The 288358-nt window shown below is 40.0% G+C and overlaps 10 protein-coding genes across 18 annotated transcripts; 5 read left to right on the forward strand and 5 right to left on the reverse strand.

Annotated features, from left to right (window-relative positions):
* Nucleotides 1–3654: 3654 nt before the first annotated feature.
* prom1a (prominin 1a) lies at nt 3655–80922 on the forward strand. Its single transcript, XM_041943777.1, has 30 exons — nt 3655–4105; nt 30352–30410; nt 30990–31016; nt 36587–36792; nt 54304–54424; nt 55228–55291; nt 55627–55716; nt 56089–56112; nt 58913–59142; nt 59271–59345; nt 59824–59887; nt 60261–60420; nt 60869–61021; nt 61460–61583; nt 62269–62372; nt 63173–63257; nt 66635–66781; nt 68090–68161; nt 68832–68924; nt 69991–70008; nt 70606–70659; nt 70743–70823; nt 70906–70974; nt 71513–71602; nt 72056–72171; nt 72857–72880; nt 73327–73395; nt 76176–76278; nt 77302–77334; nt 77964–80922. The coding sequence occupies exons 1-28, from the start codon at nt 3877–3879 to the stop codon at nt 76243–76245; spliced, it is 2718 nt and encodes a 905-aa protein (XP_041799711.1). The 5' UTR covers nt 3655–3876; the 3' UTR covers nt 76246–76278; nt 77302–77334; nt 77964–80922.
* Nucleotides 80923–83019: 2097 nt separating this feature from the next.
* On the forward strand, nt 83020–84408 carry fgfbp2a (fibroblast growth factor binding protein 2a). The gene is made up of 2 exons (XM_041944642.1): nt 83020–83687; nt 83854–84408. Exon 1 carries the CDS (start codon nt 83029–83031, stop codon nt 83677–83679), a length of 651 nt encoding a protein of 216 aa, XP_041800576.1. The 5' UTR covers nt 83020–83028; the 3' UTR covers nt 83680–83687; nt 83854–84408.
* Nucleotides 84409–85474: 1066 nt separating this feature from the next.
* On the forward strand, nt 85475–86907 carry fgfbp1a (fibroblast growth factor binding protein 1a). Its single transcript, XM_041944703.1, has 2 exons — nt 85475–85534; nt 86256–86907. The coding sequence occupies exon 2, from the start codon at nt 86275–86277 to the stop codon at nt 86905–86907; it is 633 nt and encodes a 210-aa protein (XP_041800637.1). The 5' UTR covers nt 85475–85534; nt 86256–86274.
* Nucleotides 86908–93824: 6917 nt separating this feature from the next.
* Nucleotides 93825–111615, reverse strand: anxa5a (annexin A5a). Its single transcript, XM_041943698.1, has 11 exons — nt 111501–111615; nt 107942–108036; nt 105140–105253; nt 102518–102608; nt 101295–101374; nt 100872–100922; nt 99775–99868; nt 97461–97556; nt 97185–97243; nt 95797–95919; nt 93825–93884 (listed from the first exon to the last, which is right to left on the reverse strand). Exons 1-11 carry the CDS (start codon nt 111613–111615, stop codon nt 93825–93827), a joined length of 978 nt encoding a protein of 325 aa, XP_041799632.1.
* A 6706-nt stretch (nt 111616–118321) lies between these two features.
* On the reverse strand, nt 118322–123559 carry ccna2 (cyclin A2). The gene is made up of 8 exons (XM_041943924.1): nt 122947–123559; nt 122071–122332; nt 121761–121867; nt 121388–121611; nt 121087–121291; nt 120787–120900; nt 120479–120612; nt 118322–120318 (listed from the first exon to the last, which is right to left on the reverse strand). Exons 1-8 carry the CDS (start codon nt 123160–123162, stop codon nt 120267–120269), a joined length of 1314 nt encoding a protein of 437 aa, XP_041799858.1. The 5' UTR covers nt 123163–123559; the 3' UTR covers nt 118322–120266.
* Nucleotides 123560–124553: 994 nt separating this feature from the next.
* On the reverse strand, nt 124554–130296 carry bbs7 (Bardet-Biedl syndrome 7). Its single transcript, XM_041944347.1, has 19 exons — nt 129840–130296; nt 129590–129655; nt 129404–129466; nt 129125–129300; nt 128833–129019; nt 128653–128725; nt 128452–128559; nt 128241–128371; nt 127726–127810; nt 127463–127565; nt 127146–127338; nt 126924–126998; nt 126758–126826; nt 126374–126513; nt 126106–126270; nt 125780–125889; nt 125580–125683; nt 125268–125391; nt 124554–125046 (listed from the first exon to the last, which is right to left on the reverse strand). Exons 1-19 carry the CDS (start codon nt 129873–129875, stop codon nt 124913–124915), a joined length of 2142 nt encoding a protein of 713 aa, XP_041800281.1. The 5' UTR covers nt 129876–130296; the 3' UTR covers nt 124554–124912.
* Nucleotides 130297–130796: 500 nt separating this feature from the next.
* On the reverse strand, nt 130797–137200 carry tmem33 (transmembrane protein 33). The gene is made up of 8 exons (XM_041944342.1): nt 137130–137200; nt 135915–135982; nt 134255–134349; nt 133934–134121; nt 133290–133357; nt 132869–133002; nt 132157–132240; nt 130797–131814 (listed from the first exon to the last, which is right to left on the reverse strand). The coding sequence occupies exons 2-8, from the start codon at nt 135960–135962 to the stop codon at nt 131685–131687; spliced, it is 747 nt and encodes a 248-aa protein (XP_041800276.1). The 5' UTR covers nt 135963–135982; nt 137130–137200; the 3' UTR covers nt 130797–131684.
* A 37559-nt stretch (nt 137201–174759) lies between these two features.
* Nucleotides 174760–176701, forward strand: phox2bb (paired like homeobox 2Bb). The gene is made up of 3 exons (XM_041944622.1): nt 174760–175000; nt 175639–175826; nt 176273–176701. The coding sequence occupies exons 1-3, from the start codon at nt 174760–174762 to the stop codon at nt 176699–176701; spliced, it is 858 nt and encodes a 285-aa protein (XP_041800556.1).
* Nucleotides 176702–179686: 2985 nt separating this feature from the next.
* LOC121611185 (LIM and calponin homology domains-containing protein 1-like) lies at nt 179687–267119 on the reverse strand. 8 transcript variants are annotated; one of them, XM_041943592.1, is made up of 28 exons: nt 266833–267119; nt 232400–232470; nt 229519–229588; nt 221628–221734; nt 214832–214862; nt 211368–211478; nt 209927–210125; nt 203538–203796; nt 198936–199331; nt 197549–197584; nt 195323–195449; nt 194793–194947; nt 193647–194130; nt 191907–192218; nt 191233–191335; nt 190981–191078; nt 190783–190888; nt 190118–190192; nt 189263–189291; nt 188232–188345; nt 186089–186181; nt 185739–185903; nt 185472–185566; nt 184871–185032; nt 184078–184173; nt 182646–182754; nt 182134–182236; nt 179687–181220 (listed from the first exon to the last, which is right to left on the reverse strand). In XM_041943592.1, exons 1-28 carry the CDS (start codon nt 266932–266934, stop codon nt 181195–181197), a joined length of 3834 nt encoding a protein of 1277 aa, XP_041799526.1. In that variant the 5' UTR covers nt 266935–267119; the 3' UTR covers nt 179687–181194. The 8 variants fall into 8 exon arrangements, with proteins under 8 accessions (XP_041799526.1, XP_041799531.1, XP_041799527.1 ...); XM_041943597.1 differs by lacking the exon at nt 198936–199331; XM_041943593.1 differs by lacking the exon at nt 190118–190192.
* A 2338-nt stretch (nt 267120–269457) lies between these two features.
* LOC121611739 (catechol O-methyltransferase-like) lies at nt 269458–272297 on the forward strand. Of its 2 annotated transcripts, XM_041944417.1 has the most exons (5): nt 269458–269504; nt 269582–269692; nt 270632–270895; nt 271539–271735; nt 271834–272297. In XM_041944417.1, the coding sequence occupies exons 3-5, from the start codon at nt 270640–270642 to the stop codon at nt 272164–272166; spliced, it is 786 nt and encodes a 261-aa protein (XP_041800351.1). In that variant the 5' UTR covers nt 269458–269504; nt 269582–269692; nt 270632–270639; the 3' UTR covers nt 272167–272297. The 2 variants fall into 2 exon arrangements, with proteins under 2 accessions (XP_041800351.1, XP_041800352.1); XM_041944418.1 differs by having other exon boundaries at nt 269479–269692; nt 270600–270895.
* The last annotated feature ends 16061 nt before the right edge of the window (nt 272298–288358 follow it).

Genomic DNA, 288358 nt, shown 5'->3' on the forward strand with positions numbered 1-288358 from the left:
ATAAAGTACAACTAAAGCCATGAAAAAATATGACATGACTTATGCCTTATAAAATTACAAATCACTATTTCCAAGAACGGGAATGACCTTCGTGCTTGTTTTTTAATCCAACACAAACAAGAAGTCATAAATGTGATGAGAACATCACCACTACTGACTTTGCATATAAACTGATCTCCATGACAACTGGGCAAACTCCATCCACTGTGCGAAATCATCAAAAGCTCAGAAAAAGACAGCAGCTGGGACTCTTTTATGACTGTGAATCTCTAGATTTCCCGCCTTGGGAAGCATACAGGACTTCAGCTTGTGACACTGATACCAGGAAGCAAAAAGGAGCTTGTTTATCACTATCGCTGCCAGTAAGCTGAGGTGTGTGTCCGGAGGCCGAGTCACACAGTATCTGTTGGGGAGGCGAGGTCAGGTAGAGTAAATCCAGAGAGACTTAGAGGGCTAATCTCCTTACACTGCTGCAGACTGAGACGAGCTTCAGCTCTGTCACAGATACCAGGAAGTCGGGTAAAGACAAGATGACAGTCGTAGGGCAGTAGTACTCAGAGAGAGTCCAGTATGTTTAGAGATTACATAATTCTGTCGCAGCAAGTACTTCCATTTTATGCAACTTTATACTTGTATATGACTAAATCTCAGAGGCAAATATTGTACCTTTACTATGTTTGTCTGACAGCTTTAGTTACTAGTCGCTTTTTAAATTTCATTTTTTCATACCCTTCCTATCCAGTGACATAGCTCCATCTTTTCTGATAAACTGAAGACAAATATCAGATAAAATAGATAATAGATAACACTTTTACTGCACCATGAGTACCTGAATATACATTTTGCTGATACTTGCAGTGGAGTATTTTCACAGTGTGGTATTAGGAACTTTGCAGCTTTTGGTCAATTGACATCAATTTCAGAATGTTTTACACTACAACAGACAGCAAAGTTAAACACCGACATACAGTATGTCAAAGCAGCCACAGCTACCGACAGTCAACAACATGAAACTAATTCATGACAACTGGAGGAGATGAAGAGGGAGAGACAGAACCTGGAGGGGGGCATCATAGTTCATAATACTGCAGAGCAGTGAGGATACAGACGTTTCACAGAGCTGATCTATTGATTTGTTTGTCACTGTGAACAGAGACTCCAGTCTGCACTGTGAGTTCACACACTTCGCTGATAAACCACAGAACTGTAGAGCGACATCAAGCTTCAAGTTTTTACATCGCGTCAACACTTCTGTCCACATTCTCTTGTTCGTCCACATGAGCTCTCTCTTTCTCACTCTCTGCTGCGAGTGTGCATCACACTTTCTCATCAATTGATGGTTTTTCTAATGCGTCGTTAACTCCTGCGAGAGTTAACGACGCTGCCTTTTTCACGTTCATTAGTTGCAAACTGATACGTTTACCAAAAACATGAGGACGTTCAATGAGCGCGCTCCTTTAGTGTGTTCAAGCGCGACACTGCAGACTGATATGAACTAAATGACAAAGAGGAAGACGAATGGCAGCAGCATACACAAGTCTAATTAGGCAGCAGGGAAAATGAATTCATCCAGTGGCCCTGATGCAGACATGAGGAGGGAGCGTTTGCTTTTGTGTGTTTTTTTTCTTACATATATTTATATCAGAGTTCTTTTTCGATCTAAAAATGTTCTGAAAACTTTTTCTTTGGTTCAAACAATCACACCTTCCTCAGCGTCTGCACAGCTAAAAGGCCCATCTGCTCCCCTGCAGGTCTAACGAGTGTGTGTGATCAGTGAAGAAAGGTGCTCAGAGCCGCTGATCAAAGGCCTCCAAACAGGAGCCCTCCTTGTCTCCAGGAGCTGGGGGGCCCCTTGTGCTCCAGAGAGAGGACAAGAATGTTATTGTGCAAAGAGACAGAAGCAGAGCCCACCTGATCGCTGCTCTGCCAATCACATCACCCCTCTGGGCTGCACCTCAGGTATCCTCTGTCTGCCCTCCGGGTGGAGAAGGGGTCAAAGGTCAGGAAGTGAGAGAGAGCATCTGTTGGCAGGACCGATTGAAAGTTCACAGTCTTTCACTTCACCACAGCTAATTTATTTGAAATAAAGGTGACTTGTGTATTTATCTGATTTGAATATTTGGTTAATTAGTTATGGTTCTGGAAGAAAAACTAACCAGATAAACATCCATAATTTAGACCTAGTTCAGAATTTTCTATCATATTCCATTACTTTATCATTATATTTTCATTAATCATTTGGTCTCATTTGTTTTTCCCCTCCATGACCTCCGGGCATCATAAAATTTTTACATCAACTGATTTCTTTATATAATCAATGAGTTGTTTAATTTTTTACTCCAAGTAAAAGTTGCAAATTACAACATAAAAATACTCCAAAATGTTACAATTAAAAAAGTTTCATACAGAAAATGAACTTAAAACATCAAAAGTACTCTCAAAGTGAGTTAAACATTATATATTATACAGGTTATATCACCATCAATACACCAGTCTGGTGAAGGTGGAGCTACCTTTAACTATTTAACCTGCTGTTGGCCAGTTAAATCTACAACATGGTACTGTATTTTACTTGTGTGACGTGATCGGTGGCTGCAGCTAACACACACTGGTTCCCTCTCAAATGTAGACAAGTACAAGTATTGTAGTATTAAATCAAAACACTCACCAAAGGTACAAGTCGTGGTGGGAAGTAAAAGCAGGTTTACTCTACAAATGCAGTTAAGTACAATTTTTAGGGAGATTTTCATGAATACTGCAATTTAGTGCTGCTTTATTCTTTCACTTCACTTCATTTCACACAGAAACTGCATTTTTTTTCCTGTACTACATGTATCTGAGAGCTGGAGTTACTCTGCAGGTTTAGATTTTACTAAATAAACATGATCAGCTTATTAAACACTAAACATTTTTGCAGATTAAAATTGGAACAGTATGTTCTAGTAAAACTAGCTCCACCTCGACTACAACATTAAAATGCTGCTCACATGTTAATGCATCAGTGATACTAATCCAAATATAACATCCTGTCTGATGAAACTACTCTCTGAAAGGGGCGACTGCCTGACAGCGAGGATTTACCTCTGATACTTGAGACTTTTCTGATTACACTTTCACACTTTTACTTGATTATAATATTGAATGGAGAACTTTTACTTATTATAGAGTATTTTACAGAGTGGCATTGCGACTGATGTACAGGAATTCACCCTTATTTGTATGTATCTCCAAACAGTAGCCTACTTAACTACAGTAATTAAGTAAATGTAATTAATTCCAATCCACCTCTGCCTCTTTCCCTCAAACACTTCTGTCAGTCTAAAGGTGGATCAGCTGACTACACAAGTCACACGTTTATTCGCAGGCTGTAAAGACCCATTCGGGACATCAGATACTGAAATACTCGACGTTGCTTCTCTCTGAACTCCATCCTCCTCTCCCCGGCAGGAGGAGCGCTCCCCTCTGGACCAGTCCTCCCCGTATAGCTGTGACGGAGGCGCGCACCCCCGCCCGCTCCCGCGACGCAGCGCATCCCCGTGCGCACAGATGCTGGAGTGGAAGCGACAGGCGCGCTCACCTCGGTGGGACCGAACACATCGAAGACCGGAGACGGGGGAGAAGATCACCCGGCTTGCGTCCGCCAGCAGCCTCAGACCGCGGGGAACCATGCTGAGAACGAGTCTCTCCGCGGGCAGCAGGACTTAAAAAGCCGCGCTGCATCCATCTGGACACTTTTCACATCTACTCTCGCCCCTTCCCCTTGTATCTCCCTCCCGCTTTGATCAGGAAGATAAGACTCGGTCGTATTCTAGTGTACACTCCTCTTTGGGTGACCCATTTTAACCCCATTTGACGGCCGGTCGGGTTTTGAGCGCGATGTGGAAGACCGGGATCCTCCTGCTGCTGTGGGTGCTTCTGGCGTCCGGCGAACTCCAGCAAGAGACGGAGCCGCGGAGACTCCCACCCCCGGGAAAGTTGGATTTCGGTTATGTGCCTGCGGGAGTTTACGAGACACTGGCCCACTACGAACCGGGACCGATAGGGATCCTGTTCCACATGGTGCACGCTTTCCTGTATGTCGTGCAACCCAACGCGTTTCCACAAGGTAAGCGTCCTCATCCAGTCTCACAGTGTAACACACCGGACACCCAGAGGATCCGGCAGGGACGGACAGTGGGACATTTCTAGGGATTTTGCAGTTGGGAAATATCACTTTGGAAACATTAATTAGGTCTGACTGTATGAACGTGTTACTAGCTGTTACTGTAGGTCATTATTTATCTCGCCATGTAGGATTTAGAGAGTGGATCCAGTTCGGATCTTATGGGACTGGTTGCTTTCATGAATATCACGAACTCCAGATCAACTGTATCCCGCTTAGGTCTCCGGTTTTACTGGTCCCCTCCCAGCAGGCACTTTTTACTGCGCCAAAAGTCTGCATGCAGAGAAAGCCGTTTGTCCTCGGTCTCGTCGCATGAGTAGGTGTCTACTCGCGAATCTGTAGCCCACCCGTGCGTCACGTCCCTCCGTACCGCGCGCGTTTTGATTTGCGCGCAGAGCTGACGGACGCACTGTAAGGTGGTGCTTCTGCCTGCGGCGCACTTTGTGTCAGGATAATGAAAACTAACGAGCCCCCTGTTGACAACATCGCGTGCTCAATGGCGGTTTGCGCACGCAGCTTTTTGCCTGAGTGACTGAATGTTTGTTGGAGCACCCAAAAAAGCCTTGGTGCGCGTGGCTCTGCATTTAATACAATTAGAGCTTACTGCTTAGCCAAACACACATTAGGGTGTGTGTGTTTAATTGGGTCGTGGATGCTCAAAAAATGCCCCCCCTCGATGCGTCACAGTCTGTGTCCGCAGATACTCTATCGGAACATTTTGCAGATTAGCAGCTCTCTGACTCACCTTGTTAATTGGGTAATCCCATAAGCCCCTGCGCCATATGTTGTTGGCCTTTTAGTTTCCAGTTTGTCACCAGCACTTGGGGGCTCACGGTCTAATCCTATGGAGCAGACCACTGCTCAGTGAAGTTGTCAGTTCATTCATGAGTGCACCCACCAAACGATGCGAGACGGAGAAAGGAAATCATGTGGAAACTGTTGGTTCGTACACAACAGTTGAGCAGACAGATGCTTGCACATGCTTTTGCGTGGCTGTTGTTTTGTCATCCCTTTGACTAGAAGGCCCCGAGGAATTCATTCTTATTTTTGGGTTCATCAGAGTCTAGATGACGTAAGCAAATGCCACAGGCTTATTAATAGCAGCAGTACATGCACGGATGTTTGGCACAAATCAGGTGACCTGTCAGGTGTGTTTTGATGGGTACTGCCTGGTTTGCATGTTACAGAAGGCCCCTCTGCACTGCAAGACAAGTTGGAGTTACATTAAAATCTGTGAGACAAATGACAAAAAGAATGTGCGAGTAGTTTCCACTCCGGTGGTTTGTGACTGGCAGCATAGATGTCAGAGTGGAGCTCTGTGTGGATGTGGGTATCGCTTCACTTCAGCCTGTGGTAAGCCACGGCATTAGTCTTCTTCCAGCAGACATTTAAAAAATTAATCACTGAACGCTCCAGGGAAAAAACTGCAAAAACTGTCCTTCTTCACAAATGCCGCTCATCCTGTTTTCAAATCGCATATTCTTCAAGGGGACAGTTCACCCAAAAACACAAAAACGGCATTCGGACTCAGCGGCAACATCTCTTTTGAAGTATAGTGACACGGATCCACTGATCTGACTGTGAGCAGATCCTGTTATTTGTACAAAGATGTTCATGATGACATCTGGACTGTTGTGATACTACAGCTAGTTACGTTGGTTTTTGATAAAGTTCTTCATCATTTAGTCCACACAGCATCAGAAAATCATGAAAAATGAGCCCAGGTGACATCCTCAGTTGGACTGTTTTCTTCAACCAACGGTCCATAATCCACAGATGTTGGATTTACAGTGATCAAAAAGCAGCAAATACTCCTCATTTCAAGAACTGGCATCAGGGAATGTTGGCATTTTTGCTGAATAAATTACCTGAACTTATCTACAGGGTTGTTGATTCCTTAAAGCTCCAAAACTTCACATCAAAACCGCACTGTCACCTTCTATTTAGAAATATTTTTTTGACAAAATGATGCAAACTGTAGGTCCTCTCACCAGCTCTTTCCTGAGCTTTGTGTCTGTGGACATATGGGTTCAGTAGGTGCTATGATTTAACACTTTTAATTTTTTTTTGCTTTTTTAGAAAAACTATCCCAAGTCAAGGTCTGTTTACTTACATAATTCCACAGCTGCTAGTCTGTGGACTTTGAATCGGGAGTACTTTGTCAAAGAACTATTTTCAAGGTTAAAACTGACTTTAATTGGGCACCTTGTGTCATCTGTGTTTGAAGGCCGAGCTTGAACCACAATGTCAGCTGGGGACCTTTGTTACATCTCTCTTCTCTTATTGTCTGTTTCTAATAAAAGTTTTTAGTGGCAAAAAAAACAACCAAACATACTTAACTTTATGTCAATAGAGGCAAGAAGTCATGTAATATTCATGTATAGTCATGTAAAATGAGAGAAAGCTTTAAAAAAAAAAAACTCAAAAACTATGAATTCCGTTGAGAACAGTGTTCAGGATGAGCTGCATAAAATATCTGTAAATCTGAGCGTGCAGCATCACACCAAAACTACCTGGATAGAAAGCTCGCCCTCTGGGGAAAAGGAAAATACTGTTATATAGTCAGTATTCAATGAACAGTCGATGTCAGCCTGATATATTGGTCTAACCCTAGAAACGACTGATGGATGAACATTATGTTGCTGTGTAATTAGCGACACCCCATCATCACGTCTTCCACAATCACTGCGTGACATTTTACGTTGGTTAAGTCTTTATAAGCTCATGAATGTTTGATGCAGCCGACTGACGCGTTCATTCTCATGGCTCCGAGCTCGTAGGAGGCGTTATTAGCAAAGAAGCAACAAATGTCTATCGCTGACACCCACACAGGCAAATGAACAGTGACACATTCCCTCGAACATTTTCTAACGGCTTCTCGCTGCAGTGTGGGAACCTCGCCTCCTTCCCTCCCTCCCTCACACCTCCTCACACTCAACAAGACACAACCGATACGTGCCAATACGCAGGCTGATGCACGGGATCACAAACCCTTTTCAGACATGAAACATGTAACTTTGCTGGCTTCATCGAGCCGTTGAGGTGCTTTTTATCATTTGGACACTGTGGGGGCTTTGTTCCAGCATGATGAGACATTTACAGACAGAGCTGCAGCAATCGTTGGCACCTTGCAGTATCGCAGCAGGGAAAGAGTTGAAAAGTTTAATGATATGAGGGAAGATGAATATTTTCTCTTCCCGCTCAGGCTGCATCACTGATGGATTTGAACATGTATTTTTGCTGTTGAAGCCTTAATTAACCAAAGTGAGCGTGAGGAACGCTCGCCCCACTCTCTTTGAGTAAATCTCTTAGGTAGAGCCTTCTGCTGCCTAACGTCTAAGCTCTGACAGAACCCAAACGTCTTTTGATTACTGTTTATGTTTTGCTGGACATCCATTTATTCATCCATGCAGTTGACATGGATGAAAGTAGGACATATAAGGAGAGAGACAGCTGGTCTGGTTATACTGCAACTGTGGCTGCGTGGGTTTTTTTAGATATCTTTTGGTCCAGTCATGCTAATACACATTTCACATGGAGCAGGGGGTTTAGATTTAGATTTTAGATCTGATGCTGTGGTCCAGTTTGACATGCAGGGTGTCAGTAAACAGAGTTTTCCTCAAGGAACTTCACTAGAAAGCATGGCTGTAGGTGGACACACATCAGAAGCCATTTATTTTCATCCTCTACTCTCACCAAACTAATGACTAAAAACAGTAAATTTGACATATTGCGGGTCTCTCATTTTTCCAGGTCTTTTAATTAATCTTGCTGTAAGTCAGCCATCGCTTGAGAATAAGAGGTGTGTTAAGCTCCTTCTGCAGTTTTAACAGTATCATTTCACGCCTGTGGGTGAGTGCGGCTGGGGAGATGATGCCAGCCTCCGTCATGCAGCAGATGCCTGTAGGAAAGTGTTTTCTCATTAGCGTCTATATTTCATCTCTTCAAGAGACCACGCCTAGGTGGAATTCAGATAACAGAGGACTGGTGAAAATCTGGCATTAATTCAAGAGAAGTAACTGTTGCCAGGGAAACCCATCGGTAGCTATCACGGGCGGCGAGTTTTGGTTCACCTCGCTGGCTCACAAATGTCTCAGGGCACCAGTGTGATGTGAGGCAAAATACTGTGGCACAATTAGCAGAGTAGATTCATACAGCTGAGGTTATATGATCTCAGGCCATGTTTTTTTACACTCATCAAAAGGGAGTCCAGAGTATGTTTTCACAGCACAGAGGCGTAAAGAGACTTTGGTGTTCGGTGAAGGACGCACAGACATGAAAGAAGCTGAAGAGGAACACTTCAAAAGACCAAGGACAAAGCAGAGATCGAAGTGCTTCGTGATGCGCATTAGAGATTTACTGGAATTATAAAGTAGGAGGCATTCTGGTTTAATATCGTTCATGTTTGGAGGAAGAAATATCGACATAGCAGGAGACTTTTTAAAGTTAAATGCTGGTAAATCTCAAATATGATGGTGAACAAGGGTCAAAACTGTGAATATTTAGTTTTATTTCAGTCTTTGCACTTTGACCTCAAGTGTTTTAGTGTTTAGTTTTCTCTCCTCTAGATGGTTTTATAACAGCATAAGGTGAAATTTGACATGTAACAAGCCTGAGTTGTTGCTAATGTTGCAGGTTGCTAAATCTACACACAAAACATCTTTACAAACATTTAAGGTTAAATGTACAGACACACAGTATTAACTATTAAAGGAGCGTTCCAGGGATGCACTGAGAAGTGGATCAGTGGCTGTACTGGATGTAAATGGCTGCATTTACACACTTGTTTTGCCCAAGGACATTTCAACATGTGGACAGGATTGAACCACCAATCCTGTGGTCAGTGGACAACCTGCTCGCAGCCACCACAGGTGTGAATGTGTGGCTCTGTGTTAGTGATCTGTCGGTCGTGAACGAATCTGCTCTATGAGTGGGTTCTTTTATGCTGCTGGAAATGACAGTGAAACAGGAACTTTATTTAGAGCTTGGACTTCAGTAGAAGTAAACGGTAGGTGGAGTGAATATTTGTCTATATATATTTGGCTTTCAGGAATTTTCACAGAGTGTATGACACTGCAGAGTGGCTCATTCAAAACTCACGTGTATCAAGGACTTCTAAACAATTATACTAATTACTGTTTGCACTCACATACTGTAGTTCACCAAATAAGGACATGCCATCATTAATTTTGCTTATAATCTTCTCCAAAAGCCTATTAACATCGTTATAGTCCATTAAACTAAACAAAAAACAAATTAAGAACATGGCAAATCACTGTTAGTGGATTAGACTGCACACAGCATATTACAGCTGAAGTGGAAGTGTCAAGAAGTGGTGAGGTTGTGTGTCTTCAGCTGTGTGTTTTTTAAGTTTGACACTATTCAGTCACCAGCTTACTGTGTTAATACTCATATTAACACAAAGTTTTGGTGAAAGAAAATGATTCTGATGTCGCAGCCAGCCCTCCATAATTGATCCAACAAAAAGTGGTTTTAGCAGCAGTCTATACCTGTGTTACATGTTCATTTTGGAGGCTGCTTGGTAGCCATAGTGCAGCCATAAGAGCACTTTTATGCAGATGAGGAAAAGTTTGTACGGATTTCACTTTAGTTTGATTGTGGTGTTTTAACCTTGAACACAGCTCAACTCTCCAGGGTTCAATTTGACTGCACCAAAAAAGCCTAAATTAAAATCCGGTGATAGATAATGAATTTCGAGTGTGCCCACAGGTCATCTGTAGCACATGTGCATGTCTGGTTGCTGCTGCAGGCACCGTTACCCTGCTGCATAGCTGTAAAGTGATTAAAGAGAGTGTCCTTCAACTGGAAGGTCGGGGCTTGAGACAGAGAGCATCTGCTCTGCTGAAGTGTCCTTGAGCAACTTAATAAGAGTGTGGTGCCAGTCTGTTGCTGACCCTGCACTTTAACATTTCTGTGGCGGGTGACTGCAAAGACAGATCATTCAGTTGAGGGCGTTCACACAGTGTCAGAGGAAAAGAGGGAAACTAAGTCATTATTTTTCAGCATTTTCTTGCCAGTTGCAAACATTTTCCTAATTAGGGATTTCTTCAGCAGCGGGCACATCTGTGGAGATTATCCTTAGATGCTGTGATGATCCCCCAAAAGGGTTTAAATTTGCAATCATAATGTTTGGCAGATCTGAATCATTTCTCCATTCATGATATCAAAAGCAGGCAGATACACCAATGACTTCCAGAGCTCTGTGTGCTGAAATGATGAGCTGGTGTTTGGTTTTGTCATCAATTCATTTATCCTTCAGTACTGCAGTAAAACAAAGGAAGACATTTGGCATGGTGGGGCATGCCACAGTATGCGTCACCTCATGATAGGTTATTCTCTTGGTTCAGTAATTGAGCATTTAATACAGCACTTACAATTAGTAAAGTTGAAACTTTAGTGATTTATACAAAGCTAATTAACAATAAATGTATTAGCATTCAAAAAACTACAGCTCCCATGAAAATTTACAAGCATAGCAGCGTGTGTGCTTGTGATGATACTCAGCCGTAATATCTGCCAAAACATACTTTTTTTTAATTATAATTATTTTTAACTTTTTAGCTGTAATCTCAGCTGTCTAAAAACATACATACTGTTCGGTGTGTCCGACTCTGTTATGACAGACGAAACAGATATTACATCTGAACTAACTGTGGCCCTGTGACACATGGACCAAACTATTATTGGGACTTGTGTTCGTTAAATGCCACTAAAAACAGAAGCATTGAATAAACATGAATATTAGGTCTTTTAAAAAAAAATGAGGAAATGAGAAATGTTTGAGGTTTTCTTACTTTTGAAACAGACCCAGAAGTTCAGGTTTTACTTTGACTCTCTTAACGGTTGCAAGTTATATAATAAAATTAGCTGCTACAGTGCTACAAGCTACAATGGTACAGGGTATCTATGGATGGAGCCCAGGGGAGGACAACGTATCATTCAGTTGCACATTAATTATCAAACCTGAAGGATTTTGTCCTGTTTCTTCAATATCATGTCTTAAATATTTGCTCAAAAACATTTTGATGAAAACTCTTTATTGTAGTCTAAATGACATCCACACACTCTGACACAGTGAAAATGGGATCATGCTGTTGCCTTTCCATTCTTCTGTAGGATTGGATGGCTGCCTTGAGGCCGTGAGCATAAACATGTCTGGATGTGAGGAAGGCATTCATGTCCTCAATATTTTAGAGTTTTCTCAGCTTCCATCTGTTACTAAACAAGATCAAATGTGATCGTGGGAAGATTAATTAAAGCGGGACCGGACAGGTAGATATCATCTAATTATCTGAACATCTAACAAAACAGATGCTATAATCTATACGTTTCATCACACATCACATTCATTTCCAAACTGGAAATTCATTCTAAACTGAATTTTTTCAATTTAAGAAAATCAACATGGCATGATAAGCTGCTCTGGAAATTTTGCATCTTTGCAAGATCCTGTGCCCGACAGTCACACTGTAGTAGCATCTGCATGAGAGAAAGTGATGTATAAGGTCCCTCTGCAGTGTTTTTATACTGTCACATGCGGTCATGTCACCGCGCTGACAGTGATGGCCGTTGGCACCAGGACGCTTCAGGACACACACAGGCACAGCCTTACTCGCCTACAGCATAACGCCAGCTGACTGCCAGAGGCAATGTGTCACTGCAGCACAGAGCCAAGGAGACCATCACAGGTGAATACATACAGAGCCGACACACCATTCACAAGTTTTCATCTTTCGGCTCATGTTGTTTTATTTTTAGGTGCATGTTTGTCAATGGAATACTCACACTGATATGACTTGTATTTATCATAATTCAAAAAAGATAAAAACAACCAAATATATATCTGTATCCAAGGAATGCTGGCTGAACACTACACTCCAGCGCTCTACTTATCATTCAAACAGTTACACACATTCACACTCGTATACTGCCTGCCTCTGATAAGGACGAGTTGAAGATTCAAAAATAACGTGTTTGCATTTGGCAACAGGATAATCTCATGAAATTTCATGAAAGTCGACTGCGAGTCGAGTGCTATGCACTAAAGGTTAAAGGGATTCCAGCACTTCAGTGGGATAACACGGTGCAGGCAATTCGGAAATTGAAAAGGCAAAAGAGTTTTCAGACAGAACAAAAAGCAGTTTTTCTTGTTTTTTCACGTTTTTAGTCAGACATCTTGTACCGACTGTACGCAGTATGCCCGTGTGTTCATGTGACAACTCAAACTGACTGATCTCAAAACTGCAAAAGCCCAAATCTGCCAGAATAAAAAATATATAAAAATCCAAATGCAATGACTTCATATCTAATAATTTTGACTAAACATTAGTGTTTTTTTTGTTTTTTTCCAAATGGGCTTTTATAAGAAACTCACCAGGAACTCCAGTTGTGGTGTTTCTCTCTTGTTTCCTTGTCGCTATATTTGTTTGAAGTAGACTAATAAAGCCTCAGGACACACTTTATATTTCTAAATCGCTTGGACATCTCTCCCTCAAGCTGCACCACCCAGTGCAAACTGGTGTCCACTCGCGTCTTTACTTAAGTTCGCTTCCTGTCCACTGAGGTAGTAATACCACCTGACTGTTTTTATCTTTTAGTAAGGCAAGTAACCCAAAAAGAGACGGAGACCTCAGGACAACGGGGGGCAGTCCCCCACTTTCTTTATGTTTCCTTTATAAATGGAGATAAATTGAAAATAAATGGGAAATAGCAACAGATGGATCTGTTGAAAGGGCTCACAAAAGAAGGATATTTAACATATTTTCTAGTGTACATTGGGGGACAGATTGGTACTTTGTCATTACTGGGGACGACACAACCCCACTAAAAAATGCATTGTGTGCTCTAGTTTACTATGTATCTCTGCTTTATATCATTGTGAATTTACTGGGAGGATTGTGATCGGCTATTTTCCACTATTATACATTCTATACACTCGTCCACAAAAAACGCGATTAATAGATTAGGAAAAGAATCATTATATGCAGCCGCAACTGATCAGTAACCTTTTCATGTGTCAAACACTGGCAGGTCAATTTGTGTTGTTGTCACATAAACCTTTTGTGGTGGAGGAACAAAATGTTGCCACTATCTGTAACACTGTGTTTCAGAATTAATGTTCTTCTCATGAAAGCTTGTTACACGGTGTTGCATTTGGTTGTTGGTGAGAGAAACATGCTTTTCATTTCCACCCAAGAGGAGGAGGTCAAAGATACAAACTGCTAACGCACACTGGCTTCTGTTACATTTAAGATGCCGCTGCCCCGGCTTTGTGAGAGAAGATCACGCTGCATAATCAGAGCACAAAATGAAACATTGTACTGCACTTTAATTCCTTGCCTGCAGCTCCACTCCTGTGAAAAGATATCAAAATAGCCTTTAGCTTCATGTTGTTACTCTTGAAATGGATCCACAAATCTGGGATTAGACCATCTGAAGGCTCAGCCAGCCAAGCAGGCAGGGCAGCCAGTTAGAAATGAACAGCTTCACTTCAAAATGATTGTTCAGTCATTTAAATACAGCCAGATCCAAAAAGTTGGGACGCTGTGTAAAACGTAAATAAAAACAGAATACAATCACCTGCAAACAAACTGTGTTTACCGACAACGGTTTCACAAAGTGTTCCCGAGTCCATGTACTAACATCCTTTACACAATCATGTGTTCACAAAGTGCTGAACCTCGCTCCATCCTCGCTTGTGAACGACAGGGCCTTTCCAGGATGCTCCTTTAATACCCAATCATGATACTATCACCTGTTACCAATCAACCTGTTTACCTGTGGAATGATCCAAACAGGTGTTTTTGGAGCGTTCCACATCTTTCTCAGTCTTTTGTTGCTCCTGGCCAAACTTGTTTGAAACTTGTTGCTGCATCAAATTCAGAATAAGCAGATATTTACAAAAATCAATGAAGCTGATGAGGTCAAATATTAAGTATATTTTCTTTGTAATATTTTTGATTAATTATTTGTCAAAAAGGATTAACAAATGATCACGTTTTGTTTCATTTATGTTTTACACAGCGACTCAACTTTTTTGGAATCAGGATTGTATGTGACAAATCCACAAAGATTACAAAACACTTTCCAAGACCACCTGAGGGACAGATAATACATGATTGTTTCCTAAAACGGGCATGATGTTACCAAATTGAACTGATTTAATGGAGGAGACACAGCTTGAAACAGGCAGCGGCTTATCATGAACAAAGCTAATTGGAAAGTAAAGATGTGTTGGACAGGCAGAAACTAGCAACCTCACCTCAGCTCCAAACTGCAAACGTTTCTCTCGCCTTTAATTAACCAAAGCTGATTTAATTACCTCAATTTAAAGGATTTATCTTTTTCTTTTAAAGCAATACAAACATGAAGCCTTCCTGAAAATATCATATTTCCCTGGACGAGCTTAAGTTTGAGGAGAAGGAGACAACAGTTTATACGACATTTAAATCAGCAGCAAACTGAGGACTCAATCTAAATTATAGCTCTGTGAAATTTATTGTAGTTTTATTGAGCCATTACAGTCCAGTAAGTTATCATGTCTCTGTGTACATGCATTACCACTTATGAGACTTTTATTGTTTATGGGATCATCAGATGTTTATGAGTCGACTTGGCACTCAAGGCATGCTTAGTAACGAGACAATCAAAGAGTCAGGTCAGATCTCTGTCACAACAGTGCATGTGTCACGATCTGTGCGTGTTATTCAAGAGACTCAACGTCACCACCTTTATTGGGCTGCATTCAGACAGACAATCACTGCGTACACACACTTCCTCGACACAGTGGGCTGCCAACGTAAAGGACTTGTAACATAAGCACATACTAATGGTTTCTTATCTGAATCAAACAACAAAAGATAAAATTATTTCTGCCACAATAACTTTCCAGAGTTGTAAAATCTGTCTGCATTATACTGTTAACAGTCGGTTTAACACTGTTAAACCTATTGCTACTATTAACGATGCTGCCCTTTGCTTTTCTTTAACGCAGGCCTGTATTCGGTCTGAACACCCACTTAGTGATGATCAAGAATATGCGGACAGTTGAACGCGATGGCTATTTTAGGGCTGAAATGTTTGAAGCATGATTGCTGGGTACGCATTTATTTTTTGGAAATAATCTGCCTGAATTGGCATTAAAAGTAGCAGTAATTTAAAGCAATGCCCTGTTACAAGTCATTCACTTTAATATTGAAATATTTTAAAAAGGAAGAGCAAACTAGTCTGTATTTAAGAAAAAAAATATTCATGTGCAAAGTCTGAAGGCTACTGCCTCAAATGAAAACCTTTAAATGAAATTACACCAGCATGGCAGATGCTGATTACTTACTTCCTCCTCATTCTGCCAGCACAACTGTTTGCTTTTTTGCATTTTCCAATTTCTACATTAAATGTGCATTTTTCCTTCAAACGCGATATTAGCGGGTGTTGAATTAGATAATTTACTGTTTTGGTCTGACCACATTGATTATCTTATCTTCATGATGGGAAAGGCTGTCGCTGTTTCACGGAAATGTTCTGCTTCTGTTATGATTGATGGTGTCAGGTGCTGCTCTGTCTCGCCCGGAGGACGGCCTGGCTTTCTTTCCATACCAATGTGTGTAATATGCACAAAAGACTATCGTGGCTAACTGTGGGTGCTAACTTGAACTCAAGTCTTCTATTATTCATGAAGGCTCTCGTGTGGAACGGTACACCCCATTTGTTTAGTGATAAACTAGCATATACTGTTTTTTTGTCATGGGTATATGATGTGTTAAGGGAGTACTGGCCAACTGGTAGTACCAAGTCTACAAACATATTGCATGATGGGAACTGTTGTTTGTTTGTTCTGAGGTAGTTATGCCTGGAAGATGCTCCCAGACAAGAGATTTACAACAGATCCTCGTTCAGTCAGCAGGAACTGATGAGTCTCACCTAGATTATTATGTCATTGTTGCTGTTCTGTATTTGTTGGTGCCGTGGGTGTGTGACGGTTTTGTTTTTGTTTCCACTGTGGGTTACTACTGTGTGTGCAGTTTCATGTGTTAAGTCAGTTCAATTGTTTTCTGATCTTTGTATCTGGCTTGTATTGTGCTATTTTGTCTGACTGGTGATTTTATATTGCTCTTGTTTTGTACAGACCATAGCTAGACTTGCAACAACTTTGTGGAAGCTAATAGGCATCTGAATAAAGTAGATCAATAGACTGAACAAGCAGCTCCTGGATCCTAAGAGGAAAGTGATCCATCTCATTTAGAAAGCTTGCTTCACTTGGGGCTGGCATATTAGCAGCCTAAGTAAGGGGAGATAAAAGCTATGGCATTAAGATAAGTTGAACGTTTGCGACATTTCAAGGTAATATTATAATGCCACCATCAGCTTAAGCTCCCAGCTATCTGACAGAGCAGGTGAAAAATGTGGCGAAGTCAGACGGAGTGAACAGGTAGAGACGAAAATCAAAAGATCGCTGGAGCAAGAAAGGCTGACAAGATGTCAGCTTATTTAAAGAAGCCAGAAAGGAAAAAAAGGAGAGGGGGAAAGAAATAAATAGAGGGAGTGTGTTGGAATAAGAGCTGCCACTTCCCCGGGTGCTGCTAAAGCCGCGTCTCATTCGGGGACGTCATATTTGGGTCAGGCCTGGGTAGCCAAGCAGGAGAGGCGAGGGCGAGGCGAAGCGAGCGGCTCAGTCCTGCTGAATGAATAGCAAGTCATGCATTCTCTGTCCCCTTGTTCCGCTTCATTGGTGGGTGCACTGATGCCAGCTACGAGTCGACTCCGGGGACATGGCGAGTTGTAATTGCAGATGTGTGGCGGTAAGGGGTCAACCTGCCAACGCCGGAGATGACTACTCTAAACAGCCTTCCTCTCCAACGTGCCGTTTAGCCTCCGTGCTGCTCCTCGTCACACCACTTCACAAGATGCTTGTAGCCTTCACTCAGCGGTGCAGAGACAGTTCCCCTGAGTGGGATGTGTCACGGGAACGTGGCTGTGTCGCAACTCAGAGGGGCTTTTTGGGCCTGTAATGCAGCTCCCAATGACAAGCTGTATGCTCAATCTAGAAAAGTAGCATTTATCCTAAGTGGTTTAAGATCAAACACAGGTTGACTTTATCACATGAATAGAAATGAGCAATATTAGGAGTTTATCAACACCAGTGCTGCCTTTCTGTATCGATATTTGTCGGTACTCCTGCTGATACTCCAATGTTATTTTATTGGGATAAAAAAAATAGGTACACCTTTATGTGTTTATCTTTATCTTTAACTTTTTTTAACCTGAAAAGTGATCATGACCTACGTTACTTGTTATTCATCGGGTGAGAGAGTTAGTGTGTCAGAGCTACAGTGGTGACTGGCTGTCTAGACTAAATGAGGTGAGTACATAAAAACAAGGCTTCTCGGTCTCCAACTCATATTTAGAGAGCAGTGAGTCAATAAATGCATACAGGTCGTTAGTTGCTTCAAAAGCAGGTAACACATGAGATGTCATGTATTTTGAAGTGCATATATATTTGAGTCGTTACTAAAGCTGCACTAGTTAAAAGTTAAGTGTTTCACTTTTTGTTTTAATCTGACAGTGCTACTTTCTCAAGATAATGACTGCAGTTTTTTTAATCTGATAATGAGCGTAGTTTAAGGACTCATCACGTTATCCTGGTCATTAAAGCAGCTTGCCAGCTCGACGAGAAGGTCGCTCACGAACACGGCCCTGATATAGTCACACAATGATCATCATCAACAACCACAGGTTAGGAAGAAGTTAGTTTAACTGTAGGCAAACTGAAAATGCCTAATGTTACACATATGAGTACTTCCCTCCTTACATGTGAGTGGCTATGATTAACACGACTTTGACACTGCTGGATACAGAGGCTGAATGAAGATGTGTGTCCATCAACATACACTGGAGACAAAAACTCCTGCATTATGCACAATGCTATTTATGTCTGGATGAGCATGAAAATTCTTCCTGCAGTAATTCTGCCCCAGACGATAGATGCTGCATTGTCTCTCCTGATTGGCCTGCAGGCCACTGTTCCTGTCTGTCTTTGCCACCTTCGCAGCACTGCTTCAGCCTTTATTAGCTGATGGTAATCGGGGACATTGTTTACCTGGGCCAGGCTGCAGAGCCAATCCTCTTGGCTGTCTGTTCAGCGATCAACATGCTGACCAGACTGCACTGTAGACCACTTGTCCTTTTGTCCCTGGACTATCAAATGACTACTTAGCCTAAAGGTTAGAATAGCAGGCTTGTAGCAAGAAGATAACGATTTAACAATTAGAATCCAAAACAATCTGGTGTTTGGCTGAGCGATACGGCTTAGAAAAAATCTTGTTGTCTTATACTATCTGACACTGGATGTCTCACTCAGTTTAGCTGCTAGGTATACAGAAGTTCTTATTACAATAAAGAAACAAATGAAATTACTATTTGGACTGAAGTTGTACAGTTTGCCAGTCATCTCAACTTCTGTCACTGCCTTCATAAATTTATACATTAGCTTCAGGGTTTCCTCACAAAGCTGCGTGGCAATATGTCTGTGTAGGGTTATCTCATTGATTCCAGCGGTACAACATCAAAATATAATGAATTAGTTCAAGGTTCTGAGTTTGCCGTAGTTGTTGACTTTTAGACAGAGAACAACAGTCAAACTGTCCGGTCCAAGTGGCTCATACTGGGGTGTAAAAGGTTCAGTATGCTTGAAACAAACTCATTCGTACGATGTTTCGTTAAAAGGCAAAAATATTTATACAGAAAACCCTGCTGTCAAAGCCTCCTCCCGGGTCCATCACATTGGCTCCCTGATCTCTCTTGAAGAGCTCTGTGTTGTTTGTTTGTTTTTGTAGTTTTGACATTATGAATCATACAAATGGGGATAAGGGCGCACACTTGTGAACACTCCCTCCTTGAAGCCATTTGGGAGTGTTTCGCTTGGTTTTGTACACGACAAGTGACGTAAGTAGTTGTGAGAAGCATGAAAACAGAGAGCTTGAGAGAGAAGTTCAGAGCCTTTTAACTTTCTCACCTGGCAAAACCGCTATGTGAAGTGGGTGTGAATGTCAGATTGTCGCTTTAAGAAAGTTACAGAAATTGTCGAACGCAGCCCCCTCAATTTCAACATCCTAAAGGTGTGAAGGGAGGGGGTTTCAGAAGATGTTTGACAGTCTGACAAAAACATTCTGAAGTACTAATGCAACCTCTGAAAAACAAATCACTGCAACTAAGATGCCTATTGGTTAATTTAAATGTAGTCCACAAAATAACTTGAAATAACTCAACAACTAGCATAGAAGACTGTGTAAGCATACCAATGAATAATTTACCTGGAAAACTTGGATGATTGTCCAGTCACGTGGCTCGTCCCCCCAAAACTCCTGTGTGCTCCTTTAAATCTTTCAGTTAATCACCACAGAGCAGCCAGAAACCTGAAAAAGCAAATGAAAAATGTCAGTGCAGGTCAATAAAGATCAGCGCATCACTTTTTAATTTTACCTTTTAAAGTGAACAGATTAAGTCTTTGCAGTTGTGTTATTGACAGCCATCTGCAGAATACAAGTGATCTTATTTGCTGCAATTCGAGAATAATACACAGGGAGAAATACAGAGTATGACACACAGTAGACTGTATATTTCTCTACAGGCATATCAGCCTACTTTATATTTATCGTTCAGAGTCCCAACACACAGGATTCTTATTGCCATTTCTCGAAGTCAGTGGATAAGATTGCAGCAAGCCTCTGTGCAATATAACACTCTTTATTAGAGTCTGTTGCCATGTCGCCCAGATTTATTTTTATCTGTGAGTGTTTGCATGCAAGTGTGTGTGTGTGTGCATCTCGTCTGCCATGCATTTCTACCCATCAATGTGATTTCCACTTGAAGGGAGGCTGTCAACTTTATTTACATACTAAATGTGCAGACTGGATAGTATTTATAGTACAGTTGTAACCTTTCAATGTGCATGTTTTGGCGAATTTATGGGAACAGATAAGAGACATGGATGTTATTTTCTTTTGTATTTGCGTGTCTTACTCGTGCTCATCTGGCTCCTGTGTGAGAACACAGTTAAGTGGAATCCAGCTGTAAACTGTATGTAGCCAAGAGACTCAGCTGTTTACATGTAAGGGCAGTAAAGTGCTCTCCGTACACCCACACATATACATTTACTGTATGTGTACAGGTGGAAAATAATTCACACAGTCCCCTGCTGTTTGTTAGATGCATTAACATCAATAGCTAACAACAGGCTGTAAATAAAACAACAGGAATATTCTTTTTTAATTGAAACGTGAGGGATAATGTTCTCAGGACAGGATAAGTCGTCAAGACCAACTAATAAGGTTTTTATTATTTGCACCATCATTAGTGCTAAAGAAGGAGGAGCTCTCTCTCGCCCTCTCTTTCATCCTCTCAATTCAGCTTAATTCTGCAAATGTCATTGGTGGGAGCGTTGCTACCAAGTCATCAAGGTAAAAGATGAATACTTTTAAATTAAATACCCTCCCACCCTGTAGTTTTGTAAGTGTGTGTGTGTGTGTGTGTGTGTGTATGTGTGAGTGTTCTCCTGTTTTTCAGTTGTGTAAAGTTAAGCCTGATTCTCTCTCCATAGCTACAGACTCTGTGGTAACAGAGTGTTTACCTTGTGCGGAGGTGCTCATGGGAAGTGAGCTCTGATACAAACAGTCAGCCTCACACACACACACACTAACACTAACAGATCACCAAGTATTATCAAGTTGAGGTTACTTAAATGTCAAGGGCACTACAAAAATATCTGTTGTACTTAAGTAGGAGTAGTGGTTATAGTAGCAATTAATTTGAAAGTGTCATTTAGATCACCAACTGTAACCCATAGATTAGATTAGATACATTCTCCAACTACATCTAAGGTTGTACATACATATGCTTTTTCTCAGTAAGGTAAAACTGCACTCATCATGGTTTTCGACCACTTAAAATGAAGCAATGAACCTGTGAGCAGCTGTCTGCAATGCTATGAACAGATCAATCAAAGAGTGATTTTACTTCTTGGGTTGTTTAATTTTATTACTTTTTAGAGGCCTAAAGAAGTGAAACAATTCAGTATTTGAAAAAAGAAAAAATAGAAATCTGTGTAGGAGAAGGTTTTCCTCTCTCTGTTTTTCCTGTATCCTGTTAATCATGTCACTAGCTCTGAGATTTATCTTACAACCTGGTGTGGGGTCCCTGGACCTGGGTGTGTGAAAGCAGGAGAAGAGGAAATGGAAGGCAGGGATGTCAGCGTGGAGGACGGTTTAGATTAGATTTAAGATACAATCACACAGTTTGGTTTTTGGAGTCAAGCTACACTTGCCGGTTACTTCACATATGTCAGCCAGACTGTATACTCTGGATATGATACAAGTTAAAGAGAGTAAGAGGGGAAGTTCACATTCATATAGTGTGGAAGAGTGCTGCACATGAAACATACAATACTGGAGAAATGGCCTCTTGAACATTTACACATCATCACTTCACACACAAGTGGAGTGGAGTGCCCCTTTAAGTTGAGACATGTATTGTAGCTCAGTCTGTATTATTGCTATACCATGCAGATGTAAATTAGTGAATATAAATCAGACTAAGGCCTTTTATTGCATAATGATCTTCTCTCTCTCTGTCTTGTCTGCCTTCACTTTGAACTCTCTAGTAAAGACTTTTCCAGTAAACACAAAAATGCCAAAGCCATTATCTAAAAATACTGAAACCTTTTTTGTTGCATAGCAACAAGGATGAAGAAATGCTCCTCGCATGCGTTTAGCCCCTTCTGTTACTAGACATTCACAGCAGCACCTTGAGAGAGGCCTTGTGTCTGACCACTGCCTGAGGCCTGATGACACTTCACAAAGGTGTCAAATGCTATCCTGGACCCCCAAATGAATCAAAAGTAAAATATATTGGTATGACTTATGCAGTTATTACAGTGGAAATCTTCTTTTGTTTAATTTTTAGCTTCATTTTTGTCTCTGGGCTCTAATTGCTGTTGTGATTTTGCACTGCACATTGGTGCTTTGCTTGATTTTTCTATTTATGAAATTTGAGTTTCTTTTCCTCCTGGTTCTGCTTCCTGTGTTTTCTATAAAAGACCTGCCTGAACTTCTGTAAAACTAGGCTTTATTGTATAGGCACACTCACTGTGGTGTTGTATCATGGATTTAGTGATTTTTAACCTGCACTTGTTGACTTTTTGGCAACTTGAGAGCTGCAGAAACAAGCTTTAAATGCAACATATATGCTGATATAGCAAACTTGTTAGCCACCAGTTGTCAATCTAAACATCCATCATATATGGAACAACATTAGCAGTCATTTAGGATTTTTTTTTTTGTTCACCTGATGAATGCAAATGACAATTCATATTAATTCTCGTTTTAGCTCTGTTTTGAGCTCCTGAGGGAAACATCTGGCTCCTTAGCTGGAACTTTAACAAGCTCCTTCCAGCCAGTTACCTTTGGTTCAGTCCATTCTAACTTTACCTGGAGCCCACCACATTCCCATCTCTGTTGCATGGACAAATTTAATACTATGGATTAATAGTGGAGTGGCACAAGATGGACAGACAAAAGAGAAAAAAAGAGGTGCTGAAAAGCAGAGGGAGACCAGGTTTAAGGCTCTCTCAGCTGATGCAGCAAAATGTTTTATTATAACAAATTCTTCATTTGGTGTCACTATTAGTTTATCATCAGGCTCATGAGCCTGAGGACACTGAAGACACCAGTAATAACCAGTTCAACTGTTAGTTGGGCAGCTGAGTAAAAAAGTCCAGGGCCATTTTTCTTTTGCAGCCCATCCCTGGTCAAAATGCTCTGTAGAGCTGAGGGAAACTGCACAGTCAGACCACTTTCACATGCATGGGGTCATTTGATTCATTGTTAATATAAAAATATTGATTATAGCAGCTTTAAGTAAAATGTATTTAAATTAAAAAAACTCATGAGTTATTACGCAGGAGTGTACAAAATGAAAGCACCAGCAAAAATCCTGGCTTATGTCACTTAAGCGACGGAAAGGCCGAGCAGAGTTCCCCGTCTGCATTAGTGTTACAACTCCTGCTGAATTTAATTCTTAGTGTGGAGCTCTCCGCCGTTTGTGTGTGTGTGTCCTCAGATAACTTTGTGAGGGAGAATCCACGTACTTGGCAACAGCGTGCCTCTGTTCAGGAAAAATCCCCAACTGGCTGTCTGCTTTGTTGCACCGCACGCCTTACAAGCAAAGCAGGGCTGAATGAAGTTTTGTGGTGTGGAAGTGTATCTCATGGCCAGGCTTATTTATTTATTTATTTATTTTTCTAATAAGCCTTTTAGCGACGGGTGTTGTCACAGACTACTGCCGGGGCTTAGTAGGGGGAATATTAGAGTTTTGTTGATTTGGCTGCTGGCTTTGGAGGCAAGTTGATTGGATCCCACCCCTCTTTTTTTTCTGAGCTGTTCATGTAGGTTCTGCTCGCCCCGATGCCATCAGTATATACAGCGCAGCAGATCACAAGGGCATGAAAACCCCAGTTTCCATGACATCTACTTTATCTCTTTATCTTTCAGTCTTTGCAACTATCCACCTTCCTATCATCTATGTATCTGGGTATAGATCCATCTCTCTATCCATTTATCCCTCCACTTTTTTATTAGTATTCACATCTCTTCGTACCTCCCTAACTCCTCCTCTCTGCTGTTTTTCTTTGTCCATCTGTCTTCAGATCTTTTTGTTTCCCTCTGGCAGTCTTTCCTTCTGTCTCTTCCTTACTTACACTTTCTGCTTTTCCATTTCAGCTGTTTATCTTATGTCCTCATCCAGGGCAACTTAAAATAAGTGTGGATGCAAAGTAAGCTTCAATTCTGAAACCAGCAGCTTTAACACTGTCTAGTGGCAAGTGCACATATGCAAGTCATAGCAGCATTATCTGTGACTTGCTCTCTGTCTCCTCTGTCAAGATTTTTCCCACAATCATTCCAGTTTCTGCAGAACACCTGGAAGATGTTTGAACTATTGCACAATGACCACTTTAAACACTATAGGTCAGCGGTAGATCAATAAATCAGCAAAATACATTAAATATATCAGCTGATATTATCTTATTGCACAAGTATCAGTAGTATATATATTGCCTAATATAAGACAAGGAACGACAGTACAGAAAAATATGGTCATTAATACTGTGTAAGTTAATATAGGAACAGTCTGGCCATTAAATAGTTTGTCCTAATCAGAGCATTGATAGGATCATTAGCTTCATTTTAATCATGCAAGTGCAATGACAGTACAAGTACAGAACGGTTAAACTTAAGTGCACAGACTGTGTGGATGTCTCCAAGCACACCTGTTATTTTGGCTCATGTATGCGCTGCAGCATCAAATACAAAAAGGCTGGGTGGGTGTTGAATATAGATCTGAGGGTGTGGTGATGATTAATAAATATGCACTCAGGCTGAAACAGCTCAGTACATGGAAAGATGCTTCTCCAGGAAATCATATTGTAGTCTAAATGGTGCAGAGCAGCACAGCATGTACACACAACACCTCAACTCTGTAGCCAGAGGCAGATGATGTGTTTTGGGTCTTTTTTTTTTAAGATGGAAATAAGTCTGTATTCTCAAGATTTATGCACTCTGGAAATCTCACATTTCCCACATAAGCATTGTTCATGTCAAAAAGTTCTATAAAGCCTTATGTAATCTGATAAATTGCCTCAAGCGATGTCGGATAAGCCTCAGATTTGAAGGTTTTCATCATTACAGGCAGGAATATTGAAATGTTGAGTGCCAAAGTCACAATATTGTTGATAAAGGTAGCGGAGAAAGTTTTACTAACTCTGTGATCGGATCCGGGTTTAAATTAAAATTCTCTCAGTTTAAGACTATATCATTATAAAGCTAGATATGTGTGCTACCATACCCTAGCTAAGGATTTAGTGATTAGGGAGACAGAGGTTTGACTTTGGCTCTTAGTTCTCTAAAGATATTTATACACAGTACAGAGAGCAAACTGACAGGAGGATACAAATATAGATATAGAGTCAAACAAAGACAAGAAGCTGAACAGAGATAAGCAAACGTAAAGCCATTATGTGCAGGCACGGTGCTCTGGATGACAGTGTCATGTAAACAAAGCTACACTATTAAGTGTCTCTCCATGGATTATTATGCTACGGTGTAGTATTTGATCAAGCTTGATGCACTCTAAAAGGTCTACGTGCTGAGAAGCAGTGAGATCTCAGTGTTGTGGTCTCAGTTGTTTTAAAAATGTAACCAAAACCATGCAAAATTGCTGTGTCCAATTTTTTAAGAAACAGTACGTGTAGATGGTAGTGTAGCTAAATGTCATTGTGTGTGTTTCACTGACACAACTGACCTTTGTGCTGCAAATCATTACAGACAATCAATGCACAGATGGGCATGTGTGTTTATTGTATTCACTCACTAAAGGCGCAGGCTTGAACACTTCTGTCAAATCATTTAATCCATGGTACTAATCGCCTTTTTTCTCACGAACACCCAGAGGGGCTACTGGGAGGATTACACATTGCAGTTTGTCTGCTGTTATGGTTCTGCTCTTGTGTATCTTTAATTAGCAAATGAAATACAAGCTCTTATGGTACAGCATACAGTAACTATGTATGTATGCAAATAAGAAGCATGGCCTCTGTCATTTCCTTTCACCAACTCGTATTCCAGTTGTGGTTTTTACTTTTTGTAGAGCTTGAAATATCTACATCTGTTATTATTATTTCAAAACTGACTCAGAAAATCAAACCCATATTAATTCATATGAAGTCACATTAATAAAAATAGGTCTAAAAACAGTAAACAGGAAACTGGAAACAGTAAAAAATACGTGTTGCAATTTTCAAAGCGAAAAATGACATGTTCAGTTTGCTTGTTTTGTCAAACCAATAGTTAAAAAACCCAACATACTCAAATTACAATTGAATATCTTTTCAATCTGAATATTTCTTAAACTGGAACAAGAGAAAGAAACAAATCAAGCTGCTAATTGTTTCAGCTCTCAATTTTTGTGTTTTTTATCCAGAGTTTTAAAAAGCTTATGGTTATACATGTGACAAATTAGAGTATGACTTTAAAAATACTGGATATTCACTTGAAAGGTGGATGTATAAGGTTTATAGCATTGTCCTTAAAGGTGAACGTAAGAATTGACATGTGCTGTATGAGCTGTATGTTTGCATATTTTAAATGAAATACAGTGAAAACAAAGTGCTGATATCTGGCAGGCAGCAGGAAGGCATACAAAAATCAATTAGGGGCAATCATAGTGTGCCGTCTGGGCTGATTAGATTACGCTATTTTTTATGTTTTCTTAGCCAGGATGAACACCACAGAGGGTAAATTAAGGGAAAGAGTGCAGACAAATGCATTCAAATGCTAGACTAAGGTTACATGGGCTGGAATCTGATTTGTTTTAACTCCCTGCTGTCAAAATCACAGGACACCTGTCAAAGGACAGCTCAATAAATATGCTAGCTGAGTTCATGTTCGATTTGCAAGCCCTCGTTCACAACTGGACAGTGGAAACAACCAAACCGACTTCAAACAATGCTAAAAAGGCAAATATCCTGCTGTAGTTTGAAACAAAAATAGAAACTATGTGTAATTCTGGTCCAGGAAACCATTCAGTACCCAGGGAAACCCCACTGTTCGTGGCTATCAAAATAGCTTCTTCCTCTGCTATTCTAAAACCGAGCAGTTGAACTAAGATAGAGAACTGCTGGATTCCTCTGGGCGGGCGTCTCCCTTCTAGTGAAACTGATGAAAAATTCATCTTGCCAGGTTCTGCTTTATCTTGAGCTCCCTGCAAAGCTTCATTAAATCTGCTGTAAAACCTCTACCTCGATTTGGCTCAGAGCTGAGACGCTACCGACGCTATAGCCTCTGATATGCATTGCATTTACATCAATTCTCTCACATATTTACAGCAACACGTTCGATACTGCATATGCATTTTGCTGAGAGAGCAGTTTAGAATCAGTGGCGATATTGTCAACATGGCAAACAACAGGTTAGCTTAGAGAGGTTAAAGGCCAGAGCATCCTGACAAATACATTTACGTTCCTTTAAAATGACAAGCATTAGCAGTGTGTGTGTGTGTGTGTGTGTCGGGGGGGTTAACGTGGGTGGAAACTAGCATCAAGTGAGCTTTTCGTTCATGGAGAGGGATTAGACGCCTCTCACTAGAAACGGAGGTTGGATTCAATCCAGCCCTCTCTCCTCCGCTTTGCTCACTTTCACCTCTCTTATTTTTCTCTTCTCTTATCCCTCTGTCTTTGATCCTTCTCTGTCCTTTCTTTTTCCATCCTCCACTGCTTCTTTAATTCCTTTCGCTTCCTCTTGGCTGAGTGTACCCAGCACTGACAAGCTCATTCATTCATTTTTCAGACATTGAAGTTTTTTCCTGGACAAACATTTCTCAGAGGCAAAAAAAAGAGTTGAACCTGTTCATTTTTTTCAGCTCTTATTTATTTATTCACACATGCACTCTGATGATCTCTTTCCTCTGTCACTCTGAGTCGCTCTGGACTGACAACAGTGTCTTCTCTCCATTTGGTTAATGTAACACTTATTTGCATGACTAACATGTTTGTGGGAAAACATGCTGCAGCTGCGATTACACTTTGGATGCTTCTGGCAACTAGTCCTCAGGTGAATGTTGGGAAAGGTTAGATCTTGATTACAATTTGAAGATCTCCGACCTGCTCCCCATGACCTTTTCCTGTGAAAGCCACACTAGCTAGCTACATATTAGAGCTGAAGTAGTTGAAGCCCTGATCAATTCAGAGAAGACTGGGTTCAGGGTGATAGGGTATTTTGAAATGACAAAGAATGCTTGCTCCACTTTTTAGGATGTTTCCAAGTGTTAAACAGGCATTTGCTATTGATCTGTCTCTTTGTGCTTTAATTTTGCTCTTTTGGAGCTGATATGTGGTACCAGGAAAAAGATATCAGCTCATATTTTGTCATATTACTACAATTTTTAGGCCTGAAAGCTTATTTTGCAGGTTAGAGACCGTTACCGTTGTTACAGTCTGTATCTTGTCAGTACAAAAATAATTTACACACACCTTGACCACAAGGTCAGGGTCGTCTTTGAAATGCACACAAAGGGCCACTAGAATAAGAAAAAATGATAGCTGGACTCAGCCTGCTGTACTTCCTCTGAAAGCACAGATCATTTTTCACCTCACCTCGAAACGCACAATAGTGACTGATGACAGCCATTCTGGGGTGGAGGAACTAACCTAGAAGCTGGGAAACTATGGTGGTGGACTGACCCATAAAGTAGACTTGTGTTTCCAGACCTTGGTGGGAAAATTCTGGCAGGAAAACTGTGTCACAAACTTCAGCAGTTTGCTTTCTGTGATAACAATCAAACTGCCCTTAAGCAAGGCACTCTAGCTGCACCTGTTCTAGCTCTGTAAAAAGCAGCACAAACCTGTGGTTGCACCAGGTAGGTCAAGTGTGGAACAATACAAGTCTGAGGAAGACTAACTGAGACATAAAACAGGCTCTCAGTCAAATAATCCTGCGTTAATAAATGTTTAAATAAAGGCAATTAGACACGAGTACTTACGAAGATAAGCTGCTCTCTTCCTAAACAGCTGTAAAACTAGGTGAAGTATAAGCCTTGAGCACGCTCCCAGTAATACAAATCTCAGGCTTTGAATAATAGGCAGGGATCATAAGTCTGTTTTGTGATAAATTGAAACAATTGTTGTCAACAATTCATCTGTAGGATATATTCTTCCTTCAGAGAAAAGAAACACTGCATTGCAGGAGGAGGAAAAGCCCCTGTGTCATTTGCATCTTATTTTTGGAAACCAATCGCCTCTGAGAAAACTTGCTGTCTCTGTCATCATTATATGATGAGTCACAGCCAGCGCTGCTCCAGGTGGACATATGAAAGAGAACAGAGACATACAGTTTTTAATATGAGATAGATATGTTTGGGGTTTTTCGCGACGTCTCCATGATTTGCACTTTTAAGTGGACAGACTGACAGGGTTTTTCCCATCTGAAAGTTAAGGTTAAGATTATTATAAATTAAATGTTTCACCTTTGTTGTGACAAGTCGTGTTTTCTTGATGAGCTGATATGTTGTCAGACTACCCATGTGCCTCATCAGCTGTTGCAGAGAGAATGTCATTCAGAGCTACAAGGTTTTAGGATATTCGCAGCCATTTTTCATTGTAATCATGAATAAAACATTGCTCAATGAGCTGATACAACATTCATCCAAAATCAATAAAATTATTACAACTGCTACATTTATTCAGCCAACTTTTGATGCTACTACTGTTCTTCCTGGAAAGGGCAACTGAATTTTAACACACTGTTATGTGCTCATTTAAAGTTTTATGGATAGTGTTTTGTACCATTATCTTTATCTCTAATTTTTGTTCTTTTATGTTGCTGCTAGTTGTTTGCTCAGATATCAGTTTAACTATGAGGAGTTTGGTGACTATCTTAGACACATAGCAAGCAAAATTGAAAGGACTTTCAACATCACCAATTTCAGTTTCCCAAAATAAAGTGTCACTGTGAGTTTTCTGAGGTCCAGAAGGAACCAGAATATCAACAACACGATCCCAACATGATGTCCAGAAATAAATAAAACAAGAATTCCTCACCCTGTCAGACTTGCCCCAATCCAAGCCCAGAGGGAAGAGATGGGGATGAAGGGCACTGCAGTGTCAGAGTTTGGCTCTGGATTTCCTGACACCATCTTGTCAAAGATGTCATCTTGCTGCTTCAGCTTGACAGCAATAATTTCTCACATTAACTATATTCTGCAGTTTCTTGCTGTTGGCTAAAGAAAGTTTCCACACCAAACTCAAAATATAAAAGCTGAAAATTACCATAAATTGGGTTATAAAATAAAGTCATACACTTTATGCACACCATAAAGGAACACTTAATGAGGTAGCTGTCTTTTCCCAGAGCAAAGGGTCTCCCATTTTCAAGCAATTAATCCACAATGTTTTTGACCTCGGTGATATCCTAGTGGCTAGATATGGTACACACCATGTGAGGAGAGCATGGCAGTGACAGCCTGCTTGAGATGGATGCCTCCCGTGCAAGAATGTATGCAATTATGGTCTGATATAGAAAAAGGACAACACATCTCTTCATGTTGTGTTTGTTTTCCCTGTGTTGCAGATCTTATTGTCAAACTGGCAAAGGACAAGTTTGGAGCCATTCAGACGGAATACCAGAAGGTAACCTTGCATGTGTGCATGTTTGTCTGTCTGTGAGTCTTAAAATGATGATTTATTTCTTTATCGTACTGCATTATGTTTTTCTGATTTCTGATATAAAATTACAGAATAAATGTGCCTCTGAGACGCTCTGTAGTCCGGAACTTCTCTGAAGCAAGGTGTTAATAGCTTTTACAAGCCAAGGCAAGGCCATCTTTTTACAAGCACCCCAGAAAAAATGATAATTGCTTCTGGCACAACCCGTGAATTTAGAGAGAGATACATCATTAGAGTTTTTATGCAGAACCACTTCCATAAGCATTCGTTTTTTAGCTCTTTGACAGTCCCTGAGATCTAAAAGAAATACAGAGAGAGTTCACTTTGTACCTTCTTCTTGATTAAGGGAGAATATATCTGTGTGCAGTGTTACAATATGCAACTCTGTGGATATGCATGCATGTTTTGAATTCTTTGATTTCTCTTTTTGTAGTTCTGTTTCATCCACATGTTTTTGTTTTGCGGCTTTGCTCTTTCTTTGACGCTGCGTTGCCTTTGTCTTCTGCATGCCCTCTTCATCTGATCTGCTCTGGTCTCCCTCAGCCAGAGAACATAGTGCTGACCCTTCAGGTAAAGTCTGCACACTGGACTTACAGTGAAACCCATCCCCTGTCTCATCATGCCCCACTGTCCCGAGTCACCAGGGTTGCACAATTCTGGCTAAAAATACACTCGAGTTGACATATTACTACATTTTTTGTTTATTTCAAGATCTTGATGATTGGAATATTCCTTAGTTGTGCAGCTCTATGACTCTCATCCAACCATCCTATTCACCTTGCAATCACCAAGTTAGCGTGGCCACAACTGTACCTCCTGTCTCATCTGAGACATGTCCTGATTTAGATCTTTCAGCTTCATGGAGGAGCAACAATGCTGACTGGATCACAGAGGACAAGTTTTAGTGCCCTGAAATGAAATTCATACTTTTTACAAACCATTTGGAATATTCTTTTACACCAGTGTCATAGCCCTGGCTCTCCCATGCTATGCTTATTGTGAAATTGTACCTTTTGTTTTCCTGCTTGGCTGCTGAAGACTTGTTAGGAGACCAGTATGTAACACAAACCAGCACATTCCCATCAAAGCCATCAATCCGATTTGGCAAGTTATACAAAAAGGTCTCAACTGTTACTACTCAAATTGTCTTAATATTAGTCTGTTTTAATGCCACAGTTATACACAAAAAATCCATTCTCCTATCATCATCTTTTATGATAAAGCAGTGATGCTGAATAAATGTATACCAGTGTGTAAATATAAATGTTCAGACAGAATAGCAGAATAGCTCTGGTCAGGCATCTAATGTGCTTCTCAGCAGTATTTACTCTGATATTCACCCAAACCACAGCAATGATGAGCCAAACAAGAGTGTGTGTTGCGCACACACACACTTGATCTTCTGCGTGCTGACGTTGGCAGAACTCTTTTTACTACTATAAATCTCCACACACTGACCTGGACCACTGACACGTAGTGTGCAATGCTGCTACAGCTTCACAGGGTTTCATAAAACATCTACCTCACTCAAGAAATAACAACAACAAACAAACTACCCCATGTGTGTCCCATTAAACCTGCAGTGTGGAACTCCTCCCTTCTGGCAATGAGAGTAATAACACAAACACTGTCGACATGCTTACGACTGCATAGGCTCCACCATACTCCTAGATGCTGTATCCTACTCCATTGCTGCAATTGCTCCCCTTTCAGCTCTTGCAGCCCAGTGATTGCTGGTTGATGTAAAACACATCACTACCAGTGCACCAGCATGTGAAGTCACCACAGACAACAGATCTAAAAACTCCAGTATACTGCGAAATACAGAGAGATTTACCTGGTGGTGATTGGCCTAATCAGCATTGTGTGATTGGCAAGGGCTTGAATGTCATATTCATTTCTATGTAAAAGTCCCAGAATGCAGCTTTAAAGTAATTAGAGGGAGGTAATCAGTTTTCCGGTCCCTCCATAAATATGTGATTTAAAATTCCAATACTGAAAAAAAAAACACACTCAACCATCAAATATTTACAAATTGCAAAATGTTATTTACTTCAATGAGGACAAATCAATTTCTCTTTTTTTCATGCACTCATCAACAAAACCTTCACTTTACTTTCACCTTGATTCTGTGGAACTTTTTAAATAAATTGTATTTATGACTACAAATCAGAAACAGTAATTTCAAGTCAAAACTGACACCAACACACTCCGTCCCAGTATGATGCTAACCAATGACAACATAGCCCAAAGTGAAATATCATCCAATGTCATTCATACTGGAGATGCATTGACCTTCACCATCTCATGTAGGTCACCGCCTAATAAATGGAAAGTCGACCAATCATGCCTTAAAAAGACGATTTTCCTGATTTTAGACCATTTGTTGTTGAAGGTTAGCTAATCAGTGAACTGCCCTTGTGTAATCTCGTATTAAATGAAAGCCTCCACACAGTGGATTTAAGTATTCCAGTTGTGATGAAGGCTTGTTGCTGCTTGCTGATGTTTGCAGAATTACACTTCACTTTTGCTACTTTGAAAATCATAAAGAGATCATGAGAATATCATGTTTCTCTTGTGTATTCAGCGCATGTTCATCCACTCCCAATCCAATTTACAATGAAGCAACAGGATCTGAGCTACAATCCTGAATCCAAATAGGAAGCACAAAAAAACACAAAGGACACAAACACAAATAAAGGATTAATTCGCAATGGCGTCTACATCTCAGGCTTTTGGCTAACGGTCGATGAGCAGTTTAGAGTAACACCAGCTTGGACCATCTCCAGGACACTTCTGCAGGCCTTGTGGCTGCTGCTTTGATTAAATCTGATTAAAGCTACAGAATTGCTTGTCTTCACCACTCAGACATGCTGCCACCTCATCATCCAGTTTGCCCTTATTGGAAGGTCACCTTCTTCTTTTGGGCACTTGCCAAGACAAAGCGATAGTCCAAAAATAGTTTGAGCTGCGGGCACTTAAGAGTGGTGGTGGAAAAAAAACAAAACGTTTTGACCTTTTTTTTGTAGATTCATCCAATAACAAGCAGAGCCCAGAAGCAGAATGACAATGCAAGCGTTCAGATTTGCACAATGTCCTCAACAACTGGGTTGACATTGGTGCTATAAGATGACATGGGACACACACACACTCACAGTGACTCGCTTTTCTTTTCTTTTTCTTTGCCTCTACATTTTCAAAACTCTAATTCCATCTTTTTCTCTCTGGTTCTACGGACCCTGAAGTCCTCCATGTTTCTAGTCAGAAAGGGCTTGACTGAAAACATTTTTCTTTCCACATCTTGTAAATTGTCCAAACACATGCTTTTGGAGGTTGGATTATACTGCCTGAGTCTTCCATGTTTGCAGAGATTTCCGAATGAACCAGAGGAGAATACTCCTCGCAGAGAAGTTCAAAATCCATTTCTTTTCAGCCTGCATGTTAAAATTCAAAAGCCGTAGGTCCCTGGAGAAGGCAGGGTCATTGACTTATGAGGGCGATTAAGATTAGTGCGAATCAGCTGGGAGAGCAGTTCGTCCATTCAGGAGCAGTGATAGCAGCCCCGCTTTGATCCTTTCATAACGAGAAGCTATTGAACATCATTGTGACAAGTTACATACGGTGTGGGAATTACCAATCCCCTATTCAATTTTGCCAATTTCCAAAGCCTGTGCTGAGTGTGGTTTAGATAGGGGCAGATTAAGTGGGAGCACTGTGGTACATGACAAGAGGTGGTGGAAGCTCTACTGAGAACCTGCCAACAGCAGCAATTTATATCAGGGAGAATTTGTAAAAAATCGTGTTGAGTCACCTTGAATATTTCTAATACTCAATCAAAGTCCAGAAATATTGAGGCTTTGTGATGAGTGATGTGCAGATTTCACAGTTGACTATTCACAGCCAAAGCACAATCCCAATTCATGCAGTGCAGTCAAACCATCTAGATACAGAAATACTAGATACTTTTCATATAAGATAAAAATTATATGTTTCTATGACAGTCAGCATTCCTTCACTCAGTCACTTCTGTGTTAACAGGCCCAGTCCCTGACATTTTCATCTTACTGGTCCTTACCACTGTTTACTAGCTCTCTGACTTCCTTACCCTCCTATTAACTGTTTAACCCTAACATCTGCCCTCTAAACATAGCAACCTAAGTCTTCACTGCAGATATTGTATGTGTGTATTTTACAAGTGCATGTGAACAAGTACATATTTTACAAGTGACAACCATATTTCTTCAAAAAATATGGAAGAATTTAGCTGTCAACCATCCATTTTGCAGTTATTCCCGTCAGATTTAGATTTTTTTTCAAAAGCCTAAAGGTAATATACACTCAGTTATTAGTTTGTTAGCAACTCCAGTCACATCATAAATTCTCCCACCATGAAGGTTATAATGCTTCATTTTAGATTAAACTGTTTTAGGAATGGGTTGATTCATCTTTATACTAATTTTGGAGGCTGTATTTCATAATAATAAAATGTATTTGTAAAGCAACTTTCAGATGAGAAATGCAGCCTGAAGTGCTTTAAAACAAAGAAATCATATGCACAAAGTGCTTCACGTAAAATTGAATGAAATTGATGGAGAATAAAGCCCACTTCATAGTAATTGAAAAAATAAGATATATATAGAATAAGGATGAAAATAAAGACAATGCCTAAGATAAGGTGGAAAATAGAACCACTGAATAATAGTTATAAAGTTACAGAGTGCATAAAATGCAGAAAATCAAGTAAAATACAACATTTTAAAAGAAGTGCAACCGTGCAAACAGCAGTTTATGATGTTTATTATGATTTATTTTTTAAAATATTGGTCTATTGTTACTGATATAAAAGGTGTGGTCAAATTATTATAACCTCCATGAAGGTGGGATGTAGGGCTGTTATGTTAGCCTGCATAGTTTTTATCTGGGTGTACCAAATGAACTGGCTGTAAATTTCTCACTTCATAAACAGTCCATGTAATTCTTCAGTTTTAGCTGTAAAGCTGGGGTAGTCAGATATTCACGCAACAATATACACTACAATCATATCTTGAGTACAGTAACCAATATCTGCCACTGCCAAGAGGTAATTTCACCTGCGCTTTGAGTTTTCTTTATTTCGTCAACTGACATAAACTGGATCCAGTCGAGTGACGCATGGTATTTCTTTGAAACTGACACTTGGTGCAATTAAATTATTAAAAATGATGAACTGCACTGAAACAGGTGTAGTTATCTCACCCAAGGGGCTGATTTGTTACCGTGTTTCAGGAAAACTCTGGATTTTATGACTCAACACAAGTCTAAAGTACTTGTTACGATAAAGTTTTTCTGCAGTGCACTAACTGCCTTGTAGTCCATTCCCATTGAAGTAGGTTTTTCATCATCAGATATGCTGTCTTCCCCCTTCATTAGAGAGGGAAAAACTGCACCATGGGGCTACATGGATGGCTCTGACTCCTTTCAGTATTTCCTTCCTTCATTTGTTAATATCCTCTCAGTGCATATTGGAAATTTTGCCGTTTGTTGGAAACGAATGTACAAAAACCTTTAAACTTGCTTACTGTCTCAGTCTCCCAGCTTGCAGCGTAGTATGTGAGTAAAGTATTGTCGCCCCACCCATTTTAAGAAAGACAGTTTTGGTATTTCTGTTGTGTACTAATGTAGTTAGGGAGTCAATTGTTGAATTAGCTTGTGGTATTTAAGAATTAGAAAAAAGGATTCTCCAGCAGTGAGTAGTGTTGCACAATGTGTTTATTGTTTACCCACAAATCCCTTTTTGACCGAGAGTAGAGAGAGAATTTCCAGCGATGAGATACTACCGGATATTTTTAGATTTGTTGCTCATTTTATCCTCTGCCTTGTGTGTGTCCTCCCTTTTTCTCCTGTATGCCGCTATTTATCTATCCTTTCTTCTCTCCCTCGCTCCACAACTCATCTGCTCTCCCGCCCTGATTCAATCCTATTTTCTCTGAACAACCCCCATCCCATTCTCCCCTCTTGTTGTTTCATCTCTTTTCTCTATTTTCACCTCTGGTCCCCCTTTTCCCGGCTCATCCCATGCCCATGTTCACCTTTCTCCATTATGTTTCCTAAATAACTTATCCCTTGTTCTTCATCGCATTTCTCCCTTCATTCCACCCAAGGCCATCTACTACGAGATAGGCTTCCTAGTATGTGCGGCAGTGGGCCTGCTGTTCGCCGTTCTGATGCCGATAGTCGGCCTCTTCTTCTGTATGTGCCGCTGCTGTGACAACTGCGGTGGCGAGATGCACCAACGCCAGAGGAAGAACGCGGACTGCCGGCGTGGCCTGCTGGGAACACTGCTCTTCTCCACCTCACTGGTCATCACGTGAGTATGACACATGCACACACCCACATGACACAGATATGGAAGAACACAGGGATATCAGGTTGCAAGCAGATGTGTATTTTCTGGTAAAACTTGCATGTTTAATTAATACCAGTTATGTGTGTTTGCACACACTCACACTGGAATTAAATGCAAGTTACTCCTCTACAGTGTTGCATTTGTGGACATATACACATATTCCAGTTAAAACAATGTACACACTTCCACCTCTGGTCATCTTGTGAGTCTGTTTCACACACAAACACGGTCAGATCAGCCTTACCCATCCCCCCTGCTGTTTGCTATATATAGTAAAGTCTACTGTAGACACTACAGTATGTGGCAGCACCCTTCTCTAAGCAGTGGTCATTATAATCTGCAGGGGAGTCAAACTGAATGCTTTCATTTACTGTGGTGGGAATTCCTTATGTCAACATATCTAAAATACTAACAAATCGATGATTACTCTCAAATCCACAATATAATTTATATATATCCTATGTTTCAAATGGTTGCCATTTTCTCTTGAATATACACTGCAATCATTTTCACCTCACTAGTCTCATTGCCTTTTTTGTATAATAATTAGAATACCTACTGCATCTGCCTTCAGGGTTTGTTATATTACTGCTCCAGCTGTCATTTCCCCATTTTATATGCACATTTTAAGCATTTAGCTGATGATTCTATCCAGTGGGAAATGCAGTGAGTCTACCAATAAAATTAACTCCTACATTGCAAACATTTCAAACTGTAGTAACTGTAATTCATTGTTGTAATCTATTGGTTTAATAGATAGTACCTCCAGCTATTTTCAGCCTGGACCCTGTCAAACTAAACTGCTATTACTTTCATCCAGCTATTTTAGATTTGAAATGCAGAAATTGCAGAAAGGGAAATTATTGCTGATGGAAAGGTTGATTTCCTAGTCTGACAACGTTTCGACAGGTAGTTGCTATTCTATTTACAAACTGGATCCTGTATTTTCAGTCATACCAATCAAACCAAATTGTCATCATCAGCCCTGAAACCACTATGTGCTTGTTCGACAGGGTTCAGCTCATTTTTACACTGGATAATAGACTTTTTATACATGAAAACATGCTTCAGGCCATTTTAAAGCATTCAAGGATGTTAGCATTATGTAGCCTCATAACTGTAGGAGAAGGTCATGACTCAAATCTTCTAACGTTCTCCTTTTTTTTATCCAAAATTCCCTCTTTTTGTTACCACTCCAACACTTTGCAGCTCAACAGTGAAACACAAAATGGTAATTTTGAATTGAAACAGATCCTTAAAAAGTTACCCACTTGATTTGTCTAACTCCTTAAAGACTGTTTTCTTTTTTACTGACATGTATCCTTAAGAGTGCTTTCGGGGTGCAGTACTTCTTCATATCGGAGAGCCACCTTTCATGCAAGTGAAAAAAAATAGTGCAGCAAGTGATATGATTCCAGTGATAATTGCAAATGATGATGGAAAAATAGGAAGGATTTGGCTGTTGTTGGGAATAAAGCTTTAAGTTGTACTTCTTGAGCCTATTGCATCATCTGGCTGCCCAGCACCTCGCTGAAACTGATTGCTCAGAAAATGGACAACAGGAAACTCAATACTCTCTTCACTCTGTTTCATAGTCTCAGCAGTAGAAGAAGCTGTAGCCGCTGGGGATGTAGCCACAGTACAAAAGGCTTGGGAGAGCTGTGTTTGCCTCTTGTGCTAGACTGAAGGGATCCAGGAGTGTGCTTAGTTTGATGTTCTTTGACTTTCTGTCTTCATTGGAACGAAGCCCTGTTATTAGAAATTCCACAGCAATATCCTAGCGCCCGCGACGCAAGAGTCTGAGAGCATCCTCAGAGCTCTTATTAAATCTCCCCAGCTACCAGGCAGAGCTGCTGCAGAGTCCCTAATAAAGCAATTACAGGCAGGAGAGGGATGAGTACCGAGCCCAGGCCCACACTGCTTTTTACCACCACTAGAAAGCTGACAGCGAGGCACAGACGAGTGGCAGGGGTGATATTTATTTCCAAGACGTGTTAAAATCGGATTAAGAAGGCGAAACGACACCCAGCTAAAGGTGAAGACAATAAATTGCCCGAGGATGAGATAGTAGAGTGAATATGCCAAAAACAGAATTGTGTTTATCAAGCGTGGACATTCTGCACATTCTGTGATAGAAGCTTAGGTCATACGGTACAGCTGACAATATAGAACTTTTAACTAGACCTACTGTACACAAGCTATTTAGATCTCAAAGTATAGAAGCACAGTATAAAAACCTGTTAGTAAGACCCAGTCTTACTAACATGATTGCAGTGAATACATTGATGTACATCAGTGACAGACAGCGAGGAGCACTCATAGTTGCCTCTAAATAACACTAATTCTTTCACCTGTCCTGAAACCCCATAAGGCCTTTGTATATAATTTTTCAAATGCATGACCACCACTGACAACAGCTGGGTGGTCTTAAACCGAAACATGGTGATTAAGAAAGAGATAAATCCCCTCTTACAGTGAACTCATAGTGTTCAGAACTAACACGTGAAGCAACAGACCAATGTAGCATTGCATTCACAATCTTTAAGTTAGAAATATCTGGGTTTGTAGTCTGGCACTGAGGCTGATTTCTACTTTGGGGAATCCTGTAGTATTGAAGAACAATCACACTGGGTTACTGGTATCAGGCGGAACGAAAAAAACAAACAAGCACAAGGTAGACAAGAGTAGGGGGAATTAAGCTGTCTGAGAGTTGGTACATATATCATAGCTGTTCAGCACAGGATGATGTGTATAAGTGTACTTAACAGAACCATAGGTCTACTTTCACATACTGCAGTCAGATCAGTAGTACATTATACAGTCAAGGGAGTGCAGAGGCATTACAGCATCCCTTTGGTACTAAGACGTACCCAGGTGTCTGGGAAGAATCTGTGCACTAGTTTTGTAGTTATAATACTACCAACACTTTATATTAAGGTGCATATAGTCACCATTAACTGCTTGCTTATTAGCATGAATACTAGTAGTATTATCGGCTGTTACCAATAAACAGCAATTAGAAGGTTACTGAAAGAGATCATTCAGAATAAAGCATTAATAAGTGCTTTACAATGACAAATAAGGAGCCAGTATGCTACTAATATGCATGCTAAAAAGCACTGACTTAATGGTGAATGCCTTATTCAGGTGTACCTTAAAGTTACCATAATATTTTACATGGGATTTATGTGAAATAATCAGCACAGCACAGCACAACAGCACAGGATCAACTGTAACAGTGAACTACATGGAAATAGGAAGAAATAAGATGAGTAAGAGAAGAAAATTTCACTGTTGCACCGCCCTTTACTCTGAAGGTGGCAGGGTCAGATCCCAGAGAATCTGCCAAAAGGCTGTGGTTGTAAACGTGAATGACTGATGTTCACTGGGTTAGAGTAGCGCTGTAGTCATTTGGGGTTTGATTCACACAGATGCCAGTCATGTTGAAAATGCACACACTCCTGCTCGTACGCTCTGGCTACGAATGTGCTGCGTAAGTAACACAGGCGAGCTTGCTGTCACGCCGGGATCAAATCTGCCAAACAACAGCAGATGTGAAGTTCAGTGCAGAGTTAATTCTGTATCGCTGTTTGTTATTGAATGTTGTGTACTAGAGGCAGAACGCTGGCTCAGTTTTGTTGGGATTCATCTGATGAGAAGATTTTGTAGATTCAATCATGACATTTACATAAACACTAATAATTTCATCAGAACCAGATTAATGCAACACTCTGATTACTGCAACTGTGTTATTAACACTTTCACCAGGTTAAATAAGGTAAATGAATCTTGAAATCTAAATAAGCATAAACTGATTAACAGGGCTGCATTAACTGTCAATCCTCAAATTACAGTGCCATATAATTACATTACATGGATTTCTTTCAGAGCTATGAATCTTGGCACATTTCAGATTTCAGAAACAACAGTGTTTCTATACATGCTGGCAGTCATGGAAAATCAAAGAGAAGTGTGTTAGCATTACGGATGAGATCCCATTAGACATTTAGAGTGAAATGAACTACAGTTGTTATAATGGTCTTAGTAATGATGTGGTAAAAACGAATGATGTCAGCAGCCTTGTTACCGTCATATTTTGTCTGATGAAGCTAGAATTACTGACCTCAATAATTTCTTAAATAACCCAACTTACCCAAAATGTTTATTCTTTGTTTTTTTATTTGGTGCATTTTAACAAGCACTGCATCAAGGACCACATGAATACATTTGGAGTCATGCTTGGTCATGAGCTTCAGTTTGTCATGAGCTTCCCTTTTGTTTCCTCCTAAGTAGCTTGAAGGTGGGCGAGAGCCTCATACATCACACTGTCTGACCATATGAACAGTGAAATACTCAAACTCAAATCTTTTATGGCTGCACTGTTCTATCAACTGGAAATATTCTGCATGTCTTTAAACATCGATATATATTTGATCAAAAATCCGTCTTGACGTATTTGGTATCTTTGGAAACTTTGGGATCTCCACTATTTAAAACACCCAACGATTTAAAATACATTTTAGGAGAATTTGAAAAATGCTTGGCTCTACCGAATGGGTTTGTAATGAGTTTAATTGATTAGTGTGATGATATTCCCATTAGAAAAAAAATTATAAACAAAAGTAAAAAGTTTTTCCTGTGCACAACCTTGGCAGACTGTCCATGTAACTTCTCTACGAACAAAAAGAGATCAAATCTCAATATTGTTTTCTGTTAATCCTCATGTAAATGTGATGAACTGTGCTGTGGAGGTTTTGTTGCACAACAGCCTATCAGTGGTTACATCTGTCTGCACACCAGCCCCTGTGTGTTTGTTTGTTATTAACGTATCATGTCTTTGCTCATGCATAAATGCATGTACCGCGTAGTAAAACGGCATGTTGCACTACGCCTGCCAGCTATTGAAAGGCCACACTGCACATTATTAAAAGAACAGCAGGAGCTATTTCAGACTCTACTAATCAGCTCTGATTCCACAAAACCCCTGCATGGATTTATAGTGATAAAATGGCAGATATAAAATCCTTCCCTCTGTTCCGGCCATGTGAACGACCCCTGCCTCGTGTTGTTACCCAGCATGCATTTCAGCAGTCTATTTCAGTCGCTGGGTGTCCAACACTATTAACACAAAAGGTCCCAACATTATGGGCTTCGTAATTCATGCTAATCATATTGGGTCTAATTAATGATAATGTAGGCGACAGTGAACTGAACATTCATACCACATCTTCCTTGGCTCAAGTGTGGCTGGTTTTTGCACGTCTCTCACTCCTAAAGTCTCCTGTTGTTCTTTATTACAACACTACCTACAATTCTAAAAAATATTAAGATAAATATGACAATACAGAATTTTGATTGATATCCCCATAATATATTATTGGGTCTCCAAATTCCAAAATGTCCTCCTTGTGTTTTAGAATACGGGGATTCTAAAGGTTATGTACATAATGTTACTGTCCTGCTGAGTGTCCAACACACAGCACACAACACTCATGTGCCTTCGTGGAACAATAAAATCAAGGAAAACTGTGCTAGAACGGTGAAGAGCTGCACAAACAAATTCAGGACACATGTTTACATAAAGCAAAAGAGAAGAGACGCAACGTGATGCAATACTCTCTAAGGCGTTGTGCAGCATATTCTGAATTAAACATGTAATACAATAAAAACAGTTTTACACAACTGTCCACAGACAACCAGAATATCCTTTGAAGTCCTACTGTGTTTTTAATCAGGCTAAAAACATTCTGCCTTGAAATAGGACCAGGTGTCTAAATGCCTTGAGGCTGTTTTCAGGACAGTGCTTCCCCTCTTAAACTATGTTTTAACAAATATGCATGTCTGTAAATTTAATTTCTGATCACATTTCAATGTCAACAGACAACTGACTGAGAGAAGATATTTTTGTTTTCCTCTTGGTATTGGAGGTTCACCTCTGTAGAGGTAATAGACAGGTGAGTGGTATCCCATCATGTCAATACATAAACCTCAAGAGCAAAACCAGAGTGTAGACTTCTGCCCTTAATACAAATAATAGCTGCTACTGTTTTCAGTGTGTTTGGCTTTGTATAATATACAGAGGTTGGGCTTTCAGGAAAAAAAGAAAAAGAAAAAAAACCCCTCTCAGTTAATGCAAGGCTCACAGTAGCTCCACTCTTATTTATGTGACAGGAGACATTAGCACTGAATTGTGCTGAATTATTAATAAAGTGACCCAATTAATGAGTAGAAACAAATTTTCATCACTGGTCCACTTTTTATTGGAGCACAGAGTGCTGAAGGGACATCAGCAGGAGCTCAACAGCCACAGCCTACAGACAACAATAAGCCTAAGAATAAAAAATATCGTTATTTAGTGAGCACTTTAAAAAAAAAAAAAAAAATCCTTGTTACGGTGCTTCAAAAAGACAACAAAGATCACAGACTCGGCTGATCGGACTTCCTCGGGCAGATTGTTCCAATTGACAGCAAATGCTCTGTCCCATTTAGTTTTCAGCAAGCCTCTGGAACAAACAAAAGGCCTCTGCCCGAGGAGCTCAAGGTACGCACCAGCGTGTATTCGGTGCGGTACACAAACACTTGTATACAGTACTACAGACAAATAAAACAAGGCATGCCAAATATCTGTGCACACACTCCTTCACATACATGTATTTGATTTGTCATGAGACCCAATATACACGTCTTGGGATATGAATTATGTCTGGCAATACTTTTTAGTCTCTGTAAAGCTAAAGTTAGATCACTAAAGAGCACTAGAATTACTTCCAGCTTTCACTTCTCTTTAAATTGTGGCACAGAGGTAAATTTGCCTGGCATTTCCTAAACTTCTGTAACATTCTTGTTCAAGTACCCTTTAATAGCTTCGAATAATCCCCAAATGATATGTAATACTTCACTGAACAAGGTTTTTGATTGCAGCTAACCAGTATTTGCAGTGAACCGTCTCACCATCCCCTCCTTACTGCTGACACAAATGTATGAGCACAATCCCTCTCAGACACACGCACAAAAACAAGGGGCACAATTAGTCACTCTTAGACACAAACAACCAAACACTCTCTCACACATCCTCTAACCCCTGTAACCCACACATCGCTCAGCTCACAGCATGCCTGGGGAATCATCACATGCAAGACTATTTTTAGGGGATTCATTTATAGTGTGATGAGCATTAAGTTCACTCTGTCATAAAAGAAGCCACAATGGCTATGAAGATGTCACTGTCTGACTAAATGTCACTGGGAGGTCCTCAAGGGGAATTCATTTCCAGAGCTTTGGAAAACTTAACTCAAAGTGTTTGTGGGGAAAATGGGCAGCAGCAATGCAAAAGCTGATTATCTTAACATGTGGTGTGGACAGTTTCATTAAGTTTAGCGTGGAAGCACAGAAAAGAGAATTTATGTACAGTATTTACATTCATTACTTATGATTCCAGAAGTTACAATGAGTAGGTGGAAATGACTTAGAGTTACTTTATCATCCGTAGAATAATTCTCTGTGTGGAGCTCTTAGCTTTGAAACCCTTTCAAAAACTCAGTCCTCTGAGTTCCTGAATAATTAATATTCAGGAGATCAGGCTGATTGTGGCTGCTTCCCTGTGCTCCTTATGCAGTATTTGGCTCTGTCCGGTTTTATTTTGGTTTTACTCATCTCATCCTTAATTTATTGGAGTTGTTTGTTGACCTCTCAGACATTTCTTATTTCCATAAGTATGGTCTCAAGCTCATGTTCATGCCAAACTCCTCTTTATTGCAAAGGTCAGTATTTGCCAGGGAGCGATCACAAGCGTGGAAAGTGTTAATTGAGATTATGTAAAGGGTTTCGCTTGGATTTTGTTTTTTACTTGATCTTCGTCATGACACAACAATTATTAATTTATTTTAGAACACGTCTGTGTAAAGTTTTACAGATGTCTTTTAATGTTGCAAGTGGGAGAAGTGAAGAAGTTGCTAATCAATCCATAGTGTGCTATCTAACCATCTCGTCTGTGTTATGTTCAGTCAGTACAGAAGTGGTTAGCAGTGAGGTTGCTAGAAGCAGTTAACATTCATGGAGATAGAAGATATATGCAGATTGAAGAGCTGTTAATTCTGATGTCGCCTTACATCTTTGTGGCCATTTTTCTGTCACAATCTTTCTGGCTCTGGCATAGAAAGATGATTCTTAATCCCGCCTACTGGAAACTGCCATCAATGTGAACAACATCAGACATTGCTGAGACAAAACATTTTCACAATCTCTTAGCTCCGTTCTTTCTCATTGTGCCTGAAGCCTTAATATTTACTATTAGGATTAATATTGTTTTATTGTTTTTGTTTTGTTATTGTTTGTTGTCCCTAGTTGTATATTGAATTTCCACTAATAAACTTAAGTGAGCACGTCTCACTTTCTGTGTCAGTCCACATGTCATAATGCCCAAGTACATGATCACTGCCTGGCACACAGACAACACACAATGGGTGCTTTACACAAACCACTGCCTAGTTAATTAACTGGAGAGGCTGATGTCAGAATCTGCTGTGCATCCCATAATTTATTACATCACCTGAAGAGACCTCGCTCTCACTAATCATTCTAATTCTTCCTCATTTCTGGTTTATAGCTGGACTCCACTTTATTTTTTACTAATCAGATTTTAACCTCATCCTGGGGTCTTTTCTGGTCAGTATGTTCTTGTACTGTAGTGTCCACATTACAAGTCAACACACAAGTAGTCTAACAGCAATTTAACAGAGCAAAACAAATTGATGTTCACACCTTGGTCAGGCTATTTTTTTTTTTTTATTCATTGAAGACATTTGTGTCATAGCGGTGATGATATGGCACGTTGTTGCACCGGGGAGAGAGAGGGCAAAGCTGCAGGGCTCGAAGATGTCGTCTACAGCTAAGAGTTGCTGTCTATCTCAGCGAGGACTGGCTAGGGGGATTTATAATCCAGAAATAGCAGCATTTCTAATGCAGATAGAGCCATCTTTCATTTCTTTGTGTCAATGTTTTTAAATTTGTTCTTCTCCTTTGCTTCTGTGCTGGTAGTTCTGTTCGCTTTAGAAATTACCTTTGGGAATTATCTTTCTAGAGTGGATGCTCATGTCCACACAGATACAACCTTATGTTTCTCAGCAACACGGAGGCTCTCCTCTGCGATATCAACAGTTAAAACTGAAAATGTTGCTAGTTTAGTGACATTTTATGAAGAGTACAAATAATGTAAAAAACTAAATATCATGTATCATCACCTGAAAAGTAAGACGGGTGAAGTAAAGCCGTAGGTAATTTGCCCAAAGATGATTTTCTTAAATCCAATATCTGCAGTTGATGTGGTGGTGTCAGGCCATATGGGCTCCTCATGAATGTGGGTGAGTATTTTTAACTTTGAGGAATGTATATAGCAGGCTACACCATGTACATCAATGGCTACTGGAAGTTAAGAAATGGAAGAGGAAATGGAAGAAAGAAAAAATGAGCAGGCTGCATAAGGTCAAAAGCACATACTACAATCACATCTACATTTGATGCCAGCCAAACTGTGATAGAAAAAGTTACACAAACTTGCACACAGTGCAGTGACATTTACAAGTCAGGAATTGAAAACAGAAGTCACATAGCTCGTATGTTGAGAGTGTTGAGCTGTTGCTCCTCCCTAAAAACCACATTGCAGTTCATTTGGAAGACAAAGAATGAACATAATCTGTATCATCATGGGGTTGTGCATTTGCATGCAGGTGTATTTGCATTTTACATGCCTGTGTAGATGGGTTTGCTGTGGTGTTACTTTAATCCAAACCTTCTTGGATAACATTGATTCCAATCATTCTGAACACAGATGCTGCAGACCCAGCAAGAAATAATAAAATAATTCCCAGACATGGGGCCAGATGTATAAACAATGTGTATGCAGAAAAACTATGCATACCTAATTCCCCACACACAAACAGATTTTTATAACAGAAGAATATGCAATGAGGATGTTTGTGTAAAACAAGCTATTCTGATCAATTTTGAGAAGATTATTTACTGTGAATATTGAGTGACAGATGAGTTTTCCTGATGTATTTAGGAAATATCCAATTCTCTGTCTCTATTGTGTATTTTTTTATATATAATTTTTAACAATTATACATACTTAATGGGCTTATGTTTGACAAATTCAGTGTTTTCTTCATTCTGACGTTTGTCCATTGTTCTGTTTGGTCTGTGGATTTTTTAACTGTACTTTTCTCATGGAGGATGAGGCTGTTATGCAGACAGTGAACGTTCTGTCTCCAGCTTGTGTTCAGGTCCTCACCTTGACCTGTGAGACTTTAAGTTTATATTTAAAAAAAATCTAAACTTTAAATACAGTATAATAATTTCATTTAAAAATAAATGAAATGCTGAGATATATTGTAAATGGACTGTATTTATATAGCGCTTTTCTAGACTTGCGACCACTGTTTGCCAATTTCATGGATTTTTTTAAATTGCATTTTTGTTATCCTGAATTGTGAAGCACTTTGTAAAGTCTGTTTCAATATGAGTTTTATAAATAAATAAATTTAAATTAAATAGCCACAGTTGCACATGTTGACAGCCGATCTGGTGCTGCTGGAGAACCTCGCCAATCCAACACATCAATGTATCGATTCACAACGCTTTATAAATCCAACAAAAAAGCATGCCTGTGCATATTTTTGTCTCTGTGTGTACACAGACTTTTAGTCATGAATCTACATAGTTTTATGCATCTGGCCCCTGGGTAGTGTTTGCTCCATGCTGAGCCAACTTAATCGCAAAGGACTACACAATTAAAACCAATCACTGTGATTCAGCAAGTTTCTAACTTTTCAGAATTCCTGGCTCCCTGAGGGAAAAAACTTTGAGTACTGACACTAAAGAAAGTTTTAAACTTCAAGTGCTTCTCCTGAGCCCTTGTAGTTAAATAATGAGATGCAACTCATAGCAGAATCCATTCAAAGCGCATGTTTGATTGGCCAAGGCTTAATAGAGTGCAAAAACTTGTTATGAAAGTGCTGTTTACTGAGTAAATTACCTGCTCTTTGAACTGCTTCAGCAGTCATTCTTTGACATAAGTTGTTTTCTTTTGGACAGCTGACATTTATTCTTAAATCACATTATTAATATTTGCTTTAAAGGTTAATTATTTTTATAACCTTAATCTATCCAGAGATGGTTTCCTGAGCAGAACTAATATGTTACACCATCACCTTCTGTGTCTGATATCCTCCTGGAAAAAAAGCTGTCTGCCTCGCTGCTTCACAAATTACAGACAGGTTGGTACTTCAGTGATTGTTTTACAAACACATCAGCAGAGCAGATGCTTAGTGTTCCATTTGTTTGAGCCTGAAGACTGTAGTTGAATGATGGTCTCCAAATCCTCTAATTTATACTTAACCTTTAGAAACTGAGATGCACAGCCAATTTATATAGGAGGCAAGTGCCTTAATTAGGTGCTCAAACCATAAACTGAAAAAACCATGGATGTAGTTTCTGTGACACTAAACCCATTGGTTTCTGTAGAGTCATTGAGAAGCTCTGTGACAGTGGCTCCAGCCATCGCCATGTTGGCAGTGCGTGACTAGAGTCCAGTTTGGTGGAGTCAACATCCAGCTGGGCGGAACAAAGCCTGGTTTAGGAAACCTAGTGGCTAGCTGTCACACCCATAATCACGCATTACTTAACTTAAACAAGTGAGTTATATAAAAATTCACTCCCCACACAGTTGTCATGGACAAGGAAATAAGCAATAGAGATTAAAACTGTTTTTGGTACCAGGCTGTAAACATGTTAATTCTGCTGTAAAGTTAGACATTTTAATATGAAAGTCTGTGAGGACTGACTATCTTTTGGAGCCAGCCTCCAGTGGCCATTCAAGGAACTGCAGTTTTTGGCACTTGGTGTCGGCATTATTTTTCATCCCTGGAGGTTGGAGCTTGGCTCAGACTGACTTTAGCCACAACCATTTTTAGGGATTGTAGGCAGTGATTTTCCAGTTGAGGCACTGCTTCAAAACCTATTTATTTTTTGTCACTTATGAACATAAAAGGGTCATATTTTACCAAAATCAGTGCAACCAGTGTAATGTATAACAATGCTTCCAGCTATGAAACCAATTATTACGCTGCTTCTTCTGCCTGGATGAAAGTTGCATATACTTTAAGAGGACGTTTTGTGTCTTTTGGCCACCCTCAAGTTTTTAAAAAACTACTGTATTTCATTGACCTTCAGTGGCTGTTTGCACAACTGACCTACAGGCTGTTTGGCTTAGAGTTTAGTATTCATATCATTCCTGGACTGTTTACTGTGGAATTAATGGACCATTGTCTCCCAACTACTGCAGCCAATCGCTAGATGAAACAGACAGCAACTTGCACAATGTCCTTATGGGTGAAACAAAAACTGAAAAAAGTAGCACTTTCTATAAAGGGTTATCGTGCCTAGAGCAAAGAGCAAACGCCTGCAGACAGAAAGTTTAAGTATTCAATGGCTAAAGTCTTCATCAGACACAATACTGCACTGGGAAGCCAGGTTCAGACTGTGCCCTGGCAAGCTCTGCCAAGACAAATAAAACCGTTGATGAATATGTGAAGAATGGATATAACAACGGCTAGTTGAGAGAATAACTGGAATAAAAACAAGCTAACCAGAGACTTAACTGAATTAAATATAACAGACTAATTGAATATAGCAATTGATGGGACTATTTATTAGTGAATGAAATACTGTTAAAAAACCTAGCAAAATATTGGCTTTATGAAGTTGAAACAGTGACTAAAATGGGTTAAAATGGTGGCTACCAGCCACTGCTGTGATCTCTGTCCATTAAACGATGTGTGTGACTCGTGAGTTGTTTGATTTATTGTCCCACAAACATGCAAAACAAGCTGCTATGTTGTCTCTGTCTGTTCTCTCGAGCTTTTGAATACAGGTCACTGAGGTCAGGCTGGCACAAAAAAGACTAAAAAATACCACACAGGTTCCACGGTCAGATGTGAATCTAATGTTGTTAATAAGGCCCAGGTCAATCATTTATTGTTGAATAATGCACGCTGATTGCTCATTTGTACACTTTACATGCCTTGTTTGATTCCATTGTACACTGTAGGTCTAAAAATTATACTTCAATAGAAATTATAGCACTATATGCACAGCACCATTTTGTTAGCCATATTAATTGTTTTAGAATTATCACAATGGCTACAATTATCAATTTTGTATTGAGAAATAAGATAACAGAAGTCCAGTTCCAGCAGTGTCAAAGCAGGGAGGGGCTGGAAGGCGACTGTCCCAGCCTCACAACTATAATCACACTGAATGCAGGCCATTGTTGGAGTTTGTAAAAGCTATGGAGCCACCAGACCATGTAACACTCACCACCCAGCCCCCAGTAGTGGCCTAGATACTGGGGCACTGCACTTTTTCCATGCTCTTCTTCATCTGCTGTTGTGGGGTTTCCACCCTGAGGGAGAGTTTCAAGTGTCATTTGGCTTTCGCTCAAAAGGGAATTACAGCCCCTTTTTTTTAAAGTTGCTAGAGGTAAATCTTCCTCCCACTGTGTTTGAATTGTCCCCCGTGGTCAATAAGAGACACACTATCAACAAGCAGCCATACGGCCATGCAGTCATTAGCCACAGTTTGAGCTAGCGGGTCACTTCAGGAGTTGCTGACAAGAGGGAAATGTGATGATGCAGCACAACAGAACTCATTATCACACAGTGAATTGATAAATAGCATTTTAAAGGCCAATGGGCAATTTAAAGAGCAACTACTACCTGAAAATTACTATCCAATATTTTGTACACAATGGTTAAGTAAATCAAAAGTATTTGTATACAAAAGTTCAAACTCGAGAGTTGCAGTATTATGCCATAGTCGTAGCACTACTTTTTTTTGCCAGTAATTAATTTAGAGGAAAGTAACATGAAGGACATGCAGTCTGTCAGTATTTATAACTTGGTGGCTTAAAATTTATAAAATGCAACTTTATATTGTATAAAACCTGAACCTCACACCCTCTTACTTAAATCTTCTCTTCACTGATGTCGTGCAAAATGAATAGGGTTTGGCATAGCTTATAAAAAGCTATTCACCTGAATGGACTGGAATATTTTTGTGGTTAAAAAAAGGCAGCAGTAATTAATCAAGTGAAATGAAGGTGGCACTACAGGGGGACTGCATCTTTACTGGCAGAGGCTGACATCTTTCCTGTTGCCTTGATTCAGACATTGCAAGCATCTGTGACAAAATGGGTTTTCTCACATAAATTCACTTGACAGAATCTGTTATTCAGCTCTGGTATGCCCTTCTTGTCATCCAGAGTTTGTTATTTGTTTGATCATTTTGTATTCATGCTACACAAATGTGCATTCTTTTATCTCCTGATTTCACTTCATCACTTTTCAAATAACAACCCTATACTGTTAAATGAACAAGACTACCGAAGTCGCACCAAACCAGACTTGATTCTGCTGAAGTAAAGGTGGAAGGTCATGTAGTACACAGCTCGCTGGAAAGCGCTTGGCGTCTTTCTCAAAGAGTCTTTGTTTGGCTGCAGATTCCAGTGACCTTGCTGGACAACGGCAGGGAGAGGGAGTGAGCGAGAGACAAAGAAAAAGAGAGTGAGGTGGCTATCGGGAGAGAGGGAGAAAAGAAAGAGGGAACTGAGGGCAAAAGAGGAGACAGGGGAAGAGAAAAAAGAAGAAAGTGGGTGCTATAGGAAAATGAGAATAAAACATGTGCCTGCAAGATAGAATATTGAGAGAGGGAAACAATAAAAAGTGTGAGCAAGAGAGAGTGAGAAACAGAGGTGTAGTGACAGAGGCATACTGTTGATGAAAACAGATGAGTCGGAGCAGAAAGTCAAGTGAGAGAGGGCTTGAGAAACAGAAGAGAGGAAAGTATGGGCTTTGGGGATAAAGACAAACACCCAGAGACAGCAAGAGGGAAGGTGCTGTTTGTGAATTTGTGTATGTAAAAGAGAAAGGGACAGCATGTGTGTGGAATTGTGTACTGTGTGTGTCTGTGTGTGACAGAGAGAGAGAGAGAGGGCAGGGATGTGCTCGACAAAAGGCTTTTGTTACAGAAGTGGCCATTTTGAATCTTCTCCTGGTTCTGGATAGCTCTACTTCACTGTGTCCCAGCGTAGTTGTTTGGCCTACTTTCTCATTAAGTCTCCACTTGTACGATGACAGCGTTTACTCTGTCGGCCTACTCACTTTTTATGGCAAACATCATCACAATTCCTCCAGACGAGACGCAGCTTGACGCTACACAGATGAAAAGTTTCTCTCCCAAGGACAGAGCATGATCCTATTCGTTCGTCGAGGGTTACACCACTGGTTGTGCATGTTAAAGCCTGTTAGCTACAAACCGCAAACACATTTGATATGTTCCAAACATTTTTCAACAAGAATTGTATTAGATTCCTTGGCATTCAGGTTTTGACCTCAGCTGCACCTTTAATGAAATAAAGAACTGAATTCACTCTTCACTCAGTCTTATAAGTTTGACTTTTTGACAGCATGCCTATATAATGCTCTTCTGCAGCTGTCGTTGACTGTCTTTGAACACCAAAAATTATAATTTCAAAAATGGTCAAAACGGCAAAAGCTTTATCAAGTGAGGGTAAACAACACTGAAAAAAACTAATGGTGGCTAATTGTTCAGTGAGATTGATTAGCTGTGATTGATTAGCTATCTCCAGCAAGTTTTTAGCCATTACACATTGATTTTTATGCGGTATTGACTGGAATGTGTTCGGAGACATTTCAGTTTAGTATGCGATACAATCGTTCAAGTCATTCATAAAGCACAAATGCCAAACATTAAATGGTTCCATCTTCACAAATGTGAGGATTAGTTGATTTTCTCTGTTTTTGTAGGATTGCAACATCAATATTAAGATACAATTCAAATATGTCACCTCGGAAATGTCAGTCCTTAAGATGGCCTTAAATTAATTGACAGAATAATTATAAGACCTAGTCAAATCTACATTGTATTTACACTGTTGGGGGAACTCTTTTAGGAATATTGACTCTTATCAGTGTACTTCATGAAAGTAGTGTTTAATATTTTGCACATTCATTGAATAAAAACACTGTACAATCCCTAATGTGACAAAACGTCAAAAGCATAATGCAGGTTATGAGAGATTGGATTAACAGGATTATATCCACAAAGAGAGACTTCTGCAGCAGCGCTGCTGATCACACAGCTGTAAAGATGAACTACACACACCCACACAACCTTGTTCGTACATTAACAATAAGACAATGAATGGGGCATAACCTCACTTTGCACACACTGCAGTAACATACATACACACAAGTTGTTGTGCATACCTACACAGAAACACAGACCCAGATACAGAAACATCTGCCTTATTGTACAGTGAGTCACAACCTGATTCATCTCCATTGATCTAAACCTTCCCAGTAGCCTCTGAGTCAGTCCTTTTGTTACTTCTCTCTGCGACTCATCTTACATCATTCATAAAGCTGCTTATTCCACTGAGGCATTTCTTTAAAGGAGATTCACTATGTTATACAACTGTGCTGTCAGAGTTTAGATTTTTCACAATCCATCGTACAGAAGTTACCATCTGTTCTGAAGTTAATCACCCCATGAACACTAACCATGCTCATTTGCACACATCCACGCAGTAATAAAAGCATACATGCACACACTTAAGACGCATAGTACTACTGCGAGGTGCTGAACTGTAAATTCAGCTGGGATGAGAGTGAGTCATGGAAACAGCTTAATATTATGGGCTGTCTTTCCCTTGATGTTGCTTGAGCTAATTAAGCCTTGTGCCAAGCTACTCAGGTCTGTTTGAAGTATGCGAGAAACTCACTTTAATGGCTTCATGCTATTCTGTGTTTTCACATTTAATTTGAATATGTTTACAACCGAGGGACCTCAGATTATACAGATAGGGCCTCAGAGCTTAATGTAGACACACTTTCCTGTGGTGAGTTGATTTCCAAATTACTTGGAAAATAAGATCTCCTCCTAAAATTCATCTTTTATTATCTTAACAATGCAGAAAATACAGTCTACAACCAACCACCCATTCGCTTTCAACGTGCTGTTTTCCACTCCATTAGAAATATGCTTGGCTTAAAAGAAACGTAAATTTTTATGCCATCAACAATTTAAATTCATTTTGAAAGGACAGAAGATAATATTCCTGGTTTGATAATCACACAAAACTGTGATTACAAGATCTGTTTTGTGTAATGCTGGCTGTCAGGGACATAAAGCTCATTCTACAGGTGCACTCAGTGGAAGTTGTGTGAAAGAAAATGTGGTGGTGCACACTGACCCCTACTGTTGATGGCATGTTATCACCCTCTTCTGTAGAACACACCCCTGGGCTAAACTGTTGACTGATGTGGGAGCAGCAGGGTCATTCAGTAGCATGTGAAGATGGAGAGGTCACAGTGTTTGTGTTTGTCATTTGTTTAGGATCGGAGTACTGTGCGCATATGCTGCCAATCAGAATCTGAGCTCCCAGGTGAAGAACATACGGAGATTGGTCAACAGCAACATGAGGGACCTGCACACCTTCGCTAATGACACACCAATGGTGAGTCAGTTATTCTATAGTATATTCTATAGAAGATGCAATGAAGCATTATCACTCTGCTTTGTGCCCTGTGGCTCCATCACAATATTATACCATGTTATGAAAGCAGAAAGAGAAATTCACAATGTGTGCGGTCAGTACAAACATGATCATTACTGCATATTGTGTAACAATCCTACAAATGACATTCTATAACAACCACCAATTGGGACAGCAGTTGGTTTGCTGATTATGTGAAAGTACAGCTACTAGTTATGGAAAGTCTTTGCAAGAAAACTAATCTGGGTAAAGCATGAAATAGTGTTTGGCTATGGTTGAATAAAAAGCCCAAATTTCAAATTCACTCAAATAAGAATTGCTTTTGGTATCTCAGGTATTACAGTAAAAGGCAAATGTATAAACCATTGTGTGTGCTTTTTCTGTGTCAGACTGTCACTGTTTCTAGTTATTCCTAAATTATGTAATCCTTTTAAGGTGGGAAAGGAGATTAATTTTCTCACTTTTTGTGCATGTGACAGCAACAAATTTGCTTTTTGAATAATTTCATGACATTTCAGGAGCTCTGGCTTCTCTCACTTTACTTGTGCGTGTTAAAATGGCAGTGTTTTGAGAACAAATATCTGACAACCTCTTCAGTTTTTTAACCATAAGTTTATGAAGACCTGCTTTATAAAAGAATGAAACTGAAATACATGCTGTACCTCAGAGTTCTTGTTGGATTCCATGACGAGAGTAATGAAATCATATTCTTCTGCTTCCATTTGTAAGACTCTGCTCTGCTCTGTTGTGTTTCCTGTTTGCAGCAAATTGATTACCTAATATCCCAGTACGCCACAGCCAAGAACAAAGTCATCTATGACCTAGATAGTAAGTAGACCTCCTCTGTGCCTCTGATAGTGAATTAAGTGGACAGAAACGATTCACTGAGTTCTTGTTCTTGGTTGTATATCACGCTTATTATCTGAATTTACTGTGTCTACTTTCTTTGACTTGTTCTCACAACAGATTTGTGACACAACTAGGTCTAGATAGCTACAGTGGTGACTGTTAGAGACAGTCCCTTGAGTATTCATCCTGAAATAGTACTGAAGGCAGCTCTTTCCTGAAAGTTAAGACCTGCAAAGGCAGTATTAGCAGCAAAAATAATAACTTGGACAATGTTGCTTTTTTCTTTTGTTTATCTGATGCTACGTTCTCTACAGATATAGGTCCATTATTGGGTGGAAGGATACATGATCAGCTGGATAAGGAGGTCCATCCTGCCTTGGACAGAGTGCTCAATATGGCTGGAGGTACATCTGCATATTTTTCATTTCCTCTTTAGCTACACTATGATCATGTTATTGTAGGCGGCAAGCATTTAGTGTCATAGTATCCTGCCTTACTTGCAAATATTGTCAGTTATATAAGGAATAAAACAACTGCGCTTCAAAACAATCTTATAACCCCACAATAATTCCATTATCAGATTATTCCCTACTACGAGTATGCTGTAATATAATTTTAAAACTCTGTAAAGGTTAAATCACATGTTATGGTTGACATATTCTCCTGTGAACAATAACAAGTTTTGGGAATCTAGTTTCAGTCAGTGAGTTAAATAAAAGCAGTAACTTGTAATAATCTTTTTTTCAAATGTTTATATTTTATGCTTTTTTATAAAGTGAAAATCGAGAGAGCCATCAAAGGTAACAGTAACTCAGTAACTGGACAATGACCTACAATCCTTTGTCCCCTGACCTTGTGAACTTTGACACAAGTGTTGCTCCTGTGATTTGTTCCCTTGTGATCTTCCTTTATTCTACTATTATTTAGACCTAGCTGAGTCCTGAGTGATGTCTTAATGAACAGCAACCAATTCATATATTGAAACTGCACTATGCAATGTCTGAGCCCAAGTCCACACATACATGGGTATTTCTTAAAACAGGCTTTTTTTCTTGTTCATTCAGAAAAAAGCCCCATCAATAAATGCACCATTTCAAAAAACATCTCTGTCCATGTGAAAACACAAAAACACAACTGAAGCGCTGTCAAGGACATGCCAAACCAACAGGCAGCTATATAATCCTAACCCTAAAGCCATGCTGGCCAATCAGAAGTCTGAATAATATCTATTTCCTGTAGGCTAGCTGCATTTAGAGGTCTGAAAAATGTAAAATGTTAATGGAAATCCTACTATAGCAAAAGCATGACCGCCGTCAATTTTGCAGCATTGGTGGCAGGGTCTGTGTCATGGGAATGCTGCATTATGTAGCAGGGACCTCCATATGTTAAAAGTCCTGTCGACAAGGTTAACACCAGCACTATTTAGCCACTTCAGCCATTGCACATGTAAACAAAGGAGATAATTACGCACAATCCCTCGTCACAAGCCAACTCAAAGTTTCTGAATATCTTCACCCTTGAAGGAGTTTTCCAAAGGCTCCATTGTCAGTGAGCTAAACTGCATTTGTGTGTGGACAAAAGGCCAAAACACATAGAAAAAGCTACGCTTTGACAAATACCTGTGTACATGTCGACTAGGCATGAGTCTGGTGACTACACATGGCAGATAATTTTGTGTCTTGAATTTCACAATTCAGATTATTAAGTTATGTAAAGTCATTTCAGTTGAGTGCCACTTCTAGTATTAAAAGAAGACAAGAAAATTAAAGAGACTTGTTGATTCACAAGCAGCATGCCCAGACAATTTTTTGCTAGTACTTACCAGATAAATTGTTTTTATGGGCAAACAGAATTAATCTGTTCCTTTTACGCATATAAACAGATATGATTCCTTTTCCATAAAAATTCTTGCCTAGTGCAGTTTTTGGGTTAATATCATCACCAGATCTTGCCAAAAACCCAGCATAGGATCAATCTGTACCTGGACATCTCCCTTTTTACCCCATTGTGTTCCCCCAGCGTGAAGTGAGCATACAAAAGTGATGTGTTTGTGTGGCCAGTCCTGTCACTTTATTTTAAGTCTTTTACCAGAAATTACAGTGCACTCTCATGTAAATGAACTATGAAAGTATTATTTTATGTATTACAACAAGCAGCTGTATATGGATGTTTGACTACATGGGATATACAGGCTTGTTGCACAACAGAAACAAAGGTGAAATAGCAGTCTACAAGCATGCCAATAGTTCAGGTGGTAAAATACCTGATCACCGATTACTGTGAATACAGTTTGTGTTCTTAATGTCTGTGTACTATTGTGTTCCTACTAGGGCTGAGCTGAGGAACCAGAAGGTCTTAGTATTTGGTATGAAAATGTGTTATCAGATGTAAAAACTGTGTGAAAGCTACGGATCAGGAGTCATACTTTGAAAAAAAAAACACTGCATTTTTCACTAAGGCATAAGCAGAAGTGAATATTGTATTTATGCATTTAGCACATAGCATCCATCTGCGTTTTCACTCCCCACGGTTTTGCATCTTTTATACCAATGTTCAAGGATGCCATTGTTGCATTTGCATTCTTTATCCTGTTTAATTTTAAAAGTCTGCTGCAGGCTGCTCTGTGATTGTTAACTAACACTGGCTGTTGTTTCGTGATGCATTCAATTGATGGGGAAATACTTAGTTTATTAACAGCAACAATTTTTAATATAAACTAACAAATTCATTGCATTACTGTTTGGTTATTTTTAGCAGAAAGCAATCCTGTTTGGCAGTCATGTCTAAATTTAGATGGTGGTGATTCACACCAGCATGTGAACACACCACAGACACACTCCGAAATCAAATCCTAATGGGCTTGGATCCGAAATACAGTGTGATATACTCAGCTCAGGCCTAGTCCTTACAATGAGTACATACTTTGTGTCCTGTATGAGTCTCTGTCTTTTGTGTAACATGAGTAAATATTATATAGGCTGTGCCAATTTGTCATACTTTCAAAGACAACTGTTCAATACATGACATACTCCTGCATACTACATACCACTATGCAAGCTAAATCTTCGTGACTGGTAAAAAAAAAAAAAAAAAAAAAGTTATTTGAAATTTTATATGCCCCAGAAATGTTGAAATGACTTTACAGCTGAATAAAATGTATTTTACTGCTCTGAATGAGTGTGCATTTATAGCAATTCAATAAAATTTCCCAGGACATAACTAAAAGATTTTAATAAAATATTCCTGATTCTTTATGTGTCATGTTGCAGCTGAGCTATGCCATCTGGGGCTCATGGAAAAAATCCTTTTCTTACAAGTCCTTCAATTTTTAATTTTAATTCAAATGTATAAGCTAGCTGATGAAAAAACTTTTTCCCAACGTAGTTGAGTAAGACTCCAGCTTTATCAATCAGCTTGACTCATTTGAATTTTAAAACACATCTAAGTTTGCAGTCCAAACGATGGGAATTGTCTTTGGAGGAAAATTATGTCAGGAGGGTTCTTTGCTTTGATTGGCATTCTTCTTTCACATCCTGGCTTTCCCTTCATTACGGCAACTCAATCTACTTACAATCTCATCTGTGGTCTCATTAAATTTAGCCATGCGAGAAACCAAGGAGGCCCTGGAGAACGTCAGTGTGGGTCTGGAGGTCCTCCAGGTAGGAACAGGAAAACTCAACTTCAACCTGAGCCTGGTCCGGACCAGTATCAACCGCACCCTCAACGACCCAGGCTGTCATGACGAGGAGTCAGACGCCACGTCTGCCCAGCTGTGCCGCAACATCCGCCAGTCACTGTTCCAGCTGCAGATCAGCGCCAACTTCACACGGGTACAAAACTGAACGCAGTGCATTCTGATATGTAGCTTACATGCTATGGACACAAATGCAATTCTTTACTCTTTCTATCTTCCCTCATGGTTAAAACTGTGGCTACATAAACTCTGCTTACAATTTAGCTACCTAACGTGAAGACTCAGCTGGAAAAGGTGAACGACGTATTGAGAACGGACCTCAGTGCTATCGTCCAGAGGGTGAGCCTGCACTAGAAATCTATGGATATTCTAACAGTGTTGATATTGTCAGTGTCTCATGTCAGTTCATCTCCAGGAGTTATTAAATGTGCCACAATTTTATTTCAGTGTTACCAACTTTCCTTTAGGTGCCTTGTCTACTTAGTTACTCAGTTATTTCCAGTATTGTACAGTGATAATGCACCTCTCTATTGCACCTCTGTTGTTCTCACTTGGAACCTTAAAGCTTCCAATTTAAAGAAAGCTAGTTTTACTGTTTTGAGTCTTTTGTTTTTAACTGAAATGTTAAAATCAAATGTGATGCAGTATAGTACAGTGTGGTTATTTTAAACATTTCTTAATTGAATTAATACAACAATTATACATTGATACAAAATTACAGATACTGTTACTGTGATAGAAGACAGCTATTTAACAGTTCTTTGAGAAAAAAAAAATTTGCCCCCATGATCCAAAAATTGTCCTTTTCCCCTCACAGGGCTACTCCTCTTTGAACGACACGCCACATATGGTGATTGAACAGACCAGAAGTGTTGTGGAGAGTAAGTGACATTCTACACTTCTTAAAGATTTTTTTCTACATTCCACTCAGTTCATCTAATAAATTCTGCTATGTGTGTTACTACACGAATGGATTAGATAACTCACTGGGATTTTGTTCTCTTAGTGCTCTCTCCATGTCCCTTTTCTTTTTCCGCCTTGTGAGTTTTAGCAAGATTAAGTGGATTTGAAATCTGGATTTGCACTTAAATTTTATTGTAAACATACGACTTAGAATTTAGAATGTTTTCCATCTTTCATCCATGTAGTGTGTCCAGAAACTGGACAAACTGTTAAATACAAACATATTTTTGAGCATCTTTACACAGGCCATTTATTGAAAATGATGGATTAATTGAATGATCTGTCTCGCAGATGTACAGAGTTTGGTCGATGGCATTGGAAAGAACATCAGCAGCTTTTCCAAGGTATTCCCTGTGCAGAGCTGCCTGTCCAACTTCACTATCTTCATCAGCCATGCCCATGCCAAGATTGAGGACCACTACCCAGAAATTGACCAAATGGACTTCTACAGGTACACTGACCTCGTAATATAAACAAAAAACATTACCTACAAACTGTAAAAAGTGTAAATACTTGATACTTGGCAGTCAGCTTCATGCTGTTCGGCTTGACCAGACTCTTTTAAGAAGCTACTGTAAAAGTAATGTGTGCTGTATAAGCTTGCACTAATATCTTGCATTTCTGAAGTATTTGTATCACTTCTACATTAATTCATTAATGCAGTGGAAGGAAACCCAAGATGACATATCACTTATTTAAAAAGCTTTGTATTCCATTTTTCTTTAACCCATTTAGCATATATGTGATGTGCCATACTGAGTAAGTAGGTCAGGCTTCACTGTCTTATTTAAGGACATGGGATGTTGTTGTTGGTATAGGATGATGTTGTCCTATTTGTGTTATTTTAAGGCCACCTTCAGTGAAAGCTCTAACTGTGAAGCTCTGCCGGCTGCTTACAGGTGGATTGGCTGCATTGCTCTTTGCTGCATGGTGGTCCTGGTCCTGGCTTTCAACTACCTGGGCCTGCTTTGTGGCACCCTGGGATACGACAAGCACGCCTCACCAACGACACGAGGCTGCATCTCCAATACAGGAGGAACGATGCTCATGGCGTGAGTCAACTGTCCACATGACAGACTCTGTCAGTCTCAAGATTTAAAACTGAAAAAGATGTTGCTATTAAAAAGGTTTTCAAGCCAATTTGATGATGGCACGCTACACTTTAGGACTACACTACTAGTATTTTTAGCACTACTTGATAGCACGTGAACTACTTCTACTGTTCTATAGCTGCCACTACTGCTGCTACGTCACTACATCACTTCCTGTGCATGCTACAGTACATTTAAAAGGCAAAGAAAACCCGAGCATATAATCAAAATCACGTGACGAGCATTAAAGAGCAAAGTTAACCTCAAGGTGCTTTTGTTAAAGAAGGCTTATGCAAACAAAGTATATGTGATATATCTGAAAAAACTACTGCTACAGCTCCATATCTTATTGTGTGATACTGTGGCTGTACCTGAAGGCCTGTCTATCCTTCTCCACAGTGGCGTTGGATTCAGCTTCATCTTCTCCTGGGTGCTGATGGGAGTGGTGACCACCATCTTCCTGGCTGGAGGAAACATGGAGAAACTTGTTTGTGAACCTTTCCACACTAAAGAAGTCTTCAAGGCAAGTCATGAGTCTGCCTAGAAATTATACAGCTGTTATTTCTCCCTAAAAATGACAAGTATAACTCAAGTAGTATTTTGACTAAAGTTCCATATAGAACAGTACGGACTGTGTATTTAAACCCCTGAATGAGCATCTCTGTCAGACAATTCAAGTTAAGACACTATTCCTCCCTCTGTAGTATTTATTGCATAAAAGTCTGTGTCCCTTGGGTGGGCTCCAGAGCATAGCAGCTGCTCCCAGCTGTGGGTGGCATGCTGTTGTTTGTATTAAGTCTGAATCCTGCAGCAGTTAAACCATCCATAATGTAGAAAATAGAATGTTGCCTCAAGCTTATAGAGCAAACACAAAAAACAGACAATTACTGTCTTTTAAACAAGTGAAATATGCTGTTATTTTAATTAATTTATAGGGCTTTCAGTAATCATCTTAGTCATACTGTATGCACTTGGATTTTATGACTAAACATTAAATCAAACAACTTGTTAAAATTGACACTCTAACAGAATTTTATCCTGTGCCTCCCTATTTTTGTCAGTCAGCTTAATTGCTACTGGAAAAATGATAAGGGGAGTGACATAGCCTCTGCTTTGCAGAATTGGAGTCAAGTTTATTCAATTTTCTGATTGATCCGATTGATGTTCTTTCTGTGAGAATGACTGATCACACATCCTCGACTTGCCAGGTTGTGGACACCCCATATCTGGTCAACCCAGAATGGAAGAACTTCATCCCCGGCTACATGTACAACGACTCCGACCTGGAGCTGACAGCAGAGAGCTTGTACAGGCAATGCAAAACAGATTTTTATGTATTTAGGTGACAGTGTTTTGTCTGCCACCTTTCAGAAGCAATGCTTTTGTGATGATTATTCTTCTCACAGCATACTCCACAACTATCTACTCTGCATTTTCTGTTTACATTTTGCAGTAAGACAAACCATTTATTCAATTATAGGCTGAAGAATTACTGGATGATGCAGTTTTTCACATTTTGCTCAAATTTTTGTTTCGGTGCAGGCTTTGGGTCAGACATCAATCAAGCAAATGAATATTTTATTTTCACTGATGAGGATGCAAATGAGCGAAAGACTTGGTATTAGCCTTGAGTAGCTAATTAGCTTCATTTTTCTACGCTATCAATGCTGCTTTGCTTTTGCCTCTTTCTCAGTGATTACATCAGCTTTCATCATCTCCCTCCAGTGAGAAGCTGCATATCTTCAGTAACTGGGATGGTAGATACGTAGTCATAATATTTCCAAATAGAACAATGTTGCTTCAACAAATCTTGGCCCATTCAAAAGCAAACAGTGCTAATACTGTGTATATTATGTGAGTCTATATGGCATGTGGCTGCCTAAATGTTATCATGGAACATTAATCTTTGACATATTGGCAAATATTCCAGGCTTTTGAGGGAACATTACACTGTTTTCTCTCAAGGAACATGTCAGTGTGTCATGTACTTCCAGTCAATTTCACTTGGTGGCAGCAAATATTTTCCCTGTGAAACTTTTAAGCTGACATTTCTTCTCTTCCTTTTTCTCTGTTATATTTGTGTGTATCTGTTTGTATGTGTCACTTTCTTAGTACTTGCAAAGAGAACAAGGGCATCTACTCAGCCATGCGTCTGGACAAAGTCTTCAATATCTCCTCTTTCTTGAACACTACAGTGGTCAGTAAACTTACAACAACAATTAGTAACGTAATGTATTGTGACAAATGTATATGTATTGATTTGTTCCTTTAACCAATTGTGGAACCTAAATAACTAAAATTAAACTTACTACAAAACACTCTGAATGCTTAGTGGAAAAAAATGAAGTTAATCATTAATATGCTTTAAAAAAACATATGGGATAATGGACGTTAAGCTAGGTTGTGGTGCTATCCTTTATAACTAATCAAAGATACAATTTACAATTTTGTAAGTTCTGTTGTCACTTATATGTCAGAGCCGAATGTACAGACAAAATACTAATAGGCATTTTGCTGACACCTCAATACAATTATTTTATTAAAATATACAGTCAGTAAGGGAGCTCTGTATGTGTATTTCATGTTGTAACTCTACTCTGTAGTATTCTTCATAAAACCTTATTATGGGTAGTTAATACACGATAATTTAATTTTCACACCATGGTATGCAAATTGGACATTTAAGCTAACAGTGACAAAGTTTCCAGAAATCTCCTTACTTGGCTGAAAAAGTGTGTGCAGACAGCCAATAGCTTTAACATGCCTCAGCCCTTACCTCAGTGTATGCCTGGGGCATTACATTGATGTAAGTTTCTATTTATTTTTGAGCCTGAACCAGCCACTTCTGCCTGCCTGACACATTCAGTACTTTCCTGCCAGTTGGCAGGACTGTCTTGGCTGGTTTTAGCCAACAGCTGATACATCCCATGCTGTGTCTGCTTCTGCAAGTTGGTAATTTGTCTTCATTTAATACTCACACACTGACACCCTACCTGACTAAATTTCAGTAAAACAGCACATTGGTCAGGTATTTTATCACTTGTACAAGCTACAGTTACAAATATTACGAAATGATAAGGCTCTCTTTATACATTAAAAAATGCAATGCTAAGTTGGATCTTTGCTGCCTGAAACTTTTCAAATTGTGAATACGTCAAGATTCATTCCACATCTCAATGTCCCCATCTTTTTATTCTGTGTAATGTTATGCTTTTTTATTCCCATGGTGAAATATGAGTACTATCAGTTCACTGTGAAAATAAAGACATTGGCCGAATTCTCCAGTGACCAGTAATTTCATACGTTACTCCTCAGAAATGGTGCATCAGCTTGATGGTACTTTAGTGTCACTTTTGGCAACATTATCATAAAATATTAATCATACCAACTTAGCATCGTATTATCTTGGTCTTTGAGGGAAAACTTTTGACTTCAGTATACTGTAAACCAGAAATATAATTTATTCTAGTTTGTCACTTGTCACTATATTATCTGTTCCATAATAAGGAAACTGTAAAAACACATATCTGTACATCATCTTATGGTACTTACAAGAAATTCAGAAACCAAAATCATGTAGGGTAGGCCCTCCATGAGTAGTATGCTGAAGGATTTGGAGCTCCTTAGGCAGATGTGTGTTGTATTTCTGCTCAGGGGTTGCAGTTATTAGACAGTGTCCATTCATTGATTCCACCTAGATCCATGAAGTGGAACAGGGTTGTCTCGAAGTCAGATGTGGCACATCACCTGCAAAGACAATGCCACATTAGTTTCATAATACTCAATCTAGACTTGAATTGCTCAGAATAAACTTTGTAAAAACCTTCAGGTCTTCTGCATTGTTGGCCAATTCCTCATAGCGTCAAAATCCAGTTTTACTTGCTGACAATCAACGCTTAGAACAGTTTTAGCTGTCTATACAACACAAAGATAGCCAACAACTAGCATCAGCCATTACCCAGCTAGCATTTTGGATCTACGTTTCCTTACGGCTAATGTTGTGCTAGCGTTTTTCAGCTAATGGAGCTTGCCTAACAACGCCCCTTCTTATTCGGAGATAACGTCAACTAAACTACCTAGCCATATAAGTATGGTAAACAGTGTTATGGTAAAATATGCTAACATTTTAAGGTAGCGTTTAGATACTATATAAAACTATGTACTGACAACTAATATCTCTCCCCAGTGACTAGTGTTTATGCTAGCTCACTCACGTACTACAGGTGCTGAGCGACTCTCTGAAGTAACGTCAATTCAGAAGCTACTGCGTCGTAGTACACCTTTCAACTGATTGGTTTATCAATAGCAGAGAGGCCATTGGTTGGGGGTTGTCCAATCAGATTCCTTGCAGGCGTGGCACTTGCGTATCAAACCTATCCGTTAAATCTGATTTTCGACACACAAGCACAGAAATTAGAAATAATTTTGGAAAATAGAAGATATATTTTTAATCAGTAGCAGTAATGTTACATTAGATGTCTGTCTGTACTTGTACTGTGTTATGATTCTGGGTGTGTTGATGTCTTTCTTAATTGAAAATTATGATTCCAGCATAAAGCATATAAAGTTTTATGCTTAAAAATGCTGTCATTGGATTCAGGACAGCTAAACTCTAAACTGGATTTAATTCAAATGATTTTCACCCCTCTGAAAGACGAAAGAAGTTTTTTTTTTTTTTTCTTTGTTTGAAAAACAATCTTTGTATGCTCAGTAGAATAACTTAATATGTGGGACACTTTTTATTCTTCTGGGAAATCCAACCCATCCTCTTAGGAACAAACAACTTTACTGCCAACATTTTTTGTTGTGTTCTCTTTATGTTGCCACAAAAAAGCGTATGTTTTCATTTTTGCTGGTGGAATTGCATATTGCTATTCATGACACCCTTTTTGAAAATCATATTTGCCAACCTATGCCTGAGATGGGAAAAAATAAATGCTAAATAATATTACAAACTATTTTATACACACTGGCACATGTGTCTGCCCTGTAGGAAAAAGTTGATTTGTATAGTACCCTTGAACAACAAGGCAATACAAAGTGCTTTACAAAAGACATAGAAGGCCTAAGACAAGATATTAAGGAAACACAAAATACTAAAAGGAATTTGACTTTGTGCAGAAGTACATTAACAGGGCCTGTAATTTACAATAGAAACAAAGATAAACTGTCCAAACAAACAACATCAATGACTACCATTCTAGGATATGTGGACTTCTACCCAAACCACATTTTTAAGATTTGGTCACTCTAGTGCCAACATTTGTTTTGCATTTTTGTTGGCCTTTAATTATGTCAACAGCTTTTATGTACACTTACAGAAATTCCCTCTTTTTGCTATCTAAAGACTTGAACTGTGATTAATAACCAAGCTTTTCTAGCATAACTTGAGGGGGAAATTGTGGTGAGCCATATGGCTGTATACTGTGAAGCTCCAAGATAACCATAGAACCTTTAAAGCATTTAGCAGCAATAGAATAAATCCTAATACTGTATTTAAGTCAACAATCAAGCTGCAGTGTTTTATCTCCAGGCCTTACAAAACCTATGGCTGTACCTTTTTCATGTTTACAGTTTACGAAGGATGTGGTGAGTCAGCTGAACAGTTTAAAGATCGACCTGAGGGGTATAATCCTGTTAGAGGCCGAGGGGAAACAGAACCTCCTGGACTTCTCCGAAGCAGGGCTGTCAGAAATCAACTATGCAGACTACCTGGAAGAGGTGACACACTCACACCCATCCAGAAACAAACAAAATACATGCAGACACATCTGAGTGAGCAGAGCCAAAAGTATGAAGTGACAAACACACAACTGCAAACAGGACACACTAAAACTGTGCATGAATGGAAACTTAAAGGGACACGCACACAAATTCAGAAAAAGAACAAATGAGCTGAAAACACAAGGACAGACAAATACATACATTTAGTAAGTAAATATGATCTGAGTAAAAATGATAGAATAAAGGCGAAATTAATGTTTGTGATATTTTAGGGTGAAGTGAACCAGTTAGATAGGTCATCAGGTTATGTTAGTTCTCTAAATATCAGTTCATTAGTGAAAGATCAGTGTAAATATTGATTATAGATTGTTTTATACATAAACTAATATTATTGTATTACAGTTGTACTTTAATGGTATGTTACCAGAAATAGCTTGGTTCCTTAGGCTTGGTTAAACAGCCTCCTCCCTGGCTGTCAGTTAACATACAGCAGGCAGCTGTGCTTTACCTAATAAGAGCTGCGACATGACACAGTACACTGTGTTCTGTTGAGGACCACTGAAGCTCAGTTATCCAAAAGGACCCCTGCCAAGGCAAAGAGTATGTAGGAACAAGCTGGGACTTGGCATTCCCTGTCTTCTCCAACACTACCTGTCAGGTTCACTTAGATTTATTTCCTGAGAGAGAGAGAGAGTGAAAAAGAAAAAGCTTTAAGGAGTCCGTTCAAGTGTACCACCTGTCCTGATATACACACACACTCTCCAAAAGTCAAATAAGATGTTTTATGTCCAACAAATGGTTCCTGCTCTGCTCTTTTTTGCACTTTTTTTTTTGCACAGGCTCTAAGTTAAAATCTCAGAAGCACTCGTGAAATTTTGCTGGTTTCTAACCACTTAATTTAACTGAATCAATTAAGATCTGCGGCTAAAAAGTCCAGTTTGATCTCGGCCATCAATTAAGGGACCGGTGTGTAAGATTTTGGAGGAAATATGGCAGAAATGGAATATAATATTCACAATTATGTTTTCATTAGTGTATAATCATCTGAAAATAAGAATTGTTGTGTTTTCGTTACTTTACAACCTTTTCATATCTACATATGGAAAGTGTTTTCCTCCACAGAGCCTGTCATGTTAAGTTAAATGTGTACTAACAGCAGCAACACAATGAACAATGAATAATGGAAGGCAGTCATTGAAAAAAATACACTTAAAAGTAATCTGAGTACTTTCCCCCAACATAACTATTGAGAGAAGACTGTTTACATCATATATTTTTTTTCTCTTTTTATCTGCTTATCTTCAGGTCAACAAAGGAGTCACTGTGGTGGACCTGCTCTCATTTGCCAGAGAGCTGGAGGCCCAGACAGACCTCATGGTAAGAACACGCTGGTGCTGCTTCTGGCTGATATATACAAGCATCAAGTCTGCGCAGTTTCACAGTGTTCCCTCAGTTCACAGGCACATACACTAATTTGATTACTGTATTTATTTACATTGCCATGGGAGCACTTTGGTGGATTTGGGTGTCCTTAGTCTCCAGCCTTGGTGTTCCTTCGTCCAAAACATAACAGCTCGGCCTAAATACAGAGAGTCTGTTGGAGGAGTCTGGCTGCTCTGCCATGCCTTCTGGGGGTTTCAGGAAGGCAACACAACACATTTATTCACCTGTAAATGGAGAGTCCTGTAGGGTCCTCCAGAACAATGGAGCTCACAGTAGGTGGATGTCAAAAAAATCTGTTATTGCATCAAAGATGCTACGTGCAGCCTGTGCTACTCACATTAAAACCAAATTTCCCATTAACTACGGCCTTTTGAAGTGTGAAGTTCCTGCACCTGATTCCTCTCCATGACTCTTCTGATAAAAGAGGAGTTGGACTGTTGGACACAAGAGAAATACATTTACTGCTATTGGCCAGAAAGGAAACAAAAAGCTCAAAGTCTCTGATATGACTTGTTTAGTAATTTATAAGCTTAAATTTCTGTCAGTGCTTTGATAAATGATATTTCACCAAACTTGCTTGTTTCCCTGCCTGTGTGTGTTTCAGCCCAGAGGCGCTCTGCAGACCGCTCTGAAAGGCCATGTCGGCACTCTGCGGCAGATCCACAGTCAGCAGATCCTCCCCATGGAGCAGGCCATGGTAATGCCCCACTGTGTCTCTGTGTTCAGTCCAGATATTCATGCCTGGCTGGACTCTTGGTTTTTGTTTGGATTTTATGTCTAGTCATCCCCTAACAGGAAACTTCCACCATAAACCACTTAAACACTATGAAAAACGTCTGTATTTTGCATTCATTTGGTTACTGAGAAAACATGAACTGGCGTTGCATCAGGATAAAAATATTCGCAGCAGAACATTATACAAAGAGTTTTCCTTTTCTATTTTTATGACTTAATATTTGTCCGTCTGGCTGTCGGACAAAAGCCCGGCATAAAAGAGCCATAGACCAGTGTTGTCGGCCACAGTGGCCTTAAAAGACCTGAGAGCAATGCAGCCTCGGGACATGCTGCGTTTGACTGAAAATGCTTTCTCTTATGAAAAATTCCAGCTCTTGTTTACTTGTCTATGTTTGCTAGAAGTGCAAGCAAATTCAGTTCACCCTCACCTGTTATTCATTGGGAGGCTGCTTAAAGGCCAGAATATCTATATATGTATATCTGAATATCTTATTTATCTTCTATGTCACACTTTTTCACCAATAAAAAAACAGTGATGTGATTATTGTGATTGCAGCTTTTTGTGCTGCCCCCAAGTGGCCAAAAATTCAACAAATGCAGGTTTGAGGAAAGTCAGCGCTCAGAAGAAAAGGTTTATCGGGCAATGGTTGTGATGCACTATGGTGTAGGTGTGTGTCAGAGCTGCAGTCGCAGCAATTGGTTTGTTATCCTTGTGCTAATGTCTGTTTAAAAGAATGGTGTCATCCTTGACAGAGAAAATATATTTCAGTATTTCATTTAGCATCATCAAAAGCAGAATGTTTCTGACCCTCAGGCGTGTGTCATCAAACATGTCATGTCTGTGAAGAACAAATTAAATATTCATTTTTTTTCTCTGTCAAAGGCAATGCCGTCCTTTTGAATAACACCGAGGCTGTACAGCTACTAGCATTTCACACAAGCAGTGATGCACTTCAACATGTTTACAACAGCTTTTTAAAAATGTTTTTCTTTGTTTTTTTTTAACTTTATCCACTTTCAACTACAAGAAATATGTTAGAGCGAGGGTAAGCAGAAATGTGTCCATCCTGTGTATTTAGTGTCCTCATTCATTATTTGGAACATTGAGAGAGATATTTTATCTCACAGATGACATATAGTCTGAGAAAATATATCTCATTTTGGGTGGTATTGTATGATATTGTGTGTGTGTTCTTGTATTTACATATACATAAAAATCATATTCTCCATGGAGTTGAACATGAAGGGATTTGTGCCAAAATATGACAAAATATCCACTTTAGGAAAAGAAACTACTTTGATTACTTTGATTCAGTCCTTAATTTGTCAACAACTCTGTCCTTTCCATTACTGGTGGGAAAAACCACCAATTGTAACATATGATGTATGTAACAATTGGATCACAAAAGTAAATGAATAAATTATTTATTTTACATTATGGATATTTAATTTTGGTACAAAAATCCTGTGCATGCGTGGACTGAAGGCAGAAAATTGTTCATCAAGTGTCAGTTTTGTTCTTGCCTGGTCTCCATTTGTGTTTAACTGGCGTGTGTTTCCAGGTGTTGAAATGACTCCTGACTCTATCCCCTGACCTCTGATGTTGCTGATGTTAATTTGTGCTCTTTATTTCCTTTTTAAAGAGCGCGTTGAACCAGAGTATGAGGTTCCTGGAGAGAACAGCCTCAGACCTGCCTGTAAGTAAACCAGCCCCAGCAGTCTGAATCTGAAATGTAGGCTTAGATTTGGGGTTAAATTGATCACAATTTCTTCTTTGCAGAACAAAGTCTTAGCAGTTCTTGATGCCATTGAAGCAGCCCAGTACCTCATCTCCCAGAATGCTACACATTTAATCAACCTGGTAACTGAAAGTTCACTTGCTTTGTTTATATTCTCACTTTGTAAATGGTCTGTAACTCACATTATGTCTTGATTGTCCTCAGGAAACAGGGAAATTCACAGCGACCATTGTTGGCTACTTCCATCAGTACATAGAGTGGGTCAAAACATCTGTAAGTGTTGGACTTGCTAACTTGCTGAAGCGTGTGTGATTCTCACTTTCACTGCAGCTCCTAAGTGTTGACTTATATGTTCAGTCCAAGATTCATTTTTTGTCCAAACCAAGCACCAGTGGAATATAGAGAGTTGTGTACTGGCAGAAAGACCTTCGCATGTTACATAAGAGCTGAGGAGTAAATATAGAGAAGACAAATATAACAATTACAACCTCTATAAATTTGAGGAATTTGCTTTGTGGCACATTGGTTTCTTCTGCAGTTAACTTAAGGAATTCAAAACAAAGTTTAAAAAAAAGCCTGAAGCTGTTTTGTTGATCTTAGGGTCAATAGAACATTTTTATTTTATTCCTAATTTTTTATGTTCTTTTCTAAGAACTCTTAAAGTACCGCTTTCAAAAACTAGCATGGTAACACAACAGGATTTCACACTATTAAGCAGGAACACAATTGAACATACAGGATAAAAGGATGGTGATACCTGAAAAACCTGAAAGTGTGCCGACGTTTACTGTTTATATCTTGCTCTCTGTAGTTGGCCATGGAGGTTGCACCATGCAAGCCCTTCAGCAACATGGTGGACACGGCGGAAATCATTGCCTGCAGTTTCTTGGTTGACTCCATGGTAATTATAAAGGGATAATAATACAGATACAGGGAAATAAACCCCATTTAAACAGGGTTAGGAATGTATTTTAAAAGGCTCGAGTGGTTAGCTGTAGACACATGTCACTTCTGTTTGTCACGGACAGTATGAAACAAGTTTTTGTTTGCAAGGCTTGCAGCTAGTGATCTATTTTTTGGATTAATAAATCAATAATTTGGAATATTAAATGTCAGATGTGGTGGCATCTTTCCATTAACATGTATTGTCCGAACAACAGCCTGAAGCCCAAAAATATTTAATGTACTCTCACAAAAAACCAAAGAAAAGGACCTGGAACTTTTTGCCATGAAAATGAATTCAATGTTTAATAGATTCTCAAAATACTTACCTCCATTAACCGATTGACCAATCGATTGACCGATCGGTAAATGGACTAATCGTTTCAGCTCTAATTGCTTGTTTTTTCCACAGAACACATTCTGGATGGGCCTGGGCTGCAGCACTCTCTTCCTGCTCCCGAGCATCATCCTAGCAGTGAAACTAGCCAAGTACTACCGCAGGATGGACACAGAGGATGTTTACGATGAGTGAGTACTCTGCTACTTCTTTACAACTGCATACATACGTTTATTTTGTAGTTTATACTTCGTAGAATGAGATGTGATAGCCTTGTATAATGCCGTGAATGGTTGCAGGACAGCCTTCTTTTGCTCAAGCTTCTTCTTCTGCAAGTCATATTTAGCTAAGCTGCAAATCATGAGGAGGACTTTTCAGTTTGCTAACTTACTTACTCAAGGATTTAATATCATTTGATAGCACAGATTCTTTTAATTTTACCACTAGAATAAACTAAGTTTTAGGTGCAGCCTTTTAGGTGGTTCTTTTTTGTCTACTGGTTTATTTTCTCCTCCCTTCTCTCTTCCTTGTAGTTCCTCTGTTTCTGGGACTTGGCATTTTACTTTGTGATAACCATTTCTACTATTTCCATCTTCCATATCCTTTATTTTTTGTGTCATTCCTCTCTGTCTCAAGCACTCGGCACTTTACAAGGAACATTGAGGCACTGGTCCATTTACATTTCTCCTTCATGAACCTTTTGCTCAGCCTCACTGGACTCATTCAATCACGGCTTTGCACAAATACAACCCAGTGTCTCGATCAGTGGCGTCTCTCGTCATGCGATCTGTGCTGGATTACAGACAGCTTTCTGCTGAATTTTTGTCGCTGAACATTCAATGACATTTTTATTTGTGTGTGTGTGTGTCTTTATAGCATTGAGACAATTCCCATGAAAACGTAAGACATTTTACCCACCTCCCTTTCCTCTCTATCACTCTGTGCTTTTCTCTGGATCTTGTACATAGAATTGTTTACTAAATTCTTGGTGCTGGTTTACGTTTTTAAGCTTGGAATTGCTCTTATGGGTGGATGGTGTGGCTTCTTGTCGTGTGCTACCTTTGAAAAGTGCCCCTTACCTTTCATGAAGGGCTCTTGCAATCATTACCTTACAAGTCCACCTGTTTTTTGTAAGTTATAGTGTAAATACAAAAAAAAAATAAAGAACAAAACACTATGATTTATACTCCAAAAAAGATTTATCTCCTAACATTCTTGAAAAGTTTGACTACTCAACAACAGCATTTTTACTCCAAAAGTGTGATTAGCATGCCATGTGTCTCACATTACATTTTTCATCCCTCTTTATTTATTTATTTATTTATTTTATAATATTTTGTTTTCAGTATGGAAATTGGTAATAATGGTTATCATAGTGAGCCCTCACAAGGTATCCCAAATCCTATGATGACAAGGTAAACGTTGTTGTAATCCTGTTACTGCATGTTGTGGGAGGTGGAGGCATGTCTGGGGAAGTGGGTGCTTTTTTACAAGCAAAATGACGTGGCTGGACACAGTGCATGCCTTTGAGGGGGTTGATTCATTGCACACACACTCAAACAAACACCCACAGACACGCATACCAGTGTATGGAGGTCAGCAATTTCAACAATAATGGGAAAGCTGACAAGTAATGGTAGCTTTAATTAGAAAAACATCTAATATGACATATTGTGTGTGTGTGTGTTTTTTTTTATTAAGGTTTGGTACCACTCTCATATCTGTGTGTAAAGTCTGGAGCTAGAGCCAAGAGGCAGCTAGCTTAGTGCAGCATAAAGACTGGAAACAAGTGTGTGTTCTGTCTAAAATGAAACAATCTGCTGACTAACTACCTCTTGAGCTCACATATTAAGAGTATGTGAGCGGCCTCTTGTTACAAACAGCTAGTCACAACGACTGTGGCGTCCTGTTGTTCGTCAAGAAAGTGTTTTCAGCACGAAACTTCAAACTTGGTTCCCTGATTATGAATCCTACTGACTTTGGTGATCCTCTGAGCTTCACCATTAAGTTCACATTCGTGGTTTTTAACTAAATGTCTGCCATGAAATTTGCGGCACACAGTCATACACCTCTCAGGATGAACTGCTACAAGTTTGGTGATCCTGACTTTTCACGTCATACCATTGTCAAGACAAAATGTTCATTTCGCCAAAACTTTGCTTTGTGACCAGGTCAAAAAGTAGTAGACTTAAGTGTATAAGAACTGTAATGTAAGTATAGAAAAGTTAATACAGTAGACTTTTACTTTTTGTGCTTAATTTAAAGTATGCTTGACCTAAACCTTTAAAAGTGTACTTCTAAATAGATGTCATTAAGTTCTAGTTAAATATATTAAAAATAAATATACTTCTGCAATAGTTGTGAGTGGTATTTCAAAGTACTTGAGTGTTTCATAAATTGTACTAAAGTGTACTTTTAAAATGTGTACTGAATTCCAAATAATTTTATCAGTAATAAAGTGTATTTATGAAAAGTATAAGCACTTAATTTTCACTTAATCTTCAGTATATTTCCAATACATCGGTAATATAATACAGTTGTACTGCAGGTGTGTCTTGAACACTCATGAAACATGATTTTCACAGCTGTATGTTTGCAAAAAGTTGTGCCAATTTAGCAACTATTTAAACGTAGTATACTCAAGTATTACTCAAGTGGTACTCAAGAACTACACTTAAGTATACTTGAAGGCAACAAAAATACAATACTTAGTGCATTCTTTAAAAAGTAGAATTTAAGTCAAGTATTTTTTCACCTGGGAATCTGCAAGACCAACGTCATTCCCATCATGTTGTGTTTACTACCAGCTATCAAATGTTAAGTGCTAACACGCTAAACCAAGATAGTCAGCATGGTATACATGCATGTGAAACATCAGCATGTTAGCATTAGCATTGTGAGCACATTAGCATGCTGGTGTTAGCATTTAGCTGTAAGCACTGCTGTGCCAGAGTACAGCCACACAGAGCTGCTTTGGCTTTATGCTCTCTGTCTGTGTACAGATTAAACACAGTGTGTGTTCATTAGTGAGCTTCTGAGAGAGAGACTGGCTAGCTGCTCCATGCTATTAGCCTTTATGCTAAAATAAGCTTGACATGTCCTCACTGAAACTCTGTATTTAATGCACAGAAATGAGACTGGTATGATTCACTGTTGTAAATTACTTCTCTCTTTCTTGTCGTCCAATGTTCTGCTGTATGGTTTTGGGGGAATACACCATGTCACTAACCTACTGCATGCTCTGTGTGTGCCCTGGAATGAAAAATCTCCCTGTTTCCTCTCATTTAGAGTCAGCCAAAGTCCGATGAATGTACACCTGATCATTTTGTTCAGAGAGAGGCAAGCATGTCGAGCTTTGGTGTGATGCTGGGAATGCTGCTCTTTTGATTTTCTCCTTAATCTAACGTCTAACTGCATGTTATATGTATTTTTAAGTTGCATTTGGACGAGGATGCTTTTGGACAGCCAGCCTTCTGTAACAGATGCTAAAGGAAGAGAGCACAACAGCTTAATTATAAAGAAGACCAAACACTTGCTGGTCTCTTTACATTTAATCTTTAATCTTTGCAATTTTTCAACTTGTGGAATTCCATTCCAAAAGGACTCATCCACTTTTTCCTGGAAACTAAAACCTAAAGAAAAAAACATCTGCATGATTTTAAAGGGGCACTGAGTACTGTATGACCTCTACTGACCCAACAAACAGTGGCTATTGAAACGCTGACACTTCACTGCTGTTTCTCTTTAAACCTTGTTAACCTGTAAAGCAAAAGCAATGAAGTCACATTTACTGGGAAGAGGGTTTGTTTTGTTTTGTTTTGTTTTAATTAAATCAAAATGTGATGGAAATCTAATGATCTACACATTTTGAGCACCAGAAATCCCAGAAGCTGGTGAAATAATCCTTGCATCACCAGTGTTGCTCAACAACCCCATCAACTCCACTAATATAGTCTTGTACTTTCAGACAGGAGAAGCTCTACTTATTGCTCCTTTAACTGACTGTGCCGTTTATCAGAGTTAACCCCTGAGAGGATGCTCGTGAAGCTGTTCTGCTCTCTGCCTGGTGAACCCTCGTCCTGCTCCTCTTTGTCGAGCAGAAGAAGAGAAGCAGGCGGCGGTTGTTTCACAAAATGGCGCTGATTCAATTGCCTGTGTTGTTAATGTTGTGCCCTGTATGTGTATTTGTGTGTAGCATCCCTACCTATGACACCATGAACAGGTTCCCGCGGGCCTCGGCTCCCCCGAGGCACATCGACTGGTGACACAGAGCCGGCTCTTGTCCTGGCTCCTGAAAGGTACTGGAAGCTGCGCCTCAGACCTCCGGTTCTCTAACACTTTTTGATTTTACTCCTTCTTTACAACCTCTAATCTTTCTTTTGCACAGCTGCCACCTCAGCCTGCTGCTTGTCCCTGTTTTCAGTCCAATTTCTTTGGATTTGTCACGTGCACCCTCTAACCGAACCCTCTAACACTTCTTTCCAGCTTGTTTTAGTGCTTTTCTGCTCACAGTGACTTTGCAGGAAAACCATCATGGTGAGAATTGCTAATTCTGGAATCACTAACGAACCATAAATGTCCTCATGGTATTTATGTCTGACTACTTGTGACTGCTTAGTCAGTGTGCTGTAGCGGAGAGATGCTGAATGTGCTTATTCCCCCTTTTTTTGTTGCTTTGTTTGATGTTTATTGAGAATAACATCATAAAAACTGCCTCAATTACAAAGCAGTCACTAACCTGTCTGACCAGCATCATGCTTTGATTTAGACTTTCTTTTACTTAGTGTGAATCCTTGAAATAACTTTTTCTCAATTGCATTATCAATAGCCTTTCGTTGCATTTAAATCTGAATTACAATTTACAAAAATGCACTCAGTTTTGTGCAGCGATGCCTATCTAAAGTTTGCATTATCATAAAAGTCATGTAAAATTAAGATTATGGCAAACATATTTGCTATTTCAAGTCTTGCATTTTAAAAAGTGTCATTTTTGGTTTCATGAATGTCACATTAACACAATGTAACAGTTTCTCCCAAAAGATATACAGCCTTTTATATATAGCTTCTGGAGGGAGAGTTATTCCCAGCAGGTTGTATAGGACGACTTCAACAATAGCTCGATTTTTTCAGCAGCACCATGCAGTCTTTGAAAACTCTCTGTGGAGCTTCATGAGAGCAGCACTCTTATATCTGTTATTTCACAACCCAGCCATAGCCGCATTAATCTCCTGGGCCACTCAAAAGAAAAGGCAATACAGCATGTTTTGAATTATTAACCAAACACTTAAGAAATAATTTTTCTCCAATATTTGCCTTCCTAGTGCCCTCGAAAACTGGAACGAAAACACACCATAGTAAGTTTGCCTTCTTGCAGTTTTACATTTGAGGTTGTAGGCATTCAGTTGAATCTGTTAGAATCGATCCAGCAGCAGGAAGGGCTCTGATGCCCAGATCAATACTAACAAATGCGACGATTCAGAACCATTGTTGCTAACATGCCCATTTAACAGGTAATTCATCAAATCTGAAAATCTAACTTTCCTGCCAAAGTCTGCCAAATGACAGTTTGTAGCAATTTTGCATTTCAAAGAAGTTTCACCTGAATGGAGAATTTTCAGTATCAAGACAAGTGTAAAAAAAAAAAAAAAAATTCTGCGATGGAGTGATTTACATAGGAAACAAGTGAGATTATTCTGTCACATCAAAGCTTTATTATTTATTTAAGTTCATGACTCAATATGAGCATTGATTAGTGCAGGTTTATGTGATTAGTCTGTGTAGTTTTCCTGATAGTATGACAGAAATCATTATGTAGGAGAGCATTGACACAAATAGAGTTAAGAAAAGCAGTGGAATTCTTCCTAAATTGGTACAAAAGTGCAGTAATATGTATGTGCAATAATAAGTGAAGCAATGTCCAAATACATCCATTATATTCTGAGTTTACTTATCAAAACTTTTCTTTTGTTTCATGACCCCTCAGACCAGAAGACGCTCAATAAAAGCTGGCTTCCTCACAACAAAACAACACACAAAGCCCTCTGGATTCTTCTATCTCTGGCGATCAACTCAACCTCCTCAACCAGGCAGATCGTAGCCTGCGGTACAGTTACCTGCACCCCGTCGTCCTCGGCCCCTCCGAGAAACTCTGCCTGCAGGACGTCAAACTCTTCTCCCTCAGCATCAATCTGAGCCAGGCGTGTTCTGCATTTTTCAAAGGACTGCTGTGTCTGCGTTTACATTTGTTCGGACACAAAACCAAGCTGAAAGCGCTTTCAGCAAGAGGACACGACAATAACTGTGATGCCTGTTCATTTTAATGTACTTGTTTGTGCTTAAGAAGACAGTGGCTGGAAGGTCACTGGAAGGTCATGGCGAGCTGTTTCTCCTGCACTTTGAATGGATGTATGGCGTTCAACACAAGCACCGCGTGAGTTAGTAGGTGTGCAGTGTATTAATGTCTGCGAACTGGATGATTTGATCAAAGGGGTAAAAAAATATATATACAGAAGCAGGTTGTTCCCAGGTGGATTTTTGTGATTAATATGACAGAAATTTAGCATGACTTTTTAAAAATGTTTACAATATTACAGAATATCCAGAAATTGACTGGTTTTGGGAAAACTGCAAATGACTGGTTGCCTTTCAGATGTATGTGTCACCCTGGCATTTTGACAGATGTGCTCCTTCTCACAGGGAAAATCCACCCATGGATGCTCTTACACTGTTAAAAATCACCTGTCTGTGATATTAAATGTGCACAAGGAGTTCTTTTGTGGCATAACATTTAAAATGTACTTTTTACTTTTTTAAGCAGAACAAATTTTCCTTAATCTCTGTCATCTATTTCAGTGTCAGGTTTTTATTTCCTACAGTTTCCAGAATGCTTTTAGACAAGCCTGAAATTATTATTTTTAAAAAAGGTGAGACACACTTACCATCCAAGCATACTGTGGCTTGTAGCTGCATTCTGGTCTGCGAGTATTTCTTTTGAGAGGGAGGACCAGCGGTTCCCGAATTATTTTTCCCTTAAAATGAATTTATAGTTGCACCCCCTCCTCACAGGTTATGTATGTCAATGAGTGGTAATGAAGTTTAACCAAAGAGTGATTTTTTTGTGCACATATCAATTCATTTGAATAGTTATTGACCTGCAAACTTAAAGTCAGACAACAATGTTATATTTATCTTTCATTCTACTCAACAGAAATATATTTTTACTCATTGATCATCTTCGGCACCCCTCAGATTATTTCGGGACCATTCGGGAGCTACCACCCCAGGTTGGATACCACTTTTTTAAACAGTTAAGAAGCGCATCCTCATTGTTGCATCCATGGAAATACCTGTCCAATAATCACAAGAGTACGAACAATACGCCACCAAACAACAAAATCAATCAAAAAATGCGTCACCAAATACCATTTTACCAACAGTGTAACCATTTGTGGTGGATTTTCCCTTTAATTCACAAGATAAAGTCAGAGTATTCTTAATATATCACACGCTATGATAAAAGTGTCAGGCTTATAGATTGTTCCATAGGTGATGAATTGATTAACAACACAAGCTATCATGTTGAGTTCACTAATTTTTACTGAGATCTGTCTTGCTTACATAGTGATGTTACTTTTCAAGTGGAGAAATACTTTCTCAAGCCAAATTGTTTTTTTTACTGTAGGTCTCAGGTCTTTAGTGGTCTATCAATTATGTGCTTATTTTGTTTCTGCTTTCTAAAAATCCACAGTAGCTATGGATACATTTAAAAATTACTGAACGAGTGAATGTATTCAAGAGCTATTTTTTATTTTGTATTACTTGATGATGTTGGCTGAGTAATATGCTGAACTCAACACATTGGGCAAGCCAATCCAGTTATCTCACCCACCTGGCCTCCATGTTTACAGGTTAGTTTTGCAGCTGCCGTCAGTGTAGTTATGATGGTGGAAGATTAGACAATCCATTCACGGGACAAGTGAGCACTGTCAATCAAATAGTAGAAAACCTGTAGAATGCTTTACACAGTTGATGGTGTTGATGCACACTGCGAAAGAAATGTCCATCGTAACAGAATTTTACACGTTTCGCTAACTGTCTCTGTGTATGCTAGCAGTGCAATAGCAGAATAAGCTAGCCTACAGTTAGTACCTTACAGTACTGCCAAAACTATGATTTTACATTTAATCAAGCAAAAGCTACCAACAAGATTAAATGAATGAGTTCATTTCAATATTTTCACTGTATTTTAAGAAGGAGCTGACACAATTTTGAAGTAACTTTGATGCTATCTTTTTTTTTATCCCTACTGTTAGCATCAAAAATGTGTCTCGAACAAAACCAACCGATGGGCATTGAAAACTACAGAAAATATTTAATCCTCTCCACCTTATTCCCTTTTTGCAACCATTTGTAATTTACACCACATAGTAAAACTAACTAATTTCATGACTCAAAAGGAATAGGTTGTAGGTTTCATAATTTTAGGCCACACAAAGAATATTACGCTAATTAGCTACAGCTGGAAAACTAGCTATCTATGTTGTTCTACATGCAGTAGGCTAGCTCATTTACTACTACAGTACTGAAGGCCTACACTACAGTATATGTATTAATAGTCTACATGGCTCCAGCTAGCCTAAGATTCATTGACAGTTCTTTTACTTGTTTCATTTGAGTACCCAGTGTCTTGTTAAGATGGACATTTTTGAACTGTGTGTTCACTCTGACAGGACTATCATTGGTTTTCTTGTATGCTAGAGTCTGGACGTGACCATTCTTGGTGGAAAAACGGTTTGAATTTACTAAGTGCTTAAACTAGATATCGTGTAGGCCTATCCAGACTGTGGATGGATGCTGTCAGTGGTAACTGGTTTGAACTGTGATGCTCCAACGTTGGACACTGATGGAGCCACTGAAGAGGAACTTTTTATGTGGTGGTGAAAAGAGAGTGTATAAATTGTGAATAAACTTTGAAATTCGATGTATTGTTATTCCGCTGTGAGTTTTTTTTTCACTTCTGTTCAGCCTTTCCAAGAATGACAAACAGGTTGTCATTATAACAACAATAGTGTCTTAAATAGACTGCATTTTTGGGTAACATATATTTCAGTTTAAGCCAAATTAGGGACAAATTTGAAAGTTTTATTACTTCGACAACATGCATCGATGGCAAGAATGGGAAATTATATATATGAAAAAACTATATCTCAAAATAGTGTGCTCCTGAAAATATGATAAGATATTAATATGATAGTTGTTAATGTGTTTTATGCAAAACAAATGGTATGTAACATGTGACATCTCACTCACAGTGTATCTTAAGGCTTTAACAGAAGACTGCAGATTCTTATGTGGTGTGTCCACTGCTGGCCAGAACCAACTTGGTTGCGTTACTGGTCAGCTATTTTCAAGATGGGATGATTATTTTCTACCATAAGCTTCGTTCTGAGGTTTTTTTCAGGCAACAAACAGTATGTGAATGAACACCACCAGCAAAACCACATTCCAACTCATTCCTACTTCTAAGTAGTCTTGTTTAAGAGACAAGAAAACTTCAAAAACATAAGCAGTGGTTCAGAAGAAATGTCTTTTATTATGTTTATTTGCACATCAAACGTGTTGGAATAGTTATTTCCCAGATTCTGCACAACTTATACATTACTTTACATGAAATCCATCTTTAATTTGATGTAGTCACACACTAGCACTGCCTGCAAGAGTGCCAATGCTAGAACAGCATGCACTTTAAGAGGCTCTCGAGAAAAGGGCTCACAAATGAAAGTGCACAGTACTGTTTACTGACATGAGGAAAATTCACTAGTTGAGAGCCAGCAAAGAAAATGTCACATATCCCAATACATTATAGATGTTTTAATTTTAATGGCATCATAGCTTTTTATTTATATTAATATATTTATTATTGCAGTTGCACATACACACAGCTTTTATCTTTTCAATGTTTCATCATTTTTTCAATATGTTTTTAGGTTAAAACGATGTATTGCATTGTGCCTGAAGTTAAGGAAGTTTCTCCTCTGAACCAGCATGTGGTGAAGACGTTGAATATCATGCACTGCAGTGGACAGTGTTCTAAACATTCACACAATCTTAAGGGAACACAAACACTCATGGAAGTAGGGGAAAGAAGACTTTTAAACAGTGCTTTTTTGTATATTCATGAACAAAGGTTTTATACATTGGGTGTCACATTATGCATTTTCAGAAGTGAAACTTAAAATTTTTTTCACTCCACTTAGTAAATCTAAATCTCTTCCTGATATGTTGCCTGCTTGTCACAAATTACTCACAATGGGGCCTTTTTGTCCAGATGGACCTGAAAATAAAGCCACTTAGAACATATCCTACCCCACCCCGCACTATCCGGCCCAGCAACCATGCTAACCCCCGTGCTCTTATACAGACACTTCTTGTTCTTTCTTAATTGGCACAGCAACTACTTACCACACTCCATACTGAACTTAGCTGGCCATATGTGAGTGACTTCTGCTCACGTTTCTTTGTGGCTGTGCAGTCTAATTCTGTTTATGTTTGGAGGGAAATGATAGGCTACGCTGCATGGTTGTGAGCTCCAACTGCCTTTTAAAACAAGCAAGAACTTGAGGGCTTTCAGGAGGCTCGTTTACATGAGTATACAGATGTGCCACATTTCTTTTTAATTGAGACTTACTCAGCAGACACAAGAGCATTATTGAAAACTATGATGTTTGCATAATTATAGAAACCCTCTGGCAACAAAAATGTGTGAGAAATTGTTCCATAAGATGCAGCTAACATAATTTATTTCCTCAGGTCCAACTATTTCTACTCTCATTATGAGCATCACTGTCAACATCTCATGCAGCTCATGCTTTCTCCAGACGGCAATAACTGCATGACGCTGCTCTCCTCCTCCTCCCATTCAAGTTTAGTCAGACTGCTTTTTATTTTTTGTAACCTGAATTCTTTGCTTGGCCAATAAATAGCAGGAGGGGCCCTCAGCTTGAGCAGTCCCACTCTCCTCCTCTTCCACTCAGCATTTGTCTGACACCATGTGGACCCAGGCCATCGCTCTGCTCCTTCTGCTCGCCTGCTGCCTTCGGCCGGCTGAGGCTCAGAGCGACGGCAGCAGGAGACAAAGCATCTGGGATGATCCCATCAAATTCAAAACCAAGGAAAATGACTTGTGCACCATGATCATCACCGGCCAAGGGGAATTCACCAGGCTGAGGCTGTGGTGCCAGAGCAGCAAGCGGTCCTACTGGTGCGAATATGTGGGCCAGCCTCACACCTGCCGTTCCTACAACAAAAACCCTCGTCACTACTTCGTCCAGATGATGTGGGGCCTCAGAAAGCTCCACAATGCCTGCCAGGCGCCAAGGCAGATCCAACCTCACATGTGCAGGAAGGCAACTAATGATTCTCAAATGGTCTTCTCATCTGCTTCCTTCTCCCGGCCATGGCCAGAGGCTCCTTCCAGGCCTGCAAGACCTCGACCTCCTGCAGCTACAAGTCCTGATTCTGTAAGGCAAGCTTCCACAAAAGCTACTCGCGTCCCACCAAGGGCAAGGACCACACAGAGAACCAGTCCACAACCAACGACACCTCCTGGGGAGAGCAATGCTAAGAGGATTGCTCGGCAGTACTGCTGGAGGTCACTGCAAGGCCTCTGCTCCTACGTCATTGGTTTGGTTTGGAATTAACGAGGAAGGTGAGCTGCAGTACTGGGCCTCTTCATCAACACACAGCTTATATCATGTTGTTTCATGACTAATCTAAGTGCTCTGTGGATTCAACTTTGCCTCCAGCATTCTGCATTTTTCTGATGCGCATAATTTACAACTGTATATGCATTTTCTCCTCTGTTATATTCACAGATTTAAAATTCTGATGAAGATAACTTCTGATGTCTGATTAAAGTGGCCCTGGGAGGGAAATTCCAGACCAGAAGCTTGTTCGCCCATGGTAAAAGAACTGTAGCGCTCTCTTCAGGGACAGGGATGGTACTGCTGTGATGTCCATTGAAGGATTTCTCAGTGAACTCTACATGCATCATTTCCCAAGTGTAACAGCAGAAAAACCTCTTCTCTTGACTGTGTAAGAACAAATGTTTTTCTAAAAAGTCCACACATTGTGAATGCAACTACTACTTTAACTTGTGAGAGGGTTTCTGTAGCTAAACCAAACATTACAACAATATATGGGCCCAGGACAGAAGAGACACACAACTTAATGGTGTCACTTGTTTGTATTTATGTTTGTAACTTGTATATAATCTACTTGCATCACTTAATATTATCTTGAATATCACATTGCTGGGAAAGACCAATATTTTTATTTTGCTCTGAAAAAGGCAGTGATTTCTGTACTGGTGTGTTTGACAGGATAATATAATGTATGTGAAAATGATTGTGTTAAATAAATAAACACTATTCTCAATTATTCTGTACTGAATAGCTTTATCGCTCCTTCATGATGAAAAACAAATACAAAAATCTTGCAAAAAAAAGTTAAATGTGTTGAGTTAAGTGAGGTTTGATAGCATAAGAATAGCAAGATTGAACACGTCTGCTAATAACATTACATCTTATGTCTACAACTCACAATGATCATCAAATAGTGGAATTGCCTGCTATATTGCATTTTACCTTTAGGTGCCGCTGTTGCTTAAGTTAAACAGACCACAAAGTTCAGTCAGTCAGTGATTTTCTCCAAGGACATCTGGCTTGTTCCAAGGTAGTGCAAGTCAAGTCCAGTGAAGGTTTTAAAAGAAAATAATTATTTCCATTTGTTTCAAATAAAAACTTTGAAAGCGCAGTTTCCATAAAGCAGGTGTACTTATTGAATCAGCCAAAACAGATTTGATTTTAGTTTAGTTAGATTTTAGTCATGATATCTCAATAGTGCTTACAGGTTTATGTAAAAATACAACCTTGCCTTTTTTCTTATTTGAATAAATTCTAATTTAGAACCTAGAAGAGAAATAAGATGTCACTGCGCTGGTTGCAGACCAGATAAAGAAGTGCAATTTTTTGATTTTAGTGGTATCATTTCATTTGATCTTACTAGTATTATTTCCATAATTTGATTAAATGTTGAAAAGCTTTATTGAATTTAACTAAAAATACATGTAAAAGACTGCCCTTTCATTGGCTGACTCCTGAAAAGTCAACAATGTTTGCAAGCCATCCAATCATGTGTGCTCTGTGTGTGTGTGTGTGTGTGTGTGTGTGTACAGCTATCTTTGTGAAGACAAATGTGTGTATAAGACGTTGAGAGTAAGGAAGGTTTTGGCCAGTCCTCATTTTTAGACACACCTTTAAAGGGCTGTTTGAAGGCTGTGATGGGTAATGCTAGGTTAAGGGGCCAGGGAATGTCCTCACAAGGAGAGAAGTGTGTGTGTGTGTGTGTGTGTGTGTGTGTGTGTGTGTGTGTGTGTGTGTGTGAAGGGGAGGGGAAGGCTGGGTTCTGCAGCAGCATACTAAAGCTGCAGGTGAAGGCAACTCTCAGCTATCAGGTGTCAGGACTATAAACTGAAGTTTACTCCGAAAACTTCAGGTAAGTCATCACTGTTTCATGATAACTGATGATATTGATAACTGACACTAACTTATTACTTTTGTATCAGTATAGTATTAGAACTTGTACATTAGAGTGTGTGTAGGCTGCTGCTTGCTTCAGTATTCAGTATTAATGTTATAATGCATATATTCTTAGAGTAAATTTAAGGGCCGATAAGGCACTTATCTAATTAAATTCCTTGTGGTACAACTGCTATATCTCTGTTAGAGAGTGTGTGTGTGCACTAAAATTTTCTTCTTTTACTTTGTATACACAATGACTGTTTCATCCAAGGCTATCTTCCAAATCAAGCTGCCATGGCCATTTATTAAATACAAGTTTTGGTCATTTATTAATATCTCTCATTTCACCAGAACTTTTTATTCCTCGTTTTTTTCTGAATTAATCCTTAAGAGACATATTTTTATTCTCTATTTAAATTCCAATTATGCAATTTTTTCTATTGCCTTGTGTCTCATTCCGTTTCTTAATGCCTTTTTATGTCTTATGTAAAGCACTTTCCTGCCTGCTTACCTTGCCTTTTTGTTTCAGAGTCACTGTTTTAATCTTTGAGTACTCCCACAACGTCTCTGCAGGAAAGCCAGTCATTTCCTTCGAAAACATAGTTCTAATAAGGGATTAAAGTGCCTCTTTTCAAGCAGGGGAAATTAAAGGGATTTGACGTTAGACATCTAATTCTGAATTTATCCTCTTGCAGGGTGTGTTTTGCTGATTACATGGCTCTCCTCACCAATGTCACTATCCTGCTGGTCCTGGCTTGTATTTCTCATCAGCTGGTGTTGAGCAGCTGTCATAAGAGCCATGGACGGAAAGGAAGAGGGGTGGACAGAGGACAGCACAAGGACAAGCCAGGGCTAAAGGTGGGCCGTCAACCCAAATCTGCCTCTGCACAGCCCATTAAGGGCAAAATCGTTACCAAAGACAAATCAGATTGTACCTGGGCAGCAACAGGTGAGGACATCTTCATCCTGGGAGTCACCTGCAAGAAGGGAGACAGGAGATTCAGCTGTGAGTACATCGCCAGACCAGCTGTGTGTCCCCAGTACACCTCTAACGTCAAACTTTACTGGAAGCAAATGGCCAGGGCGCTGAAGAAGCAAAAGAACTTGTGCCAGGACAGTAACGCGTTGGTTAAGGCCGGTATGTGCAGAAGAGCTGCCAGAGATGCTCATTTCAGACTCCACGATGCACAGAGGAAGACTGACTCGCCCTCCATGCCACTGCCCCCACCCAGAGCTGTCAAGTCCTGTCAACCGAACAACAAGAAGCTGGCAGAGGAGTACTGCAACGACTCCTGGTCGAGCGTTTGCACATTCTTCTTTACTATGGTGCAGGATTATGATTGCTGAGACAGCAAAAAGTGAAGAACTGAACTAAATTCAGCTCTCTGTGCAGTCACACCAATACTTATTATAGATTCTTCACTGATATATTCTCACAGAATAGATTTATGTAGATTGCCCACATTTGAAGTATTTATCTAACCCTCAATAAATGCTTTTTCTATCTTTTGATGATTTGTCAGTGTGGTTTTTGCTTCTAAAGAAAACGTATTGCTAGCCCCCTCTCCATTTTTGTGTTCACATTCATGTAAGTTTATTTAAAGGTGTTTTTTTCCCATAAACTCTGTTTTTACAATTTCATTTATGTCGAAGCCCTTTCCTGCCTTTTGCAAATGTGTGTGCACATGCTGAAGGTATTTGCTGGGAGATTAGCAGTTTGAGCCTGTTGGGTATTGACACAGTAATTGAACCAGAGTGATGTTTAGAAGCCTTGCCCTGCATACTTTGGCACAGACAAGCCTCTGAATCCACATTCTCAGTGTGGAGCCATTAAAACATCACATGCTCCACTTGCAAAATCAAGAAAGAGAAGCAGGGTCTTGTTAAGTGTATCAGATAAGTAACAACAAAAATATTTGACATGAAACTTAAGATTTATACAATATATTTGGCTTTTATAACAGGATCATTAGATCATTCCACTTCATTCATTCCATTTCAGTTTCAGAATATACACTTGATTCACAAAGTTTATCTGTTGCTTTAAACATTAACTTCATTAATGTCTTACATGACATTCAATCAGCAATATGCTGTAGCTAGCATTGCTGCAAAGTGTTCATGAATGGAACTCACTAATCTTCAGTGGTGGAAGTAATATAAATCATTACTTACTTAATTAATAAAAGCAGCATGACTACAATATAAAAATACTCCACTACAAGTGCAAGTCCTGAATTTAAAATTTAACTTAAACACACGATATGTAGCATTTCTTCATTAAAATGTCTAAAAATGATGGCCTATGTTATATATTTTGTTGAGTTGTGTACTTTCATTAACCCAAATGTTTCCAACGAGGCTCAAACCCAGGCAAGGAAACGGTGTATTTCATTTGGTTGCCTGTCAATGGAAACACGGGAAACACCAGATGACTGGTCAGAGAGTGAGGAAGGAAGTCAGCGAGCGTGACTAAATGTAACATGAATAAAATATCACCTTGTTTGTGAACATGCCTGGTGGTTGTTTAACAATAAAAACAACGACTCCCATGAGCCCACGTTACTTCATGACATCATCACGCTACACCTTTTGTTATTGTTTTCATTGAGAGACACAGAGAAACACACACTGTGCCTTTAAAAGTACACAAGTATTAGCAACAAAATGTACTTAACATAAAATTGCTCACAATGCAGAATGGCTACAGTTGCTAGATCACTATTTTTGATGTATTAAGCTGTACTTTAAGACTGTTGCTGGTCAAGTTGGAGCTAATTTTAACAACTATTTTTGGCAGTGTAATCATGTCTCATAAACTGATCATATGTTTTGTAAGTAACATATTTATTTGAAAAGTAACAAGTAAGTACAGCTCTAAAAGAAAATAAATGTAGTTAAGAGAAAAGGACAACATTTTTCTCTCTGAAATGTGGTGAAAAAGTATAAAATAGCATAAAATGGAAATACTCGAATAATTTACAAATACATCAAAATTGTACCTAAGTACAGTACTAGAATAAATATACTTAGTTACACAATGTAGGTGCATTCCAGGGTGTTCTATGTTTCAGAATGTACATTTGTTGTTGGGTTTATGTGTCTTCTTTCAGAGGTGAGCGGGACAATTATCTGATGATATGATGGGATATCCTGTCAAGATTCAGCTAAATCATCAGTGTCAGTGCGAACATTCAGACAATCATACAGAGATTTTTAGACACAACTTTCTCCACCCAGAGCAGGTCCAACAGAGCGGAGCAGAGCAGCCCCGCGGCATGCTGGGATTTGACAGAGGGTAATGACTCTTATTTTTCTTCATGATTTCAGCTCCGTCTCCTGCTGTAACTTAATGCATTACCCATCGAGTTCACACCCTCAGCAGGTTGCATTCTGGGCTATGTAGGAAATCCCATAACGTCGGCTGAGGCGGACAAAGCAATGCGGCTGCAGCAAAATTAGAGGGCAGTCAGGAAATAAGTGCAGGAATGCAGAATTTAGAAGTACATTCAGGGAGGAGTTTTCTTTCAAGCAACTTTTTTAAACACCAGCTGCTGTGAACGCTTTGAGTGTGCCGCGCAGTTTGTGAAATGTGATGCAAAGCACTGCTTTAACAGAGCACCCAGTAAAAACAATTCCTATAAAAACACCAGAATGCCAGAAAAACACCTGTTCTTTCTCAATTTAACAACTTTGTATGTTTGATTAAAGACCAACTGCAGTGTTGAAAACAGTCTCACATTAGGCACCAACTGTCCTTTCAAACCTCCAGGAGACGATGAGAGATAATATCACACAGGACATGTTGAAGACAATCAAGAGTTCATTGTCAGTACTGTGCTGAAATGCTTTTCATATTCCAATACACAATCATTTTTATGAGCACAAATGTCTCTGCTTTAACACTAACACATTTCATGGAGCAGCTGGATGACCCCCAACTGTTCAGTGCTGCTACACTCTGCTCCCTCGGAAGAGCAACGATGTGCAATGGAAAGACACTAAATGAATTGTTGTCCAACATTGTACTGTATGACAATCAGGGTCATGCATTTGGATGAAAGCATCCAGTATAGAATGAATATGTTGTTTGCTACCTTGTGAGATATATAGCTTAATGGTGTCCGAGAAAGCAGAGGTAACTAAGTCCTGTATGCAGCTTGGTTATACTCAGAGCATCTAACGTTAGGATGCAGGTTTGTTTGAAGTTATGAAGGAACAGAAACACTTACAGCCAAAGAAATTCAGATTTTAGACACTTTGTTGTACCTAAAAGTAATGATAAAACATTCTATTTTAGTTTTAAGAGGGAGCTGATTTACCTCCATTCATTCATTAGAATAAACCTCATGCTATTATAATCACTGTAAAAAGTGTATTTATTTATTTTTGGTGTTACTATGATCAGATTAAATAAAAAGACAAATCCTCATTGCAGGTCTGTGATGGGACACAAACTCTGGTCTCTGAAACCTACCCACCATCCATGGAAAGCCCAGGAGGCCAGAAACAACAGATCCTTCAGATGTTTTTGGTCACCTTGGCTTTCCGTACTACCCTGACTTCCAAACCTGTAGTTTCCCTCCTACTATATGAAGGACACTCTACTTCTTGCATTGCCACTGAATTGCATTGGATGTAAATTTTGTTATCTGTTATCTGTGTGTCATGCTGTTATCTTTCATATTGGACAGTAGATTCTTAGGACTGGATCAAGACTGTCAGTGACTCCACTTGTGATAAAAGTGTTTCTGGTTAGCAGGGTTGCTCTGTGTTGTTCTTGGCTTTCAGGTTCAGCACTTCTTGCTACTTTTAATCTCTCCACATCCTTCCTCTCCAGCATTTATGGGCTGGGCAAAAACCATCCTTCCTCAGTGGCCTTTTGGTGGTGTGGACTTACAGGTGGCCTGACTGCCTGTGGCTCCTGATTGGCTGAGAGATGTGGGCCTTGGTCAAACTGAAAGTAGGGAGTACACACTCCTGCATGACTGACTCTAAGGAGATTTGGCACAGTGTGAATGTGTGTGTGAGTGTGTGTGTGTGTACAATCGGGCTTACATGCTCCCATGAATGCCTTTGTATGTGTGTGAATGGGCATTTGCTTTATAAAGAGCTTTAAGGCCAGTGGAGCCAAGATTACAAAGGCCTGAAGGGAATTAATGAAACACCACAAATATCACATTGTTAGCGTGAAATGAGACTGATAAGTGTGTGGTGCAACCAGGAGATCAGCATCCACCTGCGCTGTGACTGCAACCCCAACTGGCCTATAACTGACAGAAATCATTCAGTCACATTTCCATAACGGAGGTGAGTGAACGACTGAATTAGAGCAGAGATTTTTAGTAAGGAAGTCATATAACCATAGCAAACTGTGGAAAAGTACTATGCCTTGATCATATTTTATTAATGAAATGTTCCATTGCAGGCTGGTTTACACCATCTTCCTGCAGGGGAAATGAGCGTCCAGCACAAAGCACGAGTCATTTATGACTGTCACAACTCATCGCCACCGGCCACAGAAGCGCTGACTCATTCTTACTGATTAACGGCTGCACCAGCCACCCAAAACTGTAGACGTATCATAGTAGAGATTTTGTGTTGTAGCACAGTTCAGATCTCAGCTGTTGCATCTGTCAAAAAACAAATTAGCACAGGAGTAAAATCATATAATAAAGTGGTATCTTTATTGTAGACTAATGAAGCAAATGAAGGATAGTTGGTGCCTGTCCACATTCTCTCTCTCTCCTTTCCCCACTTCCAACTCAATCAGCTGACCAGGTTAAACCTATCATATCTTGCCACAACCACCATGAGCCAATCATCTCGTTGCTGTAAAACAATCATGCTCTTCTCTTTTGCTGTCAGTCAAATCAACGTGGTCCTTCTCCACCCACATTCACATTCACCAGGATGTGCTTAAAACATACAGATGAATTACTCAGTTTTGTTCAAAGTGTATTATTTTTATTTTTTTAGGTTTAAGATTGCAGTAGGTTTAAGTAAACACAAGCATTAAAACTGGAAGACTCAGGTTTACCTCATTAAACAGCAGTCACTTCTACAACATATTATACTCGATAAACATAACATATGTCAATCAAAAGGATCCACTTTTTCCTCAATATTTCCTCAACATGATTTATTTTTTATATTATCATTGCTATTATTTTTTTCCTGATATTTGGTGGGAATTTGGGCCATTTTGAAGGCCTGTCCTGAAAACGTACAACTTATTTACTATTTAACATATGCTTAATGTCTTTTTCTTTTTTTATTGTATTTACAACAGCCAGGAGCACAAACAAACAAACAAAGTGGTCTCAGTGACCGTGAGGTTAAATGTCTGGTCAGTCGGTTAGAACTAAAGAAGCGAAACCAAGTCCAGTTGCCCCAGATTCAACCCTCCTCGGTTTACCTTGACCTGGATGACTGAGAATCTTCACAGACACCAGTTCAAGAAGTTGGGACATCTATTGTGATACAGCAGTCAGTCCTGTTCTGCTGTGCAAACTTCAGATTTTGTATTTTTTATCTCAGTCACATAATAACTGAAACAAAATAGTTTGGAAGCTCAGACAGTAACAGAAAAACAAATGTAGCTCCGTATCTGAATGACTGCAACTAGACAGTCAATTTGAAAGTCATTTTGCTGTGAATTGGAGTTAATACATGTCTGCAAAGTGAGCATAAACCTCTAAGTAAAAACAAGCCAATACATGAAAATATTTTCCAACTTGAACCTTAAGGTGGTTTTGTAGCTCATAACACAGCGTCTGGCAGACAGAGATTTTACGAGCATAAGGAGAGGAGCCACAGAGACGTCTATAAATACTCACTTAGGCTTATTTTCTGCCTTATAGGCCTACGTATAAGTGAATGTTAGGATAAATGCATTAAACCAAGCTAAGATTTCAATTTACAACAGTGTGAGCGAAGCAGGTAAATAAGCTTGTAGTTCTAACTTGCGTGCTCGAATGAGAAATAGGTGCAGTGAATGCATCCCGCTGGAATAACAGAGACATAAATCAAATAACTTCATATTTTAATGTCTTCAACCCCAGCGACGCTGTGATGGTCTCATATAACTGCAAACTCTTGTTCACAGCAATATGCAGGACAAGCACGTCTCAAACCCACAACTTCATTTTAAACTCTGGTTCAGATTGAAATGTTAAAATGATAAAATACAACTGAGGGGCTGAATCACAGGGACATGTGCATAAAATGATCCGCAGGACAAACGATGATACATATGACAGTGTGGAAGAAGTGTTTTACTTTGGAGATTAAAGGACTCAAGAGGGTGAAAACATATAGTTAATCAAAAATATTACGAGGTGGTGAGTAAATAATACCGAATAAAGTTAACCGCTTTGAACTCTGAGCCAATTTGAATATATTTTAAGTTAAGTTTAGTTAATATGGTTAACAAGGTTTTTGAACTTGAAATTTAAAGAGGGACCCCAAATAAATCCAGATATATGATTTTCAAAGCAAAATACTTCATTGCTTTAAAGTGGCATTCATTTCAGTGGTATTTAAATTTCTTAAGTCACTGTGAGTGAAAACAATGTAAAGAAACAGTCTGCTCATTTCAGACTGTGCTGCCACCCTGTGGTACAATTCCAGCAAAGTGAAGTCATTTCCCATCTATTGATCCAAGGACCTAATTTGTTTGACATCAGGCTCCTTCATGCAGAAAGACATGGAGGTAGAGGATGTCTTTACATCAGTCAGCAAATGTCTAATAGTGTCCCATTACTTATTGACCACTGACAGCTGCATTGCAATTCAAGTACGGATCAGCAGTTCATTTTTAATTAATGAGAGCGGGAGTGCTGTTGACATGTAGGGTTTAACACCAACCACTGCTAACATTGTACGTAAATAATAGGGCCATATGACTGAGGCAAAACAATTTTAAAACAACAAAATATTTAATTATTTCAAATAGATACCATTATTCTTCATTAAAGTCACCTGCAGTCGTTATTGTAGTGCAGCCGTTTTCTGTTTAAATGTCCCTAATATTAAACAAAAGCTACTGAAATTCCAAGCGAATGCACACTAACTCATGCAGAGGACATTATCAAAAAGTCAAAAATGACAAGTGAGTAATTCACACTAATTCAATCAATAGCAAGCTAAAGTCAGAAAGAATCAACAGCGCTGGATCAATAACCTCATCTGGTGTGTAGCTTTGTCTTGCAGCAACATGGCGGCTCATCGTTCAGTGCTGCTAAACACATGATAAAAGGGCATTAATCATTCCCACCGCAGAGGTAGAGCAAAGCCTTCTGGTAGTCTCCGTTTGTGTCCTCCTGCAAAAACAACAGACACATGATTATTTTATCACTCTTTTTCTTCTTTATTTTCTCGATCAGTCAATTCTGAATCAATATATCAGAAGTTTTTTCCACTTTCTTTGAGTTTTAAGCACTTGTTAACATTTGATTTCTTTCCCGATATAGACACATTTTAGAATGCCCTGTTTTGAGTCCCTGTATTTTTTCCACTTGTATATCACAGTCACTGTTCATGGATGTGGGCGTTTGTATCTCCGGTTGGGTGGATGTCCTGCTCCTCCTCTCCACATGGCAAAGTGTCCTTGAGCAGGAAACTGAACCCCAAATCACTCGTGTTATCATCGCCGCTCTTGATGAAAGCATCCAACAGCCAAATACATTTCATGTAACGTAGCGGTGTTCCACCCACACCCTCGCCCCTCAGCTAATCTCATGTCCTCTCCATTACGAGGCTCAGTCAATGCTACCAAAATTTAGCCACCTAGCTCATGTAAGATAGAGCCACATAACTGCCGATAACAGCTATAACTTATTCTGAATTTGTGAACCACCTGCTACAATGAATAAAAACAGTGCACAGGCAAAAGCTCAACAATGTCAGAGATGCTACATAGCTAGCTAGCTGCCTAGCTTGTGCTGTGAGCTGAGATTCTTTATCACTTACTGTATTCATATCTTTTATCTTTCAGCGACACTGTGCATTAATCAGTGTTATATTAATTGTAAATGTCTAGGTTTTCTTTTCTTTATCTTTTTTTTTTTGAGCATTCACACATCAAAACGGTCACCTCTGCTACTTGTAGTATACTTCCATTTATTAGCCAAAATGAGCTACTTTAGTTGTGGTACACGTTTGTAGCTGTTTTTAACTAGTAAAACCGTGAAAGCTTCTTTTAAACTTGGTGAGCAGATTGTATAAGTGATAATATTCTATATCATTTAAACATAACTGCCAGAGATGGCGGGTTTGCGGCCACGTTACCACTGTATATAATAAACCGTTTTCTTGAAGCAGATTTTGGTTTATGCTGTGTTTTCATCATGGAGTGATGTAAAGGATTCCCATGTTTATCACTTATGAGCAGTCACATCACCAAAAACCCAAGATGGTTGTCGGATTACAAAGCTGGTTGTGTGGTGGGTAAAAAATACTACGGATCAGTTAGCTTGAATGACAGACTCTGGCTGAAATGGATTTGCTTTTTCAGCGGGAAAACAACAGGTGAAACTGATTATACTAATGATGACATGACAGTGACACGCGTGATTGACAAGTCAAGATGTCAGCTGTGTTCTATGAACAAGAAATATCATAAAAAGTGACATGAAATGGAATCACTGGGAAAAACACCACTATGAAATGTAGAATAGGGAGCAATTTGGAAACATAATTGCTATAATCAAATATAAATGAAGTCTACCAAAACTGTGAGAATATATATATATATATAGTTTTTTTTTTTAATTTCACTGCATTTATTCAAAGGTTATTTCATAATGACTTATTTGTCTATTCAATACTGGCCATTTGGCAGTTCCACTGGAGGATGGCAATAACTCTGCCTGAACATCTGGCCCCAGGAGAATACATGAATTCATTTCAGCATGTGTGAAAAGCAGGCAAGCAGTCTCAGCATGCTGAACAAGGCATTTAAAGTAAATCACTAATCTGCACTCCATCACTGCACTGACATGAATGGTGTATATACGCAGCATAACCACAGCACACCCAGCTGGTGCTTTAAAGCCTGTGGGGGGATAGATTTTCGATGTTTAGAGCATCAGGGGGAAAACTGTGAGGAGAATTACATGTTTTGTCTTCTGCAGGATTTGACTATTTAGCACATGATATATAAAAACACAGTGAAATAAACAGACACACTGAGAAGGCTGACAACACGCAGCTTTGTGTCTGAGTGAGCAGTACCTGGATGGTGGTGTAAAGAGACGCTCCATACTTCTTTTTGAAGCTCGCCCTGATGTCCAACATGTCCGCCTCGCTCCTGGACACCATTATCCTCATTAGGGTGCTGTCGTCGGTTCCAGCGCGCTAAACATACAGCAGAACAGCAGAAGTTGCTGCAGGTGCTACGAGTGAAGGGTTTGATTCCCTGACTGGAGAGACGGGCTGCTTTAAAAACACAAGTGGCTCCTGTAGTTTCAGGAGCTACGTCACTAAAACTCATGTATATTTGCATGCACAAATGCATGCTGTACAAATTTAGATTTGTGGATGTATTTTTCCAACCATTCCAGGTTGATCTCATTTATATATGACATGAAGATCAATTAGTACAGTAATTAATCTCAGTGAACATCAAGTCTGCACTTTTGGAAAACACATTTATCTACATTCTTGCCAAGAGTTAAATGAGGTGCAGCGCTGGTAGGTAGATGTTGTTATTGTTTTGCCTCAGTCATATGGCCCTATTATTTACGTACAATGTTAGCAGTGGTTGGTGTTAAACCCTACATGTCAACAGCACTCCCGCTCTCATTAATTAAAAATGAACTGCTGATCCGTACTTGAATTGCAATGCAGCTGTCAGTGGTCAATAAGTAATGGGACACTATTAGACATTTGCTGACTGATGTAAAGACATCCTCTACCTCCATGTCTTTCTGCATGAAGGAGCCTGATGTCAAACAAATTAGGTCCTTGGATCAATAGATGGGAAATGACTTCACTTTGCTGGAATTGTACCACAGGGTGGCAGCACAGTCTGAAATGAGCAGACTGTTTCTTTACATTGTTTTCACTCACAGTGACTTGAAATGAATGCCACTTTAAAGCAATGTTTCCAGTCTTTATGATAAGCTAAGCTAACTGGCTGCTGGCTGTACCTTCAAATTTAGGCTACCGTGAAGACAAGACAATGCAATCAATCTTCTTATCAACAGTTGGCATGAAAATGAATAAAAGTGTCTCCCAAAATGTTGAAAAACGTCTTTCAACTGCATTACTGCACAACAATAATGTAAGAGTAAAGCAGACTTGATATTAACTCTGATGGAGTCTGATAATTGACTTTTATTAATGCATTGAAATGAATTTAATCCAATCTAAAACACACCAGCACTGACTGCAAAATGTTTAGCTGTGACATAAAATGCATCTGATTTTTAAAACGTGCAAAACCATCGTTATTGTTAGCAATAGTTCAGAGACAGAGGGAAACAGGCGACCTGGCTCTGTCCGATTTCTTTGCATGGTCTTCCATGTACTTGAAGTCTTATTTTTGAACAAAACCCTACAAAAAATCCTCTTAACCGTCAGAGAAAAACACATATGTTGGACTCGGGTGTGATACCTACCCTCATAGATTTATACAGACATTCAGCAAAAAAATCGGGGACACTTCTGGCACATTTCACTGTGAAGAAAAAACATGAGACAAGGGGCTTTGAAAACTGAATTTTTGTCATGTTAATGCGACATTATATTTGCATTCATTTCTACTGTTGTTATCTTCTGCTGTATTTCATTCAACATGCATGTCAGAAAAAAAAAAAAAAAAAAAAAAACAGATGGAGACCCGGTCTTTGTCTTCTGTGTCAGCCGGTATGATCCTGATAAATCACAGATCTCACCAACAGCTAGCAGTAAGTTCTCCAAATTCCCAGTGGTCTCCCCTTCAATGCTGTCCTCTAAGTCAGAGCCAGAGAGCTTCTTGTAGGCATCAAACACTGCAGAGAGCAAAACAACCATCAAGACGACAGTAGTAGGGCGGTAGTACTCAGAGAGAGTCCAGGATGTTTAGAGATGATATGATTCTGTCACAGCAAGTACTTCCATTTTATGCAACTTTATACTTGTATATGACTAAATCTCAGAGGCAAATATTGTACCTTTACTATGTTTGTCTGACAGCTTTAGTTACTAGTCGCTTTTTAAATGACATTTTTCCATACCCTTCCTATCCAGTGACATAGCTCCATCTTTTCTGATTAACTGAAGACAAATATCAGATAAAATGTACTAGACAATTCCGGCGCAGCCAAAATTTTGACAGTGGCACGAGGGGGCTGCTGGTGTTATCTATACCACTGTTTCTCAAGCCTGGTCCTGGAGTACCACTGCCCTGCATGTTTTAGATGTATCCCTGCTCCAGCACACCTGATTCAAATGAATGGCTCGTTATCAGGCCTCAGCAGAGCCCAGTAACGAGCTGAGCATTTGAATCAGGTGTGTTGGAGCACACCTTACATGGAGCATGGAGTATTGGCTTCCATGGAGCAAGTGAAATTTGGTGGGGGCTAACCCTTTAAAATTGAACTTTGACGAGAGAAGAAAGGTTTGTCTACAAAAAGATCCAAAAATGATGTGTCTCCTATTCACCGTTTGGATTTTACGGCAATTTTTGAAAAAAATTTCAGGCGATTTCTCACTGGCTCTTTCACTCTAACTGATGATGTCATCCACTCTAGGGGGAGAAATTCTGAGCATTTTGTGTGTCTGTGTGTATTTATCTGTCGTTGTGTGTGACTGCGTATGTGTGTGTCTTCGTCTGTTTGTGTGTGTGCTTGAAGTACACATTTTTCACTTTTGATATTTTGATAATTAATACAAAGGAGTGGAATAAACCCTGCTCAGCATTAAAAAGGTTGCGGACATTTTGTTATGTGAACCAGAAGCTAACATGATTTTTTCAGCTTCTGCATTGTACCCAATCTAAATAGCTGAAAGGCTAATTGTTGCAAAGGAGACAGTCCTCGCCACAAAAGCAACAACACTGGTTGTTTACATTTTAAAGAACCTGCAGTCATGCTTTCCTGACAAGCGGCATCTTGTGGTCTGGAGAGTAACTGCTACTTTCACTTAGTAGCAAAAGTAGAAGTATCATGATGCGGTTAGTCAATATTTTCTTTAACTATCCAACCCGTTCTCATTTCCAGGTTGTTCAGTAGAAGTGTTATTGTCACGCCCCTCAGCGTCTCATACAGACACATGAGGTCCCCTTTAGTGCCTCTATGAGACGCCTGCCGGACGGCCTTCCTAACACATGGTTAATGCTGTGAAACATTTGCAGCTTGATCAGGTTTGGTAAGTTAAGTTAAAATACATCAGTGCTGATTTTTGACACAAACCCCGACCCCCCCGGCTAAAAGTCCGCCTACATACATGGGCTCTTTATAAAACATCACCTTGCACTCAGTGTCTAATTGCTGCAGATGGGTTTACATTGGAGATAGCTGAAGATCCGGAGCATCTCATTCGGACACTAAAAGGTATCTTATGTGTTTGTAAGAGCCGCTGAGGGCTGTGACAAAAGTTTTGGGCAGCAGTGTTTTATTTTTCCGTTCCAATATTTTTTATTTGTTTTCGGGTTATTTTACCCTTCTTTTTAAATCTTATTCTATTGCTGGTTATCTTATCCTGTGAATTGACTTATTTTGTTTTTCCCAAGCACTTTTGTTATGAAATAAACTATATGAAAAAAGCTTATCATTAGTTGCTAAATAAACATTCTCATTTAAGTGCTGGATGAGAAAACGTATATGTGTTTGCCATTTTATGAATGGTGTTACAGGTAATTTTTGGACGATTGACTGGCAAGTGACCTATTTTGTTGGTGTTTGGTATGAAGATTTGTTGATGGAAAAAGTTATTTGATGTGAATTTCCTCTATTGGCCACTCATTGCTGACTCTAGTTGGTGATCACATTCCCTTTCATGTGGCTCTAAACTGCCAACTAACGAAGTGTGTCTAACTTCTGTGAAGTTTAGACACACTTCGGCTTCTGCTGCACAGTTCAACCTCACTTTTTCTTAAACACTGCTGCTTTGTTGTACTTTTGACAAAAATCTAAGTGTTTCTGCATTTTTGGGTAAAAAGAAACAACATTGTCAACATTGCTTGCGTTACTCATACTGCTCAAGCTAGCACTTGTTCGAAAAACTCACCTTTTCTGAGGTGCTCTACGCTCCTGTTGCCAAGAATTGTGATGATTTTTTCCTCATCTGTGCCAACCTTGCCCTCACCAGCAGCGTACAAGTCCTGTAGTGGCAGATACATACTCGTACGTTCACCCTCACACACACAACAACCTTACATGGACGTGAATTATTTGAAAATGCAGGAAGATGTCATTTTTTTTCTCAATTTTTGCTGTAAGAGAGAAATTCTGGATTTTGGGTCCTTTCCCCTCCACTTCTTATCTCATGTTGAGACAAATAACAATTAATGAAATACAGAATAATAAAAACAATCAATAATTAGAAATAGCTGACAGGAAACAATATGTTCCGTTCCCAGAGGTTTATATCCTTTAATTATTTTTTCCAATCGACTATTGCTCAGCCTTGCCCTTTAGCTTTATTGCACTAGCCACACAAAACCAATCATATATTTAGCATGCTGACATTTAAAAGAAGATAGTGAAATTAAGTTAAATATGATCTGTAGAACTGTGATTGATTGCGTAGGATTTTTCTCTCTGCTCTACGTTGCTCTTTAACATCAATAAACTGTTTCCACATTAATTTGAAGATATTAATGTGCTTATTGTAAACAATGAAACCACAATCCACAGGAGCTTCAAAGTGTCTCTGGGGTATAAAAAATATGTTTGACTGCTTTATAGTAAAAAATGAAGGGCGCACTGTCATTAAAAAATTATGACATCATACATACTAAATGGCTTTTATTTTCAGTTTTGATTGCAAAAATGACAAGTGATCAGCCCGGTATCCTTACTGGAATAACATCCATACTCAGTGATTCTACACCTCACTTTGTGGAATGCAAACATTTGGCTAACTGCATATCGAGTCCTGCAGTAACTTTCGATTTTTCCATAACCTTAAAGGAATAGTTCGACCTTTGGGGAAATATGCAGTTAGAACGGAGGATCAATACCACTCTCATGACTGTCCACTGAATAAAAGGCTACAGCAGCCGGTTAGCTTAGCTTAGCATAAAGACTGGAGCAAGGGGAAACATGCTAGCCTGTTTCAAAAGCGCACCTTGCTGTATTTATTGTCATGTTTTTGCTTCTTACCGTAGCATCTTTCTCTATCTTTTCCTCGTCTACTCCCTCCTCTCTGCTCCCCTTCACGGCCGGACAAATGGTCAACCAGACAGAAGGATGGACAGGTAGAAAGACAGAAAGACAGGTTGACAAACGATGTAGGTCAGTGTGGATGGAAAACACAGTGAGCTCAGACCTGCTCTGAGCCTCTCTCAACCCAGGTAACCCCTGAAGATTACATTATCCGCGGAGTGTCCCAGAACCAGCAAGATTACATGTCTGTGTGCAAACCCAAAACACATTCGAGAAACCAGCTGTAGTGTATTGTGCTCTCATCACCCTCCCCCTCACTAGCCCACACTTAAACCTCTCGTGAATTTGTAATGGCGTCACCAGAGGCTCTCATTATCGGGAAAGGAAATACAAGTCTTCCCAGCAGCCCCTCTTCTCTACCTGTAGAAGGATCACCAGTAGTTTCTGATAGTGTCCTGAGGTGTCACCGCAGATGTCTTTCTCCAGCTTGCTGCTGAACTCTGGAGGAAAGAGGAGAAGAGGGCCAGTAGATCGCTTACATTTCCAGCTCATAACAGGCATTAATAGTCGCAATCGACCCCAGTGGATCCGTCCTGTTTTTTGCAGGAACATCTCCAACAGCAGCATTTGATTAGTCGGCTAAAGGACAGCGTGGCCTTCTCTTTCGTCCAGATCAAATAAACTGGCCTCTTTTCCTTTGGGCCTCCGTGCCTTTGTTGTCACACACTATCTTCCATTGTGGTTTGTTATGATTTAGGTGCTGTCGGATAGAGAGTTTGATGCAGCGACACATTTAGGTGCAGTATAAACAAAATGACAGAAAACAATAAACTGTAAATAGGCATTGTGCACCAGGGAAAGAAGTCCTCTACATCAGCCATGTCCAAACTATTCCATAAAGGGCCGTGTGGCTGCAGGTTTTCGTTCCAACCAAGGAGGAGCACACCAGGCTGGAATCAATTAATCAGCTGATCTCAGTCTTCAGCTGATAACTAATGATCCCTTGATGTTGATTGGTTGGCCTGGTGTGCTCCTCCTTGGTTGGAACAAAAACCTGCAGCCACACGGCCCTTTATGGAATAGTTTGGACATGCCTGCTCTACATCTTCTACTCACTCCAGATAATACCACAGGGAGTAGAAATCTATGTGAAATAACAAAAAAACATTAATAATTTTATATTGTGTGCTGCTTTTGTGCAGGATTGTAATCTTTACAGTTAGTTTTTGATACTATAAAACAACATATATATATACATACACATAGTAGCATAGAAGTGTGCTTCTTTATCTGAAAGTGTGTGATGTTTTTGACCTCATCCATCATTTGGTTGGGTTGGTTTAAAAGTGGTTTCTGTTGCACCTGTAACCACACCCAACAGTGATGTCACAGTGTACTGACACACCCTGGAGTTCACCTCTGTGTCGCTGCAGCAAGGTGAGAAGTTAAACCATTAGTGGTCAGTTAAAACAATATTTTCAACTTGCTCTTGAAACTCTTCATGATACTGAAATATTTATTCATCATGGTTGCACATGTTACTCTGTCACAATAAAGCACAAACAACATCAGCCTAACAATAATAGTGACAGTAAACATATTAATCTGCTTTTCTTTCTTTCCTTCACAGCTGAGTAAGTCACCTTTCTTGTAGACTTTAATGATATCTTTAATCTGCTCTCCAGTCCTGGAGGCCAGGATCTCAATCAGCACATCGTCATCAGTCCCGGCGCCCTGGGAACCAAACACAAGATGAATTCAAAATAAGACAAAATGGATTTGTGTGGCAGAGTGCTCTCAAAGCAATCTAGTCCTATCTTTTGCTGTTTTATCCAATTTCATGGTTTATGAAGACAATATTAGTGACTAAAAGAGACAAAATCTAAAAAAATGTTTAAGAAAAAAGGTTCAAGGAAGTGGATGGAGAAAAAAAGAAGTATAATTTGTCAGGACAATACACTGAAGAGGTATGAAATTAGAGACTGAATAAACTCAGTTTACCGAAGAGAATTTGCTTTAAGGTTCAGCCAGACTTAAAAACGTATTCTCTTTTCTCTTCTGTAATTAACCTCACAGCACAAACTGTCTGACATACCAAAGGAATGAAGCAGAAGGTGGGACGAGAATGTCGAGGCCAAGTCCTAAATGCTTTGCCTTCACTTTGATTGAACATCTCATTTGCGCTGGTAATACAGATGTAAATGTAATTAAAGAATAAAGACAATTCAAAGGAAAAGTTCCATTTGCAACTTATAAGTGGATCCGGGAGTTTGCTGAACCTATTTTCTCCAGCCAAACTTTCTTTAAACTTTACGAGCCTTAAGTGTGACATAAAAAGCAGCAGAGCCACGTATGTGAAAAAAATATAAGGACTCAAGTATCTCTGCTATAAAATAAATGAGATAATAGATCAAGCCTATAGCAGCAATGCATAATATTTGTTATACCATTACTTTGGTGTGACATCTTGGTGTAATAGATAGATATGAAGAGAAATGTAATAAATTACTGGACTTTATCTCTGGAGAAGCTCTAATGAAGACCAGACTTCAGCCTCTGACCTCAGATAGATTTGAAGCAGTTAACCAACTCATAAAAATGACACCATATAAAAGATGATTTTCATCATGGAGCATAAGTACTGTATTTAGTGCTTGGGTCACATGATAATATGTTTGCAGAAGGTTGCTTCTCATGTAAATTTCAACTTGATTTTGGCTGTAGCAAACAAACCCATGTACTGTATGATTGTTTTCTTCAATAAGCATGAAATGCACTCCAGGACATTGCTGTATGTCATTATGGGTCAAACTTGTTTTGATCTTAGAGCCAAAAAACAACATGTTTATATTGTTTTTAGCGCGGTTACAAGGACTCGAGCAATCACAGCTAATGCCAGTATTCTGACATTGATGCAACAATGGCAAGAAAGCAAACAAACCCTCTATGACATCCCTGAACAGCTATGACAAAATAATACAATTAATCTTTGTGCATCATTTAATTAGTTTGCGTTGTTGCTTTTGTTCTCAATTGTCAACAATTTTTCACGCTGTCAAAGCTTAGCTTAATGCTGTAAGATGCTCCTAGCTGATGATTGCTAACAAAATAATTGTTCTGTCTTTTATAAAATAGTGAAGTCTGCAGATTATAAACTGTGTTATTTAATAATTTAAACCACATGGGTGTAGAAGAACACACACATTAGCCCTTTTATGGCTAATGTGTTAGCAAACAACTCAGTATTTACACATAAAGCAGGCACAAAGCAATATTAGCATTGATTTGAGAAATTAAAGTCTAAGTCACTCTTAGTTCACTCTGGTTTGGTCTCCAACAACATTTGAGTAAAAATATTTGGCTGTTTATCTGCTAAATGCTTCACTTTGTTTGTCAGCCAGGTGCTAACCTTGTCGGGGTTTATCAGAGCTTGTTAGCTAAAGACAGCTAGCACGTGCTGCTGGAAACCGGTTAGATGAGAGCTGTAAAAATGAACTATAGTCTAGAGTAATAAGTCATAAAGTCATAAAAAAATTACTTAAAAAGATGCACACAGTAAAGCCACAGTCGGATGATAACTATCTGTTAGCCTAGCTAGTTATGGAGGTTTAGCCATCATACAAAGTAGCAGACAGCCATTAGAAAATGCTCCCAAAACCCTATGAACATATTTATTTATTTTTTCTCTAGTGCCCACTTTCAACCTATACAGCAACAACATTATTCCATATTAACCAATGCATAGACAATTCATAGTAGTTCATTACGCAAGACTTCCATACGTCCATCTATGATATTTTCACTTTTAAATGCTGTTACCTACTACAGTTTTGTCCTGGGTGGCTATAAACCATTCAGATATATTTTTAAATGGCTAATGAACAGGAAATAGGCCTTCCTCCTGGCATGCATTTCCACCTGTCGATCACAGGTGAAACCAATAACATCAGTAATGGCTGAGTTCCATTTATGTGGACCACTGCTGGGGCTCTGTTATTGTGCACGCAGGCTTATTTGCATGGCTTAAATAGAATGGAGCCTTTATCGCTGTTATTAGATCCCACATGTGGCCTTCCTGCTGTGACAAGTTGAAATGGGTGTTATGGGAAACTATTGTTGAATGTTTTGGCATCAAATGTTGGAGCACATGTGCACAAATACCAAGCACATATAAATAAACTTTATCATGAGGATTTGAGATATAATTTTGCACATGAAAGACTTTCAGTCTGTGTGGAACATCTGAGGAAGCTTTGATCAGTTACCTTAATAGCCTTGTGCAGTTGGGACGCATCATATGAGGCAGGCGGGGTCATCAGGGCCACAATCAGAGTCTCAAAGAGCCCACCAAGCTCTGATTTCAGTGCGCTGACCAAGTCCTGATGAGTGATGACGAGAAGAACAAAAACAATAATGATAATTAACTTTGCATCATTTACATGCTGTAACATTAAAGAAACAGGAGAAATTAGATATCTGGTGCTTTGAACTCCGTTCATGAATCAAATGCATGAATCACACTGGAAACCAACAAGGCAATAATATCATGACAGTATAGTGACACTGTAGATTATCCTGAAATTACTACAAATAAGCGCTAAAATATTAAAAGAGCATTCAGGCTCCTCATATCAAAGAGATGAGGGCATTAGTAACATTTCACTGTAATGCAAAGAGTTTAAAGGAATGATGATAATCATTAGAAATGTACCTGCAGATTAGAGAAATATGTTAATTTGAACTACCATACAATCAAACAGCATACATTACTCACAGGTGGCTTCATCAAAATTGATTTGTGTATGCAGTGAATCACATATTTGGGCATTGCTGAGATTATACATATATATATATATATATACACACCCAACACCCAATGGATCCTGTTCTGTGCTTGCCCAGTACTCCTCAGTGTGCCGTCAGGTCAAACACTCTTTGAGACCTCTTACTAAACCCCCTTCATTTCATGATATAATCCATCTCTCTTTTCATATAACAAGATATTACATACTGTGAGTTACAGAAAGGAGATATGACTGTTACACTGCAGAGATCAGTATTCCTCTTTAGTGTCTGGCACTAGGTCTCATTTCAGATGTGAATGAGCAGTTTAAGGCAGTGTCTCTTGCAGCTAGAAGCACATGGAAATAGTGATAAAAGCAAACAGGCACATTTGTTGGCTCATTTTGATAAAACACTGTAATTTTCAGGAGCTGCGTAGTGATGCTCTTATGGACCTTTTTTTTCTCCCAAGCTGCCTCATCTATTTTTACTTCAGGCAGCAGTTACATTTGCCAGGATGTTTTTCACTAACCTGCACAGAAATCAAATTAACTTGCTGCTTTCAATCCACAGGTGGTCATAAAATAACTTGACAGCGTGATAGAACAGTAAGAGCAGGAGAGCATAAAATGGCCCAAACCTTGTGTAACTAAATGAACTGCATTCTGCTCCACAGAGACTGAAGGATATTGGTCTTCCTGCCTCCTCTACGATTCATTTTCCCTCTATGACTGTCAGCTCGCTCTTTGATTCTTAATGTTTAAGCTGACTGAATGTGCAGTGAAACCTTTGTGTATCTGAGGTTTGTTTACTTAAAAGTAGCAGCACAACAATGTAAAAAATACTACAAGCAAAAATCCTACTTCAGTAGAATTGAAGAAGTATTATTAGCAAAATATTCCTAAAGTATTGAAAGTGAAAGTACTTGATCTGTAGAAAAATTATACATGACATTTTTGGTAACACTTTATATTGACTATTAACTAGTTGCTTATTATCATGCATATCAGCAGCATATTGGCTCTTTATTGGTCATTCAAAAGCACTTATTAATGTCTTATTCTGCATGACCATGTTCTTCAGCTACTAGGCCATTCATTAATTCTTCCTACAATAACCTCCTAATTACTGCGTATTGATAGTGAGAAAGGAAATTGTTGCACTTGAATTACAAACTTAATAACCTAACCCTAACCCTTAATGACCCTAACCCCCAGAAAAAGGCAACAACATATATGTAGCATTGTATAGTTGTACCAGGTCCAGGTGGAGCTACTGTTGTTTTAACTAGTTTTCATACAGTACCTAGGTACTGGTTACACAACCTGGGGGGTCACCCCTTCTTCAAAGGGTCACAAGATAAATTGAGGAGTTGTGAGGTGATTAATAAAGTAGAAAAGTAGAAAAGTTCTGCTTCACAAATTTTTGCTTGTAAAATATTTGAAAGTGTAGTCCTTGAGTAAACGTTTTTCATTTAATTCCAGCACTGAAGGCAGCAATATATCAGCATGACTGTTGCAAAATACGCTACTACACAATAAAATGCCAGAAATCTGAAATAAATCTCAAATTGATTGTATATGTGTTTTAAGAGTGAAGCTGTCCTTTAATTTTGTGTAAGTCTTGATGATTCCTGGCTTTACACTGAAGGAAAGGACATCTTACCTTCAACATGCCAGCACCAAAACAACTATGAATCAGTCCTACTAACCAATATAGTCTGTGTCAAAAGCCTTATTCATTTCAGACCTCAGTGGCTCGTGACCATTTCAAACAACCTGAGTCTGAAGACTTTTGACTCTCACGCAGCTGTTTGCATATTTCTCCCAGATGTGAGGTTTTGAATGAGAAAGAGAAACCCTTAAAATGACCAAGTAAGTTAGAAGAAATGAAGCAAAGGTTGGAGAAACTGAAAAAATAAATAAATAATAAATCCGCAGCTGAAAATAGTCCCCAACAAAGCACAATTTAGTTCTCTTTGTGCTCAAGCACAATAGCTCAATAGCGCAAAAAACAGTGTTGGCTTTGGTCTTATTATAGGTTTTGCTTACAATAACAATTCTTCCATTCCTTAAGAAAAAGAAAATAAAACAGCAATGGCAGAAAAACTTTACTAAGTAGACTTTAGCAGTTATCTCTGTGCCTTGAATGTTGCTGGACTAAGCATCATCCAGGTGATGTTGGTGAGTGAGGAGGACACAGTGGCTGACATAGCCTGTGACCATCCATCAGTTTGACTCTGATTGTCATCAGCTCTCTGTTTCATTCCCATCGGCTCACCTTACCTTTCCGTAGGCCTTTTTATACGCTGCTTTAATTTGCTGGCGCTGATCGTTGCTGCGGGCTGTCAGAAGCATGAGGATCGCATCTTCATCCGTACCTGGAGTCAAGTCAAATAAGCATTAAATGACATATGGAGTGAGCTTATCGTAATCACATGCAAGAAAACATCACAAAGATTGAAATCGGCTTTACATTTAAAATTATTCCTTTATCTTTACAAGCTAAGAGCCAACAAAGCATTATTTTGTTTGCACCCATCACCTAGCAGAAGCATTATTATCAAAACCTGACTGAGTATAATTAAGAATTTGGAGTAAGCTCCCAAATAAAGAGTCGACCCCTTAAAGCAGGAGATCAGCATTGAAAAGGATAACAATCAATAGCTCCTGGGAGTCACGAGCCCCTTAGAGAAAACGGCTCAGATAGACAAACAGACTGAGGAGCAACATGTGATATTTCCTGTGAGGGATCAAACTGTTAAATTAGTTGAAGGTAATTACGGCACAAAGCCCTGCTGATATGCATGGTGGCTCTGACAGATGTCTGCTGGGCTCATCATTGTTCTCCTCCTTTCACTTCATTTTACCTTCACATTAAATGGCCAAGTGGATATTTCCTAATCACTCCTATAGGATTAGGAAGTAGGAGTAGAAGACAAAAGGGATAAAAGGTGCTGGTGGTCAGTAAGGTTATATTTAGCAGGAGAAGCACTGGTGTTAATTGTTACACCAGTAGAACACCTTTAATTTGATGAGTGTCATCAGTTCATTGATTAACACTAATAACTGCAGAGGGACATTTCGATTGTGGTTTCCCATTTTGTTTCTTTGCAACGAGAGAGGAAAATGGGGTCGAAGGTCAAACTATTAAAAAGTAATCTAAATTGAGCAGAGCAGTTTTAAACCAAAGACAAATCATGTGACACACAGTTCTTATATTGTAGAGGTCTTTCAACGATTCTCAGTTGGAGACATTTTTACAGGGGGCCCAATAGGAGCAACCCCTGCCCCCACACCGCCAACCAACACACACACACCCATGTACCCCCTCCCAAAGGACATTGCTGCAGAGCGCCTTAACCATAACTGTGACATTTCAAACTCTACAATTCCAGTTTATCCACTTGTTTTACTTCTAAAATGAAAAAGATGGAATGTTATATTTGCCGAATATTTTCTATTTTTCATAGCACCGTTGAGTGTGGTGTGGTCAGTGCAGGTTAATTTCCTCCGTCACACTACCTGCTCCACACTAAAGACTATCTGTAGTCATGTCTCCCCTAAAACATGTTGCTATAGACGGCTCAGTCTGGAGCTGTATTATCAGAAGCACAGATGCTACTGAGCGATCATAGAAATATTATACGAATATTATAGGAATACTTCAGGCAGCAGGGTGTCTCTATGATCCTCTCGCTCTTCAGTGACTATATGTTGCTAATTGTCACTTTGATCGTGAAAGTGAAACTACTCTATATAGTTACAGGCTACATTAGCATTTACAGTACATAGTTTAGAGAATATTATAGATCCAAGACGAATTTGACGGATGGGCTTGACAGACAGAAAAAGGCACAATTACAAATCCATCTGTGAATTCAGCACCATGGATTTATCAATACACAGCAAAGTTGGGCTGCTGATATTTCAGAGCCGTGGTCGGCGCCACAGATTCTAAGTTACACAAACCTCAGTCAAATAAAGAATCAATGAGTCAGGCAGACTAGTCTAACATACTCAACTAAACAACGCCTCTGCCCCTGCACTCCCTCTGCTACTAGGGGATGGAGAGGGGGGATGGCAGGCTCATATCTCCTACTGATTATTCTCTTCTTATATCTCTTCTTAGTTACTGTTGCTATGCCTGTCAAGCTTTTCATTCCTGCGCTGCACATGTGGAGTTTGCACTGATAACGGTGGCAGATTTACTATCGAAACTATCAGTAGACAAAAGCAGGCTTTTCATTTCTAGCAAAAAGATGCTGCTCTCTAAACTCTTGAGATATCGCTCTTCTTAGAGCCTCATGCACTCCACATTAACACAGATTAAGCACTACTTGCCCAATGTTAAGCCTTAACCAAAACCTGACCTTACACTAACCTTAAACCAAGTCTTCACACCAAAATTTGATATTTTATGTTTCATAAACAGATATATGTCCCAACATGAGTCACAACATGGGTGACTGAAAAATGGCTGTGTTGCTACAGGTTCAGAGAAAAAACAAAGAAAAACAAAGCAGGAAGTCCAGTCTGAGGCTTATCAGACTCTCCAGAAAGGTCTGTACTCCTCTGAGGCTGCTTTCTTAAATTCCAGAGAGTTATCAGCGGTAACAGATTTCTCCTCTCTTGACAACTGGTAGAAAAGGCAAACTGTGCAATTAGCACAACGCTACACACACAACAGAGCACTCTACTTGAATTCTGTGCTTTACATTATGGCAAAAGTTAAGCTTGGGTCATTTTTTGTAAGACAACACTGTGTTTTCCTGCAGTTGTTTGGTATTTTGAATTTATTTGAAAATACTGTATTCTATATAGTACATATACAAGTATTTGTTAATTAAGCCCATTTATAGATATTACTGAAGTGAAATCAGTTTTACTGTAAAAATAGCACTGTGGTAACTGTAATACTGTGATCGTATTTGGATGTTAACCTTTGTCACGTTTCACTTCGCTTTTTCTCAGTGTCACAAATACTGCAATCCTGACAACATCTAATAGTATTTGGCAAAAATATTCAGCAAAGAAAATATTTTATGTAAAAATGTATTTTGTTTTTTTAATACGAAAAAACACATTAAGTTAATTTGTCACTCAGATTATGTAATTTCCCTTTGTTTACTATCACCTTTGTACAGCATATTTATTGCCTGTATCATCACTTAATCACAAAGCCGATATTCAAAAACTTTAGAACCATTTCAGATTGTTTACCAGTTCACCATCTGCTTCTGCCATCATATTACAGAATCGACTGTCTCTATGTGTGCTGGTGCAGTAAGTGCTCATTAATGTGAAATGCACTGGGACTCCTGTTTGGAATTTTTGCCATAAAGTTTAAGTTTAAAACTTGTTGGTACTCAGTTTCTTTCCTAATTAGTGCGAACATCCTGGCAAAGAATGCACCGGTGGATTGCAAGACCAGCAAATGGAGAAATCTCCCCGACAGCTGTGCCATTACCATGTATTAGTATTATATTCGTTTTAGAGAGTCGCAAAACAAAAATTAAATTGCACAGCAAAAATATTGTTAATCATGACACAGCAGTATATTAACAGGACATAGCTGTCACTTGTGGGTACATAATGTGCAAATACACCTTCTGCAGCTTAAATGTGTGTGATTAAGTAAATATACTATTGAGAATGTTGGGGGTGAAACACATCAGGAACCAGAAATAAAAACCTGAAGAAAAGCTTTCCACTAGGTACCGATTTCATGGGGGTCTGTTCATCTTATGTGAGAAATAACAGCAGATTACAGCAGAAAAACATGCTGAGTGTGAGTGGGAAAAGTAAACAGCTGTGGAGTGACAGTCCTCTTAAGAAAACTGACCGATTCCTTTCATGGCTTTATGGAGGATTTCAGCATCATGTTTAGCGTTGAAGTTGACGAAAGGTCTAACGCTGCCTCTGTACGCCTGTGGGAGGAGAGCAACACAAATAAACATTCAGTACATTTAAAAGACAGTTTTCTTCATGTTTTTGTAGATTTTCAACAGCTGTTTGCTTACATATGGAAGTATACATGTTTTGCAATTTGTTTTTGATTCTTAATATGTCCTTTTTGTTTGCAGAATGTAGATGATATGTATGTTTATACTGGGCACTTACAGAAAGTTATAGTCAGTTAACACCATCACTTATAGCTATATGAAACCAACAACAAAAATGAAATGGAATTTTTGTGTTTTAATTGTTTTGTAGTCTGGAAACTACTTATCAGCTTTAAAGGATATTAGATTAAAATTGGTTTGCTTCATTTGAGTGTTTTAGTGCTTCCAAATTGTGTTTCAAGTGTTTCCCCAACCTAACAAGAATAAAACCTCAACAGAACACTGAGAATGTTTCATTTGTTTGGGCATTAATTTTTCAAAAGGTAGTGAGTATTGCTACAAATAACTGTGATAGCTGCACTATAAAACATATCACCACTGGCCATCAAAACCCATCTGGGTTTAAACGGTTTCTACCCAAAGTCTGGGGCAAGCACTGTAAGTGTAGCTTAAACGCTGCTGCTGAGGCTGCTGCTCTGTGTTACACAGGTAATTTAAAAATGGGCCGTGTCTCACTTGTTCTCCAGTGAAAATGTGATTTGAAGAAAAAGCAATAAAACATATGCCTCAGCTGCAGCCTTGTTCCAAACTCTGCACAGGTGGGAGAAGTGAAAGAATATTATCTCTCAGTAAAGATTTCTGTTGATCATTTCTTTGGTTTTCCACACAGATGCTGTTCTGTGTTTGCTAAACTTAAGAGAACAACCTCAACATTAGAACAACATGAGCATGTTTGCCTTGAAGTGTCACTCGAACAGTCACAGCTTTGATCCTGTTTGGATGAACCATTAAACTAAGTCTCTCATTAGAGACAACAGACCTTTTTTTCCAGTAAAATCAGTCATGAGCTTTTTTTTTTTTTAACTCAGTCATTACTAATCAAATCAAATCAACAATCACTGTTCATTAATTTATTTCTATTTTGTTAAAGTGTAGGCTGTATTCAGAACTGCCTTCTACATACAAATGCAGCGTGCACTATGTACAACCACCGCTTCTGTTCAGCATCCCCTTATGCTCTAAAAAAAGAGATATAATAAATGTGCATTTTCAGAATTTACAAGATTTGAAATTAAAAGTTTATCAACTGAATGTAAACAAATCAAGTGAACTTTATTTTACTAGATCCTATAAGGAGGCCGTGAGAGTCAAAGAAAATGGCATTTCAAATCTAAGTTATTTGATTTATTCACACTGACTCAACTCTTTAGTGTACAGACATGTTAAGGTCCCCAGAGGATAAATCAAAAATAGCTTTGTTGATCCCATGACTTTGCATCTAGCGCCACCCTCAGGGCAAAGTTTTCTTGTAGCTTTTCATCTTCAGCCATCATAAAATTAGCATTTTTGCTTCAGGGTGAGATATCTCTGTTGGACAACTGTTGGATGGATTACCATGAAATTTAGTAAATATATTCAAGGTCCACAGAGAACTGATCACACTGACTTTGGTGATCCATCATCAGGTGAAAATTTCACTCTGTTCCACTTTGCTTTATAACCAAATCCCTGCGGATCTAATGGCATTCCCATCAGCCTCGGCTGTACTTTGTGTTTAGAGCTACTTAGCCAACGCTAATGCATTAAACTAAGATAGTGAACATGGTTCCTTTTCAGTGACAGTGCCATCAGGGATCATTGTCTTCCAAATGTCCTTTGAGGAAATTGTACGCCGATGGGGATACAATAGACACACCTTCCTGCAGTTTCCATGCACACAGTAACACAATATGGTGCAAATTAGACAACCGTCATCAACTGAAACTGAGTTCTTGCCATCATACATCTTAAATTAACTCATCCTCATCAGAGAGTCTGAGGTCTCAACAAGCTGGAGAGGATAAAATCAAATAAAGGGTATCAAATGAAGCTGCTATTTTTCTTTTCCTGCCAATGTGAGTACACTGCACGAGTCGAGCTAATGTTTTACTAATGAGTGCATCGTCACAGGAACTCCTCTCACTGAATTAGGGATCATCTAGAAGTCAAGGTATCTGTACACATCAAGTCTTTGCAAAAACACTGAGGGTTGCATGCGAATCAGGAGCTGGTGCTGACAGTTATTTGCGATGCATATTGTTTCTGACTGATCATGCAGTACAGGTCTCAGTGTGGCTTGAGAAGGCATTGACCTTTCAAGAGTCAAGACACACTTCATCACACAAACATTGGTTAGTTCTGCTGCTGTGGCTACACCACACTCGTCTTTATTCCAGCTTTTTTGTGCAAAACAAAGTTGTTTCCTTTGGCAGTTCTCATAGCATTTATCATACTTTGCGGATATTTCATTCAGCAAAAAAATTAAACAAAGAAAGGAAACACTTACCATCTTTTCTGCAGGTGGAAGACAACAGTCGTCAACTGAAAATGGAACAGATTGCAAAATTCCTATTGAAATAGGCTTTGGGTTTGTATGGAGTTGTATAAAACCTCTGTAAGCATCAGTGCGAGCAAAATAATTAACTGTAAGTGACTTATGTGTTAAGTGTGTGTTCTTACCAACAGGTGTGTTTCTTCTGTCTCCTCACAGGTGATCTGTGGCTCAGGTGCAGGCACTTTATTTTCTGTGCAGGCTGCGGCGTCACAGGGGAAAGCTGACAAGATGTTCTTCCTCATCCGCACGCAGGGTCGTCTTTCCCTCACCGTCAGTCAAACCGGAGATCATGACCTCGTGCGTTCAGCTGCTTCGTGTGACCTTCACAAACATGACAAGGGGCTGAACGTTTCTCCAAAAGTAAGTGTCTTGAGGCTCCAGAGGGCTGTTGTTATAGAGGATATTTTTAGGAGTTTTTTATCCTTTGCTGCAGGGTTTCTCATCTATTAAATTGCAATTCATGAGAAAAGTTTTAGTTTAGCTTTAGTTTCTTTGTAAATGAGCATTCTGGGCAAAAGTACAGGAAGTATTAACTGCACAGATGAAAAACCAAACTTTAAGAGCAACACAGCCAGATTTAATTTGTAAGGCTTAACATTCACCTCCAGAAATTATCTAATTATTATACATAAAAACTATTATATGTTATATTATTGGATCATTGTTACTGATACTGATGTGGAATTATCATTTTACTAATGGAGCTAATTGTAAACAATTCATATGCTGTTGGGTATTTTGATATATTATAAGAATTCATCATATATTATAAGACTGTCATATTTTTGTATGTAAAATCTTAATTTAACTACAATTGTTAAATAAATGTTCTGGAGTAAAAGCACAATATTCTTCTGTAAATGTTCACAGAGTAGGAGAATAAAGTGTGATGTAATGGAAATACTTAAAGTATAAGTACATCAAATTTGAGGCGCTTACAAACATTAGCCCATAATTATTTTAATGTGATGAATCAATGTGTGGGAGAGGTTGTCATTGGTTTTAAATCATAAATCATTTTGAAATTATACTTAACATGTCATTTTTAATTGGACGCCTTCTCGCTTTGCCCTCGATATCATCGACTTTATGTTTCATGCTCTACATATCTAAGGATAAGATGTCTTCAAGCGTGGTCATTCCAACGAACACACTGTCTCCTGTTTGACAGCAGACAAACAGGAGACGCTTGACGCCTGATAGGAGCGAAGAGATCAGTGGAGCGAAGCGCCGAGGTGCAGCTCACATATCCTCATCACTGTCCTCGTCCCTGCAAACTTTAATTAAAATGAGCACTTGTGAGAAGATGAGAGTGTGAACACCATCTCTCAGGTTATCCAGTTACGGATGCTCCTCGTTTCATCTCGCAGCCTCCCAGACGGATGTGGAGCGGAATTTCCTCCAAGTAAAACAGGCATACTAGCAGCTAATAAAGTTATCAGATTAAATGAGATTCTTTTTCCACATAATTGAGCAGTCTTTTAGGCCACAAGCGTCAGGCCTAATTGTGCTGAATGAGTCGTGTACTTTGGGCATTAAATGTCAGCATCATTTGAATATTCTACATCACAAATCTCTTAAAAATGAGGCAGAGATGGAGATTTTATATAAAGTAGCGGTGAATCTGCAAACTGCTGACTCTTGTTTCACTTCCTCCTATCTTCCTTGATTTGTCAGTTTCCAAACTGAATCAATGTGAGATTTTCATTCGAGAGCGGAGCACCATGGGACAGCACGGTATACAGAGCTGTGGACAGCTCAGTTTGTCAGCCGCTGACTGACAGACAATGAGCTCTATCGTCAATCAAAGGGCCTCCCCTGCCTCCGCTGACCCGCTCTGTTTGCCATCTTCCTCTGTGTCGAGGGCAGGTGTTACCATGTGCAAATGGCTCCGTTTCAACAAATATTACCCGACCTCACGGACCTTTTGAGAGAGTCCACAAAAATCACATCATTACATTTGAGCCAGTTTTGCCTTTTCGAGCGCAACTGGCTCTGATGTGAAGATCCGTGTAGCTTCAGACTGAGAGACGGAGCCGCTTCACTTTGTTTATTTTCCATTCAACAAGCGTGATTCCAAAGAGGCTGGATCACTTTGAAAAATATAATTAAAACCAGAACAGGATCATTTGCTAATCCTATTTGACATCTACTCAATTGAAAACAGCACAAAGACAATATATTTGATGTTTGACCTCATCGGCTTCAGTGATTTCTGTGATATATATTCTGAATCTGATGCCACATACTGTATATTTCAAACAAGTTGGAACAGCGGCAACAAAAGACTGTGGAATTATCCAAAAACACCTGTATGCAACATTCTGCAGGTAAACAGGATCATAGGTAACAGGTGAGCTTGCTCCAAGCAGGTGTTTTCTTCTTTGCCAGAGTTAACCTCTCAAAAATACAACAAGCCAGAAAATGGAGACAGGATGTAGGACATATATATTTGTTATAGGCCAACAACAATATAGTTTTTTTTTTTTTTTATCAGCAACAATCTGTATCCTCATCATATCTTACCAGATCCCATCTTTTCTTAACCACAGCCTCCTTCTCTACTGTCTGCAGGGTAAACCCAAGCTTCTGTGACTCTCATTAATCTTAGAATTAATGGCACTGTTTTCATTAGAGGAGGATTGAAAGGCCACAGATGGTGACACAGTGCCAGAGGACATATTTCACCTCAACAACAGAGGCCTAAAACACGCAGCCATGATGTAAACATGATGTCAGACCTCATTAATCTACAGGTGTCTCGCTGAAGGGGGCAAACAAGCAAAGTGCGACTAGTTTTTGAAATGAAGTCATGTTTTGAAGAGAAATCCCTAAACATTTCCTGGTTTGAGTGCAGATGGTAAAGCGTTAATAGGCCAACCATTAAAAGCGTCTGAGAGACAATGTGTACAAGACTACTCAACATTTTGGGAAAATGCTGAGAAGATTGATATCCCTGTCATGTATGCTACATTGGAGCTAGGGCCATCAACTGGTTAGCCTAGCTAGCTTAGCTTAGCACAAAATCTAGAAATGAAGGAAGCTGGTTCAGTCTGAAGCTTACAAAACTCCCAAATTGTTTGTACAGATCACAAAGATCCCTGGCAAAAGAGATATAACTTAATTAATGTAATTAGCGAGGTTTGGTAGTTGAACTTTCGACAGGGCTGTTTCCAGTCTTTATGCTAAGCTAAGCTAACTGGCTGCCGACCAAAACTTCACATTTATTGTACAAACATGAGAGTGGTATCAATCTTCTTCTTCTACTCTTAGCAGGAAAACAAGAGTATTTCCCAAAAACTTGAACTATTCTAAGTCTCCAAATGAATTGATTTAGTAAAATGAAACTGAACATGAAACAAACATGAAATGGGAAAAAAAGTAGCTTGTGCAACTAATTTGTTTTGATTGAAATTGGCTAAATGATTTCTTCCCCTGTAGAAACACGCCAGTGTTTACACACCTTGACCAAAGTAAACTATACTGGGGCATCACACACAGATGCCGTCTGTCTGAGCTATGGGTGTTTGTGTTATTGTGCTGCTGCATAAGGAAATCAACTGTCAATGTGTAATTAACATGCTCCCCTCTGGGCTAATGGCTATTGATTCCTCAGACTACTCAGAGAAACGCCGCCTGGCCACCTCTGGCTAATGATTGAAGAATAATAACATGACTCACAGTCTTATTGAGAGAAAAGTGTCAAATGACCCTGCCTTTGGGTCATAACCACGTGTAAACACCTAAGAAATATCAAGCAGCATTAAGCCTGTGGGCTCTTGCAGCTGATATGAGCCTTTTGCCTTAAAGGTCTCATTTAATTTGTCCCTGGCATGGACAAAGGAGTAGAGAAACCTTGTGGCACACAGCATTTTTCATCTGCAGCATATTCTCAATACCCCTCCTGCCAATTCACCAATAAGATGAGAGCAGTGCAAATTGCCCTCCTGGGTGCATCGCTTTGATAAGCATGAATCAAGATGCAGATTTTATCTTGGCTTGTTCTTTTTCCTCTGCAATTTAGATGTTTGAGCTCGTCTGTGAAAAACATCTAAGAGATGAAAAGAAATGGCATGAGAATAACAGTATTTTTAATGAGGCAATCGATAAGACTCCCTTCATCATGCATGGCTGGGAGAGATGTTGCAAACACCTATTAAGTGGCAAAAGAATAGACAGTTGTTTCTATAAATAAGAACATGAACAGATTTTATTTTGTGAGGAAATATAAGCACTTGAGTCCAAAACAATGTTTTTTTTTAAGTCATTTTCTTACATGAACCTGCAAGGGCACATTCAAGCACTCCAACAAGTCTCAGTCCTGGCAGTGTTTTGGCAGAATTGTTCCATCTTTCACAACTCATGCTGAAGCCTCTGTTCTAAGCGATGCTGTCTGAAAGAGTGGATGGGCTGCAGCATGGATTTTCCCACCGAGTTCCTCAGCTGCTTGAGGAGCAGCCAGAGAAGCAGCAGCATGAGGGTCAGGAGTCCTAGGAGCATCCCCACGTACAAGCTCAGGTTCCAGCCCCAGTCCAGTGCCAGGGGCAGCGAGGTGGACGCCGCCAGGAATGTCCTGGGGGCAGGCATGAGGTTAGGCAGCAACCCGCCCTCTCAACCTCCTCCAAAAATGCTCGTTTCCCACACTTCTCAGGGGTTAGACAGATGCTGTGCTGTAGGAGCCATTGTTTAAAAAAAGGTATCCAACTGGTTTTGGCTATGTTGTAGAATTTCCTTCTTTCGCCATGGTTTAATCCTCCAACTACTCACAAGTGAGTGTTGTCACTGACCAAGCAAAGCTGTTGCGAGTGTGGTCTTTGAGCTGTCCATTCTCCTGAGATGAAACGGTGGAAACCTTTCTGCAGCTGGGCTGTGCTTCCAGTCTCTCCTGCTGGACTCCTCGCACAGAGCCAGCCTCCCAATTTATCACGTGAGTGAGAGGGAGGAGAGAGCGAGAGATGCCTTCAACACCACTGACTGCCTTCCCTTCACTTTCAGAAAAAAAATCAAATCAATGCAGTAAAACAGTTCAATCCTCCGATTATGTACAGACAAAGGGCAATCTGTTTGCCATGTGTTTATATTTGCTTTTTATACTGGATAGTTTTTGGTAAATGGAATCAAATCACAATATCACTTCAGGTAATTAAAGACTTATTTTCCCCTCATGTTTAAAATTGTTTGCCTCAGTATTTAACTCATGTTCAGCCACTCCACAAAACCAATTTCTTGGAGTTTAAAAATGTACTTCTGGCCTTTTATTTGCACCCATCTTGCAACTATCCCACCCAATTTCCATCGGCCAGTCTGTATTGTTTTGTGATGAAAACCAGAGAAGTCTGAATCCTTCTTACTCAGCATACCTGACAGATCAAACTAACATCTGGTCCATTCTTTCAATAAAGGGTTTTTCAATGTTTACAGCTTATAGTATGTAGCAAAGCACCTCAGATGAAATCACTTTAAATTAACCCAAGATTGACAGTTCAGACCCATTTTGAAATTGTCAAACCACTGCACCAGTCTATTAAAAATTCAAGTTTCTAAGTCCTTGTGCATTTGAGGAAACCTGTAAGGACCAAAGGTGGTCCTCTGCTGCCCCCATGAGTCCAATGTGATCATAAAGATTTAGAAATGAAGTCTTACTTTAAATGAATTTTATTTACAAGAGCCATATTTTACAGTGCAGGAGACTTGTTGAAAAGCTGATTGCTTCCAAGACACCAATGTAATGAGGCAGCTGACTCCAGGACAGACAAAATGTACTTTAATCTGCTTCTCATAAAAGGCCAAATACTTAAGGGTAGACCCATCAACAATAACCATTTATATCAACTCAACCCTCAAAGTGGAATGATGAAGATTCTGGGTTTGAGTAGATCCACATGTCTGTTAAGACTGTAGATCAAAGCAGAATGTTTACAGAGTGGTGATAAGACATCTACATTTTGTCTGATTTAAAGTCAAACCATTAAAACTGCTTGATTAACCAACACAATAGTGTCTGGTATGAATGTGTATATAAAAATACCATAAAAAAACTCTAAACATCTAGCTCTACTCCAAGAAGAGCAGGCCATGTCATCTGAAATGGTGGCACACATCATTTAAAAAACAAAAATATAAAAAATTAAAGACTGGTACAACTCTACATCGACATGGGCAGGGGGAGAAGTCAGTTCAGCAGCAGTTTAGTTGGAGCCTCGATGAGGGAAACTTCAAGGTACCTGCAAAAGAAAGTGTTTTAGAACATTTGTACCAAACTGCATTTAAAATAAACCATTAAAGTCAACCTGAAGCCAGTCACACAGGGGCAAGGAGGGGCACCTTAAACAGTTCTGAAACAAAGGCAAAAACATGTTCAGTCACTTTTATTAGCCTACTTACTTGGAGCCCTTGTACTTCTCCCGAACAGATTGCTGGGCATGCTGAGCAGCATTGAGGTAAAGTCGGTGCAGATCCTCAACACAGGGCATCAGATCCTCCAGGGAGTAGCCAGTCATCTCCGTCAAAGACTTGGGCTGAGGACATAACAGTCATTGGGCTTGCTTTCATGCATACATCACAGCAGTTCACCATTTTACACTCAGGGGAACAAATCAGGCATTGCAGTCTCAAAAGATTCGAGCAATACAGTTAACTTCAGTTAAAGTTTAAATGTAAGACAGCTCTATTTAGACTAGTCTGAAACTTACCCATGAGCCACCAGCCACTGTGTTGTTGGCCAAGATGTAGGCTGCAGCAGCTGTCTGTGAAGGTAGATACTTCAAGAAGACATCTGAATCCACAAGGCTGAGCTCCCCAAGGTACTGGAAAAAGATATTTAAAAAGACTGAGCTACACGATATTAATGTAGAAAAATTACACTGACCAGAGTTTTTGGGGCAAGTGCAACAATTATTCTTTACCATATAGACTATAAACTATACTTTACACATCCCAACAGCAAAGCCAAATTTATAAAACATGCTTTGTAATACTTGCTGCAAGCTCACCATTGCCAGACTTTCAGTTTGTTTATTAACTGACTGGTGGAGGAAGTATTGTGTGAGAAACTGGTTGATGGTTGGTGCTGCCAGATCAAAGGAGAGCACTTTAAGCACCAGATGCTCCATTCTTAACACTTGCTTCTTGGTGTAGGTGTCATCTGTGATGTAAACAAACTCTGCCACCTCAGGGGGGTAGATCTCTTCAAATTTCCTACATTTGAACAGACAAATAGTCAGTTTACAGAAAAAGGAAAAGTCAGACTTGAAAATGCTTTTACTTGAATAGGCTGAGCAAATGTATACATACGAAGCCAACAGCATGGCAGCAGTCCCAACCAGTTGAAGCTTCCCCCTCAGGACAGACATTGAGGAGAGGAAGCGATCAATGTAGTTTACAGCCAGATAAAGTGTCTCATTCTGGAGCTTGTACTCTTCTCCGACCTCCACCAGCCAGTCCACCAGGATGGCCCTCATGCTGTTGGTGATGTCAGGTTGTTTCTTCATGTAGCCTGCTTTAGGCCTGGTTTTTACCTGTGGCACAACACATGTTACTAAAGGATCTAGAATATTTGCAGGCAAAGCCCATAAACTTCAGGCTCTCCCTGTATAGGTATAAGTATAAACGGCAAGACACAGCTGAAAGGATCTTTGAGGCAGCAGTTTGAAGTTTAATTTCTCACCTCCATCTCCCTCAGGTATGTGTGGATTTCAGCAGCATATTCTGGGACCTCATTTACATTGACTGGTTTCTCCTCCCCCTCAACCACAGACATGTCCATGGGAGAGTCTGAGTAAAGGAAAGAAACATTTAGTGCAGTGAAATTTTTACATTTTAGACAGGGAAGGTAACCATTTAAGGTCAGATTGGTTTCTATAAAAGAAACCAATTAGATTGTGACAGTAAAATGAGAACTTTAAAAGGGCAATTTCTTGCCATGTCTGCTGACAAGAGGTGCAATGAACAGTTTAATTTTCATATGTATTGCTCACCAAAGCTGACATCCATTGCTGATGGAATATCAAGGGTGGCCAGGGGCTGGCGGAGCCGTGCCACAGCATTGTTGATTGCGAGGGGAGACTCTTCAGCCACCAACTTTGCTTTGACAGCTTCAACCACCTGCTGTGTCTTCTTGGTGCAGGCGCCATCAGGCTCGTCCACATGGATCTGGAAAGTGGGCTGTCTGGTGGAGGGCTTCTCATAGCAGCTTTTGCTAAAGTCTTCATTTTTACAGGACAGGGGCTGTGATGACTCCTAGAAGCAGAAAATAGAGGTCAGTTCAGATCTATGTTGGCCCATGAGGAGAGATGCTTTTTGCAGTAAGAAAAAGGGGAAAAAGAAAAACAAAAAAGTGAAGCAATTTGATGTTAAAAGTTCTGGTACAGTACACAGAACACAAAAAGGTTTGTGTGATTTACACAAAAGCTATAAATATAGCATGGAACAAGAGGCAATTCATTTGTATTGAAAAAGGCAGGAACATGCAAAAATATGAACACTAATCTGTTGCACTAAATTTGCAGAAACTTGCATCTCAAATAGGATGTCAGAGAACTTGTGCACAAAACACCTATGTCTGACACTTTTCTAATTAAAGCCTTTGAATATAGCATTACAATTTAAAACAATAACTTAGTGTGGATATTAAAATGGCGGACAACCTGGGTAACAGGCGAGGCTATGGGAAGATACAAATACATTGTTTTAAAAGAGAAAAAGTTTTAAACTGGTAAGTTTAAGTCCGACATGCGAGTGACATTAACTGGCAAGATAAATTAGTTGCCTCCAAAACCTACAATGGCAGGTCATCGTTTAGCAGACAGTGGCTCCAGCTAGCCGAGCTATTTAGCATCGTCACCCAAACTAACCTGTTTCGTGCCGCGCTGAGTCTGGGCTTTGCTCCGGTGGTTGTTTTGCAGAGGTCCCAGGACGGTTCTGTTGGCCGCTTGTTTCGGTGGCAGGTTTTCTTGGTTGTCGTTTGCAGCAGCCCGGGGTTTTAGCGAGCCTCTCAGTCTTGACAACATATTCTCTTGGTTGTGAAACTCACTAGCCGCGCTTCCCTGCCCTCTGTTAGCCCCTGACATGTTTCCCCTCAAACAAAAAGTCCGACCCGTCTCCGTTTGCTTATCAAGGCACTATAGTCGTTGTGTGCGCTTGTACGAGACAAATATCTAATGAGTTTAGTTTCAAAAGATCACGTTTGGACAGTTATAGCGAGGCTAGCATTAGCTGCTATCTTGCTGAGGCAGGTTAAAGAATCGTTCACAATCAAAACTAAGCTGTTGAGATGGCAACGACACTTGGAACTACAGTGGTAAAAACAAAACAGCTAAACAAAAAATGCACAGTTGGCGATGCAGTATCTAAAAAACCTGACCTGTTTTTAAGTCGCCATACTCACGAGTTCCGAAATTACTACCAACCTGCAAACAAGGGCGCTAGCCTCAGTCCATTTATCCGGAATCGTGCAGAGGTGTTCCTTTGCTTTCTCTCAGTTCAAGTAGCCCGCGAGGATTGAAATAGACCAATCACAGCTAGCGCAGGCAGTGACGAACGCGATTGTACAGAAGCCGAGAGAGTTCAATATTCGCTTAATGACAAATTCAAAACCGGTTCGACGCATTTGAATGTATAGTCAAACGTTAGTCACAGCTGTGGGATCATGTCAGCTAGTTCATACAATAGAACCGCTTTCGGTGTTGTAATTTAATTTGCTCCCACTATAGATCTGACACAGAAACACTGTTGGTAATACATTATAGTCACTATAGTAATTTTGGTTATTTGGTGTTTATTTGACTCATGATGATGGACAAACACTCAAATTTTCATCTTTTGTCAGTGGAAGAAGATTTCAGATCCTCTATGACGTTACAACAATGTTAAGTTCTGTGTGCGTATATAATAATAATAATATATATAATAATATACATGTAAAGTACTCATCATGTAACCTGACTGTAAACTTTTTTGTTATTTAATTACTCTCACTGATCTTAGGCATTTCAGTGTTGCAGTTATTTCACGTGAGTCTAAATGTAACCACTTTATATCCTGCTGGGTCTTTTAATCTTTAACACTGAATCATATTTCATAAACTGGTCAACTATAGATGTCAAATAAATGCAATAGCGTAAATGCACTGTGATATTTTGCACCACTGTAATACAGTTACAGTGCTGCAACACCTCATCTTTGGTACTTGGAGTTTCTCAATTCAATAGTGTCAAGAGGATGGAAATATTAAGAAGAAACAAGTATGATGATAATTTATTTATAGACTTTATCTATCAAAATGTAATAATTTCATGAATGAGGCTTCACTTTTTGGCTCATGGTCTCATACAGGTCGTTTTCTCCCTGCAGAATTTCATATTCTTAGTAGTATTTGTTCACTATGCTTCCCATCAGCCCCTTGAATGATGAATCGTACAAGGGTTATAAATAATCTCTAAATTTATTTCAATAGGGGAAACTCACAGTCTTATGGTAATTATGATATGAAAACATACATTCTGTGTGCATTTCATTTATATTTGGTCACTGAAATTTCAAACTTCAAACAATGCTTAGCCACAATAAAAATAGTAGCCTGCACTAACCTGGCAACCTTGTAACAGTTTATTAATCACTGCTCTTGTGTTTGGATGCTATGGAAAGATATAATGAATATTGAAATATTGTATACCACAGGTAGCGCAAACAGTATCTAAATGACAGTATGACAACGTGACAGACACTGCTAGTAACTAACACATAAAACAAAACTTTCATATTTATTATACAAAAATAGCACAAATAAAGACATGTAAATGCCCTGTGATCTACAGATCATCATAACTCATTGAAAAAGTTTAACAGAGAATTTAAGTCATAATTATCTAGTATCTCCAGCAATGAGGACACCTTGGTTTTCACATTCTGGCCTTTGAACTTGAATTTGTCAATGAAGAGGTCTGTGATCATTCCTACAGGAAAGAGAAAGAAAAACATTAATGCAAATATTAGTCGTCAACAAGCTCTACTTCATAAAGTCAGGCTCATTCAGTGGACATTTTCTTTTGGGTCTCTTTTGGTAAATCCTGCCTTTAGCAAGTTTTAGCAAGGAGTTGACAACTATAAAATAAATTAGCAAAAGATTCATTGAAAGAAGGTGAAGTGTCAGTGAAATGCAATGATAATGCTGCACCATAAAGCCTCTCGAGGTGCGCCGGCTGTTTCTTGTACTCCTCGAGGAGAGTAGCAGACTCGTCCAAGATGCTGCGATACTCTGGGATGAGGAAGTCAGCGTTCCCCTCATGAACCTGAAGCTCCTACCAATCAGAGAAGAAGTGAGGTGGAGGTGAGTAAGTGATGAGCATAAGCACTTCCCAACTGTCAACAGCCCTGAGAGAATGGGTGAGGATTTATAGCTTTAAATCAAAGGTGGGCTTTGGACATACAGTGTGAATGTACTGAAACAGCTTCAGGTGGATTTTTCACACATTTAACCAAAACTTACTTTGAGCGCATCAATAAGCTGAACTTTTCTAGCCAATAACAACTGATACTCCAGCTTTGGATGTATCATCTTCAGGGTGTGGCTCACGGAGTCATCATTGATATCTGGAAGAGTAGGAAACAAACAAAAAAGATAAATGTAATTTATTAGGTATTATTCCCTGGAAAAACAGCAAACACTGAAATAATAATAATACCTACCATATGAAATGTTCAGATTGATTTTCTTCTTGGTAGCTTCTTTAGAGAGAACATCACTCAGTATGGAGATGGTAGAGATGTTGTCTGACCTGAAATGACCCTCCCCTTTGCTAAAATTACAAATTCAGAGAAAAAGCATGTTTGATTCCAAGTAGATTACAACACACATACCCACTGGAGGTTTGAAATGCATGGTGGAAATGACATAAAATGGAAATGGCATCAAACAGGATATGAAATTTTATAACCTTTGTTGGTTATTTTCTAATCTCTACAGAGATACATGTAATCCTAGAAGAGTCTTTCGACTCTGTGCTAGTATTTACCAGTAGGTGGCTTCAAGCTGTGTGCCGAGAAAAGTGTTATGGAAATAGAAGGTGATGCACTCTCCTGCTGGTGTTTTCTCGGGCACCTCTGGCAAACAGAAGACCACCCAGGAGTGGATCTCAGCAAAACTGAACTGTCCCACCAGACTGAGCCTGTTCATGGGCCTGCATGACAGACAGAAAGACAAAGTAAGAGTGATGAGTTAAAAAACTGAAAGATGATACCTATGAAACAAATTTTTTTTGTATAACTTTATATTGCCTGTACCTGTCTTGGTCTATGCTGTGTGTCCGCTGGTGAAGGGACAAAGGTTTGATCTGGTACTGTCGGACCTGGCATGTCTTGGGTTGCAGTCTGGGGGTAACGTAAGCCTGCAGGGTCCCATACTGTCCCTCGATGGACCTCACCTGAGACAAAATTTATTATGGATTAAACACAATAACTTTTCTGCAGTGCATCATCCAATAGTTTGAGCAAGTGAAATGGGTGGCTATTTATGAAAATGCAAAAGCTATATAACTGTACAGGAATCTTTCTACTTTGGGTAACATTACTGATGCACACAGCTGAATACTGTCTGTGAGAGCAAAGCATCTATAATTACATTAAGCCCACTGTGGTGCTTTAGCAGCCATTTGATGAAAGTGTTACCTTGAGCTCAAGTCTGGTAGTGTTAGCCTGACATCTGTATGTGGCCAAGAGGAAGTTCCCATTAGGCTGCTGGAAACACAGTAAGAGAGTCAGGCCTCAGCAGCAGGTTTGTGACTTTATTTGTACAGTACGTTTGTCCTGAGAAGAGAGACGTTACACAGCTCACCTCTGAATCGCATTCACTGAAACTGACAACAGCTGAGTTCTTATCCACATCCAGCAGGTCTATGGGGACGTCACTCTGCACAGGAGATTCATCTTTAAGCTAAATTTTGCATGTTTATGTCTGCAACATAAGAGTATGACTTATACATTATTAGAGAGTCTGTAGGGGAGTGTTTTACTGTTACCCAAAGTTGCAACAAGAGGTGTTTATTAATGAGCAGACCTGGAGCAGCAGATTGTCGATGGCAGTCTGCACCTCAAGAGTGAGGCTGTAGCTGGCATCATCCTGGCAGAGGGTGAACTTGTCATTGATGCTGAAGACGGGCACAGCAGAGACAGCTGTGCTTGACTGGGAGGTCTGCTGGTACTGCTCACGGCCCTGCAGGACTTTGACCTGCAGCTGCTCCAGCTCTGCCCTGGAGGGGAACAATTTGACTGATTGCCGAACAGATCTGTTTGAAAATTATACCTGAACCATTACACAGTAAGTGAAATACATTAAAGGTAAAAGAACATTCTGTATAATGACAATGCTGATACCTGAGTGCTTCTACTTTGGACTGGGTCTCCTTACTCATCCTGATCTCATCTCCAGGGCCGGCTTCCGCCTTCTGGGGCTCAGTGGTCAAACCAGTCACCCATCCTGAAAGAGGCAATGACAGTAATACATACTGTGCTTGTCAGATTTCCTTCTGCTAATTCACTTTTTGACATTAACTGCTGGGTTTTAAGCAAACTACTAATGTCAGACAGCACATGAAATGACTATAGCTCACTAGGCACACTGTTTTTTTTAATCTAACCTGTGTAAGTGGCAGTAAGGACCTCATCATAAGATTCCTTCCCCACACAACCACCCTGGATAGAAGTCACACTCTCTGACAACACCTGAGGTCAGGAGAGACAGGAAACTTTAGCTATCAATGACGCAATGATCGTGCAATACAAAAAATGGCAATTGACAGGAAAATGTACAAAGAAAAATATAACTAATACTATTTAATCTTTTAAAAATGTAAGATTCAATTTTCTTGTATTTTCCGGGGCATGTACTTGAATAGATCTGGGTATGAAAAAGCCATTAACAGACATACAGGCCTGGCTTTTATGAAATTAACGTGATAATGAATACAGCATAATATGGCTGCATGATACTGATGCAAAAAGTATAAAAAGTCAAATTTGAATCTGTGGCTGAACATTACAGTATATAATGTCATCTGAGTGGACACATCTTTTCTACAGAATATGGTTTCTCTGCATTTTGAAAGCTACAAGTAGGAATAAATTCTCTACATTTTGCTACACATTAACTCACATGCTCAAAGCGTAATGTGGGCTCACTGGTGTTGCTGAAACCATAGACCTCAACCGTCCCATCATCCCTGCCTACCAGGACGTCATTCACTCCGTCTCCAATAATGTCGTAAGTGTCAATGCAAAGAATTCCTGATGGGAGACAGAAAAGTGTAAATCTAAGCAAAACAGCAAAACAGTCTACAAACCCTTGTATGGTCACATAAACATACCTCCTTTCTTTTTGTCATTGTCGATCTCCCATTTGGTCGCAGCTGAATGCTCACCAATCTGGACCAATCCTATTTTGCCATCTGTGGTCCCATAGAGGATTTCCTCTCCTGTATAAAAATCACTGAAATTAAGCCATATGTGATCTGTATAAAGCTGTGTTTTATTGTTCTAGTACCTAGCACACTGGGAGGTTAACTTGCCTCCGTCTTTGTTGTACAGTTCCAAGACAGATGGAGGGCCAGGGACTTCAATGTCATAGGCAAGCTCAGATCCCTGCAGAATCAAAAAGATATAACAAAGAATAATACATTTTATCTAATGTTTGAGGTCGAACAACTTACTGTATCAAAACCAGGGCAGTAAATAAAATCTTTGTTTACCTGCAAGACTCTGAGAACCCGATCTTGGCACGCCAGCACAGGGACGAGGCGTGTCAGGTTTTCTGAGGACAAACATGTGATGTCATTGATTTTGTCTCCAGAGAGGTAATAGTCTTGGTCCTTGCAGTCACAGTAGTGGTTGTAGATGTAACTTGCACACACAAAAAGGTCAGCGCCTGAGACATGCCTGCAAAAGAGATAAACACCACTACTCAGTAGTGAAAATCACACAGTTCTGCATTGGTCAGTCGAGCAGCGTGAGTCAGTTAAAAAGGGCAGAAGTAGTTCGTACATGGCGTTGATGCTCTCAGTGAGGTTGGCTTCAAAGGTGAGGAACTGTTTGCCCTTCTTGGTGAATCCTCGAACCTGAGAACCAGAGCAAACAAAGATCTTCTCCTGTGGCGTTCCCACAGCTCCTCCAAGGTCCATTCTGGCTATTTTGGGCCCCGGAAGTGTCTTAAACACGGGCTGAAACAGAGTCAATTTCTTGCCATTAGATACTAAAATCCTACACATTAAGATCCAACTGGCTGTATGTTATGGAAAGGAAAATCTTAACCAGGACACACACCACTGCTTCTCCTTTTTTCATGCCAAAACAGGTCAGGATACCATCATGATCAGCAATAGCAACCTGAAACAAAGAGACAACAACCACGAACCATGACAAACCATGTGCGAAACAACTAAAAGACAACACACTGCTACAAACTCTAATGGTAATAGTTAGGCACAGGCATTGTTCTGACAGATTGACCTTTTGCGTTGCCTTTTTTCCCAGTGCTGGAAGCAGCCTCATAGTTTTCTGGGATGTCACACCGACCTGTGAGGTCAAAGCAGAGGCAGTTTTATTACAACAATACTTGACAGAGGAAAAAAAAACAAAACAAACGTCACTTGAGGAAAACAACCTAAATTGTTCAGTCAGTGTTCAAAATACAAAGTAAGTAGACCTCGAAATGAACAACATACAAAGCAAATAAACCACCGACAGTACTTAATGTTACCTGTATGTAATCCACTCGGTTTAAGTGGATCTCCATCGTTGCTCTCCACTGGATGTTATTTTAGGAGGAATAAAGAGATTATAGTGCAAATCTTCCAGGTACGTTATCTGGTCATAAAACTGCAGGGGTCGTCAGTTGCAGTCCACCTCAGCCATCTGCCATTCACAACTTGTTGGCAAATTTTCCATACGAAGTACAAAACGACAATAATGGTTTAGAGAGACTGGGATTAACTTTCTAAAGCAAAGAGATTAGCTCGACGTGCTAACGTTAGCTAGCAAGCTAATTGGCTAACGCGATTTATTCGCACGCCAACTGTCTACTTTGATACACAGATATCATCTGTAACAAAATGTAGCGTTACTGCGCGTCACCAAAATACCTGAAGCAACTCACAGTCTCTATATGCTGAAATACGGACCTGGACTTCACTGTAAACGCGAATATCAGGCATAAAGGTCCTACGTAGCCAGACACTTGAGTGCAGATAAACGCGTTGCTAATGGCAACGTTGCCAGCCCTAACAAACTGTGACACTATTGGATAAGCTTTATTATCAGAAATTGACGCGGCGTCCTGATTGGCTGACTCGCAAAGGACTATTGAGAAGTGTGTCTAGAATTTTTCAGAATATTAGAAACTACTCTGGATATAATGCAGTTTAGTCGCAACTGAGTGTCTCTATATGCATGTGAACTACACTCCACCATTGTTGAAAGCTGCTTTAAATAATTATTATAGTAAACTGAACTGAAGTCTTTGTGGTTTGGCAAGACTATTTTAAAGATGAAACTTCTCCGCTCAGAAGACATTTTATTCGAAACAAACACTGTTCCTTACCATAGCTATACAGATACAGCTATGCAGGCACTGTGGTTCACTAGTGTAAGACTTGTTGATTATGAAGCAAAGTTCAACTATGGTAGTTAAAACAATAATAAGCATAAACCACATTACTGTTCTTTAATATTTTATTGGTTTAATTAAGAGATTATTTTATTCTTGTCATAAAAATGTGGTTTGTCTGTAGGCAAATAAACACATTAAACATGGAAGAAAAAAAATCAGCATGCACTGAGCAAGAAAACTACAAAGCAACAAGTGAATGGAGCAAGTTCAAAACAGTTTTCAAACTGAGAGACAAGGTCAATAATGCATTCAGAAGCATGACATGCATTGAGCAAGTCCCACAGCAAAATGTCTGGTACCTTAAAATATTCTATAAAATACAGCAGATATCTTGATTCTAAATTCAACCCCCATTTTGACATCATATCTACATAGATTGTGAATGCTGTTAAAAGAGGGAGTTGATGGCATTGAAAGTTAGGCATTTAGACAAATCAGAGCATCAGATACACATAAAAAAGAAACAAACTCCATCCTCCATCCATCCAAGCATAACAGGATTATTTAAAAAAGAACATTTTTAATTATGTATAAGCATTTTCATTTAAGTTACTAATCTCAGAATGTTAATGTTTCATCACAGAATAAGAAATCTTCATGAATAAATAAGGACAAGAGGAAAATAACAGCCATTACACAGAGAACACAGCTGATGTCTACCTGTGCTCCAGTCAGTGAACGTGAGGGGTGTCCACTGCTTGAATGAGGTCACATTAAGGAAATGGGAAAAGAAATATCACCATGAGACTTCAGTGCATTACTGGCTGCTCTTCAACTGTACTCAAATAGAGAAGTTGGAGCACAGACTGCAAAGTTGACATTCAAAAAACAGTTCCTTCTGTTGATGGCAATGTCTGTCCCCATCAAAGTTTAAGTCACATCCTAAATGGTGGAAAAACACAACATAAAAGAAAGCAAAACTTTTATGCAGTGTAATCAGACCCCCGTGGGGGCGAGACGGCTGATGAAGGCGATACTGCTGAGGCACATCCTCCTGAAGAAGACGGGGCAGGCGGGCTTCATAATGAAGTGCTCCAGAAGGATTCGCAGCTCTGTGAACAAGGTGCTGGGGTGGAAACAGATTTGTTTAATGCTCAACTCTGACAGCCCTTTCATACTTTCATTTCTGAATAGCAGACTGCTGTGTTACATCACCATGGCTCCAAACATGCCATACTTTTTGGTGTTTTCATTTAGTTTTGGTTTGCAATAGTAAAGTAAAGCAAATTTTAAATGAATCTTGAGTCAAATAATGAATGTCTTCAGCAAGCAGCAGCAAAACAATTTGGGAATCATAAAAAAAGCTTTGGAATTCCTTCATCCCTAATTCTGCAGTAATTACTACCTTGTTGTGACATTTACATAACTATCTGTGCTTTTGGCAACATTGTGCTACTTAACATCTTACCGGCAGTAAGGGTTTCTTCTGGACGTGTAGCGGAGAGTGAGGAATCGATAGTAAATGAAAGGCAGCAGCAAGCTCCCCTGACCACTGTCAAAGAGAAGTGATATGTGTTTAGTGAAAACTGACATTACACATACAGTATGTAGACTGCTCAATGACAAAATAACCAACAGTAAAAACAATAATAAAATGTATTTGTTCAGCTGTTTTCAGAGTTCTGTTAACATTGATCTAAACTGCACTAACAAGCAAAGTGAACACCTGTGTATTCTCCAGCAATCCTATGCAATGACAATCTGGCCTCTTTGTACCTCTGCAAGTTGCTTTGAAAGTTTGCATATGAAAATAATCAACGTGAGATAACTATTCAAGCTGACACGCTCTGGGAGTTCAGATATAATTCGGTAAGTCTGATTCATGTTGACAATTTGGTAACTGGGATTAGCGGAAATGCATTTTTTGTGTAGCATTTGACAACACAGAAGAATGGTCTGTTTTGTTTGCATTTTTGGCAACATGAGATTTTAGAAACTGATGACTGAATAAGCAGAAAACTTGTCAGTAATTCCATCATAGTCTCACTGATACAGATGCACACATTGGTACATAATTTAATTGCGTTCCAATGCAATAAACAAAATATTACAGTAAGGATCTGCAATGTCTCTTGACAGTGACAATGAAAAAAAAACTTCTGATAGCTGTGCTTGCTTACCTGAAGAGCATGAAAACAGTGGCTGGCATCAAGAAGATCTCATTGCAGGCAATGAACTTCAGGATGTTCTGCTGATTGGATGTCAGTTTGTCCAGGAGGTTTCTGATGAACATCAGGCTGCTGGGGCCCATAGACTGCAAGGAAAGATATAAAGATCAGAAGCTGACAACAAAGCTGCAGTAAGTCAAAGTTTACAGTGAGTTTACATCAAACGAGAGAAGTACAGTGAAGGTAATCACATTATCAATCATCAGCTTTATTAGATTTAAAGGCTGAATATGGGTCTCTGAGCAATGGCTTGTTGATTGAGTAGACAATTTTCCACCTGGGGGTTAAAAATGTTCAGCAAAATGCTTTCTGTCATACATTTTTAAGTAACAGCATTAAAAGTCACAGCAACTGGCCACTGCTTTACACTCACATCAAGGACTTTCTTTGTGTAGGTAGTTGCATGTAGCAAGGAGAAGAGGAAGACCGGGAAGATGCTCACTGGACACCAATGTTAAGGATCAACATCAAAAGACAGATAATAAACCTCCAACAATAAATCACTGCAGTTATTAGGGCTGCTTAACTGTAAGTAATAAGATGATATAGTTCAATGATTAAAATAATGGCATTTGCGATTTGTTCATCCTCCTGAAAGCTGATACATCGTGCACTTTGATGTGATACTTATCAGAAGTGCACCCATGCTATCAACAAGCAAGATGGCACAGAAACCCTACATGAATCATCCTTGCAAGAACATCATAATGAAAACAAAAAAACCCCCAAAACATTCAGCCTGTCATGACAGACAAAAGAGGCGTGACGGTAGAGGTGGGTGGTACGGCCCTAGAATAACATCACAATATTTCAGGGTATTTCTGCAATAATAATATTCTTGACAATATGACAAACTACAGAGTACAACTAGCCAAATTAGTTTGTCTGGTTTGTTTCAAACCTCTTTGATGTACATCTGATCTTCTGTAAACAAATTGTGAACAACATGATATGGCACATGTCTACTTGAAAGGTTTATGAAAATGGAGCTCAGAATCTGAAAGGTGGAAAGGATACTTGTGATGGGGTAGGAGTTGACCAGTATGAGTGAGTACAGCAGGTAATGGCAGCTGTCCTCCTGAAGGGCCTGGGCCAGGAAGGCTCTGCTCAGCTGAAAGCGTGGAAGTCTTTGATGCAAGCGAAGGGCACTGGTGAGGGCGTTCGCTAACAAGGCTCGCTGATAGAAGTTCGCTGCTGCATAGGGTCTGCAATACATAAGCAGTCAAAAATATTCTGACATCTTTTCAGGTTGGGAGAAAGGAGAATAGGGTGAAAGCTGTTTGTCGCTGTCTTCTAACCAAACAAACACTGAAAAACACTGTTCCTGAATGGACTCACCCCAAAATTGGTAGAATAAACATTACAGAGCAGTAGACAGTGAAGAGTCGTGAAAGCCACATTGCAGTTTCCAGCTTGTTGCTCATTAAAAATTGCTGTGGAAGAAAGAAACAACTACATTCAGGAGGAGTTTAAGGTTCATAAAAGTTGTTGAACCTGGTCCATCACTTACAATATAACATCACAGGTGAAGAAAGTACTATCTAACTGTGCCAGCATTTCAGGCAAAGTGCTGGTGCTTCTCTGTTAGCTGCTAGTGTTTGCTGTTTTAGCATCTGGGCATTTAAAATAACAGGATGGGTCTTCGGTTTTCTCGTGCATACTGAAAACTGTTTACAGAAAGGCTCAGACCTTCACTCATGTTCTCTCAATTGTCAGCATAAAGGACGCAAACTGAAAAACAACTTAATCGAATCTAGCGGTTAATTTTGGTGCTCTCTCATCAAAAGTCAGGAGACAAGGCTCATCTGACATCGCCCGAGTGAGGCCATCTTTATACTTCAAACAGGTTCTACATAAACTGACTGGTTTGATTACAGAGTTTAAAGAAGGACGAAAAGTGACTAATGCATCATTATCCTAAAACCTAAAATCTAATAATCGATTAGGAGTGCAATTAATTATTATTTTAATATTTATTGTTCTGCCAATTATTTCCTCAATAAATCATTCAATCTTAAAAATATCAGAAAATTGTAAAAAAATGCTCATCATAAGTTCCCAGAATCCAAAGTGACAGCTGTAAATGTCTAGTTTGGTCGGACCAACAGTCCAAAACGAAAAGATATTTTCGCTCGATCGAGGACTAAAAAAACGAGGAAATATTTACACTGGAGCAGATGGAAACCTTGAATTTTTCACATTCATGCTCAAAAAACTTACTCACATGATTGAGCAATTATCAAAATTGTTTTGGTTGACACAATATGTACAATACACAGCAATTCTGTGATAACGCTCTGAAATAAACAATACCTTTGAGAAACACATAATGTTTTAAACAGTAACTGATATGTCTACACCCTATGTTTTTAAATACATATTTTGGGGTTCAAATGTCTAATAGGTACAAAAAGTTTTGGAATTGGTCCAGCTGAGGCAGTCAGCTGGAGGTCACAACATCAGAATCACACAAACATACCACGCGATTGAGGCAGCAGCAGACCAGCAACTCCTGTGTTCAGCGAGGTAAAATTGCAGTTTTTGTTGAAGGAGTCTAGTAGCTTTGAAAAAGCGAGATAACAGCTGTTTCTGGTTAAACAAAAGGGAACTTACTCTTTAACAAAAAGGTCAATTTCTGTAGGGATCCTTTCCATAATGTTGTCAGACAGAATATAATCTGAGCCTCTCAGCAACAAAAACAAATACTTTTAGTGGACATATGAGGGGCACATTTGCAGCAAAGGATTACTTTGCATCCTGTTCCTCGGCTGCCAGTTGAAGCGACCTACTGGACCCAGTTCCAAAACCCTTTGTACCTATATGTCATTTAGACCCCAAAAAATGCCAAAATAGGGCCCAGGTTTACAAATCCTGGAATTATCCTTAAATTTGTGATAAAGCGGTTTCAGTATCTCTGTATGTAGAATTAGTATAGTGCACTGTGCAAAGGGAGAAATATTTGTAGGATGTAACTGTACATGTCAAAAAGCCAACTTACCACAGGCCCTAGCTGGGGAGGAGGACTTTGTTGGTTTGTGTCAGCCATCTTTGGGAGTGTGAGTTGCTCTGTTGGGGAAAAACGTCACATCATGAAACAGCACTGAGTAGTCATACAAACAGGAATCATGACTACACTAAAAACGCTACATGTTACATGTTAGTTATTGCTATATTACAAACCGTTCCTTGGGCTGACACTAACAGTTGTTTTCTTTATTGATTAATCAACAGATTGTCTTTTTGTCAGGAAACATAAAAAAATGCCTAAAGCTACATATTGAAAGTGACCTCTGTCTGACAAAAATTATCAAAGATATGCAACTGACTGTAGCATATAACAATGAGAGACTAGCTCTTCACATTTAAGATGCAATGTTTGGCTTCTTGCTTGAAAAATTACAATTAATCTATCAGCAAAACAGCTGTCAATTTCCATTCATTCAACAAATAAATCAATCTACTAATCATTTACAGCGAAACCTTCCAGTGGCCTCAAAGTCGCAGGTTTTCAGTGGGAATCTTAGCTCGCAAAGGTCATTTCTGGTGTTGTTTTTCAATAATAACGTTAACATATGAGTTACTGAAATTAATCACATTTCTGTTCACAACGTAATATTAACTTCGCTCAACAAACCAGGAAGACACTGTGGCTCTAGAGAGTGAAACTGTACATTTCAATGTGACGTTTAACACTAACTTTCACAGGAAAAATCAACAGGGGAACTAAAGAACTGTTCAACTGTCTATCATTTCCAGTAGCGGAAGATGTGGAAGATATACCGCTAAGTAATTTAGCTACACTCACTAGCCTACCTAGCCTTCGCCAGTTTGGCAATGCAATGACTTTTTTATCAAATAGAGAAGGGAAGCAAATGAAAACCCCAACGCATTACTGCTGATAAAAGTGGATAAGATCAGACTTACGTAAGTAAAGAATCACGAAAGACTTCTGTCGATGTTTTATTAACGCTAACATGACGCTAGCTAACGTTAGCGGCAGGTGGGTCTAGAATATTCTCTGTTACCATCGTTACTAGCATGCGAGCTAAAGCCTCCGCTAACGTTAGCTACCTTGTCTTCCACTAACTCATCTTATAAATACATGTTACCCTGGTTGCGCTGGCTAGCATTCGGGCTGTTTAAAAGAGCTCATACAGAATTAATACTACTGTTTGATCAAATATGTGTAACAATAATGAAGCATTTAGTTTACCAGTATCACAGCGTCGATCTGTTTCGTTGCGTGCTAGGCTGAAAGTGACAGGCTGATGTTCACCACACTGAAGTAAATGATCAGCTGACCTTATGAAGCGAGAGGAGAACTACCTCTCGCGATATTTTAGAATAGTCCCTGGATCACACGCAACACTTCCTTCTAGTGGTGAAAATGTGAAACAACAAGGCCTGCTCATTGTTTTTGTGCTTCCTGTTTTAATTCTGAGGGAACATTCATGAGAGCGTACATTTGATGACAGAAAATAATCTCTATGGAATAACTTTTTCATATCAAACCATCTACTGCCCTTACAAATCATAGCTAACGTACCAATTGTGCAATAACATTGACATATTCATTATTGTCAAATCTAAATCTGAGCAGGCTATATATACTGTACATAGATACAAACAATATATTAACAATATATTTAAAGTACTATGTATTTAAACATACTACCTGTACACTATTAATTTCAGCACTCTCCACACACTGTCTGTCTGTTAGTACACAGTAGTCCAGTTCCTTGAATGCCTTGCCCATAAAGATGTTTTGTTTAGTTCAGATGTTTATCCTGTATAGCTTAGTTCTTTATTTTTTACTTCACTATTTTTTCTTATATTGGTATCTTGTATTTTGTATTGGATTTTTGCCTCTTACTTGAAAGTTGTGCCTTACTTGAAGGTTGATCTGTACTTGAAAGTTGTTCATCACTTGTAAGTTACACATTACTTGAAAGTAGTTCCTGTTCTTATTTTGCATGCCCTTGTGTGTCCACCTTTTTGAGATGCTGGGACTGCAAATTTCTCCTTGGAGATAAATAAAGTATCTATCTATCATCTCTATCTATCTAAAGATGATTCCAAATCTTGTTCGTAAGTGTTGGATGTGCTAATTTATGCCTTAGTTTTTACATATGCAATTTGGTCTAGTAAATGAATCCTGTATTTAAACAGGTAGTCTCAATACATCATTTTCTAAAGAGACCTGTGTGCAAGAACAAACACTTTCAAAATAAAAGCACAAACAAAACCAATAGGTAACTCACTGTACTTCCACTTTTAAGAAAAATGTTAGAGGCACTCACAACACCTAAAAATAATGTTCTGATGCATTGAAATAGAGCAAGAAATTTAAACTTTTTTTTTTTTGTATTTTTTAAAGCTCATTCTGTGTGTATGGAGCATGGTACAGTGTTTATGCATTTAACACTTCTCAGAACTGAGTTTGAATATGTGCTACAGCAGTTTACTGTTAGCTTTAAAAGACAAGTATTGTTTCATCGTAGTTTTAATAGATAATTATATCTGCCAGGATTTGGCTGCATGCAGCCAGATGATTTGTTTGTGCTGATGCAGATATGAATCAGTGAATGTTGCTACAATATAAGACAAATCCACACTGAAAAAAGTTTCCTTCCAACCCTTAATGTCCTGAGATTCCAGGAAACAACAGAAACTAGTGAAATTCAGTGAGGAATGTGAAGACTATAGGAATTTCAAAATAAGGAAATAGAAAAACATGAAACATTAGATGAAACAGTGATCTTATTTTCTTTGATGCTTGAAGCCTGAAGACAGTAAATCAAACCCACAAACACACACAGACACTGTGGTACCTGTCAGTTGTGTTAAATATTCAATGTAAATAACACATAGAAAGTAGTGAGAAAATAATAGGTGGAATAGGAGGTGGAAGGAGATTTGCCACATTCTGCTGTTTATATGCAGTATATGTAGTGGAAACTAGCCTGTACTGTATATCTGCTGGAAAAATGGCGACGTTTTTAAAAGTTTACACAACAATCACAAAACAGGAGATGTGCACGTCTCCATTAACTTTGTCTAAGATGCACTGAGGCAATGGTATTGTGCAGATCCACAAAGGTACATTGCTGCTTTTGCAGAGTTTATTCTGAGCATTAAGGGAAGGAAAATACTGCAGTGCGCCTGCGCCAAGGTCAACGCCCAAATTTTGAGAGCAGCATCAAGAAAATGACTTTTTTTTTAGATTTAGCCTGAAGTCCAGCTGGTGTTCTGATTTGCAGTTAGAGTTTAAAATTGTACTTTCATGACACATTTACGCCCTTGATCTTTTGATAAAACCCAAATTATCTCCTGCTGCATTCGACATTGAAATGCTATTTGAGAGGCTACCACGAGAGGGCGTACTCGACCAGACTATAATGTTCCTGCAGGTTGGTCTATAGCTGGTGTTGGATAATTATTTTAGCTTTAAGTGCACCTTATTTGGTCCCAACATGTTTTAAAATCTTCTATCTGACTGCTGCTGTAGCGCATGTATCCGCAGATTATTGGCACGAGTGTCGCAGGATGATGTGTTTGCTGGAGATGCCATTTGAAAATATAGGCAGTGTAAGCACTGTAGAATCTAATTATTTCTTTGCAAAACCTAATTAGGCATTAAAAAAGGTTAACGCCAGCGCCTGAAACGTTTTTGTTTAATAATCCCATTACTGACGGCTCATCATGTATAAAATGGTGCAGGAGGACACTAAGTTTCCACTTGTTAAAGGGAATCTCTGAGAAATAGTCGCAGATTTTTTTGACACTATCTGCGATTGGAAATTAGGGCTTGTAATTAAACTGCGGAGACTCAGCGCAGCACACGGAGTAAGTAAGGCTGCAGCGTCCTGCCTTGCATGCATTTCTTGTGTTTAACTGATGATTCTGCCTGCAAAAACATAGTCACTATTTTCTGTGTTTTTTTTCTTCTTCTTTACATTGTCGTGTAAGCTGTTGGGCATGACAGAACTCACCAAACGCTAGCGTGCAGTGTGAATAGACCTTGATGACTTTTTTTAAGCGTCAGCTCCTCTCGGACCATTACCAGTCACTAGAGAGCTCAAGGTGAGAATTTAAATGAGACAACGTTTTATGCGCGAGTTTGGATTTGAACAGACTTCTGAGGCAGTAGTGTGCGCTCGTTTGATACCTTTTCACAAAGAAATATACTGAATTATGCATAACATAGATTGACTTATGGGTATTAATTTTATAGGCGCGTTAGTCCACAATGATGCCACAAAAGTAAAGCGCGTTGCCGATGAAAACCAGAGTCACACAGAGTATGAATGAGGGAATATGAAAGGAACATTTCTGATTTTTCCATCAGTAAAGTCTCTTTTGCAGTCCTCTGAAAATAAACCGTTTGCACAAAAATGTAAATAATATTCACAATAGATATTTCTCTTCTAATGTTGATTGTTTTCTTGAAAGATGGAACCTCTCGAGAAGTAAAACACCTCGTTTTTAAACACGGACGCGCAACGAATTTCGTACAATTTCGCAGTAAAAACCTGCAAATTTCTACAACAATTTCAGGTTACAGCAGCTTTGAGGAAAACAGAATCAGTGAGAAAACAAAGAGCATTATCAAAAGGGCTTTTTTTATAATACCTTTTTTATAATGCGCTGAAGTCGAAAATAAGAATAGTTATTATTATTAGTATTATTATTATTTAAATTGTGATATTGAAAACTGTTACGACTATTGCTTACAGCGAAATAATACTACTACTGCTATAATATTATATTATTATGATTATAACAGTGAAAAGTGTTTCCTGTGCGTAAAAAAAGATTTTTACGTTGTTCCTCCACTTTATTCCATCTTTTCCTTTGAGCTTCTGCATCAACAGTTCTCAAGAGAGCGAAACAAAGACTTGAGTGAGTGACAGACCGCAGTGAAAGCTTTCTAAAGGAAATAAACAGTCGTGTATAGTCAAAGGAGCGCGCTTGTAGTCGCTCCATCTCAGTCTCTGGATCCATTCGGCCAAAACAAACAGGGTGTGGTGAGGGATGAAACTCGGGACAAGTGAGGAAGACGACGCGAAGAAAGAGCTGGTTTGATGTGGAGGAAAAGAAGGACACGGTGGATTTCGCTCAAATCGGTTAAAGCAACAATGAAGCGAGTTATCTACAGACTTCTCTGCCTTTCATGCCTTTGTTGGCTGAGCTAAGAAGGCGTTTCACGTTAGTCGGAACACCATCAAGATCAGTGCTGCTCTTCCCTGACAGCCTGCAGAAATTTTCTGAATATTTCTGTTTTTATTGACAGAAAACAAAACCAAAACGTTGCTAACATTGCGAGACTTCCTCTCACTGTCCATGCAGACTCCTCTAGAGAATACATGATGGCGGTCCAGGCTCTGATCAGCATCCTGCATCACACTTTATTGCAGCAGATCATTTGTTAAAATGCGTCTTTACTTCATAAAGGAACTGTTTGAAATATGATACATTTATTCTGCTTTTTTGCAGAGTAGAATAAGCTTTTTTAAATCAAAATATATTGATATCTGCCATCATTTTTTGCAGCAAAGAGAAAAACAGCATGTTGCATGTTTGTGAAGCTTTGGGGTTCAAGCTAAACAAACAGGCTCCTTTGGTTTCATCAGGTCAGGCTACATTTTCCAAAAGACTCACTTTAAGGCCTGTGTGCTGCTGCCATGACTAAATTCAGCATGTTGAATCGGCTGTTTGGCCTTGGTTTGGGAGAGTCACACCGAGAAATGTTCGACTTAAGCTTAACAAACACCTTTTTTTGGAGAGACTGTGAGAATGTTCTCTTGCAGAAGTGCAGTTTTGCCTCTCTGACATGGCTGTTATATACGCGCAGTGTCGCTGTATGAATTTATAGATGCATATAAATCTTTAAGCATCTCTAAGATCTTTCATTTATCCACACTTCTCTCTGCACGTGTGCAAAGACAAACAAACCATTTTCCACTGAAAAATGGTTCTGACTGATATGATCATCACTGAAATGAACTTTCTGCATGTGTTGAAATGCAAAGAGTTAAATCTTTACACAATTAGCATGTCTTAATGGGAGAAGTGTGCCCAAACACAGTGTATTATTTTATCATTCTAAATGCATTGTCTAGAAAGAGCCACCTTTTCTTTATTTCAAAATTAAAGCTGCATTGCTTTTATGTAATATTTTCAAAATAAAATCAGGATTGCAGTATTCCTGGAGGGAGCAGGTCTGCATAAATTATCTTTATTTTGTCTTTGTCGATACAAACAGCACGTTGTTGTCTGCTCACTTACTTCTATGTAGGCTGGCGGGAATCTGATGCCCACAGCAAGCCTCGAGCCAAACGCTGTTGACATAGAAAGCAAGGGGGATCCACCAGAAAGCTGACTTTTCCCTTTTTGGGGGTAAAGCTATGTTTGTTTCTGGGTTGAATGGGGGCCTATAATGGCTCTGATGGCATCAGGATTGTCACCACAAATGGTCTGGGCGTTTTGCAAGGCTGTTTGACAGAGCCTATTATGTCATTGGTCACGTCCCTCCACTCCTTGCTCGCTTGGGCTTGAATGGGAGTGAATTAATCAAATGGTTTGAGAGAGATCAGCCAACTTAATGCACTTTGTGTCAAGGTCTACAGTGATCCGAGACCCCCGGCCTCCCTATACCTGCACTGCTGGGCTGCAGCCAGACTGAAAACACAAACATATTCCTATAGGGACATTTAAAGTGGCACTCAAACCTGAACTGATAATGACCTCTTATTCAATTAATTTATAAAAGATCTCCTAAATGATCAACACAGGTGTGTCTGGCGTCTTAATGTTAGTTTAAAGTGAAATTACTGTGAATTAAGTGTCAATTTCCCTCTTCTGGTATCACTAGAGACAAATATTTTTACTCTTGCATGTCTGTAGTATTCTTCTTTATTTCATATGACTATTGTGCATAAGGGTACCTGTGTGATATATGAGAAGAAGCTTCTAAATTGCACACCAATTCCTAGATATACAATTTTAAAAGGTGGCATTTTAAGCATACAATTAACTAATTTGATTTATTCCAGGAATGGAGGAATTTCTAAGACCATTCGAACCATCCAGATCTCATTAGATGAAATTAGTGTTTGTATTCTACAGGGGATTTTTGTGTCTGAGGATTTAGTATTGCTCTTAAATGACTGCTGCTATGGGAAATAGTGTGACACCTATAATTGGATGTCATTCATAATTTTATATTTGTGCAGAAATTCACCCTCGAGGACTCCTGCGGACCCCATCTGCACACCCAAAAAAAAAAAAAAAAAAAAAAAACAGAAAAAGGGGGATCCACGCGCGTAATGAAATAAATATTCATATGTATGTTTATAAATCAAAGCACAGCCACCACCGTGTTTGTTTTTGAGGGAAAATGGTCCAACCGGTCCAAAGTCGAGCGCTGTAACGTTATTGCTTTATCAAACACAATCAAAATGTGAATTAATCAAAGCACTCTGCGTTGGAGCGCGCATGCATGAGCATTGTTTGGCTGTAATGGATGGCTTTAAAATTTGACGATATTATTTCCCGTCATTTCTGGAAACAAATTGAACATTTATTGCATATATATTAAAAATTATACAGTCGTCGGGAGATGCTGATGTCTCTTTTATTGAGGCGCACCGAGAGGTGAGGTCTCACCGGATCAATTTCCCTGTCTTGTTACTCCCGCATGAGGATGTTTGGAAAATGCCTGCACCGCTAAATTGATTCAGAAACGAATTCATAACTTGGGGGGTTTAAGCAATTTCGTGGCGCCCAGTTTTTATCCGCTATCTTTCCTTTTGTTTCATGTTTTGATTGCTTTAAGCAGCCAAAGTTTTGTAGCATTCTGCTTCTTGTTGAAACCGGTTTGTTCTCAGTTCTACGACCATTAGTCCTCTTCGGCCTCTTTCTCATTCTTCTCCAAAAAGAAAAAAAAAATGCATTTAATACACTGGGTTTTGGGTGGCTTCACAAACATAGCCATTAAGCAGTCACAATGCTTTTATTGTGCACTTGATCTCAAAATAGAGGCTGGTCTGACTGCAGGATCCAGACGAACCTATGGAAAAGGCCTTGTCTTTGTCTGCTTGCACGGAGATGAATGGCCCGTGTCAACCAGATGATTAGTTTGCACTATTAAATTGTCAAAAAGGAAGGATTTTTCCCTAATAGTGCCTTTTCGCTAAGAATTATGGAATTCAGAGCTGTTTGCGACTGCCGGGGAACTTGCAGGGCTTTGCAGGGGCGAGGGCGAAGGTCAGACAGAGTTCTCAGCGCTGCGTCCAGTGTGGCACAGCAGTCAGAGAGGATGTGGAGACAAATGTAGACTTCTTTCCGCCAAGATCGGAAGATTAATCTCCACATTGTTCCAGATGAAGCACATCCATGCAGTGTCACCGTGATTCAACAAGCTGATGTGGGTTTAACCGTCAGTGTCTCCATGTGGATTCACTAAAAACAAAAACGCACGATTCGTGCATAAATGCGCAACAACGCCAAGAAAGCTCCATTTACATCAGCAACATGGGAAAGTCAAAGCCAACACATGAGCAGGGTATGAAAAGCTCAACAGATGGTCTATTTTCAGTAACACAAATCAAACTTCAATATGGCTTAGATCATTTTTATTGCGAAAACTTTACGTGCTGCGTCGGCGCGAACGCTTAAAACGTGGCCGGTGGCTCTCCGCACACATGAGCTGTCTCTCTGCATGTCACGACTGCCATGCTCCATCCAGCAAACCCCCTTCTTTTCTCCTCAACCTCTATTCTAGTGCCAACGTTTTGTGTTAAATGTTAACAACTTGGCCCGATCCATTTAATCGCCAACAACAAATCTGTGTTGACTCTAACACTCGCCTCCTTTGTGCCCATTATGCGTCTGCCCTCACTTGAAGATTTATGTATTTTTGATATTAAATTCCTTCTGTCATCAAGACTGCTCTCTTGTTGACTTTTCTTGACCCGTCGACCTCGTTCCCCAAACTTTCCCATATTTAACGCGGGACCCGCAGCCTCTCCCTCCCTCGGCTTTTTCTGCTCCACCACAGCTGAATGCTGTGTGGCTCCTTTTGTTGGCATGTGCTGTTTGCACTGTTCTTGAACTTCAGTGTGCTGCCCTGTCCCCATCCTGTACTTTGAACCCTGCGGAACAATATTCCCCTTTAAATAACGCCTTATTATTCTCCAGCTCACTGGGTTCTATTCATCGCATCACTGTATCTCCAGTTTCGATGCGGATCACAGTTGCTAATAACTGCCAGGACGTCGTATTGTGGTCAGTGTGCTGTTTTATTAGCTGGTGCTTAATGTGCTCGAAGCTGTGGCTTTAACAATCCTCACTTCATTTCTGCGCTTCAGTCACAATCCGCAAACTGCGTTCATCCAGCGTTGACGCACAATGCCCATACCTTTGCCATATATGACGTCCATGTCGCCTATACAAGCCTCCCTCTGCTGCCCAGCTTGCTAATTAGTTAAACAAACTCTCATACTAATCATCCCACTGGTCTGGTGAGCTTTGGGGTTTTTGTTCGCCGACTTTGCCCCAGCTTTTCCTGCTGGAAACTTGGCCCCGCTGACCCGAGCTATCACGGCGCTGTGGAGACGGCTGGACCGCCCTGTCCGGAGTCCAACCCCCCAGGGGGCAAAGGGCAGCGTCCAAAGCCCGGGAATGCCACCACCAGCTGCTATCAGTGACACCATTTACAAAGGGGGCTTGGTGAGCTGCCCTTCTATGGGTTGTCAGTGTTGTGACAGTGCTGGCTTGACATTTATTTACTCTCTCATAGGACCAAAAACTGCCAGTTTGGTTTAAGTCGTAGCCGCTGACTTCAGTTTGCTTCCAGCTGCTGTTACTGTAAATCAAACTCAGGTTTCTCTTTCTGATAAGGCAGCTGTTATCAGCGTTTATAAGTCAGGGCTCATAAACTGTAATGGCTTTATGATCAGTCATGAAATGATCTACTAATCAGTTATAAATCATGAACTAAATAGTGTGTTAGCCGTTTTGAAAACTATGGCTGGATGGATTGTTTGACCAGTAATGTCGGAAAAAGGCTGCAGATGATGAACCAAAAGTGACTATCATTATTATTAATGACGTATCAACATTCATAACTACAGATATGAAACCTACAGACATTTATTGATGAGTGATTAACGTTTATAAAAGCAACCCAGAATATGATTAATATATATGATATGTGATATATGATTAATGTCTTATAACTTCTCTATAAAGCATGAGTAAATCAACTGTTACCTATTAAAAGCCCTTCATGAAGGCTGTCTTATTTTGGTCCTCAAAATTGTAAAAGTGATAAAGTCATATCTTCATGTTTAGTGTGTAAATGTTGGTAATCCATTAATTCATAAATCATTTTCCATAAGCCATCAAACAGTAGTCAGTATCAGTAACCACTGCTAATAACTTATTAAATTATGAGTTGATTATATAATAAGTCTGCAGTTGTAAGTGTTAATAAGAGGCTAATCGGTGGATTTTGATCATCTGCAGCAGCTTTCAGACACATGTTTGATAACTCGCCCTTCCAACATGTGATCTTGTTTGTGGTTTTTAACGGATCTATAAGTCATTAGTAAATTAATAATTAATTGTTTGTAAAGTAGCCATAGTGACAACGTTATAAGGCCTTTATAAGCGGTGCTGTAAGGTGTAATAATGCTCGTCATATTAAAAATATTTATAATAATTAATAAAATCAGTGCAGTGAAAAGGCTCCATGCAGAGTGCTGAGCTGCTCCAGATTACACTCTAATTCAACATTAAATAAAGCTGAATTGAACTGAGCGCTGATTTGCTGTTGACACTCGCAGGTTTGAGGCTTTTATTTTAGAAACCCTCCTGTGTTTGTGTCCCGCTCCTCCTGAACTCAAACGTTTGTGTTTCCCCGCAGCGGCGCGCGGTTAACACTGGCCCATTACGCGCTGTCATTTGTGGCTCTCGGTGTTATTTGGACAATGTTTGGCCATTTACCCGGCCTGTGTCTGCGCGCTCCAAGGAGGTCTCGACAGAAATTGATACTAATTGCGGGGACTGTACACTGCTGGCTGGTGGAGCGCCTGCAGGCAGTTGGAGGACCTGCTTGTCACCGCCTAATTGACAAGGGCTTGTCTGTCCTGGGAGCAGCTGGTCCTAAGCACTGGCGCACAATCGCAATCTTGACACGGCCTGCACTCGCCTGAAGGAGTTTTGAGGGGAAACGCCGTTAAAGGGAGATTTATTGAATCTCCCTTTGGGTGACGCTGTATTAAGTACGCAATATAGGCTTATATCCGCGGGTGCAAACGGGAGCCACACTCCTGGTATTAATAACAGAAGGTGGCAATTAGGCCAGACAGGTGACATTTCATGTGACATTATGAATCACTGCAAACAAGACAAGCGCGGGTAAATAACAGCTATGCGCGGCCCTGGCCTGAAATCGCTTTTAAGGAATACTTATTTCACTTCTCGCAGCAACATGACACACAATGAGGCTGTATGCGCAAATCGGATGAATGCAGGGGGATGTGTTGCAGCAGCCATTCAGCCAGCTCAGAGGCGAGAACACAAATAACATCAACCCTCACAGTAAAATAATCAATTCATTATTCTGGCCTGGTTCTATTAGCCCATGTCTTTATAGCTGAATGCATCGAGAGGAAAAAGCCAAGCAAGTATTGTTTCCGTGTGCAAGTGGAAAAGGTTTTCCTGCACTTTCCCACTGCCTGTAAAGAAACGCTGCTTTTCTGGCCCTTTTGAACTGAAAATCGTGACTTTTTCCCCTGGTGTTCTCCGGACGCGCTCCTTTCTTTCTCAGGAACAATGACAACACTGGAGCACCCCGCCGGTGCGCCACAGTTGGGGATCCCCCGGATTGTTTTGGACATCTTTGGATTTCATCAATCAAAATGACTGCAGTTTTCCATAAAAATGCTGAATTTGGTCCTGGAACCGAGCGGGCAAGGTAGAAAATACGAAGCTGTCCTCCTCGATGATAAATGGCCATCCTTTGATTGAGCAAATAGAGAAAAACGTGCCAAAGTAGTGAGAAACAGGCGAAGATTGTTGAGAGAGTCGTGACTCGTGGTCTCGCGTCAGATCATGCCTGAAATGAATCGAGCAGAAACGTTTGGCTGTAAAGGCAGCAGCATTTTCTCAAACCTCTGAATCCTGTGAGACATGTGAGCAGGACAAACCTGAGGGGCCTCGACGTGTCTGTGATTGTGTAAAGACTCACAGGCTGTATGGAAATGTATGTGTTACAAATATGTAAACTTAGAGCAACATGATGAAGGTTATCTCCTCAAACCACTGACTGGCTGACAGGTACGAGGCTCAGCCCGGTAATACTGGTCTATTTCATCAGGTTACTGGATGTAACAAACCACATAACCACCCGTGAATATATAGTCTTTGACCTGAAACTGCAGGACGCTGATCCAGCATCCCTGCGCGTTTTCCTCCTGTTACCATGGAAAAGACACATCCTGTCGACGAAAACCCAATTATCTCGCTCTCATCGGAGGGAACCTGGGATGAAATCTGAAAACTGCGACGTAAAACTTTTAATAATCTGAAAAAGCAATTATGAATTAGCCACCACGCAGACGCCCCTCAAAGGCTCCTCTCTAAATGGCCTTAATGCTGAACGCTAATTATCCAATATTGACGTTTTGTCCCGCCTCAGGTCAGCGGGTCAACAGTTGGAGATTAATGGCACCGGAAAGAGGTTATAATGCAGGGAAAAGTCACTGTAATAATACTGTAATATTGCTGTAGGTTGAATGCGTTAAATTTTGTCCTTGTTAGTGCTATATTGTACTTATATCTTTGGTTTTAAAGTCAGACATTAGGCTTTTATTGTGTCATAGCCAGTACTGATGTTTTTGACCTTATTTTAGTTTGTTTTCTTTTAAATATCTAAAATTATGTCAATATAAAATTTATATACTATTAAGATAAGGGATAGTCTCAGCACTCAGTGGTGACCTGCTGAGGTTCAGGTCTTTATGTGCCCCCTTTCTTTTGAGCCACTCCATATGGTCCATGTGTTTATTTCTAATGATTTTCTAACAGGTATTGCAGGATAGTTCTTTCTGGTAAGAAAACAGCCCTCCTCTCTCCTCCTTGCTCAGACATATAGCAGAGTTGACTGGCTTGTCGGGCTTGAAGAATTGTTTAATTTCAGGGCCCTGGCGTTTCCTGAGGTGAGGTCTGCATTGGCTGCTAATAGAGATCTAATTGATGGGCCGAGTCCCGTTTCCGTGCTCTCTCTCCCTTTATTGCGCCCCGGCGTCTGCTGTAAAATAGGTCTGTAATCAGATTGCGTCTATTCCTCCTGGAGCAGGATGAGAGCTCAGGGCTGCAGAGAGGGATGGGGTAAAAAAAAAAAAAAAAAAAAAGGAAAGAAACAAAAAATCAAGTTAAGACTTGAGTAGAAATTCGACATACTGTTGAGGCGTGATGAGAAAGAGGAAAGTGAGCTTTAAGAAATTCTTCTCTTTCTAGTTTGACTTTTCTTTAAATAAAACTACATTATTCTCACAGAAACTTCTAGTGTGGCGTTGCTGAGTCTGTAGGGATCTTATCGGGTTTAATCTGCCAGAATATTCTTTTATTCCTTTGGGGATTTATAGTTCTGCTGCACTGCTTGTGTACTGAACCCCTCATCTGAAATTCACACTTATAGGATTATTATAGATCTTTTATAAAAGGCTTTGTTATTGCTGCCACATGCCTGCCATAATTATTATTTTAACATGGTTATGTGTGCTTTTATGACTCAGACTCTCACTTCATGATCTAATCAAATTCCAAACAGGCCAGTCTTGGTTAATACCAGTGTTGTCATGCGCCCAGAAGGTACAGAAGATGTCAATCAAATCAGACTTGAGACTGGCAGAAACAGAAACAGGAGTGATTCTCTCGTTTTTCTCTCCTTTGCTTCTCTCTCCATCTCCTATAGAGCTTCCTGGAAGGCTGTGATTGGCTGGCTGTCTGGGCAGTGATAGCGGCTCTGGAGCCGAGGATGATTGATGATGGCGAGGGCAAGGCCGAGCGCTGGCAGCATAAAGCCCCATAGACGCCTCAATAAAGAGCCTGGCTAGTGGAGAGCCTGGGCCCCGCTCAATAGGGCCCCTCCGCCTCCGAGGACCCACGGCTAGAGGAGTGCATGGAGAGAGAGAGAGGGCGAGGAAGAGAGGGAGAAGGAGAGGTGCTCTGTTGTTGGATAATCTATTTAGCTATCGAGCCAGCAGCCGTCTGAGGCTGGATAAGTGCAGCGACGGATGTGTGCGGGGTGAAAATAGCAAGGGTTGGCTGGCGGAGTGCTGGAGGGGGGATGCAGGGAGATGAAGGATATGGAGACAGGGAGAGTGGAAGAGAGGTAGAGATGGATCATCCAGTCTTATGATGCACAACGGGGAAAAAAGGGGGAAGAAGAAAACTGGAGATCTGTAGGCTGTTTGAAATTATCACCAGCTCAAAAAAGTTGACCACGAGAAAGTTCCTAAGACGAACAATATGGCTGAAGCCTCTCCGCTGCTACTCTGGTGGCCATCATTCAGCCTACAGATGCATAACTGTAGTGACCTTTGCTTCAGCAGATCAATGAGACCCTGCTAGGTTGGATTCCATCGGTGCCACGTCCACTGCTGTGGCCCCAGACTGCAGCCCTGTTGTAACCCCCAGCGCACAGCAGCTCTGAAAAGCACAATTAGGCAGCAATCTGCTCCTACCAAGCCAGCTTTCAGTGACTCCAGCGTGGCTACACGATGTCCTGCAGACCCTCCTGGCTGGAGTTGGCAGGATGAAGGTCTGAGAGAGCGGAGGGGCCAGAGACTGATGGTCTGAAGATCGTTCTTCACTCTGCGGGGTGTGTTCAGATCAAGGATGAGAAAACATGATGCATCTGGCACAGTTTAAGACCCTGTATATGTGGGCAAACTTCTGAAATGCTGTTTTTATTGCAGTTAAAATGAGCTTTAAAACATTGTGTGAATGTTGTAATCTCAAAAATACTTTGCATGTTCTTTCTTAGTACTGCCTTGTGTAATCCAGTCATATTAATTTGACTTTTAATGTCCTTCATGAAAATAAATCTACCAAATTTTCACAAAGAGTTGCTCTTTGTTGTTTTAATTTCTGCTCTTCCATACACTGGTTAAGGAAATATACAGTACGCAGGGGTATTCCAAGGGGATTTTAAATTGAGGTTTCAAGTTATTTGAACTCTCCTGGTCAGCCAGAGCAAGTCTCCAATTACGCCCCAAGTCTTTTTGATTACAAATCAAAGCATTTTTCATGTCCATTCAATCCATTTTAACGGGTCTTTTGGAAAACAAGGAAATAACAAACGTTTATACATTGGAAAACATTTTACTTTAAATGTTTTCTTTATGACCAGAGGTATTCATAATAAAATGTGTGAGTTGACACTATGTTCAGACCTTTCTGTGGCTCCAGCCAAGCAGATATGACTTACTGCACAACCTCAATCATGACTTGAGGTGGAATTACGCAATTAACGAACGTTATTTGCTACTGGTGCCAAATTTTGCAATAAACTGCAATTTATAAGACAAATACATGTGTGCGCACAAGGTGAAGAATGAGTCTCCTCACTCACAGTTATACACAAGTTTTCTATTTCTAGCTTTAAGGTCAGAACAAGAAGCTAATCTGACAGGAAGAAGATCTTTCTCAGGTAAAAGTAATAATACCACACTGTGAAAATACTCCACTACAAGCTCCTGCACAAGGTCCTGCATTCAAAACCTTACTTAAGTATAAGCATGTAAGTATAATCTGCACTATTAACTTAAAATATTAAAAGTAAAAGTACTCATTGTGTAGTATAATGGTCCCAGTCAGTGTTTTACTCTTTACTTTACTCTTTCGGATTAATATTACTGCTGTTTTAATGCTGCATTTCGCTGCTGTGGATGTTTAGCTCATTGGAGCTACATTATGCACTGTTGGCTAGTTTGATGTCCCACCAACATACCTGTTCAGCTGCATTCTGAAGCAGCATGTCGTTCACTCTCATCCCTGCTTATATTTGACTTGTTATTTAGTTTCATGATCATAATCAACGACTTCCACCATTTTACTAATGAACCTAAAACTAACTAGCAACAGATTACACCTTATTGCTTTACAGCCAATTAAAGCCACACAAAATCTCTGTGAGCAGCTCAAAAGCAATAGGTTAATGAAAGCGTACCAGTCAAACGTGTCTTTATTGATTTGTGATTAGTGTGGGGGGCTTATTCGTGGGGTATCCATAACCTGATTCTGCCTTGGATTTTAATTGCCTAATTGGAGTGATTATTTAGCAATGGGAAACCATTCCACCTGTTCCTCCTCTGTGCTTCTGAAAGTGTCAACAGTGTTTGACAGCCATGTTGACACGTACAGTTCTCTGAATCTTTCAGTAAAAGGGCTACAATGATGTAAAAATACTCGACTACAAGTGAAAAGTACTGCATTCAAAATTGTGCTAAAGCAAAGAGCTATCATAATGTTTAGAAAAAAAACAACCTACAATTTTTCTATTATAATATTTTGAGCAATTATTTGTAATTTTTTATTTATTTATTAATAATTGTTTCTTGTATTTTGGGTTCCTGGCTGCTTTACATTTTGTTAATGGACAAAAAATATACTCTAAACTTTGCTTTTTTTGTGAAATATCTAATATTTTCCCCTCTTTGGGATAAAACAGCTATTTAAATGTGAAACATGACACTGCTTTTTAGTAAGCCATCACATGCCAAAAACGCTGGTAATCGCTGGCTTAATCTTTCACAAAATATTATATTTCAAAACAGTATGCTAAAAAATCTGAATCTGAAAAGTAACTAAATTAAAGCAATTAATTAAGTGGGTGAAGCTTCAGATCAGGAATCTACGGTGTAATAATTTACAGCGTGAAGTGGAGAAGCCTACATACTGATACACACATGAAGTACAGTGCAGTTAGACAATAAATGGGGTAATAATGTGGGAATTCCACATATTCTTCATCCTTGTCAAAACCTGCTGCCTACATTACCCACAATGCCACTCAACTGCAGGCAGTGCAGTCTGATGTTTGGCCGTGCGCTGCTGTTAGCGGCTAATGTAGCCTCGAGCGTCTCAAGCACAGATTGGAGGATTGGGCTGCACAGGTGTGGCAAACTCACGTCTTTCTAGCTCCACCCCCTCGCCAGATATTTTTCACTGTCAAACTTGTGGTCTTCAGCCCTAACTGACATTTTTTACACATCAAATTTTGCTCAGCTCCCTCTGCAGCGACGAACAGCTTCATGCAACTTTTCAACACAAATGCAGTTCCCCTTTAAAATTCTCCTTGAGTCCAGTAATCAGTTACTTCCCATCACTACATCCCTGTTTCAAAAATAAAGCTAAAAATCAAGTCAAACTTTATTCATATAACACGTACATGATATTTATCAAGATTTATTCGTCCGAGAGGGATGTGATTCACAATGCCTCTTTCTGACTGATATGGAAAACGTGTTTATGTGCAGCATGAACAAATCTAATCCTGAGTGTGCTTTCAGGCTGGGCCATTATCCAGCAGTGACTTATTTCATATCGCGGCTGTTGTTGTGTGCATTGTTGGTGGGCAGAGGTTAACAAAAGGCCAAGACAAATCCAAGCCACTGGCGTTGGCCGCATGGGGGAAATGTTGGCAAGCGAGCCAGAGAATAATCATAGGCTAATCTGATTTCCAGCTCTGATAATGGAGGCCAGGCTAAATAAGAAAAATTCCAGGCAAATTTGTGCAAATGAAAAAGGATTCCTCCTGACATAATGGTATGGTGCAAGGCAGCCTCTAATGAGCAATAATCTGTCTAAGAGCTTCTCTCTCTCTCTCTTGTTCTCTGCGCTTTGGTCTCTCCCTCCATCTTCTATCTCATCCTGTCTCACCCCTCCACCTCCTCCCACCCTCCCCCGCTACTCCAGCTCTCATCAGCTTCTTCTCTTTTCCTGAGGAGGTGCATGTCACAGCTATGTGACACAGATATAACGCAGGCGTGTGACGAGCATGCAGTATTATTTCAGTTTTACTTTTAATGAAGGTCTATCGCCGGGATCCTGCAAAAATCTCCATTTTACCAAGGAAATGTTTATTATTGAGTCATTACGTCTGAGAAAAACAGAAAAACTGAAACATTGATCTGTGCAGTGAGAAATGTTCAGTGTGTTGTGCTCCAGTAGGAAGGATTATTTGTAAACCTTTTCGGCAATTTTCCAGAAAGAAGTGCAATTTTTCTTTTCTTCTTTAATTGCAGCACTTTATTCTATCTCACATTAAAGTTAATGACATTAGTTTCTCGAAGTTGAATTGGAGGCTACTAGTAGACAGATTCTCAAGATGGAGGCAAATTTTCATTTGTTTAAAACAAACAGGACATTTTCCATACCGTTGCCAGTTTATTAGGTACATCTTCCCTCCGCTTGTGTCACCAAGCTAAAGCATCTGATTGTCCTGAAAAGTAAGAACTTATCTTTGAAAAATCCAGATGGCTGTTTGAACGTACCCTCTGGAGTTTTTGACCACTAACACCACCATGGAGCAATGCTCTGATGAACGGATCTACATTATGTTTGCATCGTGCATGCACACGAGGTCGAGAGTGACACGACACGCATTCCTGCCACTAGCTTTACGCTAATCCACCATTCAACAATTGGTGGTGCTCATGTGCAGAGAGGTGAAGCAAAGAAGAAGACTTACTTTGAGACTTATAACTTATTCATGGGGTATCCATAACTTATAACTTTGCTCAACAAGAAAACTCCACAGGGCATCTTTAACATTGACAACAACAACAACAACAAGAGCAGCAGCAGCAGCACTGCTCCAAAGGGATTTCCAGAATCCTCAAAGACAATTATCACCATGTAATAACAATATTGTGCTGCTGTTTGCCAAGTTACGCCCCTTTTTTTATACTAATCCAAACAAAGATGGCAGCCAGACATGGACAATGTATACATATAGCAGTTACATGAGTGCATATACTGACAGTTTCTCATTGATAATAATGGAAAAAACTTGAAAATCATTGCAGGACTGTTGCATTCAGCTGTTCTAGTTTTAGCTCAGTGTCTCTAATAAACTGGAAAATGAATGTAGGACTAAACAATATTTCACTTTTTTGCAATGAAGATTAGGCTTTAGCATGGCAGTGATGCCTTGTCAGAGGTACAGTAATTGTTTTTAAGTTGACAAATAGACAACAAAAGACTCCCTGTATACTCATGTGTATTAAATATCCCTCAAACAAAAAAACATGCCACAAAATTTGAGCTTTATCATAAATCAAATGGCCCTTCTTGAAATGATGCTTGGATTTTAACAGGTATTAAAGGGGCAGAAACACATTAACAATGCAGAGTAAACATGAAACACACCAAATGGCAATAACATAGACTTTTTTCTCATTACAGCAGTGATACACTACATGTAATCTGTGCTATAATGGCAATATTCACGCAGAAGCAGCAGCAGCAGCAGCAGCTGTAAGACAATTTTACCTCCATAGAAAAATAACACCCTCCCCCCTTTCTCCCCCCCCCCCCCCCTCTCTCTCCCCTCGGCCAGCAGCAGCAGCTTGGCTCTGCCTTCCTGACAACTTCCATAAATTATTGGAGATTTTCATATTTCAAATTTCATCTGCATTCATGCGGAGCGGCCAGGGCCCCGTCGGAGACTAGCGTCGGGGTGTCGGGTTGTGGAGGCAGCAGCCCCCTCGGTAGCAGCGCTGCCACCGGCTGCCTGGCTCGGTGGCCCCAGAGACCCTTGGCTAATTGAATTGCATCCCCTGATTAGATTATCCTTGCGGCAGCTTGCTGCCAATCTGAAGTATGGGTGCCTTCTATCCTACTTAACCCTTCTGCCCCCCACCCGCGGCTGCAGGCTCGCACGCACACACACAACACACACACACACACAGCCAAGGCAGAGTGCCCAATATATTCAGGGGCCATCAAAGTTGGCCAGTTTTGTTATTTTTCTTTTGCATTGTCTTGCCTTGTAAAAGTGGCCATCTTTCACCGCCTGGCGCTCACCGCCGCTCGTGCTTCACCAAACTGCCGACCCTGGCAAACTGTGAGTGTCATTAGTTTGTTTTTCTGTTGGTTTTGCTTTTCCTCCACAGCTTCTGCCCAGAGATCGTGTGGCCAGCTCACTGAGGGAGTGACTCAACAGTGACAGAGCTGGAGGCCCAGCAGCACACAGCTGCAGTCAGAGCAGGGACCAGCGCTTCCAGCTGACGCCTCCAATAACAAGACACTTCATTTAAGAGCAGTTCTCTATTTATCCATCATAACTTCATTATCCTCTCACTTCATTTCTGATCGTTTGTGTTTCAGCAACACAATTTCATAGTTGCTAGTTAAGTTAGTTACTATTTGGTGTATTTAATGCTTAAATTGGTTTTTTTCTTTCTATCATACTGTGTACGTTGTATATTCTAACAACATTTTGTATTTTTTTAGGTAACTCCTCTTATCTATATCACACATCTGTACTGTCTCTTCCTGCAGTGACACTTTATTTTAATGTGTGGGTTTCTGTTAATGAGTGTTAACCAAGTTTTGTTCCTGCACCAGATAAATTTGACAAAAATACCAACAGTTATATTAAACTTTTGTCTGCACATCATTGTGAGAACAATGAAAGTATAACCCTGTCTGTAATATAAAGGTGTCATGTCAGATTATTACACAATACAACTGTCATACAATAAAGACTATTGTAAACAGGCAGTGGTGGACACTTTACATTTTTGAGGCACTTGTACATCATTATTATAAATTCATACATCCGTGCATTTACTGAAATTCTGTAAAATCTAAATATGCACTTGAGAGAATTAAGTATTTTTTCATAATTCTACTATTAATTATGAACAGCCAATATGTCCCATTTATTGTATATTATAGATAACCTATTAATTGTATTTAACTAATTTTTTGTCAGTAAAGTTTTTTTAATGTGGTAAAATATCGGTTTAAATGAATCATTTTCATAAAAACTGCCCTATATTTCTGAAATGTGATTGGCCGAGAGACACAAAATGCAGATTTTCCACGTGTTACTTCATTAATTTTTGTAAACATGCCTCAGATGTGTCTGATCAGAAGAAGATCAGGCCTTTAACAACAGCTGCAATGTTCACTGGAGACATTTACTGATACAACAAGTTTAAATTACACATCATTAATTGTGGTTCCAGGTGTTGATACATCACTGCTACACTACTCCAATTTACAATCATTTTTATTATTGATTAATCTGATGATTATTTTGTCAATTAATTGATTCACTGTTTGGTCCCTAAAATGTGGTTTTTACATATGAAGATCAACAGAAAGCCAAAAACAAATGTATTCTGTCTACTATCACAGAAAACAAAGAAAACCAAAAACCAAGCTTGTGAATTTTCCATAAAAGTGGACGATTAATAGATGATCAGATTATTTTCTGTCCATAAGTGACTCTAAAATACAAATTGTGATGCTGCAGTTTAGTATTTTGGATAACCAAACAAGCAAACATCATAAATGACCCTGTGATGACTGCAAACAACGCCCCCCCCAGTCTCTGGCACTACCAGAGGCCATGTCATCTCGTGCATTGCCACATTTCGGTTTTGGGCCGATGCATAACACAGATGAATATAAGTGTTCGCTGAGGAAAAGTCATGTTCTGATGTAATTATCATCTATTGCTTCCTGTAATCATATCAGATCTCTTTTGAACAATAATCTCATGGTGAACGTCTGGAACGGAGCCCTCCTCCCTGTTTATTGTTCTCCACTCCAGTAAAACACAATTGAATTGAGGACTCAGCTATTAGATTTTTTGCTCTGTAGAATAAACTGAAATCGTATTTTTGCTGGAAATTATCAATACATCTCGGAGGGCAAAAGTAAGAAGACAGAGAGCAAAAGTAGACCCTGGGTAGGGAGAGATGGAGGATGAAATAGATGAAAGATGAGGAAGAGTTGAAGGGAAGACTTTCACCAACTGGAAAAGGGATTTATTGACATACTGGGGTCAAATGTGCTGTATATGCTACAGTTTGTAAATCACATCACAACTGCAAAATACTGCTCCTGCACAGATGATACTTCATTGTTCGCCTGTTAAATCCAGTAAGAAGTGGCTATATTGAAATGTGAAACATAAGAACTGCACAGTACATAAAAATACTGCTGGCAAGAAAAAAAAACCCAAAAAGGCCTTTTTGGAGCATTGAAAAAAAAAAGCCAATTTTCATCAGAAAGTTACAGAATATATTTTAGTGGCTCGTTTATTAGATAAATTGTCAACACAAGCATTATAAAAGCAGCAACATTGCAAACAGCAGCAGTTGATACTCTCCTCTGTCTTCACTCGGCTGTGCACAACGCACAAAACAACAACCATCATATCTTCAGTTCTCAGGTTTCTGTTTTGTTTTGCTGTGTAAGTGATTCCGACAACTTCAGAAGAAAAGAGAATTATATTTACAGACTTTAAAGCGACGCCTCGGGTCTGCAGCGTTTTGCATCTGGTCTGCTGAAATATTGATGACACGCACAGTTTGAGGCAAACCAATACCTTTAATTCAATCAGTAAAGTCAGACAGTAAACATGGACAGCTGAAGAAATCCATCCTGAAATGTGATTTTAGGAAAGCAGCAACGCAGCCAGGGATTCTGTGTTTGGCATTAAGGCATCCACAAATGGGAAATAACAGCTGAAATACATACATTTATCTGCAATTAAACAAGCAGCTATACTGCTTGTAGGTACGCTGTTTTTAATCACGCGTGCCTGGCCGATAAAACTTTATTGCTCAACGCTTTGGTTTCAAAAATAGTGCAGTTTGACTGGTTGTTGGGGCGTCTGTGTCCCCCTGTGACATCGAAACTAAAAATTGTGGGTGTCTAATTTAGGTAAGCAGATAGCATCTTTATCAAAGCGTGAAAACAAACAAAATTATAGTTCTTAATAAGGAGATTATGGGTAATGTTAGTCCTTATTTAAGAGAGTGATACCATCTTAAATCTGAATTATCTCTTTTTTTGCGATTGAATATAAAACCTCAGATAATGTGTCCATTTGTATTTGGAGACCAAGTTTCTGGCCTTGTTGTCGTAACCAACATTGAGGACAATAGAGACAAACTAGGCTACAACTGGTGAGTTTTTAAAGGCTTCTTAAAGGTCATTAATATGACAAAGAAAAATAAATAGGTTGAATCAGCTCAGGTCTTTTTCTTTTTTTTTCCGAAAACCAAAAACATTGCAAAAATGTGAGGAATGGATTAAACAGAGGATCTAATTTACGATTAGCTGCAAATGTTAGCATGTCTGGCTAAGTATCTTATCCAAAAGTAGTAAGTGAGCATTACTTCCGAGGCCAAGCTAGCATATCAATAGCTAATGAGGCTACATTGTTTTTACAGATTAATGGATAACAGATTAAAAATGCAACGTTCACGACTCGCACGTGTCTGTGCTGGTCCTCGATGCTACTACAACGGGGACGCTGTGTACCTGAACCATACTGGTGGAAAATGCGAATAATAAAGCATAAATCTGTTAAAGATGCTTTTCCAAGTGTGCGAGCTAAGCATCCAAACAGGGTCACGCTAGCATGAAACAACTGCCTGATCTTATATTTTCGTTTATCATAGGCTACTTAGTATAGCCTATGGTGAGGATGCTAATTTTTTGCCTTGACATGTAGCTTTAGCATTCGGGCATGTAATAGCCATAAAATGCGTATTTAAGAGCCTTTTACAGTCTTAACGGTTTAAACCAAGTTAGCTTTAGAAAGTCCAAAAGGTTGTTTTCAAGCAGTGTGATGCTAATGTTAGCTTCATTAGTTAGCTAACTCTAACTGCTAACATCTGTTTGATTTTTGGCTAAGCTGTTGTCATTTCAGCCAGCAACATTGTTAGTAACAGACCAGACCTACTTCGGTCTAGAATCCGGACCAGGATGCGTTATTTCAAGATATTTTGTGTATCTGAGTAGTTTGTAAAGAACAACACTAACTAAGGGGAAATAAATCTGGTGTTTCTCCACCAGAAGTATATCTATTTGAAACTGTATTGATTTATTGTATTGCCCATCATGTAGATGTTTTTCTTGTAATAACATCCTCAGTGTTACATAATGCTAATATGGAAACAAGACTCTTTTCTTTTCAGGTATCGTGGTTGACCATGAGCCAGTGCCAGTCCACAGAAAACAGTCATTGATTCTCAATTAACCCAAAATCCAAAAGTAAATTGATTTAAGCTTCAGATTGTACTGTCAGTTGTTTCAGCAGGGCGAACTTTAACTTTCATTCGTCATTAGCGCCACACTTAATAGAATTTAGGCTCAGAAATTTAATGTTTTTTGCCAAAATGAACCTTGGGAGTCGAAATTAGCTTTTCCCCCCAAAAGGCTTCGACTTTATTTTAAATCAAAGAACCAGATATTTTCTAAAGCTGTTTCGCCCTGATGATTCAGTCATTCAGTCAGGCTCCTCTGACTTTACACCTCTATGAATAAGTATTTGGTTTCAGCCACTGTGTGAGGAGGGTGGGGTTCTGCAGAATCTGGTCCATGAAAGAGGACTCAGTTCACCTGTTCTGCCTGGGGTGGAGGCTGAGGATGCTCAGGCATGTGCAGAGGGCCGGCAGCCTCTCTCCTTCCCTCAGTAGCCATCCAGCCATCCATCCATCCAGCCAGCTCTCCTGAGTCACTTTTCATAATTATTGAATTACATTCCTGGCAACCCATTAAGCAGGACATTCTCTTCTTAACCACCTGCTCTTCCCCCCTCCTCCACCCCATTTTACGCCATCAATCTTTCAGCGTTACCGGAGCCCCTAAAAGCTTTCTGACTGCTCTATAATGGGGGACAGCGCGGGGTCAGGGGGTGCTACAGGACTGTGTGCTCAGGAGCAGTGATGCCTCAGCATTCGGGTGGGGAGCAGGGCAAAGGGACGGGTGGTGGTGGTGTGAGGGGGCAGTGGGGGTCACTCTGTGCAGCCCGGCCGTAATAGGTCACTGACTGGACCTTTGGCTGGGAACAAGAGGGAAAAAACATCTTTGTATATGTGACAGTGTGTGTGTGTGTGTGTGTGTGTGTGAACATCGTGTGTATGTAACCTGTTCAGGTGTTTTATAAATAAAAAATCTGCCCTCAGACTCAGATACCATAAATCTGCCACGTTCAGTACATTTCATTTTACCAGTGAAGTGTTTTATTCCCACAGCTTGCTTTAGCTAATTCTACTTCAGTTGCTGACTTCCTACATTTCCCAGAATGCAGTTTGGCACCCTACTGGAACTGTAAATCTTTAGAGTGGGTTCCAGCCATGACGTGCTTTCCGTGATATAGAAATCCTGGGGCTATATGTGTTGGATTTATGATACCATGGCTACAAAATCTGTTCGTGATTAGCTGGAAGGTGTCTATAAAAACTGTAAAACATGTCTTCAAACACATCACTAAATCAGTGCTACAGGTATACAGCATTAAAATGCAGGTAACCATAGCAACAGGCAGCACTGTAGCTGCGTTCAAAGTCTCTCCCTTGTTCAGTCGTTTCTCCTCACAGTCAATAGTTTATAGACAGAGGTGAAGTGAGTTTTCAGGCACTTATGAATCATCAATATTTTGCGCTGCGTAGCGTTGCAGCTGTAATCTATCAGAGGAGAAGCATTGCATTGTGGGATTTTGCAAAAAGGTGAGGTGCTGAAAATTCAACGTTCATCACATGAACATCACTAACGTTTTGACATGAGAGCCATTTTTGTGTTTCGATGCGCCGTGCTCTTTTCACTGTGTTGTCCAGGAGATTCCACTCAAGTCAATGTTAAGTGAATAGTAAGGTTAGGTTTGTCTTTACCCCGCTGGCTTATTGACTCGCCTGTCAATACCACTGCAGGGAAAATCCATAAAGCCTGCAAATGTTATCTCAACATCCGTTTGTGGCTGCGCGAGCACTCACGCATGTGAGGCTCTAAAGGTCTTACACCATATATTACGTGGATATATGTTGTATACATGAATACCTTCTACTGCATGGACAGGAAAACTGTCTTTATGAAATAAATGTGCTTTTCCACGTCTTATGAGGACGAGTGCTTGGAGTTTAAGGTTAAAGCTGCGATAATGAATTTTTGACAGACATTCTGCCTTGTCATGTTATGGCCTTATAAAGCGGTTATGGGTAAAAAAAAAAAAAAAACAGTACTATTCGTTTAGAAAATCACATTAAAGTATGTTTTTTTGTGCCCAGTGCCTTTTCTTTTAAATTCAGAGGTGCTGCAGTGCTGGGCAGATGTGTTGCTATACTTTAACTACATTTCTCAGTCGTGCATGTGTTGGTAGCGTTGCTGTTTTCTGAATCACACAGCTTTGATCAAGCTGTGCGGTAATGTCCACACACATTTTCCAAGCATTTCTGAAGCTGGAGCTTTGCTAAACTGAAGTTATAGCTGGACACATACAAGTTAAACCCCTAATCCAGAAACGAGTTGGAGGTTTACTGCTGGATTTGACAACATGGGGAACACCAGTCACTTAAATGTTTGGCAGATCTTCCAAGCACCGAGTAAAAAAGAGCAATAGACATCTAATGTTATATAATGTTATCTGAAATAAGGTTAACATTGGTGCACTAAGTTTCTTATTCTCAGTTTTGGTTAGTGTTTATTAAAGAATGAATGGAGGTCCTCACAAGGATAGAATAACAAATGCGTGTGGTTGCAAGTAAACAGTATCAGTGCAGATGGAGGGCTTATGCCTCACCTCACAGCATGCTGCTCATTACCTAATGCTCAGATCCCAACACGTATTATTCATCTCTGACAGCCTGCCCGCTTTGCATAAAGCAAACAAGCAAACACACACACAGACACACACGGACACGCACCTTTTCTGCTCACAATAAAGACTACATGTAAACACAAACTAACAGGCTGTCATGAATGCATACATACTGTACAGCTATATAAATCCCATGTACTGTATTGGCACACAGAGCACACATATGCTGCATATAAAATTGACCTTGCATGCCATATTTCAGAATGTGCTTGCTACACGTGCACACACACACTGAGACCACATGAACAACCTTAATAACACCTCCAACTTTTCCTCTTCTTCTCTCTGCTGGCTGTTTAAATTCACATCCCCCTTTAACGTCGCTCTAATCTGATTACCGCCGGGCTAATGGCTCTCCTTCTGCTCCTCCCAGACGCTCTGCCCAGACCTTGGAAAACACACAAACACACACACACACACAGAGTGTTCAGGGTGTGTGCCGCTGCAGAAGAGCTACATCTGCAAAGTATGGCCGAGGGAAAAGATCTGAGAGAAAGCGAAAGGGAGAAGTTGGTGTGTGGTGTTTATATGCATGCGGGTGAGTGTTTTGGGGGGTGAAGAGGGGGAAGGATAGTGGATCAGCAGCCAACTCCACTCCAAAACCCTCCCCTCGCTCTCCCTTTCTCTTCCCTGCAATACCACCTCCTCCCCCCTCCCCTTGAGTAAATCTATAGGGAGGGAAGGCAGAGACAGGTGCATTTCTCCGCAAATTGAGTTAGCCAAGACATGCCACATCCAATTGGACTAAATTGATGTGAGAGTTTGTGATGTCTGCCGTGGGTATTACAGCAAAGGTCAGTGTGCCGAGACAATGACATCAATCTGGTCCACGTGGCCGAGCGCTCGGGCCCCCGTCGGCCTTCTGATTCAGATGCAAACCTGCAAACACAGCCAGGAGAAGGAGAGGGCGGACAACTGCCGGCTGCAAACTGGTGGGCATTTTGTGATTGCTTTTGAATAGAAGCTGAACAAGACGTCGACACACCCTGCCTGTTGCCTTTGGGCGTTACATACTGCCGATGGCCAATAAATATTATAGATACCTTATAGATAAAAAATGATGATGCCTGTTGCCTTTCCGATTATTGTTTTGATCGTAACGATTCAAACCAGAGTCACGAGGTATCGAGAAGGTTCAAAGCTGTGTTTTCATGTAGAGGATAACTCAGGTATTCAGTTATATTCAGTTTGGGCTGTTTACATACTGTACGTCTATACTTTATGAAACAATTTGACAGGGTCTCAATCTCTAGGCTGTCTAGGATGTTATTCTACTCAATAGCTACAATAGAAAATCCAAAATGAGCGAAAAGCATAACCTGAATTAACAGTATTTCCTTCTGCTGGTAATAAAACAGCAGAATGAACTGAGTTTGTCTTATTAGAGATTGAGAATAGAATATAGAGACAACAACATGCATCTACCTGGTTACCTAAATTCATGTAAGTTCCCTGAATTTTCATTGAGTGCCACAACAGGTCCACATTTCTACCTGTGTCATAACCGAACACTTAACCACCATGTTTAAAGGGAAACTTCCACATTCAGGGACATACACTTGTACTTGGACTTACACTGGTGAGCGTTAGACATGCTGACTGATGGATTTTGGAACTAATTCCCCTGCTTCCAGTCTTTATGCTAATCCACTCCAGCTCCACATGTAACTCAGAGACATGCGAGTAGAACTGATCGTCATCTAATGAGCCACCATCAGGCTCAGTAGTTTGAGGTTATCAGTAATATATAATACTAACATGTCAAGAAGCTAACTGCTTGAGAGATTTCTGAAGTAAAATAAACCACTTAAAAACCAACTGGGTCTTAAAAAGCATATCAACAAACCTGAAAACAGCTGTGACATTTGGTGTGCATGGTTTGTTACCAAAAAACACTCACAAACAAATAGTTTAGAGCATTTATATACAGCATTTACGTGCAACAGTACAGTTCTAGTTACATTTCTGTGGCTGTTTGGCCCAAGTAGCATGTTCATATACTATCTGTTCATACTTAACATATTAGCAACAACAGCTGGAGTTCTGCTAATACTAGCTACCACAGCTAATTGGCTTAAACCTCAATTACTACTGATGGCTTTGTATCTTTGTATCTCTGTTATGTTACGATGTCTGTAGAACGTCAAATGCTACAACCAACTATTAATAGATTCATTTCATGTCTACGTCACATTTTCTCGAATCTGGGATGTTATTTCTGCAGAGACCCACCTACAATGAACACATATTGCCTATCAATTTCATATCCAACACGTGAGTGGTCGCGGTCTGGAACTACTTTGCCTCTACTCTCAGGAAATCCAATAGAAACTTCATCATGCTGTCACCTCTGTCAGGGCCTGCAAACCCAGATTTCAGGGGTATGGCTTTCATCCCACCTCTATTCAGAGAGCCATTTTCTTTGATCACATTAGCTTTATTGCTCCTCTTATGGTTCCCTCCGTCTTCTCACTGCTACTCTATCAGCCCAGGGCTATTGGTTTTCATTCTGTGGCTTCAATCTGGACCTGGACCAGGCTGAGCTAGGCCATCTTACACTGACGTTAATTCATATAAAAGCTATATGAACAGCCAAGTTCAGCTCCTGACTTCACAAGCTCACTCCATCAATGGGTCATTACATTTGACAGTGTATTTAAAGGTAAATATACAGTAACAGTAGGTTATTTGTGGGTAAACGTATCTTTTCTCAAATTACTCGAACCAGTAAGGACAAATCAATATTCCTCCAAAATTTCTTCTGTCTATTCAAATAAAACCATCTAAACATGATGCTTTGTAGATGAAAGGTGGTTGTTTTCAGTGTAGCTTTACCTCTTTATTTAACCTACCAGTGGCAGTACTTTGGAGACCTGCAGTACCGTTGTCTCACCTTCATTTTTGCAAAATGATCTGAAAATGACTAATCCCAGCAGATTAAGGAGAAGTCATCATCAAATCTCTTTGACAAGGTTTCCTGGAACCCACAGGGATCCATGAAAAAGGTTCAATTCATCCCCAGTCAGTGGATCCCAGACCAGAGATTTGTCTGAGAAGCAATTTACTGTCATTTGCCGGAGAGTGCTGGCCTGATGCATAAACATCGTCCCTAATATGCCAATTCATCATCGGGCAGCCGGGGGATTCTGGGTGTGTTCTGATCAAATTTGCACCCAGCGATGATGAGGGGCATGTTGGTTTTGATGCAGAAAAGTGCAGATCCAGCTATTTGTCACATCAAGCTTCAACAGGGGAGGCAGAGGAGGAAAGATACACAGCGTAGAATTAGAGGGGATAGAAGAGAAGCTCAGTCACCTACCGCAGCAAAACTAAGACGGCTGCCATAGATTTTTTAGCCATGCTAGTGTTTTTTTCCAGGGGCGACGATGTCAGTCAGTTCGCCAAAATAAATGAGGAGAAGTAAATCAGAAAACAGGCCTGCAGCTGATGAAGATCATGTTTAAAGGATTGTGCAAGTGTTACTCTATGTTTTTTGACCATCAGTAATCCCCATGAAAAGCAGGAAACCAACAGTATCACAATACTTTCCAACTTCCCGAGCTCGTAGAGGATCATTAGGAATAGGAACCAAGCCCTTTGGTTCCTATTAAAACAGATCACAAAAATGTTCTTTTAATTTTCAAAGAAGGCTAAATAATTTCTTGAACCTGAACTGTAGTTTTTAACAGGAGTAAACTGTGCATTTGTTTGGGACTATTAGCAGGTTTGGTGTTTACAGCAGCAGGACGATGCAGGTTGACTCAAAATAAACTACAGTGCCCAGGTTCATGGTCAGGTACATCAAACCGTGTGATATATGGGCTTCGGATACACAGAATACTTGTTAGGGCCAGTTCATGGTTGGTTTTGGTCTTTGCATGGGATTTGTTGACAATAAGAAAATACAGAATATGTCAGATTTATCCTTTTAATAATGTTATCATTGCTTCATTTGTTCTAGAAGCTGAGAAATATGACAAAACCAGCCCTACTGCTGCTTAAAATTATGTTAGTGCCCTCTAATAAACAACATATCAGTCCTCCAAGCTGTGTGCAACGTAGCTCACTAACAGGGATTTTCTGACAGCTTTATAAAACATTCCCAGGCACCAATTTTGTGTACCGGCCGAGTCACCATTCACATATATTGATTTTAGCCGGAATACTGAATCTATCTCTTCCAGTTCTGTGTTGCAGCACCATCCTTCAGAGATCGGAGAGCGGCCTTGTGGGAACAGGAAGTGAATCAGAGTCTGCAGTGGACAGGCCAACTCTGATGGCTCCCATCTGGCTGTTCTTTAAGGATTCCTTCCAATCAAATTAGGTTTGATTGATCAACAGGCGCCGCCATTGGACGGTGGTCATGGCAGTATAAATCACGCCCTGACATCAATATGGATGGCTTTCCTGGGGAAGAGCAATAGTGACAAAGTGTACATGAAATTCAAGAAAGCTGACTTCCTCGTGGCCAGTATACAGTTTAGTAATCAGAGGTTTCTGTTAGTGAGGACAGGGATGATCACATTAATGATCCCACTGCTCAAAGATGATGCGGTTCAAGACCTTTGTGTTACTGAGATAAACAGATCGAAAATCTGCCGCCTGCTCTCACGTAAGCCTCATGATTATTATTGACATTATTCACTTTACTCCATATTAAGCAATAAACATAATATAACATGATTTTTCCGAATGAATGTTTGACAAAAGTCTTCATCTCTGTTCAGGGTTCATCTGATTTAATGTCCTCAATTCAACTGATTCTTCAAACAAAGCTACACCTCATCCAGTGATGAGCCAGGAAATGTGTTATTTTCTCAATAAAAGATCTGCAGTAAAGTAATAACTTGTGCAGATAGCATGATAAATACTAATGCTAATATAATATTTGGCCATATCAGCAGGAGTTTAAGTCTGAACAGTGGGACAAAGCATGAAACAACACTGACTTGCTAACGTTTGTGCAAGTGAGGTTCGTGCCTGAATATCCGATAGCAGTGGAGGTAATGTTCCAATATATTAAGAGTATTTCTGTGCTTTGCAGAACATAAAGAGTCTGTATTCATATATCACTGGAATAAGGGACTTTAAAGCACTCTTAAAATGTTCATGATATAAGTAAGGAGCAAATGTTGAACAACTGCCCTATTTGTCGCTTGTTTGCCTCAGTTGACTCTCACATTAATGATTTAAAGGGTTTAATTACTTAGTTTAGAGTATGTTGAAGGGTCCTGTTAACTAAACTTGCAAAATATTGGGAAATGAAGGCATAACATTGACTGAGAAACTTATATTGTTTTGGATGCATACAGTAGTGACCTCTGCTCAGGTTGAAGTTGACCGGATACACCTTATATCACCAAACCCTGGAGGAGGTCTAATCAGCATAATTGCAAACACCTGAGTGGGTGACCATGAGTGTGTTGGGCCTTTAAAGGCTGTCTTACTCTGACAGGTGGAACAAATGCAACACAGTACTAAGAGAGAGGTCAGTCAAGGTCACCTGTACCTGCTCACATGGAGCATTAATCAGCCAGAACAACTCAAAACACCTGTATGGGTTATTAAAACCCCCCCACACAAGTGAGATTTTAGAGCTGCTTAAAGGAGATGTTTGTCCAAGTTTATCAGATTATTTATGAAAATGCAGCAGCCCAATCTCTCCGAGTTGAGTTATTGATTAATGGTGTTTGCCTCCCCATGTCTATCTGAAACAATATCAGGCAGCGTGTCCTGTTGTGTGCATGTTCTGGTTGTTGGAGGCCCTTGTTGGGACTCTTTTGACTATATTGAAATAATAATTCATATGAGCTGCCTGATGGTTTATGCAGATGGCGGCTGGGGGCAAAAATCAAGAGTCTCATGTAGAACCGAGGCCACGTGTTCAGTCATAACACATAAAAAGAATATGAGATGAGATGGGGGTGCATAAGGCGAGACAAATTAGCAGCTTTAGAAATTGATAGCAGGTGTTTACATGTGGTATCTTTTGCATATTATAATGTGGAAGCAGGGGGGTGTAATAAACATTACAATGCGTTGTATAATAATCAATATAATTCACAATGACCTTGACGTTTTATGATGGATTGGGAGACACGGCCTACTGTAATTGCAGCCCACTGCTCCCCCCCTCCCTCCCTCCTTTCACCCTGACGCCTCCGCTCTTACTGGCCAATCTCTCTTTCCCTTTTTTTCCCCCTGACATTAAAAACAGCTCCATCATTCTCGATGCGCCGCCTTGTCGCCTGCCGCTCAGATGACCATTAATCGCTTAATTCCAGTAAACCTACGTGCGCACAAAAGGCCGCTGTCTGCCGCTTAATGCATGTGTGATTAAGCTTTTAGGCCGACCACACGGCATTATTAGCCAGCAGGTCCTTGTATAGAGGGCCAAATGCCTTCAGGGGGCCCGAGGGTGGTGTGGGGTAGAAGAGGGGTGGGTGTGGAGCGGGGGAGTTAATGACACTGACCCTCACTTCCCCAACAGCTATTCAATTCAACAATAATAACGGGTCACGCAGCTGATTTATGAGGCTGGGGCTAATAATTGTCAATTGCTAATGCGGGGGTGGGGGGGGTGGGGGTAATGCCAGTGGACTATGCTAAATAAAATATGCCTTGACCCCACTGGGGGTGAAATGCAGGAGACCCCAAAAAGAAAAAAAAATTGACAGATGATGTTTCAGATAGCCCTCCCCTCACCAAAGCATGTTGCAGCTTAACTGCGTCTCAAACCACAAAGTTGGTTTTGTGTCTGTGGATTAAAACATTTCCAGGGAATAAACAGCAGCAACATCCAGGCCAGACCTGCACCCTCCATCCGCCCGCCCGCCCGCCCGCATGGCTGCAATAAATTAATAACAACCAAACAATGTGTCGTGGAGAGGCGGATTCAATTACTAAGTTTATTTACAGGGAAAATCTCATGAAGGCCATTGACCAACGTTAAACAGCGCGGGATGAAACGATGACAAGAGCCCCGATAAGAATTTAATTCCATCTCATTTCAGACGATTTTATGAATCAAATTCTTGAACACTGGCAAGAGATTTAATGATCACATCTTTGCGAAATCTTATTTCAGAACCGGTCGATGGCATTTCTCTGCGTTAATGTCGACTTAGAGGTTGGAGTAATTTAGTAATTGATTCCTTGGCTGGCTCTCGCTCGTGCCAAGGCCGCGTTTGAGGGTAATATGTTTCCTAATCTTATCCCCCGGAATAAGATTTTTATGTTAATCCACTGGCTGGTCTCTTGGTCACTTGGGAAGCCCAGATAAAGGCTCAGAGGGGCCGCAGAGGCCAGGAGAGACGAGCCGCGCTCTGCGGGAGTTGGCTGCAGCATCTGGAAAACAAAGAGACGAGTTAATGGGAGATAAGAGGGAAATAACACACATAGAAGACCCTGTAGTGCATGAGAATAATATATTTACCTTTCTCCTCGAGTGGAATCTGTAAATTAATCATTTTGCTTCTATATAGGCTAAATAAAAGGTTGATAAAGGTTATAAATCTGCTTTCCTCTGCGCTTTCTTTTCATATCAGTGTGACGCTTGCCCGCAGATATCGTTATTTTAGAATTTAGAATAAGATATAAAAATGCAAAATCTGTTTTCTGCGTAACAGCCTGGATACATGAGATCAGGTGGCTTTTATCATCCCTGCCTGTCTCCATCACCGATGCGCACAACGCCCTCAGATTTATGCCAAAGACAGAATAAATACGCATCAGGTGAAAAGACGTCAAAAATGTCTAACAACAACAACAACAACAACAACAACACGAGCCTGCACGCAGCAGACTGAGATACTGAGGTCTTTTGTGCTGCACGTTTTTTCCTGCAGACACAGAGAGAAGACACCAGCTTCTAATTGAATTTTGTCTCTTCTCCAGATGTCACTTTCCATCTGTGCGCTTGGAAACGCGATGCGCTTTTTACGCACCAGCCTGGAACACCTTTAACTCTGCTTTTTGATTATTTTTTTTCACCCCCTTTCTCTTGTGTTAACAAGTTTTCTTATGTGTAGCTTCAGACCCTAAAATCCAGGCAGTTATAGAAACAAGATATACAAACGTGTTAGGATTTATTACAGAATCGTTGTTTTGGAGAAAACCGGAATCATTATCGTGGAGCTGGAAGCGTAAAGTCACTTTTACCCCTCTGATAGTTTTTGCTCATCATGCTGGTGAAAGCGCGACCCTCGCCTTTATCCATCCTGTCAAATTGAGACATCAGACTAAATTGCCACGAGAGCATCCCCAAAATGAATTTTTTATCTGCTCTCGAGCCCCTCCCCTGCAACACGCGGCCTTATTAATAACCGTTTTGATAAGCGTAGGATTTCCTCGGGCGGAGGAGTGAGACATTGTGGGTGAAACGTGACAGCGGGACCCTCCCATCGCGCTCTCTCTCTTTATCCTCCTCTGTGTCTTTGGCTTTTCGGGGGAGTGGATCCATCCAATCCATCCAGAGACAATGGCATTTTGTTCCTCTTTTTGTCCCTCCTGTCGACCCGCATTCCTATATTGCTGAGCAACGATAGTGCGCACTAAATGGAGAGGAGTTCCTCCCATATCACGGCTATTGTCCGGCACTTGCCAGGGGAATTTAGGGCCTCGTACACATCGCATTTTGCTGATTTATTTAAGTGAAGGCATATGGTCGAAGCCCTTTATTTGCCACATAATTACGAATTAACTACCGCCTTACTTGAATTAAAGGATCATTATGGTACTGTAAATCACTGTTTGCGCGCACTGCTGCTGTTTGGAAACGGTGCAACCTGCAGCCTCTGCAGGCCCGCGTGCAGAACATGAACTGTCTGCACGTTTTACATCTTGCAAAAGCTCAAAAGTAAAATCCATTAAATCAATTCCAACTGCACGGTCCCGCTTTTCGATTCAATATTCTCACATCAAAATATCAAACTGCGGCTCCTCGTCCCACCCGAACCAGCTGAAAGAATTAAAAGATGTTGAAACTATAAAAGAGGAGGCGTTTCAATAGCTGGTGGACTATGGTGGAGGGACTATAGACCGCAAGAATAAAGAGCGGCTTCAGTGAAAGAAACCAATGGCTAAAAGCTATAATTGTATTTGCCTCGGCGAAATATCAGAAAAGACTTCTCGTTTCTTTGAGCGTTATTAGATTAATTCCCAGAGATGGTTCCTATTCTCGCTGCCAGACGCGTGGAGGGAGGACGGTGAACCATTTGGCTCTTTGGTTTCAATAATCAAATTAACCATTTGGTACAACTTTTGGGTCCCAGCTCGTGTGTAGAAAAGGGAAAATAAAAAAAGAAAACATTTACATAATAGGGACCGGGTTGTGTCAAGAAAGAATTAACTTTTTTTTTTTTTTTTTTTTAGTCTCGTTGATCTCTGAAAAGACAATGTACACACGAAAGAAAAGGGAGAAACACACTGAAACACGTCAGCAATTGTGGGGAAAAATAATTGATGGAAAATGCGATCGGGTCCTTTCTAACAGATGATGCGGGAGCTGCAGCTTGTGGCCTGAAGCCTCGACGGAGCAAATGTCTAGTGCCATATTTATTGTTCTTCTTTTATTCTAAAGCCAAGTTTAAGCCTCGTCAAACGGCTGCTTTTCGGTGCCAGCATCGTAAGACTGCAGCTTGGAGATACTGACACGTGTATCTGAAAATGTTTTTGGAAATTAAGATCTTAAACCGAGAGGATTTACACTGGAATCATTTTTAGATAGATAATAAGCTGTATGTGGTTTCTTTAATATCTCCCTCTAACCCCGATTTCAACAAATAAATGTTCATGCAATGTTTGTTTCCCACCATTCTTTAATTATGATGAAAAATAAGATCAATATTGTGAACGATAAAATGTAATCAAGAGGAAAAAAGTGACTGATCTGCTGTCATAAAATTTAATACGTTGGGAAGAAAAAGTCTAGAATATTCAGTCCAAAATGAAACAGCAACAAAGATAAAAATCCTGATATAAAGTCACTGTTGAGCATTTTGGATACACTCGGTCCCTTCATACCGGAATAATGTGGTGGTATTTCAGTGCAGGATCTGACAGCTCAGTGTCTGAAACACGACCAGTGGAGAACAAATTCAAACATCAAACACTCATCTGCTAAATCTAATTGATGCACCAGAATTCCTGTTGCGCCTTTTTGTGTCTCCATAATTCGGAAAAGAAAAAAACCCGAAGCATCAAACGAGGACTTGAACTCGGCCCAATAGAAAAAAAAAAGAAACACACCGAGTGTGTACGCGCAATACAAAACGGTTCACCTTATTACACAAACCAAATTAACCACTCAGCCAATATTGTGAGCCTAAGAGGTCCGATGACTGCCTCGCCAGTTCGTTACTTTCATTAGAAAGATGTTATTTGCCAAATAAACGGAATAATGAAAGTAATAAAGACAATTACAAACTCATTTGAATCATAAAAACACACCCGGAAGTTTAGCAGAGATACTGCAGCAGTGCAGGGAAGGGATTGGAAAAATGTTGTGTTTATTTGGCAAAAAGGGTATTATTAAATGGAAGCTGGTGAATCCGTTTACTGCTGTGCGTAAATTGCAATATCCTGCGCTTTTAAAACCTTTATACAATTTCTAACTTTCATTTATTTACCTCAATAATAGCGACTTCACAGTCATGAAGCAAAACCGGCAAAGATACCTGATTTAAAAGTATAAATTAATAATTAAAAATTAAAAAGCGTCATAACCCGTGCGGTGTAATGTGAAAAAAACAAAGCAAAACGAAGTGTGTATTCAGTACAGTTTATAGGATTGTTGTTATGGATGTGATTAGTGTGCATACACTGTGGGGAGAGAAAAAATCAGCGGAACAAGCATCCCCCGGTCAGTGTGGCATCAGTCGGTGCAGCAAATGTATTTTCCTCCAAAAAGGAAGGCTGAAAATTGAGATAATTTGCGTGTTTCTGTAGTTCACCTGCATGAATCATGAGTCATGCAGCAAAGCAGAATAACGGGAGGGGGGGCAGAAATAGTGCAAAACCAGCTGCACTTGAAGCTGGTGACTTCGCCTCAGTTGCAAATGTTTGTTTATCCAAAAAGGAGATTTTAAGCCTCGAGACGTCGCCATACCTAAACCACACAATCAGCCGCGACACCTGATAAACACGCGCATGTGCTGCTGCTCCGGTGCAGAAGACCTGAGTCAAAAGCAGCCGGAGCAGGCGGGCAGAAGGAAGAGGCAGAGGGGGAATACTATGTGAAATCCTGCCCAAGGTATACGGCCGCTTAAAAGGCTTAAAAGCTTGGAGAAAATTGGATCAGGGAGAATCGTCACCCAACTTTCATTATTTCCAAGTGGTGTGATTGAATTAAAGGGCAAGATGGTGGTTGGAGAGGAGTGGGGTGGATGGGTAGAGGGGTGGAGGGGGGCGGCGGTGGTGGTGGAGGGGTGCGTAATGGCGTGGTATTAAATTCTAATTAGAGATGCAGGGGATCAATGATAGGGAGGTTGGACAGCCCGGGCCCCCAGTGCCAGCCCAATAGACTGATGAGTTATTGTCATGTAAAAAAGCGCTAGCAATAAGACCAAACGCTTTGCTATTGTCCAAGCGGAAAGAGCCAAGTTTATTATGAGGACTATATGCTCTAGAGACCTCGGGCTAGGCGGCTCTTAGGGGGCTTTTCATAAAACAGGGCTAGGTTCCTATAAAGGAGGCCAGTTTTGGAGCAGGCGCTGAGCAGTGAACATCTACCCACCGTCCAGCCTCCTTCCAACCAGTTCAAACCAAACAAGCCATCTTTCCCCCCCAACTCAGACCGCGCGTCCTCCTCATCTCAAGTTTTATTATTTTTTACTTTCTAACCCAATTTTTCTGGGGGTACTTTTTGTTTGACATTTTTTCCCGGGAAGTGCAGCTTTCTAACTCCACCGAACCTTCTCAAATGTATAAAATGGAGTATTCTTACCTAAATTCCTCTGCCTACGAGTCATGTATGGCCGGGATGGACACGTCGAGCTTGGCATCGGCCTATGCGGACTTCAGTTCGTGCAGTCAAGCCAGTGGGTTTCAGTACAATCCCATCAGGACCACTTTCGGGGCCACCTCCGGCTGTCCGTCCCTCACGCCGGGGTCCTGCAGCCTGGGGACCCTGCGGGATCACCAGAGCAGCCCGTACGCCGCAGGTAAGCAGCGGCTCCCGATCCGCAACCCGGCGTATTATAGGACGTCTTGATTGCATTTGAAAATGGAAATGTGTTTAGTATTTACCAAACGAAATTTGCTTACACAAATGAAAGAATTTATCACGTTAGAAGCGATTGCAGGCAAGCGGTAATTCGGTTACGGGGTTATACTATCCCAGTCACACCCAAAACCGCCAACAGAATTATCTTAAGCTGCCAAAATGATAGGCATAATTTATTTACTTTGCGATGAGACATAAAGCTTCGAAAATAATTAGATAACCAAAGACTAAAGCTCATTATTGACACCGAATTGGAGTTACAGTAGCAACACGCGGGGCGGATGGGAACATTATGACAAGTTTTCAAACTTGAGCCTCAATCTGAGGAGCAACAATTAGTTTAACATTACAATTAACCGCATCACAGGTCAGCAACGTTATCAGTTGTGAAGTAATTCACAGGTAATCAAAGGCATAATACAATTGAAAGCTTTGGCCCAGCATCCTTAACCGGATTTTATACAAAATATCGAGTTTACTTCCATTTGACAGCATCTCAATTACACACACTCATATCTTACACTGCACAGATAAGACCACTGCACGTCTGACGGTGACATTTTATTTCGTTTACAGTCCCCTACAAACTCTTCACGGATCACGGAGGGCTGAACGAGAAGAGAAAGCAGAGGCGCATCCGGACCACGTTCACCAGCGCCCAGCTGAAGGAGCTGGAACGGGTTTTTGCTGAAACTCACTACCCGGACATCTACACCAGAGAGGAGCTGGCACTCAAAATCGATCTGACTGAAGCCAGAGTGCAGGTACACAGCCACCGGCTCTCCACCAGACGCCAACCTGCTCCCGTTACGCACGATTAAACACAATTACGCACGGGCGGATTTATGATGTAAATAAGAAACATTTAAACTCTCTGAGTCTGATCACACACTTTTAATAGATTTTAGTGAAATAAAAGCTTAACTGCTTGGACACGTTGAACTACTGGTCTCCAACAGCTGGCACCATCTAACGCACAGTTACGCATTAATGCGCAAAAAACGAGATGGTCCTTGTTATTAGGGACACTTTCACACTTTTAAACCTCAAAACGCATTTATAAGCAAAATTATGCACTTAAGAGCATTTTTGGTGATGGCATTTGTTTGGAAATTGAGAGCGAATAATAGTCTTAGATGAGCAGTGATTGATCTTGTGGCACAAGCCAAACATTCATGTTGGTTTAACCTTTGGACTTGGCTTCTTCCAGGTGTGGTTCCAAAACCGACGTGCCAAGTTCCGCAAGCAGGAGCGTGCAGCTGCAGCGGCCGCAGCGGCTGCCAAGTCCAATTCTGGGAAGAAGTCCGACTCCAGAGATGAAGACAGCAAAGACACCAAATCTACCGACCCCGACAGCACAGGAGGACCGGGCCCGAACCCCGTGCCAACCTCCAACTGCGGCGGACCGAGCCCCACCGGTGGCCAGGTCAACACCACCGGGAACGCGCAGGTGGACCAAGTGAAGACCTCCGTGTCCACCGGCATGGGAGTGACAGCACCGAGCCAAGGCTGGGCCACCGCTCCGGGGACCATCACCTCTATCCCGGACTCGTTGGGCGGGCCATTCGCCAGCGTACTGTCGTCCTTGCAAAGACAGAACGGAGCCAAAGGTACATTAGTAAAGACCAGCATGTTCTAATGAAGCTCCACAGCGGGGGGAGAAAAACAGAGCAGAGGAAAAGAGATACGTTTCCTCCTCCTCCGGAGACTGAAAAGCAATGCCCGAGACAGACTGAAGGACAATAAGACGCAGTAAAAAAGAAGATGACAACTGTTATTTTATTTTTATGCCTTGCGCCGTTTCTTGTGGTCAATGCACACTTTTGCTGTAAAATATCCATCTTGACAAGTCTGTCTTATAAAAACCAACGTTTTCTTTTCTTAAAACAAGCGCAAGTTGGTTGAAATGTTTCCACCTGTTTCCAGTCATGTCTAAACGCTGAAATCCTGAGAAAAGAGACTGTACTGATAACAGCAAAGCGACACTTCTGTTGACTCTCCGTGCGTAAATTCAGAGCAAGAAAACATCTCATCCCAAAGCAAAGTGCTCCTCTTGTTTTAAGAAAAAAACGAAAGCTGGAAGACCGAACACCGGATGAAGGGACTTGTTAAGATGAACATTTTTTGGGGGGCAACTTTACAAGCAAACACAGACGTCTGCGCACTGGAAACGCGTCGCGCCATCAGCGAGCAAAGGAGCCTCGTTAAGTCACATCACATGTCAGAGTTCAACAGCTGCTTTGTTTGGTAGAGAGACGTTTAACATCCACGACTGAAGATGCTCTCCCGCAAATCCGCCGTCTGACACGACAAACATCCAACAAGACGCTGACGCATTTTGCTTTTCACGATCTGCGGTTCGGAAGCCGCCTCTTCCAGCTGTGCTTTCGTTGCCAGGACTGCTGAGAGTTTAGTTTCTTTAAATTATCGATATAAACACAATTATTTCCTCGCGAAAAAAAAGGCACAAACTACTGCAATGTTCACCTCTGACAGGAAATCTGTATGTTTTGTGTGTCTTTCTACGGCAGTGTTTTTGTGGCTCAAATTGTATAGTGTTAATACGTATTATTGTCTCCTATAGTTGAACCATAGGCCATACTCCCTCGTAGATCGATCATTCAAGTCTTTTCGATGTTTTACAAAATTCCCTCGGAAGAATTTATTTTGGGTAAAAAAAGGGGAATGGATGCAAACATTGTATTTATTTCTATATAATTTGCATGTTGTCTCTTTGTCTGATTTTACTGATTTCCCTTCCATTTTGTGAGCATTATGTAACATGTTTTGTCCAGGATCTGAAAGTTATTTATATGTAGGTAATGAATGCTTATATTTAAGAAGGAAATATTTCTACATGTGCACATAGTTTTCCAGGTGTACCATTGAAATGGTTGTTGATGATAAAAAAAAAAATAATAGTCCAAGCTGCTTTGTCATGTTTTCTTTGGACAAATAAGGAACTTACAGGTTCACATGCTCGTTATTCTTAAAATCCTGAACCAGCTTCTGAATGTTTGCTCGGTCATAAATGAAGTTTCTCGGTCATGGTCGTTGGGAAAGGTCGCGCGTTTCAGCACCACGGACAGCACCGCACCGCTTCGGGATTTCTTATTGCTAAAAAAGTGAAAATATTTGCCTTCAGATTTACATAATTTAAAGCAAATGTCCAGAATCAAGTGTAAGTTTCTGCAATACGACAAAATTTGAAAAACTGCTCAAATGAATCAGAGAAAAAGTCACTACACATGAGAAAAGTCGGAGACCTCCTCATGTAAACTTGAAACAACACCAAATAAGCAGATATTTAAAAAAATATTTTGAAGAAACTTGTATTTTAAAGCTTAAAATTGGATTGATTTGAAATTATGCAGCAGGTGTTAAATCAAAGTCTGTGACGCCAAATAATGAGCGAACTCCGACAGGTGAGGTCTGACTGCTGGACGCCTTTTTTCTGACTTTTTTTTCCTTCTCAGAGATCAGGTTATGCCCCGATCTGAAGATTTTGTGAGTTTTGGATTAACAGCTACCAGAATTTATGCTGAATCTTTTCGGCCACGCGGTCACTAATCTGAAATTCCTCATTAGGTCACAGAATTCAGGAGCCTTTACCTGAAACCCCAAGCAGTCATTTCTATAAACCATAATCTGACTTTAACTTAAACTGAGCCCCAACCCAGAACGAATGACCACTGAAGGAATTTAAGAGTCCATTAAGCTGTTAATGTCCCTTATTTTTAATTGAATGTTTTTAAGGCCTGCTTTAGAATTATTTTGTTTCATATTGTCAGTGTTTACTCCGCCGCTTTTGCCAGGTCTCTCAGGTTAAATAAAGGTCACACAATGAAATAAACCAGGAGGGCAGAGCTGCAGAAAACACTGTCTGAAGTGGAACAGAAACTGACTGTGATTTTATCTGCAAAATTAAATATTTACAATCTTAATCTCTCACATTTTTTTTCTGTTAGTTTAAATCTTTTAACTCCTGCATCTTCTGTTTGGGGGGATTTTCACACAGATAACAGACAAAAGCCCAGTTTTACTTTATAACATTTTATTTATAAACGTACAGTATGCTATAAATGCCATTGCATTTAAACATCAAATTAATCTATATTTCGGATAGTGTTCAGGTGAATATTACAATAAATACAGAACAGACGTAAAGGTTTCATTCCTCCAACTATCCTGTTCAGAAGACCGTCTGAATGTAGAGCTCCGTCTCAAAGATCCAGCTAGAAGAGACTCAGCCGAGATTTATTCATCAACTAAATGAGGATAAAAAATAAAATACACAATCGGAACAGAAGCTTAAAAATACTGTAGATCAGAGAGGTGAACCCGGAGGAGAAGCTTTGCTATAGGAGGAGGAGGAGGAGGAGGAGGCTGCTAGTTTGCTTTCATACAGCAAATCATTTGGTTTTAGGCTTAAACGTGCATTTTTTTACATCCACAATACATAACCGAGCTCTTCTCATACAAGTTCCAAAAAAAAAGAAGGAAAAAAAGAGGAAGCGAGTGACTTAAAATGTGCAGCTGGCGGCACAGATCTTTAGTTTTCATCCAACCAAATATTGCACAGGTGCAACTGCTGCTGGTATGTGTGTTCATATTACCTCTGCGGTTTAACTAGATGTAAGTGTACTGGTGATTTTTGCGTGTTTTTTTTTTTATTTTTTTTTATTAATGAATCCTACCACTGAGCAATTATCAAAATTATCTCAATTAATAGCATACAGAAATCTATATCGCCCTAGAATAAAACAACATTCAAAATTAAATCAATGGTTTCCCCCACAGTATATATACTCCATACTGTGTATTTTTCCAAATAGACAACTTATGTATTCCTCTGGTATTTATCACTGCAAATCACTGAGGAATCACAGGCGGAAACGTGGAATTAAGGGTGTCGTTTATGTAAAATAAACAGTACTTATCAACTGAAGTAAAGCGCGATGTAAGGGAGGGCTGCAGTCTGTCTGTCTGCAGTTTAAGGGTTCAAATTTGGCCAAAATCCCTCCCTACACCCCAAAAACTAAAAGACAAAGAGAAATAAAACACCATACAGTTGGCGTTTTTCTTCCTGCATCACCTTGCTTTCCTAAGGCACATTGAAGTCCTGACTTTCCAAGTGGACAGGCTGGCCGAGGAGCAACCTGCTGTGACCCAAAAGCACAGAAACAGCTCACAAGTCCTGTTATTGCCCTAATAATGAACCTACATCCATAATATGTGTTTAAAAAGAGGCTAATTTTATTCTAGAGCACACGAGTAGAGAGACAGGTGGTCACTGTCAGGGCCAAAGAATAAAAAAAGTTACTTACTGTATATTTTGTGTCTGTGGATGTAAATAGTGGGTTTATAGTGACCTTGAGTGCTTTTTATGAAGTTTCTATATGTTATTTTGTTCTATTCTAGTACTCCATTGATGGGGTATGAGATCATTAACATTTTTTAGATCCAGCCTCTTAAGACAAATTAAAAAATCCAAATTCAGCTGCCTCACCACATATTCAGTTTTTTTTTTTCCAGTTTTTGCATTTTGATCACTCAAATTTAAGAAAATCTTTCTTAAATGATAAAAAAAAGAGATTCATTAACTATGTGATGTACTGCATTTCCATTATATGGAACTGAATGGTAAATATTCTCATTTTTTTCTACTGGGAGAACAGAATCTGATTCCACTTTACCAAGACTTAAACACCATATTTTCTTTTTGCGTGTTCACTCTGACAGTATTGGACGTTAACATAGCCTGCGCGTGTTTGAAGCATCTGTAAATGTTATTGTGTTTTCTTTTCAACATGGCCGTCACCCCACAACAGTCTCCTTCTCTCTCTCTGGCTGCATGATGAAACAGAGTCTGTGGAGGTACGTGGACCAATCAAATCCAGATTTCACTCACATATCAGATGACATAAACACGGAGAATGTTTTTTTTTTTCTTTTCTTTTTTTTAAGACTATCCCCAGATCCATGCTTGGCCCCCATGATGAATCTTCATTGGTTACTGAACTGCAGAGGATGCAAAGATCCCGACACGCTGTGAAGGACATGATTTGCAGATAATCGGGTTAAAACGGGGATGGGGTTTCTTCCATGAACCTTGTGCTTTTCTGTCGAGCGTCACAACGTGGTTGGCTGTCCGGCCGCTTGAAAGGAAAAAGAAAGACAAAGAGAAGGAAACCCACAATTTTTATCAACCACTATTGTTTTTTTTAGGGATTTTAAGGTCAAGGACATGCAGCTCTAATGAAATAAAACCTCTTAATTCGAGTTAATGACTATCGAGTCTTTTGATTGAGTCTCTGATTTGATTTTGTGGTTTTCTGATCCCTGAATGATAACAGCAGCTGCTGAGAGGTGAAGCAAGCTGTCTGTTTTTGAAAGCATGAACATTTGCTCTTGTGTTGGCGAGGTGAAAGGGATGGAAAGTTACCGTCATCCTCTCACACCTGCTACAGCACCAGTTTCTCTTCCTCCCTCTGATGCAGCATCAGATCAATCCCTCCGTTCAGCCCAGGTACACTGTGTTTGACACCTCTTTATTAAAGCTGCACTGGGTGGGATTTTAATATTGAAATACACTCGTCTTATCAGCCACACAGCAGGGCTGCAATAAACAATGAAAACTTTGAAATGCACCTCAATTTTTTATCACGAAATGGTGTCAAGGTTACTTTGAAATCAATAAATCTAGCAAACTTTGTGTCTGTGCTTCTACCTGGTTTATCTTATTTACTGCTGGTGCTACGACGCCATCACCTTGTTGAACAGCGCATTTATTCATCAGTTAAAATATGAAATATGGCCGGCATTAGAAACAACGAGATTTCATTCTTCTTATGGAGAATGTTGAAACTCTCTCTTTATGAGCATCATTTAACAGGAAGTTTATTCATTTATTTCTGATGGTTGTGTTTTTGTTCATAATCATGAGGGTGGTTGTTTGGCTCGGAACCAGCTGACACACAGCAGTAATTATCTATGTATGTTTTGAGTGGATGGGTGGAAACGTAGCGAAAGGGGGCGAGACAAATAAGAGAGATGGGTGGAGGGACTTACAGCGGGAGCGGATGTAGCACTGATGGCAGTTGAGGAGGCCGTTTCTGATCCGGACGTCCGTCCCCGTGGTCGTGTCGCCTAACTGTCCCTTACACACCCCACACTGGAGAGAGAGACAGACACCGCACATGGCATTTCAATTAATACTAATCATTACACATGAATCTTAAAGAATAAGGCTGTTGCTATTCTGTAGTTTTCAAACTCAGCAGAATTTAGCAAACTTTATTCAAACAGGACAAAATAGTATTTTCTGAGGGACTATTTTCAGCAGCGGATTAGTACACATTTGGTGATCTACTAGTATTTCTAGCAGCATTACTCAAAATAGTGCCTGTGTTGCTAATCAGTCTTTGCATGGAAATAACAGAATACACACAACAACAGCACCCACGACATGGTACACTAGCATTCATATATCTAATGGATAATTAATGAATACAAAACAAAATTAAATCAAATCTTATATAAAAAGCAGTTTTGAGAGGACAAATGTTCTCTCTGTCACCGACCTTAAAGCATTGAATGTGGAAGTAGAGACTGAGGGTCTCTATGATCATGGCCGCCCCCTTCCCTAACGGCTGCCCACAGCTGGAGCACAGCTTCTTCCCACTGACAGACCTACAGGAAAGAGAACGAGATCATACTGAGTGTTTCCTGTGATACCAGCTAATCTCTTCTGACAGAGAAGATGAAGAGCAGCAGAGAAGGGAAACTCTTCATTTGTCAGTGTATTGCTGTGCTGAGATATTGAGAAAGCCGGGTCGGGAAATAAAGAAATATTAATACAGAAAAAACTAAATCACACCCAAAATGAATGTTCAGAACCTGAGGTAGCAACACCTCTCTGCACAGAAAACAACGACTGATCCTGAGCTTAATTTTAGACAGCATCCTCTGCATTTCCACAATCCTCTCAGGGGGCAAGGCATATGTATTACATTTATCTTATATAAAAAGGGTGGAGGTGAAGTTTTTTCCCCATTCTCTTTCCTTCGATATGTCTTTGTCTTTGCTGTTTTTGTTTGTATTTCTATTAATAAAGGTCCTCGGGGGTATTCTATGAAGCAGGTTCGACATTCGCCAGACCGTTGCTGAAAATGAGAAAAGAGAGGAAACCTGGTAGAAAACTGCTAATTATATAAATTAGTCAGTTAATATATATACATTACCACTCAGCACACTCTCAGTGTCACCTGCTTATTTTTAACCTGGCAGCTGGACATTCTAGAGCTCTTTATTAAACTTAGTACAGCACATTTAAACATACCACATAATGTAGAACATTTAGACATCACTTTTTCTGTTTAAATCAAAGTGAAATGAACTTTACTGACTGAATTCCCTCAGCTGAGAATCTAAATTGCCCATAGAGAATATCATCAGGAAAAGAATTAGTGAAAGGGTGGTGTTTTTAGCTGATTTAAATCTGAAACTCTGAACATAACCTCCTCCACAGCAGGTTTAATGTTACCACGGCGATCCAGCCAGGTTAAAACGGAGCCCTCGTCATGACGTTGTAAACCCCTCTGGTGTTCAGGAATGATAATCAGGGCCTGTGTGCTTGTGATCATGTCATCATGTGTTGCCCCATCACTGATTTTCCACATGTCTTCTTGTGTCTTGCGTGCTGTTTTTCAAAGATTTGACATTGAGATCTAGTATTTAAATGATGTGTGACTGATGAGCAGTTGAAATTCTACATAACTTTGGGACATTCGCAGTATGCACATTTCACTGTAAAATAAAGAAACAGATGAACTGAATTAAAAACTCCTCAGTTTCCATGTGTATAGCATTGAAATCCCCACTGCATCCGTGGCTTCTTGCTGCAGTGGTACACGTCCTGAGGTGGGTGGAGAAATGTAGGCAGCAAAGCAGAAAATGACAATGCAGAAATGAATGGCGGCCCCTCCCTCCATGTGGCTGTTTGTGATGCGGTACCTGTTGGGTGTTGGAGGCAGTGTGTCTGGAGGTGGTGTACATGCTGCAGGGGCTTTTGATGAGCTGCGGCCCATGTTATTATCAATGGGACCAATCCTGAAAATGGACAGCAACATGCAACATGATGATGACGACTCACAGCCACAGCGACTCTATTGGCTGCCAGAGTCAGACATGAACCAATCAAAGCTAAAACAGGCTCAACAACTGAAATCTACTCAGTAATGTTTGGGCCAAATTCAGGCTTGTTTATTCTTCACACTGCAGTGTTGTGTGTTACTATAGCATGTAATTCGAATAAACACTTCTCTTGTCAGAGGCTATTGTTTTTTTATGTGGCACTAGACTCTGGTGGGAAATACAGGTACAAGATGCCACCTGCTGGTCAAACAGGTGAACTGAAGGTGTTATGAAAAGACCAACCAGAGCACTGCTGATCACGATTCTGCTCTTTTAAAACACACATTTACAGCTGGGATGAAACGTAAATCACATCTATTTGGATTTAAATTAAGTAGTGTCGTGACACCTGTGGGCCAGTCTTGCCATGGAGATTAAGCTTATTTAACAAAACAATTAACACCAGGAAATAAAACAATGTTTAGAGTACCCATACTGTCACTAAAGGACACAGCCTTCTGTATGAATGCAACCGTTTGCTCTTATCTTGTATTATGTTAGAGACAAATGGAGGTAAAATATGAAAGTGACTGAAGTCTGCATTAAAGACAGACACTCGTTCTTTCTCATGCTATGAAATCCAGAAGTTGGACTGAAGGCTTCTCTCACACACCTCCTGTCTCCTGCAGGCCGGCTCGGCTTGTTGCTGTCTGCTGGGGGCTCTTGTTGTTTCTTCACTGGGGTCGAGGTTTTGGCAGGCATCTGGGAAGGTTTTTGGCCGTTCTGCAGACTGTGACCGAGAGCCTCTGCCTGGCCGCTGGGCTGACTCATCGAGCTGAGGATCAGAAACATGTAGCGGTCAGTCCTGTTTGCTATCATACCTACATATGTCACAGTATGTGTTTTTTGCTAGATAAAAGTTCCAGATGCACAGTGGAAACTACACAATGACTTAGAGGAAACACATGAAGCTTCAGTTTCACTGAATAAATGTGAAAAAGCAGCAAAGCCACATGAAAACTTTTATTGTGTTTGTGCATGTGACTATCCTAAAACAGGATAGCAACCAGTTGTTAGGGGATGCTGGTCTAATGTTTTCTTTTTCTTTGGCAGTTCCTTCAAATCTTTGAACTTTCCATCTTCTACACGCTGTGCACACCTGTATCTCACATGACGAATAATAATCTTGCTACACTACGGCCACAAAATGCTTCATTTTCAGCCACTGTTGCTCAGAATGTCAGTAAAACGTTTAATGTCTAAAATGCACCAACCTTCTGCCTGTTTTCATGCTGTCGTCAGCGGTGCTGATGTCACTGGTCCTGTCATTTTCTCTCCGTTTCCACTCCACACTCTCTGTGCTCCCCCTCTGTGCCGTCCAATCACAATTAGGGAACAGTTAGCTAAACAAGCAATCAAAAAAGCAGTGTATCCACTCAAGTAGTTCTAACAAGCTGTCACCCAGAGCCCCCCCATGAACTGAAACAAAATAAATCCATGACTATAACAATCTATCTATAATCAGTCAATCAGACATTCACCGACTGCCTCTCCAGGAGTTCCTGCTTGCGTTCCCAGTCGGCCAGCGAACGGACGATGGTGTCCTGGGGCTCTGAGGTGAAGGAGAGCTCCCCTCGGCTCGGGGACGGCAGGGCTGAGGAGCGGGGTGTCAGAGGGGTCACTGTTTCCTCCAGTATCCTACGCTCCTGTTGTGGTGGGACAGCTGGGTGAGTTATCAACAACATGTAAGTCCTATCATGAGTTAAGATCATCAGTTACAAATGCACTTCTGAGTTTGAGTTATAACGAAAACAAGCTCAAAGGACACCAGACTGGGGGGGGGGCACATCACAGGTGCAACATGTGCCAACGGGCATAAACACGCACACACCTCCTCGTGGTACTTCCTCTCCTCCTCCACCACCTCCCTCTGTGCTTTCTCCCACTCCTCCTTCAGCTTCTCCTGCTCGCGCTGGTACTTCTCCTGTTACCATGGCAACAGACACATGAAATACAGCACAGAGCCTCAACGACGAGGAAGACTAAACTGTTTGCAGGTGGGTATCTTGGCAGGAAAACAGAGATGATGCACAGACGTATCTGGCATCAAACGGGCTTTGGGAAGGCTTCAGTCGATGGTACAGTTCTGTCCTAGTGAATCCTGTTTAATTTAATCTAAGAAGGGACTGAGACCTGTAAATCCTGCTGTAATTGTTGGTAGATGGTTGGGATGTCCTCAGTATGTACTTAACATGTAAGCCTTGATTAAGAGCTATAAGTGAATGCAACGGTAGCTGGCTATAACACTTGCTCAGATCTGATATTTGTATGTTAGGAATAAAAAGCAAACAAAAGAATCCAGAAGCAGGCACTGCGGGCAAAACAAAAAAAAAAAAAAAAAAAAAAAAAAGAGCATGCAGGGGGTTCCTACACAACTTTTATTTCAAAATCTGCCTTAAATTTTTCTTGATTTAATTAAAAATGTTCCTTAACTAACCACAAAAGGATGATGCCCCTCTGAAATTTAAGATTTTTCTAGACTAGCTCAGACCTCATAAGACTAGTTTTTTGCTCTTTTCGGACTTATGTAGGAACCCCAAAAGAAGGCCAAATTTAAATAAGATTTAGAGAGAAAGGAACTTCAGCAAGACAGATGACAGACCGAGATCAGGCACAGAGACAACACAGAATCAACCAGGGAGGCAACAAGCACATTGATGCTCCAGACATTCATCCATTTCAGCACATCTCATCTCAAACAGTCCTGCAACAACCGGAAAGCAGAGAAATTTGTTCTCATCACTGTTATTTTTGAGATTTATTGAAAATTTCATGATCTGCACTGTAGATGAGTACAGTATATCCTAGACACCAATCAATCCTTCAAATGTATGTGGACTTGAGATGCATCTCTGATTGGCTGAGGAGAGAGAGGGTGATTTGGCAGCAGCAACAGCAGCAACCTTGGACAAAGTCCTTATCTGTGTGTGTGCATGAGATGGAGACAGTGAGGGGATAAAACCATAGTAGTGGTTCTTCCACTGCACAAAATCGCCCTCTAGTGGTCAAAGTGTGCATAACACTTGTTGGGGAGGATATGCTCAGTATAAAACAAACATGGAGGCAAGCTTTGCAAGTAGCGATGAAATGTGGTTAATCTGATTCTGAGCTGAGCACAGGCTGTCACACAGCATCTTAGTCAAGTATTGCAGTTTGTTCCAAAACATTTGTGTTAAAACTGGGCTAAATATGTCTGAAAAGTGAAAGCTTTTCAGATATTTAGGTTACATATGATCTTGTATTTCTTACTTGAAGCATTTAATTGACTATATGTCAACATCGAGTATGGACCTGCTTCACAATGACATATAGTAAACTGAGCAGTTATAATCTAACTTTGAGCCTGGATATATTTTTAATCCACAAATCACCCACTCAATACTTATTGGGATATCATGCCTGTTTTATGTATTGACTCATGCGTAGCTTAATTGTACGGAAGTCATCCCAAAATCTGTCTGCCATGCAAAATATAAAAATATGCAATTTGCTTACAAATTACAAAGCATCTTTGATCCAAATTCAATGATGTGCGTCTGCTGGAGACTTTAAGGCCATTTAAGGGAGTTTTAATGACAGTCAACAGAAAGCCCAGAGAGCATCTGCTCTACTATGTTCTATTTTTTATTTAAGGTATATAAATATATAACTTTGATGAGTTGGACACACCTAACTTGTCAAGTCCTCATGAAAGGTGTACCTACTTGACAATAAATTGAAAATTATCCTGTTATATTTTAAGTTATTGTGCAAACGGGCTAATAAAGCTACAGTCAATTATTTCTTTCCCTGGGACTTGTCTGTACACTCCACTGCTAACACCCAACAGATATTTATAGTTAAATATCTGTTCTGCACCTAATCCTCACAGTGTTGACGTCTTGCTCTATCACACACTGAGCTACATGAGGAACTTAACCCCTGACCGTGCAGACTCATGCGCCCTGTTTTACCCTTTGAGGTATACTGTGTACCTGCAGCATGCGCTCCTGCTCTTGCTGCCACCTTTCCTGACGCTTTCGCTCCTCATCCGGGTCCCAAGACCAGCGGTCACCCCGTCTGGCCTGAGGCAACACCGGGACTGACACCTGATGGACCCCAACAAACACACACACCCGCACATACACACACGAATCAACATGCACAAATACACACACAGCACACAAATATTCATGCACACGTTCACACACACAAACCGACCAACATTCACACACAAACACACATAATCTCATCCAACCATGAAGCCAAGGTGATCAATCGATTGATATGGCCCCGACACGCGCTCACACACACCAACACCAGTGTACACACACATCCACCACAGGAGAAGAAGGAGGGACGGGAGGAGACAGAAATAGTTGGTCTACCACAACAGCACTACTCCAATGCTAGCCAAAGGACTCCTACTAAGGAGAGAGAAGACAGAGAAAGAGACAGATGAGCTCAAAGGAAAATGAAAGCAGTCTCGGCCGTTTTCTACAGCATCCTCATCTGGCATGCTACAGAACAGCTCTGTGTGTCCTATGATACATAGAAGAGCTTTGCAATCTGACACAGTGAGTTCACAGAACTGCACTTACAACTAATGCCTGAAAATGATGATGAGATCTTGCTAACAAACCACTTTATGGGGCTGTGAGATACGATAGCCTAGTTTCTAAATGTAAACTATGCAGGCTTGTTAAGTGTTGAACACTGCTAATAAAAGGCTGAGATGCAGTCAGTCTTATCATATTTTTGTTGGTTTGGGTCGGGTTTCCATTTAGATGAAAGGCTTTTTATAACCCTGGTGATGTTTCCTCAACATTTTGTGTAATTTGTTTTAATTTTTTCATGAATTCTTATGTTTTTAGCATTTGACTTCTGTTTTATCTCTGTGTACATGCAGTGTGTTAAAATAAAACGCTGTAACCCAGGAGATGATAAGCCAGATGAGAAGTAGTTAAAAAGATTTTCAGAGTCTGACGGCAAAATATCATGTAGTCAGGTGATGCTTTTTACTCACGTTTCCACGGCGGTCCTTCTCCATCTCCTCTGTGGAGGAAGTGTGACAGGGATGATCGGTTAGCATACAATTTAAACAAACATTTTGGATGCAGGTGATGAAACTAAATGCCTTTTGATGGGGCAAATATGGAGAAAACACACCATGTGCTGGTTTGACAATCTAAGGAGTAAAGATGCTGATGAAAGAAAACAAAGAGAGAGACCAATGACAGAAAACTAGTCCACCAAGAGCAACATCTTACAAAGCCTTACCCTTCAGCTTTTATTTTGATGTTTGATGTATTTAGCAAAAATTGAAACTTTTTAAAAAAATCACTCTTGGTAAGAGTGATCCAGATGTTGAGGGAGGCTTTATGTTGTAGCTTTTGGTGGAAAAGCTAGCAATGTAGCACACTGAGGCAAACATAAAACAGATCATTTAAAAAGATAAGTAGGTCACACCTTAGTAGGTCATCCATGATCATGTTCAGAAACTGTCATAGGTGACCTACTTCACTGGATGTTTTGGAAAGACCCTCCTGAATATGCATCCCAATAAACATGATGATCCTAACATGAATCAAAGTCAAGCACACTCTTTAACAATGACAGACAGGCTGATGACTGGAGCAACTCTGCATTTCTTTCATTGGAAACAGTTGTAGTACAAATGAGGAACTTCATACGACATGTAAAACAGAGAGAGAGCACATCATCATCATCATCATCATCCACAGCACTCAGGAAATCAGTGAACACAAGAGATGGGACTGAAGGGCTGTTGTCTAACCCTTGAAGAAACAACAGGGAAACCCTGTGCATTCAGTGCCCGGGGACGGAAACATGAGCTCCACCGATGAATGAAGGAGTTTACCTGGCGGAGCGAAGAAGTCCCAGCGTAACTTAGGGTTGCTGGTTGCCAGTGGAGACCTGATACTGTTTGCAAACTCTATAGCGAAATAAAAAAATATGTGGGTGGAAGGAAAGGAGGGAATGAGGGAAGGAAGGGAGGGGAGAGGAGTGATAAGGGACAGAGAGATGTCAAAACCAGGAGTAGGTATGGACATCAAAAGAATTGGGGAAGGTTTTTGTAGTTTTGCTCCTGTGCTAAATGAACTGCAGCTGGAAAACAGTCTTAAGTCAGAGGCTGTTCGCAGATTTAGTAAAAAGTCAACTTTTTTACTTTCTTACTCCACCAGAATTTCAAGACAATCCTAACTTGAGGGCAAAAAGGTCAGAATAAATAAAATAAAAGAACAACAAAGCAGGGCTGGAAAGGTAATAGTTGACCCCTTTTGTGCATGTTTTTCTTTGATCTCAGGACTAATTAGATTGTGTGCCTGTCTACATTGTGAAAAGGGGACTCAGTGTAAGAGACAATTAGAAATCATTGTTAACAGATAAGAAAGGTGAAGCAGGAGTTTGTGCAGGTTGCCAAAGTAAGTTGCAAGAGCGATGTACACATCAAACTCAGAAAGCAAGGAGATGTATGGAAAAGAAGCTGCTGGCTTGGGATTTGGATGTGAGTAGTTCACTGACCTGCTGTTACTTCCATTGGTGGGTGATATCCAAATGCTCCTGGTGTGGATAAGCTTGGTGCATTCTCTCTTTCCTGTGATGTCTCATGGGAGCGGGGAACATTCGCCTGCAGAGAGATTCAAAGACCGTCCGTGGGTGGTTGTTTCTCTGGATGTGTTTGATGGCAACAGTTAACACTGGTTTAGTCAGCAGCCTCACCTTTAAAGTTACTGGCTGACTTTGCTGTGTGCTGACTCCTGACTGGACAAGGTTGGAGATCAGTTCATTTTCAGTTTTTTCTTGTTCTTGTTTGGCTTCTGAAAAACCACAGACAACACAGTTTTATCACTGCTGGTAAAATCATATCACAACCAATTTCTTTCTTCATGTTTTTCAAAATTTGCAGGTCCTGTAATGATGCCAGTCTATAAGCAACCACAGGGGGTCAGTATAGTAACGTGCTGTTCAGACCTGCAGGTGGCATTTGATGAGCTGCAGTACTAGACTTCTCCTCTGGAGCAGCTCCTGACTGGCTTCTTGTCTTCCCAAAGCTTTCTTCTGGCTTCTGCAGCTCCTATAAGGGTCACAGATAGTTTCCAAGATGAATAATGAACTAACCAAGCCTGAGATGAAGAAGCATGTGCGGTGCATCAGGTATTTGTGGAAAAAAAAGCATCTTAAGTCAAAAAGTAGATTATAGCACTAGTGCTGGATTTACACTTCTTGAACAAGTCACACTGGTATCTTCTTAAACGTTTTTCAACACTGCTGTAAGAAAAGGACGGGAATGCAAATAACTGAATGCATGCACACAGAAACATGCATGCATGTGCAACAACAGACAGATGTGTTTCAGTTCCAAACAGGCTCATTCACTAATTCAGGGCTTTTTCTTTCTTTCTGCCCCCAGAAAACTGATTTGATTTCCAGACTGAGTTAAGTTTATGTTACTAAACCTACTCAGTTTTTCATTGAGGGCTACAATTAAATAGTAATACCTACAAAATAACTGCTGACATGAGAGCAAAGTAGATTCAGTTTAGGACCTTTCTTCTACACCAATCACCTGTTTTTAATTACACTGAATTTAAAGGTCTATTTTCAGATTTTATTATAATTGACTATAAAACCATCATAATCCTGACCGATGGGAGCGAGGTTGGCCGACTGGGTGGTGTTGAATGCTCGACGACTTTCTCTTCATGGACGTCCTTAGAAGCCGGTTCTGTGCCACTTTGTGTCTCCTCGGCCTTTGTTGACACAGGGCTTTCTCCTCTAGTCGAGGCGTGTGGACTGTGTGTGGGCGAGGCTGCTGACGAGGGAGCAGCTACAGTGCTGTTGCTGGTGTGGGAAGGGGATGCCTGGAAACGAGGAGGAGATTCCCTTCCTTGACTCTCAGGCGTGGTGGGAGCATCAACATTTCCTATGTCGCCGTTGACTCGGAGCAAACCATCCGCCTAAATCGGAAGAGAACAGGTTTAATATTGGCTTTACGTATGCACTGCGCAGTTCAAAGAGAGGCTTTGACAGACTTAATGTCTAGACCTTGGATGTACCTGGATGTTCCTTGCCTTCTACCTAGAGATGGATTATCTCACCAAGAATCTATATCATGATAAATTTAATGCAGGCTTTATTTAATACACCAATCCTGTTTTGTATTGGCTCACTTCTGATATGTTCGCCCTGATTAAGTACAATATGACCAAGATTTGGACTCGAGGATGATGTGAATGGTTTATTAAATTTCTCTTTAAATGAATATTGTCGCTAAGGGATTCTGGACTATTTATTTATTCAACATTGATTGAATATGAGTAAATTTGCATCTGCAGGAGACTTGTAATGTTTAGAATTTGTTAAATTTAGTTTTTTTCCCAACCCTAATGACGACCAAAAAATTTTAATAAACCCCACGGCAAAAAAGCCCACATCCTCATTTGTGGTCATTACCAGCATCTCATCTCTGTTCGTTGTTAACTATTCATCCAGCTCACAACAGCATGCTGGCCTCGATGACAAAGAGGCACTAATGTATGTGTGAGGAGCTCCCAGTGAGCGGTAACTTAAGACACAGCGGTGGAGTTGGGTGAATGCAGGCTCTCAGTCTGCCCCCCGACGCCTCCACCTTCTCATCCCTCTCCTAGCAGCCTGTGTGGGCCCTCTTTGTCCGCCGGGATCCCACTTCACATTGAGAGGGCCCTACTTGTCAACTTCTTAAGTCAATAGGGAACAGAGGGCTCCATTCAAAGCCGGGCTCCGCTCAGACTCCTGACAAGACATTCCAGAAAAGCGCTCAGCTCCATTAGGTCTGGTAATAACCTGCCACTCCCTCCCTGCCACACCAAAACATAAGATCTCATTTTGAATATTCCCATCTGGCAACTTTTCCAGAAGAAAAGGAAATAGACCCTGCTGAGAGTCCTTTGAGCTAAATTGAAACATTACATGCTTCTTCTGGGAGGGGAAGTCTTGTGTTTTCCTAGAAACCAGCCGGCTCATCACCATGGTGGTTCTGTGGCATTCTAATGTAACTGCCAAGAGAGCTGGAGGGGAATTTACCCACCAGTCTGTGAGGAGGGCAGCCAACGCGGGGAAGTAACCTCATGTAAAGCGGTCAAGACCTCAACCGTGCCCTCTGCAAAGCCGCTGTGGTGCCACTAACTGAATCTCAATCATTTCATGGATGTATGAAGAGAACTTCATCATTGCTGTGTAAGGAACATCAGTAAGGCAACACTGTGGGCTGTAGTCTAGTACGGAGATTTTACTGCTGCAACCAGACAGCAAGCAACAATTGCATGGCCTTTACAGCAACAATAATGCATTAACTTCTGGCATGTGATCTGTTGAGACAATGACAAGTATTTCAGAGTCAGCCTCACCTTGCTGGGACATGGTTCAGCCGCTGTGGGTCGAGACTGGAAGTAAGGCTTGGGTGTCACCAAAGGCACCGGTTTGGGCGACAGGCCTCGGGTGGATGGCGGCTCAGACGAGCGAGAGCGGATCTGGGGCCGTTGGTGTGAGGAGTCTTTTGGAAACTCCTCGATTCGCGCCTCTAGTGTGGATGTGAACTTTGGAGCAGGGGCAGACTGCTGGCGCAGATATCTCATGGGCCCGTTGGGGTCCATGTCGAAGGGGTCTGGGGTCGTTGGGGAGGCGGACAGGGAGGGGGAGAGAGGGAAGGGTGAGCAGGGAAAGGAGGGATCGGCAGATATGCTGCGGTCCAGGAGCTTTGGCAGCTGCAGGCGTTCAAGGACTGTTTCACTGATGGAGAAACGCTGGGCGTAACGCTGGAGGATGGCTGATGCCTCCTCTGGGGTTCTGGCTCTTCTGTACGCATTGCGTAGATCCTCCTCACGACGCTCCCTGTTGAAGATGGAAGAAGGCACAGAGGGGATAAAACAAACCAGCTGTGTAAAATTTGAAGCAACTAATATGACACTGTTTGAGTTACAGGAAATAAGTCTGAACTTTGCTCCTCTTTATTGGCAGTTGATATGACAAGTGATTCATCGTGCGCACAATTTTTTAAAGGTTTAGCATTTTTGATCTTAATACTTTAAGAAATCACACAGTAAATCTTGTGAAGCAAAGGAAATGACGGTTTTGTGTTACGCTATGTTTATGGACTTTCAGGTAGTTAGCATAGGTAGCAGCAACAAAGAAACAAGAAACACACAGACCTTGTGGCAGAAACGCCAGAAACTCCAAAAGTAGGAGTGTAGAGCTATACTATATATACTATATATACTATAGCAGTGACTACACTGGATGACTGGATTTCAAACCATTTTTGAAATACATTTAATCAAAGATTACATTTTCTCTGTGGGAGACCTACTTAAATGAGGAGTCGCTGGCACCTTTGTGCCCACTAACAGGAACCAGAATAAACAATACATTCTCTTCTTTGTTTTCCAGTTTTCCATTACACGACTGGTGTTTTGTACATTCAGTTTTTGTTTTTTTAGTTGAATACAAATGCACACGTTCATACTGAACATCCTGTTTGTGTGTATTTCACCTACTTGTCCTCCACTATCTCTCTGTAAGTCTTGATGCTTCTCCTCCTCCTCTCGATGGTGTCTCCTGACATCAACTGCTCCATCATCTTCCTCTCCTCCTCCTTCTTGATTAGGTCCTGGGAAATACTCCTCCTTCGATTTTTCCATCGGGCCAGGTCCTGACACACACAGAGAGATTGGAAGAGTTTCAGTTTAAAGTGAACCATGGCGGGAGGGTTTGTCTCTACTGCGCTGTGAGACCTGATGCACTGCCGTGGCCCTAGAAAGCTGATTTAAGTTGTTTAACTGGGGCAGAGAAAAAGATATTGCTAGAGTTTGCGCATCGGCCTGCAGCCACTAAAATCACTGCATGTAACTGATAAACTCCTGACACAATGAAGGCTAGAAACACAAACCGTGCAGATGAGACAAAACTCTACTCTGAGTTAAAAACCCATCTCTATTCAGGAAAAACAGATGAGAAAAAAAATTCATCTTCAATGCAAAAGAAATGAGAAGAGTCACGTTATGTCAAACAAATCAGAAACACTCACGTCCTGCCAGTGATCATCCTCTTCCTTCATCTTGTTGTACTGGTTGTGCATCAGTTCATGACGCACCTGACTGTGGGGCTGTAAACTGGCCTCCTCCTCACCACGCATGTCGATCATACTCACACTTCTGGATGGAGGAGGGAGAAAGACAGAGAACATGGATCATGAAAACCATGTGTTGACATCACTTCCAGAATAGGTCACGGTTTTGATTTTCCAGTTTTTTTTATAATGCTACGAGTGATTCTTTGAATTTCCCTATGTCTGTACTGTAAGTACATATGTTTGCATAATGGTGTGCTTATGTTTTCACATGATCTGTGGACACCTCACCTAAAACACCTAAAAACCTGACCTTTTCCGAGACTGAGCAGTGACCAAAAAACGAGCACTGACAAATCATTCTCTGCTGTATTCAAACTCTGTTTATGCAGTAGCATCAAAGAAAACACGTCATCCACAAAATAACAGTATCATATCAATCCATCAATCAGTCATGATAGAAAGAAAAGAGAACCTGGTTTAGTACAGAAACCAAAATAAGATGCATTTTTTAGACGTCATGAATGAAAAACTGTGCATCCTCAAATGTAACCACAGTTATTAATGACTTCAAACTACCTGCCCCTCATTTCTCCAATATTTCACCCTTTGGGCAAGTAATTTAACTTTGGCTTGTTCTTTTGTATGATCCCATACTGTTTCATGTCACATTCAAAGGTCTTTTCAACAGGAAATGCATCACATTAAAGATGTTAAGATGTGACTTAATGGGAGCTTTGAAAATATCAGCTTCAGGTTCAGGTACCTGAGGCTGATATTTTGCTGGTTGTAAAACTTTTACTAACATGTATGAGATGCAACAACCAGTCAGTAATGTGAAAGCATCCATTTTCAGATTGCACACAAGGCAGTTAAGTGCAGCCTTATTGTTAGGAGCATGTAGTTTCCTGGTTGGTAATGGACATACAAACATACAAATGTGCCGCTTTGCTTCAAATGAGAGCAGGAGCAGTATCAAACATTACAATTTTCTGACTTTTACAGTGCTCCCTCATGGTCAAACATTTTATGGACCCACTGGTCATTGGGTGAACCAAAGAAACGTAACAGGAGGAAGGTTTCAATCCAGGAGATGACTGACATGTCATTTTATTTTAAATGTTTTCGTCAGTGGGATGGGTGGAGCTAAAGGTGTAATCTATGAATGTATCAGTGCAATGCTGAATAACTATCTGCTCCACTAAATCAAAACTTTTACACAAACATGCATTCGAGTCTTCTCCTGGTTTTGAATCCTCTCTCCTGCTTTCGGAAAAGCAGCACATTTGGCATTAGCTTGTTGAAGAAGATTACCATGATGACATTTCATTGGGATGGTGTTTGAAATGGTTGTGTTACATGAAACATGCAGCTGGCAGAAGCAGTGAAGTGATGCCGAAGCAGCACAGTTTAGTAAATCCTCTCCACAGTCACGACTGCAGGCACATGAATAAATCTGGGAGGAAAGGATGTCGCCAGACAAAAAGGCAAAAAAGCATGTCCAGTAGTTACATTGAAAACATATTTTCATGATATTTCAGAACAGTTGGGACATTGTTAAGGTGCACTATCAAAAATGTCCACCTTGACAAGTCATGTGACGTACTATTTTTTATCTAACTGATACAAGTAGGAAAAATCTGCTTAACTGGGAGAGATTTTTGTTTTCTATGCAAAGAAAATTGTGTTATTTGTGTTAGGGGTTACCCTGAATCACATAAGATCAGCTTGTTAAAATGTAGTGATAAGTCAGCCCTCAGATAAAGTACTAATTAATGACAATCAGTTTGTGGAATTCCAGTTCCACATGGGGGGCCATTCTAAGAGATTTTAGAGAAGAGTGCACTTCCGTGGAAAATATTATTCTCTTTTAAATTTTCTTTCATTGGAAGACAGTCAAACATAAAGTCATTAAAAACTGGCAAAAAAATATTTGCTCATGTGACAATCAAACAAAGACAACACAAAAAAATTCAAACAGAATGTAAGGTTGTTGTCAATGGCTTCAAGACAGTTCATTAAAGTGCCTTGACCTTCAGCAGATTTTCCCACTTGCATAATGAAAAAGTCAATTCTGACACTAAATGAATGATTAAATGGCTTATTGAGTGGGGCTTTGTTTTGTCGCGCAGAGCAGCGCTGGGCAAGACAGCTGAGCCTCTGAGTGGTAAAAGGACAACTTACTGTGGGTCATCTGACACACTATGTGAGCGGCTGAATCTACAGAAGGCAGAGAGCATGGAGAGAGAGCACAATCACAAATGAATACAAGTACACTCAACAGAGAACGTGAATATTAAAACATAGTGATGGAACACCTGATTGATAGCGACAGGGTAACATACAATGATGTGATCACGGCTGACAATGAGTTCATTATGACAGATCAAATACAGACTATGCACCAGCTAACACTGATTAATGAAGCTTTAAACAAGTTGGCCTGGTGGTTTTGTGTCTATGCACAAATAAATTGTTAGTTTCTGAGTTTAATGGTTATCCTCAAACGAAGCACAAGGGGGCAGTCTTAACCATAACACAGCCAGAGCAGAGCAGAAGACAAGTTTACTGCATCATTGCAAACCAAAACACTGCTAGCATACAACAAATGCATATGGCAATGATCTAAGACAGCAGCTGACACCTAAATATAAAAAAAAATAGGCACATGCATCTTTCATTAGACAGCACAAGAGCAACATCAAGGATGTGGCTTTCGCTCTGTCTGTGACCACCACTTGTAGATTTGGCCTTAACCACAAAGGTCTTCACACAGCCTTTTTTTTAATGGAGCTGCCTCTGTGATGTTGGAGGGGTGTGAGGGAAAGTGTGGCCTGTGGCTTCTCACCACAAGAGAACAAGGAGACTAAATTAAGAGAAGCCTGACTAAATCAAGACCAGATAGACTGTTTTCTAAGATGGCTATTTGCCATATGGTATGCTGTAGCAGAGGTCTATCTGCCATGTTTTTTGGAGGACAATGTCAGCCTGTGATACAGTGGGGCTTACAATAAAGCCAGTGTCATTTTACTGGCATGCATGGAATGGTGGATAATTGATTAATAGTTGGACCAATTTATGCATTCAAGAAATGCCAAATAAATAATTTTGCCTCAAATTGGATCAAATTCTATTCAGTGTCCACTGCTGTTATCCCCTAATTGGGTCTCCTGAAGAGATCAAAGGATGCAAACTCAAGTCATGCACAGTTAATCAAAGACCACAGTCTCAAACGTTTTTTTTCTTCTCCAAATGTCTTAACAGAAACAAAGCAGTTAAATGAAGAAAAAAATACATATTTTTAAGGTTTCCATGCATTCTCTGTACAATAACTGCTTTTTAGAAAACAATATCAATTTGCATTTGTGTAAAAAAGATCATGCAGTCTTGAGGTAGTTAAGTCATCCATATACGAGCATTGCGGTCTGAGGTCAAGGTCACATGCTGAGACTGAGTACTCATAAGGATCATTGGAATAGCAGATCCCTTGATTTTAACGTTGAATTATGTAGTTCTACTTCAAGGCGGTGGACATTCATAAAATGTAGTGTAGTTGCTGGACGGGGCTCACGTTGCTGGGAGACTGCTGTCCAACCACGATGTCCCTCCTTGTGGGTCCTCACTTTCACTCCGCGCCCTTCCCTTCCGTTGGCCTGTATCGGCCGATGCTGTTGTCGTGGTTGCTACGGCAGCGGGCACAGGAAGGAAGTGGGAGGGACTTAGAGTGGTGATGTGTTTGGGAGAGGCCAGGGCTTGGCGGCCCCGCTTCTCATCTCCCTCTGCTTCTGCGACCAACAGGGCACCAGTGACCCCCTTCCTCACAGCTGCCTCCTCCTGCTCCGTCAAAGGTGGATGTTTTCCGGATGTGATGACGGGACTTAGTGCAACCGAGGGGGTCGCGGTAGCATTTGCAGCTAGAGTCGTCGAATGGTGGAAGAGTTCCTCTGAGCACGAGCGTGCTGGAGTACTGCAGAAAGCAAAGCAAACTAAAACGTACTGCTGCCTGGTTATCATCTTATATCATCAGACAGCATTCCTGTGGAGGAGCCAAAATGGAGGTTTTTGAAGACATAAATCTAAGAAAATAGCATAGCATGGTCACAAATCCGGTCAGGGCAAAATGGATGTGAAAACAAATTGGAGTCTCAAAGCCAAAGCACAATTCACTGAATGTTCTGTTTGTCGTCCTGTGATGAACAGCTACATTTTGGGAGGATTATTATTAGATTGTAAATTCCCAGATTGCATGGCAGGGAGGGAAGGGCTGTGAAAAGGTCAGGCTTCAGTTCCAGCATGCTCAGGGTCAGGGAAGGAAGAAGACCTCATTTCCTTACATCCTGAGGGTGGGTCACATGCTCATGTTCCCAGTGAGTGTGTTTGTGTGAGTGTGCATACATACATTTTCATTTATAACTGCGGTACGTATCTGGAAGTGTGTTAACTGTGATGGGAAAGGTCAAGTGCGATATTACTGGAAACTAGATGGCACTGAATCGTATTTTCTTGGTCCGTGCTTGTTTTATTTCTAGATTTATATTTTTACCAATTTGAAAGGCATCATCAGGTATGTTTCTGTCACTCGGCTCAATTGCTGATTTAACTATTGAATAACACAGATCCTTCCAAATGTAACATTTCAATTTGACATTTCTTCTCAAGCTAAGAAACGTAGTAAGCAGCTAATACACCCACCACATTGCTGGATGTCACCTCTACTCTACTTCTATGTAAACAAACAGACAAAAACAACCATATCTGCAACAGACTGATTTTAAAAAAAGATGTTTCAACACAACTCTGATAGGCAACTGCAAACACTGATACTGTATGAAGATATTATTCAACTGTTCAACTGCTGGCAACACTAATATACACAAATTCCAGCCTCAGTTTTCTTCTGGAAAAAGGCAAGCTGTTACCAGCTAAAGAAGCTCATATCAAAGCCTTTTACAAACATCCGAGAAATCCCCCTTTCTTCCTTGGAATGCGGCTATACACAAGTCGGATTTCTACTGAGGATTCTTTTCACTCCCTTGAAACGCTGACAATCCAATCAATGCCATATCATCTGTGCCAGAAAAAGCTGGAAACTGGGCTGTGACTCTAATAACTCTCCAGCAGGACTGTGAATGAAACGTCTGCTGGACTAGGAAATAACATCGGATAGGGCCAGATTGTGAAATAACAACAGACACTTCAACTGACATTCTTCAAGAGAGCAACATTGTGATCACACATCATAGTGGACGTCTGCACTGTGAAATATACAACAGCATTGTGTCTTGATGGCTCAAAGTCCTCACCTTGTTACCTGACACCAACTGTAAAACGTGTGACCTCTGGCTGGCCTGCTGGGTAAAGACTCCGTTCAGTGCGTTCTACACGTAACTTAATTTAATTGAGAACTGAAACTCTTTGCTCTGGATAAGAACGGCACTGGAAATGATGATCTGGTAAAGAGGAAAAGAGCTGGATGGAAACACCAGCTGCAAAAACTGGAGCTGTTTTCTACAGACCTGAAGATTGTTCACAAAAGGTTCACAAAATTGTTCACAGTAAAGTATGTGGATTACTCTGATTAACTGGGACACTGTTTTTTGACAGATGTGCTGCTGCTGAGATTTTCAAGTGTGATTTTTCAGTGTTTTGAGTGGCACAAATAAACAGACTTGCACACTCACACGGCATTGCACTCAAAAAAAAAGCAAAAAAAACAAAGCAGCAGAAATATCGATCGACAACGATTTTGTTTTATTCCTCACAGTCTTCTTGCCGGCTCCTACACTGCCCACAATGCAACTCGACCGGTGTCAGTTTGGTCAGAGATCGGGTGTGTTATGCTAGTAGCAGCTAATGTAGCCTTGAAGCTCTAGCCTCTAGCAGAGATGAGGAGTGGGCTACAGAAGTCTGGTAAACTCACTTAATTCCAACTCCACACCCTCAGGTTTTTATTTGTTTTCAACCACAGCGTTGCCAGAAGATGTTTTTTCACAGTAGTACTCTTTAAGAGCTGTGATCAGACTTTGATGTGTCACAATCAACAGAGTCCCCCTTCAAGGACAATACCAACAATTTATCACTGGAAAAATATAAACAAATAATTTCAAATTTTCAGACAATCTATCATCTTTTAGATTTGGCTGATTTAGATGAACTATGAATCAGAAACATGTCAATAAAGAGGGATTTGGGCTGTTGATTTACAGTACTGAGAAAAACATATTGAGATGAAGACCTTTGCTCAGAAGCGACCATCAGGTGAGTTACAGTCTCCATGGGGGGCTCTGCATGGGGCTGGGGGAGGCTACAGGGCAGAGGCTCACTGCGTCTCCTTACGCCCGCCACATGGATGTCAATGCAAGGTGTGGAGGCAGTCTGCTCCCCTTCCTCCTCGTCCTTTTTAGCCTGGTTCTCCTTCTGAATCTGTATCTGGGGTTTGAGGGGCGGGGTGGGGGATGGGCTGGGGGACTCTCCAGCAGGGGCGTCTAAGCTAGGGATCTCATTTGGGCTGTTAAATTACCCATTCACACAACACACACAGGAACATGCAATCATGAAGTAAAATTAGCAACAATGACACGAGGATGAGCACGACATGATGGTTATGAGACAGGGGACACGTGAATATGAGGGAACAGTAGGTTCACACACGGGAGGTAAATGGAGGCAAGCGGGAAAGCACCATGACAGATGCAGAGAAAGGAGATGGAGAAACAAATGAATGCAAAATCAATCAATACTTGCATTTTGATGCACCGCATAACATGATGGATGAAGTTAACAACAAGGGGGAATGATTGGCAGCACACACTGGGTGGCAAACACAGGCACAACACACACACAGTACAGACTTCCCAACTGCATATGCACCCACACGCAGCAGTTTTTGGTAATGTAATGTAATTAGACCGCAGATGTTTGGATTTAATTAAATCTTTGATCTCCTGCTTCTGTTTGTGAACGCAGCTGAATAATGACATGTGCAAACCTTAAAACGATAACCTTCATAAACTAATTTCAGTTCAATTCTGACACTCCTCTACACTTCACACACACATCAACACTGCACTGATACTGGAACTGATCAAAGCACATTATGGATCCACTTAGCCCCCTGAAATGTGAAACCTCTACAGTGAGAGCCACTGACGATGAAATGCTTAACCGAATAAAAGCTGTGCCCGGCACTTGTGCCAAACCAAAAAATGCCAATAAGACCTTCAGACTTTAATCTGCCTCATTTTTGTCTACGTAGCATATTTTGATCTTTTGCTTCGTCAGAGTTAGAGCCAATGAAAATGCACATCTGGCCTCCATTAGCCACTCCCATATGTACAGTACTGGACAGAGAAAAATAATCAACAGATGAAACATCTGTAATCTGACATGAGTGTCACCTTCTCTTGCATAAAGAGCAACACAAAAGTAACATAAAATGATGCTGGTGCGTATTAGACATAGACAGATAGATACAGTGAATAATAAACGACATATGTTTTGTTTCCAAGACATCTACAGTCATTCTGTCAGTTTTAGGAATTCTGCACAAAAATACATAAATACCAGTTTATTATGCAATTACACACCTCCTGACTGTCACCAGCAGCGTCCATTGAATGGCTCAACACTATACTGGGCAACCTATCTTTTAATCCAGCACCTCATACATAAACTCAGCTGCGCCACCACTCAAATACTCAATGTAAAATGTTTAAGCATGTTCAGGGTTTACACAAAACTGATGTGGGGAAACATAAGATTGTCTGGTATTAGTTATAGTAACAGGGAATATGTTCCTCTGTTCTGTGAACACAAAGGTCGACTACTTTAATGTAATGTTGGCAAAAAAATAAACCTTGAAGATTCAAAACTCAAAATGTATGCATGTATCGTATTGCAGCAATATTTTATCACTTAAGGTGGTAATGTTCAGGTGCAGAGCACATCATTTCATTAGATTAGTGAAGTTTTACACTCTGGTTAATACCCTGTACACAAAAAATGTCTCTTTGATCTAAACCCTCATTCTCAGACTAAAACGCTGTTTGTTGTAGAAATGCACTTACTTCATCAATTTCATTGGCATTTAAATATATTGAAAATAAAAGGCATTTCTTGTTATGTGACGGTGTTGCCTCCCCTCTAATTGATGTAACATACAGTATAGACTCACCTGAATGGTCTGTCTCCCCCTATAGGGGAAGTGGCAGTACTCCAACTCTTGCGTCCTCCCTCCTCTTTATCGTTTTTCTTCTTGCGGAGCGGCATTGGCACATATCCACTCTGGTTGCTCCTGTTGGGCAGGTATTGGTTGAAGGGCATGGCGGTTCGTGGCTCACTGACGGACGTCCGACGTGCCGACATGTCATCCTTACGGACGTCTGGCAGTTTCCTGTGGGGGGGACCGTCGGACTCTGAGTCACTGCCGCGGCCTGTGGAGAGGACGAGACGGGGGAATGACAGAGTTAACTTACAGTGTCACTGAACTTTTAAATTGCCTCTTAAATTCTGTTCACCTATATTGCGATCACACAGCCATCTAGACGTTTTGCTGCGCTTCTGATCAAACATATAGATGTAGCAAAACCTATGTTATGTTTTATTAACCTTCTGAATTATATGCTTTAAAATTGATATTCCCCTTTAGTATCCCAGACATGAAGAGGCACCCAGCTTGCTCAGTCATTGTCAGAAAGAAAGAGAAACAGAGATGGGGATGGAGAAAGAATAAATCAAAAAATAAGATGAGCAGAGAAACAGTTGATTGAGAAGTCTCACTGCAGATACCCCAGATTTTTAATCTCTGAATAAAAATATCACTTAAATCTACAGAATTTCTCCCCAAGGCATTACATCACACAGGCCTATAAAACATTAAAGTGCTGTTCCAGTGTTATCATATGCGGTGCATTCCAGTGGCTGAACATAAATCAACCCCAAGCAGGTTGATGGTCTGTTTTTATGAAACAAAGCACGTCAAATAAATCATCACTAAATTTGTCTTGTGCAGCTCCTGATGACTGAATTTTAGCCTACAGTTCGGAAGAATTCACTTAGGATGCCACTGTGTCCGTTTTAAACACACAGTTGGCTCTTTAATGTCAGTGGCAACACCTGGCTTTGCAGAGGTGCACTGCGCAAAGACTTTCCCTGCTTGGTGTCTTAAATTCCTCTGCAGATTGTTCATGTGTGATCCTCAGAGTACATAAAGAAGAGAGAAATGTGGATAAAGCTAATTTCGGACATCGTATGTTTGTCATTCTAGTGACGTATCTTTAGCATGCCCGCGATTTCTACCTTCATTGAGAGGGTTTTTGCTAATGCCAACCCGAATTCAACATATGGAAACAGCAGGTAATGGATACCTGCAGCCTTGCTTCACCAAGGTCTCTCAAAATTCCTCTCCAAGATGTTCAGCACATGTGCTACTGGAATGAATTCCCCCTCCCTTGGATGCATGCACACTCAATCTATGACCTATGAATTTATGACTCAATGTATATATTTTCCAAGAATAAACCCACAATTTCAACCAGATCTACACCATAAAATCTTCCCTTAGTTCTGAAGGAATACATGTGGATGCAGCCACAGCTCTCAGTGGAAACAAACGTCATTTTGAACTTGTGAAAACCTCTGTTTCTATCAATAGACTCCTTCATTTTTATGTGGTCTAAAAGACTGACAGATCAAGGGCCAAAGATGGCAATAAGGTATCTGCACATCCAACAATGAATGGTTCAATTACGGCTCTTAACCCATATCAATTGGAAACATGAGTGACTCTACCATCCAAGTCCATGCATCCTTAAGGAAGAACACATGTCTTTATGGGGCGATCTGCTCTCTCTGCACATATGGTACCACTGTAGCTTGAGGGAACGTTTATCATGGGTCGGTGCCACACTGTACCAGAACTTCACAGAAACTTATTTACATCAATAATCATCAACATGCAGTAATATTAGAGGAAATGTAAAAGCCATGGAGTCCAGTTCAATGTGCATTACAGTGCCTGACAAGCAGGAACACATGAAGGGTGATAGTGATACCCTCAATGTTTCTAATATCAATAAAGTGAAATAAATTTTCTGGGATAGGATTGATGTTTTTTCCAGTCTTCTCACTGATCTTTTGAGACAGAATGAAACACGAAACAAATAATTAAGTTATTTAATTAGAATTAAGTTCCAATGCTGACAAATCTCAGAAACTTTCAGCTCTCCTCACACTTAATATTAATAAAGAACAATTTCAGCCAGCTTTGAGCGTTATTTCTGCCAATTCAAATGAAAAACAACAGCATCAGAAGATTATAGCAGCTGAAGCTAATTAATTGTAATTTTCTAACAGCTAATATGAAGCTTTTGGCTGTTGTCTGGTTAATGTGTTCTCTGTAAGATCCTTAGTGAGTATTAAGAAACAATACTCTGCAACAATACATTATGTACACCACTGTGTACAGTGGACTGTGTGTTCAAGTTTATCAAATGAATAGCGCTGCATCTGGACCTCCAGTACATGGAGCAAGTAGCTTGTGAAAAGTGTGCAAAAGTAATTAGACATTGTGCATTTTCAACCTTGCTGTCATTGAAGTTGATGTGAATCATGTAGTAAAAATCAGAAATTTGGAGCTGGGCACGAAGGGATGTGATGTGAGAGCAGTGGAATAAAAACATTTTACAACATTATACTGGACTTCAGGGCAATTTATTATAAAAAAAACCCCCAACAACCCTGAAAACCATCTCAATGACATCACTCAGTTTGTTCTTTCAAACAGCCTTTGACTTGTACTGGGTGTTACCCTGCAAAAACAGAAAAAGAGGGGGGCAGGCTTTAATATATGAGCACCAGAAGCACAAAGTGTCTCATTTATCAACACCGTATCCATCTACCAAACTTGGCCCAAGCAAAACTGCATCGCCATTTCCAATGTCTTTCAGAGATTGAATTAAACTCTTCTCACTGTCCCCTAATTACTGTCGGGGTGAAGTCAGTTTACAGAGCTGAATGGCCAAAGGGTTTTGTCTAAAGGTTAGGGCAGGGAAAACCTGGCTGATTCAAGTTTGTGTGCATGTTAATAAATGGACGCTCTTGTTCTGGGTGTATTCAGAGCTCCCTGTGATTGGGTGAAGACTACATTGTTATCCTGTTCTCACTTCTCTAGTTTGTGCCTCCTGGGTCTGTTATGAACACTGATAGTATGATATCTTCAATAATAGAAAGGCCTTACAAATATGATTGCATGTGAAAATGTCTAAAATATCGGACCAAATGCACATCTTGGCCTTGACTTATTAACCTTTCTGTTTCTATGCATGGCTGAAAGTGCTTCTGACAGCAATAAATGTAATAATAATAAGAATTTAAGGAGTCACATGTCACAAAAATGTTCTGCCATTCAGTTTTTCTCGTTAACTCAATTCTCAAGCATGACTCATGATGATTTCCACAATGTCAGAGCATGTTACTTTGGATTAGAGGTGGGTGTATGGGAACACAAGCAGCTTGATGATGTGTCGAATCAGCTGTGTTACATGTGTTGGTGGACAGAAGGCTTGTGGTTGAGCTTGTATAGTAAAAGCTGGAGGGTTGAAAGTAATGACATGTGGCAGCTTCATTTTATGTCTATTGAGTCTACTAAGAAGAAACCTTCTCTCACTGTTTATGGTCTCTCGCTGCCGCCATGGATTTCTTCTTGTAAACTGGTCTTTGTTTTGGATGTTCTGGACATCAAATTTTTTTCAAAAAACTACAGCTGTTTATTTAAAGAATGACAAAATACAAAAATAATATAAAAACAAGGTATATTGCTTTGTTTTTAACGATAGATTCCCCTTATTTCTAAGAGGCATCAACATCCAGCAAGGTTGTTAATTAGTTTGACCGTTGCAACTTAAGCTTTGGAGACAGCAGTTTCCTTTGCACTTCCTTAAAAACAAAAACACAACGTAGACAGGATGCTTGGCTTCACTTTGTGTTTTCCCACATGAAGTTCCGACACGAAACTTGCATTAAGTTTAGTGACAACTGCAGTAACCTTTTATAGGCAGTCATTAAATTTTAAAAGGGTCAACTTTAAATTAAGTGTAGCAATCAACAGCTCTCAATGACAGCATATGGTTGGCTTGGCATTATAAAATACAGCCAAATTCTATTTTTGACCCAACTTTTGACTTCAGCACAAAGCATAAACCAAAGTCACAGCTGTGTGCCATTTATGCTGGGCTTGAAAAACATTATGTAAAATAGTTACACCACCAGTTGGATGCATTAAACTACATATGCTAACATATGATTACCTAAAGAAAAAACTTATTATAGACTAATAAACAAAGCAAAATACAGTATAAACACTACGTAGATGAAGTCAGAGCTTCATGTTCCATCTTTTCTGTTTGTTTGGTATCCGTGATTCTCTACTGCATGTGCGTGTGCTTGTGTTTGTGTGTTAACATCAGTAGTAGAGTCTACTACTATCGCCAAAAAACGCACTGAAAACTTGGAGAAAAAAAAAATTCAGGGAAGGAAATCTACAGAAAATTGTGCACCTTGTACAATTTTTATGGAAAGAAGTGGGCGGACGAATTAACATAGTGAACTAAATCGGGTCCATAAACACAGGTAATATTTGACCAGAATTTCTCACATTTGTTCTGGACATTGAGGCCTTCCAGGACACGATTGACTGGGAGATGCAGCACAATGTGCTCCTCTGCACAAAATGAACTACTTACTTTTCGTTTAATGGCTGTTGGCCAATGAAAACAAATTAACCGAAACTGACATCCCAAACTACAAGCTTCATCATTTTGAAGATGAAGATGTATCATTACATGGAATTGTGTCCTTTGTTGTCAAACTGAAAGCCGTCAAGATGAGTCAAGTGTCAGATTAAAGACTGCTCAAAGCCACTATTCAAACAACCACATCTCTTTCTCTTCTTTGTCTCACTGTAACAGGAAGCTTCATTTCTCGCTCTCTCCCTCTCGTGCTGTCACTCATCTCATTCATCACTTCCAGAGAATTATCAAACACCTGTTGCCCAGGACAACAGCCTGAAACACTCAGTCAGCACAGACCCACTTTTCTGTCAATGGCAGAGCTTGAAATTCTCACTGAAAGGTGTCACAAACACTATAACACTTATAAGGCTGCAAGGCTGGACAGCCACAACAGATGAGGCGCCCATTGATTCACATACATACAGTGCATGATAAACCCACACAGATGCAAAATTGTTAAAATTCCAGAATTAAACAGAAATGCTGCAATGTGCAATATTTTAGGGGGAAATGGGGAGGAAAAGATGGGTTGGGGAGGAGAAATTATGTATTTTTCAAATGGAGGAAGAAGGAATAGGTTTGATTAGAAGTACTGACTTTTCAAAGCATTTATGTTTTTCAGTCTGCTGAATCAAAGGAAGCAAAGAGGAGGTGTGGTGGGCATTTGACTTCACAAATTAAAAAGAACATTTTCATATCAGTATATCAAATCATAGCTACTACTGGTCTTTAAATTTTAAACATTATCTGAATCTGATGTTACACAGAGCTCCCACTGACCAGGCAGGTGTCTCACAGTGTTCAAATTACATCTTAAACTCTGCAGATTTTGTTCCTCTCATGGGACGCAATTTGGATTAAATCAAATCAATACAGTGAAGAGCATTTTTTGTCTAGATCAAATCAAACGTTTATTCTTGTAGCCTTCCTAGCCTTCCACTTTCATTTCATCATCTAAACCAGAATTTGTCTATGCTTCCACAAGGACAAATAAATCAAATATCTTATGTTTTATGTCACACGAAATTGCTGTCAATGGATGTCATGTGAGTGGAGCCTCTGGTGAAATGTGCTGGAAACAAAAACAGATGTGACAGCATTTGTTATTGTAGCTAAGATAGTGCCTTTGTGCGTGTCTTTGACAGTGCAGATTTACATCAGATATGAGCGATCCCAGAACTGATTTCGACACGCACAAGATGTACATTTCCTAGAAATATGAAGACTTGTGGTGTGCATGTAGCCTTTTCTCCTGGATTAATATAACAATAACAGACTGGGTTCCTAATATTGAAAAAAAAAAATAAACTGAACTGCAGACATTTATTATAGACAATAAATGCACAGAAAATTGGATCATACACTCATTGCAGAACAACATGCAATACTACATCTGAAGCACAAACTATATCACTTAGAGTACAGTGTATGCACACTGTGTCTATACACTAAGTTTGAGTAGAACAAAAACAGCAGAACCTGTACTTCATTTATTCGCTTTCACAAGACATATAGTTGCAGCTTAAATGAAACAATGCCCATAACCTGACCTCAAAACAGGCATTGCACTGAGAGCATTCCCTGCTTTCAGCCTATAACGAGCACTAGGCGTTGTCTCGTGAAAACACATGGAGGAGAACAACAGGTTTTACTTCAGTAGCATTACAAGGACAAAGCAAATCATTAATCTATATACTAGATCTGTACACCACAATTACTTCCCTTGCTCATGAACCTGAAGAGTATTAATCGTGACGAGTAGACTATTGCCTACCATCGCTGCTGCCGCGGGCGACCAGGACGTCTGGCGACGGGGTCTGTCGTGAGCGTGAGCCGAAGGAGTCCAGACTGTCGAACGAGTCTTCGCGGCCGTGGCGTGGCGGGGAGAGAGAGTCGCTGCGCTCAGAGTCCCAGCAGTCGATGTAGCCACTGTCCCGGATGTTTCGTTTAGGGCTCTCTGCCTCCTCCGCCTCCTGAACATTTAGAAACAAATGCACTACATGATACACTGATTACATTTGTATGTCCTTACATTCATCTGACAACCTTGAGAATTTAACTTTTATCTGGTCAAAGTATATCTGAAGAGTTTGTTTATCTCCCATCCCCTACAAACATCTCACATGTCAAGTCCTCGATCAACTTTTCGCAGGCCTCTTGCCTCTTCTCCTTCCTCTCTTTGCAATTTCTCAGCCTTTCTTCTGCTGAAATCGTTTGCTATCATTCTCTCTTCACCTCAGTGACCCCTCCCTTTGTATGTCTACATTTGAAACATGTCAATGCAGCTAATGGAAGGTGGGGAAAGACCTTTCCTGTCTACTAAAAGACTTCCTGTTCCTGACCCCTGGACTGTCTATTATGTAACTCCAAAACCTCTGACAAACTCTGTATTATGTTCTACTACTGCCACAGGATTTGTCTCACTTGTCTAACATACATTCAACTTTCATTGGTGAAGCAGTGACATTGTGCAGTAAAGGTGCATTGGTCAGACAGATGGAGTGTAAACATTTACTTTAAAATCCAATGACCAATGACACATGAACAGGGGAGTGCCAGTTTAATCTTGAAGTGTGCACCTGATGTGTTTTCCTTGCTTTTTAGATCTCATTTTATTATTAATGTCTTTTTTGTTTCATAGAAACGTGGCTTTGTTTTGGTCAGCTGCAACGTGTGAACATCTGGGAAAGTTATTGTTCTGAGTTGGCAGTGATTTCTCAGTTTTATAGAAGAGCAAAGGGATGTCACATTGTGGAATAAATCGCATGCCGGTGACATCATGCTTGGTTGTCATAGACTGCGTGTGTGTATGTGTGTCTTGGGGACTTGCTAATGCTAACTTTTCTCCATCCCTCTGGGTCAGTAAAGGGGCGGAACCTGGTCCAGATGATTGATCCTAGAGCCTAATTTAACAGAATTTTCTGGAGTTTGGGTGGGGGTGTTATGCGATGCTTGAGATGATTTCTAGGAAGTCTGTGTACATTTAACACACTCATACAGTGCATCCCAAAATAAGTGGTCCAGTATAATTTGCATGCTCTGTCACATAGATCAAAACTGAGATTTTCTCCTTCACGAAAACTGACAGCCTCTCTCTACCCCTTAAACTGTACTCTACCAGCTGTGGTTGCTAGGAGATTTGTAATACAACTGCAACAACAACTACTGACTATGTTGGACCTAAATATTGTCTTGATATTTTAGACTTTGCAAACCTTTCGCATCTGTGACAGCAGGCCCTCAAACTCTTTCAGGTCCAGTGTGGGCCCGTTGTAGGAGGTACAGCCGTTGGCAGCACGACCCAACCAGTAGATGGTGATTAGAACCTAAAGGAAAGAATAAAAAAACACAGACAGACATCATGATAAAATGAGGTGATGTAACGTAACACTAAACTGGTTACTGCTAAACATTTGAGCAATTTTAAAAACAAAGTACAATAGCACATCTCAGTGCCAAGTGGAAACAATGACAGATATGTACAGCGTTGATTTTTTTTCAAACAGAGTAAGGTTTCATTTGCTAGTCATTATATGCACTCTCATAACACCCTCTGAACAGGCTCATAAACCCATAGAATAATGTGTTTGTCTGTTTATTAAATTGATTAATTATAAACAATAATCAATAAACTTCGTAGATCATCAATCAATTTAGGCTTCAGATGTAATCTGAAAACACTACCAGAGACAACGGTCTAGCTTTTTTTAAAACGATAGCGACACGGGTAATCCAGTGGTGAGTGCAGTCTGAAATTTAAGTTCCTCCTCCTGCAGCCAAAAATCTTCATAATGATATGTCGGATCCAGACATAATGTCCATTAGACTGTCAAGACAAAACATGTCATTCAAGGTGGATCAAGCTAATTTGTTTGAAGTCTGAGTTGGCTGTTCCAAACCACTTAATGCCACAACGCAGGCCAACATATGAAGCCTTTCAGTAGTCTTCTAAATAGGTAAACGGCCACAAATAATAGTTTGTCAGCACGATTATACTAAAAGAGGGTAAAAGTGCACAAACACTTGAAGCCATTCTCCACTCTCTTCCTTTCACTTTTCTCCCTACAAAGCAAAACAAGGCGGTTTTCTGGTCATGACAAGCCAGCCTCTTCCAAAGAAGTTACATGTTAACGTGTCCTGCACAAACACGACAAGACTGAGCCATTGTTCTGAGCCTACAACAAGTCACAGGCACTTCTCCTGTCAAAACACAGCATCCCCTCAGGGGCCACAGTGATTTATATCTGCCTGTTAGCTAGCTTAGCTGTGAGTGCATAAATTACCAGATCAATCTCATCTCCTTCCAGCACAGGGACCGTGTAGGCTCAGTTGCTGAAGGAGGCGTACTTCTGACTCTTACTTGTAACCTAATGTCCTGAGGTAAAGCTGAATGTGAATGAGGAAGTGTAGCTTACTGTATTCAGTGGATCTCCCTTTGGACTCAGCTAAATGCCTAAAATGCAGAATGTACAGATTTGTTGTCGCCACAGGGAGATCACACAGAGTTGCACCTTTAGCATTGTTGGCTGAATGTTCCCAGCTATATTTACTGTGTCCATGTCAACTGGCACTCCACAGGGATTGCTTTGATAAGAAAGCTCAGCATGGCTTTATGTGTTCATTTCATTCATACTGTCAGTGTAAACACTGTCTGCCATTTAGACACTAGAGGAAGAGCAAAGAAAGTGTCTTTTCTGTGTGATATTATGCTGATTCCTGAAGGGAAATTCATATTTTATGCCAAAGCAGGATTGCCTTATGACATTTGCTGTGGTTATGCTTCATTATCTGCACACTTTAGCACTCTCAGCAGCAGAGTGTATTGCTCCTGTGTCACCATTATAATGATAACATCTGTGCCAGCTCCCATTGGAAGTGGGTCAGCACCAAATCTGTTTCAGTTGCTTATTAGTATGCTTTAAATGCATCCATATTGATTCAAACTGCACACTGCAATTGGGAAAACATGCTACAACTGTGCCTGCATGATTTAGACATGCAATCGTATACCTCCAAAAAATAACTCTACAAAAACTCAACAAGCACCTAGCTACAGTAGTTCAAATAAAACATTGACTGACAGACATATAAAGGAGAGGCCTGACAGTGAAGCGATGCACAGTGTCACACTTGCTTTGCCTCTCTGGTTTCAGCAGCTGTCTGATCTGATCCACCAAAAAACATCATTTTTGTTTCATGTGGACACACACTTAAGTGATAAACCCAAAAATGCTCCTACAGTGTAAACACGCACACACAAGCCCATGCATGTGCACTTTTAATCACATCACAATCCGCAGACCTGTAGTGACACATAAAGATGCAGATTTCCTTTACTAGTCATCACAGTACAGACATGCACAAAAAGCCCTTCTTGTTCAAACCCGCACCTGCTAAACGATCATCTCGTGACTCCAGCAACATTCCATCCATCCATACAGCACCCCGTTTTACTTCAACATCCAATCTGTTTGCAAAACAACACCTTTATCACCAAATCAGCAGATTCTTCTCAGCGCAGCTCCTTCACCTCTCAATATGTGTTGCGCTGCAGACACAGCTGCTATCAAATCCTAGTCGTCAGCTTTACTCTGCAGGGCAGATCCACAGTGTAGCAGTATATCCTCGTTGCAGGTCCTGGCTAAAGCACGGGCTGCTGGGACTTTTGCTCTTGCTGTGAATGCTAATGTGGCTGAAAGTCCCTGTGTGTAGTCGGCTAAATAAGCTAGCAGCCAAGGCCAGTTCTGCAGCTCGTCACATTAACTTGTACAGTGCACAGCAGCATCACAGGGAGAGAGAGAGAGAGAGACAGAGAGAGACAGAGAGAGAGAGAGAGAGAGAGAGGGCTTAGACTGCAGAGTGGGCAGGGCTAGCATTATGTGTTCTACTTCTTAAAGCACCATTATTAGAAAAACAAAACAGGATGTTGAGGTACATTTGAACAAACATAGACAACACTGTGGCTGTAAAACTAAAATATTAGAAGGAAGCCAGAGCAAAACATAAAATACACAGAGAAATAAAATAGGCAGAATTGAGAGAACTAGACTGAAAAGAAGAAGATGCTGCAGGTATAACAGAAATGAGTATTGACATTCAAAATGAAACAAATACAAAATTTACAAAAATTGAACAAAAAAACAGCACCACAGCAGAACAAGGGGACCTAGAAAATGTACTATAGGTGGAGTCTGTGTGTAACTGATGATGCAAGAAGAGCTGGAGTAAGAGTAAGAACAAACAGAGAGATAGAATGGAACAGACTAGATAGAGGCAGAAGAGAATATATGAGTAGAACAGGAAAATCAAACACATTACACTGAATATGTTGAACAAAAAGATAGAAGAGACGCAACATAAGAAAGTACTATACATAAAATTGAAAGACTACATAGGATAGATTAAGAAGTATTAGAAGTAGAACAGCTTGAAAAGGTCAAGCTAGAGTAGCTTCACACAGTAAAGCCAGTAGTATTCTAGTGAAATAACACAGCACATAGACCAGACTGTAGAGTAAAGACTGGTAGAGGTGGAACAGACATGACAAGAGCAGCTGAAAGAAAAAAGAGTGACAACCACAGCACAAACAGAAACACTGGACCATAATAACAGTTTCCATCCAAACATACATTTAGCACACAAACAAATTATCCCACTGTGATCCAGAAGTATCACTTACATTCTTGAGTTTTCGGCTGCAGTCACTCCCCCTGAGAGGATGAGAAAGAGAGGGAGAAGGAATGAGACACTGACTTCTGGTGTAATTTAATGAAATATATCACATAAAAATAGCGGACACATTTTAAACCAACCAACTCCCACATACACTGTATATGCAGCGAAGACAAAACTTATTGAAAATACAGAAGACTCTGCAATGACAGTAGCCCACGCAGGGAGAGCTAACACACGTCTCTGCATCCAGTTTGTTGTTTGGTGATGTTTTCATTCAGTATTTCCTGCAGTTTTGCTCAATGGCTGCAGTTTGACTCCAGCATTCTAAAATACAGACTACATCATGGACTATTTGTGCTTGCTCCTGGAACAAAGAGCTAGGGAGCCTTGCTCGACCTGCCATTTTGCACCAACATTCATCATTCCCAAAGACTTCTTCAACAGAAAGCCAGAAGTCAGGCGAGACAGATGTCACGGAGGGGGCCACATGGTTTGACTGCCATGTGATCTCTGGGAGGTTCAGTGCAGACACAACACAGCACTGGCCACTTAGCACCACAGATATTGCCAAAATGACAAGATGTGGATCTTGCGGATCACCGCTTGAAGCTATAAATGGGAAGTGGAATGAACCAGTTGTAAAACTGACCCCAATACACACTTGTGTTATGGAAATATATACTTCCAGGCTAAGAGAGAGAGACACAGCAGCACCAGAGACACAGATATGACGACGCTCAAGATGTGGATTTCTCCTTTACTTTTAAGTCAACAAAATCCATCATCTCTCTTTTCCTGTGACTGTTAACCACAAATGATCTCTGCAGCCTGAGGAAAAGTCACAAAGACAGACTTTTCAAAAGAAAGCAAAGCAAATGATATGTCTCTCCTAACTATGGAAAACAGCTACACACAGCGAAACTGAAAAAATAAAGTGCAATACATACGACACAAACAAAAGAAAAGCTGAAAGTCTGAAAAAAGTATTCTATTAGACAGAGAGCAAAAGGAGACCTGCCAAAGTCTTCCTGCTAGAGTCAAAGCAGCCTAATGAAGAAGCTTGGCCATCCTCAGGCTTCAGATTGGATTGTGACCAAAAAAAGCTCTAAATCTGTACTCAGGCTCATTGAGTTACATTTTCTGCAATATAACAAAGTGCAAGTCCAAAAACAAGCCGTCCAGGAGATCAAATAATTCTCAAACTTTATACTGGTTAGGAAAGGAGCCCATGAAGAGAAACCAGGATGGGAGGGATGTGGTTCTCCTTTCTGGTGCTCGTGAGGTGGCCTGCTGCAGCGTTTTGCAGGATTTGTTAGAAGGAAAACATGATGGCTTGAATGTATTTCCCTCATTATCTCATGATGAATCACATCTAGTTATCAAGATTAGAAACAACAACAAATCCACTTTTAATGGCTATTATGTTCACTTTACAATGATAACAGAGCATCTCCTACAGAAAACCAATTATCTAGGGAAAACATGTGTATGCGATAAGGATTGCTTTACATGGAACACAGCTTCTGATATATAGAAATCATTATTCAATACATGAATATCAATAAAGCTGATGCTCCAAGTAGGTGAGCGTGTATGTGTGTCACTTGTATACCTGTATGTAGAACACCTCAAAACAGAGCTGAAGCAACCAATCAACTTTTTTGATGCATAGATCTGACTGACGCATGGTTGAGATTGAGCGATGTCTGTCAGGTCCTTTGTGACCTGTCATTACCCTTTTACCCCTCATATCTCTGCATAGGTTTGTAAAGACGTATACATGGCTCTTCAAAGAAGAATCATTCCAGTTTAACAGGACTTTCCTATATATGCTGTGCTTTGGGATTATACACTGGGAATCAAATCAAACACACAAATAAATCTTAGAAAACTAGTCATATTGTATGATACAGACAGTTTATCTATGGATGATGTTGTGCATCAGATAAATGTCTTGTCCAATAGGGAAAACCAAACAGTATGCAATGCATAATGTATACAGTATGAGACTGTTGATACAGTAACTCCTTTCCAAAGCCTGAGGGACACAAAGTCCAACTCACTCAACACACAAGTGACACCCAAATTGCAGTTCCGTGAGTTTTCCATGACAGCAGTGACCTGACAAAGAGAGGGGTGAAAGAGGAGAAGAAGAGCAAGGTGAAAGTAGCTGGAGGGAATGATCTGTAAACCCCCCCTCTTCATCATCCTCTCTTTCTGACGACTGACTAAATAAACACAGGGACAGGTTGCTTTTCTTTGCTGTTACCTTGTCGAAGAAAAGCTGAAGGACAAAAGCAACAGATTCCTCATGGTATTAGATCATATTTAGGGTATAAATTCTACCTTTTTCTTTTCTGTCTCTCTTTTTGTCTCTGAGTAAATGTCCATGATTTTATTCAGTGATGAACAGAAACAGAAGTATCACAGGTGTACAATTTCAAAACTATTGTGTTAAAACCATAATGTTGGACAAAAAATAGAACAGTTCAGGGCTTTATTCTCGCTCTTCTTTTACTCACTCTCCTTATTAACTACATATATGTAATATTTAGTGTGAGTACAGCAAAAAAAGAAAAAAAAGTAATGACATGTACTATTATCTTCAACGATTCATTCTTTGTTCAATAAAACTTTTACAGAATGAGTGACCAGATTCTACAACACCAAATGGCAAATGAACTGTGTTTATTGATAACAGTTTGAAAAAGTGTTCCTGTGCCCATGTATTAATCTCCTTTATACAATCATTTGTTCACAAAGTGGTGAACATCGCTCCATCCCTGCTTGTGAATGACTGAGCCTTTCCACGATGCTCCTTTTATATCCAATCATGATGCTAACACCTGTCACCAATCAACCTGTTTACCCGTGGAATGTTCCAAACAGGTGTTTTTGGAGCGTTCCACAACTTTCTGAGTCTTTTGTTGCTCCTGTCTCAACTTGTTTGAAATGTGTTGCTGCATCAAATTCAGAATAAGCAGATATTTACAAAAATCAATGAAGCTGGTCAAACATTAAATATATTGTCTTTGTACATTTCCAGTTGAGTCCCAATTTTTTTGGAAACAGGGTTAGAGAAAAAAATTCATGATTGAACTCATGATTTATGTTTTTTTTTTCCCATCTTTTATTGTGTTCTGTGTTTAATGCTCATAAGGTTTTATCATTGAAAAAGTACCATTACAATGGAAATGCATTTGCTGAATAAGTAATGATGCAGGTTTGGTCCAACCAGTTTGTTTGTTATTACAAAAGGCCACATATTGTGAGATGGGAGGTTGTTATTACTCTCACCACATGTACTTGCTGACACTGAAGAGTAGTAGCAATTCAATATTAATGAAATCCAGAGGGACTTCTTTTTTTCTGGCACATAACCTTACATTTTGATTTTCATTATTTCTATTTCTATTCAACAGAGGGAAACACATGTAGTTCGTATTTCATTTTTTGCAGCATTTCAAAACTTTGCGCAAAATTTGCTAGACAGCTGAGTGGAAGTGCAGCCTCTGCTCTCATTGACTCTGCCTGGCAAACGGTCACTGATCTTGGAAATCTATCTGTTTTCGTCAACTGAGGGAAAGGAGATATTTCGGGCCTTAGCTCATCGTGTACCCAAACCTGCCTGTCCTCACGGCTCCCTGTCCAAAGCTGTTTCCTAGATGAGTAAACACCTGTCCAGAGACTCAGGAGGGAGAAACAGCTTCCTGTCAGGGGTACAAGCTGCAAGGAAATAGCATCCTGTACGACAGAGGGTTACATAATGACTAGAAATAGCACAAGGCCACTTAAACAATTACACCAATGTTTCCTTTTCAGTTTGTGCTCATCTTGGTTGAGACGATACCTCTAGCATATTCAAATTCATTCAGCTTGAAAATCATCTTTCAGAAAAAAAATCCTCTCTCTGCTGTGCCTTGTACTCAAGCGGGGGAGGTTCCTCAACGCACTGCCATCTGCTCACTGACTTAATGCCTTATAACGTTAGCTCGTCACTCACTCATGCAAATGAACATAAAATTGCCAGAGGAGACTCCATGTGGCAAAATTTTAACTTGCGCTGAAACAAAAAGTTTGTGGGGCAGATAAAAAGTATAAACTGTGGGAGCTGCTGCAGCTAGCTAGCTAACAACAGCACTCTACAAGATACAAATTGCACAGCTTTTTATTGAAGAAGAAATTCCCATCAACCTCTATCAACATCTTTGCACTCATTGCAACCAATGTACAGTAGCTCCCTCTCTGCTGCTTCTATTATTTTGCCATGTGGCTATATAAACAAGGATATGAAGAATCAGCATTTCTTGAATGGGAGGTCAATCCTACCCCTCTCTGAGAGGGCTGGAGAGCCTCTCCACTTCACACGCCAATCTTATTAAACTCTGCACAAAGTCAGCACGGTCAATTTGCAACCAGCAGTGAATACATCTCTGAATGTGGGTTGCATTCAAATTATTTTAACAAATGACACATGACTCAAACTTAGTTTGAACTTGATTGTTTGAGAAAGCAGCAGCCTTTAGCCTTATCACACACATTGCTGCTTGGGTTTATGTAAATCATCTGACACACGCAAGGAAAAAAAAATCCATTATCCAAAATTACTTAAACTAAAAATGTTAATGTCTTAATTATAGTGTCTTCTTTGTGTTGCGAGTTAATGTCAAGCTATGTTCAACAACACGTACTTGCGCAAAGAAATAATGCTAAAAAAAACACATAACATTATTGCTGAAGAAATATAATGAGGCACAGACAGGAGTAAATGGACTATGAGTAAAAATGACACCAGTGTCCCCATTTAAATTGGAGTTAATGATGTTTACTCCTGTAAACTTGTGCACATCCTCGGAAACAAAGGCTACTAGAACATTAGTATACACAAACACACAAACAGTCACATACACATACCGCAGCGCTTTCAAAGAATTCCATGCCCTGTCAGAACCAAACAGCTCCTCCTCAGACCAGCTAAGATTAGCACTGTCCCCTCTCTGAGAACAGCAGATGCCACACACACATGCATGCACACAAGCCCACAGCATATAGACAAAAAAAAAAAAATACATGCACTTGGCTTTGTTACCAAGCAACAAAGTAGGACTTGTGGTTCAGTGAGTGATGCAAACCCTAGTGCTGTATTTGGACAGACACCAGTTGTGTCAAACAGATATGCTATTGTTGCTTCACTAACACTGGCTGTACAAACTTCCATTGACTCTCAGTCAGTTATTTATGTTGGCAGTGAACTGGGGGATTGTCTGATGAAGTGAAGTGGGTGATTGTCTGATGCAGAGAATGACAGACAGGGTGACTGACAAGAATGACACACAAAGAAGCACACAACCAGTTGCTTGAAGATGAACAGTTGAAGTGTTCATCATCAACACTTTGTCCATTTACTTAATAAAACACAAGCCTTCCCTCATTCTGAAAATTTCTAAAATATGCACTAAAGCTCCAGAAAGCCACTTAATGGTCCTTGAGGTGGGACTGTTTCATCAACTGTTCCAAGGTCAGCACTTTAAAGCCATGGCCACCATAATGACACAAGCTGGAGGCTGTGCCTCTTAATGTATGTTGAGACAGAAGGTTTAGCCACAATTACAATCTTCATAAACCGCTACCTTTTCAAATGATTGTCAAGCAGTTTGTTTACAAATGACAGACATTTATGATACAGGATATCTGGCTAACTTAATAATGCAGGTTTTCATGCATAATCACAGTAATCATTCAGAATTTTGTTTCTAATTTTGGAAATAAATAAATACTTAATTAAATAAAACAGACAGTTAAAATGTCGTTGTTACATTTTCTGATAAACTAATCTTACGGTTTTGCAGAAGTAAAAATAAATGACTTAAGTTTATACAAGAGAGATGAACAATTCAAATTTAGCTCTAATCTCAAATGTATAAAAAGATCAATGATTGGTACATTTTCAGCATCTTACTAATATATAACTATAAATGTTCTTTCTTTTCTTTTCTTTGTATGAGGACAGCCTTTTAACTTTATATTAGCTTAAAATAAGATAAGGCTCCAGAAAAGAATTGGAGACAACACTTAGGTAATGAGTCCTTTTATTAAATTATGTCTGCTCACAGACACTAGTTGTGGCCGCCAATCAATGACTGAATCTGTTGGATTCTGTTGAGGACAAAAAAAGGTTTTGGAATCTAGTTTTTCGTTATTACGCAACCTCCCATGTTTGTTTGTGTAAATCAACAGTAAGAGAACAAAAACTCTTTACAAGTTTATAGAGCATGATCAACATGAATTTATTATAAATATTGCATGCACGATTATATACATTTATTGAGATTTGCCTCAAAGTGCTTAACTGAACTTTAAAGACTTGAATTCACCAAAACTAATCGAGTCAGTCAGACGTACTGCATTATGTGTCTAGTTTGTTAAGTGGTTCTGTCCCTGTTCTTATGTTTCAATTGTGGCAACTGTGTCACCTGACTGCAGATGAAAAGCTTCAAGCTAACTGGTACAATAAATCAAATGGCAGCATTTATGTTTAATATTGTACACGGTCCCTTTACAATTCAATAACAACATGCAGTAAAAAACGCCATCACCTGTAAAGGCTGTTTAGTAAAGTTTATACATCTTAAAATAATAATTACTTTGCTGCCCTTTTAAAAAGAACAATAACTCTCCTACCAAAGACTTAAGGTCACACCTTCTTCACATGGTGGCTATTGTGCTTTGGAACAAAACTGAAAGAAATACACACACACAACCACTGAACAGTAAGGTAACACTGGAGCTTTGAGGCTTACTTGGCGGCGGGGCGTGTCGACGTGTCCTGCAGGTCTCCGGGGTCAAACAGCTGGGAGCCTTTCAGTCCCAACTCCTCACAGCCACGCAGAAACACACTCAGGTTGTCCTGCACAGAACACACACGCACATACACAGTTTCATCAGGATAAATATGCAGCTGGCAGAAAACTGAAGGCTAAGCGAGGTCATATCCATTAACTGTGCAAGATCTTAGGTCGAACACAACCATAACTCACACACAGCGAAGAAAAGAAAGTGAAGTCTGGCACATTATGTATGATACACACCGTTAATTCAAACATGGACACACACCGTTCTAATAGTTCAGAAATGTGCTCATTCACAAAGATAGCAGTACAAGAACACACAAATAAGGTCAAGATCCTCCTCATTCACTGCACATGGTCTCTATCTGACACACACACAAAGAAACAAACCTCTGTGCAGCTCTTTCAGGTAGGCACACACACGCATGCACAAACACACACTGGCCAGAGGTATAGAAGCATAACTACAACATGACAACACAACATGAAAATCAGGATACCTGCTCAACAGAAACGAGACACCACCTGGTTTAGTGGCCGACTTTCGTATGTCTCCTCTCTCAGATTACTCCAACTTTCACTCTTCTCCTTTTGCTTCCTTCAAGTGTGTCTATATTCCTTTCATCTTTCCGTCTTCACCTGATTTTCCTCAAACATTCCTACTTTCTCAACTTTTCACTCTCTCTCCATCTTTTCTGCCTTCCCCCTCTCTCCCCTCTACTCTCAGATAAACTCTTTGTTGGACGCAACCTGAGCCGAGGTCTCCTCTCCTGTTCCCAGGTTCTCTCTCTCTTTCTTTCTATGTCTCTCTACCCTTCAGAGGGCCACTGCCACAGCCCTTCCCTCTCTCTCTCTCTCTCTCTCTCTCTCTCTCTCTCTCTCTCTCAGGGTGTCACCATTTCCTCTCTACCGCGATTGTCCCAAGCACTCTCTCTCGCTATCTCACACAACAAAACACAAATACAGTGCACTTATATTCATATATAATATGCACACATTTGGACAAAAATATACATCCTTTCAAGTGCTCAGACACACACAACTAAGAGACGTATTGATTAGTACACACTGGCTGGGATAAGAACATGTATGGATATAAACACACACACACACACTTGGAAACACTTGTTCTCACGATCCTTTCCCATTTGTACCAAAACACTCCCTCCAAACCCACCCTGCAGCTTCCTGTGTTTTTGGGACAGCGACATCTCTGCTCTCCTGGTGAGGCAACACCACCCACCCACCCGCCTATGTGGCCTCTATATAATAACATTTTCCAGATATCAGAAATGAGCTATCACTTGGAACAATAAGGGACTGCATTAGGGTGGGGACAGCCTGTAACAGGGACTCTCAAACTTTTTGTGTCAAGTAAACAAGTCCAAGTATGACCCAGATATCCCAATGGGATAGGGACTGTGTGGTAAAGTTAAACAACTGGGAGGATTTTTTATTTGTTAAACACATAGGCAAAATTCTAGAAATGTCTATGCAATCAAAGACATTAGCAGTTAATTATTTCTTATTCATTTTGCTCATAAAAACTTGGTATCAACTTATTTCCAGATCACACTTGTGCAATACTTTGGAAAACTTTTCTTTGCACAATGACAGTGTTGTCCATGAACAAGCATGCGTAACCTACACATAAACCTTTGCTAAAATTGAAGCTGCTGATCAATAGTGGAAGACAGCCCAAGCATCAGACAGCTCTGAGCTTTTGATGTGTGCTTAGTTAACCTTTTCCTGCAAGCATACAGTAAGTTATTAAAACAGCTGGTTTTGAGCATTTGATCCATTATACTCTGTGATTGTATGCATGTTCAGATTTTAGATTAGAAATAGCAAAACAACTGCTGTATCAGTACTGCAAAGACATACTCTAAAGCGACAGGCTGTCTAAGGAGTTGTATGATAAGGAACCACAAACAAAACCATGTTTCTAAGAGTATACACCCAAAAGGGAGCGCTTGAATTAGATTAGATAAGAATTTGTGACTTTAAATTAGAGCCAGGGGCTAGATGGGGATCTGGTGGTGTTGACAGCAACAATCTCAGCTATCACAGAGCAATTTCAACGTTAACTTCAGCAGCTAAACAATTTCGCACATCAGCCGGCGTTTCACACGGTCTGGAATAACAAACATTGGAATATTTAACATTGACATAAACAAGCCAACAGACGACTAAAGGCTCATTTAGTAGCAACTTGCGTAATGGCAATCAGGATAATTTAGTGGGTGTTTGGACTGTGTGCATGCACGTGTGTGTGTGTGTGTTAAGAAGAGAGCATAACTTTGTGGTGATTTGCAGGTCATTGCCACAGGAAACTGGGCGTCTACCGCAAAGAAATGACTGACAGCTGAATGTGTTTGTAGAAAGATTGGGAGGGAGGAGGCTGACTCAGACACAAAGCTCCTGTCCACTCTGCTTAAAAAAAAAAGAAAAAGAGTAGTCATAATAAATTTAGTCAAAATTTATCCCAGGTGTGAAAAGACCAACACTGCTAAAATTGGCAAGTGAAAATACAGCAAAAGGAGCAAAGAAGAAGAATGAACCACCACCTAAATGGCAGTTATATACCAAAAGTAAATATACAGTATGCTCAGAGTTAAAAATTAAGGGTTATTTGGAATTAGCAGTAAAAGTTGATCAGTATACAGGTCTGACCCTGCTGGCTGAGCATATGAGGCTGATTAGTATTTTGTGTGTGTACTGTACCTACATTTATATGCGTGTGTGTGTGAATAAGACCTTGGGTTCCTCTGAACACAACTCTCATTATAATCAATATCTGACTACCATGATTAGACCACCAAGGTTTCTCTGGGAAGAGGATCGGTGGTTACGTTCAGATTTTCATCCTTGACAGAAACCAGAGGAAAGCTGCTCAGGATGAGAAAACAAGCCACTTGGACTTGGATGTCAATTAGATATTTTCCTGATTTCATGAAGAGATCATTCTCAAAAATATATAATTTCAAAGTCATATGTTTAAATTTGTTGACAGTACTATTAGCCTCAAAAATCTTGCATTGGTCGGAAAAGCAACACAAATGCTTGTAGCCCTAACTGTGATGTCTGGAAAAGAACACATTTTTAAACAAGTGAATCACTGCCATTCAACTTGTTGGGCGATCTCCTCTGCATGTCTGTTTACACACTGTAAAACATGAGCATACCAGTCAACCCAGAGACGGCTGGGAACAGAGGACGCAACAACCAACCTGTTCAGACGAACACTGAGCTATACAGGCCGAGCTGCCAAAGCACTGAGGTAGCTACTCTAATTACAAAACAGCCAAACCTCCTCAGAGACTCATTTTCCCATTAGCCCCCAAACAGGAAGAGGAAGGGGGAGTAGGCTGTGTTTTATTACGATAGGGCAGATAACAGCAGACCCCTTGTTTACGTGTTTCTCACCTCTTTAATCACAGCCAAGAGGAAGAAAAATCCCTGCAAAGCTGCAGGAAGCTAAGAGACGGAATTATGAAACTTGCTAAGTAGAGAGGGTCATATTGTTTAGACTGGAATAAAACCTGAAGGTGTGTTTTTTTTTTTTTTCTTACGCCTTATATGTTATCCTCAAACTGTGAATGCAAACATGTTGCCGTCAGTGGATGATTCATCTGCCCCGTTGGGCCAATTAGTGATGACCACGTAATGTTTTTTGTCATGTATCTGCTTTGCCTCTCCTTTGGCCAATGAGGGCAGCTGGTTTTAATAATGTCATTGTTACATTCATCAATTACTGTTGCTTGAGATTCCACACAAACTTGTGACACAAACTAAGAAACATCTTAACAATAACACAATATTTGCACAAAAAACACAAAAAATAATAAACTGCATCAATGCAATCTGTTACAGGGTTTGATGAATAGTTACATTAATCAATTCCAGTTTTCTTGTTTGATCTCGTCAATTTTGATTTTAGCAAACAAATATTTGATCACTGAAGACTCCTAAACAACTAAAGCAACTTGTGAAGGTCAGTGGTTTTCACAGTATATTGTTGCTAGGTAGAAAAGAAGTATTGTGCCCTGACAGAACTATGAAAGCCCTTAAAAAGCCTACAGTATAATAGCAGTCAACTAGTGCAGATGAACTGATTAGAGTCCATTAGGCCAGAAATAGAGGAAGATGACTAAAGTGAAGAAGACAGAATAGTACAACCAGATGAAGAAAGGAATAAAGAATGCACTAACAAGTAAAACTAAGAAGTGCAAGAGACCTGAATATTTTCGTTTATCCACAAGTCACATAGTTACAAAACATTATCAAGATGGAGTGAGCACAGAAGCTCTTGAGTTTAAGAGCTCTAACAGGATAATCAATTGTTATTTTAGCAGTGATTGTTCAGTGGAAAAAAAAGGCCTGTGAAGAATGTGGCTGTGTAATTATCCGCCCCTTGTAAAAAGCCAGAGAATGATCACTGGCAGCCATTAGTGACGCCATAAGATAAGAAAAGCCGCTTTAGCCCAACTCAGACTTCCTGGTCTGTTCTGTCATTCTGTGATCCAAATAATACCCACCCCTCCTTACAGATATTTCTTCTCAAGGTACTAAAGCTTCAGGCCTGATCATCTGTACCCCTCTTGTATACCATCATCACGTTTTAAGCCTCTTTGTCTGTCATTACTGTTCATAGGAACTTGTCCACAAGCTTTCGTGATATCCAAAACACTTCGATATAATTAACATTGTATTAACTTTTTGACAATTGCTTTGCCTCTTTGCTGCTCTGTATGGCTGTGTAAAGAAACCTGGGTGTGGATTAAGAGGGGGCAGCAAGTTTCTGTGAACAGGCTGTCCAAAAATGAATGTTCTGCTTGTTTAACAGGTGCTTGATAAAGTGGTTACTCTGCTCCCTTTTGTTACACTTTTGGATGACCATTGTCATTAAAATGTATCCTAAAGTCTAATTCAGTCCTTTCACTGTTGGTTCTGCTTTGAAGTTATGGTGCTGTTCACTGTTTGCATTATCATTATCAACATACATGTTATCACAATCTTGTAACAAGAATGTTTCATTACCCAGCCATACAAGGAACTATTTAGTAATTAGTGCTGACAAACAGACCTATCAAGCCCTTGCAGATACAGTGTTTCCACTTTCAAATATTTTTGGATTGTGATTTTGCACAGTGGCCTGGTGTCTACTGTTCACAAAATATCCACAATGCAACAATATTTTTTTTCAGGAACAGAGACAGCAGTTAGGAAGGCAGTTAAGAGCAAGTTAGGAGAGAGAGACGGAAGTACATTTAGCTTGAGCTCCAGTGTGAGCGTTCCTCTGTTTACATGTCGGCCCTAGTCCTGAAAGATCACTTTATCCAGATCAAGGTCTTAAGAGGTCCTGAAAGGGCTCCACTGTGTTGCACTGTACTCCACTGAAAAGTGTCAGAGTTCAGGTTGACTGAAATTCACAGGCTTTCATTCAAACTTATTTACTTCTTTCTTACAGTACCGTAAGTGAGCCATTAAGGGCTCAGTGTCACAGACGGCTGCTGATGGACGCCTTGGCTGTGAAGACTGAAACTGAGATCTTTCTGCTGCACATATCTGTAATCAAACCCTGATAACACAGCTGGTACTATTTAACGTTAAGTCTGTCCAAGCCGCTCAATCAGCATGTCACATGTTTATTGTCGATGTATGTCTGCGGTTATTGCCTCAGGTGACACTGCGGTTCGATAGTATCCAGACTTTGTTTCCAACACCATATTGACAAAGACGCCACACTGATAAAGACAAAAAAGTTATTCTAAAAGTTGGACTTCATCTCAGGCCCTGTCCTCCTCTTGGGCAGAGGCATCGATCGTTCTAATTGGCTGCTTTCCCTTCACACATGGCTGCAATCAGTCTGTCCATCACACAATCTGCTTTTTATGGATAATTTTAATCTTTTTTGGGAATGAGTTGCATTTTTGCAGATATGGTATCCACCCTAGCATCCATGGCACACATGCACTTTCAGCAAACATTTTTCATGCATTTACCACAGCTTCAACTCACTGACTGCCTGCTATTCACTCCGAAAACAGCTCTGGGTTACACACCAGTCACTGATTGCGCTTCTTCATCAGTAGTGTCCCCTTTGACTCCTATTTGTACCACCAGCTCCCCCTACAGCCCAAATAATACCTGTGGCAATGATCTAGAGAGCCTCTCTATGATCCGCACTATATCTATGTATTGTCAGAATGTCAATATCAAAAAGACACTCCCCTGACTCTAAGGCTATGGAATCGATGAATCTACTTGAAAGCCTTAAACTTATTCAACATGTCACAGAGGTCACCCACAGGCACATCAATAGCCGCAATTCGGTTATGTCAAAAGGATTAGCTATGAAAATCTTTCAATGTCTCATAAGCCTGTTTCTCACCACTAGCTGAGCTAATTACATCACTTGGCAATGTGACTCCCTGGATCAAACCAGCAGCTACAAGTCCAGGTGTTATTTTAAACTCCATGTTTTATATCTCATATAAACAAAGTGACCAAGGAGGCAATCTTCCATCTCAGAAGCATTGCCAAAGTGCAAGCCAATCCTGACCCAGCGAATTAATTATTTTGAATTAAAATTATTTGTCTTACGCTCCCTCACAAGCCCTTAGATCCTCCAATGCTGGATTTCTTGTCAACTAAAACCCCACCAAAAAGAAAATTGGAGATGCAGCTTTCTTTCAGTAATGCTCTCAAACCATGGAACAGTCTACCCAAAGGTATTGGAGAGGTTCTGTCGAAAATTTTTAACGGTACTTAAGGGCCTTGTAGTTGGAGAATATGGTCATGCAAAATAAGCCATTAACAAGTGCTTTAAAACCACCAAAAATGAGCCAATATGTTACAAATATGCATGTTAATAAGCATCTAGTAACTGGTGAATATGTGTACCTTAATGTAAAGTGTTACCTATATAACCCAGAAACAGACATACACCAGCAGTGACAATTATATTACCACATAATATACCACAGCACTGAAGCTGCTCTTACTAAAACAATCAGCGACCTCAGACTAAATTCTGATGAAAATCTTAATCAGTCATTTTGGACTTTGTCTTTCTGGCTGTGTGCTTAACTGGTTTAAGACAGACATGAAAGGGACAAAGTTTTCCGTCAGTCTTGGAGATCATGTGTCTAAGAAACATGACATCTGTTTTGGGGTTGCACAAGGGAGCTGCCTTGGTACATTTTTGCGATTATTACCAAGTGGGTTTTTATTCTCTATCTTATTTTCCATTAATTTCCTCTCTTGTTTTTCTGTTTTTTCTATGTCTTTTTTATGTCAAGCATCATAAAATGCATTTGCTTTCTTTTTTGTGAAGTGCTTAGAGCTGCATTTCTCATATGAAAGGTGCTAAACAAATAAAGTTTCTTCTTTTATTATTATCATTATTAATATTATGATCATGAACTTCATATGAGGCACCTAGTGGATGACAATGTTGCTAACCTTTATGTCAACTTTCAAAGGCATCAAGGCCACAATCTCAGGTTTCAAGGCTTGTGGTTGCCATACTATCCCTATGACACCATTAAGCCATGCCATGAATAAAGTTTTGCACTTTATTCAAGGGAAATGGCAACAGGTTACAGTAACGCTTTAACATTGGATAGCACTAGAATAAGAATAACATCAGAAGTATCCCTGAAGAGGGAAACAGACATTGAGAAAAACAGAAAGAGTAGGAAGACAAACAGACATGAAGCAATGCGAAGGAAAGCAAGAAAAGGATTCAGGAAGATCATGGTTGATCATGACTGTCTTAAGTTTTGGTGGAAATACTGTAAACTTTAGTGCAAAGGATGAGTGAGGGTAGAGGACTTACCAGGCCAGCTATGGGTGTTGGAAGTCTGTTAATTTTCTTCACCAGGCCAGGTTTAATAGAGCTCAGCAACCTGACAAAAAACACACAGGGAAGAAGACATTAGAAGCTGATTTTTAATAAAAGCAGAGCCATGCCTTTAATACTTGTGTTCATGGCAAGTTCAGATGAATATTTCATATGATGGAGCATAAAAGTTTAAACTCAGCTCTAGCAACAATGGCTGGCAAAAGTAAAAAGAGTGTGTGAAACTATTTGTGTGCCTCTTCCGAGAAAAGAAGGGGGACAAAAAGGGAGAAAGAAACATTTCTGGAGGGTCCCACAGTGGCGTCTGGAAGGTTTATGACAAGACAGATCCTAAATCAGAGCTGAGAATCAGTGCTTCTCCTTCCACCCACTGGGAGCTGTTAACTAGTTCCAGTGCACTTCATATTACAGTGAACTACACATGAAAAGGTAAAACATGTCCTTCTGCTGTCATCTCTCATCTCACACACAGACTGGAAAACATTTTTTCTAGAAGGTTACGGTATTTCCCTGCAACCTCACAAAGACTGTCAGTCATGAAGAAGCAGTTTCAGAGTTCCCGCCTCTCCCTCTTTCCCTCTCCTTCTGTCTCCAGTTTCATCTTTTGTGTGTGCTTTCATCAGAGGAAGCACTGCAATGATTCTGCTTTGTAAAGAAAAAAAAAACCCTTAGACACTCTGACGTTAATTAGATAACACCAGTCCTGTGATGTTCATGGCATCCCAGCAGTTATTTTGCACTGAAATGCTATAATTCACCTTGTAAGTGAACTCTCTTTCCCTCAGCCTGCCTCATCTACTTCAGGTTCAGTTAGAGATTTCCCACTGTACTGTATGTTTCCCAGAATAACTTCCAACGACCCCAAGAGATGGGTGTTCTCAGCGCTACATACAATATGTGTAGGAGGGGAAAGTGAGCAATGGATACAGTGAAGAAATATCTCTACTCTTGAAAGAATACCTGGAATAAGAATAATGGTGCAGTCTGCTTTCATGTTCTGTTTATTTCCCCTCTAAAATGACAAAAAAGTGAAATGGATTTTTCTGTTTCATCATCTCTTCTAAGATGGATTTCTTGCCATACGATTGCTGAGCATCAGTACGGATGACTTTGTTCAGAAAAATGTTTTGGACCAACAATCTCATTGTACCTGTGATGGATAAAAATCAAACATAAAATCTGATGTTTTGCCAGTTATCTGCAGGAATTGGTGGCCCAATTGTGTCTGCTGAAGACCGTCACAGTTCAAACTTGTTATAGCATTAAGAGGAAGTGGAAATGACTACAAGAGTGAGAGTGCTGTCCTAGATTTTAAAACATACACAGTGAAAACTAACACAGTACAAGCACTGTAGTAAATACATCACTTTATGAGCAAGCACAGGGGCAAACACATTTCCTGACGCCTTGTGTATCAGGAAAAGGAGGAAGAGGTTGGAGGGTGTTTTGCTTGTGAAATTGGTGAGATTCAAAACAAGCTGTACACAGGAAGTCCAATCTGCGCTCTCCTCTGCTGTTTGGATACCATCTAGGTGCATTACTTGCCTTAACGCTTGCATGGTGTTAGGACAGGGGGATGTAAGGTTAATGATTAGCCTAAACATTTGCGAGGCTGTCGAAGGATCACAGCCTCGATAGCAATAAATGCCACAGTATGTCAATGTACTCCAAACAAACTGTTAAAATGTCCCAGAGTTATCTGCAGAAACACTGTCAATCTGTCTCTGCATGAGGGCATCAGCTAAGTGATGTCATTAACACAATTCGTTGCCAAGGCAGATGTTAAAGCTTTACATGGATGATTACAAAGTTTATAAGACTGCAAGCATGTTTGCAACAGTGTAAAAGTGTGTTTTCAGTTTGGTTTGTTTTAAAATAAAATCTGGTGAGAGATTTGGTTGTAAACCAAGACAGAAGTGATTATATTTTTAAAAAGAAATTCATACGACTGAAATACTTATTTTGACAAGTCTTGTCATTTTCTTATTAACTACTGCACTTAGTACAATGGTAATGTATCCACCTTGTCCATCACTTCAACACAGTAAGTGCATTTGGAGGTAGATCCAGAATAAAAATGTTACAAAAATGTTCATTATATTTTGTCTTATTAAATAAGTTCAGAGAATTGTGAAGAATGAAACCATTATTTCCATTATCAATTAATCTTAAGAATATGTTTTCCAATTATTATTAATTATGGGTATTAAAGATATAAAACAGAAAAAATCTGAAATCTGAGACATCATTCTAAGACATCAGAAACACAACAAAGCTAATCTTCAAGATTCAAAATTAACATTATTTTTTATGACTCTTCATATTCACCTCCCTGAGGCAACATTTGGAAAGCAAAATTAACGCCTGACATTTAGACATCTAAATTCCAAAACCAGTGGGGACACTATTAAATTGGATGTGATGTCTGTATTCAAAATAAAGATGGTGTAAACATTGGGCTTGTGTAACTGAACTTGGCAGAAAGGAATGTGGAAGAGAGAAAAGTGTAAGTGTGTTTGTGTTTTCAGTGTCATTTCAGCACCTCGACTCATTATCAGTGGGCAGGCAGGACGCCTGTCTCTCTGATCACTGGACCACAGGGCCGTAACAAATAAGTGCACTTAAGAAAGAAAAACTGCTTCGACTGCTAATGTTCCTCTAAATTCTGATTCATACGTGGTTATTCTTTTTAACATAGTAGTGTTCTGTTTGTCACTCAGACAAGACTAATAAAGCATAATTGTCTTCAGGAAAAGAATAAGAATGACAGAAAAAAAGCCTAATAGACAGCTAACTCAGGATTTAATTAATAATTACTAAAGCCAGTCAGATAAAAATTAAAAGCAGTCAAACTTACTCGCATAGCAGTATTCCGTTCTCCAAACCTCCTCTGAAATCCTTGTCACCAAAGCATCTTCCTGTCACAGCCTACAGCGAGAACAAAAGGAGCAAGTTAGCAAAATAAAAGAATAAGAAGGCAGATTCCAACCAAAAACAAGACATCAAATCATCAAATCAGTCTCTGAATCTGAAGTCTGGACACACAAGCTCCATTTGGAAACCAAGAAACAAGTCCAACAACCTTTAAAAACACTCCTTTCACATCTTTCCTCGCAGTAAATTCTGGGAATGGTATGGAGAGGTGCACAAAGAGCTGCCGGCCGTATATCAAGTCCGACTCTGGTTAACAGCGCTAAACACTAACGAGCTTGACATAAGCCGCAATCATCCCAACCAAATGGCTCTGGCAGGCTAATATGTTGTGACAGGGGATTTATCAGGTTGGTCAGACCCTCTGATGAAGAGAAGCTGCCTGTTTGCATGTATTTGCATGACTACAGTACATCATGAGGCATGCAGGCTTGTCTTGCACAAATACTGCCTCACATATAAATGCTTCTTATTTCCTGCAACAAAAGCCCTGAGGCAGCAAACCTGTATATGTTCCAGAAATGTGTAGGGTTCAGTAGTAGTTGTTTTTGACTCCTGGCATTCAACATTAAGCTGAAGTTTTGACCCTTCACCTTTACTTATGAAAGTGAATAAATACATTTGACATCCCACATAAGCACACAAACATCCTAAGTGCAAACATGAACAACAGCAGTAAAAACTTGCCTCCCACTCTGGAATATCTGCTGCTGCAGGACTTTAAGGACCAGTCCTACTTAAAATCCATTTATTCTCACAAACTCTGGCAGAGATTTGGTCATAAAAAAGGGGATCCCTTTGGACTGCTGGCTTGGAAGTCAAAACAATTACAAGATAAAATATCCTGAGAGTTTCTTTTACATTTATTTGCACAGCTGTGAAAAAAAGTGTGGCGATGTAGAGCGTCTGGCCCAGCTGTGTGTTTCTGTCAGCTTCTTGGCTCGTCGGGGAGCTTGGACCTGTTACAAAAGAGGTAGACTGCTGTATGTCAGTGCATAGGTCGACTGTAGGCCTCATTTCTGCTGCTGGGGGGTATCTGGTCCACAACACCCATATTCCTACAGCTTGTGGAAATGCTCTGGAAGAGTCCATAACATTATTTGCTGAATTAAAGTGCCCAACTTCAATGGCAAAGAGACTGCCTTGAAATAAAACAGACAATTATTCACTTATTAGTTTTTTATTTATTCCTGACAACACAGTCATGACCTCTGAAGGTCAGCAGGCTAGCTAACTACAATTTTAAAGGAAAAGTTTGACATCTGTCTGAAGGTAATCTGCCTAGCAGCACCAGTAAAGTTCATCAATTATGTTATTATTATGTTATATCTAGTTTGTTTAATCAGTACAAAAATATAAAAACACATTCCCCAAAAACATCTATAAGCTAGCAGAAGTGGTGCAACCTTAGAAAGTTAAATAGACTAGCTAACACAGACAGTCTAGTGTTGCTAGACTGCATTTTTTCAGCTACCAGAGAGAGCGTGCCTTTTCCACTCGACTTCAGGCTAAAGTTACTTGGCCAGACAAACTTCTTTGGCTCTGCCCACTGAGGTTTAGCTTAATGAGTGAGATTAATTCTTTCTCCAGATATGGCTGCAACAAATGTTTGTGAAACAAAATGTTCAGTCTTTTGTGTGCAAGTGCACGACTAGCCGACGGTATACTAAAAATGACATTTCAAGAAATTACATAACATTCTGCAGTCTTGTACATAAGGAAATAACATACCCAGGTCTTCACTGTGGTGTAGTACATTAAATTATAGCTAGTTTTGTTTGTAGGAGGGCAACACTTCATAGTCTGCTCCCAGTTAAGATTCAGTGGCCTAGATACGTTTATACAATATTTGCAGCTGAGTAGATGACCTTGATTTAGGATCTCCTCAATAAATGTGTCACATGAAAGTTAATACTCTGCTTAGTGGAGATGGATAACCTTTTACTGCTTTGACATAAAGCATTCACAGTCCCTTAGCATACAATATGGTCAGGTTTTGGTTTGTTGCTTAAAAAGGAAATATGCTGGTGGTTGAACTTGTTCACTTTGAGTTATAGAGCAGTCTCTCTAATAACTAGGTCAGCTCTTCACTAACCTTGTCAATGATTGCGAGTGCACGTAGAGATTATAGTGTCACACCACCTTCACAAGGAGAGATTACAGTGTCACCACCTTTACGAAGATCCATCTAGGCTACAGTATGAGGGCAGCAAGCACAGGAAAAGAGGACAGGATAGATCAAAGTGGCACTTCCTTTTATTGTTATTATTATTATTATTATTAAAAACTCCTTGAAATGAGCTTATGCAGATATAAAAGGCTTATATTTTGATGTATTCAAGCATTCAAGTATTCTTCAAACTTTCAACTGGAAACAAAGAAACTGCTCATACTCATAATTTCATAAGAGTGAAACCCAACAAATGATGAGTCACATTAAAATCTGTCAATGTATTTCTAACATTTTTTCCAGATTCTATAAATCTCAAAAATAATGTCATGGGCTGTGGTGGGCCCAAACCTCCAGGTGGAAACCAATGTCTGAAAGGTTAGGTCAATTAATATTCTGTCCTTTGGGGTTCATGCACATTAACATAAATTGCATATTTCTCTCCGGGCTATAACAAGGTCTGAAAAGTAGAAAACATCAGGGTTTCCGTTTTTCTCATTATCTTGCTGTTGAGTTTGGCAGTGACTGCAGAGAGGCTAACAACATTGATTCATGTACATCTGTTGCTCCCATAAGTGTCATCCTGAGCTGAAGTACATATGAAACTCCTGACTGACCAGAGGGAACGCTTAGGTTCAGACAATGTATAACAATGAATTGAGATCTGACTAATAAAACACCCCGTGAGGAAGCTTGAAGAACAGGAAGCTTCAGCTTCTGTAACACTGCTATAAAAGTTTAAGTGGCATATTCATTTTGCATGCAAGGGAGAGTTGTTTATTGTAGGTTAAGGCCATGGTGCACAGAAAAACCTAAAATTCCATTTGAAGTCTCTGAATCAGAAACCCCAACAGCATCAGATCTGGTGAAGAAAGTAATAAATTATCCATGATAGACTGCCCAGGCTAATGTATCTGAAAATAAATGATCAGATAGAAACATTGGGATAAGAACAATCTCACCTAATATAAGTGTGATGCCGTTAGTGGAATTAAAAAAAACAATGTCAATATTTTTATTGGATTTTTGTAATGGGCAGATATCATGTTGTTAGTTGTATTGAAGAGTGAGGACCACATTAGCATCTGACTGGACCAAAGTGACATCTGCAGGTATGTTTACATGCCGTTCAATATGCTACAGCTGAGCAGCTAATAGAGTTTATGATTTTAAATTGAATAAAAGGGAGACTAGCAGGAAAGCTAAGCTAGGATAGAACACAGACATTTCGGATTTATGTAAGATTTGATTGGCTGTATTGAAACAAGGTTTTCATCTGTGCAAAGGGATACAGTACCTGAAAATATTCCATCAAATGAATGCATACTAAGGGGACACAATCATGAAACCAAACAATATTAAAAACAAATTTCTCCCCTTTTGGTTTCAAAGGACAGCACAGCACAAGTGATTTACAGAACAGGTATGTATGCTGGAGCAGATTTAAAAAAGTGCAATTTTGATTTCAGTCGTACTTCAAACCTCAGGAAAGACGCATCCTAAAAATGCACGAAACTTCTGGATCTGTCTGAATAGTGTTTTAAAACCACCACAGGGTCATGTGAGGGAACTCAATTAAAAGGAGGAATGTGTCGCCTCTGTTGTTTTCAGTGGAATGCTGCCTGCATTGTTTCACAAACAATCAAACGATACTGGTTGGCTTTTTTCCTCCTTTTCACTTCCTTCCCCTTCGAAACCCTTCATGTCCAAACCAAAGTCATGCTCATGGATTCATGTCCAAAACGGTCACCACAATCACTTTGGTATCCACAGAGAAAGAAAGTCTCTGCTGGTTTAGAAATGCATGAATGGACTTTGCAGAAGCTGTTTCCCAGAGGGGGCAGGAGTATGTGAATCTATGTACTGCTTTGATGAATTATAAAATAGAAAACCCAATAAATTTAGCATGAAAAGTCTGTGTGTCCCGGAGGACTCTGCCTTCATGTTCTGAGAGATAAAACATCAATGCAACGAAAAGAGACATCTCTACAGTCAACTCATGTTTGGCAGTGGACCACAACTCAAACACAATTTACTGAAATAATATTATCAAAAAAATTGGTACTGCATATTAACTGAACTCAACGGACAAATCAAGAGCTTTCTGTCAAACAGCAATCAAGTCAAAGACTGTGTAACAGTACTTGTACATCTCCCTATATGAACTATCTTACTGAAGTCCCTCCACCCTAAAGGTCATCTAGTGGAAACAGATCTATTGCAGTGCTGCAGTAATCTCCAAGGCCCTGTACTGTATGGTTACCTGTCCCAAATTAACGTCCAATAACTCAAGGTTTGAGACAGGATGGCTTCCGTGACTTGGGGAAGTAAAACACTATGTACTTCAAGGCCCTGAGGCGAAGTGCGATCAGCCTGTTAAAGAGATGACAGCTGCTCGCTCAAGGGCTGGTGAGCATAAACAGAGACATGTGCTCCCGACACACATGCCTGCTTTATGGTCACACGCCTGCTTTGTAGTCAAACCCATTCTACTTTACAGGATGTTGTCTTAAGTGTGTTACATAATCCTGACTGAATCCAACACTATGCGTCCAAGTTCAAGAACACATGTAAACACGTCTTCTGGCCTTCAGCCAATAATCTAGTTAATTCAATTTGGCAACAGAGCTTAATCTGTAAATGCTTCTGGTACTGATTAACCGTACAAAAACAACAGTGTGCAAACCAGCCATTCACTAATACAAACTTTATGAACTGAGCAGGGGGGAACAGAAACAAACAATACTGCTGATGAACGGTTTGTGTAGTTTAGTGTCTTCTTCAAGCAATACACTGAACAATAAGACCACTCAATTTGTTCAGTACTGCAGAACCTAAATCATCTGTTTCATGACAAAGCAAAACACTGCTCTGGCACAGAAACACTAAGTCAACCGCCAAGTTCTTAGTATCATAAAAAAGATAGAAACCCTATTTCTCTTTGGCTTCAAGAAAAATTGGATTTGATAAAAGAAAATATCCAAAAGACAAACAAGATATAGAAATTGGTAACATCTGACTTTTAATGGTGGTGGGCAGAACCTAGCTGGGGGTCCCTCAACTCATGGGGCTTTAACAAGTTCAGCCAAAGGTTAGGAGTGGTATCTGGCTGCAGTCAATCATCCTGACCTTTTCACAAGCTGTCACAACTGCGGGATCCCCTTTTGTGACTGCGGCCTGTTTGCTCTGTGTGTTGGCATGTTGGTGGATGGACTGAGGGGGTTGGAGGTTACCTGAGATAGAGACAGAATAGCTTAAGCACTAAGAGCACTTTTCATAGTAGTACATAATGACAATACAGGATGGCTGAATAAAGGTTTGCTCACAAGTCCATTTCATGTAGGGTACATGTACAGATTTGGCAATTGTTTCCACCTTAAGCCGTATTTACAAACTTGTCATTCACAGTGTATGCAATGCTACACAGGGAGCCAGTGGGTGTGTTGATGACAATGCATGGGGCGTAGCTGCTTCGCACTCTTTTCTGCTCGTCTTGTCTGTATATGGTTTCAACTCTTTCTTTGACATTGCAGACACGTCCAAATACATGTAGTATTGATATCAACGCGAAAACAGCTACTGTTACAGATGAGTTCTCCTCTTGCACCTGCACACTCTACCCAGTTCAACATCTGGACCTGGTTCTGCCGACACTGTCTGGAGCTCATATGAGAAAATGGCTTTAGTGTCTCTGCATTACATTTGTGGTGGGCAGTGTGATGTAGCAATCCAGCTGCATTTCAAGGTCACATGATTTGGCCAGCAGGACCGCTTACCGTGCCCTCACATGATGTGAGAGCGATGGTTGGTGGCAATAATGCACCTCTGTTGTTCTCGTTTGAAACCTTTAAGCTTCCATTTTGAAAGAAAGTTAGATTTACCGTTCCGAGTCTTTTGTTGTTAACTAAAGTATTGTCTCATGTGAGGTTTTTGTTTTGTTTGTATGGAAGCTCCAAATAAAAGAAGACAATAAGCAAGTGTGATGAAGTGAGGTACAGTATGGTTATTGTAAACCAGTTCGTAATTGAATTTACAACACAATTATTATACTGTGATATACACTGTTACCGTCAAAGATTATATATACATTACATACATAGCTTTTAAAGATTTGTATAAATTGGCCATATCCCTCACCATTTTTTTCCACAAAATATAAAATTTAGTGTTAATATTGAGGCAACAGTTAGCATGAGGTGCAGGGACACCATGGACCAGTCAGTCCTTGGCCAAATAAAGTTAGAGCTGAAACCATTAGTTGTAGGGCTGCAACTAATGATTGTTGATTACTCTGTTTAGTTGTTTGGTCTATAAAACGTCAGAAAGTGGTGAAAAAAATTGATTAGTGTTTCCCAAAGCCCAAGATGACATCCTCAAATGTTTGGTTTTTTTTTGTCTACAACCCAAGGATATGAATTTTACTGTCACAAAAGAGTGGAGAAACTTTGGCAACTCTATGACTGATTAATTGTTCAAGTTGTTTTCAAAGCAAACATTACAAACAGTCTCTGGTTCTAGCTTTCCAAGTATGAGTATTTGCTGCTTTTTATTAGTTTATGTCTCTGTGAACTGAGTATATTTGGGCTTTGGACTGTTGATTGTGCAAAACAATCTATGTAAAGGCGTTGCCTGGGAAACTATGATGAACATTTTTCATTATTTTCTACATTTTACAGACTAAGTGATTGAGCACTGATGAAAATAATTAGTTGCAGCTCTACATAAGATATACAGTATATATTCTCCCTCTCACTGAAGTGGTGCTGAGCAAAACAATCCACAAGAGGGTTGCTTATCTGCTGGGGGTCACCAGAAAATCAAGTAATATCTGGAATAATGATATGCAATATTACATTTAAAATATATGCTCTAACAAACTTTCTCTTTCAGACAGTAGAGAGAGCTACTAAAGGCATCTGGGGCCAATTTGAGGCTGGAAAATAGAACAGCTTATGTATCTTTTTCCTTGTTTCATCATCATCATCATGAGGTTTCCTTGAATTAGCAGAGGTTTTATAAGATTTGGGCTTATATTAGATCATGCCTCTGAAGCCTGCATGGCAGATTACCATTAAATCACCACAATCAGTTACAGATCCAGCCATTCATCGTCAGGCTGATCTGGAGACAATGAGTATATGAGTATATACTGTAGTAGAAGCCATAGGGATGATCAGACAAGCACATTCGTAGTCTAGAGGAAGATACAAATTAACTCTTCATGTCATATTTTATTAACAGACACAAACACAAAGATTCATGGACCCTCACTGAGCCACACATATACGAAAAGCATTCATTCACCCACGTGTCTATGAACACATCAGCACAGACATTTGATGCCAGCATGTGTTTACAGGAGGTTGACTCCTCACACCGTAGTTTTTTCTTGTTGGCGGGAGCTGAGACAGATTGCTCGAATAAAGCAGCTGAAGTTTTAAATCAACCGAGTCGAGGTAGAACCACGGCAGTGGCTGCCAGGCTAGAGAAGATGAACATGAGATTATTATGAAATTGGGATCATCACAGGTAATGACAGTTAATAGGGGATAATTGGCATGGTATTATACAGCGGAATCAGCACTGGACCTTAACGGTCCAATCTCAAAGTCAGACCACAAGTTCTGAGGGGAATATTTATAGGCTGATTTGATGACACCATACTATTGAGGCTCCGTCTGTTGTGATAGAGGACCTTGTTTCATAGACTAAAACTTAATGGCTAACATCTCGACAGACCAACCCAAAGAACAATGAGTGAGTTACAGAATGTTGTGCAAGACCTTTGTACCAGATTACCGTAACTTTACCATTCACATGGGCCAATCACCAGCTGTAGGTAGCAGCAATGAATTATGCTGATTTGCAGCCATGGAAAGGACAATAAAGGGGAAAGGAAGACATAAATCAGTGCACTGTTCCAGAGTGAAGAAAAGTTACTCTGAGCCAGATCAGTTAAGCAGAAGTGAGCATGAACCCTTGCACCGTTTGCAGAAGCATATGAAGTGAACACTACCAGATAATTAGATTGTTTGTCAGAGGTCACAATGTAAACACATTTTACAACAGCTTACACTGTACTGAAGTCTATGTTACAACACACTGTGAACAATGTGAGGAGGATTCAGCTCGGCTCCCGATCAAACACACACTCGCTGCTTTTCATGTATTTATAACACAAACAAACACACACTTTCTAGTGTTGTGTTCTGGTTTTAGTCAGAAAAGCACAAATGTTCCCAGGCACACAGTGGGTCCTGTGAGAGCCATCCGGCGTGGGAAACCTTACACAAGCCCCTATTACTCATGTATTGCTCCTACTTAGCAAGATGCACTGGTTTCATCTGATTAGAAGCTACAACATGTCAGACTGCAGCTGACACTCACTGGGAGCAGCTTATACCATACTCAATCATTGCAAAAGGTGGTTAGTTCAGTTTTTCAATAAGAGGAACTTCAAGTGCCAAGTTTGGGATAGACAGACTGGCAGGTGTGGGGAATAAACCCACGACCTTCAGGTTACAGGATAGCTACTAAACTAAACAACAACTAAACCATTCTACAAGCTGCATAACAGACACTATCAGAAAACAGCCTAAATTCTAAATGCTACATGCATCCTTTGGCATATGATCAACTCTATGCAAAATCAGAAATTCTGTCTTTATATTATTATCATTATGTAATATTTAGCTTTAGATTTCAACTGAAGCTCAACGTCAATGAAGTTTTCCAAGCAATGAATCCCAAGCAATGACAGTTTACCTTTTGATAATAGAAGTGGTGCAAATAAGCATTTAAATACATTCAAATCAATAAAGAACTCACCAGCAAACTCACTGTAATGACACAAACATTTAAAATAATCACAAATCATGGTTGGCCACATGCTAAATTAGAAACAGTAAAATAACAGCACCCCAGGGGCTACCGATGTGTCAGCTGCACCAGCCTGCAGCAACACATTTCCCCGCAGTGGAGCTGTTTCCAATGTCACACCTTCGTCTCGTGAGACCGGCCCACTGTCTGTCAAGGCGTCTGCTGTTTGTATTCACACTGTAAATCTGGAGACCACCTGGAAGTTCGGTCTGGACTGTTGATGAATTCTCTAACTTCCAAGAAACATGAAAACATGTGACTACAAACAGAGTGCAAATATAAAAATAGAGAGTGAATAAAAGCACAACTAAATATGAAACCCAAGTAAATATAGGCAGAGGATAGAAAAATAATGATTCTGCACAAAAATCTTTTATAAAACAGGGCAAACTTTGAAATAATATAAACACTGCAAACACTATTACCAAGGAGGTTCTATGGTTACCACTTTTGACAATGTAGTTAGTATTGGATATGTTGCCATGGTTTCTCTCCGTGGCACGATTGATTATTCTGCAGTGATATCCACCAGCACACCTGGATCTGGGCACAGATGTGATCCCTTTGAGCTGTTCTGTCTTGTGATGCTTAGAAACCTACATATCAAAGTGCTGGTTGCCAGACCTCATTTAAAGAGGAGAGATGCAGCTTGTCATCATGCAGCATAATATGATAAGGCTTCCTAAAAATTTAATCAGATTTTAATATAGATGTTAACTTATTGGAGACATAAAGTATTTATAACCTAAACCTAATCAAGTCAACTAACTTGAGGATTTAGTTTGAAGCTAGCATCACTTAAATACTACTACAAAACACAACATATTACAGGGTGCTTAGAGTTACACCAAGTAACCATACTGTGAAAAGGACATTTTTAAACTCAATTAAGCCAGCCTTTCTCAAAATAGAAGGCCATAAATACATACACCTACAACTGTTACTTTCTTGTTCTTTCACTGCAGCATTTTTAATAATTAGGTGCTAAAATAACAATATTCCATTCATTTCTACATAGGCAGAGTTAAAAATTCTTAAGAAAAGCCCCTTTGCAATTTGTTATCAGCAACAGGTCCCCAAGTACCTCAGGGATCATATTCAAGGCGCTTTACTGCAGCATTTTTTCGTAATTAAACACCAAAGTCATACCCAATACGCATTAATATGCATGTCCAAAGCATTTTTTTTCTTATCTTTATTATCTTTTTCTTTTTTATTCAGCAGGTATAGGGTATTCAGTGTTTGAGGTCAATGTTAGGAGCTTTAGCATTAAAGCAGAGAGACATAGGAACTATTTAGCTAATATCCACACGTCAAGATGTTTATTTATAGTAAGTCATGTCATTATCACAATACTGGACAATGTTATTGCACATGGCAGATTTCCCCAAATCGTGCATGTGCAATAACCTCAATAACATATGCTCTCTGCATGAGGTTTGTGAAAAAATCCCAAAGGATTACTGGTACTCATGAATGTGGATTGCGATATGGAGTCATCGTATTTTTGTAACTGGCTACTGTCACTGCTAAACTTTACAACCATTGACTGGTATGGCATTTATTCTGCCAGGGCCACATGCCCTATCTCTTAATTTCAATTGAAAAGTAACAGTGTATCTGCCCTGTGATTCAGATCCATTCAAAAATTTCATGGGTTCTTCCATGGTCCATGCTCCACCCTTCCACCTAGTTTCATGAAAATTGGGCCAGTTGTTTTCCAATAATCCCGCTGACAAACAAAGTAATTACACTATATGGGCAAGAAAATGAAGTTTTTTAACAGACAGTGACTCTCTCACTCAAAGTCTAAACACCATAGGAGGCATGGCAGCCCTCATCATGAAAGCTGCCTTAATGCTGTATCCTTGAGGGTTTGAAGTGTACTGTACATGAGTGTGGCCGGCCTGTTTCTGCAGTGCTGTTAGTCCTCATTGCTGACACAGTCCATGTTCTGTTCTTGAGAAATTGATACTGATGCTGTCATAACACTGATCAAGATAACATTTAGTTTTTATATCTGGTGTAATACCAACCACTTCTTATCAACTCCTGCAGACAAACATGTCTGCAAGCAAAAGTCTGTCACCTGCTCATGATTACAAGAAAATGTGCTCTCTCACACACACACACACACACACACACACACACACACACACACACACACACACACACACACACACACACACACACACTGTCATAGTCAACTAAACCCTCTGAGACAGTAATTCCCAAAGACAAGTAAGGAACTTGGAGTGAATGAAGTTCTACAGACTTGGCTCGGCTTTTGCGTCTCACTTCAACAGAGCAATGAATTCAACCACTTGTCAAAAGAGAAGACAGCCATGTGCCATCAACATTAAGAATGCTTCAATGAGACACATGCTCAAAGGTCAAATTACAACTCTGGTTCCTTTGATCCTTTGTGTCTTTATGCCTTTCTCAGTAAGGAAATGTACCCCTACACGCAAGCTACTGCTAATTTGCTAGTGGCACATGTCATTCAAGTATGTTGTCACTAACCTTTAAAAGCTTTTCATTAAGGTGCATTCTTACCCTTTCCAGCATCAATCAAAGTAAAAATAAATCACACCAGTGGATGTCAAGGAGAGTTAAACACATGATGTCAATTGTGAACCACGTAAACAACTGTTATCCAATGTTGCAGTGGAAAGATACAAATTTATCATCCAAATTTTGTTGTATTCTTAAAAAGAACAGTGAGCAGCATTTTAATAAATTAATACCACATTACAAGGAAAATATTAGCTCCTCTAACATCTCTGATAGCATAAGGCGATAGTCAGTTTGCTAGACTGTTGACCTTGAAGAAGGCCTGAGGGCCGAAATGTCATCTTAATGAAAGCATTGTGACAAGTGTTGCAAAATTAATGCCACAGACTGTTAATCAAATTGTCAGATATTAAAGAGCTGACAACCTGCACTCGATGACAAATCGACTGCAAATCCCAGAGGGAAATCTAACAGCTTTTACAACTGTAGACTGTAGTTGTAATCCAGTTTATTAATTTACTCATTTCGAAGAGCAAGTGACTGCAATTAAAGCAATGCCAAGTGACAAGCTCATTAAAAAAGTAAAGTGATGGTTTGTTAATGGGGGAGGAACTGTTGATGATGGAATTTCAATACCCAGAAATTACATAACACAATGTATAAAGTATGTATGCGAAATGTTCATTTTAAACACCAGATTTCCTTTGGGGCTCCAGCAAGGATAAAACTTTTGTTCTTTGTTATGTTTCAGTGGTTCTCAATGGATTTCGTAACAGCCTTTGACCCTTGTTGGATTTCTAGGTTTGGCTACGGAAGCCTTTTTTGTTCTTCGCTTCCTTTCATGAAAGATGAAAAGTTCAATGGCCTTACGCCAATATTTACATGAACTCATCATTTGGGGAAGCTTGAATCTTAACAAGGTCAACTTTCTAATGTCTCCAGAATGAAATATTGCTGTTTCATGTGCAGCTGTATATTTCTGTCTACACGCTCTCCTGTTGAACATTGTCGCTTAAGCATTCAGTATTCAGTAAGAAGAAATGAAGCACAGACTTTTTATAAGCACCATGTGTTGAGTTCATGGAGATCATGGAGAACATTTGACTGAGAGAAGACTTCCAAAACCAGGAAAGCAGAGGCTGATCCCTCGACAACAGGGAAGTGATCAATACATTGTGTTGTTGACATGGTAAAGAGAAGGTGTTCATCTGCCAAAGATTTTTTGAGGAATTTTCACATTTACATTAATGTATGCTTACGTATTTATGCTATGTAGTTTATTTTCCACAGGTTAAAAAATACCTTCATAAACCTATGATTCTGATTAAGAATTTTTTTTCTAAGTTCTGACCATTCATTCTCATTAATTGTTTGCCATTCCATCTCAAAGATCATTTACATTTTTAGTTTAAAGATATATGTTTCAAGTGCTCATGGCTGAAAACTATCAAGCACTTAACTTTTAAGACACTGTTCATTTGTGACATTTAGAGATCACTTAAACATGAAAAAGGGATTTGTCATACCACAAATCTTAGGGTAGGTATAAAGTTGATTGCTTGGTTGATTACATAACATTTTATGAACCAGTGTTTTATGCTTCTAGCTGTTGTCACATTCTGGAAACATTTATCTTTCCCAAGAAAAACACTGCCACCCCTCTGCAGTGATTAAAAGCTCTGACCCAGTTCATCCAGGACTCCTCTGGTCCGGCCCATGTGTTCCCTGACAGATTTTTTCATCTATTGCCAATAAGACCATTATACTGCACAAGTGGTTCTTGGCTATACGCTCTGAAGAACTATATTTATAAAACCCAAATGTAAGTATTTTAGCATATTATTTGTGTGTGTAAACCAGAAGTGTTCATATTCATAAGATGTTACTTAACACACAGCATAAGACGTTTTCTTTAAGCTTGTGTCTATCACACTGTGGCAATGATTATTACTCAATGAGGCTAAAACAGCTTAGCAAGTGTGCCACACAGTCCCACAATGCCGCTATTCACATGCCAGACAGTGCCATTTCTGCTCAGGCTTGCCCAGTGCTATTGTACATTCAGTTGTGAATAAGAACAAGCTCTTCAAAAGTCCAAAAATAAAAGTTTGCTAACAAACACCAACCTAAACTATGACCATATAAACATACAGTGCTCTTTGCATTCAAACCATAAACCTGGCATTCAGGCAGAGGAGACTCTTTCCTTCCAAACTTGTTTTCCTAAAAGCTTAAACAGTCTGAATTCCAACACCCGGTTCCCTTCTTTATGCCTCCCCATTCCCCTCAAGTCTTGATAAGCCCCTCTGATTAAACAAGCCAAATTTCCTGGGACTAAAATGGCCTAGCCGAAAGCTAAATGTTAGTATTCCAGCCAGTCCGTCCCATTTCCACCCTGATTAGATGATGGAACAATGTTTGGGCTGTGGATTAACCCCACTCCTGGCCTCCATTGGTGCAACTCACTTCTATTCCCCTTCCCTCCCACGTTTTTCTTCCTGCATTCTCATCAAGGCTTGGTGGGGCCTTGAGCCCCTCATGAGAGGAAAGGAAGGAGCATTTGGCCTGAAGATGGCTTGGCAGTTGTCTGGGATAAAGGAGAGGGAAAGGGGATCTGTGCTTACTTCATCCTGTTTTAGCTGCAAGGTGGTGCTGACAGTTGTAACTTGCCTGCCAAGTCATTTACCATTTTATAAATCTACAAGTGAGTGTGTGTATGAACAGGGGTGAGTTTGGAACAGTAGCAGATGCTTGATTTTACCTGTAAGCCAATACAATTATACAACCTCATTTCCCAAAAAGTTGGAACTTTCCAAGTTTGTTTATATAACTCTCCTGTAAAGTCTCAATGACAAAGTTAAATGCTGCAGCAGCAGAGAAATGTTGCATCCTAAGTACTACACAAGAAGCTGCAGACTCACTTTATTTACCCATGTTAGGTAATATTACAAATAAAGAGTTTCTTTAAAAGTAGTCAAAACAAAGCAAAACTCATCAACGCCAGACTTTTTCTTTCTTTTTTTTTTTTTTTTTTTTTACTATCTAGTTTCCTTTAGTTTACAACACAGTGACCAGAATGACATGAATGGGTGTGCTGTGTGCAGCTAATTGACACTTGATATATAAACTGATGTTCAAATAGTTCTAAAAGTAAAATCAGCTTTTTGTGTGGTCGTGTGTTTGAAATGGTCTCCCTGGAAAATTGGAACCATTTTACTGCTGTGATGTTTTTAAAAAAAATCCTTACGCCTTTTAATACAGGTGATACAGGTGGAACCCAATTAAATCTTGTCAGTGTGATGAGTGTAATAAAAAAATCACAGTCCTTTTTTTATTTTTGATTGGGGTGTGACTATGTTGTATACTGTATATCTGACTCATGGATTGGGCCTTTGAAGTTTTGATAACCCTCTGCTTTCTCTGCAGAACGAATCTGCCACCAGGTAAAAAGCTGCTGAGAAAAAGTTGTGTGGAAGAAAAAGTGCCTGATCTCACCAACAATGTCCCTTTAGATTACCAGTGAGACCATTTGGGTGGGACACAGAGCTTTCATTGTGTTGTCCCACACCGGCTTTAAATGATGTGTGTGAGGGGGAATGAACCTTTAAACCCCTTCACTCAGTACACACTCCAGGGTCCTCTGAGCTTCCCTCAGTGGCACAAATGCCACCTCTTCAATTTAGCTCTTACCCTGGGTGTGCACTTACAAATCCCCATTCTACTAACCCAGCTCACTTCACACGCACTTTCATTTCAATGAAACTAGATACAGGAAGTGAAAGTGTGAATGAATACATGAAAGTGCACAGCAGGAAGATAACAAAGAAATAGAAGAAACATATTTTTTCTCTTCCATGAATTATTAAATGTGATGGGCACATGGAAAATTCATGAAGTGAGTGCTTTACTGGGAGAACAGGAAGGGGATCAGTTGATTAAACACACAAGGACAAGTGGCTCTTGGTGGACAACTACTGGCATTTGCATGGATCAAAGACATGACCTTGCAGTTACAAGATAGCCCTTCCAACAACTAAGGAACCTAGGTATGTCTATGTAGATTAAAAACACAGCAGTATCTTAACTCACCATACATCCCATACCTACTAGGATTTTAGTGACAACCCCCCACAGCTCTGCAAGATCAGAAACAAAGGGCCTCCGTGTTGACACCAGCTCTCTGAGCTAAGCTTCCTAAGCAGCAGGGCTTTTCCAGGGGCCTCCGCTAGTCTCCAATATCCTGCTCGCTACAGTCTCCATGAGGCCGAGGGCAACATCAAGCCAGCGGCCACACTGGAAGCCACAGCCAGAGAGGCAGACGGACGCCCCAGTCGTGACCTGCTGGGACGGATATCTTGACGCCAGTGTAAGATCAGCCAGGCTTTAAAAAAGAGCCTTAATTTAGGATGGGGGGCCAATTTAAACTTTGCCTCAGAAAATAGCTACAACGTCAACAGAAAGTGAGCTTTTTTTTCCCCCCTCTTTTATAATTCACCAAAATATGAAATAAAATAAAAATGGAATTTGTTGAAAACTGGGCACAATGGTGCTGAAGAGAGACGTCACAAGTCCTACTAGATTGGGCCAACGTGTTTTTTCACAGCACCTTAGCCCAACGAAAAGAAAAAAAAAACTATGAGTTCTCTGCCATTTTTTGTCTGTCGTTCAAGGTCAAGCTAGCATGTTTTTTTTTTTTTTAATACTGTGATGATAATTGTCTAAAATGAAGTGAATATATATATATATATATATATATATATATATATATATATATATATAGTTATATTTGGGAACCCCTAATCCCAAAAAAAACACCAAAGCCCTCCAGAAACCTGCGAAACTCAGTACATTCTTAAACTGATATCCCTTTGCCTTCCTACTTTATTACTGAGTACAGAAGTCACACCAAGGTCAAATTACAACTTTTGTTACTGGAAGTTTGATTTGGGATTAGTATCATCAAAAGTTTTATCATGAGACAGCTGTATTCACCCAATTATGGCAGGTACCAGATTAGCATCACTGACAACTGCTGCAATTACTCTCTATCACTGGATGTCCCCAGCTAATATTAATCCCACGGAAACAGATCTTAAGATTCAAGTTGAGAGTTCTCACTTGTTGATTTTATCACTAAAATTAGTGAAGCGTAAACAAAGTGTTAATTTCTTGAAGACTGAGCAATATAACATTTGGCACAGTGTGCCTGTGAAGTGCACCATGCTCAGCACAGTATCCAGGCAACAGACCTTGGATCTTAGTAAATACAAGAAGGATGATAATAACTACATTCATCTTCATGCTGTCATTTTAAGAGAGGGAGACTTGTATTCCAGCCAAAATGAACAAAAACCCTTCTAAACTTCCAACGTAATAAGATTCTTTGTTGTATACACGTTCAGACGTGCTCTCCCCTCTTCTCATTACAAAGCTCTGTCCTCTGCAGGGCTGAACTAATCAGGAGCTTCAGTGACATACCGTGTCAACACTGGAGCACAATGGGGGTTAATCAGTGTGTTTATAATAGCTTCTGCTCTCACAAGTGCTGGATGTTTGAGACAGTCTTTGGCCAGTGGTGTAATCATGTTGAAATATCCACTTGAAAAGCAACTCAACACCGATTCCATTACAACTTGGTTTCTATTACAATTTCAACATAACAGCCTACTGGCATTCCCAAAATACAAATGCATTGCAAGGTTAATTATATCCAATCTTCAGAAATATGTAAGATGAATACAAAATAAAACAAGAAATATTCTTGAGCAAGACAAAAAGGCTACGTCTGGTTCATAATTATTTCATTTCAAGTTCCAAAGACATTTCCAAGATTTTAAAAACATATTCAAAAAGCCAAAATGTGTTACAAATTTGTGACTCACACTCAAATAAAATCACATAAATCATTATTTCAGGTACTGTTGGCATTAATTTGTGGATTCAAGACACCAAGTCCAAATGTGGAAATCAGATCCTTACATGCATGTATGAGATGAGTTAGCCAACATAAGGTGAATAACTGCAAGTAGATTCTCTTGGACTGATGCCAGTACCAGAGGACACAACAGAATAATGGCCAAAGCTTTAATGACTTTAAAGCTGGGAAACAGCCCCTATATCCCATATTATCGACTCACATTCTTCAATGTGTAAGTGGAATGTAATGGAATCCCTGGTCCTGTTTCCCAAGGCTAAGCCCCTCTGTCACCCCTCGGAACATAGGCGTCTTGTCAAACCAAGTTAGCAGTGAGGTCCCATTAGGAAAAGGAAGTCTGCGGCCAGGCTTTCCTTACCCCAAATACACAGAAATCCTGCCATTGTGTCTCTCCCCAGGGGTTAAGGGATTTTAAGAAAGAATCCCTGGACTGATACAGTATCTCACAAAGACAACACAGTAACAGACTTCACTCTCCAAATTCTTCAGAAGTTGCAGCAGGGGTGAGAGTGTCAATCACAATGTCACAAACTTTCTCTCAATGCCCAAAATTGATGCCCTAAAGGTATGGACAATTTGGACTAATGTACACAAGGAGATAATTCAACTATTAAAAATGCTTATTTATACATAAGTAGTTCTGGATGGTAACACATCCCAAATATCTCTTCAGGGCATCACAGACACTTCATGCATTTGCTGACCAGCTGCAGCACACATGATTCAATTACCAAGGCATTTATTGGTTACTGACTAAGCATACCAAGCAGAGATAAACAGTCAGACTTACCCCATCATATATTGAATGCTTGGCATTCCCAAACTGAAGATATTACTTGTAGTACTTATTTCAGGGGAAAACATTGAACATGTATGTCAACATGATGGCCATCCTGAAGTTTCACAAAAACTGATACCTGCAAGTCGATAAATCAGTTAACAATACATGCTCAATACTGTTCAACTACAACAGCACAGATTTGACATACAGGTATGAGTATTTCAATAATATTATATTATATATATATTATACATGTGTGTCGATGCTGTACAATTAATAGTTTGGAAAAATAGTAATGCAGTTTAGATTTAGATAAAATGAAATGTGCAACCTTACTCCAAGATATTTGAGTCATCTATTTGACAAAGATGTACGTATGTTGTTTGTTTGTGTAGGCGCGTGTACCAGATCCTCCACTAATTTATCAAAAATCACACATTTTCAGAGAGACAAATATTTTCACTGAGAGAAAGGGGTGAGCTGCATTAAGACACACTCATGTGACTAACAGGTTGCTGATTGGTTGAATGAATCCCTGGACCAGATGGAAAAAATTACCAAACTGTAAAAACACCACTCTTTTCAGGTTACTGTTGAGCAAAGCAAGCTCAAAACCACTGCAAAGGGGAGTCAACCATACTGTACAGAGACTAAGGGCTATGTCCTGTAATAATCCATGTGACAAAAGCAGGACCAAAGACCAAAGAACACAGCACTGCGTGATTGTGAGCTAAACCCTAAAAATGTTCCAACGCGATAAAATTAAATACTTCTTTAAGCAGATTTTAAGAGGAATTTAGTCATTAGATCAAGCTCAGATGACAACTGCAGGATCATGAAAACCAACAGCCTACACTCTTTTACATAGTAGCACTTACTCACATTACTCATGCCTACACACACTGCACACTTGCACACACTGTATAGCAATCTGAGATGGACTGGTGACTGATCTGGTTGGGCAGTGGAATTAACATTAGTGCTGGAATTAGGCTTTGAAAACAGAACTTCTTTGAGTTATTTTGCTAAATCTGAATAGTTTCACAACAGCTATTAGACCTACAATCTGAGAAGGTCCACTGACTGAAGCTTAGGCTTTGCTCAGATTGCATAAATTGCTTAAAAGCTGTTTGAATCACTGATTAATTTACTGAGAACATTAACAGTATTGCTGCGTGAGTTGAGTATAGGCAGAGAATAAAGGTTGTAGTTCCAACCAAGGTGATTTCCTTTTACTAGTTCCTTTTCTCACAGCTATCCAGCCCAGTGAGGATTATTGTGGTTGAGTGTTGACACATTTGGCTGTGTTTTGCAGAACTGGGGATGAGAATTGGCTCCAATTTAAAACTAGGAAGCTTGATTTAATCTGCTCTAGGGACAAGCGTTTTTATCAACTCAACAGTAAAATCACCAAGTGTAGTCTCAAACAGACCACTTAAGTTTGACCGAATCTCATAATTGACCCTGACAGATGATGTACAGTACATGACCAAAAAATTGTGCGTGATTAGTCGTGTAGTGGTGATTCTTGCTTTATATTCATTTGTAAACATTACAAGTAGCCAGTAAAGAGAATTTCAAAGATAAAGGTCACAGAGCCAAGGGAATACATGCAGATAAACTCCCTGTATCTTTTTACTGATAGCGTAAAAGTAGGACTCGAGCCACCCAGGGGAGCTGTCATGCTCACCCCCGAAAGAGGGAGATGCAACTGGCTAGATTTGTCAGGATTAGAGTTTATCCCCTGCTACCAGCAAGCTGATGGGAATAACAGCACTCAAGTAGCTAAGCCATTCCATTGTAGGTATTCAGCTGACACGCTTATAAGCAGACTTGCAGTGAGTGAACTGCTCGTGTTTTGATAAAAGACACTGGGCAGACATGCTGCATTATGGACACTGCACTGGGTCAAACAAAGCATGGTCTGTTGTGGGCTATGTTGCATTCCATATAGCAACCCGATTCGGGAAGAATACTAACCTACATGACACAATTATACTGTACCCACTGTATCTTAACTACTGTAACTTACTTTAAAAAGCACTATTCCTAAAACTCATAGGTTTCCAAAATTAATACTATAAATGTTTTCCCTTCTACTATTTTGTTTTGTTTGTTCATGAAATTACTTGAGCTAACAGTTTCTTCAACAAAGCGACAGAAGAAGTAGCTGATGAGATTTACTCCACAGGTATGGAATGGTATGGCATTTGTTGATACTTGATAGTATAGAAGCTGTGCCATAAAAGTACTGGAGCTGGGTACCCAGCCCTAATCTTGGTACTAGCTTGTGTAACTCAATTCAATAAAGGCAATTTATATAACAACAACAAGAACAAAAGGGGCCCTTTAAGATGTCAAATAAGGGCTGAATTTGATCAGCTGGCCTCTTAACACTGATCTAAAATGGGTGCTTGCAGAGTGTGTGTATACTGGGTTTGTACTTCAATGAGAAATGCTAAATGCCCTGTCACAATTAAATTGTTGCCAACATTTAACAAATAGCCTCCCTGAATTACAGGGCTGGCAGTAGTCCAGGCCTGAAGGTGCCTGTGGAGACCTCTGCCTGCTGCTGTCGATACACAGGGGCTGGCCTGCTGCAGTCAGAGAGAACAGGACTCCTACTGTACAAAGTCAAACATATGCCATTTAGCGGATGCTTTCATCCCCTTCACTACAGTGAGTGCTTGTATTTTCTGCATGGTTGGGCCCAGTGGAAATCTGAACCTTTCATCTGGCAGTGCCAGCCTGTCACCACTAAGCTACAAACAATTGACAAATGAAAGTTACTTTAAAACTGGTTGCCAGACTTGTACTAAGCCCTCAGCTTTTGGTTGCAAAAATTGACAGAATGGTTGCTGCATTTTAACAATTTCTTATTGGCGCGATGATGGTACTGTGTAATCATACTGGTATTTTTGAGGCATCAAGAAAAAATTTCTTAATTGGTATTCCTTTTTCTCTCCCCACCTCTGTAAAAGACACATGTAAAGCTCCACATTAAATGGATTTGACTCAGTTGCTTAGCTTCTCTAATGGCTCAAAAAGTGAATTTAGATTACAAATGTGCAAGGTAATGCACTGGTGAGTAAAATTAAACAGGGCTGTTAAGCATCACCAGGTGACTGTTTCAACTATGAGTCATGCAGAGCAGAACAAGCAACAGTTTGACCATCACTACACGATGAGCAAGATCCTCTTTTGTTATGACATCTTGAAATGATCTTCGGTGTATTTGGTTCTCCTTATGTAACACAAAGTGTTCTGTTTCAGCACTAAACTACCTTGAGAATTGTTGTGAATCAAACAGTACAGCAAATCTGATATTATTTCCTCTGATTTTGGAGTCAATGAGTTTTGAGTTTCTTGACAGCAGGTGGAGCTATTTATGGATTGAGTCATGGTACTTATTACTCTTTTTCTGATTACCCAATTATTCTTTTGTTACGCTCACTTGCTATTGCATAAACCTTCTTCTCACTGTGAGTTGCATCAGTCAACACAACAGTAAAACATTATTTTACAAAAATATATTTCAGATCTTCAACATTTTCTCATGGTCAAGCAAATCAGATTTCAACTTAGTGGTGCATAAAGCTGGTACAGTAGTTAAAATAAAGTGAACAAGCTATTTAATCTTTCCTTGCTCCAGAAAAGAAAAAGTAATAAAAGGCAGAAAAGGAGGGACAGTCAATTTCTGTCTCAACTCCCCTCTATTTTGCACATGTTCATGCAGTGAGTGTAGGTGCAACAGACACTGTCACAGTAATTGAACAGACAGGTTTACTACTTAACATCTGCAGGAAACTAGATTTATGGGGACGTGGTTCCAAACCTGTCAATAAAACTTCATGCTTAGTACTGACTCACTTGCTAAGTGCAAATAGAAATTATCAAAACATGCAATAGGTAGCTAGACCACCTCAGGTTTTTCTCTCAGAAGTAAAAGTTGTGCAAAAGGTGCAAAACTGTGGCACTGGGATTGTCAAAACTAACACAACAACGATCATGAGAAAATGTGAGAAGAAAGAAAGAAAACCAAGGCTTATTCTCATGCAAATATCAGCTAATGGTTTTAACTGAATACTAATACTAAAGAGTCGGCAATGGTAGCACAGGGGGCAGGAACATGCATGTTATCAATCCTCATTTAGATTCTTTCATCCTAAACCAACAGTCGTTTTGTTCCTTCTCCCATAGTCAAGGCATGAGTCAAGGCATGAGAAATAGAAAAAAAAAAAATAGACAATAAATTCCAGCAGCTAGCACAACAGGGACACAAAGATGTTGATGTCTATGTTCTTTCATCTTAACTGGCTGACAAAAGGGCAAATAAATTGAAACTGTATACTCCAAATGAAAGCCCTTCAGTAGAAAAGTGGTAACATTTTTGAAGATGGATTAATGTACATGAATTTAGACTGATGTACATTTTTTTTAACAAATCTATGGCATTATGGAATTAAATACTGCATATTGTAGCTATGCAGCAAAGATGCCATATTGCCGATACAGAAATTCATCTCTGATATGAGAGAAATGCAGGAGTGACAGCACTGCTGCATCATGCAGCCATGGCCAGACAAATGCCAGTCAGCTGAGCGACGATCGTGTCACTTTCCAGAGTGTAGTGACAGCATGCATTGTTGTTGGGGGGCGACCAGCTGGGGAGCTCTGTGAGTGTGTCTGTGTGTGTCTGTATACATGCATTTGAATGGGATGGGGACTGAGGGGCTCAGGAATGTCGGGGTGAGTGGGCATACAATCATGTGCATGAGACTGTGTGGGACAATGGGAGCCATCCCACTAAGTTCTAAAAGCCTTCATTCATGGTTGGGCTCAGTCATCTGGTTCTCTGCAGTGCAAAAAATAAATGAATAACAACAAAAACATTTTACTTGTTACTGTTTATGAAAGAGGGCAAGAGCGGAGGCCGATTCGTCTATCTGATTCATGATAATCATGATGTTACTTCACTTCATCCTCTAAATCATGCTGAAACAAGCTAAATGGAAGATGACCAGTCTCTAGTAGCTTGGCAGTCCAAAGACATGTAGGATCCAAATGTACATGGATCAATAATTAAATGTGCACTTTAGGCAGAGAATACTTGTATCGTGGGAAGAGTCAAATCCTTGTACCAATTCAAGGGCACAATGTATTAAAAAATGTTTCATAACATGGTGTTACACTGTTGCTATAAGACTGTCAGTCAAGTGCCATCCAGTGCAAGTTGCACTTGCTCCCTCGATAGTCAGAAAGAGTCCAGCTCCCCAGTGCCCCAACTCAGAAAACTAGGAAACCAGCTCAGTCTGCATGACCCAATTAGAACCATCCCCTGGACGGTGGAGAAACATCAGTCTCTGTCCCATCCATCAAACAGTCCCATATGCCTGCTAAGAACAGCTCCAAATAGTGCAAGTGTGAGTAACACCTCATGTTATATGTATTGTAAGATTTCTCATGCTCTTTTTCAAAAGAATTAAGTTTGACACCTACACCTACATTAAGACCCAATAGATGTGGGATAAGGACAGCACACTATTTATTGAAAGATATTTGCTGGAGGAACTTGACAAGGGTGTTGCACATTTGCAAAGCTTTTCCTGACTGGTCTAAGAACTTGAACCTGTGATCTTTCATTCAAAAGCCCACAAAACAATCAATAAATCTGAGTTTAATGGGAGGCATGCAAAGTGACCCACATTGCCTGCGAATAAGGGCAATCAATAAAGTGATGGCAGATAGCATGACACAGGAGATACGGCCTGTAATCATGGGCAAAGATTAGACAACAGGCTTGTGACTGAATGGTTCGAGTCCCCCAATGGGAGAAAATCTGTTTGGGAGAAGCATTTTGCAGACTCTGAACAATTACCGAACACTCGCGGTGGTGACTTTAGAGAGGAGATCTCAGGCATGGCTGCTTTCTCGTTGCATCTACTCCACAAAGCCACTGCTGAATTTAGATTAACTTGATTAAAGAAGCCAGATCAGAGAACACTTCTACAGAGCTTTATGTGTCTGTTTCAAGGTAATCTCTGGTTTGTGGCTGCTGTTCAATGAAAAGGAAAGCAGGTCCTTCAAATAAAACTTAAAAAGCAGTCATTTTGTGGCTAGTTCAAAGCAGTATCATTAACTGAAAACAACTCTAGGGATTTTCGGACATGCTGTGGCTTTCATGAGGAAGTTGTAAGAAGACTACACGATAAATTCAACTTCAAGAGTGTCTTGGAGTGGTTTTGTATTTAAATAAAAATGAACATATTACTGGCAATGCCTTAATTGAAGCAGCTGTGGCTAGTGTAGAGGCTAACAGAAGGAATCTTTCTCCGGCTCATTAGATTTTATTTTCCCCTTGAATGTCTCATCATTAAACTAGGACAAGATTTAAGTTTCTTCGATTCTTTATCAGACCCAAAGCTTCCCAACATCCAATCCACTGTTGGACACAGTCACAGTGAAGTGGACACTACCAAAAAAAAAAAAAAAAAAAAAAAAAAAGCCAGATTAAAGGAAAATGGCAGCTCCATGAATACACAGTCATATATATTTACATGAAAAACATTCATATTTATAATGCAATTTTAATCCTATTCCACGGTTATGAAATAATCTGTCGTTTTCGATGAGGGCATTCTCTACATGCTTGAAATTTTACTTTAAAATGTCTTACCTCCCACTCCTCACAGCAACATGCTGTCAACATCTGTCAGTCATGTTTCATTTCAGAGTGAGCATTAGGTGCATTGGCCAGTATGGCAAGTAACAACAACTGTTAACAGCTTCCCTGCAGAGAGTGGCTGAGCTGCCCTGGCACACAGCCGGCTGTAACGCCTTCACTCTGGTGCTTGCTGAGTCGGGGTGTGTGTGTGTGTTTGTCACACTGCAGTTTGAGTGCCAGGCTGCCTTGCTCTCGCTCCTCCTTGAAAGCTCTTTTTCTCTTTCATTGCATGAACACACAGACCTGACAGCTGAACAAGATGAACATGTTCACCTTGTCACAGACCGACTTGCAACATCAAGCACTACCAGACACACACAGACATGCACACAAAGCCAGAAAGTCAAAGGGACATCCAGACTGAGCAGCTGATATTCTTGGTGCAACACACTTGATGGCTGTATTAGAAATCCCATCCATCTATCAATCGAGCTATTTTCTATGCTGCACTGTTAATTAAGGATCGCAATGGATTAAGGTCTCCCCTCACTTATATCTGGAGAGAGGCAGAGTTCACCCTGGACAGGTTGCTAGTTTATGAGAAGAGTAAAATGTCATTATTTAGCAACATTTGGGACGGCATTCTTTTTTAACCTTTTCATAAGCACAAATTTTGGCATTGTGTGGCATAAGAATCAGCCACATACTGGGGTCAGTGTCAGATACATGCATAGCTTCAGAAGCCCTGTCCCCCAACACCACGTCATCAGACAAAACGTCATACGAACTAGTGCTGATGGAGTATACCCTGGTCATGAACCTACTTAAAGTTCTAACATAAAAGAAGTCTGGCATCTTATCAATGAAAGTAAATGAAAGTAATAAAGACAGAAATTTCTCTTTGAACTCTTAGAAAATACCTAATTCGTGCAAGTTTATGATTTATTGTTTTTCATTAAGAGCCAAGAAACCTATTCTTAAATAAAGAAGTCATACTGACTATGAAAGGGCACACGGAGTAAAACTGTCAATTTTGTAAGGATACTGTTGTCTATGGTGAGTCATCATTGACGTCACTGGTTAAGTTGCTATCACCTTGTCCAATAGTCTACTTTATTTGAATATATTTGGTTGTGAAATCAAGCACCTGCGCATTTTACTAGATAAGTTGAGCCATTTGACTTTTGTTTTCCTCCCTGCATCAGAAGCGCACTTCTCTTATGTGCATCTACTTTGGCAGGTATAGCCTTCAGATATCCACTTTGCTGTTATTGGACGTGAACAGCAGCCAAAAATTTGCTGCTTTATTTGAAGGCTCCTTGAGATGAAGGGCATTATAAACAGGACACACATGAACACCAGAATGGCTCATGATCAGTGATGCTGCATTCAAGATCAGCTACACATAATGTAAAAACAAGGCAACTGTGATTATTTTCCAACGTGTCATTGTATGGCACTGGATTTCAGACACTACAGGACGTGCAATAACCTTAAGTGGAATCGTGTTGCCTCTGTGACTGCATGAACACAAATGTACAAACATGCACACATAGTGAAGAAGGAGGGGGCTAATCTCCCATCTACTTTGGTAATCCACCACATGATCACCTCTCACCCCAAACGTGCGAGTGTTCATAAAGACCCATCTGGACCCAGACCGGCAGGCTTTTGCTGACAACTGCATCGTCTTACTGCATGGACTTGTGTTTGTTTGCCATGGCGTCGTCTTTACAAACTGTCCAAATCTGCTGAATCACAGTAACATACGTGAAAGCATCCATCTAACACACTGTGGCCAAAAGATGCCTCCCAAAGCAGTCATTTAAGAAGTGCAGCTAAAACGTGAAAATGTAATGGCATCCGGTGGCTGAAATAATAGAAAACGCAAGTTTAATGACAGGGACATAAAAACCGCTTCACTGCCGTTTCTCTAACGCTACTGTGTCAACACGGCAGCTCTTTTCCCTGCTGCCCTGGCAGAGGACAGAAGGTTTCTGCTCAGATTAAGAAGATCATAACCACAGGATTAGTGATTAGCATCTTACTTTCAGGGATTTCTCATCTGTGTGACTGAAGCTGTGCGCTGCTGATTTATGTGCTAGCAAAGGAGGAGCTTCAATCAAATTGTAAAAACTACAGCAGTTGTATTGCACTTATGTCAGCCATAGCTCACCTGAGCAGTACATCGATGGTTATGTTGTGACTTGTTCAATCAATAAGGTGTTGCATGCTTTACTTTAGGCAATAAAAACAAATACAAAGTACTATAACTGTTGCTAATTCTGCCTATCTAACTAATCTAATAAACATAGTGTTTGAGTCTATTCAAGATCATGATTAGTTGTATTTACTCTATTCTCTATGAAAGTGGCCCGAATCAGACTCACTACCCTTGTGACCAACTTCCTTAAATACTTAAATATGACTGTACTTCAACCATAAACAGACTGACAGCAGACATTGTATATTTAGCTGCGAAGACAGAAAAAACAAATTCAAGCTTGGGCAGCTGATATTAATCGTGTCCATGTTTCAACTTAATTCTCATCCTGGAATAATACACTTAACTGTATACTCTAAGCTCATTGCTCGAGATGCACAGTGAGAAGGGGGGTGGGGGGTTGTCATAGACCATGGATTTCCAACTCAACAGAGCATTAGGAAGAGTGATGAAGGGGACATCCTCAATCTAGCCAAACCCTTCTCTGACAGATGCGTCCTTCTAAAACTACATTCTTACATGGCTTGTTGTCATAGCAGGGGGGTCTCGTGTACTAAACTGAGAAGAAAGCTGAGCACTTCACACATCAGCCTGTTCTGTCGGAAAAACTGACAATGCCCCAAAACTGGGAATGACATCATGGATGAATTCAAGAAGTACTACAGATCTTTCTGAGCACATGGCACTGGCTTTCCAAAACAGCCTGGGGCCAACAAACAGAGAGGTGTGCTGCATTGCATTTATCACTCTCTGTTGTTGTCATGACATCCAACAAAGAAAAGAGCCCAAAGGCAGATTCAAAACCTTAATATTTTATAGTCCTGGTATGAAGCTAATTCCCTACTAGTTCAACACATAGTAGTGTGGACTGCAACACTGGTGGACATCCATATATCTCCCCACATGGACTCACTTTTTGCTTCTTTTACTGAAAGAGACAAAACCTGATTTGATGTCAGTTATGTCTTTCACTCTGAAAACAAACTCTGCTTAGCAATAACAACAGTTTTGTTCCACAAAGCAACAAAACAGTATTTCTATCAGGTTTTGTCCAATCACAAAACCTTGATTTAGTGGTATAGCATTGACATATTGTACAATGCCTATTCAATAATCTGCTTGCAAAGAAACTTTAATGTATTGTATACCAAACTAGGCATACAGAAGTGTGGAGCGATGACATTTGGTCTTACAATGTTTGAGGATCATCATCAATGTTAAAAGCTCTTTGGCAACTCTTACCCTTTTTTCCCTGCTTGCTTAGCTTGGTGCATCGCTTCCAGGCTCCTTCAGTCAAAGTTTCCACAGCAAACACCAGGAGCTGTCATCAAGTCTCGTCCCACTTGACTCTTTAGCCTGATATACTGTGTCTCATTCCAGCTGGGGTAGATAGGTCCCCCTTGTCAATATTTCACTTTTGTTTGCATGGTGATTGATTGATACTTTTGTTTAGCAGTGCAGTCTAGTGTCTATTGGTTTTCTTCAATTGCGTCTTTGCACAGGACTTACTACATGTGTTATACCCTATGTTATGATTCAAGGCCTAAAAGAAGAATACCAAAACAAGGCTGGATACCGGCTGCATCTGTATTTTGCAGTTTTAAGCAGAATTTCTTTGTTTGACTTTTATGCACACATTACAACACTGCACACATACAGAAAACACTTGCACCTCAAGTCCCATGATAAAATACTGCGCGTGTACTGTGAAGTCACAGTAACCCCTTTAACAGAGAGATTCTGCAACGATCATTATGATCATGATTATCATGCCTGCTTTGCGTTTTTTTTTTTTTTACACTGAACCAAACAACACTGGCATAATGCTGCCCATGTGTGTGATTTAAGACAGCATGCCAGCCTTCCAGAAGCAAAGGAGGCGTGACAAGCGTGACGTGTCACACAACAGTGTTGGCGTCTAGTGGCGCCTGCTCGCCCTCTTTACACAGGCGTCAAGTTGCTCTTTGTCTACCTCTCCACCCCCGTGTAAAAGGGGCTCGTGATATCTACACTGACTCTAATAACATAGATCATCTCTTGATTTGACTGTTGACTGCAATGATATCACTGGAGTGATTTCAGCCATTGACATGTAGATGAAATCACTTTGCCTTTCAGACATGTCACAATGGAACTTTGTATTATCCACAACCCCCTAAACATGCCATGACTTGGATAGAAGGAAGTGGGGGTTTGCGGTGGGAGAGAAAGAGAGATACTCAGACAATACAGAACTAATAGAGAAGAAAGACTGAACAAGTTGAGACAAGTTCTGGAAAAAATACATCTTGCCAAAAAAAATGTATTTACATCATAAATTTTTGCCACATAACGCAACTAAGTATATCAAACAGTAACAAGAGCCTGAGTGCAATTAAAACAACATTTTCAACAAAAACAAAAAGCAAAAGGAAAACACAGTCATAACCGTGGAGATCCTGCAAAAAGTATGCAAAGAACACTGCCCACACAGACTTTTGTTGCAATTAAACTGACCAGTATAGGATTGTGCCAGCGTCTGAACTATATAACGACATGTGCTTTGTATTTAATTAACTATTAATGATTTAAGTCATTGGTTGTTAATGTGTTGAAATACTGGTTAAGGAAAACGCAAAAAATTTGCAACCTTACAGCAAACTGCATATCTTTGACATTTGCAGATTTGTGGCCTCTGGGAAGTTGTTACTGGCATATTTTAAAACTCTTCTGACAATGAAGTGATGTGTGAAGGTTGTGGCTGCCGACATGAAGTTTGAATAATAAATAAATTAACTAAGTAACTAAAAAAAACTGCAAGCTCATATGCAGAGACAGAGCAAAATGACCTAACTTTCTGTGTTGACACCACTGCAGACTCTGCTGACAGGGCAAAGTGTCAGTTTTAAGCAGGTTTTAAATCATGTAGTCTCTTCTAAGCTGTACAAGACAGCTTAGAAGAGACTGGCAACAAGGCTTACTGCCAGTCTGTATAGACTTAATTTTTTTTTATTTTTACACTGTCTGCTATTACTGAGTATGATTGACTTCCAAAGGGAAAGCAACCAACATAAAATATTTCAGAGAATTAATCTATGATACTTGGCTTTTTAAAACATATCTTATAACACGCCACGTGCCGAACTGAGTTTGCTTTTCTTTACAAGGTTTGCTTAATAGCTTAAACTTTTTCCATTTATTCAAATGTATAATCTTCATGTTAATTTCCTCCATAAATGTCTTTAATCATAACAAGGTGAGTGATGAAATTACGCAACTGTTGCAGAGATATTCGCTCACAGTTATGCTTTCAGGAGAATTTGCCAGAAGCAAAGCAGTCCTCAACCACCGTTCAGAAGAAAGCCAACTCTTCAAACCACTAAGATGTGTGCTGGGAAAACCGGTCAGATAATTTCACTGGGTTTCCGTTCATGTAAACACCCTGTGGCTATATGACACAAATCAATCAAGCTAACCAACTGAAGGTTTCCACCCTCATCAAAGGGCCAGTCAGACTCTTCTGAAGATCAGAGGAGCCTAAACACTGACATTAGCGACAGTGTTACTGACGAGATGGTGAGAGGAAGCGGCAGGCAAGGAAGTAATGAGTGCAGGTGTGAATGCTTCAACAAGGTCTTGGGTTTTACAGACAGGGCTGCTAGTTGTCATTTGTCTGAGCTCAGGTCCCATGGTGACACGCTTAAAAGGATTATTTTGTAATTGTGGACAAAAAGAGTAACTTGCATTGTAAGAACAAAATTATCTCTCCCAATTAAAGGTTACCTCTGATCCAAATCTCAGTGGTGAATGTACTTTAACACATGGTTGTAAACATGCACCTTCTCAAAAAAGTACATGCTATGTGTCGGGGTATTGAAATACCACGTGGAAACCACAACAACTGCAACTGGTCAGCTAGAGCTGCTAATGTGTTCTTCTACATATTTCCAATGTAGAGACTGATGATAGCGAAGAAAACATGAAGCAAGTTGAAGATTCACTTATCTTCTCCCTTTCAGTATCATCCATTCATTTAAAAAGTGAAAGACCGTTCAAGATCATTTACTTCTTTGTGATTGCCTTTTCAGTTGCTAGAAAAGAAGATTCTGAGTAACACCTCCAGGTTAACCACCCCAAACATGCATGGTGTGAACAAGCCCTAACATAGTTACGCTGCATGTTATCCGACTGTTGTCATGTATATGTAACATGGGCGGTCATTGTTGAAAGTTGCACACCGCTGGAATGTCAGAAGACTGACATGCATGCTTTCTCACCTAAGAATTTAATATTGCACATGAGTGTATTTGACATTATATAAACAGCTGCAACTAGATGAGTGCTGTCACTAGAGTGCAGATTTCCTGCAGGTGTGTCTGGGGACATGTGGGTGGGGAACAGGGAGTGCAGGCCACGATGTGTTCAGTGTGTATACATGAAAGTACTAGCATAAAGGGGAGACAATGTGTAGGTTCCAAAACATCATCAATGTAAATGTCAATTTCAAATTGAAAACACCAACAAAAGAATCTGCCAACACCAACATGACCATCATGTACGTTGTCTGCAGTGGAAACAAGGTTCCAAACTGAAGCAGTTGTTGATAACTTGCAGCCCTTGCCGGCCGGTTAAGAGAAGTGATATGACCCAGACGACCAAACACATTCATCCCATTCAGGCTTACACCTCACGGAGATAATAATCAATACATTTTAAATGAAACAAACGGGAGGACAGAAGATAAGTTTAGTTTCCAACCAAGGATCTATGGCTGACGAGGTGAACAACACAAAACACACCTGTGAGGATGTCGGCTGGAGTTTCTTTGCACATTTACTGACTGTGACTGTAAATACATGGCAAACAGGGGACCTGTTGTTATAACCTCTAGCCTCAAGTCCTGACATCATATATGCCACTGCAGTTGAATATAAGCAGTCAAACATCGGCTGTTGGGATACTGACAGAGGCCTTGTGCTGTTCTATTCATCCAGGAACCAGTGGCCTGTCTCTGGTTCCCTGAGGTGGCTGAAAGACTGTCACCAGGTGTGTATGGGTAATGAAATCAGTCCCCATGGGGGAAGGGTGATAGAGGAACAACAACACAGGAGTGGTATCAACTACCACCTTCTCATCTCTCAGCCCTAATCTGCCTTGGAGATTCTAGGTCAGTAGTGGCTTTTTAAAGATTTGATATGTGCCTCCAAGGAGTTTGGTGCAGCTAAATAGGTCTGTAATGGTGCTTGACACCGTTACAGAGGAGCTGCCATTTTCAATACTACTGACATGTAATACACTTGGATTAGTATGAACACAGTACGGTAACAACTAAAAATGAATACATGTTAGGTTGCTAGGGTCAGGGTTAAGTTGAAAATAAAAAAACAACAACAACTATGAGCTATCAAGCTATAAAAGACACCATTTGTGTTTTATGCACTGTTTGGAGTTTATAAAAATCACAACTACGTTCTTCTTGTTAACACAAAGGATGTTAGTCAAGTTCAGCAATGACAAATCTGACTAATTGATGCACTGGTGCACTAGTGTATAAAACAATAAATAATAGGTGGAACAGTCAGGCCAATACAAATGTAGTGAGGCAGCTGATGATCATAAAGATGGCTTAGCCAATACCACTATCTAAAATTTCCCTTATTCATGCTGACCAATATTGAAACTTGCAGTGTCTGAAAGTTTCTTAACGCAGGCAAAACCTGTTAGACATGCCTGCTTTCAAGTAATTAACTGTACTTTTATTCTGCTGTTTATCTGATATTTTAATTACGTAACAGCTTGTTTCAAAAACCTGTCTATTAATATCATCAATATTCTCAGAAAAAATGTCATGAATACCTATGTTTTTTAATGGCTTTTAGTAGAAAAACTACAAACCTAAATACAATAGAATAAGATTAATGTCAAATGAGAAAAGCAGGGACAAGCAGGAAATTGAGTGTGGTCAGGTTTCTCTGCACAGACCATAAAAATAAGCCTAAAAAATAGATTAGTCTGACGATCATTTCCTCAATTAATCATTCGGTCTGTAAAACATTTGAAATATGGAAAAATGCCCATCACATTTTCCCTGGACCTTACATCTAATAGTATTCAGTGAGCTCTACTGTCCACATTTTTTGTTTTTTAAACAAAGAATGACTGACAAAATGGTGGTTTAAACAGCTAATCAAGTCTATAAAGGTGGCACCTAAAGGCCATGGATTCAATGTGTCATTGATTAGTTGAATAGAAATAAGGGAAGGGTATGGGGGGGCCCAGTCCTCCTGTGCAGAGGCCCTATAATCCTGACCAACACCTCTGCTACACTGAGTCTCACTTAGTAAAATGCTTCATGCCACAATGGGCTTCAGATCAGATTTTATAGCCTCCCCCTAAATCTTTACAGCTAAGATTGCATTCCACCAACACGCAACAGATAATCAGCCAGTCATCGTTTTTTTGAAGGCTGACAAGAGGACAGCCCACTGCAGGATGACAAAGTCAAATGCAATGGGGGCAGGCAAGTGTCGTGATTGAAATTCTCCCAGAACAAAACCTCGTTTGTGTGATTATTGTTCACTGGGCTCGCAATGAGGCAAAAATCCATTCCACATGATGCATTCATTGTTTTCAGCCAAACACGCACCAGGCCCCACAGCAGCCACAGCTACTGTACAATGGACCTCACCAAAAACAACTGAAAGCCTACTGCAACATTTAGGAGGGTCCAGCATAAATGTGTGCAGCATCCTATTAACTATATTACAGTAATATTGTACACCGGCGACGTAATTAAAGAATAACAATGTTACTTTCTATTTTAAGGGTGATAAGGTATGTTATTGACTCACTATTGAGTTTCCCAGACGCAAGTTATGACATGACGATGCAGGAGATAAATAAATAAACATGAACATATTCGCGATGAATGCAATACTGAGCAACAGGCACCCTGTAAGCCACCACAGGAACTTCATAGGAACATAATTAGAGGATTTCTAGTCAGAATCGTAGTCAAATTATTGCAGTTCGAGTCACCTTTCAACAGGTGACGAAGCAATAAAATCAAATTGTCGTTTAAAGGAGAAGTCGCTGCAGATACAGGCTATGGAGCAGTAACTAAGGCCACATAATGACAACAAAACACCGGCATGAAAGGGAGGAAAAGTGCAGAGGAGTTATTTCAGTGTCTGGACTGTGTGTCTGTGCTCACCTCAATCCATTTCTGCGCCTCCTGAAACGCGGAGTCTGCGGCCGACTCGGTCACAGGGTGATGCTGATGAGACGGTCCGATGTCTGCAACAGGACTTGCCATTGGCTAAGAGGCTGTGCTCTGCAAGTATCAAAGCCTGTGAAAATGCGTAAAAGCAGCTCGGTGCCGCGTTATTCCACCAAAATTAGTCGTGAACCGTGTCGGTCAGCCCGTTCTCCTCCGTAGGTTGTAAGTGTTGCAGCAGCAGCGACACCGGCCAGGCGAACGAACCAGTTCCTGCTCCCCGGTATCGCTTCTGTTGGAGACTGTGGGCAGACAACCACAGTAAAGTCAGCCGGAGCCACTTACACCGTTTCCGGTGTGACGCCTCAAAATAAGAGCTTCAGTCAAGAAATGTACTGAATAATTGGGGGCGTTCAACTTACTGTTACTTTGTGTTAACATAAATGCGAAAAAGTCTCTCTTGCTATTCCGTTAAGTATTAGCGTATGATTTAGCTAGCTAACGTTACCGTCTCACTCAAAACTGACCGCTAATTAGCTAGTTTTATGATAGCTATTTTAATGTGAACGTTAGTTAGCAATGTTACAGCGTACTGTCACAGGAAGGTGGGCAGTAAGACAATTATTTTTTTTTATTAAGTTACACCTTGAAAACTCGCATATTGTACTCAATTTAAACTAGTGTGTGCCGTAAAATTGGAAAAAGCGAGGGCAGGCAGAGAAGGTGTAACATTACTAGCTAATGTTAGCAATTCACCAGCATGCTAATACGGTAGCGTTAGCAAACTTAATTTGCCTATCCGACGTTCCAAGTACATATGTTATCAGCACACTTGGTTCCTTTCCTATACATATTCGGAATTTCTGCATTTCAATCTTATACGTAGTGTTACCATATAATTATCGTTAACGTTACATTGTAGTCAAATACCGTTGGTAGCGTTATGATTCCCAAACATTAGCTATTGGTAGCCAAACCCTACAGGTCGTTAGATAACACTTAGCTAACGTACCGCCGATTTGACGCTAAAGACATTTCCAGATTCCTGGAAGACTTCTTTTATCAAACTGAAATAAAAAAAAATATTCGAAAGGATGCACTACTGAAAACGTGTTCACTTTCCAAGTCGCGAGTGTTTCTCAAACTAAACGCCAATGGCAACCGGAAGTGGATTGATAGCGTCTTTATTTTGGCGGTACACAGGTAAAGCTACAGGACAGGTAAGCATAAACTGTACATGAATTTGCTCATTTTGTGTGTACACGGAAAACATAAACGTATTGTTACATAACAGAAATAGCACACACAAGAAAATAAGATTAGTGAAGATAAGTGAACGTGATAGTAAAAACCTTTTGTGTATAAGCAGGAAATACGCCACTTCTGGTTCATGGCTCAAAGCTTGGATTCCAGTGTTTGTTCGATTGAGCAAAACAGTGATTAAAATCTGTTGTAAATGTAAATATGCAGCCTAATATTTTTGTTTCCATTTGAAGAATTTGAAGGGAATTTGGACGTGTCTCTACGAGGACGGTACGTCTTTGGCTATGATGACATTTGCTCTCACTCCTGCAGCCATTTGTTCAAGCTCAAATTCTGGTGGTATACCCGCTTCGTTTCCGGTTGCGATCTAGCTGTCTCTGGCTAACTTGACGCAGCTGGACTGACAGGAGTTGAACACCGCAGTATGCTTCGCTCCAATGGCCAAAAATACACAGAGCAGCGCCGCTCCACCAGCAGCCAATGAGGGCAGCAACACACTGGGGATCCTTCATCCACTTTCACTATGTGGGGCAACTGAGGGAGCAGAGAGTGCACTGATTTAGAGCAAAGGCACCCAGAACAAAGGGCCAACTCTGACCTCCAGTCATTGAGCATTATGAGGCAATTAACAAAATAATACTATTAAGAAATTGTCTTGATCTATGTAAATTAATATAATCTCATATCATTTTCATTAAGTTCCAACAGCCCTAAACCTCATTGTGCAATGATTTTTGAGTTTTTGTTCTGGAAATCTTCAAGCTTCAGCACAGACAAATGATCACTACGATCTTCTATCTGGCAACAAAACATGATCAAGCCTGCACTTGAATTCCAGGAAATATTGTCTTGTTATCTGTAAGCTACATCTTAAATTCGATATCTCACCTCACCTGTAAGCACGGTCAGCTGAGGTTGCTGGAGTGCACAGATGTAGGCTGTCACTACTGTGCATCAACACCAAATGTTTTGCCACTGTGTTCCCTTTAAATCTTTTTAGAGGCATTTCCTACAGTATTTTAAGTGAAATGCATGCCCGCTTTGGCCAATGTAATGATAAAAAAGAAAAAAACAGAATAATTCAAGACAATGATGGAGATTTCAAACACAATTTCAATATTTAATGTAACAGGAATAAAAACTATTAGTTTTTGAAGCTGTATCTTGTACCTCCGGAGCCCCCACGTTTAGACGAGACTTCCCAGGACCAGATTCCCAGTTGTGTTTACAGGCTTGGTGACATTCTTGCATCTTTGCTGACCTCTTGTGGAATAATGCAGCAGTACTGAGAAGTGGGAGGAGGAGCTTCTCAGGCTGGCTTACTGTGTGTGTGTTCATTTGCCTGCACTCACTCGCCAATCCTCTCCTCTGTTCCTCAGGCTACTATTTCCTGGATACCAGCAACAGTTAAGTGTGGTTTTCTTTTGCATTAGCTTTGTCCCATGATCTCTGTGTCTAAAAGCAGTCATGTTTTGCTTTTCAGTCACCCGGCTGTTTTCATTAAGCTGCTCGGCTTCTCGGCTTGGAGGAGTGACAGTCCCATCTGTGTTTGACAGGAGGCACTCCTAACCTGGACGGCCAGCAGGACGCTTTGGCAAGCACCTTCACTACTCATATGTTCCTTACTTCCCTACTCCTTATTACTGTCTGTCTTTGCTTCTGTCTCAAGAAATTAATTCAAAGTTGTTGTTAAAATTTTCATTTTCTTCATTAGAATTGTTTTAATAACCTACTAGAATATCCAGAATCCATATACGTCTACTTTTAGACTGTAACACTATTAAATGAAACATGTGTATTGATGTAATGTTGTTGGAAACATTGAGATAAAGTTGATTATTCAGTCATTTTTTTAAAATCTTCTCTCTGTAATAAAGGACAGGAATAATATTAAAACCTGGAGGGGTTTTGCAAAATAAACTGCAGGTTTTTGTTCCAGATTTATTAACTGACTCACTGTAGAATCTGACTGCAGGTAAAATATACAGACTCTATGCTTTTCATGACCTTTCATTTGATGTGATTTAATAATGATTTGAAAGATACATTTTTACAGGCTCATACTAACAGAAGTTAGCATATTGTGTCTGCAGGGGGAGCCAGAGGCATTCTTTTAATGTTTTTAAAAAGTTTAAAAAATGTACAAATCATACACTGTTTTATTCACTCTCTAAAGCAATCTATTATACACATCATTGAGTGATGTGTATGATTAAAAATCAAAACAACATTTTCAATTTGAGCTGTGTGTCTCCAGTAATAGTGATAATAACTAATCATAACTAGAGAAACACGTGTACTGAACACAGTATTGTCATAATGTCCTGAAATGCTGGCCAGTGCTACAATTTCAAACTTGAGTAAGAATCAAGCATGAAACTGTGGCTTTTGTATATCCAAATAACCAAAATCAGAATCACTAACTAGAATAAAATTCACTGCTACTTTTCTCAACTCTCATTACTTAACCTCTAAGTCACTTCACTTTCTTTCATCCGCAGCTTTTCAACAGTTCTTACTGTCCTCTTCACAGCGTTTGAAATGTGGCTCATGGTCGTTTCTGTTCCGCTGCTTCCTGCCATCATCATGGTATCCAGTCATTACCGTGTCAAAGTTGCCGCGTTGTGCCATCGAGCTCTGGCCTGGGCTCTGAGGCTGGTGAGAGGGAGGGTGTGTGTAAGGAGCACCCACGCCTTCGTGTTCTCCAAATGCACCCACGGCAAAGTTGACAGCGTCCTGAAGACCTTTGACCTTTACGCTGACACGCACCCATCCCTCTGCATCAGTCCACAGATTGGTCGGTATACATTAGAATCACTTTATTTACCGGGTGCATTAAGTTATGAGACATTGTCTTTGTCTCTGTCTTAAGTCTTTTTCAAAGTCAAATCTCACATCTTTATATTGTAAACTTAACTGCAGTTGAATCTATATACATTTACATTTCAGGTCGTTTGAGGCTATAGCTCAGGGTAGAGATCCTGCAGAAGCCACTGAGAGCAGCACAGTTTTAATGTGTTGTGATTCAGTGTTGTACACCTGGTGGGCAGGTGCACTCAGTGATTCTTTTGAGCGTTTGGGAAAATTGTAAAAAAAAAAAATAAAAACTCTTATTGTCCCTGTCAAATCTGGAATCATAAAAAAAGAGTTGCAAGATCAGTCTGAACTTGATTTCTTTGAGTCTTGTTTGTGACTCATGTATGAGTCACTAGCTTGAGTTCCCGTCTCTGCTGCAGGAACAGGAACACATAGAGAAGCTGAGACTAAGCTTTGTCTGAAGGCTGATATTTCTGGTTTAGGTGATTTTGATGACTTCTTTGGTTCTTGTTTTGCTTCTCTAATAAACACGTCTTCAGTTGTAGCATACAATGTAAAAGGTTTTTTGTAATTACTGCCGATGAAGAAGTCAGCACCACCCCTGTTCCTGTCATCTCTCCTAGCTGAGGCACTGGATGAAGTGGTGAGGCGTGTCCGTCCCACCCGGGTGTTGGAGCTGGGGATGCACTGTGGCTACAGCTCTGTGCGGCTGCTGCGGCTGCTGCCCCCTGCTGGCAGACTGGTCACAGTGGAGCTGGACCCTCTCACGGCAGAGCTAGGGGAAGAAATCATACTTGTAGCTGGCTTCAAACACATTCAGGTGCACCCAGGCAATATTATCTTTTTACTGTACATTCAAAAACAACAGACAAAGTGGAAAATTTACCGCTCTCATTGTGCTCTTCTGGTTGTTCGCAGTTCCAGGTGTTGACTTCTAGCTCAGCCAAGGCCATCCCAGCATTGCATTCTTTTCTTGAGCCTGATAAAGGGAGCAGTGAGGGGCTCAGTCTGGTGCTGATGGACCATGACCCCCAGCAGTACCTTCCAGACCTGCTGGCCCTGGAGAGAGAGGAGCTGCTCAGCCCCTCTGGCTGCTCCGTCCTTCTGATCCACAGGACCCAAAGAGCTGAAGGCCTCAGAGGAATCCTGGATCACATCAGAGCGAGGACCAACTGCTACTGCATCAAGTCAGAGCTTCAGTTTATGACCGAGATCTTCTACCAAAAGGAGAGCACGAGGACAGATATGTAGGTGATGGCAAAAAAGATGTGGGTGTGCTTTCAGTTTGTGTGGACTCTATCAACCACTGCGTTAAATACTTCGCCATCTCTACTGTTACCTGTGTGTCAGAAAGAGCTGAATAAATTATTTTCTACAACGTGTGAAACTTGTTAAAAACTGCTTTTTTTTTCTCTTCGATGTCTCCCAGAAAGAAACAAAAGAAAATTATTATTTTTGACCTTAAGTTAGAAATCAAGGTTATTATCATGCGTAATCAACACGTGAACTGTATTAAAGAATGTTAAGTAAAAAGCATGGTATGTAAAAAAGCATTCACGCTATGAATAACTTTTCGGATGGTACTGCTGGAAAAGTAGAAAAGTAAAGTATTACACATATATTTTTATATTCAAGTTTTCAGAATCAGAATACTTAAAGATCATTGAGGGGAAATTGGGTCAGTTGCAGCTGCTCCCATTTGAGAACAAGTAAATAAAATAAAAAGAGGGAATAAGAAATATCTAGATATGTAAGATATGTAAAAATATTCCAAAATATGTTAAAATATCCCAAAATATGTAAAAATGGTGTAAAATATGTACACTACACCACATAACAAGAATAACAGAATACTAGAATACTGCAACTGCTAATATGAAAACTATAACTACAATAGTTTGCAGCTTTGGCACCCCCATGACAAACAAAACAACAGCATACAGGTGTAGGGAAATACAAAATTCTACTTACATTTGTAATATCAAAAGAATGTCAAAGCTGCTCTCACCATCACCTCCACTCACACCACAAGAAATAAGAAACGTGTTACTAGATGTAGAGCACGGGGTAAGCACTTGATGGCGCTCTCTGCTTTTTAAAAGAACAGAAATTCAGGCATTGAACTGGCTTTGGCAGGGCATGCATTTAAAGGGAAACGCCACCCTTTTTAAGAGCTCACATGCTATGTATGCACCTCAGGACAGCTCAATAAATACGTGTAAATCTCTGTTAACCACAGAATTTGGGATCACTTTAATTATCCACAGCACCCTTGTTCTGACGCACACTCCCTCTTCTGCATGTTATGATAATTAAGTTCAGACTCCAAAGTCAATGTTAAGAATTCAAAATATAATATTCTTGCTCCCATCATCAACACTCGGGCTTTAAATGGCCATAATATCTAAGATTCAGTGTCCCAGCAAGCTCTGCATCTGAAATGAGAGGATCACTGTTGTCATGTGGGTAGAACTCAGATGGAGTTTTCTGTATATGCCTCTAATGGCACTGCTGAGGCTTTCAAAGCTGCTGGAAAGCCATTACATGGTTTAGAGACAATTTACTGCAGAATTTAAATAAATAATAACTGTGCAAAAACACGATTTAATTAAATGCAATATTTCCAGGAGCCTAGGGGTGGTCTAGACTCTAGACAATTGTTACACAACAGTGAGATGAATGTTATGATAGCTAAAATTATATAAACTTAGAGACCTTACTGCAGTAAAAGAGAGTCGGGGGAAGTGGTGTTGACTGTCCACTGCTTTAAATTAGACATGGGGGTTAGGTAATGAATGGCCAGGGATGAGAACTTTGTAAATCCATCCAGTTTAACTGTTCACTGTTCCTGTCCTCGCAGAGCCAGACAGGTAATGGAGCCGGCAAAATGTGACGAGCTGCATGAATACTTAATAATCTCATACACGGATCGTTAGTTGCACAGCAGGGGAAGTGGCGACTGTATTTGCTGAACATAGGAAATAACACCAGAAAGTAGACTACAGGCTTATGGGTTATTGTCTGCTCCCCAACTGCTAGCACTACTTCTGTTATTGAGAACTGCAGACGCATAAGCAAACTGATTAGTATACAAAGTTAGTCTCATAATCAGTATCAAAATGTAACTAATTCCAAATTAAGATGTGTATCATTTGGAAAAAGGTGACGCCCACTCGGAGGAAGTGATTGCCTGCATGAAAGTCAAAGCGCTGAATATTATTATCGCTAATTAGCAATCTGGATCATTTCACTTAGAAAACAGCAACATTGAGGGTGGTTACAATCATCTGCGACGGGTTTTTTTTTTTGGAATGAAAGATTTTCTGTCTTTATGACAACAAAGATTTTGTGTCTTGGGATCCTGTTATCTGGCAGAGTTTGTTGTCTTTGTAAATGTTTACAACAAGTTTCTGAAGCCGCATAAATAGTGTTTGAACTATGATCTGTTTTTTTCCATTTAATAAAGAAAAACAGAGTAATTTAACCCAACAAAACTAACAGTGAGACGAAAAGCAGGGATATTTTGTGGATGCTGAGTTCATAGATTCCATTCTAGTCACGGGCTGGTGGACTTAATGCAAATCCACACACGCATTTTGTATTTCTGTGAACATGTCTTGCTGTTTTTTCGTCTTGATGTTTGCACATCTTGCTGTAATGTACTAAGAGATAGTGACAGAGTTGCATAGATAGAGTTTTTGATACTAGCAGGCATTTTAGAGACACTGTCAGAATTACAATCATTTTAGCTAAAAGCAGCATGTCCCCAAATTGTGAGTGTGTGATGTGCAATTGCACAAAGTAGCCCAACTGTAATGATTGCTCATTAGCTTCCACCGCCGTCTCAATCTCCCAACTTCCCGCAACGCAAGAGTTCGAGCCGAGACGTGGTCAATTTCTCAGCTGTCAGATGTGATTTAACATTTCCTCGCCCTGCTTTCAGAGTACCACTGGTCTACACGGTGATGTACAAGCAAATGTAAACACCGTGCTCTGCGACCACCCTAGCCTCCAAGTTTCCTAAAAATTCCAATTTTAATGGGTTCAATTTCCGGGTTCCTCCTTCATCAGGCTATGAAGTGTTCTCTGTGCAATGGAGGCTGGAGAGCTGATGTAAACACAGCTTTCAATTATAAATCAAACTCTAAAAGAGCCACGCTCCACTACCCTCGGGCTCCCTGCACAAAGCTGCAGCCTTCATACCCAAACACCCCACATCGCACTGCTGGGGACGTATGGAGCAGCCATTCACCGGGATGAATTCACAACAGAAACCTCTGCAGTGGGTGTGTGTCAAAGCTACGCAGAGAGTGTTCTGCTCATCTGCTGTACATGTTGGCTGCTGTATGATAAATATGTTCCTATACCACAGTTTGTCAGTTTCACTGGCATATTATTTTAATTTGTGTTCACTTACATAATCTAATCAAACATACTATGTGTGATATTCTGTCCCGTGTACATCAGCTTATTATGTTGCTGTAACTTCAACACCACTCTAGTTTGATAACAGAAGAACTCCTACAAACTGAATGACATAACACATTGTTTATCATTGCAGTCCACAAACTAAATAAGCATTTCCTGATCAGACACCCCATATTCCAGGATGTTATTGTTTTTCTGTTCCTTTCATAATGTTGCAACTGATCTTTATAGAAATTATTCATTATTATTCATGACTATTTTCTGATCTGAAGGTTTGGTTAGGTTTACATGCAAAAATGACTTGATTAAGGCTCGTGAACGAGGCAGTTCAAAGCTCGGGAAATAAAGCTGGTGCGTTGGCCTTTCATTTTGATTATTTTGTGAAACTGCTTAGTTAAGCCTACATTAACTGTTCTTTTTTTGGCCATTTGGGGGCAGCAGAAACAAGCTGTAATCACGACGTACGTCATTACAGGCAAATAGTCATTCATGTTCATCCTGTTTCTCACCACAAATATCACAAAGTCCAACATTCACTCTCCTTTTAGCTCTGTTTTGTTCTCCACCAGCTCCTGAGGGAAATATCTGGCTCATTAGCTGCTAAATGCACCGTTATGCTCACAAACAGGGTGCTAGCTTTGTCTGCCTGCTGTTTGGTGCTGTGCAGGTTGTGCAAAGTAGGTTTGTCAACACTTTTTCGCTGCCTGTTGAGCCTGGAAACGACACAGATGAAGCGAAGCAGTGAAAAACTACTCAGTTCAAAGACATTTAAACGCTCCATAAAGCTGAGGGGGACTGCAGGATCAGGTGATGAGTCTCTGTGGGTTTGTCACCTTTCACATGCAAAAAGTAACACGATCTATTGCTAATATAAACATATTGATCATAGCTGCTTTAAGGTTTGGAGACAGTCATAGTTAAAAGAAACCGCTGTCAGCAGGAAATGAGTTTCCTGTATCAAAGTAACATCACATTGCCTCCATGTTGGCTCCAGACAGATGAGTCATAACTCACATGGCCACTGGCTAATCGTGAACACAGGCCATTTAAACATTTGAACAGCCAACTTGTGCTGTAAGTTCATGAGGACAGTCTGCAGCAGATACTCTTCATAGTCACTTAAATTTGGTAGTTGTGCAAATCATCTTCTCTTTACATCAGCGTGTCTAATAGCATCATAAACTCTTGTTTACAGAGAAGTTATTTTAAATTCACACCGTGTTCCTTCTGAGACAGTGAAGGAACAAAGCCTTCCCCTCTGCGTCTGGTTCATCAACTGGAGTGGGCAGAGCTAAAGGAGAGAGGAGACTCTTGATGGCCTCTCCAGAGACAGAGGGATTTCTATATTTGGTACACAGTGATAGCCTGCGATCCCCCAACACACACCAACACCACCACTACCACACACACACACACACACACACACGCACACACACACACACACACACACACACACACACACACACACACGCACACGCACACGCACACACACACACACACACACACACACACACACACACACACACACAGAGCACGCTTCATAATGTTCACCTCAGGGTCATGTAATGATGCTGTGTCCTGTCTTACTGCTGTCACTCGAACATCTTTTTTCTCCAACATGTCATCTTCTCAGAAGTGAGGCTTCATGTTTAGACTGTCCGCTGCGTACTTTTGAGATTTTACAGTTTCTACTACTAATTAAACAGGCTTGGGTTTGCACTATGCATCTGTGGCTGCAGAGGACTTTTTAAATGGAACTCTATTTACTATATCACTTGATATATCTAATATTGTTAATTGGATGCTCTCTCATGCCCTGTCCGCATTCACTTTTTCTCAGTTTCAAATTATTAATGAAAAAATGTTTGCATAGTCTCTGCTAGTATGCTGCTGGCGAGAGATTCTTTGCAGAACTAACTTGCTTAATTAAAGATTAAATTGATTAAAGTTCAGCTAAGCCATGATTAAATCCAGTAGGTCTTTATCATTTTGATGAGTGTCAGCTATTGAAAAATGAAATCGCTCAAGTCCTCTCTTTTAATCTGTGGAGGGATCTGACAATGTGAAGTGACTCTACCACCCGCCTCTGACCCAGACTTCAACCTACAACACACACACACACATTCCCTTCCTGTGGAGAGAGGGAAGATTGAGAGAAAATAGACCTCCCACCGTGCGACGTCTTAAGAGGGCTGAAGCCTCTCAGAATGTACTTTCTCTCCTCCAGGTTGAAGAGACCTCCTACGCTTGAGATTTGTATTTTCAGGAAAAAGCAGGACATGCTGTCCATGTCTCATACTTCAGACATTAAGAGCACTTGCACAGTGCCGAGGGACAATTGGACAAGCAATACGACTGTCCTCATACATTTTCATTATGATATGAAATGGTGACAGGATGGCTTCATTAGAAATATGTGTCTTGTGGTGAGATTTAGAGCTGATTTGTTTCATCATTACAGTATACATTGCTTAAATGATATAAATTTACATTAATTCAAATATTTGGATTTTGTATTGTGATTTTGCTTTATTTCATATACTTAGAGAGAGCATGATTTAAAAATGTAGGCCTGCTTACTTTATACCTCTTCCTCCAAAACACTAATTACAATAATACGAATTTGCAATACAGTGGAAGTGAATGGCTGTCAGTTTAACACAGTATTTAGAAACAGGCTAGCCACGTACATGGCAACCTTGATAGTAGCTACCTATGATTTCAAATGTTTGCTTGCTTAACACCTAGCTGCCTAGATTCATGCAGCGTAACTGCATAATAGGTTCCCACAATGCCCTTGGTTCAGTAGTGTCTGGGGAATGTTGTTGCATGTCATCCTCAATAACCTAATCAAATAAATAGAAAAACTTGCCCAGCATTAGCCTTTATAGATGACCAAAGCCATGTTAGCCCATGTTTAGCCAGAGTTATCAAGGATAGCATTGTGCTTATGAATGTCAGGACAGCTGTGAGCTAATGCACTTCATAAATATCTCACAAATGCAAGCTAAGTTGCAACACTAGCTACTTGCTAAGCTAAAATAAAGGCACATTCCTTTCTGTGTGGTATAAGACAGAAGGCAAAGCACATTTTAGAGCAGGCCAGCAAACTCTCAAGCTTCTGGGGCGTGACACACACTTTCACCTCCGTTCTCAGGCCGTCCAAACAAGTCTCACACCAAAATACTGCGACAGCAACAGAGATGAACAGGTGAATGTATTAAAGTCCTTCTGGTAAAGTAATGGTTAAACCAAGCGAATGTTGGTTACATATCATCAGCCTCTGATTATGTACTGTCTGATTGGTGTTATGCTTATCATGTTGTCTTTTTTCAGGTGTGTGTGTGTGTGTGTGTGCGTGTGCGTGTGTGATCGAGTCGCCCACAGATTTCAGTCATGTTAACTTGCCAGGTATGCAATGGTCATTTGCCTAATTCTGTGAATTCGTAGTTACTCAGCCAGTCTCCTACCCAATCTCACTCTCAGAAGTGAAGTCAGAAGTTGTCAGTCCTGACACTTGACAAAAACTTAGATATTTTTCTATTTGAAGAGATGTGCCCTAATTCACTTCAACTAAGACAAACCAACTCCAACACAACTGACAAAAAGACCCCGAGATTTGGTTGGAAGCTCCAGAAAAGGCTAGTGATTGGACGTCAAGGTCAAATTAAGAGTGATACAGTTTTCTTTAAATGTGTTTTGTGTCTGTAGCAATGAATAACTGCTTGTGAACTGCAGAGGTAAGTGATATAAAAAGGGCACTCGACTTGTCCATCACTGACAATGATTCAAGTCCTTTGGTGATGTTTGTTTCTGTGTTTGAGTCACTTTATGCTTTTGCTGCACTAAGGGAAATTTCTGCTTTTGGTTCCATGCCTCATGTTGTGATGCCTTAACTGGTCCCAGGAGATACAGGACAGAAAGAGATGGAGGATGAGGGAGGTGGAGGTGGAATTGTGTTGGTGAAGAGATGGAGCAAGTGGAAATTACTTCATTAATTGTACATCGACGGGACATCTCATTATCAGTGACCTTTTATGTATTATTCAAGAATTTGCTTGGCCCAACAGATTCGAAAACTAGATTGTGCCTCTGCTGTGTGTGTGTGTGTGTGTGTGTGTGTGTGTATGTGTGTGCGTGCCTGTGAATCCATGTGGCCAAATGTTCATTCTCTTGCTCAGTATGGATTGGACTCGACTGTTTTATTAATGGATCAATTGTGTTTCTGCATCATCAACCTTTCAAAGCCCACTAAGGGCGTATTGATTCAGCACAAAACACACACAAAAAGGTGGCTTGGAGAAATGTGAATTCATTGATCTATTAAGTTGCCAGGGAAATAAGAAATGAATAGCTACTAAAAAGTTCTCTAAGGTGAGCAGAGGAAAGGATTATTTGACTAAAATGTGCAGTGCATATTCTGCACCATCTACACTATATCCCTTATTTTAATAACCACAAAGAAATTGTTCCTGCTAATTTTTGTACCTTAAAAGTTCTGAGATCCAGTCTGAAATATGTAATTTGCTTAAGGCAGGGTCACTTTGCAACTTCTGAGCTGATTATAAATGTGATTTGGATGTAACGGCTGATTTTTCTGTTTCCCTTTAGCTCAGCTGGTTGATAGAAACTCACAGTTTGTGGTGTTGAATGATTCTAATAGTCTTCTGATACGATAAATTTAAAATTACAGCTAGAATCAGAGCCCTTGAAAAACAAAACTGGCCCAAATACTTGGCAATGTAACTGAAATAATATTCTACCTTTCGTGTGTCGTCTCCATATTTATTCAAACTTTAGTCAAGTTAGCAGCTTCGTGCTTTGAGCTGAATGCTAGCGATGCATCAGCATGTTAAAATGCTGATAGTGACAGCAGCAATGTTCTCATGTTTGGCAGGTATTATGTTACCATGTTAAATACTTTGTTTAGCACATTAGCATGCAAACATCAGCAGATTAGCAATCAACATAAAGTAAAGCTGAGGCAGATGGGAATGTCATTAATTCTGCTGATCATGAACGAAAGTATTAAAAGTATGTAACAAATTCACGTTCAAGTTATTACAATTCATCCTCTGGGGATCATGAATGTGTGCACCAAATTTCATGACAATCCGTCACATAATTGTTGAGACTATTACTCAAAATCACAAATGTGTGCTCGTGGTGGCGCTCGAGGAAAAGCTAGAGGATCATCAAAGTTGGTAGAAATTATCCTCAAGGGACAATGAAGCTCTGTGCAAAATTGAATGGCAATCCCTGTGATGGTTGTTGAGACATTTTAGTCAGTCAGAGCTGCATCAAAAGACCGACACCTACAGCCACACTGCTATTGTGGCTAAAACCCTGTATAAATCTGTGGAAACAGTCCTTTTGTATGAGGTCTCTAGTGTTTGCAGGTTTCAATAATCTTAAAATCTGATCCCAAATAGAAAAGCAGCCATGGAGCCAGATGGAGTGACTACCAACTTACAGGAATATTGCAAATTTCCCTCAAAGAGGTTTATCTAGTATTTACAGTCTTTAATAGGCAAAGACAATAACGACATCTACCCTGCATATGCTGCACCCTGCCCACAGAACAGGCCATAATAGCCTTATTTCAAAATGGAGAGTAATTCCAACAAACTGCCATGGGTGGAGTAGAAATGGTTATGGAGCCGCTGAGTTTATTTCCCATGAGTCTATTACTACTGAAGTAGCCATAGATATATTAAGCCTCGAAGCAGAAGAAGCATCATGTGATCCATTACTGTTTTTATCACAGTGGTAGTGCCACAGCATTGTATGAAATTTAAATTGTATTGTCCTTTCATTTCTGACCAACGCACTTGAATCGAGGCCATCTGTAAGAATCCCTAATGGCAAAATTTCACTTCCAGGGCCCTCGCTTTTCTTTCCACTGGCCATCCTGTTTGTGGTACTTTGTATGATTCCTGTTGAGATTCCCCTTGCACGCAGCTGCTAATGGCTGCTGGGAACGTCTAATCTGATGGTGTTTTTCATCTTATTAGAGAATGGAGGACAAGTGTTCCTCAATCCCCCCGTGCAGACCCTTGTTTTATTGGCCCACGTGAAAAGAGGAGGCAACATTGCTTGCTGTGCAAATGGACCTTTCATTAGGACACAGAGTGGGTTTGGGTCACAGCAACAGCACAGCTGATCAAATCCCAAACAATGGAGCTGCTGGAACAAAGCACATATTTACTGTACAGACATGACAATGGTATCAACCTTCTCTTCAAACTCTCAGCAAGAAAAGCATTCCATCAAGAAACATCATCAAGTAAATATTTTGTTGCAGAAAAAGTCTCACCAAAAGATCCATTTATTAGCTGCTTTGGAGCTTTCAATCATATCACGCCATTTTCTTTAGCAGATGGAGTTTTCACAATTGTAATGGAACTGTAAATTCTTCTTCTCAGCACTTTAAGTACTTCCTGTCCGCGTTGGTCTAAAAGCTGCAGTTCTTGACCTTGAAAACAGCAGTTGAGAATACAATCTCACCACATGGTCCATTAAGCGGCTGTTCTGGAGCCTCCAATTCCACCTTCTGGCCTTTCACAAATGTTCTGAGTGGTGGTTGAAAATGTGTGTTCATGCAGTTTTGTGTTGTGTTCTTTGAGGTTCAGTAACAAGTACAGCATGAAATCAAAATTCAGAGCTTATTGGGAAATAGGTTTTGTAATTTATCACCTTCTAAACTGGCTGCTGTTGAATCATTTTGTTGTTTTATTCTTACCAACATGTAACTGCTGGTTATCAGATGTGAAAATCCAGGTGCGTATAGCATGACATCACAACATTGTCCGGTTTCAGGCCAGTGTTTGGTACAATAATATCATTAGATTTGTTTTTGCTACCTGTTTGTCCAGCATTTCATGGCTGTTGTGCTCTGTAAGCAAGCCGAGAGCAGAGAAGAAAACCCTTTCAACCCAAAATGTTCCCCTTTTTTCACAGATTTATTGTAGTTCTTTGATAGGAAAACAAATGAGTGTATGATGTGAATGTGGCACCGGGACATTAAGTGGTTAGAGGTTGTAAATCAGACACTGATTAAATCTGTCTGGGCCACAGTTGTCCATTTGCCTTGAGTGCAAAACTGACCTGATTTGGGTGATTTTCCTGACAGGTCTGTATATCATTGGGGATGTAGCTGCACTGTGGCACATTTCACACCATTAAAGCTATCTGTGGCTCTATTATACTTCAAAGTTGCAGCATCCTGGGTAGCACTTAGGCTATATGACTTGGGGAAAATTTCCAGTAAATGGTGAGCATCATGCTTTGGTGGCTGCATCTTGTCAGGATGAGGGGAACGTGGGAGTCACCAATATGTTAGCATGCTCTCGTCTTTCTGTGTGGTCCCTTCTAAAATCCCTGTCCTTTTTTCCTTTGGTGCATTTTCTGTTTTTGTAAAACACGAATTTGAATAAAAGAAAGCGCTGAATGCTTTGTTCTTTTCTCTCTTGCAGCATTTCATCAGGCGAGTGCTTTTTCTTCCTTTGGAAAAGTCAGACCTGTCAAGGCCAGTTTAAAACAGAATACTTTTTCTCCTATTTTCTCTCCCCTCTGTGCTGCTGGGAAGTAGAAGGTCACCCTGCTGCAGTATCTCAGGTTCCCCTTTAATCAAGTAGATGTGGAAATAAAAATAAATGCTTTAATGAATCAATGCACTTATACCCTGAAAAACATTTTGTGCTGTTATTTGTAGATGTCAAACTAAGAACTAGGGGCCATCTATTGCAAAACCTTATGTTGGCTGTATGTAAGTACCACCAAATAATGCGACTTATGGTGCTGCATCTCTTACGTGAATGAAACACTGCAGCTATTTGATGCGGCACCCACAGTTATATATTGGCTGTACTCATAACATGGCGTTTTCTCAGTTTCCAGAAAAAGGCACTTTTATTCTTGCACATTCAACGTTTCTGAATCACAACATCAGAATATAATAAGATGACAAGGAATTCATTCCACCACGTTCCTAAAAGCCGTTGTCAAAATGTGAACAAAAGCTTTTTGATTGCGCTAGCAAGAAGCACTTTAGGCTTCTGTGTTCGAATAGTGTGACTTGTTAAGGTGTGTGAGTTTATGTTTTGTTACAACTTAATAAATAACCAAACCTTCACTTTCCCCTGATCTTGATTTAAGGTACTTTATGTGGCCAGCCATCAGTCCACAGTAGCTCCTGTTCTCTAACTGGTAACCATGTTATTAACAGCTGCAGGGGCAAATGTGCAAATTGGGCACCAGGAGGGTGGGAAATACCTGACAACACCCAGATATAGTGTACTTTGTAGTGGATACGTACAATGGAACACATGTAAAAGGTGGTAGTGAAGAAGATTACCGGACTCTTCAGTTTTCTTATTTACTAAATGTTTTAGATCATTGTTTTGGTTCACTCTCACCGCTCTCATAGCCTCATTTCTGGCGACTGTAAGCTCTAAAACTCATTGCACTGCGTACTACTGCCCAGAACTAAATGGCAGACAAAGTAAGCAACTAACTGGTGTATGTAGTGAAGCATTTAGCAGCTGAAAACCTGATATTTCCCTCAGGAGTTGGTGGAGACCAAAAAAGAGCAAAGAAGAGTGAATAAATGAATGCTTGCGTGCTCCATATCTGCTGTTGTTTAAATAGGAAACTATTTGTTAAGACATTCGCCATGTTACCTTAAATAGTGAAATTGATGCCAGTATTGTGTTCACAGCTTGTTCATGCTGCACCCAAACAGCCAAAAAATAAAATAAAACAGCTGTTGCAGCCCGTCTTGTCTTTTAAGATGGTAAAACATGCCTAGTTTTACATTAAAATTCTGCCCAGTGTATAGCTACAGTGTATCTCGACATGAACCAGCTGCTTTGTTTCAGAGTTTAGCCATATGTAAAAATAACTAACCTTTAAACACAACCAGTTGTCGCTGGAACTTCATTTTTTTTATGCAATGGCATGTAAGCCTCCAGCTAACTCATGTGCAAAGTCCTTTTATAGCTCTAGAGGCAATTTTGAGAGTGCGTTATATGAATGCAATCAAAAGCTCATTGTATAGCAGCTCATTGAGTATTCACAATGCATTTGGAATCACACTGCATCCTGCTGTCACAAGTAGAATATGGGGCTTGACCTTGTTTTTCATATTATTTGCATTGCTACACATTATCATATGTTATGTGGCTATTCTTGTCAAATGCAGACACCATTATAATCTGTGGACGTTCAGGCAGACAGCAGCTACTATAATTAGACCAATCTGCATGCGTGCTGTGCGTTTAGCTCTGTTATTTCTTGGATTCAAGATGCAAATTGGATCCCACAAAGCCTTAAGAGTCACCTAACGAACCTCTTAATGCAAGCTTTGATTGCATTTCACTTGTCATAAAAAGTGATTTGAAAGCCCCTCTGTCTGCATTAAATCTCCATAATGAAGCAAGACAAAAATGCCATGGCCATTAGCACGTGGATTACAATTTTTAATCTGCCGAAGCTCATTATGTTGCCTCATGTGCAGGAGGGAGATTATTCAGAGGACAAATTGCAATATTTCTTTTAATATTGGATGTAACATCTGTTGTTTACTATGATAAGATGGGATGTCGCTGTGTGCTACAGTAGCATAGAGTATCTGGCACTCTGCTCACAAAGTTCACACTTTATATAGTGTGAATTTTGCAACGCTGTAGATGAGCAGCATTCCCCGAATCTAAAATTGGTTTTAGTGATTGTAATCTCCTAATACAAGCCCTGTGATAGACTGCCAGCCTGTCCAGGATGAACTGCACCTCTTCCTTCCCATGCTGGGATACACTCCAGCCACCCACGACCCTGTAAAGCAGTGTTTCCAAACCTTTTCCTTTAAAGGACCCGTGTGTAACATTTAATGGCAGCAATGGAATCTAATATTCACGATTATGTTTTTATTAGTGTATAATCACCTGAAAATAAGAATCATTGTGTCTTTATTACCGTAGAACAAGCTCTTTATATCTACAGAGGGAGCGGATCTTCTTTCAACCTCACTGCTAGATGCCACTAAAACCTGCACACTGGTCCTTTAACGCACTCCTTTTCTATCACCAAGTAAACGCACATATTTTATGGATATTTCATATCATATTCAATGTATAGCAATAACAGTAGAGAACAACTACTCAGCTGTACAATTAACCCAAAATAGTGAATGCAATAACTGGAGGAAGACTGTGTAAAACAAGCGATTCGGATGAATTTTGAGCAGATTATTTTCTGTGAATATTGCATCAGAAATGAGTTTTCCTGTTATTTTTATTATCTCTCTATATTAGACTTTCAATCATGCATACTTAATAGGCTTCCTTTTGACATGTTCAGTGTTTTCTTCACCGTGATACTTGGCTATTCTTCTGTTACCTCTGTTCTAAAGCAAGATGAGGCTGTTTAGCAGAGAGCGAAGGCTCTGTGAATATAGCTTGTGTTCAGGTCGTGAGTGGAATAAAATGGAATAAAACATGGCAAACATATTTTACAAAACAACACAAATGAAAACAAAGACAACATCTTGACTTATTTGTTCACCATGTTCATATAGGTCTAGATGCGAGCATGTAATTTAACATATTTTTTGTCCTTTAATTTAATTAAAACTTTATTTTTTATTCTTATTCTTATTTTTGTAGTTGCACCTTGATGTTTGGACAGAGCCAGGCTAGCTGCTTCCTCCCATTTCCACTCTTTATGTTAAGCTAAGCGATCTCCTGGATCCAGATATACTGTATATTCAATGGACATATATGAAGTATTGATCTTCTCATCTGGGTCTCAGGACGAAGGCAAATATGAAAGTTTTTTTTCCCAAACTGTCAAACTATTCCTTGAAGACTTGCAGGAGAGTGATTAATCTTAGAAGACAAAAACATGTTGAAATATGAGCCCATGTGTATCTGAGGTTTTGTTGTAACTGGGCATTGGAAACCTAAATAAATTAAACATTTTGACACAACACTTTTGACCAGAGAAAACCAACTGTAGATGTATTTGCTCCCTAAATTAAGAAGTCTAACAAGCAAAGAAGCCGAACCCCAGCTGCAGGCTCTAAAAACTTCCTTCCCATTTTCCAGCTGAACTTTTCTGTCAAGTTTTCTTTGTCTTCCTCGTCCCTGTGCCGGAGCAGCAGACATCCAGCAGTAACAACAGCTGACCTTGTGGGTCTTGCCTCTTGACAGTGCTCTGTGTTTGTGTCTGTGTTATTCTATAAATACGAGATAAGGGCCACGGCAGATCCCATGTGTAGCTGTGTGGTTAATTGAGACCTAGCATCAGTGACCCCAGTGTATGCCCAAGCCCTCCACGCCACCACCTATCACTCATGCTGGGTAATTGGTAGCAATGCAACCACAGAGAACTAACAGGAAGAGCGAGAACTGAAGAGCTGCGACTGACAGAGTTCTGTTGAATGGTTCCTCCTGGACAAAGGATTTGTTTGCTGCTAAAGGACGATTCATTAAGACGACTCTTTTGTGTTCAACATTTTGTAAAAAGGTGTTTGTTCTTCATTTGCCTACAAGCACAAAGCTGCACTGAGTGAGACCAAAACACACACAAACACACAAAAACACAACATGCCAATGAAAAGAAGTTTTCATCCACTGAGACAATAAATCCTCCCTGTGCACCAAAATGAAACTGTGGTTTCAGACATGGCCTCTTCATCTACCAGAGGAAGTGATGAATCAAAGCTGAAGAGTTCAGCACAAACCGTCTCCTCAACAACTGTGAGCGCTGCGAAAGCTGCATGGGCTGAGAGAGACCCTGTAGTTTACACCGTAATGAGCAGAGTGTTTAGATGTCAGACACTTACAAATAATTAACATTTTGTGTAATTACTGACAGGTGTAGAATTGCACGACTGTATCTCTAAAATGCAAATGTAAAAAGCAGTGTACGTGCAACAGACATTACATTTTTTTTCATTCAATTGTGCTTTTTATGGCCAATATATAATACAGACAGACAGACAGGCAGCGAATGCCATGCAGTCTAGAGTAAATCGATGTTTCACCTTTTCAGATAACTCCCACTGAAACACTATCTCCTATAAAAAAATATGTGTATATAGAATTAATCTCTAACTTTTTAGGGAAATGTAATGCTGTCTGGATTCAATTATTCTTCAACCTAACGAGGAAACATTTATATTGAATGTGTCTGCAAGACCTTCAGTGGCAATGAATTCAATTTTTCCCATGTGCAACATCGACTCCTGGTCTGGTAAACTCTTAAAGCCTGATTAATGTTTTAATGGTTGTTTAGGCAGCTCAGAGCACTTAAGGTTTGGATGAGACACTGGCCTTGGCTGAATATTGAAAAAGTCAATGCTGACTTGAAGCATTGGACAGGACGTGAGTTCATTTTTTCAATATTTAATCAAAACTTCAACCCTTAGCTTAAAATTTCCAAGCATCTTAGCAGCCTAAACATCGCCACACGTGTGGGACCACTGGGAAATAATGCTGCCGGTAAACTTAACCAGGGCAGTGATTATATTTCCCCCAAAATGTATTCAGCAACTGGAAATGTTTGTATCTAAATATATTTTATCGGAGACACCACTGTGGAACCAACTGCCAAAAGTTTTAATTTTAATTGGTTTGAAAAATATTCTGTAATGATTCAATAAGAAAATACTTTGTGTGTGTGTGTGTGTGTGTGTGCGTGCATGTGTGTGTGTCTGAGGGTTTTGTATTATATCTCTGCACACAACATCACACAAAGAATTAACAGGGCATTCAAACCTATGAGAATTAATTTGAAAAATAAAAAAAAAATAAAAATTCCAAATTATAATCGAGCCCCTCCGCGCTTGCTTGCATCCCAAGTTCATTAATCAATACTTAATATCTTCCTTTAGATCTCCACTTTCCTTTGAGTTTAGCGACTTTTTACATTCAATTAGCATGACCCTCAAAAGAATTTGCCCTCCGCTGTGACTGCGCTCAGTTCCATCCTTTCTGAATGCCATTTCCACCCATGG

This window comes from Chelmon rostratus, chromosome 9 (genome assembly GCF_017976325.1).
Source record: "Chelmon rostratus isolate fCheRos1 chromosome 9, fCheRos1.pri, whole genome shotgun sequence".
Classification (NCBI taxonomy): Eukaryota; Metazoa; Chordata; class Actinopteri; order Chaetodontiformes; family Chaetodontidae; genus Chelmon; species Chelmon rostratus.

Coding starts and splice junctions, on each gene's coding strand:
- prom1a (XM_041943777.1), top strand. CDS start 3,877: ATGTGGAAGACCGGGATCCTCCTGCTGCTGTGGGTGCTTCTGGCGTCC. Junction 30,411..30,989: donor TTCAGACGGAATACCAGAAG/GTAACCTTGCAT, acceptor GGTCTCCCTCAG/CCAGAGAACATAGTGCTGAC. Junction 71,603..72,055: donor GTTTCTTGGTTGACTCCATG/GTAATTATAAAG, acceptor TTTTTTCCACAG/AACACATTCTGGATGGGCCT.
- fgfbp2a (XM_041944642.1), top strand. CDS start 83,029: ATGTGGACCCAGGCCATCGCTCTGCTCCTTCTGCTCGCCTGCTGCCTT.
- fgfbp1a (XM_041944703.1), top strand. CDS start 86,275: ATGGCTCTCCTCACCAATGTCACTATCCTGCTGGTCCTGGCTTGTATT.
- anxa5a (XM_041943698.1), bottom strand. CDS start 111,615: ATGTTTATTTGTGTTGCTCTCCTCCCACAGGCGTACAGAGGCAGCGTT. Junction 102,609..105,139: donor AACTGCACAAGGCTATTAAG/GTAACTGATCAA, acceptor TTTGGTTCCCAG/GGCGCCGGGACTGATGACGA. Junction 100,923..101,294: donor TACTGGTGATCCTTCTACAG/GTAGAGAAGAGG, acceptor CCGGCCGTGAAG/GGGAGCAGAGAGGAGGGAGT.
- ccna2 (XM_041943924.1), bottom strand. CDS start 123,162: ATGTCAGGGGCTAACAGAGGGCAGGGAAGCGCGGCTAGTGAGTTTCAC. Junction 121,868..122,070: donor AGCAATGGATGTCAGCTTTG/GTGAGCAATACA, acceptor TCCTTTACTCAG/ACTCTCCCATGGACATGTCT. Junction 121,612..121,760: donor CATACCTGAGGGAGATGGAG/GTGAGAAATTAA, acceptor GTTGTGCCACAG/GTAAAAACCAGGCCTAAAGC.
- bbs7 (XM_041944347.1), bottom strand. CDS start 129,875: ATGGAGATCCACTTAAACCGAGTGGATTACATACAG. Junction 127,811..128,240: donor CCACATTACGCTTTGAGCAT/GTGAGTTAATGT, acceptor TCCTGACCTCAG/GTGTTGTCAGAGAGTGTGAC. Junction 126,827..126,923: donor TCAGTGAATGCGATTCAGAG/GTGAGCTGTGTA, acceptor CTGTGTTTCCAG/CAGCCTAATGGGAACTTCCT.
- tmem33 (XM_041944342.1), bottom strand. CDS start 135,962: ATGGCTGACACAAACCAACAAAGTCCTCCTCCCCAGCTAGGGCCTGTG. Junction 134,122..134,254: donor TTTATTCTACCAATTTTGGG/GTGAGTCCATTC, acceptor TATGTATTGCAG/ACCCTATGCAGCAGCGAACT. Junction 132,241..132,868: donor ACTGTTTTCATGCTCTTCAG/GTAAGCAAGCAC, acceptor TCTCTTTGACAG/TGGTCAGGGGAGCTTGCTGC.
- phox2bb (XM_041944622.1), top strand. CDS start 174,760: ATGTATAAAATGGAGTATTCTTACCTAAATTCCTCTGCCTACGAGTCA. Junction 175,001..175,638: donor GAGCAGCCCGTACGCCGCAG/GTAAGCAGCGGC, acceptor TTTCGTTTACAG/TCCCCTACAAACTCTTCACG. Junction 175,827..176,272: donor TGACTGAAGCCAGAGTGCAG/GTACACAGCCAC, acceptor GGCTTCTTCCAG/GTGTGGTTCCAAAACCGACG.
- LOC121611185 (XM_041943592.1), bottom strand. CDS start 266,934: ATGGCAAGTCCTGTTGCAGACATCGGACCGTCTCATCAGCATCACCCT. Junction 190,889..190,980: donor GTCAGCCAGTAACTTTAAAG/GTGAGGCTGCTG, acceptor ATCTCTCTGCAG/GCGAATGTTCCCCGCTCCCA. Junction 185,567..185,738: donor AACTCCTGGAGAGGCAGTCG/GTGAATGTCTGA, acceptor TGGACGGCACAG/AGGGGGAGCACAGAGAGTGT.
- LOC121611739 (XM_041944417.1), top strand. CDS start 270,640: ATGTGGCTCATGGTCGTTTCTGTTCCGCTGCTTCCTGCCATCATCATG. Junction 270,896..271,538: donor CTGCATCAGTCCACAGATTG/GTCGGTATACAT, acceptor CATCTCTCCTAG/CTGAGGCACTGGATGAAGTG. Junction 271,736..271,833: donor CTGGCTTCAAACACATTCAG/GTGCACCCAGGC, acceptor GGTTGTTCGCAG/TTCCAGGTGTTGACTTCTAG.